Here is a 288,358-nt window from a genome sequence, read left to right on the forward strand (position 1 = left end):
CAGCAACAGAAACGATCAGAAGTGTCCCAACCTGATACAGCACAGACACTTTCCTCTGTCTTGGAGATTGTACTAAATATGGAAAAACTCTGGAAATACCTTGACTGCACACTGTTCAAAGGGAAAGGATGTGGGTCTATTTGTCTTGTCCAGGACCAATGCCATTTTCTCCATTAACGACACCTGATCTAGCTGTGTGTAGTCATGGGGAAACACAGAGAGGAAGGGGTGAAAGTGCAGTGTGTGCCATGAGCTGGACTCCTCCACTTCTGGAATGCCTGCAGTAGCACTCTCGGTAACAGCTCATCAAGAAATTGGGCTAGTAGGTCAGGATGGGAACAGCTGTGCTGAGATACAGAGAAAATCTGCAGGATGACTGTCACAAGCCTTCCCTGGGGATTCTCTTTGGCATAATCCTGGGCAGGCAATATGCCCAAAAGAAGTGGTTATCCTGCCTTACTCAGGAAAAGACAGGCACAAGAGCCAAAGAGCTTTGTCATTTTGTGACATGAAGTTTTCTATGTCTTTAAGGTTTGTTTCATGCTTTTCATCACTTCCCTAATAGCATCTATCATGCTGACTACTCTTGGCACAGGGGACAGGTAGAGTTTACTAGGATAAGAAATACCAATGTGCTGATTACATCATCCTGCCCGGGCATCACTCGAGGTGCTGTGATACTTCTAGCTGACAGCTGAACACACATGTCTTGGTTGTTTTTCAGGTACCCAGAGGGATGAGATGCAGCACTGTGACTTTGCACACACCATGCTGCCAGTCAGACTGCTGACAGCCTGAGGAGGAAAGTGGTGTTGAGGAACCCTGGGAAAGACAAAACAGCATAGTAAGAAATTGCTATGTCAGTGTAGTTCTGACTGTGTTTAGGCTTCAGGAGGATTTAATGCATTGGTATAGGTGTTATCCACATTGGTATGGGTGCTATCCAGCCCATCATTTTAGTGTCTTGGCACTAGGATTTAACATATTCACAGAAAACTAATACAGGGTTTTTCAGACATCCTACAAGGATAGGCAGTGCCTGAAAGATTGCTGAATTGTTTTGGTGATTCCCTGTAAGCAACTTGCTGACAACAGTCCCCGGTCTTCATAAATTCAATTTTTAGGACTGACACTCATCCTTATCTCTACAAGCTGCAGTTGCTACAGCAAAATGGTAGAAGAGCATATCTTATAATGCAGGGACCTGAATGACTTAGGCTTTTGAGAGCCGTGACCAAGACTACACAACACAGATAGGAATGAATCAGCAGCCAGCAGTAATCACAGTCTTGGTGTAACAAGGTTTAATCAACTTGTCCTTGGAAGAGAGCTCAACAAGTCTGAAGCTTTTGGGTGGCTCCAGGCAGAATCTCTCTAAAGTGTTTAAGCAAAGGAGCAACAAAGACAGGGGTGATGCCTGATGCATATGGCAAGCTGATGATGGGATGAGTGTTTCTGACCTACCGCCTGAGAACCCAGAGCAGAAGTAAAGAAGTGCATCCAGGGGAGCGCTGGGATCAGAACAATTGATGGGGCAGATCTCATTAATTAAAGATGAGGTTTCCAGAAAATATTCTTCTTGTAGTAAGCTTAGTTTTTATCTAGGCAGAGTTTATTCCTGTTGGAGACATCTGCATGCCTCTCTTTGCCAGATAGTCAGAGACTCCTGGCCTTTTCTCAGAGTCATTTTCTATAGTGATTGCTGTTTTCAACAGTTTGTTTTTCCTTGGAAAATACTTCCCAATACAAAATTTCTACTCAGTCTAAGGCACTTGCTTAGGTCTTTTAACCTTTAAAAATGTGCAGGAGTCAGAGACCAACTCAGGTGGGGTGTGTGGCTTCAGACAACTGTCTGTGCCCTCCAACCATCAAATATCAGTAAAGGTGTTTGCATCCCCATCTTTGGGGCACTGACTCTTGCCAGCAAAGCTCCACCATCTCCTCAGCAAGCCTTTTGCTTTTGTGTGGATTCACTCTTCCACCTGCTGCTGAATTACTTCATTTTAAAAACCCAGCTGCATTGTGCTGACATTTGTATGTGGGTTCTATTCCCAGTAATAGAGTGGAGCCAGGTAAATTATATTGAAAAAGGGGAGGAAAAGAAGGTTCTCTGCACAGCATCTGCTGCGGAGTCTGTCCCTCCACATGCAGTGTGTGGCCCTCACCCAGCCAGCCTTGCAGCTGCACTAACAAAGGAGGGGTTTCCTCATTTTTACTGCAAGACTGAAAAATATGTTCTGTCCAATTCAGGTGAAAATGTTACTCCGCTGAAATTTCCAGCTTTTCTTTCCTGCCTCAACTCAGCTCTGGGCAGAGATTGAGGAAATCTGAGATGACCCAGGAGAGAGAGCAGCAGAGACTTCTGCCTAAACTGTTTGAATGGATAATACCCTTTCCAAATGCTGGCACCTGGGAATCCTTTAATGACTTGGATGGTGCTTTGGGTAGACTGAATATCTCCTTTCAGAAACAAAGGCTTATTTTTATTTATTTATCTGCCTTAAATCTTACAAGCAGTTAGAAAGTAACCCTTTCTTGTGTTACATTCCTACCACTGTGCTGAATATCATGAGGTCAAAGTTTGTTCTCATTTACTCTGATTTAACTACCAGTGTAAATCTGTATTAGGGCAGATACTTTACATAAAATTTTCAAAGGGCAGAAATTTAGTGATCATTTTATTCATTTAGTAATCTTAAACACACATTTCCCATTCATAAGGGATTTATATGTGAAAAATTCCAAATATTAAATGGATGTGTGCCTCCAACATAGCTATTATTGCAAAGCTAAGTAATCATTTGTAACTGAGAGGATAGTGTTGTCACTGAAAGAAGTAACAGACCACCCTGTAAAACGTATTTTTTCCTCTGCATTGGGAAATCGTTTCAACAACTGAACCATTATGGACATTTCTTTATTGACAGAGCTCTGGTAGGAGTAATTTTTCCTTCTTGTCTGCATAAAGGCTTCTATTTGATCTAAAGAGAGAATGCAGTCTGTGGTTTCATGAGTATGCATGAAGGCTCTTCTTAATAACCTGATCCAGAGTCCTAATCCTCTGAAATGTATTTCCTCTCTCCTTCTCGTGTTTATCATTGTCTGCATCACTCCCAAAATCTGATGAACTCCATAAAATCATAATTTGTAGACCTAAGCCACATTTTTTTCAGACTCCACCCTTTCTTGGTTTCATCTTTTCCAGTTCTTTGATCTTTAAACAATATATAGAAAAAAGAAGGGAAAAAAAAAGTGAAGAAGTAAATGCTGCAGCTTTAGAGGTTTTCCTTTACCTGAGCTCAGCTTACAACTGCAAGGGTGGAGAGTCACTCTGGGTTTGTTTGGCACCTTGCAGAATTAATTCTCCTGCCAGTCTGGCCTTTAGTCTATATGGGAATCCAAGTGGTGTCACAATAATAAGTACCAGCTTGCTTTCCTGCAGTAACTGTTACATTTGCCTTTGCTTCCACCAGCTTCTACCTCAGAATTTCCTGCAGCAGAGTGACCTTGTCCAGCAAGGTCTGGAGGTCATTGCAGATCTGAGCCAAGGAAGTTTCCTTATGACAATAAGAGAAACCACATGCCCAAGTTCCCCCTGTGAGTTTGTCAACGCAGCAGCACAGCAGTATGCCTGTGAAAGATGGTGCAGGTCTCTCACAGCCAGTTATTCGGGGTTCATAGCCAGCCACAGGGCAATTTCCTGCTTAAAACAACTTGTGAGGCATAGAGGTGCATCTGAACTGTGAGGCCTGGGGCTGTTTTCCAGCTTGGAGGCCCAGATGTGCACTGCAGTCAGATGCTGCTTGTTTGTCAAGATGCAGCCGGGGTGTGTAACTGTCTGCCCTCTCCTCTCTATGCAGCCGGGGTGTGTAACTGTCTGCCCTCTCCTCTCTCTCCTCCCTACCATGCTTCCGGCTTTCCATTGGAAAGAAAACGGATTGAGGACAGGAGGGTGGGTGGTGTGGTGGACTCCTGGTTTACACTGCCTCAGAGTCTCATACAGTTCACCTCAGACTCACAACAACACATTGCAAAGCTTGACCTGGCACAGTAGAATCAGTGTGGGATGGGTTGTTGCCAACTTCTGAGCACATAAAACATGCAGACTTGGACTGTGGCAGTGTTTTGGAACCAAATTTCCTTTCCCAGACAACCACCACGAGGTGTCCTCAAGTACTGTTTGTTTTAGAGCTATCATTACCAGCAGGAATGAACTAAGGTGTAATTGTTTTGGGAGAGGGCTGTTAGGGTCAATACTGACTGATCTGCCTAATTCTAGGACTTCAGTGGGTCTCTGTTTGTAAATGCTTAATCAATTTCAAAATACAGAACAATGTAAAGTTTCCTTTTCATTTGACCACAGCTTTATTTTTGCCCCTGTTAACCCAGAATCACATTCTTTCAGCTTGAGATCATTTATCTTAGAAGTCATGGGCCACAGCTGTATGAAGTTGGCTGAGGGAAGGTGAATGCTGCAGCGTTTTTCTAAACATCATCTACTTGATGTAAAGAGACTGAGGAACTCAGGTAGGCTGTTAAATGTGTGCATTGCTGGGTGGTTGGAAGAACAGCGCTGTGAAAAAACCCTCAAATCAGGAATAGGTTAAAATACAGGTTTAACAACAGCCAGAGGCTATTGGTTGAAGCCTAGATCCAGCAGAAGTCAGTGTCAAAGCTTTCATTGATTTTGTTGGATCAGGATCTCATCTGGGGAGTGCAAACGAGAAGTCAATGGAACTGCAGCTGCAGAAACAGCAGTAAAGCAGCTGTGGTCAATGTTTCATATGGAGAAAAAAATTACAAACCTACATTATGAGCTTGATGAGAAAATTAAGAGTGGTTTTGAGGTGTCTACCCATTCTGAAGAGAAGCTGTAAGACAACATCATGGGAGATGATTACAGCATGGCCTGGGCTCTGGCCACTGGGAGTTCCTCTCTCCCACAGAAAACTCACAGCTGTCTCACATTACTGACTAAAGCAGACTCCTAAGGGGAGAGATTCCTCACAAATTACTTGGGAGAGCACAACAGCATGGTTCAAAATCCCAGAGGACTTCTGGTTACAATTATATAACAATACTAAAGCCCATTGAGCTGATTGCTTACGCCAGAAGTAACCTTGGCTGATGATGAGCTCCCTTGTATGCTGTAGAAATCCTACCTGGTAAATATTCACAGGGTTTGCACCCACCAGAGCAGCCCCCTGCTCCCTCAGTAGTGAGAACATGAAGCAGTCATTCCTACCCTATAGGAATTGGTTTGGGAGAAGGCAGCATGTAAGAAATCTCTTTTTGTTTAGTTTAAACAACACCTCCTTGGGTACTCTGAACAACTCATGAATAGTTAGTAACATTATTATTTCTCTTCCCCTCCACTGTTTTTAATGCTAATAGAACCTGAAGGTAGCAGGTTTTTTGTGCTTTGTAAAGTTCCTTTTAAAATCATATTTTATAAGGATTTTTTCTTTGCAAGGTTATGACTAGAAAAGACCTGGAGTGGATGAAAAAATCTCTCTCTCTCAGGTGCTGTATTCAGAAACAGATGTGAATTGTCTTCTATGGGCAACTCGTTGACATCTTTTATTGTTACAGTCGTTGGATCAAAAATATAGTGGAGACAGCAGGCCTGTGAGCAGCCTAGGAGCAGGCAAGCAGCAAATGGGAACTTCACAGAGCTGATTTTGTACAGCAAAAGCTTGGTACACAGTGCCCTCTTTGTTCCACAGAGAAGAGTGCATCCTTCTGAACCTTGTTGTTGCAAGAAATAAGCAAAATTCTAGCTAAGAAGTATGTTGAAGGGATGCCAGCCGTTCAACTAGGCCTCCTCCTTAATCTTTTTGTGTTTGGAAATGCTGTGCAAGTTAGGGCTTCTCCAGCCCAAAGTGGAGACTGCAACAAATTAGCTTAGACATTTGTGTCCCTGCAGGGAGATCTATCAGACAGACACACAAGCCTTTGCCAGCAGAAGAGGGGCTTTGACCCTCTGCAGGAGCACCAGAACTGTGTTTGCTTCACATGCTTTCTGTTGAAAGGCTCTTGGAGTTCGGAGAATTTGAGGAACCCAAATGCAGGGATCCAATGAGATGCTCACTTGTTACATTCTCTGTGCCTCTACCAGAGTTCCGCCAGGATTGTCACAAGCTGGAAATGTCTCTCCCCTCCTAATTTTGGTAGCAACAACAGGATGGCTCCTTTCAGAGAGCCTTCCTCATTGAAAGAAACACAAAATGCAAACGTATCAGGAGCTAAGAGTTTTCACACTCCAGGAGAACACGGAGTTTCTGAGTTAAAAACAAATCTGCATGGGAAGAATCTGAAAGAAGCCTGTTGCCCAGTGGTGTGGAAATGCATGTGGTGGACAGACTGCACTCGGCATCCAGGGATGCGGCAGCTGCTGTGCCTGGCGCACGCACAGGTGCTACTGAGGCCTCAGCTGCTTACAGTTCCAGGAACTGGAGGAAGAGGCAGCCAGAAGGAGCAAAGAAAACACAGATTGAATAATCAGGAAAAGAAGATAAACTGTGCTGAGTGGCAGCTGGTCTTTAGAAAACAGGCTGTGTAAATACCCCAAGGGCCTTGTGCATCATCCCTGGGAAGCTAGTCCCCAGAGAGGGACTCAGCTGGATCACCACGCCACTCCACACTGGAGGTATGTTTACTTCTGCACCGTCTTCAGTGTTTCCTGTGAGAACATTCCCCTGCTCATAATCAGTATCTGCTGACCTTCAACAAGCAGTGTTTCCCTTCTGTGTCTATACACATTTATGTGTGCCAGAAAAAGCCTCCATATAAATTATTTACTGCTGATTTTCTTCAGGCCACTGAAGGCAAAGGTGCAGTCCAGTCCCACTTTTTACAGTGTCGAGGGGAGACAGCAGTGACCAAATAACAGGATTGTGCATTTTGTCTTCAATGCATAGTTGACATACAGTGTAGTTTCTCTACCTGTATATAATGGAAGCAGTTTGTAGGAATAATTTTCTGCATCATATATACTGAGAGTTCTACTGATACTTTTGTGATGGTAGGGATGGGTGGCTTTTAGAAGAGGGATGCAGCTTGCCAGCAGTGTTTCAGTGCCGGCTGTTAATGTTGCCTCTGGCTGTAATTGTGCAAACCATCCTTCAATGAATATTTGACAAAAGGTATCACCAGTCTGCTCTTCTATTTACCCATAGATCCATTTTGTGTCTGCTATATCCCTTTCTTTTTCTGTTCATCCTTTATTTTTTGAAAATAAATGTGTTTCTGTCTTCTCTCTCTGTCCCTCCCATGGTTCTCCAGCAACGTGCCTCATAATGTTCATTCCCTGCAATTCATTTGTACTGGTGGGCTTGCCAGGCCTGGAGGCACACAGAAGTTCTGGCACTGGCTTTGATATGATCTCCAGTGATCTTGGCAAAAGAACTGACCCTAGCCTGGAGCTGTGGGTTTCCTTATTAGGGCTCTGCAGAGGCCCTGCAGAGCAGGGGCGACCAAAGGAGAGAGACAGCTGAAATGATTTGCTATCAAACAGTTTCTTTTTCTAAGCTGAGGTTTGGACCAGAGGAGCAGTGCTGTCAAAGCAGCACTTAGGTGCCCTCTGGCCCTGCTTGGCACTTGGGCTGTAGCTGTTGTATCAATGAGACATTTAGTCTTGCACCATCCAAATCCTTGGTCTCCCTTCCACTGTCCCTAGGCTGTGGTTTCCGCCCACCTTTTCCATGCTTTTGGTACCTCTCATCACCCAACACCTGGTTCATCGAAGGAGCTGTCTGTCAGAAAACTTTGGGTAACTGACTTGTTTAGGTAATTAATAAACAAGAAATTCTGCCTAGTACAGTCCACACCAATGGCCTGTCAAGTGTACGCCTATAGTGCTATAGACACACTGTGCTTGGTGCCTCACACAGACAACATCCTGCTCTAAGAAACTGTCAGCTTGATTAAGAGGTAAAAACAGGAGGAAGAAGAGAGGAGATGTGCTCCATGGCAGAGATCTGCCCTCTGCCCAAAGCATGCATGTTACTTAGAGTGTTTATTTCATGCAGGTGAAAGGAGCTGGGGGTTAGCTGTTGTCTTTACTCTGCAGGCAAGCAGCAGGTAGTAGGAACAAACCAGGGAGTGGAAAAGTAGTGCAAAGAATTGACTTGCACATTCAGGAAAGGTGAAAGGAACTAAATGCATGGGGACTCCTGGAATCTACTTCTGAACTCACTGTTCCACTCCTTAGTCCTCTATCTAAGATCCATACTGCGTCAGTTAAGGATCTGCGTCATCCCTTTGTTTATTGGCTGTTCATGGTGCCCACAGACTCCAAATGAGAACAGACAATTATTTGCATTTACTGCAGTACTAGGGAACTTGTGCTGTGTGTCAGAATCTAATTGTTCTAGGAATACAAACAAACAGGAAACACAGAAGCACAGAAAGAAAAGCAAAATTGCTTTCAGTCTAAGAAGATTAAAAAAAAAAGGAGCTGGAGAGAGAAAGCATTATCACTTCCTTTTCACGTATGGGAACTAGAGCATTAAGAGATCAAATAACTTGCTCAAAGTCATCGAGAGGGTGGGCCAGGAAGTGAACCCAATCCATCACTAGCCTTTGCTTGCAGTCCCATCTCTTCTTTAAATAAGGACTCTGCTCCACCTGTGCAGGGAATGTGGTCATATAGCTACCTGGCAATAGTCTGAATGGGAGTGTAAAACTCCCGGTTTAGCATGTAGGTTAAATTGTAGTTTTTATAAGGGATAAGAGCTAATGCTGCTAATGACTGGCTACCCAATTCCATAGATCCATGAGAAGGACTCAGATTATACTCACTTGCACCTGTGACTCACCTAAATCTCACAATTTACAGGAGCTGCAATCACCTAAATGCTAAGGGCAGTGTTTTAGGACAGAAAAGCAGGGGAACTAAAGACTTGGAACAAAAATCTGTTTTGAACTACCTATTTTTTAATGAAGACTGTCTTGAATATCCTCTTGAAGAAAGCCTGCCTAGAAGTTGCTGAGGGATGGAAAAGACAGCTTGTTTTTCCAGAAGCTGAAGTGGTTGCAGCCACTTCTTGTGTTGCAGGTGAGCAGTGGGCATGCAGCTGGTGGCTCCTGTGAGTCCATCAATTTGCCACTGTCATCACAGCTGCTGAAGATCCATTCCTGTATCCTGCCCTCTGTAAACAGCACATAAGCACAAAGCATCAAGCATCTCTGGTCCAGCATCAGCTCAGGGAGCCAGAGAGCTGCCTGCTGAAAGCTGCTTTCTGTTTGCTTGCAGACGTGTCAATATTTACTGAGTGAGGCTCCACTTTTGCCCAGCTGGAGCATGACAGCTTTGCCACTCTTGCACTCAGTGGCCCTATCTTCCAGCATTAACATCAGGAGGTGATGAGTGACCAGGCTGGCCTGATAAATGGGAAGAGATCTGCAAACAGAGAACAGCAAACACTTCCTGGGGGGCTCAGGACACCTGCTGAGAAAGATGTTCTTTTTTGTGAGGATCAGGTAGCTTCTGATGCTGTAGCAGGAGAGACACAGGAAAGGTGCTGTTGGTGGTGTTGGGTGCTGGGGAAGGCACAGCTGTTAGCAGGGATACACAGTGAGCTGTTAAGGTGGTCTTGTGGGGAAGGCACGGTGCCACCTCAGAGCTGTAGCTGTGTCACTGGGCTTTCAGCAGAGCCCTGTGAGTGCAATACTGGGGGGGGAATGACAGTCCATGAGGTGCACCAGCAAGGTTGACCCCTCTCCTGTTTCTGATGGGGATGGGGAAGGCAGGACGCAGGACACACTTGCGGGGAAGGTGCCATCACAGGCTGGAAGGCACTGAGCTCTGCTGCACAGTTACAGCTGCAGTTCCTCAGTTATCAGATGTGTTGGAGTGACCCATTATAATGCAAATAAAAATCAAGAGGCCAGTTTCTGACGTTTAGTGTTGAAGTTTAATTCTCTGGGATTTCACAGCTATTTGCAGGTACTTTAGTGGTAAACACATTACAACTAATGGCTTGAATTTGGCCGGAGCTTACTGGCATGGTCTGCTCTGCATTAGGTGGACAATAGCTCCCAGTGGTGGGGACTGGCAGAAGGGAGGGATTAGTAAACAGCAGAGATACTGAGGGAGAATATTGTGAAAAGGATAAGCTGTTCAGTTTGGGATTCTTCTAGGTTAGTTTTTTTCATCCTTCTCCTTCAGGACCATAGGGAAGAAATTTAAATGACTGAAAACTGAGCCTTTTTGTACAGTTTAAGTTACAGGATAGCACAATAAGTTCTCCTGACTTGGCTGAGACACCCTCAAAAAATCCCTCAGAGACATCAGTGTTGGTGGCAACGTTTCCCAGAGGTTTTAGGAAATGAGAGAGGGTGAACAAGGAGGATATGAGGATAGGAAGTCCAGACATTATATAGAATGATAGAATCATTTAGGTTGGAAAAGACCTCTAAGATCACTGAGACCAACTGTTAACCCAGCACTGCCAAGTTCACCACTGAATGGAAACAGCAGAGTGCAGAATTAGGGAGGCAGCGATAGATCACATATTGAAAGAAAAGCTATAGACAATGAAAGGAAGACAGGAAAAAAATATACAAAAATGGGGAATAATGTAGTTTATGCACTAAGTGAGAAATAAGAATTTTGGCAGCTGAACTGTGTATACAGCCAGGCAGTGTCAGTAGCCTTTTCTGGCTTTTCTAATGCCAAGCTTTTCATCGTGGCTGGTTTAACGTGGTGTGGGACTAATGACACAGAGGTTCAGATTTCCTTTCCTGTTATGGATTTGACAGTTCACCTCAGTGAGGCCTAGCATCCTACAGTGATCATGGGGGTTCATTTAAATGATTTTTCATAAAAAGGGTGTGAAACAAGCTGCCACACCAGAAAAGGGTACCAGCAGGGCCACACTCAGTACTGTCATCTGAGGAGCAGTGCAAGACTGCAAGGATCCCAGCCTGATCCTACCCTGATCTAGCAGAGCCTGGGGCAGGCAGCAGCTGCACTGGGCTGCCTCCCAGGAGCAGGGTGGACAAGATCAGCCAACATCTGTTCCCCTTTAATCTCTTGTTCCTTTATGTTTTGGTGTAGTGCTTTTGTGTGTAATAAGTTGCATGCTCTGGCACATCCCCAGCCACTGTCCTGGATGGTGGTTCCTCAGGCAGACAGTGCTGCCGGAACTCCGAGGCTGGGATGTGTTAGGAGGCGGTGCAGGCTACAAACTCCAGCGTGTTTCTGATGGTCCAGCTCCTCCTGCCCTGCTGGGCTTGGCAGGGTTCCTGAGGCTCACCATACCCCATCGGGAAGAGGCTGAACCATGAAACTTGGTTCCCCTTCATGCCACTGCTTCCTGTTGTTTTGATTACAAGGGGTGCAAGTCAGGACAGTGTCCAGGGCTTCCTTTCACCCACACCCTGTTACGCAGTGTCTGCAAGGACAGTGTCTGCACCTGCAACGTCCACTCATCTGGAGCCACCGATGCTTTTCACCTCATGCGGATGCCACTGAAAACATTCAGTTGCTTTAGGAGAAATGGAAAGGGGAATAATGTACTAACAGTCTTCCACAAAGGCCTTGTGCTTTCTCAGGTTCCACCATTGCTTCAGGAAGTTTACTGGGACCCTGGGAAGGGAGCTAAAGATGGTTTCTTGATGAGAAAAGTGGCCACAGATACTCTGTGGCATATTTCCCCATTTAACCCCCTGCTGAAGGAACTCACAAAGCAGCATCTAAAAGTGGCTCCTTGTGAAACAAAGGGTTTAGACAGATTGTAGGAGGGGAGGCACTTTTCTCTCCAAGCAATGTATGAAATTCCAGATAACTTTGTTCTGCCTTGGTGTTTGATGGTGTGCCTGCAACTCATCCAGGCTGGGAAGCACGGAAGGATAATATTAATTGCCTTCCAACTCTGAGCATTTTGAAATATGAGGGCTGGGATCCTTACAAATGTTTTTCATCCAGGAAATCACCAGCAAGAGGAACATACACAGCACTGAACTTAGCTGAACTAGTGAGGTACCAGCTTCTGCATGGCAGCACACTGCAGCCAGGAGCAGTAGTGATGGCAGTATCGCACATGGAAGAGCAGTTCAGATGGAAAAGGGATGTCAGGAATACACAATGGGACAGATATTGGAGGGTAGTGAACCTAGAGCAGTTCCAAAGGATTGTGAAATGACCCTTCTCCATGTCCAGCTCTAAGACAAAGCTGGCCGGATCTATATTCCCAAAACTCAGAGCAAGGGAGGATGAATAAAGCATGAGGCCCTAAGCAGAGGGAGCTGCTGGCTTCCAAATTTTCCAAACCAACATCACTCTGGCCAGCATGGCTCTGCTTGGGTGGATATGTTCTCCTATTGAAGTCACAAGGGGAAAGGGAGCAAGAAAAGACCTGGAAGGCTGAGCTGCTTGCCCTGCTGTGCTGGTTTTGGCTGGGATGGAGTAAATTTTCTTCATTGTAACTGGTACAGGGCTATGTTTTGGATTTGTGATGGAAATGGTGCTGATAACACTGGGATGTTTCCTTTATTGCTGAGGGCTTGCACAGCATCCAGGTTGTTCCTACTCCTTATCCCTGCCACCAGCAAAGGGGCTGGGGGTGCACCAGAAGTTGGAAGGGGACACAGCCAGGACGGCTGACCCCAACTGACCAAAGGACCATTCCACACCACACAGCATCGTGCACAGTACATAAAGCTGGCGGGAGAAGGAGGAACTGGGGATTTGGAGTTGCTGTGTTTCACCTTTCCAAGGCCCCATTATGCACATGGAGCCCTGCTTTCCTGGGGATGGCTGAGCACCTGCCTGCCCACGGGAAGCAGTGAATGAATCCCTTGTTTTGCTCTGCTTGTGGGTATGGCTTTTGCTTTCCCTATTAAATTGTCTTTATCTCCACCCACAAGGTTTCTCACCCACATGAAGTTGAACCACATCACCTGCTCACGCGTCCAAGAGGCGGGAACCAGCAGTGGCTGTGACCTGTTGGTGATGCACCAGTGAATATTTGGGCACCTTTTCCTGTCCCCATCTCTTTGCTGGGGTGAGGATGCTGGACTTCCTCACACCTTCTCCCTTGGGGTCTGCACAGCAGGGCAGGTAGTGATGGCTGGGGAGCACATTTAATTGTGGAAGCTGTTGTTGTTCCACAGTTGGCTGTTCAAGGGCTCAACCCTTTGGTTTTTCTTTCACGTTCGTGACAGCTTCATTTTCCAGAAGCCAGTGAAAACAGGATATGATGACATCAAGAGAACCTCTCTGATTGCTTCTCCCAGGAAAACAGCCTATGGGCAAGGACCCTACAAAGCCAGGAAGGAACTGCCAGGAAAAACAAAACAGTCTCTTAGCTGTGACTTCCTCTCCAGCTAGGGAAACCTCTGCTGTGTCTTAAGTAACAGAACAGCTTGTATCTCCCTCTTCATGTCACTGCACAGATCAGGTACTTGGATGCCAGATACCTTTTGTATGTTGCTTTGCAAGAGTAGAAGGTAAGGGTAAGAGGAACAAACACAGAGCAATGAGCACTTCAGTACTGGTTGTTCCTTTCCTCTTCTCATCCTTCACTGAGAGATAGCCAGTTTGGGAACTTGCAGAGGATGCTGATAAAGAACAGATGGGGCTTTAATTTACCAGAAAGGCCATGGGTTAGTGCTCTCTATTGGAAAATCACTTTGCTTTTTTTTCCCAGCAATTTCTTCTAACTTTGCAGGTTAGAGACATGTCTTATGGGCTTGCTTGCTCTGGGTCCTGGGTCCTGTGCCATGGAGGCATGAAAGCCTTTTGGGCACAGAGCTGCCCACACCAACTATCCAAAAGACATAAAGAGAAATTTGTTCTCTTTCCTGGGAATCAGTGGTTCTCAGAACAAATGAATCCTCACTTGGTTTGCTTTTGCTTAAACAGAGATACAGGCTTGAATCAGTATTAGAGTCAAAACAAAAGCTGTTTGTTCTTTGATTATTAATCTTTAACAGAAACCTGAAAACAGTGGACTGTTGGGATAATGCTGTACTGGAAATGGTGCATTAGTGCCTCCAGGATCTGAGATACAGGCTGATGGATCTGAGTGTTGACTTCTCAATCTCAGGGAAAAAAAAATATTGCTACAGACTGTAGGAAAGATATCTGGTTAGCCATGTTTGCAAATAATCTCTCTGAGAGGAGACAATAAATTTTCCCTCTTTTTTTCTTTTTCTTAAGACTTGTCATCATTGTTACAGTTCAGGCCCAAAATGTTACTGTTAGAAGAATTAGGATTTCTTTTCTTAAATATAGGATCTAAGAAGGGAAGGAAGGATTGCTGTCTTTTATTGCTTTCTGTTTGGAATCAGTTTAGTTACTTAAGCTTGCTTTGCTTCCCAGATTTTCAGGCTCTGTCACACACAGGGCATGCCTACCCCAGCATCAGCATTTAATTGCAGCATATCAGCTGCATATGAACTCTTAACAGGGATGAAGTAACAGCAAGACAGACATCCAGGGAGGCCAGTCAAGTCCAGTTAGGGGCTTAAGCAAGCTTGTTAGACCTCACTGCTGCAGCTTGACTGCTGCTGACATCCTGACTACTTGGAGTTAGATGAGCCTGCCAGTGCACCATTCCCTTCTCCAACTGCATTTTAAAAGGGAACATCTTGTGAATCTCTCTGCAAAGTCCTGGTGTTACGTGCCATTCTGCACATTGGGCAGGTTTTCTGGGGCACTCCAGTGTCTCCAGATCACGCTGAAGCTTTTAAATCTCTACACTTTTTAAGATAATGAATCCCAAATCCATGAAGGGAACTCAGCTCTCTGATTTTCATGCTGCCATATTCCAAGGGCTGGTGTGATCCCATCAGTAGCTAAAGGAGGCTGATGGATGGACAGAAAGGGAATAAAGGGAGGAGGATGATATGGGGATTTTGAATTTGGGTGCCAGGTGGATGATTGACAGCTGGCAGAGGGAAAAGTTGGAAAGAGATGTGTCTCAGCTATAACACTGTCCGTCAGACCTCACCAGCAGGGAATATATTGAGAGGTGAATGGAGGAGGAGAACTGAGTTGGTGAGTGTTAATGGCTCCAAGACCTGCACAAAAACACCCACTCAGTGCCACAAGAGAGCTGGATATGGCAGGCATGCAGACTGGGCTCAGACAAGCAGACTGAGGTGGCAGGAGATGCCACCTTTGAACTGTCCTGGTTTGTAGCACTTGCTTTATTGAGCGCCTCTAACCTGGGCAGGTGGGCATCTCCTACGAAATGACAGGCCATGCCTCTGTCTTAGCACCATCTGCTTGTGTTGTGCTGACAGGGACCCTCAAAGCCCCAGGAACAGTGTAAGCTCTTCCCTTCCTGTGCAGAGGATGGACACCAACATATCCCTGTGTACCACCGCTGTAGCTCTGCAGCATTGCTTTGCTTTGCTTTCAGCACCAGCACTGTATGATCCTGCCAACTGTGTGAATTCCCAGCTTGCTAAATCTGCTCTTTGAAGAGGCTCAGGCAGCACCAGGGTCTGCAGTGCCACAGCTCTGCTAGCTTGCCCTGTCCTATGCTCCTCAGGCCCTTACTGGAAGACTCCTTGCTCCCCTCTCCTACCCTGACAGGCAGTTGGGGAGGGCTGCCTGCCCCTGAGGAGGGACCAGGCCGGACCACTTCCATCATGTCCATCCTGTGGGCTGTGAGATGTGGGTAGTTGTGTCCATACTGCCTGATGCCCAGCTCTCAGTCCCTTTGGGCCACTGCAGCACAGCCCTTCCAGCCCACGGCTCACTACTGGTTCATCAGCACAGCAAACATCTCACTGCCCACTGCCGTGAGGCTCTGCCAAAGTTCTGCTACAGTAGACAAATCCAGGCAGTGAGGAAGCCAAACCTGGACTGCAGGGCAGGAAGAACTTTTGTGTCCCCTCTCCAAACCTGTCTGCACATGTTGGTGGCACTTCACATCAATGCTATTAACTCGGTGCTCACTTCCACATGTCTTGTTCCAGGCACCAGCTCAATGTTTGCACACAGCAAGATGTCTCAGCTTCCCTCCCCACCAGAAAAACAATTCTCCAGAATCAGAGCAAATGGTGATGTGTCCCATGGGCTGCCCCCAACCAAGGGCTCAAACACGTGCTTCACTGGAAAGGCGTGGGAAGTAGAAAATAGCCCTGGTGTGAAATCAATGTTTCTCTAGAACCAGCCCCCCCCCCAAATATGTTATAGGCTGGCTTTACTCACTAGTCACCTCGTGACTGTCAAGTGCTATGAGCTGCTCTTCTTGACCAAGAATTTCTATTCCTGGCCCATACTAGGCTTACCCTAACAGAGCTTTGATCTTTCATTAGAGGAGCAGAATATGAATACCTCCCATTCACAGCCCAGTATCTCACATGAAGGAAAAATACAACAGGAAAGCTACACATATTTCCTTGTTTCATTTCCACCAATTATTCATAGTTCTCACCTCCTTTATTATCCTGAATAATTTCTCATCACTCTTCAAATACTTGGAGGCCAGGATTCTGCTCCTAATCAAACATCCCTTAGACAAACCAGATTTTGCTTTTGTAATGTTTTTCTGTGTAGTATCTCCAGCCTCCTAATCACTTTTGTTGCTGTTCTTTGATCTGCTTCTCATTTGCCATGATTTTTCTGGTAAATGGGATTCCTTAAAACGAGCGCAATATTCCATCGAGTGCCATATTCCAGGCATAGGAGCCCTGCGTGTCCCATTGCGTGTGTGATGTTGCCCTCAGGTGGTTACTCCAGATAGAAAATGCAGCCTTAAAAAAAGCCTTTGATATTTCAGGTCAGATTTGGAATGGCACGGGATCTGCAGAAAGGATAACTCCGTGCTCCCAAGTGATGCCTTTGCAACAGAAACCAGGGCTACACTGGCTTTTTCTGGCTGTTGATACTCAGATCCAGTTCTCTGCATTTTAAGTGTATTTCCTAATGTGCATGTTGCTGTGCTTAAAGAGCAGTAGGAAGAAGCTCAGCTTTGGTGAGCTACACAAAGCTGAAAGGGAATGCTAAGACAAGAGGCACAAGAACTGAGAGACTTTCACCATTAATAGCTTTATTAATACAATTTTATCACTACAGCTACTTGTCTTGGTCACACTTTTCAGCAATTCTTTTTGTCTCAAAACTCTATGCATCATAAAATCTGATTTCCTTTATTACACCATGTGTTGTGTAATTCCTAGATTATAATTCACATAAAGTCATGGAAGGTGCTAGAAGATGACAAGAGACTTTGCTAAAGGTGTAATTAGGAATTCATCATGCTGTCTCTCCCCTGACTCAGCTCTCACAAAGCTAAACCATAGTGCTCACTCATTCCCTTCTCCCATTACAGCCTCCACTGTCTCATTGATTATGGTGCCATTTTTTTTCCAGCCTTTTCTATTCCTCTCTGCCCCTTTGTTATGGGAATGATCATACTTATCACTGATTTCAAAGTAGAGATACACAGCTGATTTGTTTAGAGGTTACTATGGTAGTATATACATGCCTGACCTATTTAATAGATAACAATTTATTCTGGTTTTCTTTTGCTCTGCACTGAGATTCCTCTCTTCACACTGCACTGTTCTCCACAGAGGTGCCCAGAGCTTTTCCCGCAGATCAGCTCTAACCCTGAATTTTTTCATTTAAATATTAGGTAACTGAAACACATTCTTCCAGCTTCCCTTAACTTGTACTGGCACATAGAGAGTTCCATCTGCCATCACTTTGTCACACATCTAATTTTTGGTTCATTCCCACTGAATACAAATGTAAAAACTCTCACTTGGTTTAAAAGGAGTGGCATTTACTAGGGCTTATGGAAAGTTTTACCAGTCATCTTACATGGATTCAGCCACCTCACTGAGCACTTCATCCTTTGGGTATGGCACAAAAGTAAGCTCTAATTTCCGTACTGGCACTGAAGATTTTGCCATTGAAACCAAAGGAAGTGGATCGTTCTTGGCTACTGTGTCTCAGTCCTGATCATGGGAGTTCCCTTGCAAATCCCATCAATCCCACAGTGCTAAGAAATGGATGTTTTCTTCTGTATTTTCTTTCACAACCTCACTTGAGTTCTTGGCTTCCCACAGAACCAATAGCTTGTACAATCACTTGGTGGGTCTATAGGTGTGTCCTCCTAGTAATGTCTTGATCTGTTTGCCAACTTCAACAACTTCAGCAAGCAGAGATTTCAAAAATAGTTCTGAAAGGTGTTTCTACATGTTTCATGAAAACTGATTGTTTTGGAAGGTGTAGGGGGAGTTTTATAAACACACCTAGAGAGAACAAAGTCTTAGAACAACTCAGAAAGCTTTTGTGTTTATACTTGCAAAATACAAAGTCTTTGTGTTTGCAAATAGTAGCTGCATTTTGCAAATACATGTAGAAAATGAGGCTTCATTAGTTCCGCTGCTTGTGGAACTGATTATTAATCTTTGGCAAGGATTCATTCTGCAAGCTGTTGTTGCCAAGTTTTCTTTAGAGCCACTTGCTAAGGGCTTTATCCTTGTACCTTTTGGGAAGGGCCAGTCAGTTATGTATGCTGGGATTTGGCTTAGCTAAGTCTTTGCAAGAATGCTGAAAAGATGAAGGGAAAGAAATATACTTACAGACTTGTTGACAGAGTCTTGCTTACTGTATTCAGACAGATATGTTAAAAAACAATCCCTACCTATTTTCCCAGCTATAGTTCTGGGTCCTCATATAGGGCTCAGGGTCCGTAGTGCTATTTTCTTTAGGTGAGATGTCTGCAGTGCTGTTATTACATTATACTCAAACATGCCTGGTTTTCCAGATTGGCTGTTTTTAATGAAAAATTAAAATCATATCCTTATGTTAGAAGTTCAGCTGATTCAGTCTCCATTTTCTTAATGCCTCTGGACCTGAAGAGTTTCTTCACATTACTGTTGTTGTTGTTGTTATACAATGTAGGCATAACTAATAATGGACAGCAGAGCTACCATAGAGGGAATAAATAATTACTCAGAAAGGAGGCTGCTGAAGTGTTTCCAGATAGCTAGTGCAGTTCCCAAAAGGGGAGGAAATAATGCACAGATTCGGAGCAGAAAAGTCTCCAGAATTTCCATTGAACTGAACAGATCGTGAGACCGACTTCTCCAAACACGTCTCCTCTTGTGCATTTCCTCAGGCCTGCAAAGGGGAGCTCACGCTCCAGCAGCCCCTTGGCTGCCTCCCAAACCAGCCTCCCAAACCAGCTTGTGGGAGCCCTGCGGGTGCCTAATGCTCAGCTGGTATCTCTGCAAAACCATGCTTAAATCTGGGCTTCTCCTTTCCCCTCTGAAGCCCTTCTTTGTAAAGGCTACTTTTGGGGAGCTGCCTATGCAGAGCTATGGCAGAACAATAGGACAGAGAACCTGCCTCTCTCCTGCAATGCACCTATCCCTCACATCCCACAAATCCCACTGATGCTCACCAAAAGCAACACCAGGAGTTTGCCAAGATAAGGATGGAGAAAAGGAACTTGGGATCTGGCCTGTGATAATAGTTACTATTAAAGAATCCTCAGCAGCAGTAATTCCTATTGAGAAGGATGGAAATCATTCTCTGCCACTTCTTTTTGCCTCAGCCAAATATGATAATTGCTTTTTTCGATTTTATTTTGTAAATTATATAAATTATTGAGTATAGACCCCCTACGCATACTGATTTATCAGCAACCCTTTGTCGAAGACATGACCTTTTTTTCTGCCACCAATAGTTCTGTCACTACAATAATGAAAAATCACCCAGGATATTCTTTTCCATAAGACATTTATATCTGTATTGTCACACAGATCTTAGGACTAGCCCTTCCCTCAAGTGCATTTGACCAGTTGATTGTGTGTTTTTAATGATTTTTAGTTTCTTTGCATGATGGTAATTTTACATGGCTTGGAGCAATGGTTGCAGGAGATACTCCTAAGACTGTAAGACAATAAAAATGACAAAACTGACCAGGGTTTAAAGTTGTTTCTCTACTGACTGTATGGAGTTTACTTCCAAATGAGAAATTCCTTATGTCCAGGCTGTTGTGCACCCAGGTTAGCTGGTGCACAAGCCTGCAAGCCTCCACCACACTTAACCAAAATGCCAACGATGTGTCCATGCCCAAGGGGGCTCTGCCTCATGTTACACTCCAGGATTAGCACTCTTTGTGTGCAGCATGACAGGACCTGTATCCCAGAGCACAGAAAGGACCTGTGCACCCGGCTTTCAGTGCGTGGCCAGCTGCACACACAGGGACCATCACGTCTGGTGCACCCCCAGGCTCTGAGCCCGAGCTCCCAGTGCCTGCTGCCTGCGTCCCATCACCGATATCCCTGAGATATACCTGGGGTATCACAGACCTAAATACACTGGTTTGGACTTGAAAGTTGCCTTTGTTTTTAATGATGCCACGTCTCTAAATCCAGCACACGTAACAAGCCGCCTGTTTCCAAACAGCTGTTGTGTAACTCAGCTCCCCACCCCCAGAGATGTTGCCTGCCATTCATTTAGTGGGCTCGGTTTCACTGGGAAGTGCCTGGGGGAACCTCTTAGCTCCCTAATTAGCAACAGACGGGGCCAGTCCTGGAGGTAGCAGTGAAACATTTGTGAGGTCTCGTGACAGTAAGAGAGGCAGAGAAGGGGCCGTTTCCAGCTGGGAAAACATTAACTTTTATTCAACTTGCAGTGCAGAACAGAGGACTGAAGAGAAACTGTTGGAGGGAAGGTACTTGTAGAAATTATGAGGCTTTCTAGGCAAGAAAAGAGCATTTGTGAAGGGGGAGGAGGGAATGAGAGAGATTATCCACGTTGTCCATTGCTGCAGTCTGAGTTTGTATAAAACACCGTGGAGCAACACAGAGGCCTCGTGGGCTGGCTGCTGGTGGAGACAGGAGCGAGGCATTGCTGCGATCTGCTCTTAGATGTTTGAGCTGCCTCTTGTTAATAAGATTCAGGAATTAACAGCTTGGAAGTGCTTAGGAGCTCAGTGTTTCCTCTGAGGATGTGATCACTGAGGCTGAGGACAGAGCCTGCCATTCAGCACTGAAGTAGACTTTGGTGCAAAACAAGTCTCCCGCCAATCAGCTGAATGTCCTGTGACCTTACAAGGAAGGGGAAAACTTTTCTCATCCATTGACCGTGTGGTGATGTGCTTGGGGCTATTCCTTAATCCCTAGGACGAAGATCCATGTGGTAAGCTCTCTGATTTTTCCCATGCAGTTCCATTTCTGAGCAAGGCTTTTTTCATACAATACCAATTGAGAAGAGTTCTGGGAGCCTGAACAGTCCCAGCTTGGACCCACTGGACCTTGGGGACCATTCCCCTTCAGAAGGTATGCAGAGAAATACATCATTCAGTATCTCTGGACTGTGGGAGCAAATACCCAGTGAAGCAAAGGAAGGCCTTGCCAGCCTTAAGGACCTTCTTTAAAAGCAAAGAAAGAGGGTGAAGTTCAAAGACAAAATGAAATTGTGAGGCAGCCAGGGTTGCAGAAGCCTGGAGGAGCAGAGGGGAGATCTTAAACTTTCAGATATCATCCTGCCCTGCAACATCACTGGCCGGGAGCTCACTGGTAGTGGCCACTCACCAGGTGATCTTGTCCCTGGTATTCATAAAGATCCCTTGTTACTGAACACCATCTGCTCTCTGGTTATATTCTTAAGACAGTGAACCTGATTTCGTGCATAAAAAAAAGAAAATTATGCAGCAAAGCCTTCATGCTGTAAGATGAAGAGCAACACGTTACAGCCAGGGCCATAACACCCAGTGAGGGCATTGCAATGACTCTGAAGGGCAGAATAATAATTTCTGAGTTGCAACAGCATCTCAGGTTATAAAAGAGCTATGCTAGAAGCTTTTGTGGTCCACTCTTACCCGTGTCCGTGAGCTCATTTCATAACCAGAAATCAGCAGCTTTCCTTCTTGTGTCTCAGCTTTTGGTATTAATAGTATTTATGGAGCTTGGATTATGATTACATGCAGTTGGAAATGAGAAAGAAGAAAAGTTAAAAAAAAAGTTCCTGAATAGAAAAAAAAAGTGGAATTATGCATACTGCAAGCTCCTCTCTCGCACTAGCAGGCACCCAGCATTTTGCAGAACTCCTGCCTGGCCTTTGAGTGCTTTTTCCAGCAGCACTGAATGGGCCTGGGAGAGCTGGCAGGTTATGTTGTGTTTGGCTCCTCCTGCTCATATCCAGCTGCTAAACCAGCTGAAAAAATACTTTATACAGTTCCATGTGCGCATTTTTTGTCATTGCTGCAAGGGTGATCCTGCAGATCAGTGACAAGAGCAAGACAAAAACACAGGAAACAAGCTCTCTGTTAGTATGTGATTTGTGCAATGGAAACATATTAAATCCCCTTATAAAATTATGCCAGTTGGAAAAAGACTACAGGATGGCAACAACTGGAAGTTCATATGGAGATGCAATAATGAGATACAGTAGATCGAATATTAATCTCTATCTTGTTCATTTTGTTGTTGTTGTTGTTGTTGTTGGGGTCCTTCTTCCCATGCCAGAAGAGCAGCTACACCAGCAAAATCACAGCAGTGGGACAGAGGCAGAAAACTTTCCGATAGTGCTCCAAGGAGGATTTTTAAAAACACATTTGCTGAGACACCCTCCGGTGTAAGGAGATGCTCTGAGACGTTTGTGCGGATCCTTTTCTGTGGGATTCCCCTTTCCATTTGTGACACATGCATCAAAATCCAGTGGAAGGCAGCCTTGCTGACTCCAGCAAGTAGCTTCTGCCTGGATTTGTGCATTTTGGCCACTAGAGGATGTAAGCGAGAGGGGAAATATACTGCTTTCAACCAGACAATCTGCTGCAGCATCCCAGAGTGGGATTTTCTCTGGGACCCTTTGATCTTTGTCCACCAGAGCTCACACAAAACTCCTGCACATTCCTTGCATGTACGTAGACTGGATCCTGACATCTCAGCTATTTCAGATTTATCAGTGGCTGTTTGTTGCCTTTTAGCCCCAGGGCATGAATGGCCTTAGTGTGATCCCTTATATCTGAAGTGAAAGTTCTTCTGATTCCCAAAGTCTTTTAGACAGAGAGCAGCAACCTGTATCTTTTCTCTGCAGCATTAACTACCTCCTTGGCTCTTTTCACACACTCCTTGTATACATCATTTCACTCTCAGATGTTTAAGACAGACCTTCTCTCCCCAGCCTTTACGCTTTTTCCTAGGGCTGAGTAAGAATTAGAATTTTGCTATGGTCTCCTGGAAACATCACAGGCCTGTTGTACCTAAACTTGGCACCTTACAGGGTCCTCAGCTACCTTCTACATGGGCTGTAATTCTTTCCTCTAGTTGCAAATAATTCTCTAGTCTTCTAACTATAGTACCTCTGCAGTCAGGGATACCATCTTCCAAGAAGCCTCGAGAGAGCTGGATTTTGTCTGGGAAATACAATGTTTAAAGCTAAGTAATCCAAAGAGTAGGCATGATCAAATAGAGCTGTGGGGTAGCAGTAAGTTGAACTTCAACCAGATGAAGGATTCGCAAGCTTTTCTTCCTGATGGCTCTTTTTGATGGGGCAGTGGCTGCATATGAGCTCACAGCAGTACGAGACCTGATCATTACAGAGCTCACTGGTGATGGGACTCCACTTCAAGCCTTGTACACAGATAGGAATCATGTCCTCTGCAGTAAAATGTAGCTATTCCTATATGAAGTGCAGCAAAGATAGTGCAACAGTTGCATTTCCCTGGCTACAATTTATCTCGGAATTTTGGGGACAGGGTAATCAGCACAATATTTTAAAGCTTAAAAAATACTTCACAATCTTAAGCTAGTTATTTTTTCTCCAATAATTTTTATGTCAGTATTTTCAGCTTTATCATCATGTAATTGAAAATTAATAATGTCTTCAGTCCTAACTCTTTGTAGTGCACAACAACCAGTAGACCGAGCTTATTTACCACCACTGGAAGAACCAAAGAGTCTCAATTCCAGCATTTTGTGGATGGTAAATAGCAGCAAGTCACACTGATGATAAATGTATTGTACTGTACCTTATAGTTCACATCTTAATGTACAGCAGTGGCCTTGGTTGTGTAATTTTGTCAGTCCTTGAGTTTAAGAGACAAACACTTGTGTCATGGATCTCAAGGTCCTCAATTCAACTGCAAAAAAGAATGACTGAATTCACATACCTTAATATGTCCTTATTTACGCACTCAAAAAAACCCCAAAACCCTGGAAGAAATCCTTTTTTCTTCTTCCACCTTAAAACTCACTGACTGCAAAGCAGAATCTCAGACTTAGGAAAACAAGCAGCACAGATTCCCCTATTACTTAGAGTTCATGGATAGAAATCTTTTCCATCTGAAGCAGACTCACAATTTAGTTTTTATAACTGGGGCTCACCATTGCCTTATCTTTTCCACAGATGGAGACAGCAAAGTGTTGTGAGAGAACCCACCAAAATGACTAAAATTCAAATTTCAAGTTTCCTTGTTTTGGATACAAATGGGTCACGCACATGCAATGGGTCCTTCTAGCCTAGACCCTGCCTCTGCTGTTCTGCTTACAGCCTGGAGAGGGGAGGGAAGGTTTTGGTATCAGCCCTCTCTCTGTCTTTTTCATGTTGATTTGGGAACTTGCTAATCAGTTAGGAAATACTTCAGTGACACGGCATGTCACAGACACTGAAGATGAAAAATGTACCCAAATAACCCCAGTGAAAAAGCTTGCACAAGAAGAGCCAGCTCTATCTCAAAACAATAAACCTATTCTCTTACTTTTTTTAAAATTTCAGTTTAATTGCTGTGTCTCTGCGTTTCTGAGACATTCTGTTTTTTAAGATACTAAGAACATTTCTGAGTCAGAAGACCAGTCCTAGATTTATCATATCGCAATGCTGGATTTAGTTGAAATCCCTAAAACTAGAAGAGAAAAAAGAAAATAACCCCACTCATCAGATAAAGCAAAAGAAAAAGTTTGATTTACAATCTGCTTCTACAGAAGGCCTCACTCCTATATGTGCAATCAATTATTCAAATAACTTGTTGACAATTGATATAATTATTTCTAATTATTCTTGATTAGAGTCCTCTAATTATGTGATTACATGTTGATGTAGGCATCATAAATGCAGAAGATGCAGCCTAGATGAGGAGGAAATGTAGTTTTATTTTTCAGTGTATTTATTTTTACTAGATAAAAGGACTCAGAAAGTTTAACTTTCATGATCCTAAACAGAGGCTCACTGAACTCATCTTTATCACATTTCTTTTTGTAAGTAGTAGAACCTCTTCAGTTATGGGAGCAAAATTCACTGTGTTTTTTTAATATTTAGGAAGGCTAAAAAACACAGTAGAGTTGTGTGACTGACATGCAAGTAATGTGAGTGTGCATGTTTTCTTTCTACAAAATCAAGTCTGTAGTGCTAAGGTAAGTGGGCTATTCCTAGGAGAATATAACCATTGGAAAAGCAGCGGTTAATTCAAAGTTAATTTGATAATTTCTCTCATGATTCAGATTTAAAATTTATGTTTCCTTCTACTGTAAATTCAACTATGTTCTTATGATTGTTTAGCATTTTACAATTACACTGCTGCTTAGAAGGTTTTAAGATGTATCAGATAAGCATCTGAATTTGATGCATTAATTCATCTGGGTGTTCAACTGTGAGAGTGGAGGAGATTGCTGGCTCCAAACAGCTGGGGTGTGTGTGTGAGGGGTAGGGGCAGGTTGGGCCCTGCTCTGGTGGCTGCCAATCCCTGGCACCCCGGAGGCAATGCTCCACACCTCCCTCTGGAGCTCCAATCTAGCCCCAGAGTTGCCAGATGACAGCAAGTCCCACCTGGGGGAAAGGCCCAGGAAAGCCAAAGGGCACTTAAACCTGAGGCAAGCCTGTGTTGGCCCTAACTCCTCTTGGAACTTCTATGAGCTGAACACTGCTGGAACTAGGAGTGGTAGCTATACTTGTCCTTTTCTATATATTTTCTGTCTTTCTCTCCTTCTTACAAGTCCTTCTTGGAGTTTTCAGTAATTTAAAATCAGACAGGCTTGTAGTTTGCTAAGTCGAATGGACTAAATTAATACTTCGTGAAATATCTTATGTTGATTGCATGCTGCTCTAAACCTTTTGCTGAAGTTCTCTGATTTTCTAAAGCTGCCATTAAAGTTTTTTGCTGTTTTGACCTCTTGAGAAGATCTTGTCAGTATTTCTCCCGTGTATTTAATTCAGAGTACATAAAAAAAACCGTAAGCCCTTTTAAGACTCTCATTGAGCAAGTTTTTGGGGCTTTACAGCAACCTAGAAGGGTACTAAGCAAAGCAGATGCTGAGTAAGCTCTATCTAGTGAGCCAGAATTAACCTGATCTCATTGCTTCTATGCATCTTCCACAGTTGAGCAGATTGATTACACTAAAATTTCTTCCTTTTAAAATGATTCTGCTTATTCCAGTCCTTTGCTGATGCCTCCTCCTCATTGATTTTTACAGTCACTATGGAGCTAGATCCTTCATTGTCACCAGCTGTGTAATAAAGATGAGGGAATTATATCTCATAGCGGCAGACCCTTGCAGCTGTGTATCGCCCTGAACTACTGCTGGAGTTATCACCAGGTTTTCGTAATTGTAAGTCCAGCTTCTTGTGCTTGGGCAGAAGAGTTCCATGTGACTCAGTAGCAGGCAAGAGCATGGACTGAGCTAAGGACTGCTGTTGGAACCTCTGTACCTTGAATCACAGCAGCACTTTGCTTCATTTGCATGATATGATTTCTGTTAGGAACAAAGCCAGCCATGCAGAAGTCCTGAAGACAAGAGCTGGATCAGCAGGGAACTGGTAAAATGGAGGGAAGGGCAGATGAGGATGAACTGAGTACCAGTGCTAGCAGTTGCAACCGTTCTGAGGGTCTGCTGTACCTGCACCCTCAGCTCTCATTATTTACCAGGTCTGGAAAACCCCACTGCTTCAATTTGACATTCTGGATTATTTCTCACTGAGCTACAGACAACTGCATTCACATGCCCATGCTTAAACCTTTTATGTCTCAATGGCATCTGAATTCAGAGGTATTTTGGACTGAGTTTACTCTTGCTTAGTGTCTGGCTCTTAGAAAAGACACTACAGAGTATCTAGAGGGACAACAGTTATTATCAGCCTATTGTATACAGTGCCAGTGCTGACATCAAGATTTTTCTGGCCTCAAAGAGTGCAAGGAGGTGAGGGATTTTGAAACAGAGCTAAAAGAATGAAGGTGAGAATCACATAAAGCTTTCCTATCTCTTTCTGGCTTTGTTCCTCTGTATTTACACCCAGCTGAAATGTTGCAACTTGATGCTAGGCTTGGCAAAACAACCGGAGCAAGAAGAATCTAGGGATATGCCCAAGCAAAGAGATTTCCCCTCTGAACCTGCAGAGCAGAGGGGAAGGCAACTGGCACCAGGGTAATGTTTCCTTGTAAGATAATGTCATCTTCTGGGCCTTGCTCTAGCAGAGGAGGCAGTGCAAATGAATTTGGGGTACAAGTCTGACAGACCTAGAAGTGCTGCCTACCAGCCATGTCAGCACAGACAGAATGAGATTACATTTGCAGTTAGCTCCTATATATGGTTTAATAGAAGCAGGTTTTAGAGATTTTTCATTCCTTACTGCCTCATACATTGCCATGGAGTATGACAGTGTACATACATCCTGTGCTACGCTCAGATTGCCTATTACTGCTGTAAGCTTTTCCCTCTGGGGTGAAAACCAAAGATGTGGTATCATGATAGAGCAGTTGATACTTTCTGGGTTCACTGCTGTGTCACTTTTAAGTCCAGGGCAGGTTGAACAGTGCCTTTGTCATTCCTCCATCATTCCTGCAGTGGATAGACAATGATAGGATAGACTTGTCCGTGAAATTGATGTTCTGATGAGCAAGTAGGATTGCCTACTCACCACAATTCCCAAAGGTATGATCCTGAAGGCATGTTTGTTTGCGATATGCATTTGCTGGTTGAGCTGAGATCACTTATTTGATTAGAAGTGTAAGATGCTGGTGCCAGACTTGTCTGAGTTCAAATCCTATCCTGACACAGAACTGCCACGTAACATGAGGACAGATGAGGAGCTGGGAACTTTCCCAAGCTGTTCCTGTGAGAGGCTTCTTCATAGATATTTTGTTTGATGACAAGACACTTGGAAGAAATTTCCCTGAGTGCAGATGTTGTTGTATATTTCTGGTTTTAGTTCTTTTTTTTTTTTTTTTTTTAATGGAGGAGGCATGGTTTTAGGCAAGCTGTTGCCACAGCTGCCTGAGTCTTTTAGGGAGGAATAGCTTAGTCATTACTGCACACCTACAAACATCTCAAGCTAGTTACTCTTCCCCCTCAGAGGTCTGATCTAGAAAGTATGCTCAGATCACACCCTGTGCACATGGATTCATGTAGAACACTGTTCCTGCGGCTTCTGTTAACAGCTGCTGGGAGGATAGTGCTGCCTCTTCCCTCACACTGTAATTCAAGACCCTGATGTTCAGGACATAAGCAGCAGAGATCTGGCTCTTGTTCTTGCCCTTGCCTGCAAGGATTTAAATCACAGCTCCTGCCTCTCAGCTCTAGCAGGACTTCTGAGCTGGTATATGATAAATCAGCTCTCTGTTCATTATTTGCCAAGAAGGTAAAGGAAGCAATCCTCAGTGGCACACAGACTTGACTTGCAATGAAAGCAGTAAGGTGCAGTGTTTGTCCACCTGCAGCAGAAGCTTCCTGTGGCCTTGGGACATGTGGTAAGGGATTATGAGCTGCATGTCGCATATGCTTTAAGGGCTCTTGTTCCAGAGGGTACAGCCATGGTGATTATATTGGATCTGAAATGGCACACAATGTGCTTCCTTAGTAGTACTGCACCTGCCTGGCTGGAAATTCTCCATGAGAACTTTTGAGGATTTTAATATGATGCATTTGCTACCTTCTTAGTAACAGCCATACCTGATACCTGTCACTAAGAGGTAGTTTACAAAAAATACCAACCTTTGATTGTGGTTCAGGTCTGATATGTAAACTGCTCAGATAAAGGGCAAGTAGCCTTCCTTACTTGCAGTATCTATTACTCTTGGCATTTATTTCCTACAGTCAACTGTTAAACAGCAGCTGTCCCACTTTATGAATGCTAAAAAAGTACAACAGCTCAGTATTTCTCTTTCCTAACAGGCCCATTTTAGAGGCCCTCACTTAGCAGCTTCTCTGATTCATGCCAAATGGAACCAATTTCCATGACTATTAAGGGTCATTTGCAGAGAGTTACACATACCACAGCACAGGTTTGCAGTGAACACTCTCTGAGAGCTGATTTTTCTGCTGGCTATGGTCTGTATCACAGCAGCACCATGACCATTTGTGGGTCTCCCTGCATCTGTGTGAACAGAAGCACTGTATAAACCCACAAAGGTTAAGTGAAAAGATCTACTGCCAAGGGAAATCTCTTATATCTTGTGAACAGCTTTCTTCTTTCTAATGTGTTAACTCCAACCCAAAATCGCTTAACATAGGAGTCTTTGTTTTACCCCTTGTAGGACATGCATGCATTCCAGATAGAAAAGCCATTTCATATGCTTGAGGAGGATGAAATATGAGTCTGCTGAGTCACTTGGAGTGATTTTGCTCTGAAATTTAAAAATGGCACAGTCTGAAGTTAGTTCTGCAAATACCCTAACACTGAGCTATTTTCAAGGCAGGACAAAGCATAAAAATGAAAGAAAAACATTCAGGGCTTCTGGGCTTCCCTCTTTGGATAGCAAAGAGGGCATCTAGCTCTGTGTAGATTCTTGCATAGGGCCGAGCTGTCACTGAGACCCTTATCCTCTAACTATCCCCAGAGAGCTGCAGTGAATGCGACAGAAAGGTTGCACCTAGTTAGTAGCAATGTATGAGGATTCATCATTTTTGCAGCCTCATTCTTTGGTTTGAGGCATGTTCTGTCAGACTTGAACTTCACCTAGAGGCAAGGCACTCTGTGCATTTAAATTATAAGCAAAACAAGTAAACAGACAGAAATAAGAAGGTGATTAGCATCATTAAAAGAGTTTGTAAACTCGGTTTGATCTTTCTGCAATTACTTAATGGAACAAATTCACTCCAGTTTCTGTTAAATCTTTCAGATTGTCTCAATCAGGGGTGTGAATAAGCAGGGATTAGTTTGGTCAATGCTGTGGTGAAAGAAGGGGTAGTGAGTGCTGACCTTGCACGTGTGAATAAAGGGACTTTTAATTCTACAAAGGAGAAGAAGAATGCCCCAGATAACTTATTGAATTGCCTTCCAGACTTACTATGATGTTATCCCCTGTGGCATCAGGTCTGCACAGGCCATAGGTTTGTAAGGGCAAATGACATATGGTGTCAGCTTGGCCAGCAAAGGGTTTTTCCCCTTCGCTGCTTTTTCTGTGCTTTGTTCACCTTTGTTAAATTCCTGCAGAGCCTCCTGCTTGTTGTAACAGACCTCACCAATGCCAGCTTTTCATTACACTCTTTTCAATAGACTAGTTTGTTGCCCAGAGCAATAGCCTGAGCAAGGCTGGGGACTGAAAAGATCTAAAATTAAAACCCTGCAGAGAAGCTGTCTTTGTTCTCTCCCAGAGAAATGAAATACAAATATATCTTTGCCAGAAACAAAGGAACCTGTGTCACAAAGAAATGACAGTGCCCTGTCCCTCTCCAAGAGGACACAAGAGGACTGGATGTGGCTCCAGACTGCAAGACACCCAGGTATGGGAAGCAAAGTGACTGTGCCTTGCTCTCTGTTCCCTTTTCCCTTGCTGAGCACTGAAGGGAGCACGGGAGCCATGTGACCATTACCCTCATGACATCAAGCAGAAAGCACTGCTGCCATTTGGAAGCTCAGCCTTGCTTAGTTTTCTCCTTTCTTTACATTTCAGATGCCAAGCTTTCCCACAGCATGGATTTCTTTGTTACAGTGATGTGTACCCAGGCCAGTGGACTGCACAAGCTGTTCTTCTGCACGGCAAATAACTGCTGTGAGAATCATTCATTTTCCACGCAATGCTTCTGCTGGGAAGGCCATTTTTCAGCAGCTTAGCAGAAGAAAAGGGCCTGCAGAAGGGTGGGACCAGACTATTTTTTTATTTGGCTTGAGAACTACTCAGAATACCTGCATTTTTTGACAGGAAATACCTGAGAAGCCACTAGACTCACCTGCCCCCCTTTCAGCACTCACACATGGTGGGATGCCAGCATGGGCTGTGACTTTGTGTGCGTGGCCCCTCTTCTACAGATTTTTTTGGTTTTAAATGGGTTTGAATCAAATGAAATGGTAACACCCTTTCATGGAGACACACAAAGGCTCAGGGGGATGATGCTACATGGACTGACTTCCATTCTTTTATCTTTTGTAGGCACATCCTGCCTGGTACCCTTACATAATAACTGTGATCAGAAAACATCTTGTGTCAGAGCACGCCTTTGTTTCTTTATTGCTACTTCTCTTTGTCTCAGGAGCTAAAAGTTTTAAAATGTTGAGGAACAGCACTTACCAACATTGTTAATTTTGATGCTGGCCCTAGCCCTTTGGGCAGGCCAGTGGAGTTGTACTGAGATGTGAGCTGAAAAGTACTGTACAGTGCTGATAGATGTTTTTCTTTGCTTAAGCTTGGACCTTGTATAAAACAAAGCAATATGAAAATATGTGATGCCGAACTTAGTTGTGACATAATCCTTCTCAAATTGGCAGGTTTCTTTTTATCAAATTCCCCATAATTTTCCATTGTTGTTTCAGGGAGGGGAAGTATTGGAGCAGGACAATGTGCCTTTGGAAACTGAAAGTGTCTTAGCAGGTCTTGTAGGATTTGAATTGAAGCTCTGCTGAGAAGGGAGGTAGTTCTCTGCCACGGAGTCAAGGAAAAGACCTGTTAAAAGCTTCATGGTACATTGGGTCATTTATGCTTCATAGATTTATTGGCTTTGTGCATTTTCTGCTCATCACCCATGATGCTGTAGGTACAAAGTAATTCTGGTTACCTGTAGGTTTGCTCATCTGAGAACATCAGGAATTTTGAGAAGAGCTTTACTAGCTGTGTATGAGTCTAGGACACCTGGCAGAAAATTGGTACCCTCTGCTATGGCAAGATGAAGAGAGACTGAAATGAAATGAAACACTTTGTCTAGTTCCAGAGCAAAGCAAAACGTATAAGAATATCTTTGTGCCATCTGGGAGTACCTGAATACTTCAGCATGCCAAAGAGAGCTGCTTGTACCAACCATGACATCTTGGGAATTCTTACACTCGCTTCTGCTACAGCAAAAGTTGCTTATTTTTCTGATAGTACCATTTTATAATTCCTTTTTCACAGTGTACAAGCATTTCTTTTTATTATTTGAAAGAAGAGACAGTTTCTTGAAGTATTCTTGAGAGAGATTAATGAGCAGTAAAAGCCTGCTCTCTATTTTCATCTCACTACAGTCAGACCTTTAATGACTGGTACTATGAGATGTAGTTATTTTTGTCTGGGATATGATCTCATGCTTTTTGTGACCTACTGTAGCCCAGAACTGGCCCAGATAAATAAATTAAAGGATGTGCTGTGAATTTATTCAGGCCTTTGTCACTGAGTACTCTAGTGATGGCAGACCAACATACAAATTGCTGATGTGAGCTGTTGTTCCTTTGAGCTATGACAAAACTGATCTTTGGTAATCTCTCAAGTGTTAACCCTTAAGAGCAAGCAGTTCCTAATCCAGCAGGATGGTATACAGTCTCACTGGGGCTTGCAGTTACTGTGCACATTGTGTAGGTCATTTGGGCAACTGGGACTTGATTTTGATCAACAGGTGCTCCAAAGATCTTTGGCTTGACTTCAGAGCTGGGCTAAAATGTTATAATGGTTTCGTTTGCTATGAATTTCTAGCTATGAGATCAGACAGGCCTAATTACGGGCATGTTGTTGTGAAGTCAGGAAGCCTGTATGCATTTTTGAGGAAAAATATCATTAACTGATACAAAGAGAGGGATATTAAGTTTATGTGGAGTACATAAATTGTTTCAAATTGTTACCAGACACCTTCGCTGCGGGAGGGCCAGGTTCTGCCTCTGGCAGGGGCCACTACTGACTGCATTTTCGGCCTCTGCCTCTAGGGAAGGAAATGTGTCTGATGGGGCTCTGAGCATTTAACACCACAAACTTGTCTAATGGCCACTGGCCAGGCTGCACCGGATCTCATGGGGCCCTTTGCCACCATACCTGGGGACTCTCGAGCACCCATCCAAAACTGAACTCTGATACCTGACTCTGGCAAGTGAAACCTTTCTGGTCCTTGCAGAGAATTTCCTTCATTGCTTGTAAACTTGTATGGGTCCTGTGGGAATGCTAATTTATGCCAGGAATAATCTGTGCACTTCCTTTTTCGAGTCTTGTCTTTGTTACAGAATCTGCTTTATCCTGAGGGAGACTTTTGTGTACAACAGGTGCACAGTATCAGGTGGGCAGAAGACCAAAAGGGATCACTTGGGTAGTATCTTAAATTAATACTTCTCACTTCCAGATTGGAGGTCCCCATTCTCTCATTAATTTCTTTGCTGTTAATATAATTAATATCCAATTCCTGTACACATTCCAGAAGCCATAATGATAGTAAACCCCTCTCCCACATTATTAACCTAAAGAAATGCAAAACAGGCTAAAAAACTTGGTGGAATTGCAAATAAGCAGTTTTGTAGGGTACATGAATAAAACTTGTGACAAATGACTTTTCTGTTTCCTCCTTATAGAAATGGCCATGGAATAAGTTCCAATTTTTTTGAATTTCTAGTCCTGGCATTTATTATTAATGTGATGTGTCTGGCCACAGTGTGCCAAAGGCAGCAATGTGCATTCCTGACAATACAGCCTTTAAGTACTAAAGATAATAATCTTGTCATTTTGTTCCTTGTTCTTTTATTTTTAGATCATTATAATGTGGTTTTTACCTTAGGTTCACAGGAAAAACAGATCATTTGAAAACATTTTCCTGTAAAGCATACTTTTTAGCAGCTGTTCTGAACTTTTCATTTGCCTGCTTAAAGATAGATAAGCCAAAGTCTTCAAAGTGTTCCATCCTTACCAAAATTTTAAGTCTCTAGCTTTTGTTGTATTGCACGTAAGGTTATACTCAAAATAGAAAAGTAGTTCTCTATTGCTGCCTGTTTCTTACTTGGCTCATTCCATAAAATGTTTTAGTTAAAGAGCTTTCAGGATTGGAGAAGGCTTGGGACTCCAAGCATGTTGGGACTGAAACCTCATGGCAGAGCAAATACCTAGATGTGTTTTTCAACCTTTTCCTCGGATGTTGTTATTTTTTCCACTTTCCTGTTTGTTACCCTTTACCTATGGTGCAGTGATGAATTCAGCTTATTTTCTTGGATTACTTATTCACTAGAGTGTAATATGCTTGTTGCCCTGTAACCCGCAGAATTTTTACTCATGTGAGAGACTTTTATCAAGTCACCATAAAGAAGGATGCATGTCAAGTAGCTCCCTCTATCATACATATATAAACCATTGTGGAGGCATTAATTCTGACAAGGCATTGTAACAGCCAAAAATGTGAGGCCTCCTTGCGATAAATTTCACCCTTCAGTGTGAAAATTGACTTTTGCTGTACACTTAGGTCAGAGTACAGATCAGTGATGGGGTACAGACTTGCACTCTTTTGCACCATTTCCTTGCAAGCACAGAAGTACAGACGTAAAGAGGTCAGGCTGTAGCATTCTGTCTATTTTGGGTGTCTCATGATATGGGTGAATCCATTGTATTGAGTTAGAACAACTTTTCTCTCCAAGTCAGGTGATTGAGAACTCTCTGCTTGTAGATCAGAAGACTTTAAAAAAAAAATTGAAGGGGTTCAGGAGAGTGTTTTTGGACTGAAGATCACTGGATGTAGACTTTGCTGCTTTGGTTATCTGTAAAGTACTTGGCTGTGTTGCTAATATAACCAGTGTCCATTTTAAAAGGGCCATCCCTGAAGTTTTCAGTATTTACAACTCTCTAAATTCTGTATCAATATGAACAGAAATGAATGTGCTGATCCTTTGGTTCTTCCTGAGATTATCCCATTGATGTAAATGGCACCTTTCATTAGCAACGGGTTTGTATGACCAGATCCTTACCTTTTAAGCTTGGCCCTGCAGGTACTCTTGGACTCAACTGTTATGATACTTCTACATGAAATGAGATGCTTTAAGCATTTACAAGCTTTTAAAATGGAGCTCACTGAGCTGGTTCTGCTGTAGAAGACATGACCTTTCTGGGAGCTCAGAAATCCCTTGGAGATGTGTTAGCATCCTGCTGTTGGCAGGCTGAACATAGTCTTTCAGAGTACTATGTTACACCAGCAGTAAAACCTACCTAAGGGCTTACTGCCAGACTGGTTCAATAGTGGCTATATCCATAAAAAGGATACAGGGTAGAGATTGGAACATGACTCTTTGGTACTGAGCCATGATTTGTGTTTTCATCTTTGTGTTACCTAGCATCTTGAATGAGTTTTAAACTGCAGGCTGCAGAAGGCTGTGCAATGGTTGAAGAAAGCCATCCCTTCTGTGTCTCAAAATAGGACTTTGTTCAGAGGAAAAAATTGAGACATGGGAGCTTGAAAGTGGCTTACTGCTATTCAATTATTTCTTTGCCCTCTAATTTCAGACTTCCTGTGCATCATTTTGATGACACTGTTTCACCATTGGTTGTGGGACAACAGGAATGAAGTGATTTGGAAGATTTCTTACAATGAGCCAAACACCTGTTCTGAATATTTTTCTCCTGTCTATAATACGGTTCTAAACCTGGGCTACATTTAGCAGAATTCTCTAAGTGGGCTGGAATTTTGTGTTGGGCCAACAAATATAGGCTGTTCAGGAGTTATTTAACCAGGGACAGTCTGTCTCAGCACACTATTAGTGTGTTATGTGCTTCAGCTACTTTAAAGGGTGTGCTTGTGCTGGTTGTGGCCTGGGTAGGGTTCATTTTCTTCCCAGGGGCTATGCTTTGGATTTGTGCTGAACACAGGGTTGATAATATAGAGATGTTTTTGTTATTGCTGAGCATATTTTGAAAGGAAATTTAACATGAAAACAGATGTCAGCAGCTGAATTTAAATTTTGTGTATTCTGCAAACTAGTTGTAGTAACACAGTGTGCAGTAAGCAGTTAAAGTAGCTAACTATCTGTAAACAGGACTAATATTTTGTTTCCTGCTTCATATGATTGTTGTGAAGCTGCATATGTGAAAAGAATATTGAGTTCCTAAATGCAGATTTTTGTTAAGTGTATACTTCATTTTTTTGTGAAAATGGGCACTAAAATAATAATCAAGTAGAATAATTGTCTTGCAAAAAGCGTGCGAAATGTGAAAGTGAGGTGCTCTGAAAAAAATGGGGACATAAGTATTTTGGGAATTAAGGTAAAGCTTCTCTTCATGGGAACTGATTCTTTCTCCTTGTTCTGCCCTCATCACTCCCACTGTACCTGAAATCTGTTGAGATGTTGTATTTGAAACACTGTGGGTCACAGTGCAGCAGCTATTGCTCACCCCACTGGGACCTGTGCAGTCAAAAGCTGTGTCTTGGTTTGAGACAAGTTATGGGGGAAACACTCTGGAAGGAAAGTCTCCTCCACAGAAGGCAGGTTTCAGCACTCCCTCCCCCACCCATACGAAAGGAATTTCTTGGGTGAAAGTGAAAAAAACTATTTATTTAACAGAGTGCCAGCAGGGCACAGGGAAAATGAATAACTGTTAAAATATTAAACCTCCTCGATGCAGAGAAAGCTGGTGGATTTTAGAGTTCCTTATGTAGCTGGCTCAGCCCCTCCCGAGGTCTGAGGCCAGGATGCCATGTCCCCGCAGCCTCCCTGCTGGTCCACAGGGTCCGATGGTCTGGTTCTCGGATCACAGCTAGGCCCAACAGTTCCAGAAGAAGAAGTTACCAGAGGATTTTGGTATGCCGCTATGGAAACATTTCTTGCCTCAGCTAACAGGCTGGCTAAAAGCAGGAAGGTGCTCCCTCGGCTCTGCAGCAGTGAGAACACAGGGGAGTGTGTGTGAGTCCTGGAACACAAACCACTCTGAAGGATTCACCTGGCTCCTTTCCCCCCCTCCTCCTGGACCCAGCTTAAAGCTGTGGGACCCATTTCTGGGCAATAAGCAGACGATACGGAGACATATTATTATCATAAAATCACCCCAAGACAAGCTGCCTTCCTGGTGCAACATAAAACAGCTCTTACAAAAGCACATGCTACTGAGACCAGTGCTTATCTCAGGAAATTCAGCTTCCTCCCCTCTCCTGTCAGGCTTTACCTTTTTGTTTGAGTATTATCTGCTCCTGAGTGTTCTCATTTCCAAACTACTTGAGGCATGAGTCTCCACAGAGCAAAGTATTTAGAATTAGATCTGGTTAGAAGCTTTTTAGATGCAAATCAGAGGAGAATTTATGTTCATTTGGTTAGGACTCTCGTAGTCTTAACAGAATGTGACAGCAGTTCCGGCAACAGAAAATCATAATGACTCTGCCAGTCTCCTGAGAAATGGAAAATGCAGCGTAGGGCCTGCTTTCCCAGATTCCAACTAGGATCTTAATGTGAGTCTACTAGAAAAGAGGATCACGTTGCAGAAATCCCAGTGGTCTGGCACCAGTGCCAGTGCTGCTCAGGCTCTGCAGAGCCCCGGATGGAGGCACCAGGTGGTCTGTCAGTGCTGCCTGCTGTGCCTTTGGTGTGTGTATGTACAGAGGAATGGGAGCCAGGGTACTGGGAGCTGGACACTAGGGGCTAGCATCTGGGATTTGGTGCTCACAGAAACGCACACTGACAGAAACAGACCAGAAAGAATGAGAAAAGCATTATGTACTGAAACAAGATTCTTTATTTCAGTGCAGTACAAAGAAATGGGAGTTACTTTGCTTTGAATGAAAGTACCGAAACTAAAAAATGGAGCAGATAAAATACATTTGTGTATTTCTAGGAATCCTCGGATATCAAAGCAGTGAAAAATGATATCTATGATGCTGCAGCATTAAAATCAATATTTACATATCTTTAAATTAATGCATTACTACCTTGATTTACGTTTTATCATTGGTAACTTAGTTTCCAGCAGTATATTACCACTGACAATGCTGTCTTAGCCATCAGTCTTTCAGCCAGTGATTTGCTTATGTTTAAAATGCATTGGTACAGAAGCAACACTCTGTACCAAGCCAGGTCTCCAAAACCTCAGCAAAATCAGTCTCTTTTTTTCTTCCAAAAGATGAATTTGATCAGTTTTGTTAATTGCATTGAACTTTGGTTATGTATAATAATACTGTAAACAGTGGGCCCAGTTCACAATCAAGTAACACAAACTCATTGTATTAAGGTCATGAGAAAGTATTGTTTAAAGAAAAAAAAGATTGCTACATTGTCATCCTGCAGCACCAAATGCAATGGCTGCTCAGGACTGCATGTTTTCAATTACAGCACTGTTTTTCAGCTTGCATCAGGACAGGTCATCTGTTTTCCTAGTAAATGTAGATTTACATTTTCAAAGGTTCCAAAGCATACTGACATAGTGGTTTGCAGCAGAGTCAATGGCCCCATTTACAGATTCAGGGATAATGTGGGTTTTTTAATAAATAAACATTAAGTACACAGGTATTGCTGTGAACCAAGCCCATTGTCTAAAGGAAGCACATTTCTTGCCAAATTAAGTCTTTACATAAGAACATGTTTTTATAATGGATTTGAATAGCTGCTGTGCAAGTTATTAAAATCATGTGTCCTCCTGCTTGCACTTTGTACAAACACAAAAAAAATGAATAAACATGCAGTAAAATGTAGCATTGTTTAGAAAATAATGTGTAAAAAAACCATTCAGTATCTTATATTAAAGCATTTACACTGCATAGGCATTCATATAAGGATATAGTATAATAAAACTTATCAAATATACAAGCATGCAGCAGTTGCCTTATATTCACAGTTCTAGAAATGACCACACATTGATTTCCTCAAATATAAACTGGATTATCCAAAATAGATTTTGCAGCCACTTTCCTTTGCAGTGGCAAACTATGTTCTCATGTGCATTGCAGATACTGACCTATATAACAGGCCTAAGCTATGCCGCTGTATTGTACACATCTGTGATAAATACTGTGTTTTGGAATAGGAAGGATAATGAGAAGTGATCCATACTTCTCATAGCAGAACTTGGAGACTACACAGTGCTTGAATTGAACAAAATATATACGCATATTAATTGTATTCTCCTTAGAGAGTAACACTGTAACCTTGCCACAGATCTAGCTACTGCATAAGCTGGCCATGCAGTTTTCAAAATAAGTTTAGACAGATTTTTCTATTTGATATTTATTCCATCAGAAGAGGTATAGTAGGAAACATATAGTACATACCCTTTTTGCTCTGCAAACTCTGCACAGGACTCCTGATACTTTTAGATTGTGTTGGGAAATACAATGCAGTGCCAAAGTCACACTCAGAGATTTAAAATATGTTTGCAGAGAGATCTTCTTTCTTCATTTGCTCCTTGGAAGGTGGCGGTGTTATATACGATGGTGAGCTTGGACCATCTTAACTGTCACAAGATGACAAGTACCCAGGTTAGACCCCCTCTGTGGCCAAAAGCCACCTGGAGGATAAAGTTGAGGTCACGTGTCTTGAAGTTGTCTGTGGTTTTGACTTGCTTGTTATTGCCTAGCTTGGCAGGTTAACCTGGTGTGTGACTCCAGGACAACAGCAAACAGAACACCTGGAGGCAAGGCTTGTGTTAGTTGTGCAAGGTTTGCAAAATTGAGCTCTAGGTCCTGATACAGGTTTTGGATGTTCCAAGGTGAAATCAGATTGAGGAGTATGACTTTAGACCCTTTCCCTCCAGGTATTTTTCCAGTAGTGCCTGCATTCTGCTTCTGCCCTGACTTCCCTTGTCTTCATACACAGTAATTTGTGTGTCTTTAAACATCGTGTGCATGTACTTCCTTCTTCTGAGCACTTCAGGTAAAGCTAGTGGAAGTAACCTTGTAGGATGTTACAGCACCAACAGTGCAAGTTGCAGGAATTCATCCTTGTGTACAAAGCAGTAGCAAGGGATTCAGAAACAGCATTTAGGAAATAGCTTGAAAAGGAAAAGGACAGATGAGGCAGAGATGGTGGAAACATTTGCTAATTTGCAAAATGGAGTGTGGAAAGGGAAGAAAGAAATGGGGTGGTGATTGCTGTTCTCTCTATTGAAAAAAAAAGGAAAGGTATAATCCTCTCTGGAATGTTTCATTCAGAGAGAAACACTGCCCTTTGTTTTTTAAAAAAGTGAGCTTTGGCACACATGCAGTGTGGGAATGACAAGGTGAGTAGATGGCTTTGGTGTGTGCTATCAGAAATGGTGACATTGATGTCCCTCTGTGCTGTAGCCAGGAGTCCACTCATTATTCTGAGTCTCTTTGTGTGCATATTTGCATTTTCTAGTAAAGGATACTGGCCCTTTGCAAAAAGCTGTACTATTTCCTATCAGCCTTATTTAAGAGTAGGACAGCAGTGGAACAAGTCATGGTGGACATTCCAAGCTCTTCTGGCATAGATACTCATTTTTTCTTTGTCTCTGTGTGTACACGTGTGAGGAGCCTAAAGTCTGTATTTGGAATCCAATACAAGGACATTTGGAATCTGAGCTGGATAGGGGCATCTGAATGCTTTTATTGTATCAACTAGCACTTGGAAAATGGGCTTGCAGCTTTTTTTAGTTGGCTTACTTGCTGCCACAGATGTTGCTTTTCTGCCTTTCTCCAGACATGTTTATTAAGATCTCTGTGATGACATCTGAAGACACAAATGCTGTGAAAAGTGACTGGTTTTCAATGATTATTTGGAAGTAAGATCTGCATAAATATACACAGAATCTCATTTTCTAGGCTACCTTTTAAGCTGTATACACTCAGAAATGGACATAAGACTTTGAATGCCAAAACCTTTGTGCAGCGTATCAAAGCAGTTCACTGATTCCTCTCTGCATAATGAGAGCAGCAGTTTAGATATGGGGACTGTCCATAAAAGTGTAACAGAGTTTAGGTTTATAAATTTCAGTCTCATTAATCTAAGTTACTGCATTAGCCTCTCAGTTATTTTCCCAAGTTTCCTTAGTTGGCAAAAATTAAACCGCCTTGTGGTTTTGATCCTGATTTTCTACGTATCTTAATATTTATACTACATTCTTTGGATTCCTCGCTGAACCTGCCATTCATTTTTCCTTTCCACAGGGAAAATTCTTACAATCTAGTTTAGTAATGCCTTTGAAGAATCTGGAGATTGTTAAAAGCAGATGTCACAACTGTCTTGAGCATAGTGAGAAGGAGGAAAAGGAGCTCTCCTGAGAAGTCTGACAGTTTGCCACAAAGAAATTTTTACTAAAGCTGTGAACCCCAATTTCCCACAGAGATGCACCATCTTGTGAGAATTAATAGAAGTCAGATGCATAAGATCTTTGCCTTCTTTAGAAACCTCATCAGCCCTATTTCTAGTAGCAACCTGGCCTATTCCCTCAAAACGGGAACCAATGTTACCTGCTTCTTCCACCTGGCCTACTTAGTGAAGAAATTAGTTCAATTCATAAAGACGAGGGGTGTTTGATCTCTCACCTTTTCATGCTAAAGTTAGCCACACATTTCAGTCATTGCAAATCTGTCTGTGTGGTGAAGAATGGTTTATTCTAGAATAAAATAAGTTCACCAGAAGAGGTATTTATATCATCAGAAGAACCTCTACCTCATTTAAAGCTTGTCAAGCATTCTCCCCACCCCCACCTTCCATCTCTGTTTCCAAATTTTGTGTATGTGTTTTTCCACATTATATGAGGCAGCTGGAATTATATGCTTGGCCTCCTTTATTATACTTTTAGTATCTCATTAGATGAGGGATCTCTCAAAGGGCAAAAATATGTTGAACAGCCAGCAGTTTTCAGAAAAAGCAGAAAAAGATAAAAATACTTAATTTTCTTTGCTACTCAGGCAATGACAAGTGTAAGCTTGGACTGGGTTGCTGAAGAAGTAGGAGGCAGTAAAAGGACAAGTTAGATGTGAGAAAGCCCTCTGACCTTTAGAAAGAAACAGCTGTCACTTCCAGAAGCATCCTGCTTTTTTGTCAAGTTTCAAGTAAAACACCGAATACAGGTACAGTGTCTCTTGAAGAAATACGAATGAGGAATACTTGCAGAGTAATTTAAGAGAATATTGTGAAGTAATTGAATGTTAAGCAAATCCACTAGAAAATATTTGTTAGCAGGTCAGTCAACAAAATGTTGGTCTATATACTTCCACTTGAAGAGCTTCTCATTTTACATTTTTATGCTGTCTTGCTTAGACACCACATATAATGGTGCATGCCTTTAATACATAACAGAAAGATTCCTTCCTCATTAAATTCTCCATTAAGTCCCCCAAAATGATATCTGAAAATAATTCTAGTGTCTAAGTGACTTACAAACTTTATATAGTTGGCTCTTCTGGGAGGATTCCTTTTCCTCATTTGAGTGTGTCAAGTTGGATTGCCTGATGCTTGTACTTAGTTTTCACCAGTTTATCAGTAGTTCAGAATGGTGTCTGTCTGATGACCGTGCTTGTGTATTGAGAGAACACAAGCAAATGCCACGTGTGATGTGAAATCTGCAGGCATATGCTATGTTGTCAATTCTTGCTTATATTACACTAGAAACTTCTAATGTGCGAGGGAGAGTCCTCTTTCAAATAGTGCTTTACTACTCAGTACCTGCTAAACAGAAATGAATGGGCTTGTATTCATGCTGATTTCTTTCTGTTAAGCATAAGTTTGTAGTTGTTAAAGGTTCTTTCCTCATTCTGAAAACAATCGCAGGAGTTCATTCATATAAAGACAAGCAAGGAGGATGCATAAGAAATACAGGATTTTGCAGAGAAAGGAACAAAACAAAAATGCAGTCCAGAGCTTTTAGGTCAGCATCCAGTCCATTAACTCAAGCTGATTCAAGTTAGTTTGGCTCTTTTTGCCCCTTCCTCTCTACCCTTACTACATTTTATGCTGTTTACAGGAGGGATGGATTTTACTGTATAAGATTCAACATCCACCACATGTTCACACAACACCATTGTGATACATGTAATTCATATTGTTCATGTTTGCGGCCATGCAACATAAAATAACATAAAATAATCCTCTGGAATGCTGCAGTTGCCAGCCATTTTATTGTATTTTGTTATGTTCTGTAGCCTGAATTGGCCATCAACCTTCTTTCTGTTCTTAAAGAGGGAATGATCACGGTTATTTTACAGGGTTAAAAAGTTATTCAGTCTTCCTGTAAAATCACAGCGTAGAATTTGTTGTGAGCAAAATAGAGCTTACTACACTACTATAGCAGAATAATTTGCAGCCAGAATTGAATTATGCTCTTAAAGCTATTTTTAACAATGTTTTCAGAAATAGGCTGCAGTAGCTTGATTTTTGTCCTACATGTTTTTGAACTGTAGGGAAAACCTGACATTAGCATGTTTATGCAGTTGTATCATATAGATGTGGAATATAAATGTGGTTTCATGAAAATCCAGTTTAAGTTACAGTGTTGAATCACTCAATACAGCTGGATTCTTCACTCAGATTCTCTGTAAATTCCTGATTGCAAGGTAATTCAAACACAGAGTTCTCACAGACTTTTCCTGGAAGCCCATGCGGGGTTATCTAAACAGGAGATAAACAGAAAGCTCCACTTGATGGTAAGACTGGAGTTTATCCATTGACTTCAGCACCCTTCAGAGCGTAAAGCACATGAGTTCTTCTTTTCTTGTCTAAACTATTTTGAATGAGGTCTCTTTTACATGCTAGTTTGGCAAGCTTCTAAGGCATTTGTGCAAGTGATGATCCAAGAGCAACCTGATTCAATACTGAGAAATTCATAAATAACATCCAGCAGTAATTAAAGTGAAAAACTACAGCTAAGAAAAGCAATCTCCTACAGCTTCAGTTGAGCTGCTATACCTTGCAGTGTTAGAAGTGGAGCATGTTCACTGGTACCTTCAACTTGGGAGGCATCACTGTGAATTTTAAACACACCAAGGATTCATTCTGATTTCTTTACACAGATTGCATTGGAGTAACGATGACTGAAAAAACATGAATGTATGATAGATGTAGGTAGAGAAAGAGTAAGAGTGGAAGAAAAACACAGCACCAGAAATTACCATCTGGAAACATACTAAACATTTAGTCAATATTTTTGTATCAAAATGAGGAGTTAATTTTGAAGACCAGAAAGGTTTTAAGACAACTTAGTGCACTCTATAAGGCCATGCTCAGGAGTCAAGTGCATAATGATCTGAGACTGGGATATTTAGGACTTTAGATTGAAGAACTGGAATAGCCAGCTGTCTTTTACCATCTTAATGAGAGTGCGTACACTCTTTCCAGTAAATACACGCTAAAGTCACAAAAAACCCTATAAATTGTCTGGATTTTTTCTTAGATTAGGGTTAACTGGCAGGTAACAGAACTTATTTGTTCAGTTTTTATGTGTGCAAATCTCAACAAAGTAGTAGAATTTAGGTAGCTGGTAGTATAGCAAATAATGGGTACGTCTTAAAAGTAGCATTTGGAGGCTTTTCTACTTGTTTCTCAAGCTCTCTTCTGATCCACCAGGACAGATTTACTGGGAGGCACACCTGGTCCTGTACTGGGTAAAACCTAAACCTGTTCCTGTTAGGGTACAGCTACAGCCATTGTGCTGTGGCACATAATCCATACCTTTCTGGTCTTCAAAGAGAAAGTGAGAGTAGTGGTGGATACTAGTTCATGCTTCTGGCAGAAAAAGTAGCTGGTCCAAAACAACCTGAGACTTAACATGCAAGATCTGGAAAGTAGCCACTATGTGATATTTGGACTTCAACCTGTGCTCACAGGAATTTCTATGATTATGGTTTTGATATCAGCCAGATGTTGGGGGAATTCAGATTTTATACTTTGGCAGGACAGAATAATTCAACTATGTTGTAGATTAGTTGATAATGAACCCAGGAGTAAATTGAAATTTAGTTCTTGAACCGGGATTGGATAAAAACACTCCAGTTTAGATGTGCTTGTGGTTTGGACCAACATCTCACAGTCAGTTTTTGTCTTTTTGTGACTCTAGTTTTAGGTACTAAACTGTAAACATGACAATGTCTTTTTACTTAGGAAGTTTGCTGTATGCCTCAGTACTAAATACAGGATCTTTTGCAGGTCTTCATGTGAGGAACAGTTAAACAAAAACTTGTATGAATAAGGCACTAGTAAATGTTTGCAGCAAACAACAATTACAGTCTATATTCTTTAAGAATAAAACTGTTCTGTTTAGGAAATTGCCTTTAATATGACAGTTACCAATGCCAGTTAGAAGGGGCCTAGAGAAAGTGCATCTTTTGGGTTATGCCTGTGAGGTCTGGGAGAAACCCCTGAATGCAAATCCCTGTTAAGTTAGGAAATAGCCTGTGCAGTGGTGATACTCAGGAGAGCGGAAGCAAGAGGAAACTAGTTTAGACTCTGAACCCTGCTAAACTAGTGTGAAATCACTGTAATGAATTTGCTTCAGGTTTACTACAGTGGTAGAAGGACCTGAAGCCAAAATCGAGGCTGTTGTAGCTAATCTAGTTAAACAGTAACAGCGTTGGGCCAAGCCAAATAATTGGCGATAATCCCCTTAGACAGTTTCAAAAAATAATCTGGTATTTTAAATTTCCGATTTGCTGAAGTCCAAGGATGCACTTTGTCTTTTGGCTAATGTAATAGATCAAGGCCTTCTGTACTGCTTTGGAGCTGACACCATTCTAAACAGTTATTACAGTATTGATCCATACTTCATACCAAATGAAATTTGAGTCTGCCATTCCATTTATCGGATAGCTGGCCAGTATTTCACATTGAAAGTTGTTCAAAACCACCCAAATTCTTCCAATTCATAAAACTAAAACATACTGCCACTTTTAAAATGTACTTTTATGTATCTGCTCTTTGAGGGGGGTCATTGAAGCACCAAGAATTCATTTATCTAGCCAATAATATTTGTAAACTAACAGATCTTGTTAGTATTCATGATCTGCATTTTCCTAGGATCTGTCCAGTAAAACTATTTTACTATTCATTTGTTATACTAAATCAGTCAGTGATCAGTCTGATTTCATCAATAAAATCCTGTTTTATAAACAGACAGCTTAGCTTTACTGTCTGACAAATTTCTGTTCCACTCAGATCCTCCATTATTTATACAAGATGTCATTTACAAAACTTAACACATTTTCAGGATCATAATGCAAGAGGGAATAAACCCCCTACACTGATTGATTACTGTATATTATTGCCATTAGGTGCTACAATTAACAACTCCAGAAAGTGTTTTTTTTTTGTTTTATGTAAGGACATCGTATTAAGTTTATCTCAAACTTTAAGATCACCCATCCATGGGGACCTCAGACACTGTACAACTGTCTCAACCACCTTTTAAAAATGTGGTGGGCTTTTTGTTTGTTCATTTTGTGGGGGTTTTTTTGACTCATAAGACTAAAGTTATTGGTGGTATAACTCAGCTGAAATTTTCACCAGAAATTAATCTGGACTTATATTCATTTCTTAAACAAAACAAAATATCCACAACAAGTAAGTTAAGTGCTGGGGATCTTTCTCCCATACTTGCTATACATACTCTAAATTATATACAGAAGGAAGAAAACCCAGAAATTTCTCCTCACAAAGATCTTTCCTCAGCAACTCAGAAAACCATTTTCTTTTTAAATAGTTGTTTCTTATCAGTATGTCGGATTATATACTTTGCTGTGTGTGTGAGACTAATACGTGGCATGTGTTTATCTGAATATCAGAAAATGTTATTGACATTGGAGCTGTGCAAAATATTTTCTGTAAAAGTTGACAATCCTAAAAATTTTTTGTTTTATCATTATTTTCAGTAAGACGACGTAAATCTTTGCAATTGCAAAAGAAACAAAGATTCTTTGTCAAAAGTGTGCCTTTTGGGGTCATAATGGTGTCTCTAGCTGACAATTTGAAGTTGTGCATATGTTGATTTATTAGAATTTCCTAAGCTGTGCTTACCTTAAAATAAATTTTAATTATTTACCTTATAAGTGTAACCTATGTTTTGAGAGTCAAGGTGGGTTTCTGACTTCTTCTTAAGATTAAAGTAATACATTGCAATGTGGTTAGGTTTCTTTCTCTTTTTGCCCTCTGCTTTTGAAGTGTGCCAGCAGGAAATGAGAAGAAAAGTCATTATTTTCGAAAAGGTTCTGTGAATATTTAATGAAATGCAGAATGCAGTTTGCCTTCATGGCTATATTTCTTCAATGGAAGCAGAGGCATAGTAGTGAAATATTTTTATTATGAAACTATGTATTACATCTCTGACTGGAGAAAAATCTGTCATCAAACATTTCTGTGTATTTCTTCAAAGAGTAAATTCACACTTTCATAGAACAGTTGCTTCTTGGTGCAACTGAGTTGTGATTGTAGAGGCACACTTTTGACACCAACTAAAAACTGTGGTCTAAATGAAAGCATCACTTTTCTGTCCATGCAGATGTATCTACCTATACGGATGACATTTTAACAAAAAAATGTCATTTCACAATTTTTATTTCTTTTTAAAGTATAAGTTAAGAAAGCAAACTCTTCAGGTGTAAAAATCAACAAAATTACTAGATGATCATTTAACGACAATTATTGCATGATTTTGCATAACCCCTGACCTTTCGAAAAAGCAGTATTTGATTTTGAGATGTGCACTGGTTTGATAATGAGTCATCACATATCTGCTGACTCACAGATGATAAATATTTAACTTGGGGAAGAAATTTTCTTGAGATTACAAAAACATTTAAAAAAATCAGTCCTAGGTTTTAGCTATTAATCCAGAGATTTTCACTGTTAGATGAAATGCATGTAATTGGAAATAACTATTCTGTTGAAAGGAATCCACAGTACTTTGATAAAAAAATCTGAGAGGCTTTAGGGAATATGACAAACTTGATGAGGCCAACTCCAACCCCTCAAAAATTTCTCATACTGTCAGGAGATGAATGAATTACCAGTCCTGTAACTTTAATGTATTTTAAGGCTAGTTAGAAGACATGGAATAGTGATACTCAAAATAAATGCTCAAAACCAGGAAGTATTTTTATGACTAGGTAGTTATTTAAAGGGAATTATTTATATGGGTGAAACTTTGCTTAGTCCTTTACATTTTCTATTACAGTAAACCTACCATCTATTTGTATGTCAATAATAACTGATCTTAGAATGCCATTTCATAGCTTGAATCTTCATTTTGCCTCAAGGTTTGTTCTAGCCAGGTTGGCAATTGGGGAAAGTCCTAAAACAGAAACATTGACACATGCTGATAAATTCAAATGTGGAACATTAAAATTCACATGGAAGCGGAAATGACATTCAGTGTCAGAAGTAACAAATTTGAAAGTCTTAAATAATTCATATAGAGAATATAGGTTAGACAGATTTAATACAAGTGTGCTTTTTCCTAAAAACACCCCCCCCAAACCAAACTTTTTTTTGCTTTTTCTTTAAGTCTTTTGTCTGTAAATATGAAAGAAGGCTACACCCCAACGTAATTCTTCATTGCAATACTAAACGGTAAAATAGTCTTTCTAATTCACATTGCTCATGGCAGTCTTATTTGAAGTTCCCTTAGTAAGTTTGTGGTTAAAGCAGTTTGGGATTTTTGTTGGTTGTAAACTTTTGGCATAATGTGAATACCAGTCCCTTTCAAAAACGGCCTTGAGTTGCTTAATGATGCTTGTGCTGTTCCCCGCGTCTGCTTGGTTGATAACAAGGCCAGCTCCAGCATTCTGTGTAAAAGCATTTCCTACCCAATCAAAATTACCTGCAAGCAAAGGCAGGAATAAACAGTGAGTTTCTAACATTAAAAAAAAGAACCAAACAAAAAAAAATGATCTCCCTAAAGGCAATCCAGGATGAAACACTACCATTTTCCCCAGTGCAGAAATGGAAATCAGTTGTTGGGGTTTTTTTAATACTAGCAGGGAAGAAAAAGCTCCAATACATACCATGCGTAGTAAAGATTGTTCCTGGAAGTTTTAACAGCTCTAAGCCTTCAGAAGTGAAAACAGCTTCTTCTATTTATTCAAAACTAATTTGCTCTTCCTTTCACATCTATTGTATTATTACTCCATTTACTTTCCTCACTGGCCTTTTCAGTGCTAAGAATAATTTTTTTGTTTTGATGGATAAACAATTTCAAGTTCCAAACTAATAGATCTTTTACAAGTTACCCATTGATAGATACTCTCTGAGGAAAGAAAAATAGATGTTACTGGTTTATGCCAGTTATTACCACCTTTGTCGAAATCTAATGTAGCCAATTAGCACATTGAATCCTGGGGACAGCAGGGCAAAAAGGGTAATTGGACTAATGGAAAACAGGTAAACCAAGTGTTTCAGTTACTTCTTTTTATTTCACTAAAACTGTAGGTATTTTAATATAATTATACACTTAATATTAATTAATTAACTAAAATTTAATTAATATTAATAATATAATTGTACACTTAAAAGACATGCAGTATTTTGGACAAAAAAGGCTCTCACTTCAGCAGGAAATGTTAAGCATTCTAAAGCTGTCAAGGATGATAAATTGAAGCCTCATCATAAAGGACATTTTTTCCTATGCTTTCCAGTAAAAGATACACCAGGTCCTTAGCATCCATTTGTATTAATTTCACAGAGTTTTGATAATTTCTTTTACTTATATGTAGCTGAGGATGTAACGACAATGGGAAAGAAAAAACCCAACTTGGCTAAGAATCTAAGCTGTGTAGATGAGTTCCAAGGGACTGAGAATTGATCTGGCTATGTAAAAGAATTTAAAATGGAGTGAAAAAAATTATTTCTGGGAGGGGCGGGTGGGTATCATAAAACCTTCTGGAGATGAGTGAGGAATGAGCTGCAGTATTTGATGTAAAAAAAAAAGATTTGGATAGGTTATGAGGTGTGTGTGTTTCGAGCCCATCAGGGTGGGCTGTTTGGAGTAGGTTTTAGTTGTGTCTCTACACAACTTGGGATTGTCCCACTGTTGATGTGTGTGGGCCTTGCTTTTGGGTTGCAGCCTTTGCCCTCCCTCACTGCCTCTGCCCTCACAGGCAGTCAGCCCTTGGCAGTGCATCTGTAAGATCCCTAAAGCATCGAGCTGCAGCAGACCACAATGCATGTCTTCTCTCCTGGCTTTTTAAAATGCCATGAGTTGCTTTTGAATTCAATAGTGGTTTTCTGATCCCATAAGCTTATGCACAATTCAGATTTTTCTAAAGGTATTTTTCAGCCTGTAATCAGTAGGCATTTGAGTGGTAGTGAACTTTTGTGAGGTGCCATATAGCACCTTTACTTAAATACATCTTCAACCCAAAATACCAGTTAGATATGTACCTAATGTTAGGAGAGTGTCTGAAATATCATTATAGTAAGTGGAATAAGACTTTGGATGATGAGGATGAATGGCATCTGTACAGTATTTGCCAGGATTGACCATAGCTTTAGTGATCACATGGGGAAAGGAGAACACTCCATCTTCATTGGCTTGCAGAACCAAGAGAATATGCTAATAATGTATATTAATATGCCTGCTTCATAAATTGTGTTATATTTGTGTTTTAAGATACTGAAAACAGAATGTTGGTCTTGGGAAACTGATTCGTAGGGGAAGAAAAAGTTTTAACTGAGAAGAGGCTCAAAGCTCAGTCATCATCCAGATTCCCCGAGAAATGAACTATTATCTTCACTTAAAAAACATTATCAGCTGTAGACAAAAGGCCTTTGGATACAAACTAGAATTTCTTGAGATGTGGTTACTTACCAATATACGCAGCTCCATCAGTCACCATGTATTTGTTACGATTCAATTTGGGAAGGGAAGTGTTCTTCTGTTCTTTAAGAAAGCAGGCACTCTCTTCCTCAAGGTCAAAGAATTTCTGCCATAAAATAGAAGGAAGCACGGGTTAATGAGAATTGCTCTATAAGAGACAAAAAAAATACAGACTGTTCTCTAATCTTTATTGAAAATGAGTTGGTGCTACAGAACAGCTTGAGTTTTTACTGCCAAGCAGGAAGTCTAATAAAATGCCAAGCATTAACTTTAATAAAATGTATTTCTAATTAAATTCTCATAGTTTGTGATAGTCCTGCTTTGCCATTCTGAACTATACAAAGTATATGGCTACTTCATACTAAAAGCAATACAGTGCCAGGTAGTAAAGGCTGTGAAATGAACAAAAAACCCCCATCTTTCTGTTCTGCATGGTAAGAGCCAGGAACTTGTGTTTAGCTCATTTCCTCATTTTTCAAGGGCCACTAGGGTTTGAAGTCTGCTTCAGGATCGGGATTGGCAGACACAGCAACAGCTGAATTAATACCTCTGCAATCACATATTGCATAGCCCCCAACAGGAAACTTGACATTTCAGAAACTTAGAAGCTTCTCAGCCTTAAATTTGACATGAAGAGATCAAATTTTCCAGGCAACAAGAGGAAAATGCATCTGTTCTACCCTGGAGGGTGAAGTATGAACAAGTTTAATTTACTTATTTATTTATTTATCATTTTAGAGCTATATGCACTCCTTGTCTGATCAGTACCAGACAAAAATGAGCAAGAATACACCTGCACAGCTCAAAAATAGCTTCATGTGGAGGCTCAAGAATACCTTGTGCTGTAGGTAGATGTCTGTTCCATGCCACTCCTTTGTGTTTTCCAGTTGTCTACAGACAGTTTAGTTCTAGGTCATAACTTCTGCAGGCCCTTTAAAAGCACACACCTTTCTCTGTTCAGCACCAAGCAGAGCTGGCCCCTTCCTGCTGCTCCTTTGAGAGTTACACCAGGCATTCGTGCACTCAAGATGCATTTACAGGGTCAAGTACAAAACTTAGGGAATACAGGATTTAAGGTCCCAAGAAACACAATGGTGAGCTCTTCACCTTGAGTCTGCCCTTTCTGATTCAAGCTTTAATTTCATGACCACATGTGGTTCAGTGCACAGGACAGAGCATCCCGTAGGTCACTCTTTGCCCTTTGGCTGTGTGCTTATAGCATTTAGTCCTCAAACAGCTTTCTACGTGCAAGTTCTTCCCAGGGATCATTTTCTTCAGAGTACTTGTATTGAGTTTGCAATCTCAAAACACTTTCAGTTGAATCCAGTAATTATTAATGCTTATGTGAATGAGACTCTGAGATGCAGAAAATGCATAATGAGGGACTGTTTTCTAACTGCATTGACCTTGTTAGTTGCCCAGTATTTTCAACATTTTTTGGCAAAAGAGAAAACACCCCACTTCTATATAGTGCACACTGTTACAACTCAGTGTTCACAGCTAGGAAATCATGCCCTGCAGTCCCTGCCATCCTTGCCCTCCACAGCAGACTGAAAACTTCACATGCAGCAGTTGGTGGCTGGCTTTGATCAGGACCCTGCCAGGTGTAACAGGGTTACAGTGCCCTCCTTCTAACTCTACACTTGCAGCTGGACAATACCAAAACTTCTATTTGCCTGGTCAGAGACCAGAAGAAATTAGGAGGAGATTCACATCTAACAGAGAAATTACATCTGCATCTCCTTCTCCAGGAAGACCATTGGCAAACCAGTGTACCCTGCAGCTGCAGCCAGCCATTGGCACTCACTGGAAACTTTCAAGCCAAAATGGTCTTTCCATAGGGATAAGAACAACAACAACAACAACAACAACAACAACAACAACAAAACGGAAAACAATCAAGGTATATCACAGGGATGAAAAACTAAATGAAAAATAAGAAGTTATTGAGTATGCTTTGTAGGACTTGGACATACTATCCCCAAAAGAACAGAACAACAGGGGGATAGGAGGTCATGTGGTGCAGGTGTGTGTGGCATTTTGGTCAGAACATAGAGAGGTATTGCAGCAGCCTAGCAATTTTAAATAAAATTTCAATCAGAATTTGTAACAGATTTCTCTTAAAATTGCAATGGTTTTATATATAAACCCACACAATACACATCTGCAGACAGTATTTTGTGTACTGAGGTTAATCTTCTCATAGCCAAAGCAGAACTAAGAGGGAAAAGGAGAATTTTCAATAGTTCAATAGGTAATCTAGTTTTTACCTTGTTAACCTATTCTTTCTCCTCCATACACACACACACTTTTTTTTCATTTTGAACCTGGCTATAACAGATGAATACAAAAGAAATGCAGCTTTAAAAAGAAGTTGCTCATCTGACATGCTTTTTGAATTAAAAGAGTATTGAGATGTAGCCTATGGCACAGTTTTCAGTCAAAATCAAATTGATACCTGTAAACTCCAACGCTGGCTTATCACTTGTACCAAGGTTTATTTAAGGCAGTGGCTCACCCAGACTGGGAAATGTGATGCACAGCATAGAGGGAACTGACTTATTGTTGTACCTTTACAACTCTCTACAGCTGATTTTTTTACTGGAACTTGTTTTTGTATTTTCTAACTGCAGAAACTCTAGCTGGACTATTTACCTAGGACAGATGTCGACAAGTAGGTTTTTTTTCCTTTTATCATTTAGTTCATGACAAGATAAATTCTGTACAAAAGATTTTACCTGCTGTAAATAGATGGCAATGGATATAGTATTAGGTACCACTTGAAAAAAAATTTCTGAATACCTAAATAGAATTTTGATGATAAATATGGACCAAGCTAGAAGTTACTCAGAAGTGAAGTGGCTTAAATGGAGTCAACTATGTATGGGTTTTTTTTTACGTAAAACTACACTTTATGCTGTTTTTTTACTGAGGAAACTTACAATAACAACATACATTGTAACAAAAAACCTTATTTCTAGCTATGCGTAATACCACTTACTGTGTGTATAACAAATAGTACTTCCTTTTTAGAATTGTTGTCAATTTTCAAAAAGCCAGAAGGATTTTACGGGATTGTCAATTTAGGAAATCAAAATAATTCAGCAGATTATTTAGAACTGTTACCTGGAAAAACAAAACAAAACCAGAAAGACCCACAAAAAAACCCCCAAGATCCAAGGTGGCTGATTTCCAGTGTGCCTCAACTTTATAAAAGGAACTGTATCACACTGAAAGTAGCACTTTACCATATATTCTGTTCTCTAATACATTAGTATAGTATTTCTCACTTTCCTCTCCTGCATGTCTAATGTGGCCCCAGAGTGGTGTTTCTAGTCTTCTCAATTTTGAATTTGTACTCTAAATTTTAAAAATTTAAAGTCTTCATTATTTTTTCTTGTACTTCGCACTTGACTGAAGGACAAGTAGATGCTTACACAGGTTAACAGTAAGGTTACATGAATGCAGACTAAACCATATTTTTGTGCTGTCAGATTTACTCATCTCACAATATAAACATGACCCATGACCACAGTTCACTCTGTTGGCTTTGCTGTGAAAGACCACATGTGGTGTTTTACAATGGGCTCTCCATCACACCGAATGCCTTTTGGTACCACTGTATTTTTCTGCCTTAATTTTGAATTCTGTTACTACTAGGAGTGAATTATGTTCAATACATTACATTTTCTGATATTCAGTTAAATTTAAAGACTTTGATACTAACAGAGAACAATTCTCAGTTAAGTTTTCTTGATTCTTTTTTTTCTGGGGGGTGGGGAATATCTTATATTTCAAAGGAATATGGATTATACTTACAACTTTCAAACTACAGCTTGGAACTTCAGTGCAAATAGCTTTCAGAGATGAAACGAAGTTAAAAGTAAGGGGATCTGTGTCTCTTGAGAAACTTATGAGAAGCCGTACTTTAATACTTCGTAAAACTAATGCTTCTCTTATCTTCCCATCTAAATATGGCCAGTACCTGTGGAGAAAGAAGACAGTATTTGCGGAGAACTTTAAATTTGGGAGAGCCGCTCCCGTGCCCGAGAGCCGCAGCCAGAGGGCGCTGCTGGCCAGCCCAGACACGGCGACACAGCGCTGCCACAGCTCGTGCACAGGGAGCTGGAACACTGGAGCCCTCCCCGCCTGACATCCTTTGTTTAACCCCAGTGCATTGGGACCGTGCAGGCTGGGGACTGGAATGCCCTCCGTAATTTCCTCCGTGGGGAACTGGGAGCTGCTGTGCAGGGTGCCTGCGTCCTTCGGGAGCAGCAGATGAGATGGGTGGCTTAAGGAGGATGCTATGTGTTTTCCTGAGGAGGGTTGCAGAAATTCTGCCAGGAATGGGATGGTGGCTTCCACAGAGCTATTCTCACAATTGATAGCTAGGTTTGTATTCCTGACATTTGGCGGGAGCAGGTCAGGGCAGGCAGAATTAAACAAAGAAAAATGCATGTTTTCTACATTCCAGCAGCATCAAAGCATCTGGGCTAATGAAACGTGAGCTCTACTGTGCCAGAAAAAAACTTAGAAGCAGGAACTGGGAGATGGCAAGGTAGAGAAGCTGGGGCAGTGCCTCAAACACAAAGCCATGCTGTAGGAAAAGCACTGAAGAATTCATGTAGGTGCCTTCCGTGGATCTCCCTAATCCAGCAGACTGCTGAATTCTTCCAGCATGAGAATAAAGTAAGGAGGAGTACAGGAGATAACATAAATTGCAACACTGTAGTGCTTCTACATACTAACATCCTTTCCAACATACAGGCGAAATAGGAGGGATACGTATTGTGAAACTGAGGTTCCTACAGCACTGCCCATGATTCTTTCCCTGTAATGGAGGCTGTACACAAGGAGTTTATTGGAAAAACTCTCTCATGGACTTCAAACAGTTTATGCTTGGTATCAGTTGTATGATAATTATTTTTTTGAAAAAATTGAGCAGAACAGCTCTAAGTAGAAAAAAGTACATAATCACATGCCTTGTTTGGCTTAACTGTGTTCAAATAAAGTGCATAGATGGAATGGCAGGCTTTGCTAGATTCTAAATAAATTCTGAGCGTTATCAAGACCAGGAGGGACCAGTGGATACCTGCCTCCTGAATTGGATGGTTTTGATGCACTCTGGCTCCAGTTTTGGGCCATGAGTGTTTTTTAATGGTCCATCCAAACTGGCTGTTTAAAAATTATGTGGTTTCATTTGGTTTTAGCAACTCTCAGTTAACCAAAATGTGATATAATTCAAATGTTATCTACGCTGAATTGGGAATTTTCATTTATATGTGTATGCCAATAAGATAATGACATTTCCCACACTGTATACAAGTCACAACATATTATTTCTCCCTTAACACACACACACACTCTGTGGTCTCAGGATAGTCAATATAATAGTGTAAGAAATAGGATTAATGTATAAGCAGACTGCTATATTCCTGGGTCCCAGCCACTTGCAGATGGTCAGACTAGGAAATTTCTGATCTCCTTCAACAGGCAGATCCAAAGTTTAGGACCCAGAACTGGAAATGTCTTCTTAGGTCCCAATTCTGCTCCCATTTACATCAATGGCAGGACTCTCACTGATTGCAATAAGAGCAGAACTGGGCCCCAAGAAATGGGCGCACAGTAGTAAGTGATCTCCTGTGGGTTCATGTTCTCCAGCAGACCCTAGTGGCATTACAGTAACCAGCTAGTCCTGGACTTGGACACTCACCGTTTGGCATTGGTGTCGATGACAATGGGCAAGTAGTCCATGACAGCAATGTACACAAACTGTTTGGCATCATCAATAACACTGTAGATAGCTTCAATATCCAGGACTCTGTCCTTGGGGCAGAAGAGTTTAGGTGAATTCTGTGAAAGGAGAAGTTCAAGTACGGCATTAAAAATAATTGATTTATTTTCTCTCTCCCTCAGTCTTCTTGAGATGATAAGTAGTATCCATTATTTTAGTAGAGATTATTAACTAATGCCTTCAGCTGTCCTGCTAGAATACTCAAAGCTACAAAGGAGAGCTATTTGCTTACTTGCCCCTCAAAAGCCCCACCATTTAGATGTAACTGTGGGTAAAATGCAGAAGACACAGACTTCAAAACATCTGCTGTCATCAAAGAAGCTGTAATTGAAGTTACCTTTCAGAGAACTTTGTTCCAAAGAGCCCCAGGACGGGTTCTTATAAGATGGAGTGTTCATATGTTATTGCCACAGGAGCCTGATGCTTCACTTGTGAGCAGGAATGAAGTGGTTTATGTCAGTTGCAGGGAGATACTGCAGTTTTGCAAGAAACTTATCTTTAAAACAAACACAGCTTCAGGTATAAACTACCCAGCACTGAGCTGGTAAGTGGCAAGCCCAGATCTCAGCTTTTCTGCCTTCTGTCTGGGGCTGTCGAAGGCAAGGGGAAGTCAGCGGAAATTGCTCGTCTGTGGCAGATGTGTCCAGGACTTTCTACTGTCCTGCACAAGCAGGGAGAGAAAAGGGAACCTCCCCTTTCAAGTTGCTTGCAGGCAACACCACCATTCCTGGGGCAGCAGTTGTTGAAGGCACTTTAACCCAGCTGAACAGGTGTTTTCCTGCCACTCTATCACCTTCTCAACTTGCTTGGGTTGCAGCTGAGAGCCAGATGGGTATGTTTCCTTTAGGGACAGATCCCAGGGGTTTTATTAGTCTTCCTTAATTTCAATACACTGCCTGTCACAGTGGTTTCTTATTACTGACTGGTGTTCTTAAGGATTTACTACAACTAAGTACAGAAAATATTAGAAAATTAACCGTAGCAAGATTTCAAGACCCATATTCCAGATCCATTCCTGAACACTAAAAAACCTAAACCTCTTACACTTTATCAGTCAGTCTGGAAGATGAGTTTGTTGCTAAGCAACACTAAGCTATGATTCCCAAGTGTAACAAAAAAATTCAATGACTGTGTTTTACGTTTGTTTTATATAGCACTAACATTGAAATATGTTTCCAAAAAAATGAATTTTGACTCAATAAAAAAGTGTAAAGTAATTTAAAGGTAGTTAAATAATTAAATATAATTTATGTCAATTATCTGAAACTTTTTGGAGGTTATTGCACCAAGATGTTATTCTTAACACTTGTATTATTCTCTTGAATTTTTAAGTTACAGAACAGCTGAAGAAAGAAATTCTTATGCATTGTATTTTTCAGATACATTCAATATAAATATCAGAAAGTGAAAGACTTCTTGAAGATAATTAGAAGGAAAATTTCAGCAAAAATTCTCTCTGTAGCATTGGGCTTCAACATTCCGCTTGTTACTCTGCGGCACAGCTGATCCCTGTCCTGCAAGTCCTGGACTGGTCTAGGACTTGTCTCCATGTTGTGTAGCACTTGCTGTTCTGATCAAGTACCCACTTGTTCCTCCTCTTCACCTACCAGAAACAGGCCTTTATTCTGTCTGGGAACAGCACCATTCCATGCCCCTACTTGGGGATGTGCTATCCCGAAACCACAGGGAGGCAGCAGCCTGTCTCTGCCCCAGGCAGGACTGCAATGGCAGCAAGGGAACTGCCTGGCTCCTGGGAACTTCCTTCTGATCATTAGTTCAGGAACACACAGCAGCATTAACACTTGCTCCACCTAGTCAGTCCCAAGCCAAGACTGCACTTCAGAGGGTCATGCTGGCAAACACTGAGAATTTTCTAGTAGGTGAGAAATTTATTGAAGAGCCTGTTTTCAGGAAGGAAGAACAAGCCCAAGTGGCTGTGGATACAAATTCAGGTAGCTCTTGGAGTTGGACTTCAGTGATATGAGCTTCTGAATACCACTGAGTCCTTCCTTTTTTTTCTGAAGTGAAATTTCAAGAGAAGAGGCTTCCTTGCCCATAGGAAAGGAAAAATCACAGAGAGGAAGTGAACACTGCAAACTGAAAATAAGAAGTTTCTGTAGAGTCTCTCTCCATCTGCCTTTGTCTAGGGTCCCAGATTCCTTAAACTAGGCCTTAACCAGCTTTCCATTCTGTCTTCCCCTCCAGGACCGACTCTCAGCAGGATTTCTCCATTTCTTACAGATTTCTTAGAAAGGAGTAGGATTTAATTTTTCAGTGCATTATCTAACTGTCCAAAAGTCCATCTCTCATTTCACCTAGTCCTTAAGGTTCTCCAGAATCAATGGAAGCGTCCATTTTTCCAAACCACTATTAATTATGGCTGTCTTAGGCACTTCCACATTTTCACTCCAAAATAGTTCTCTGTCTCTCCACTGACTGTAGGAGTATGAAAAATCCTGAACAGCAAAACATTGCCTGGCTCCCAGCAGGTAAAGGGGAAGCTTGCCCTGTATAACCACTCATCTGCACTGTCTGGTGCCAGTGGCTGTACAACTTAACAGTGGGCTACGTGCCTTGTGTTGTTTTAGACATAACGAGGCTATAAAGCAATGGGGGTTTTCCCCTTGTTTTATAGAGAACGGAAAATAACTCTTAGCAACTTTGTTATATTCCCAATTTCGAAGAGGTAGTTTACACTCACATAATTACTCCCAAAATGAATGATACTCCTCATCTTCCAACATCTCTATCTCACTGGGTACTTTTTTCCAGTTTTGCTACATAGCTGCTGAGATGGAGGACTGCTCCATTTCTTTCCATTAAAAATACATGCACAGACAGTGCTTCCATGGGGATCACTGCTTGAGTTTTAGAAGTTTTAAAATGTCATTCGTAAGTTGAAGTAGGTGATCTTGTACAGAAGTACAAATGCTTTGCAACAGTGTGAATCCTTTTAAATTGCATTGATAAAAATGCAAGCTCTGATACCAAGCTTATTCTGTATCATTTTCTATATCAGATTAATGGTTCCTTTACTCTCAAGGCATTCATGTTCTACCTATTAATGTAAGTAAAAGAATCTGATTTGAGGGGTCTCTGTATTGTTTTCTGAATATGAGTGGGAAAGTGTTGAACATTACAGAGAAAGGGAACTTGAATAATGCTCAAATGAAATCCAGCAGCATCTTCAGTCCTGGCAAACTGCATGTCATAGAAATCAGAATTAAAAAACAATATTGTGATTTGTCAAATTTCCAGGTCTTCCAAAGATGTTGTGGGTTAAGTAAGTTTCTTTCCTTCCCCTCCATTCTGGAACTGATTTCAGAACTTACCGACACAAAAGCTTCCGATTTCGTCTCGTTCAGCTGCAGCGTCAGCTTATTTTGAGTATCGTACACTCCATAGAGTCTCTTAGACCAACTTGGAGGTATTTTATTCTTGTACCTTAATGAGCTATACAGGGCAAATATCCTTTGTAAATCCAGGACCAGGCAGCTACAGTTGTATACAATGACGCCAAGTTCCTTCATCTGTGAAATTAAAAGTTGGATCATTAGTGATGTTTTTGCTGATGGATCTATGGATGTATGCAGCAAGAATGCAAAAACCTCACCTTGGGTACCCTGGTTTTCTGGGTGGCAGTTTCTTCACATGTTAAAAGGGAGATAATGATACTTTTTTCCCACAGAAAGAAAGTACTCTGTAAGCATCAACATTCTCACATATAAATTATGAGGAAAAATAGTCCAAGTAAATACAGACAGCAGAGTACAATTAAATTCTTTAGTCTTCAACAGGCACAATTCCACTTCTCATTTAAGTCAAGGCATGTCTCCTGATCATCATAAATCTTGTTTTGGCAGAGATTTCATTAATTGTACATGCGTAGTACCTAAATTGTTGACAGAATTTAATTTTGAAGATATTGTTTGGCTTTTGTAACCAAAGTGTAACCACATGCTCACTCTCTTCCCTTCCTTTGCTTTAGAACAGCTTAAGAAAGGACTGGTGTGGGCCTGGATGCTATTGACCTCTTGTTACCTGCATTTCACAATAGTTCAGCCATTTCCTAAAACAAAGCAAGAAGAAAATCTGCATGTATCTGTTGGAAAACCATATGTAGGATAAATATTTAAAGGATCTGTGCGGGGTTTCTGCAGGCAAGCTCTCTTGGTAGCATGCCTGAGAAGTCTGTCCAGCCTTACGAAGAAAATAGGGGTAATATGAACTCTCCAGCATGCTTATTACCCTTTCACACCAAAATATTCCCACTGATGTTATTCCCTCAGATGAGACCTCCACAGTCACATGGTTCCTGGTAAAAGCGTATCTTTCTGTAAAGCCTGTGGGAACTCTGAACCCTGCACTGACGATAGCGCTTGTTCCAGTGCAATCCTCCCTGACTGCAGATGAGAACCACTCTGCAGGAGTGGGCACAGGGAAAGCAAAGGAGAGAATTGAACCTTGACTCTTTCTGTGGTAGGTGAGCAGAAATGACAAATACCAATACTCTGGTGAGAAGGAAATTTGACGGGTGACACATTCTTCAGGTCCCCAACCTGGAAATACCACATAAGAATACACAACACTGAGCTATCTCATTCCTAAATATTTGCCAAATAGCTGCAACCACAGGAACAACACCTAATATTATTACTGCCTAATTCAGAATATCTCTGCAAGCTTCTTTAGTCTTTTATCCTGCACAGATTAAATTGAAATTTGCGGATAGTTGGAAAAAACAGACATACTGCACTGAAGCCTTTCATTTCTGGATAAGCCAATATATTAATTTTGATGCTAAATATAAATATGACCAACATCCTAGCTGAAGAGTCTATTTGGAATAATATCTTTAATTTTTCCCCTGGGTGCTGGTATCTTTGAAGATGCTCCTGTATTCAGCTCTAGGCTGTCCCTGTAGTCTGGGCACTGTTTGTCTCCAAATATTTTTAACTATACATTATCACTGTTTTCACTGTGTGCTGCCAATACAGCTCTCTTAATTGCCAGGAATGCCATTGCAGAGGACTTGTTAATAGTACTCTGTTACATCTATCTGCATAATGTGGTTTAATCGGCTTTTCATGGCTGTTAGTTGATTCTGACATAATTATGTGGTTACAGTTTTCCTTTCATTTATCAGTCCCATTATTACTATTCCACTTTATCCCTTCTATTGAAAGTAAAGATAAAAGTGTCCTCACTGCACACGAGAAGCTGCCAGGATTGCATCTGCATGAGCAGCTCTCCTCGCAACCGGAGTGCCTGCAGTGTGTCCCCTCCCTGTGAATTAAGGGATTGCCCTTCTGCCTAAGTGGTTCCTCATGCACAGAGATAGGGAGGAGGCATGGGGCACTGATGGGTTTTGTTAAATGCCATTTTTACAGGTCACCACCTAGCCTGAGCGCCAACAGAAGCATTAGCCACGCCTTAGCGCCAGCCTCTCCCACGACCAGGAGCACACGGGGAGCACAGGGAGCTGGCCGTCCCTCCCGTGGCAGCGGCTCCTGCGGGAGCCGCGGCCGCTCACCGCCCGCAGGGAATACGCTCCAACCACGGGCTGGAGTGAAGCCACCCAGAGATGTGTTTACAGCGCAGTAATGAACCCTGCCTTCCCAAGGTGTTGCGTCTTGCAGCTGGCTTCTCAAAGCACCGATCAAAGCTTTGCCTGCTTCTGAAGCTGTGATAAGAGCTTTTCCCCATGGGGATTCCCTGCTACACGATAGAGGCAGGGGTCCTTTCCCTCGCTGGGAAAACACAGATATCCTCTTTTCCCAGCTGCCTGTTTTCATTAAGCCTTTATAAACTTAAGTTCAAATTTGACTCAACCTGACCAGTAGATTCAAAGCTATAGGAAGAGGGCAGACAGCGACCCTGATGCTTGTTGTGCAAACAGATTTCCTTAAGAAACCAGTTTAGATGTCAGCCTGTCACTTTGTGACCCTCTCAGCTTAGGTATGATACATCCCCTTGAAATGCAAACAATACACACATGCAGTAAAAAACCTCACCAATCTACTTTCTTGTATAACAGGCCCAATAAGTTTGGAGACAAAAACCCCCCTGTTTCAGAAGCACCTTCTACATGGAGCCTAGTTTTACTCCCATACTCTGAGGTGAGGAGAAACTTCTCTTCTTCCTATTAATCATGAAGCCTATAATCCTGGAGGCATAGGAAGCAGCAAGGATGTGCTAGTGACAGATTCAGTATGAAGTGGTATGACACCTAGATAAGGGAAAAGACTTTCTTCCATTTGAGAGCTGCTGTCATTACAGACTTTTTTTTTTTTTTTTCTCAGAAGATAAGCAGAAAAAACATCTATATTGTAAGAATAAAAATCTGAGTGTTGCTCCCTGGCTTGTTATCACGGAAACCTGCTGCTAAGCATCGTTTGAGGTACCTGTTAAGGTAAAATCCTTCACGGAAGAGCTCTTAAGGCAAGGGAATTATTTCTTCATCCTGAGTTTTAAGAGCAATTAATACAGTAATGAAAATGTCACAGAAAAATTAAAGTGAAGGAGATCTCAAAAAATCAAAACCTTAATAAAATTAAGGAAGATAAATGTGAAATGAAAATATAGAGTCACAAATTTGATTAGCTCAAAATGCAACTGAAATGTTTGCATGGTAAAGTTGTACAGATTCTTGTGAGTGACATTTCCAGGGCATGTGCCAGGGACTGGGGAAAGGAATGGTTATCTGCATAGAGAATTTTGTGTCCTCTCTTAAGCAGGTTTCTTCCCCTCTTTGGTAAGAACTACCATGCATGCTCTAATCTAAGAATGAAAAATATAGGAGCTGGTATTCCTTGTTTTTCCCCATGCCATTTACATTTGTGCAGAGCAACTGTTAAAGACTACCAAATTACTGTTGGACTTTCTTGCCAATAAGGGCTTTCTTAAAGCATCAGAAAAGTGAATAATTACACTTGGCTCAAGAAATGTAGCTTCCTCCCAGTGTACAATGATGGTCTTAACTACAGAACTCAGTTAAGCTATGAAAAGTAATAAATACGGCCTAGAAAGAAAAATAGCAATTTTTATGACGAGGAATTCCTTACTAGATTGGACAAAAAGCAGCATTTCACAAACAGGAATTTTTGCCCATTTTTTCCCCATGTACATTCATAGGCATCCTATGCAAAAAGGAGGAAAAAACATGGGAAAAGAACCTGAACAATCCAAGTTGTGGACACAGAACACTGTAAGTTTCCCAAACTGAGAAACGGTGTTAGCAGGACTTTCCAGGTACTTTTGGGTTGTGGGCCAGAGAGGGTGTACGATGTGTCCCTACCCTCCACTGTGCAGACGAGACATTACATTTTATAGTTACCTTATTTTATATTTACCTTTGAGAGACAACCCCACTGTGTAGGCAAGGTACTATTTGACCCACATAACAGTGACACAATCTGGTTCACAGCTTGCAATATCTGAGTCGTGGCAAATGTAGCAGGAAGCTTTAGAAAAGCCCTTGTTTAAAGAAGAAGTTTTTAGCAGTTCTTCACACTTGAAACTGATCCTGTAAACAACAGGCAGCTCTCCTCAGGCATGAACTGCCACTTGCCCAAAAGGTCTGGCCACTGGCAGGTGCCAGGAATCCATTGCCTGTGCTAGAGAAACTCTGGATTAACTACAGGTAGCCTATTGCACACAAAATTTACTAAGTAGACTTCTGGTATATAGGACAGTACATGCATCTGTCATTTGTCTGTGTTTGAAAATGTATTTATATTTGTGCATTCAAGCCTCTGATTTTTTTAATGACGAGTTCCTAAATGAATGACTGAGCAAAGCCAGAATCAAAACAGGGTGAACTAATGGAGTAACAAAAAGCACTCTATACTGATAAATCAATTACTAAAGCCTAAAAGGACCTAAGATTTCACTAGCTTCAAAAGAAAGAATAATATACAACATATTCATTATCAGCTTAACACAAACCATAGATATTTCGAGTGGTACTCTCATCTTTTCATAAAATATGCTCTAATTACCCGGTTAGCCTACGCTCCAAACATACTTTCTTCTTCATTATCAGGATTACCCAATCCCTACTGCAGACCTCCCTTATGTTTACATGTGGTATCCTTTAATACTGAGTATTTCCCAATCACACACAGCACCACTGAAGGCTGCCTCTGTGCAGCTATTCTTTACCTCTCTTTACCAAAACCTGCCGTGTCCATCCCATGCCAGGCACAGGTGACAGGCGAGTGGTGGCCTGGGGCAGCAAGTGCATGAGGAGAAGGGCATTCTGATGGGAGTGACCATCAACAGGAGGGAGAGAGTCAGAGATGTGAGAAAGGTAAAAGTGTTTCTTTGTGCAGAGTTGTGTGCTGTGACTGTTGTAGCACACTTTACTGGAAGAGGCTGACAGGGGTAGTGCTAATCACAAATGCCCTCAGTGTATGACCCCATTCAGGCAGCCGTCATTTTGATGTAAACCAGGTGTGCAACCTGATGCTGAGGAGACTGAGAAGGCTGTAGCACTGCCTGGCCCCTCTCTCACAAGACCTCTGCAGGTATTACAGTCCACCACAACAGCAAAAGCATGTGTCTCAGCTAACACTTCACTAGAAACTGCAACCTACCCTTACATTCCTGAGACAAAATCCCTCCTTCTGTGCTTGGCTGGTAATACAGTACAGAGACTTCACACTTTGTTATGTTAAAATCAAAAGTAATGCAGTGAAATCCAAATGCAGCACAGTCCTGCTTCTGCTCCAAATTCCACTTTTTCTTTTCATGTTGCTAAGAAAATGGGAGCTACACTGATATTGGGAAATACTAAATAGAAAACATTAAGACAAATGGGAAAGCAATGTTTCCCCAGGAAGTTAATAAAACTCTGTCTAGCTTAAACTATCAGAAAGTGAATAAATCTAAATTAACAGCATCTTTGGATGTCAGAAATCATCTAGGGCATAATAAATGTTCTTACTTGAATTCCCTGTTATTTTGACAACCACAAACTGCTTTTGAATATTACTTAGAGAATTCAAACACATTAAATTTGAGAGTAACTGTTTCATTGTTTAATTGTGCAACTTTCCTGTTTTCCATATACACTTTCATTGAATCAATGGTATTTTTAAAATCCTACATTCACCTCTCAACCATTCTCCAATTGATCACTTTGTGAGTCTTGCACTTTGATCTCTCTTGTGCCTGGCCTATGTCCTATAGCTGTGTAGGTTTTACATTTCTGTCATCTAAGGCTAAAGGTTAATTTTCTATCCTGCTGGTTTTAAGTAAATTGAAATTAATTACCAGGTAGAATTTCTAATGAACTAGAAAAGAAGTCCTTCCACTTGACAAAAGAATGCAATCTCATCCTAAGCCAGGAACTCAATCTCATCACTGAAAATGGAAAACTGTCACTCAATCCACTGTGCTGAAAATAAATCTTAGCATGTGACCAAGAAAAGGTGATGCATTTGATATAGAGTGCACCCAGAATTGGCACCGAATGTCAGTATAAAGCCATGACACGTCTTCACCAAAGGAAAGGAAGTGGTATAAGCGGGCTGACTATACCCCATTGAAGCTGATAAATTTGAATTGTCAGCCACTAGCAGTCCACTGATCTATAATTTTCACCTTTAGAAAGTACATTTGATAGATTTGGATCTGTAGGTCTTGTAGAATAAAAGTCCCAGGAAGTTACAACTTCTTATGCTGTTTTTACTAATATTACCTAACGACAAAAAGCTGCCATGATAAGGCAGAGAAGATCTTTGAGGAGCTGCTAATTTTTGTGCTCCCTTCTTTTTCCAGTGGTCCATAGGCCAAGAACGCAAAACTGCAGTGATGCTCTACTAATTTCCACTTCATTTCAGCCTCACCATTATTTTTCATAGCACCCTGATCTTAAGAAAATCATGCTGAGAAAAAAAGATAGACGTAGCATTTAATTTCTGCTGAAAAGTACCGCTGCTGAGATGCAAAGCAAGTTAGACACTCACACAGAAGGGGGGCTTGTTTTAAAATGGTGTGGTTTAAAAAGAATTTTGTGATGAAGAGGTAGTAATGCAACTTCAAAGCAGAAAACCAGAAATCCCCTGTGTCCTCATCACATTAGAAAGAGGCCCCATGATGATTTTCCTTTTTCAGCCACCTGCTCTATTGATATGAAAAACTCAGCAAAAATAATTTTTTTGTACAAAAAATTCAAATATAGTTTGCTTAAACCATGGACCACTCTGTGATGATGTTTACATAGACCCTACCACAGGATTTTGAGTGCAATTTGGGCTTTTTACTGCTGTTGAAGCTTGCTAACAAACCGAGCCTGACACATGGCTAATTGTCAGATCAAGCCAGAAGGCAGAACTGAATCAGTTAAAAATTCATTGCCATATAATCTATCAGCATAATTAATATCACTTGGCATAATCACAGCCTAATTTATCATTTTCAAATGACTTTTCAGTTTACAGTTTCATTACCCCCTCAAAGCAAGCAAAAGTGTCTTCTTTAGGGGAAATGGAAGCTTGCAACTGCAAGAAAACATTTTTCCAGGATCATGTTTGATTTATTTCTTGTTTTACTGCAGGAAATTTAATTAATGTGAATTCTAATTTGATTCTGTTTCTCTTTTGAAACACTGTTTTGTTCCTTTTATCAAAGAAAAGTGCAGGCTGGAAAGAAAAGGATCACGTTGTGTTGGCCTCCCATCTCACTGCTGGCAAGCTGCACCACATTTCAGTCTTGGTATCATTCACATGACATTAAAAAATTCACTTCTCCAGTGGAACCATAACAAAACGAACAGGTGAAGTGGAAGACCCTGCTAGCTTCTGAAAAGCCTGGACTCTCCCTCACCACGCATGTGCGTGTAGCTCCCGCAGCCTCTTTCCATCCTCCCTGCACCAGAGCCTGTCCTGTCAGCCCTTATCTCGCATTCTCTTCACGCAGCTGGAAATCACAGCACGAGCTCTTAGCATTTGTTCTCATCCTATGTAATGCTGCAAAAGGCAGCCTTCATATGTCTTCTGCTGTACAACAGAGAGAGGAGAGTGCAAAGGGCTGATCTCAGAGTAAGGGCAATATTTATGTTGAAACATTTCTCTCAAAGCACACAGTTTCTTTGGGGCTTTTGGATCCATGGCCTTCAGGGAAATGCAACAGTATGTAGTTGACTAATTGGATGCATTATTTATAACATTACTGACACACAGAGTGAGTTTTCCTTTTGCAAAGTGAATAGAGATTGGTAGCAGGCATGCTGGAGACACAAACTGGGACAATGACATTGCATATGAATTATTGCTATAACTGTTGAGCTTTGCCAGACTACCTGATCAGAATTAGAAGCCTATCTTCTTGGTGTAAGCAGAGGCCCAAAGGCATGCTAATTAATTTTTGACTGAGTCTTGATTAAATTCAGTGTACAGGACCTTGAGGTAAGCTAGAAATCCAAGCAGTTTAGATAGGTAAGGCAATTCAGCAAAATGGTACACAGGCAGTCCCAGAACAATGGCCAGCCAATATGAAAATCTATTCTAGAAATCCGCTGTTGCTCTATGTCCTTTTCTCCTGAGTAACCATCTTAGATATTTGTGATATCTGATAGGCTATATATTGTGATATATCACTGATAGGCTTCTGGCTGCTTCAACATGGAAGCAATGTCTCCTGTAAAGATCTGGTCCTGGTATAGGCCCCTAGGAAGAAAACTTGTAATTGAATTAATACATCATGTTTCTGCCTCTGGACTGTAACAGTAAAATTTGGAACACACAATCGCAGACTGTGTAAGGCTGGAAGCATCCACTGGAGGTCATCTAGTCTAGCCTCCCTCCTACCAGGGTCATCCTAGAGCACATGGCACAGGATTGTGTCCAAACAGTTCTCGAGTATCTCCACTGAGGGAGACTCCACAGCCTCTCTGTTGTGGCAATCTGTTCCAGTGCTGGGTCACCCACACAGTAAAGAAGCTCTTCCTCGTGTTCAGGTGGAACTTTCTGTGCATCAGTTTCTGCCCATTGCCTCCTGTCCTATTGCTGGGCACCACCGAGCAGAGCCTGGAAACATCCTCTTGGCACCTCCCTTGAGATACTCATAGACATTGATGAGCTCCCCTCTCAGTCATCTCTTCTCCAGGCTAAACAGGCCGAATTTCCTCAGCTATTTCTTGAGAGGTTCTCTAGCACTACATTTGAAAGAAATGCCTAATAAGTCATCATACTGATTAGAAAAAGTTGCCTGTCCAATACCATGATTCTCATGACTTCTACAGTTCTCTGAAGACACACTTAACAATTCTGTTTGCAGACACTGCCTGCCCAATACACCTCCCTCATGCAAGGATTAATAGTTTTCCACTGAGCAGTTCCAGGGAAATGTCAATGATTTCACTGTTTTGATGGCTGCTGTTTATTTAGAAAAGTTAAGAAAGGTGACTGCATGATGACTTCTAAACCAGGCCTTGATGCTTATGACGACAATATCAAAATCTGAAAAGGTTAGTGATGACATTAATGCTGCACATTCATATGGAAGGAATGCTTTGTCAGACTGTTTTGTTCTGCTTGATGACTTATGGGTATAGAAAGATGAGATTTTATTCTGAACTGCAGAGTCATTTGTCTTATATAGAATGACTGAAATGATTGTCCTTCCTTACCCCAACTCATGGAGATTTATGCCGTGGTATTTCCAGCCTGATTTACTGTGTGTCTCTTTCACAGGACAATACTAAATCCAGTTTTCCATGAAAGGATTCCAACTTTCAAACAGGAGGTGACTGGGCTCCATTTGGGAACCTTTTGGAATTGAGGCAGTTCTGAAGGAAGACATTTTTCTAGAGGGGAACTGTCATCTGTGCAATATCAAACTGTGTGTGTGTGGGTGGAATCACGTATTGGGAAAACACTTTTAGGATTATTTTAATGTTGTTATTTTAATTGTTTAGTTGAAAAAGATTGATCTGATGGGGTATGCTAATAACTAAATCCCTCTGAGAGGAATCTGCCTCCATTTGTTAACATCACTGACCAAGATTAGTTGCCAGCAAGTTCTTGTGGAAAACGACAGAATAGACTGTGTTGCATTAGCTCCCCCACAGAGATTCAGCTGGGGTTTAATGAACAAGTTTTCTTTCAGCCTAACATAAATCAAATTTTTGGGAAAGTGGTGGATTTACTGCTTTTTTTATATCCATGTAAGTTTACTGGTTATTTCAGACTACCACTGGGTAGATCACCGCAAACAGGCTTTATAGAGATGTGCCTAGAAACAATTTTAATCTCTGTGACTAATTTTTTTAATTTTTTTTTTTTTTTTAAAGGCAAGACAACTGCCAGGTGAGTTATTTGTGATGCAGTTTCTGGGAGATCCTCCCAAACAGTTTTTGTAAATTTCAACAGCTTAACTTTTAGGCTACTGAGTCTTATCTCTAGGCCATGGGCTCGTGTAAGCACACGTCACCAGCACTGTCTATTCACCACAGTATTTGCTTCAAGGTAGCAGAAGGGGTCTTAAAAGCTGTCTCTTTTTTTGCACACACTTTTATGGATGATTTTCTATCCTGTGTGCAGTGGTGTACAGTTTGTGTTCTGGCAGCAAATTCCTACATGCCTCCAGTTCCCTGAACACTTTTAGAACCCATCCAAAATTTTCAAGTCTGATAATGCTGTACACTGATACTATTTGTCAAGTATCTGAGGGACCAGTAACAAACCAGAACCAATCACATTCTCTTTGCAACATCTATGACTCTTAATTAAGACATAGTGGTGGTATGGCAAGTATTAAAAAGAAAGCAAATGATAATGATGTTAGTTTTACTGGAGAAAGAACCTTCTATTTTCCTTTGGGTTTTGGAGATCCAACTACCTGAATATGCCATGCTGCTTTGGAAAGAAGTCAGTTTATTCATTCAAAATGGATATTCCATAATTTTGCTCTGTAGGCTTATTATTTATTGATTTCCAATCTATTATTGATTACTCCAACAGCAGGAAAACCTGTTCACAGGACTTCCACAGCAACTAAAAAAAAAAAAGATGAGAAGAAAATAGAATCATAGAATGGGTTGGATTGAAAATGACCATAAAGATCATCTAGTTCCTATCCCCCTGTTACAGGCACGGATGCCATTCACTAGATCAGATTGCTCAGTGCCCCATCCAACCTGGCCTTGAACACTTCCAGGGATGGTGCATCTACGATTTCTCTGGGCCAACCTGTTCCAATGCCTCACTACCCTCACAGTAAAGAATTTCTTCCTAATATCCAGTCTAAATCTATTCACATTAAGCCTCGCATTCAGCAGATATTCAGGTATTCAGTTACCTGAATATGCCATGCTTCTTTGGAAAGAACTGAGTTTATCTGTTCAAACAGAATATTGCATCATTTTGCTCTGCAGGATTATTACTTACAGATTTACAATTTATTATTGATTATTTCAACAGCAGAGAAACCTGTTCTACAGCACTTTCAGAGCAACTCAAAAAAATCAACAAAAAATCAAAAACGAGACAAGATCTGTAATTTCAGAGGTCAGAAACAGAGTGATGAGCATATACCTACAGTCAACAGAAATCAAATAAAAACATGCAGCAAGCCATTGATGTATTTTGCCCTCTCCTACACTAAATACAGACACACAGTGCAGATGATGCATTGATGCATGTGAGAACAGAGCACAACAGTGGGAGAAGTACGGCAAACAGGAACAACTTCCTAGTTCCTCCGAGCAGGGAATCAGCACTGCAGCCAGAGAAACTAGCCAAGCTGAGACCACTTTCTGGCTCAAAGTGCAAGGTAAATATATAGATCCCATGCTGTTTTCAGTCAGTAAATCACAAAGAGGATTACAGGAGTAAGGAGCACACACAAGACACAAGGGGAGCAGCCACATTACCCATGTTCCTGTCCAGCTTTAGCCGGCCCTCTGTGAGCAGTGCACAGCAATGGTAAGCAAGAGACAAAATGTCCTTTTGCTTCACTGATATTTATTTGGAAATACTGGATGCACAGGTAATAAATTTCAAACAGAATAAGCATAATGGGCAACACTGACTGTCCTGATTTACTGGATGGAACTGAGAAAAAGCAGCCTGTCTCAGTTAAAGAATCAAACAAAACATTTTTTTTGTCCAAAAATGCAAACTTTACACCATGATAAATGCATGCTGTGAGATCTGCACATTTCCAAGAGCAACGTATCTTCTTCCAGTGCCCCATTCCTTGGGGGAAAAAGAAAAAAGAAAATAAGAAAGCTGCAATTTTGGAGATAGGTATTAGCCACTAAACTGCTCTAGACTGGGTCAAAGATAGGAACACCAGCCAAAAGCTCTTAGTGAGAATAATAAAAATGTCCTTTGAAGGACAAGCTGTAATAGCATCACAGCAGAGTTCTGACAGTACAACTAGATTTCTATGCAGCAGGAAATAGAAGAAAGTAATAAATAGTCTAAAGAAGTAATTGTCAATACAGCTCTCTAATATCTCCTTATACCTGCTTTTTTCACATATTGCCTCATTCACCTATGCTTGAAGACCTGTGTTGCATTTTTCTGTTATCTTTAAAATATTAGGTAGCTCAGGAAATGATCCCATAGAAAGAAAACCCATAAAGGCTTTTTTTTAATGATTGGATCACATGGATATCAAAACTTTTTAGGAGATATTCTCTGTCTTATATAAGAGAGATTCATTAAGACAGAAATACAAATTTAGATAGAATACACCAGGATTATGTTGCCTGTAGTTTCAGTCAGTTCAGAGCTTGATTGAACCTCATGGACAATAAAGCTGAAAGAGCCTTTTTTCATGTTATAGGACACTTGAGACCGTGCTCAGTTTACTAATAGCTGTATGATACTGAACACCATTGGGATAGCAAGAAAATTAAGCAAATTACTAGAAGAAGATGGCAAAACCCAACAAAGTGCACATTAGGGACAAATCTGTAATTCATACTGGAACAACATTTTATCAAATGGAAACTCTCAATATAACTTTTACTTGACTGAAAAGATGGAATTCTACTGTCAGACAAAGTATCTTATCTCAAAAGGACCAGATGCACCATTACATAACTTCAAGAGACTCTCTCAGATAAAAGTTCAGAAAAACAACTGACTGATTATAGCCTGCCTTTGCTCTATAAGTTCTGTAAAGATCATCAACAGAAGTTTCAAATTTGCAGTTCTTGTCTCAGTGATCAGTTTTGAGAGGTGGCTCTGCTATAGCAAGATTTTGGGGAAGCTGGAAACAAGTATGATCATCATGATGTATTTTGAGATATACAGAAATCCAGTATTTATTACATATTGGTTTTATTGGAGGACATTTTTTTCACACAAGTAAATAGAAAATACAGTGTTCGATGATATAATTTGAGGAAATCATCATTCCCCTTTCCCTGGGAGAGTTACATAAAAAGAAACACAGGTTGCATTTGCTCCTGGCAGCATTCCATTCTGAATTTTGGGAAAGTTTTTATTAGGATCTATATCCCCAGAAATGAAGACCAAGAGAAGAAGGGATAATTCTGGGATGGGTTTTGTCCCTCATACGTGTGGCCTTTGAGCTATATCTCCTCCTTATGAGTGTCCTCAATACAACTGGGATGAGACTTTTGAGTAAAGAACCATGTGGATTGCTTCCAATTTGATTTTGCCCACCACAACCAATCAAAGGGTTGATCCTCTAATAATCCCAGAAACACAAATTACCCCAAACCTGCCACTTCAGGTGCAGCTCTTAATACCTGAAATACCATCATTTACCAGCTTTTGTCATCTCAGAGTAGGATGAGAAAGAGTTTGGGTTTTATCAGTCTTTTTGTTGCAAAAGATTAGAGGAGAAGGTGGTACAGGTGAATTGAGACTGCTGCTTTTGTCTCCTTTTTTCTGTGCTATAGGAAGGACAGCCTGAACAACTCAACCGAAACCCCCATTATTTCTCAAACCAGCCCTGTCCTGTCTGGTGATAAAAGGCAAGACAAGCAGACACATTCCAAGTGCTCTTGGAGACATCCTGCTGCAAGCCTTCCTATAGCTAAGTTCAAAAAACTGACTCACTCTAAAACAAATCAAATATTGGCTCATCAGTTTTTACTTTAAATGGACACACAAAAAGTGTATCTTTTGACCAACTGAGGTTTTGGGAGTTTCCTCCCTCCCTTTTTTTCCCTTTTTTTTTTTGGTTTGCTTGTTTGTTTTCCTAATCAGTATAGGCTTATTGAGTTCACAAATTTCAGAATCCAATATACTTTCACTGTAAGTATGCACTTGATTATTCATATTTATCATAAAAGACATAACTTTATCTACTGTATCTACAGATGCTTAATAGATCGTTTTTTGATTAATTCTCATAGCTCTCCATCCCAGTTAATTTGACTGTCAATTCAACTAAATTATTAACAGAATAAATGAACTGGGCAACTTGTTCCTTATCCTTCAAATGTAACTGATAACTTCATAATTGCTACAACTTTCATGTGCTGTAGGACTCAATACTAACAAGACAAGTATGTTTAACATACTAATAACCATAATGAAAATATAGTTCACAGAGAGTTTCTCATTCACACACTGTCACATCTCACCTTCAACAGTACTTTGGTATTCATTTAACATCTTAGGTGCATCAAATAAACACCTAACTCCTCAGATTAAACATCATCCAACCTGATGAAAAGTGTTGGGACAGTTTATCTAATTTTCTAGTTACCTTAAATTATGTAGATAAAATCAGCAGTTTGTAACTTATAACAACAAGACAGTAAGAGGAGGATGGAGAGGAAACTGACTGATGCATTTTTAAGATGAAGAGAAATCAAATGCCTTTCTGAAGTCTTACTTTATATTGGTGAAACAAATCACACAAAGAATCCAACAGACATGAAATGAATGGGAAAATGAGAACAAGATTACATGGTTATTTTTTTGTCCTTAAAGAAGTATGTTTTTCAGCCTGGTTGGGGTTTTTATCCTTAAAAAACCCCTAATTTTTACAGCCTGGTTGTTTTCTATCCTTAAAAAAAATTAAATCTTGCAGCCATTCAGCTTAAACTTATGTGAATTTAAAACAATCAGAAGAATGAACAATCCAGAAAATACATGGTTCTTAAGAGGCATCTTAGAAATCAAAATCCTCTGCTAGCAGTTTTTACACAGCTCAGAGAAGAAATCATGGGTCTGCTTAGAAACTTTGCCTCAACATCAGCTGAGCCAAAATTTAAGCAGGAATTTTTGAGATAATGCTTTTAAGATGTGTCAGACAAGAGAGAGCAAATGACTCCCTGAGGTGGATCTAGATATTGGGGCTTGTTTAAGAACCAACAAAATGGGAGCTTTTGCAAGGAATTGATTATATTTCACACTTTCCATCCTTATCCTCTGTTCCTGCAGGGAAGTGGCTGCTGGCCCCAGATGCTGAGCAGAAAGTCGGGTCCATCCCTGCTGCATGGCTGCTCACCTGTCTCAGGCATCACCAGCCAGTGGTTTTGGTGCATCCCCTGGCTTCCATCTTATCCACAGCTCTCTAATCTCCAGGATCTCTCCCATTTTAATGAGTTTTCCTCCAGTCAGGAACTTCACCTTTTTCTGTTTGGGTCCCCCTCCTTTGTTTCAAGACCACTTCCTCCTGGAACCCCAGACAAGCCACTTCCCTTCAGTCCAGATGTCTACAGTCAGACTCCACAATTCCAGGGAGCAAACAGCAAGCTTCTACTTGAGACCTTAAACATTCAAATTTGATCATTAACCTTCACACATACACTCAACTACCTGGTATCATTAGTATTCATGACTTATGACTTAAGCTATTTTTTTTTTGCCTACAAGACTAGCTAATATTAGCCTGATTTCACTTCCAGCAAAGACAATTGGATTAATTTTACTTGTTTCAGGAATTTTCAGTAATAGTATTTTCCAAGAGCTGATTATTTGTTGCACATAAATGCATTTTTCTGAAGTGGTTCAACTAATCCATTACAGTTGTTTGCCCACTGGATTCAATTATTCATATGTGAATAAAACTTTTCCAAAAATGTTGCTAGTATAAAAAGCTCCAGAAATGTTCATATTTATTACAAACCTCAAGCTCCTTAACAGAATTAAGGAACTAAATGCATTTTCAAGCTTTGCTGGAACTATTGGAGGGAGTAATGGAACAAAATATACATGATACGTTTTGTTAGCTTATGGGTTATAACAATGGTTATATAACCCATTTCTTTTATTAAGTAATAAAAAGCTACTGGGTTAAGGAACTAGAAACTAGAATATAGCACCATGGCCATCTTGATTTCTATTAGTTCAAGCCAAAGGCAAAAATTAATCAGTATACATACACAATTTTAGGCATGCTTGAGTGACAAATTTTTCAGATTTTTACCAGTATATATAAATTTACCAGCAAGAAACTAGATGATTTCACCAGTAAAATCTTACACAGCTTACCATATCTAAGAAAGTGGCAAAAATCTGGTTGTTCATAACCCTCAATTTTCAGTGGGTTATGTAATTGGGTAATAGTTGGATATATGAATAACAAAAGAAAAAAATGCATCCCTGACACAAAATCTAGACCTGTACAAAGAAAAATTCAAAATATTCCACTGTGAATGAAAAAACATCCGATTTTTGTAAAATCCTGTTTTCAGGAAGTCTAAACAGTACTTTACATTTCCCTGTGGAGTTTGATTTCAGACTGAAGCAGATAGCTAGCATAGATGATGTCAGCCAGCATTACTACAGTTTTGACAAACTTTCAATTTAACTGAAACACAGTTTTACTTGAAGAGTAATAATGTGCTCTTAGCCTTGCTCATAATTTCAAGGCTGAGACTCTGGCAACTACTAAAACTCCGACAGCAGAGGCACAGGGTATGTGCAACTTTAAAGGTTATTCTTAAATGGAAATCTCTCCTTGATGCAGAAAATTTACTTCTAAAGAAAATACTCATATTGCTTTTTGTCTGTGCTGGCAAGTCAAGAAAATGGCAACAAAACTAAAAAAGCTTCTATGAGATTGATTTCTAGTATCTTATAAACACAAAGAATTCTCCACAAATATTGCAAACCCAAAGCATTTAAGTCCTGATGACGTTTTCCAAGGAGCTGTTAAATTATTGTTTCAGCTTTCGATTTAGCCTCCTAAGAGACAAATGATGCTAACAGACTTGGGGTTTTTTTGGTTTTTGTTTTTAAGTGTCAGGCAAAGGGACAAAAGAGGGAGAGGGAGAGGAACCTGATCCCTCATTTGCAGCTATACTGGGACTCTGGTAACGAGAACTTGTGGGAGATAATTTCCCCAGTGAGGGCTCAGCTCACTGTGGGTTTCAAGATTAGGTCCCACACGTGTGCAAAGCATTTTGCTTGAGGAAAGGACTCAGAATAAAATGACAGAGTTCTGTGCTTATTTTGCTTCTTAAGTGAAAAGTTCAAGACAGATTATTATTTTAGGACAGCATATCACATCTCTTTGACAGTTGCCCTGATTTATGAACCTGAAACTCTGGGGTAAGGGAATTGAATACTCATATCTAACGTCAACAGGAGCCAAGCATCTAATTTCCTTTGGCTCTTCTGAAACCACAGCATACATTTCTCAACTAATTGAAAGCAGATACTCTTTTACTGTAATGCAGAGAGATTTCGTTTTGCATAGTACAAATATTCTTCTGAGCTTCATCTTATAAATACATATAAAAATATACTGTTATATGACAATAAGATTTTAAAAAGTCCAAATGCATGCAGAAAAAGAGTGATAAAATTAACAGGGAGGAATCACTTTGGAAACACTGGCCTACAAGTAACTGGCATCAAAGTTTAATGGAGATATGTTACAAGATTTAAGATTTACTTCAGCACAAGAATACCAAACCTATATGGAATTGTATCATCTGTGATGAAGATCATAAATACATAAGCAATATATAAATAATACAATAATCTGCATGGTAAATGTGCTTCTTTACTCCACATTTATTATTTTCACCGGTACTCAAACCCCCAAATAGAAGAGGCTTCCAAGCTAAACTATTTATAAGCTAAATAAATCCTATGAAGAGCTATTTTGTTATGACAGAACAATTTAGCTCATGAGGCACAGATAATGTACAAACATTTTCTGAACCGTCCAAAAGCCCAAACTGTATGTTCTTACATTGACTGAAAATAAAACATCCTCTTCTCCAAGACTTTCTCTAACAACATTGTTTTTCTACCAGTATTCCAGATTCCTTTGTAAACATACCTTTTAAGTAAATTATTATCATAGGAAGAGCAAAAATGCATTTGTTCAATCTCTTTACTAAAATGGCTGATTTGTTTTTTACTCAGACTTCCAGTCTCTTAGCTCAAAACAAACCTTAAAAAGTTCAGCACAACCAAGACACACCTTCTTCTCTGCAAAATCATTAGAACCTATGTTCAAAATTATTCCTGTGTTTCTGAGATTCTGCTCTATCTAGAAAGCAAGCTTTTTTACAGCAACTAGTAACTATCTAGGACTGCTTCTTTCCCCCCTCCGTTGTACATTTCAGCTATTGATGTCTCAAAGTACAGGTTTCACTCTGTAAGTGTGGCTGAGAGCAGCCTCACACAGTCAGTGGTATACAGCAAAAACGAACATGACAGCCACTAATGATCTTGAGACTGCTGCACAAAGAAAAAAAGGCAGACATACCTACAAAAGGCAAATGAGCCGTGTTACTGACGAGTTCCTCAAAAGGGTCACAGACTGTGGAGAGTTCTTAGCACTGGTTGTTCACAAAGGCCTTAGTGTACATCCTTCAACTCTCATGTTTATGAGGAATAAAAATATGGAATTCTCTCTAATACATGCAGCCTTCAAAATATTACACTATTTTGACTTTCAGTACCCGTAAATCTGACCCTTCCCAAAGGTAGTGGGTATTGAGGTGTAATACCCACTTTCCATTTGGAAGTCTTTCCAAATTTGGGGTTTGCTTTTTTAAATGGCAGATCAGAGGGCCTAGGTCTTGCCCATGATATTACCACAGAGTTTCCACAGTGGTTTGCCGTTTACCAATGGGTTTGCTCACTTTTTTTTTAAATAAATAAACTGGAATATATAGTGACCATCAAAGAAATAAAAAAAAAAGAATCAAATATTTAAAATTGAAGTATAACCATGGAAGATACCTGTTATAATGAAAAGAAGGAAAATTTATAGTAATATACTCCTGCCAACACAGAAGAGTCATCAAAACTGGGGCAGTACAGTTTTGGAGGCTGGCACTTTTGCCAGTAAACTATCAGAAAAGAGAGATATCCAAGTGTCCTCAAAATGTTCCTTTTTTTTTCTCATTCTACCCTCAAAGGGTATAGGATTACTTTTTCAATTAAATTACCTGTCCCAATGATCTCCAGTCTAGGCTGGCACTTCCAATGTATACGTGCTGTTTATCAACAATCCAGAAAGACGACTGAAGCCGACCTTCATTATATGCTGACATGTTCATATACAACACTTCAGCACCTAGAGATTTAAGGACAAAATAATAAATGGCATTACTTAGTATGAGATAATTTACATTATTAAAAGAAGAAATTACTTCACATTTCGTGGCCTCAGTTTCCAAAATTAATGAGGGACGTAAAAAAACATACCATTAAGGTTTAAAATCAATGATAAACATTGTTACTGTCCCAATACTTAAGACTTTAATTAACATATATTCCACTTATATGAAGAAACATTTACATAATGCACGTCCCAGGAACATTCCCATACATTATAATGTTTACCTAATTTCCTTCCATTTTAGATTAAAATAATCAATTTTTTTTCCAGCACTATATGTTCCTAAAAATAGTTCATTTCTAAATTTCTATTCTGTAGCACAAACCAGCTACATATTGCAATAATGACCTTTGAAATACGAGTGCAATTAAAACCCCTGCCTAAAAAGCAGACTCTGCTCTGCTCCTCCTGCCCTGTGCAATGGTTTGAACAGTGCAGTGGCTGTGGCATGGAGAATTAAGGAAGTAAGCAAAGGCCTAAATAAAGTATGTTGAAACTGCTCTTAATCCTGCTAATCTGTGACACTCAACCTACCACTCTGAACAGCACAGTTTTAATAAGGATTATAGGCCACTGAAATCAAAGGAGCTCCTTGTTGGCTCCATCACATCACCAAGAATGTCTGAATTGGCCCCATCTGTATGTTTGCAGAACTAAATCCAGAATATATTTAATATTAGGTAAGTTTAGGGGATTTCTCACACCATTATTGTTCTTTCAGTGCTCCAGTGTTTGCAAAATTAGGTGATTAATCTGAATTAATCATTGCTGAAGGCATTTTACAGTAACCCACTCATCTTCACATTTCAGTTATGACTAACCAGGGAAGAGAAGTGACAGTAAACAGCAGCCTGGGGGCCAGTAATGGTACCAACCATCTCCTATTAAACATTCATGAGGTACCACGAATTCCAGTAATGGCTGAATATGAGTCACAACTTTCAAAGAATTCCAGGATATATAGAGAACTAAAATGTACTTCTTTTCATTGAACTTCCTATTTTTGATCTCCTGAGAAACATTTGACTTGTAATTTTAGGCAACAGTTACCAGTGCTAAATATTTCTTTATTATTATGAAAACAGTAACTTTCCTTGAAAAAATTATTCCAGAAATTCAGACATCAATAAAAGAAGGAAAATCAGGTAAGGTGCCACTTACCATGACGCACTAAACACGCAAAACAGGATTTTGAGCACATTACAGAGTCTGGTTCATTGGTCAATTGCATTTTGTGCAACCCAGCTACCTTTCCAGTTTTTTGTACGTTTCACTCACCCACACTCGTCTATGCTTAGAAACAAAGATTTTTCCAATTTCCTTGGAACGTATTGCTGCTACTTTCAATTCATGCATCAACAAGCAGAACTGTGCTAATTATTGAGAAAATTAGTGTGAAATGGAAAAGAAATCAGAAAACACTGTCGCAGGTGTTAAATGGTTTAAATTGTTTTCTGGTGAATAAACAAAAGCAACTGCTATTAGCTAAGGATAACCATTCTGTAAGGCACTAAACTTCTACCTAGTGATCCGAAAACTTTGTTTAAAATCAGGTTTAACAAAGCAATTTGCTTTGATGATGTTTTCTTTCCATACATATAATTTGCAGCATTAAATAGCAGTAGGAATTTAACACCCACAACACACCTACACCAAACAGGTTATAAATGAAATGTTAGGATTTTTGCATAGGAAAGATAAAACAATAGGAAGTAACAATGAGCTTTCTTCTCATAACTGAGAGCCTAAAATAAACACAATTTAAAAATATTTTTGAAATATCCAATCACAAACAAAAATGCTGACTGCCGAAGTTATAACAGGAGACTATTTAACCAGTAATACTAACATTAAAAATAGCAGACATCATCAGTAACTTGACACAAAATTCCAAAGTTGTAAAACACCAGAATTTGTTGGTGTGGGTTGTTCAGACATGGGCATAAGCAGTGGGATGGGACTATGACCCTAAAATATAACTAGGCTTCAATTACCAAAATAGTGACTATAGCAGTGCAGAAAATACTGCTATCACATATACCACTAAAATCAAAACCTGGAACCCAATTTCTTTTCCTTTTGGAAAAAGCCAACTGATAAGGGAACAGGTGAGGAAGCAGTATTGCCGAGTTAATTTAAAAAAAAGCCATGTGTTGCAAACAGCAGCTGTTCTGAAGCCTATTAATGAGCTCTTACCTTTTGATGAAAGGAAATGTATCAATATTGATAATTGCCTCTATTCCAGAAGCCCTTGAGATGCTTTGTTAAAATAGGCTTATCAAGCCTTCAACACAATCCACCATCCCCAGCGTGGTCCAGGCCCCATGAGGAAATTAAATTGGACTGATCAATATGTGAAGCCTTAACAGAACTCTCTGTCATGCTCCAGTCTCAATTACACAAAGCTGTGAGTCTCCTGAGTTCAACCAGAAGGGCACATTTGCAGGCTTGATGGCTAATAAACATGCCAAATAAATCTAACTATTTTGTTTCACTGGAGATTAAAATTCAGGATAAGAACTTAGAGAAAACCAGTGCTGTCACTTAAAACTCTAAGTGGATTTGTCTGTCCCTAAAAATTGTGCATTCTAAGGGTTGGGACAGATTACAGATTTTCTGCAGAAAAAAACCAAAAACCACAAAAAAGAGACACTGTAGGGATCAAAGCATGTTTTAAGTAGCAGACATTTATCTGAGTACTTTTTCTTCTAGATGGGGAATTTTTTCACACTGCATAAGGGAGATGACTGATGCAGTCTGGGATGCATGGAGCAGGCCCTGCCACTGAGAGCCTGGACCTTCTGCATGTGATGCAAACACAGCCCCTGGAAGCGCCAGGTTGCTACTTACCCTCTAGCTTTCTCTCATAAGGGAGGAAGAAAACAGAAGGTATCAGCAGTATTCCAAGAGAGACTGACTTTTCATCCATTAAAAAATAAATCCAATTCCCAAAGTAATCCCAAAGAAGAGGGATGGCCCAAGAAAATGCCATTTACAATTTCTAGCCTTGCAACATCCTGCTTGGTCCCGCTGCCTGCTCCCAGATACTTCACTAACAATGTCTGAAAGCCCTAGAGCAAGCTTGACTGCAAGAATAGGAATTTGGAAAGAACTGGGATTGTTCAGCCTGGAGAGAAGAAGGCTTCATGGTGGACCTAATTGTGGCCTTCCAGTGCCTGAAGGGAGCCTACAAGAAGGATAGAAGTAGACTTTTTCCAAGGGCATGTTGGAAAGAGGGAAGGATGAGGGGGAATGGATTCAAAAGTAAGTTTAGATTAGATATTAGAAGGAAACTTTACTGTAAGGGCAGTGAGGCACTGGAACAAGTCGCCCAGAGAAGCTGTGGATGCCCTGTCCCTGGGAGTGTTCAAGGCCAGGCTGGATGGGGCTCTAAGCAACCTGGTCTAGTGGAAGCTGTCCCTGCCCATGGCAGGGGGCTGGAACTAAATGATCTTTAAAGTTCCTTCCTACCCAAGCCATTTCATGATCCTATGAACCTAAAGCTAGGACATTTTTTACATATTTGAGGCAAAGCACTAAACTCTTAGCAGGAGCCTTTGATCAAGATCTCATCACATACACGCTGTCATGAAAAACCAAAAATGTCAGACACATTCTTGGTGCAGATGTGCTGCAGCTGTGGATTTTACTGCTGCTCAAGCAAGGTCACCAGACAGCTACACAAACTGGGAGATTCCTCTTCATGGGAGACTGCAGGAGGCTGGAACTCATTGGGCTGCCACTTGGCCTCCACATCCAAGTTTATGCAACAGTTTGGAGAAGGTGAACCTTCTTTGGAGGTGTTCACTTTCTTGAGGCTATGGATCCAACACCTGTGAGCAGCTTAGGATATTGTCCTTGTACTGAGGCAACGTCATTATGCCAAATCCCCTCACTGGTGGACGCAGTAAATAATTTTTGTAAGCAGGACCCAGAAAGAGCAACTGTTTAGGCTGCTATTATCACAGCTGCCTTGAAAGCAAACATGCAAATTCTGCTTGCCACAGTTTTCAGCACTACCAGTTACAGGCTAAGCTCACTCTGGAGTTAGCAAACATAACGCCCAAGAAACAGAAGCTGCATTTGCTTGTACCATGCCTAAAATTGGTCTTCTGTCTTCACAACTTTCTTACTTTCACTACAGTGTTTTTAAAACCAGAGAGAAAGAAAAATAAGGGGAAGAACTTAAGGAGTAAAAGGAGAGCCAGTGTTATCTGTGAAGTTGCAGCAACAGTGACAGGCAATACACAACAGGCAGAGCAAGGATGAGAAAAGCACCGAGAGGCCTGACCTCAGAAGCCCCTACAGTAGGAAAGAGTGCTGCAGCAGGAGAGAGTGTGGAGAGACATGCAGATACATCACCTGATGGCACGTGTTGGCACTGCACTGTGAGAGCCCTAGGAGAGAGGTCATGGAGCAGGCAGTGCTCTGCTACCTTCTGCTAGGAACAGGAATGTTATATAGGTGGAGGAGATGAACAGGGTGTCTTTTGAATGTCTCTCCTTCCCCATTTTGGAAAAACAGAGCTTGTCAAGTAGAGGTTTCAGCAGGTGATGGAAGGGGAATGCACTGGGGCAGGGGTAGCTAAGACAGGGAGTGGGAAGGTGGTAGAGAGATCACAAAGAAGGGACAGTAGGGTACAAGGCAGTACTGATATATGAAGTAAGTCCGGCCAGGGAAAGCAACACTGCTCACAGCTCTCATATATTTGCAGTGTGAACCTGACAAATGCACTTGTATGTCCAATCAATCCACCGTGCATCTTCCAGACCCTGTTCCCCATGTCACAACAAAGCTAGGTGCAGTAGCAACAGCTCCCCTCTCCTGCTTATCCCAGTCTTGTCATGCCTTCACTCTCCTCATTGCCATGTCCATACACTTTGCTCACACCACAATTTTTCCTCCTCTCCTAATTTTTCACGTGCAGAAGCAAATACTCTTAAGTAAAGAGACCTTCAGAAAGGAGAACGTGAGCTGTGGCCTCTTTGTTCCACCCCACTCCCGACAGTCACTTGGCACTCATGGATACATATTTTTACCTATGCTTTGGAGGGCAGCCTCAAGCCAGAGTCAAGAGCAAACTTATCCAGTCCATACCACAAACCCTGGAGCTCACAAGCTCATGCCCACAGGAGTACAGCCAGTGCTTGAGCAGCCTGCAGGACACCTTGCATGGCCTCTCTGGGGAGCTAACACACAGGTGAGAAGCAGCATGTGCAACACTTGCCATCGTGCTATAGACCTTCTGTGTTCTTTCAGCTAAATTGCCTTTTCAGATCAGCATAGATGCAGTTAATCACCATTGTGCTTACTCAGCAACAGCAACAAAAGATCCCGTATCACCCTTAGGTCCCACATTTATTTTTTAAAATACAATTTGCTCATTAGGATATGGATGCATCCGCATATAGATACATAAAGTGAATGTCTCTTTCCCTACATTTTGCAATATATGCTTTCATTTATTTGCTTTTGATAATAAGCCTTAGCACAAAGTACACCCATGAATAAACATAATTTTTATTCCACTGAGACAAAAATCCAGAGTTTTCAATACAAGTGGTCACAAGTGGTGGAGTAGCTGTCTCATTTGGGGCAGACACAAGTGACCCAGGCAGAGGATCACCTCCCCATGAATTTTCAGGCTTCTTTCTCAACTGATTGCAAAAAGCATGGACTTCTTCCAGAAGCCCCAGTAGTGTGACCTGCCACCACTCAGAAGAGGACAGGTACAAAAGCAGAAGAATGCACAACTTGAAAACAAAGTTATTTTTACTAAATCTCTGAATGATTAAAAGACAAACTAGACTATTTACTATTTCTGTGCTCTTTATGGAATATTGGGTTTGAAATACAATTTAAAAGTCTGCCTGGCCCAGAAAGATTAATGATTCAGATTTATTTTAAAGAGAAAACACTCAAGGACTTTTAGGGAAATCTCTGATGGTAATACTTTAACTTTGAATCAGCTGTTTTGTTTACATTGCCCTCTGCTTCTCTCTCTCTCACGCACATACCTCTGTCCTTTTTAAAAACTACCAGGACTGAATCCTGTCACTCTGGGATTATGTGCTATTCATCTGTCTAAAGCCACAGTAATCTAAAAAAGAAGCAGCCTAAAATCAAAACCTTGCTGCCTTTTCTTTAGCAGCTCTATATTCAACTGTCACACATGCAAAAATGAAATCATAATTACTCAAAGAAATTACATTCTAGCACAAGTCCAAGTAATCCCGAGAAAGCTTTCACAATAATATTTACATTCATGCCATCCTGGCCTGCCTTAAACTACCTGCATGAGAAACACTCACTCCCAGTGTATGATCAGCCATAAGCTGTGTGCACATGTAGCTTCTCAAAACTGCCTTTAGGAAAACTGGGCTGTTTCTGATGTCGATGTTTTTCACAAAAATTTACTGTAATGCTTACTATCTTGTTTTACAGCATCTGAGGTCACTGACACAAAGATAATTTTGAGGAAATCAATGCCCAGGAGAGGAATATGTGACCAAAGCTCCATGAGCCCCTCTGGTCTCTCTCTGGAAAGACACAGGTGCCTGCAGCACCCACTGGAATGGCAATGGATGGGCTCACATGCTTGGGGCTGTGGCGTGGGTGGTTCAGGGACAACAAGCAGTCACTCTGCCTCCTGCGTGCTGCCACTGTTCATCTCCACTGGCACACTCCCCAGCCAGCTCACGTGTCCCTGGCTGGCTGGAGCTTGGAAGAAAGGCTGCTACAAGAGAGCTCTCCTAAGCAGACAGGCTGCAGTCAAGGATCTCCCTGTGGAGTTGAGGACGTGAGAAGAGAGGTCTCCATTGCTGCCGTCTGACTTCCCAGCCCCCTCTCCAGGCCCTGAGCCAGATTCTTGCCTGGCTGCCTTCCCTCCCTAGCAGACTGCAACATGCTGTTGGGCTCTGCCCTGCATGATCAGGGGAGCAAATATCCTCTACACTCACCATTGCTTTTTCACTTTGTTTTTTACTCAGTTAGTGGATTGAAATAATTTCTGTGAGGAGGTACAGTCCCAGAAACTGCTCTATCCACACAACTGTGGAAGCCAAGAGCTGAGAGTGTGGATGGGAAAGAGCAGGAAGAAAAAGGAATAGTGACAAATGAGCATTACAAAACCCAGCTCTCTAACTGAAACCAAAGTATTACAGAATTATAACTTGCATGTTTAAAAACGGGAAAAAAACCCCAAACCCAAAAAACCAACACCAGTTACCCCCCAAAATAGTAGCATGAACAGATCTCATCTTCAGCAAGCCTTCTCCTTCCCTCCACCACCTCTTCAGCTGCGCCAAAGCATCTTTTTGAGGGAATGAGCTGGATCAGAAAATGGATCCAGGTTAAAAATAAATAAAAATAAGAAGGTTGTTTCAAATGTAGAACAATTCACTAGTACAGCTCACCACATGGCAGTAAACAATTTTTTCCAACACAGCTAAAGGGGCAGCACAAGGGTGGAAATGAGTGGCTGTGGCTGGGTGCAACAAGATGCAAGATCTGCTTATGCCAGTGCTGCCATTTAAAGGTACACCCACATAGTCTCAGCCTCCATTCTTCTCAAAATCAGGCCTCAGTAATTCCAGGTGGCAAGCTCCAGAATTTGTTTGCCTTTTATCTTGCATAATCATTCGTCTTGTGCAAAGTAGATAAGAAGGCAATGCTGGCATTTGCTTGGGTTGGCATTTTCCACATGCTTACACAGGGGTCCACAGTGACACAGAAGATCCAGAAAAGTCCCACCAGGGACCCTCATGTGTGCAGAGTTTGCTCACTGGATGCAGGATGGCAGATTTTTGAGAACAAAGGAAAGGTCAGAATTAATTTCTTGCAATTGCTTATTTAACTTCAATGACATCTTGGGAGCTAGTTAGTTCCCAAGGTAACATTTATCTAAATATGCCCTTACTCTGGCTTTGAAGATGTCAAATGTTGGCCTTTGTTGCTAGCCCAAGTAATCAAAACACTGATTTCTCAGCTAAGTACCCAGCTGTAGCTAGAGTTCAGTGTGGGAGTGCTACAGCTCTCACCCACATGAATGCATTTTGTGCTGCCTGCTGGGCCCTTTTGATTTACTCAGCAGAAAAACCCCAGAAATATAACTTAAGTGCTTCCCACCCCATCTCACGGGTGAGACAAAAGAGAGGCCAGACAGTATTTCTCTGTAATATTTACTCACCCAGCTACACCTAATTTCTGACTCACCAGCAAATAGCCAGGGGTCCATCACAAATATGACAGCACCGAGATAAAAAGTCCCCTCTTTACCCACAGGATAGACACAGCAGGAGAACACTCGACCTTCCCCATGAATAGAATCATACAACAGCTTGGGTTGGAAGCTCAAAGGTCATCTAGTTCCAAACCCCCTGCCATGGGTAAGGACACCTTCTACCAGGTGGAAGCCCAGGTTGCTCAAAGCTCCATCCAAACTGGCATTGAACAGTTCCAGTGACGGAGCATCAACAACTTCTCTGGACAACCTATTCCAATGCCTTGCCACCCTCACAGTCGACAAATCATGTGTGGACATGCTTAATTAACATATACACAGAATTGTAGACTGCAAAGAAGGAATAAGCTCATATAACTACAGATCTCTGGTCCTTCCAGTGATGGCAATCCAGGGCATCAGCATGTCCTTGAGACGCGTGTGCTGCCACCCAGTAGAAAATGCAAGCAGCCAACAGTACAGCTCACTACATAGAACAAGACAGGAAAGGACATGCTCCAACTCTACACTTTCCAACCTAGATGAGGCCTCTGAAGCCAGTGATTTCTGTGCTGTATTTGCTAAAGAATCTCTTACTGTTTGGGCCAACGTTTAGGGCTCCCATTTTAGTCTGTCTTTAAAATAAAATTAAATTGAGTTAATGCACAAGAATTTAGTGTAATTTAAAAAGCTCCAAACAGCTTTTCCTTCCCTTTTAGTAATTTTATCAAAAGTAGCAAACATTGCTGCCTCTTTTAACAAGTGTTGCTGCCTGATGTAGCAAACCTGAGAAAATCCTCATTTTTTTACTGCCTAGACTCTGATACCAGTATTTTTAAATCAATTTTTACTTCTTTGAGCTATTTGAAGTATTTCATATCAAATCATAGAAAATTTTGAATGAGAGCATTGATCATCAGTTCAATTCTTTCCCCTTAGCAAAACTCAGCATTCCTTTAAGTAGCATTTTCTTAGTACAAATCTCTTCTTAGAGTCTGATGATTCAGTAGAGTCTGTAAGAGAACTAATATACAACAAAGTTTGCTAGAATATTAAAAAAAATTCCACATCTTTTTTTGCCCTTCATTATTGGAGAGTAGACTGCTCATTTACTAGACAAAGCTATAAGAGTGATTGCTTTGGAGATTGGGAAAAGTAATTTTCTTACTTAGTTGATTCAGGCGACAAAGCATATTACTGCTTGAAGGAAGACTATAATACAATCAGTAAAAGCATTAATAAGCTGGATTGTGGCTTTCTTTCTTTGCCTAATTATAATTGCATATGTTTTTACTATAAAAGAAGGCTATTTTAAATATAATAGAGAGATTAGTAAACTCACTCACTGCTTACCCCACTTCCTTTTGAAGACTTTTCTTTACTTGGATTAGCATTATGAAGCACTATATTTATTTATATACTTCTTGGATGAAACATCCATGAATTCAGTGACATTTTTTCATCCTAACACATGAGGAATTAGGATCACAACCTTTTATGAATGAAGAAGGCTAAATCTCTACCAAGAAAAATGTGGTGACTATTTATCCCTATCTCTCTTTTTAACTTAGCAACATGATTTCATTCTGATATTTTTATATTCTAAAATCATCAGTATTGGCAACAGTCACTTCTAAATATGCTGACTAGCAGTAACAACACTTGTGCGTCGTTCTCAAAATGCGCTCCTCAGACATCTGGAGCTCTGCTTTGGGTTCTGTCAGTTTCCTTCCCCTGAAGGAGAAATCCCAGTTCTGGAAGGTGAGATACTGCAGGGCAGGCAAAGAGGTGAGAACAGTTTGCCTCCTTGAGTGGCTACCACTTTTCATTTTTACAATACCTTCATAACAGAATCTATTTTTTTCCTGCACTTTCATTAGCTGATTCCCTGAGCAGCCCTAGAGTATTATTTACAGGCTACCAAAAGCCAAGAGTACCAGCTGACCTGGCTGTGGCCATACAAGAAAAGCAGAGGCACAGCCAGAAGTAACCTGGGTCTGCCAGTGGCACAGACATTTCTTTTCACTACTTCTCCCTTGTCTCTCAGCATTTTCCCCATCTCTTTCCTTTGATTCTATCCTGTTATCTTGCTGAGTCAGCCTTTGACTGTACTACATTTTTTTCAGATCATTCCTATCTCAATGCCAATTATTTTTCTCTCCATGCTGTCACAAGCCCACTAATAACGTGCTTCACCTTTTGACGACATTCTGTTCTGATCTTTTCCTAAATTAATTACTCAGTTTTCAGTTTCTGACCTTTGCTTTCATCTGATTCATTCCTCCCTCTTATTTCATTTTCCCCACTACTTTCCCCCAACATAATTCATCCTCCCTCTCCATCACTCTCTTCCACTTCATACTCAGTTCATAATTTCACTCTTGCCCTTGCCTACTCTTTCATTGTTTCATGTATCATATATATTCATCCAGTTACTCATTCAGTCCCTCTCGCTCCAGTTACTTGAGGAACATATTTTGTTTTATAACTACATAAGCAGTATGGCATATTCTTCAAGCCTTTACAAATAAATTTGTGGAAAGGAAAAAATATATTTTCTTAATAGTTCTAAGGCTAATCACAGCTTTGGGTTACCCAAATTGGTTCTAATTTTATTTTATTTACATGTGCTAGGACTTCTACAGGTATTAACTCATGATATACAGCCAAAAAATAAACAAAGATTTCTGATGGTCATTGCAATTTGGGACTCTGGGAATTTCTTCTTGCCTTCTTAGTCCAAACAACAACTGAAGCTGAGCTATTTATTACCATGAATCTAAGGTTCTTGAAAGAACAAGCCACTTCTACAGCCTCTTCTTTTATCAAAGTAAGCACATAGAATAGATACTGTAGCTCTGCTGTAGCAGAATGAAGAGTCTCACACTTGATTTACTATTGTTTTGACCAGCCTGTCAGATGCATTTTTTGGGGCTTCAACATTCTGGCTTGGTCACCCAGACACTTCATACATTTAAATGGAGGCATTTTAAAGAGAAAAATGGATGTGCCCTGATGTCAAAATCAGAAAAATCCAGAAAGTGCACATACAGGAAGGTGTATGGGGGAAAAAAATGCTTTCATTTGAGGAAATATGTAGGGGATACAAATCAATAGCTTGTCAGTTAGCAGATTTTTAACATGGATTGACTTTCTTCCAAACAACCTATTTGAAGTGTAGAAAGCAAAACAAAAGGAAGCCACAACTCCACAGATTCTATCTTATTAGCTGGGTGAAGGACACACACAATATACAGTCAATAAAAGTGACTGCACACTGAAATCACAGAGGATTTTAGTGTCACAGAGGGACCAGACCACAAATATTGTCTCATTTCTCCAGTGTAAATATCAGCAACTGCCTGTGAAGGACACGAATATAGGTATATTAGTCCCCCATGACATTTTGAACTGGTGGAGAACCAGGTCTGTAGGACTTCCTTTTCTACTCCAAACCACACAGGACAGACAGAATTAGCTTGAGCACAACAAGAGACAGAGATGGACCAGTTCAGAGCCATTTGGGATGGCAGCAGGGTACAGGACAGGGGCTGTGTAACTGGACTGCTTGCAACTGACCATGGGATCTCTACGAAAGCGAGACCAGAAGGCAGCACAGGCACTTCAAGTCCCAATATCAAAACATGGACTTGGTTACAATCCCTTGTCTTATGGCTGAGAACAGCTGCTCTGTGGTCCTTTGCTTAGGAACTGTTATTTTTGAAAGCTTCTCATTGCAATCATCACAATGTTCTTTTGAAGAGATTTTGGAGCTTAGTATAGATATTATGTAGTCCTAAAACTGCTGGCACTTTTGTCCATCACTTTATACTAAACTACTGAGATTAAAAGCTTCAAGAGCAGGGATCTGTTTTGAGTCACTGAAATGACTGTCAATTTCTGTACTACATAATTACTAATACTTACACACTGTAGAAAGCTATTATTTTGTCCAAAGGAAGGGAAAGAGGCTGAAATCACTCTGTTCTCAAGCATAAATATTAGAGAAAATCGCTCGGTAAAGGCATGCAGTAAGAGACGGAAAAGATGGAGAGTAACACAGAGGTATCAGTCTGGGAACTTTGCTTCCAGTTGAAAAACTTTAGAAGGAGCTTAATGTAATTTGCTTTCCAACCATTAGGCTGTATAAAAATTCATAACACACCAAAGTGCTGTAGAAGCCAAAGGTTAGTTTGAGAACTGCTATAGGAGATAACCAGAAAGGTCAATATTAGCATCATAGTGGCAAATCCTTGTTACAAAGATCACACTTGGTAACTAATGCTGTATAAACCAGCAAGATTTGGTCACATGGGTTTACTTCATGCTACAGTTGTGCTGTACACAACAACCCAAGCTGAGTAGCCTTTCCAAAGTGTTCATCAAATGAAAACCAAATGGTGTTGGTCAAAGAGTGCCAGTTTGGTCTGGGCATTTATTAATGCTTCCTATATAACTTTGAGCACACAGTACTTTAATTGGGTTTAAAGCAGAAATGTTACCTTGATTTAGCTAAGCAGCGAAGGAGCTAAAAGAATGTAATACAAGTGTCCCTGTCATGTCACCTCAGGTGATGGTCTTCTCAGAGCTGCCCGAGTTTGAAGTTACACCTCAGTCTAGACGACACAAAAAACTTGAACAAGGTGAGAGGCGAAAAACTCAGCCCCACTGAGAAGGCTGGAGCCTGCTTGCAAAACAGTAGCAATCAACAATATACCAAATCATACCAGTGACTGACAAAGATACAGTTCTAAGAAAACAGTCAGGCTGCCAGTGGATATTAAATATATGAAAATCACATGAATGGACAAAACAGAATTGACCTAAAATAAATTAACTTGCTTTCCTTGGACCCCTTTTAGGACCATTAGCCTTCATCTCTTTTCAGTATGAGATAATGTTAGTGCTTTTGCATACAAGAGAAAGAATGGGGTGCCAAAATTTCTGCAAAGGTAGCACAGCTACCTAACAAATGCTTTCTGAGCTCACACGGCCCTGGCAGCTCTTACCAGCTCTTTCAGTAGCTGTAGGTAGGAATTGCACACTACCCATGTGTTTTAAAAATGTCACAACTAATTTCTGCTAATGCCATCCGTTATTGGTTCCTCTGTACTAAAGAGTGTCAGCAACTCAAACCAGCTAGTGCCACATGGGAAGAATCCATTCCAGCTTGTAAACCATCAAGCAAGATTTGAAGATGATCCCTGTGGCACAAACCTGCTATGTTGGACCTGACTAGGCCCTACCAGACAAGAGAACTTTGCTGTTCACAAGATGGCTGGATTACAAATGCTCACAGTTTTACTGGAGCTTGTTAAATACAAAAGTGCCCACTGCTGTCAAGTCCATGAATGCACACACATTAGTACGAGACTTGAGTGCAACGATATTTGCAATCTGAAATTACGTACTAAAATACTGACCAATCTACCATGAAAGACCTTTTCCATTACAAATTTCAAAGCAGAAGAATTATGATATTGTTTCTGCTAAACACCTAACAAATATGCCTCACAGTACATCTGTCCCTAACATCTTAAATATGCCTCACAGTACATCTAGCCTTAATTAATGAGGAACATGAATTAAATGAATGTATTATTATTTACCTATGCATGTTTGAAACAGTGACTACAGATACAGGAAAGCACGTGACTGATATTTTATAATGCAAAAGTACACATCACCAATGGGAGGGTACTGTCTTTGGGTACACAGCCATTTCTCTCAGCAAAAGTATTCATTTTTAAGTCTACAGACACAGAAGCTGTAGAGTTTAGAATTAGGATTTATTGCTTACATATCTGGCTCTAAAAGACACAGAATTTTTGGCTTAAGTGAACCTTTTTCCCCCTTCCTTTTTGCAAAACAAGCCAGCACAACCTAAGGTCCCGGCTGCCTTCAGAATTTAAATTATTGTGCAGGTTGTTTAGGTTTTGTTTCCTCCCTCTGTTGGCTGTGGATGTGACAGCCTCATACTGCAAATCCTCTCCTGCTAGAGAATTCTGTAAGTCAGGCTATGCCTAAATCTTTTTAAAGTTAGTGTGCTTCAGGCTCACAAGAGAAAATAAGCTGCTCACATTGTGAACTATTATGGTGCCTAAAATGAGGATTATTGTGTATCCAGGGGAAGTTTCACTCTCAGATTAGGCATCTAGTTTCCTGTAGAACCTATAATAAAAACTGGATTATAACCAGTTTATTACATTTTTTGAGTTAAAAGACATCCAAAAAAAGCAGCAGGCAATGCTGATGGAAAGTGTAGTTTTTACCCAGCTCCTCATTTGGAATTACACAGAAGGATTGATACTCCAATGAAGTTTTAAAATTCTGTCCTACAAGTAGAACCTTAAAACAATTCTGTTGCTATTAAGGGTAAGACATTTCTTTCAAAATATATCTGGAGGCAATAGAAGGAGTAGAAGCAGAGTAAGGACTGGAAGCCGGGTTTCTTCCATCCCAAATGGATGTGTGACTACTACAGCCATCTTCAAATGTAGATAGAGATTAAAAGATTTTCTGCAAACTGTTAGAAGTCAAATAGGAAGGACCAAGGGAGCACCACTACAAAATATCTTCTGCTCTTCCTAAACCTTTGTGACTGCAAACTCAGTTTTAAGAAGTTTAAGATGTTCAATACTAGCTTAAATTATTTGCTTTCTGTCAGGTGCCTGGTAAGGCAGACAGCTGTAAGGTAAAAGCTGGCAGTTTAGAAACCTTCAGACAGAACAGGATTTTCAACATCATCTGCAACTCAGACAGATGTTCTGTGTTGAAGACATTTGGTGTATTGATACACATCTAACAAAAATACTCCCCACCTGCTCTTTTCAGTCATGTTTCATAAGGTTGGATGTGGCTTACTTTACCTTGCAGGACCTAGCTCTCCAACTGAAACAAGTAAGAAACATTGCACATGAATTCTCATGGGATTTAGGCACAAAACCAACACTGAACATTCCCTTGTGATCAATATGAGTGTGGATGCATGCACACTGTGCAACATAAACTAAGGTAAGACAGCTTAGGTGCCTAAACAGAAAGATGTTTCTCCAAAAACAAACCTAGCAGGAGTTTCTGGATGTTAGTGTTGCCTAGATGTTAGGTAAGAATGCTTGAATCTCTGACGCAAAACTAATACCTGTCTCTTTCGTTTAAGGATGGGATGCAGCTAGCTTTGGAAATTCAGCTTGGTAATTCTCACTATGTAGAACTCTGTCAAAGTAACTATGCATTCTAAGAGGCAGAGAACTTAATGAGATCTTTTATCTTGGAACTGGCTTTAAGATTGCTTGTCATAGGCTTAAAGTTGAGAAAATACCAGGAAATGCTCTTCAGCAGCAACTAATAAAAGCTAAATCAAATCATGCATCTACTCTTTTGTGGTACCCAAGTTATATAAAATAATAATAACAAATGAACAAGGCCTGATTCATAATAAATCAAAATATAAAAATGAATTTAAAATCAGATGTCAAAGATGTTGCCAGTGCAATTTTCATTAGCTGCCTTTTGTACACTCTCATATTTTCAAGTGTGACTTAGAGTTTTAGAAAAATGTCAACATTTACGATTTGAAAGGAATGGAAGAGATTTCTCCCCCTCTGTTCACATGCACCTTTAACTCTGTAAAACTCAGATCCAAATTACTTGCTTCCTTCAGGAGGATTTACCCCTAGTCTACTGGTCCTCTCAAAAAATCCTGCTCACTTCTTTATGAAAAATCATAGGGAAAAAATAGTCTATTTTTGGTACTGCTGCAGGAACTTCCCCCATCTTAACATCCTTCCCTCACACACAGTCCTGGAGAATCCAGCCTAGGAAATGCATGAAGAAAGCAATGGAGCTACAGATCCATTCAATGCCTTACATAAAACCATCCACTGAACATCAGCTGTCAAGAGCACTCTTTACACTCCAATGGAACATGCATCAGATAATATTATTTTTATGGTACATTGTGCAAAAACTGGCCATCTGGACAGGCAGAAACGTCTTCAAGATCCACCTTCAGGATTCCAGCCTTCCATGACACGAATGGAGTGTATTTTCTTTTTAGTCTTTGCAGAGTATTTACATTGATTCTCAACATTTACTTCACATGAAAAGGAATTAAAGACTTAATTAGAATCAGAAAATCTCAGGTTAGAAGGCCCCTCAGAAGATCATCTGACCCAGTTTTTTGTGGAAAAAGGGAGCCTGTATGAGATCATCCAGCACCCTGTCCAGTCACGTCTTGGAAACCTCCAGTCATGGGGACTCTACCCATCCCTGAGGAAGGTTGTTCCAGTGAATGATTGTTCTTACTGAAAAAAAGTTCTTTCTTACGTTGAGATGAATGTCCTTAAGCACGTAAGTTTATGTTCTCCTTCCAAACTATTATGGAACTATTAAACCCAGCTTTGAAACCAATCTAGATCTTTCCCATGCACCAGAGCTACAAGGCCATTCCTCATAGAGGCCTGTTTATTTTATTCTTAAAATTGCCAGTCATAGCTCTATTCTAATCTCTTTACAGTCCACTGTCCCCATATTTTGAACATTTTCAGTAGTACTGAAACCAAGTGTTCTGGGCTTAATATAAATCCATGTCATCATTGTTTATTCTACCAAAAGCTTTCAAAAAACTCAAGTCACCCAAACCCCAAACAGTTTTAGGCCCAAAGAAACTTACCAGGAAATGTTCCCTCTTAGTCTTATAGCTTTATCTTTTCCAGAAAAAATGGCAGTTTCTCCCAAATGGTCAATTTTGCATTCCTAGGGTTTGCAGTGTGCAAAGGGTCTAGTTCAGAAAAAGTGCCCAACTCACAGCTTGTTTCATAAGAAGAAACTGCTCTGATACTCCCAGACAATCTCCATCTTTTCTATGACATAACAAACATCTTTCAGTTCTTCTACAGTATGTTAAAAATTACATCTTCCCTTCTCCCACAAGAAGATAGGGAAAGGGAACATGATTGTGGCCAAAGGTAAAAGCTCATGCTCCCACAACTCTAAAACTATGCAGCACCGTAAGTGTGCCAACAGAAGCAGACAGAATATGGAATTAAACACATTTCATAATTTATATAAATCACACTCACTATTGCTGCCCATTGTGCTACACTTATGTTAAGACAGTACAGAAAAGTACAGAAAACCCTCAAACTTCTTAAGAGTCCCTTGATATTACATGAACTTGAGCTCTCTGGTGCCATGGCAGATTGAACCTATCTCAACTAGGTTCCAGTGGTCCTTCCTCCCTTGTCAACCCCAGCCATGTGTTTCCTTTTTCTGTGTTATCCCCAGCCTGTGAGATCACACGCTGAGTAAGGCAGAAATCTAAAGCAAATGACAATTAAGCTAGCCAAAAAAACAAGCAGTCTGTAGCCAAAGCAGCCCCCTGAACTGTCTTACCACATGATCACTGGTGCAAGGAAGAAGGCAAGGACAACATATGGTGGGGAGAGCAAAGAGGAAGCTGGGATCATGCAGCTGCCCAGATATAACCTGTTTTAATTTGTCATGGAATGGTATCTGTTAGTGTTTGTAATCTAAAGAGCACAACTCAATGCATAAAAAATTTCTGGAGCTTTACTATCTACTCATTTATTTGTCACCCTGCAACAATGTAACTTTTTAGTTTTTCTGTTTTGGTTGTATCTAATTAGGAGAAAGTGTAATCCTGGGCAAATGTACATGAACTCCTCAGTGAACAACAGCTGCACATGTGATCTAGTTACTAGATCCTGCCCTATGACAATGAATTCCTATTATTCTCCAATTTCATTGCTAATACTCAAAAGTGATTAGTTGAGGTAGATGATATTTTTTCCTTAAATCACACTGTGACACAGACAGACTCCTCTTTTCTTACCCACCTCAGCCACCATTGACAAAAGATAAAATATCCCTTGCAAGTATATGAAAGATGCTTAATGAAAAAGGTGCATTGGGGAAAAAAAGAAATAGTAAAGGAAGCAAGCAATGAAAATTGAAGAAGGAAAATCCATTGGAATGTCTTAAAAATCATGAACACTGTCAGCTAAAATGAGATTGCAATTAGTAAGAGATTTAGATTCTGTACACATGAGAAATAATACAACCTGCTAATTGGAGACAGTGCTATTGAAACGTTACTGATGAACAAAGACTGGTACATAATTATGTGTAAGGAGGGGGAGGGTTACAAGCAATGTCTCAATCCAGTAGACTGAGCCACAGCTGAGAAAAGGCTAAAACAATAACCATGAAAACAAGCATTAATAAGCTACTGTCACAGTATGAAGAGGATAAAGAAGAACATGTTTGTTTACACAATGAGCCAAATTCTGTCTAAAGACAGACCTACCTTTCACAAGAGTCATATACAGATATGCATAGTATGGATATACATATGTCCTACAAAAATAACATCACAGTTTATAGTCTGTCTAGTAATAATTTTGACAACATGAGCTGGGAGAACTTACATGTGGTTAATTTTTTTTAATTACTAATATACTTTTTAAAATTTTAATTGTGACTATAGAAAACAAATGCTCAGCTCTGGCTTCTGGTGCCTGTGTTGCCACTAACAATCACTGGTTGTCTCCAAGAGACAGAAAGAGCAAGAAACCTCACGTAACAGTCATGTTGTAAAAATAAATTAATTAATACTGTATTTGCAGAGCACTCAGATACCACAGTGAGAAACAGCATGGAAAGGCCTATGAGGAAATTAATCATTCTGCATTCAGTGCAGGATCTGGCAGATGTGCAATGAAGAAAGCCTAGAGACACATATTAAATATGAAGATAAAAAAAGATTCTAGCCATTACCAGCAGAAATAATATCCCCTGAATGAACATCAACTGCCTTAGGCATTAAATGTTTGATGCATTCTCATTCAATATAAAGGAAAACCCTCTGATTAATATGGTAAGATTACAAGGAGTACCAGCCAGGTATTTTGTGCAAAATACAAAATCTGATAATGTAATTAAAGTCTATTATAAATGTATGTTATGGGATTAGTATTTCCTAATTTTTGCATGCTTAATTTTGCAACTAAATAACACTCCCACAGTCCAGCAATTATTAGCAAATGTACATGACCTCAGCACTCAGAGAATCCTGCTGCCACAGCTCTAGGTGTGGTATGTGTTAGCACAATAAATCAATCGATGTTTCACACTGCAGCCATTGGATTCCTGTAATCAATCTCCCCTGCTTTACAGCTACCTCAAGTAAGTCAGGATAGCATAAACAGGGCAAAAAAAAGTCACTGGAGTGATGACAAACCTGCAGGTTCACAGCTAGCTCAGATGTCTACACTAGCACTGCAACTGTGAATTACTGATTTTATTTTACTCCACATCAGTGCAGTTCTGCTCCCCCATCCATGTAAGTTATGCTTCATCTTACCCCATCAGCCCACATCTGAAGTCAGATTTCAACCTTCTCCTCTATTAATCAATAGGGACAGCTGCTGGAGAGGAAGGATGTGTGGAGAGGACTCTAGGTAGGATGTACCCTTGCTTTCTACAGTTCTTCAGAAAGGGGGAGAAGAGGCAAGGGGACTTGATGCATGCCTGTCTAGAAAAAGGAAAGATGTGCTGGAATAATCTGTCTGGCAGAAACAGTCTCAACATCTGTGTTGAGATGCAGCAGTACAGGAACCTACCGTGGTTCCTTGTACAAAAAAGCTGAAACACCGCATGAAAACATATGGATGACCAAGTACTGGTCTCCAAGCAATCCCATGTGTTTAAACCCATTCCACTTCGTCAAGGCTACTTAAAGCAGACAGGGTGTGCTACATGAAGATTCCTTTTAAGGTTCCTGGGCAATATATTAGCAGGTGCATCTGGGGCCAACAGCCAAATTATCCCTTGCCCTAGCCCTAGGAACCAGTCTGCACCACATGAGGGCACAGCTCAGGAGTTCTGATCACTCAGTCTGCTGAAAAGAAAGGCAAGACTCTTCCATCCTCTCCAAGCAATAGCAATTCTCTTTCATAATCAGCAGAACAACTTGGAGACAGTCTGACTCTTGCATACAACCTGCCTTGGAAAGAAGAGCCAAGGCTATGCCCACCTAGCAAGGTGAAGGCAGACTCAGAAAGGCAGGAAATTCCCAGAGTCCCACTGATTGTGTATGTGCTTTCTGTCCATACTACTGCCCATGGATTAGGTGCCAAGCACGTTTGCTGCTTAGGATCAGAGTAGTTTATCAGCTGATGAAACCCAGAGTAGTGTTTAGACTCTCCGCTGCCTAATTCAGACCAACACCACAAGTCTGGGTTTGGGTCTGTTCAGACAAACATTCTGGTTCTCAATCTTGAGATGCTTCACAGCTTGGCTGAGCTACTGATAACATTTATTGTTTTCTTCACCAAGAGAGGAATGTATCTGTTGAAAAGGGGGCATGGCATATTTTAAAGACAAATCTGACCAGTTGCAGGAAAAAAAAAATTAGTTGTCTTCATGGATATATGTCCACATGATACTGCACAGTTCCCTTTCAACAATCGGTCCTGACTGATTTCTGAGGGTGCAGGTGACCAGCCCCTCACAAGCAAAAAGATTAATAATTTTAGTAGACAGATCTTCCAGGACAGCATAGCAAAGATTATTGGTATTTTTCCTTTTTTTTTTAAGCTAGACTCCCACTGACCTTCTGTTTTACACAAGCAGGACATACCATGAACTGCTCATATAAGGTCTACTCATTTCAACATAAAATTAAGACAACTAAATCTGACTGAATTTAAAACTAATTTATTTCTTTTCAGGAATGCAAAACCAAGGAAAGATTTATCTACTTTTCATGGAGATAAAAGCCAAACAACAAACCTAAATGAGTGAAAGAATTGCAACAGAGCTGGCAATCACCTTGCCATAACCAAGACATTCTAATAAAAATATCAGAGTTAGTTGAAATTAGCAGACCAAAACATGGAATAAGAAAAAAAAAATCCTAGTGAGAAATTCTAGAAGTTGCAATACTGATGTTCAAGACAGGCCAACAGTACACAATGATATATATATAATTCCAGGGTTCAAAGATGATGATAACAAAACTCACAAGAATTACTAGCAACTTTCTCCAATCCTTTGTAGCTCAGAGCACAAATATATTGATCAATTCATTTGAATACTGTAAGATTTCCTGTCTCAGAAATCTGAAAAAGGCATAAGGGAAACTGAAGCTAGCAAAATTGTAAAAGCCTCTGCTCTGTTGTTTGGTCTTTTTTCAAAAAGCTCACAGGTTGGATTAATTCCCACATAAACTGAAGGAAGTGTTAAACATTTCTCCCCCTTTTATAGCTAAAAATTTCTCCTCATCTTTTTTTGAAAGAGGGTAATTTTTGGTATTGGGTATTTTTAATTGATAGTTAAAATATCTATTCCCAGTACACCGATATAAATGTACAGGCCCACCTCTCCCATTCTCTGACTCACAGGAATTGGGATATTAGAATCACAGGGAAAAGAAACAACTTTTTCAAAGATAATTTCACTGACATTGATGTTAAAATACCTGTTTCTTTTTCAACAGATCAGAAAAAGATACTTCACATATATCTGACAAAGTATTTGGTATATTCTTACTGGTTATCAAAGGATCGATATCTCTTTTGGTTATGTAGCAGAAATAATCAAATCCCTGAAACAGGCAGTGTCATGAAATGATGAGGGTCTATAGTTATTAATTTTTAAATTAAATTTAAGTTTATTAAATTTAAATAACATGTTATTCTTGATTTAAAAGCCGATCTCCCTCAGGGATAAGGACGTCCATCAGTAATATTCTTTTACTTGTGCAGTGAGGTGGTTATAAGGAATTCAAACAAATATAGATTGATTTTTGTTGGAAGAGGGTGCTCTTTATTCATTACCATGAACAGTCATGCTATGTTAAGGTGCTACTACCCATAACAAGTCCTTTGCTTAATTAATTTTTTTGATTTCTCTTTGTAATCCAAATAGGCATCTGTGTCAAAAATGATCACCATCAAAATATATAGGTTCTTTTTGCTCTTTGAAAAGGGTATCCTACCCTTAAAATCATGCTTTTATCAGATTATACAAATAACTAACAGGAGAAATGTGTATGAGATTGTTAAAACTCCTAAGAGAGACAAATTTCTTTCAGCAATTCTTAAAATCTCTTCACTAGCTTCCACACAGTTTTATACAAAACAAGTTTATTCATGTAGTGCCAACACACAATCCCTCTTTGGATAGGGATTTTTGCACCCCAAAGTAACAATTAGGAAAGCAGAGACCAAAGAAATACACATAGCACAGAAAACCTTGTCAGCTCGCTAAATCTGACCAATGGCCCAGTGCATCAGAATCATCAGTACCATACACATGTTGTTTTATTAATTTACTTTGCTGTTGCTCAAAAGAGGAAAAATATCTTGTCCCACAGGGTATTACCCCAGACTCTCAGGTTATGTTGCCTACTATTAAAATGGCTACAGGGAATTTAAACACCTATCTAATCATGTACTGCCTTTTTATTTGCTTGCAAACTGCAAACATCAGCTACAGTAACAGTTTCGGATTATTGACATCTACGAACCGGAGAAAGCTAAAGGTTTATAGGGCAATGGTTCAATACCAGTAGTGGGCATTTCATGTATCATCCGAGTCTGCATTTTAAATAACAGGAACATCATGCAGCAGTCAATGGCAGGACAACAGAAAGACCTTGGTCTTACCCTTTGTTTTCAAGTCGTTTAATACCTTTGATTCCATGGGCAGTTTATCGCTCACTAGTTTTATCTCAATATTTCGGGACGCCAGATCAAGCAATTTTTCAAAAAGACGCTGACCCTGGGAAGAACATTAAAGGAAAGGAGAAGCTGTAAGACACAGAATTGATCAAACTGCGTATCAACAAATTAAAGAGGCACATTAAAACAAAAGCATTATAAACAACAGCTGTGTAACTATGTTCCTAGATATGATTAAACCTACCCTAAAGGTTAGCAACTCAAATTCGTTTTCTTGGAGAAATACTGTTCCAAAGGCCAAAAAGGTTGCTTCCTTTTCCCAGATTGTGCAATACTGACAAGGTGACAGGTGTCAGGCAGAAAATGAAGTGTCCAGGGGTTTTATGCTGCATGCACACATTTTGACATTAACTTTCTTCTAAATAATCACAGCCTCTTGACTTAGGATTAAAAGTTCAAGGAAAAGAGTTTATTACATCTTTTTTCTGTATTGAGTGATATTTTTGCAAGTGGTTCTAACCAGAGTACAACACATTTCCAAGTAGCTGCATGCTCATCTTTAGATGAGTTACACCATGAAGGAAAACTATGATTTTTAGGTATTTTACATGCATTTACTATTTATACTAAATAAAATTTTACTATTTAAATCCTATTTCTAACATGGAACAAGAAAGGGAATGTCATACTGAGGTGGATACATGTCAAAACAGAAATCAAGACATTTGCTTCACATGAAAAATAAAATTTTAAATTGCCATGTTTTTCCATATCCAAGAAGCTAACAAGAAGCAAAACTTCTGATTGCATTGTAAATGTTTCAATTTTAGGTTCAATATTTTAAATTAAATTTAAAAATTTAAGTTAGTAACATCTAACTAAACCACATAAAGAATAAACTCTCCAGTGTATTACTCCTGTGTTGTTACTACAATTACAGACAAAGCTCATTTCCTTGCTGCTATTCTAACTTGCTGCTTCAGACACCACTTTCAATTAACACTCCAATACACAAAGACTTTGGGCTTATGCACCTGACAAAATGCCTGCCCTACCTACACAGTTCACTTTAGATTCAATGTAATGCTTGTCCCAAGGTAAAGCTAAAACAAAAAAAGCAACAGCTATACATCAACTTTCAAACAAACAGGCAGAGGATAAAGCTCTTCACAGAACTGTTACATAATTCTCTGTAATAACTGTTACTCTGAGAATCTTAAAAGGATCTTCCAATTCAACAAAAATGACCAAACCAAGAACAGGTTGGGATGATATAATATGATGTAGCATGGACCAACAAAACCTCAGACAAAAGCCCTCCCCACACATTGAAAACCCATAAGCAGCAGACAGTGGAAAGCCAACCTTTGCCCTGAAATTGACTGCACAGATTGATACTTTGGGCCTTGCTGGGCCTTAAGCATTACACAGCCACAGAAAGTAGTGCTCCCCTGTCTACAGTACAGACCTGTTTTTTAATATTCACTTAGTTTGAATATATGTGGCAAAATAAGAATACCCATCCTCCTAAAATATAGCTTCCTCAAAATTACCCATCAGCCAGAAGCTGCAATAGAAACAGAACTACTGTTTGGTTGACTTTTGTAATGTATGCCTGCTTGCTCACTCAAATCCATGGTATAGCTCCCTGCTCGTCCCAAGGCTCTCAAGAACTCAGCAGTGAACACAATACTGCCATAATGAAAGCATTAAAGAATAGCTAACAGAACAGGAAAACAAAAACATTCTTTGCATGAAGTTCCAAATGCTTCTCATGCTCAGATTCAGCATTTCTCAAGGTGACTAGGTGGTTCCATATGCAAGAAATGCCATCCACGATTTTAACTCACACACCCAAGAGCCCTGAGTTGCTGTCTAAGTCAAGAAGTGGCTTTCCCTCACATACCTCATCAAGCTAAAAAAAAATCCTTAATTCTTATACCAGAGATTGTGCTGGATCTTTTAAAGAAGAAGAGCAGATGTTACAGAGAATGTAAAAACTAATGAGATAAGAGTGGGGAGGAGATGGATGCTGCATATGGAGTTGTGCAGCTGCTCCAGCACAGTTCTGGGGCAGCGGAGGCGCACTGACCAATCTTCCTGGGCGCCCTGCTCCCTCCCAGAGGGTTTCTCCTGCAAGTGCAACAGTCTGGCACTGTTAGGCTCTAACAAAATATGGGAACAGCAATCGCTGCCTTGCTGTCTGCTGAATTCCCAATCCTTGCTTTGCCCCATCCCCCAGCTAACCCAAAGTGTCAGCTCCTGGCATGCCAGAGCTCAGCCAGCCTTTGGATGTGCTTCATATGGGTTCCCCCACTGGAAACACCAGCAGTTTTGGTTTTCATTAGCTACATCTTTGCAAAAGTGAGTGGGAAAAATTAAGGACTAAAAGGTTTGCATTATGCATAATAATTAATAAACATATAAGTAGAAACAGCTACTCAGAAAGGTTCTCTATGTTGATTCCATTTACTAGGTAGAAAAATAAACACTGGTTTTGTTTAGGTTATCTGTAAAAACTGATTTTGTCTAGAAGTACAGCAGAAAGCTCTAGCATACAAAAATAAACGTGGAAAATGCATTCATAAATTTGACGGAAACTTACTATCATTATCAATGCAAATTAATGTGTTAGCTGTTCTGATAAAGAAATGCTTAGAAAGTTAATTTCTAAAACTGATAAAATGAATTGCTTCAGGGGGATGGTTCCTAACTTTATTTCCCTATGGTAGTTATTTTTGGATATTACTGTCACTTCTACCTGCAGGAGATTTACATATGATTTATAAAAGCTTTGGTAAACAAGCCTGGACTTTCTGTATTAACTGTAGTTTGGACAAAAAAGAACCTGGCAGCACCTCCTGAGTTTTCCTTGATATTAGTACTCCCTGATGTAACCAACATATGCATAGCTGTCTCCTACAGGCCATGCTGCTGAACAGCCCATCCTATGGGTTAATAGATCGCTTTGAGTGCAGCCCTGCATTCCAATGAAACCATCTTCTCTGAAAATGCATCTGTTTTCCCGTCAGGGACACCACAGGCTATTCATTTACAGTTTGTTTTTTTTCAATTATGTTTATAAATGGTAAAACCTCAAATTGATTCAATACTTAAAGTATCTCTAAGTAGTGATGGTTAAAACTAGGAGTGCACTCACCACAAATATCTGTGTTTATACAGGTACACAAAAATCACCACCCGTGACAGAATTGGAAAGAATTCCCTTTGTCTCACCTGTCACTGCATCATCCCTCAGCAGGCATTCATACCCTCACCAAGGCTTCAGCTAGACACACCAAACTATGAAAAATTCACAACTTGCTTTTAAAAGCAAGTAAATAGGGTTACTAGAAATTCTTCCTTCACTGCTGAAGAACCTAGATTTCTTCTCCATTAATATTAATTTGAAACTCCGTTTCTACACTTTCTGACATGTTTACTTGTAATTTTACTGGTTCGTTCTATGAAAAGGAAAAAAGATGGGATGGAAGGTCTGAAAGGTTTTGTTACTGCTGTCAGAACATTTGAAATGCTTCTGTTGAATACAAACCCTTATGCTGTCATTCAGACCACACTCCTTTTGTGAGACAATACCAGGCTGCTGTGCGGCTACGTGACAGTGATCAGAAGCATTTCTATATACCCAGCTTGTGAGGACTGACAAATAGGAGCAGCCAAGTGCTATGAAACTGTGGCTACCTTATAGCAATATCTGCATTTTAACAAACAATACCATCAGAAATCTGCTTATCCTGATAAAATTTTCTGTTACACTTTTTGCTGGCCTGTTTGAAAAAAACTTACCAAAAGTGACAAATATGAATGTAAAAAGTATTTATCACATGAAAAAATGTACTTTTGCATGGTAGCTTTAAACTATCACGAATCTCAAACATCAGTTCCAACTCTACCTGCCACAGAAAACTGGTGAATGTAAAAAACAAAAAAAAAAGAAAGCTGTCATTACTAAAATGTCCTGAAATTTCCCCCAAAGCAACTTATTGGCAATCTCTAGACAAGCTGATTGTAGCCTGGCTGATTTCCCTTGCCTGCTCTTGTCTCTATCAGCATAGGTTCCTCATTAGAAATAACATGGGGAAATACAAACATGAAAATGCTGTTTTTACTGAAGGACTCTCAAATTGCTTTATTGTATTCTTCCATAACACAGATTCCTACAGTTCAGAAAATGCTTATCTTTTTAATCCCACAGAAAAAACGTGGTTATTTCATAGACTTTTCTTCTGGTTTTTTTATATGTAATTCTACTATTTTTTTCCCCAAGTTTTCCTATAATCAAGCCTCTGGGTATATTTCTAAAACATCACAAAAACCCTAGCATGCTGGCAGAAACCAATAGAGCAAATAAATCAAGAAATCCTAACTTTTACTGCTGCTATTTAATACAGAACTTCAGAAACTTAAATGCTTTCCTCAATTCTTCTAACCAAACAACTAATGCAAAGGGAGGGAATATGCTTTCATTTTGAAAACTCTCCCTTCATGGAATTTATTTTCTATGCCTCAGTCAGTACCAGGGAAACACCACCACCTGAAGAGGAGAGATGTTTGTGTAAAGATGAGCTGATAGATGTCTATAGCTCATCCTATCCAATTTCTGCTGGGAGCTGCTAGGTTTGGAGATATCCTTTTCTTTTTTTATTTATTTCCATTTTTTAATAATTTTCAAGGAAGGGAACTTATGCTCTTTCACTAATATTTGCTCTACCAAACAAATCACTTAAGCTTCTTGGGCAATGCATGTGTGAGTGACTCACGACTTCTCACCAGAGATTCATTACAAATCTGGACAGCTGCCTTACATGAGACAAAGTATCAGATGGATGGGGCACCTCCCATCAAGCCATTTGGGAGCTGTGCAGTAGGTTGGTGAACAAAATCAGAAGAATCTATTTTCTATGTGATACTTGTGAAAATCAGATGCAGATTTACCCTTCAATCATCTTATGTTCATCCAAATATCCATCCAGGGACAGCTGTGTCATACTCATGGCAATACCAATAAGCCATGAGGCATTGATTCTGATTTGTGAAAAACAAACTGAAGTCTGTGAAGGACTTCCTGGAAATCTAAAAGGTCATTCTAAATTAAAGTTTCAAAATATAAGATGAGCCAGAGGAAATGAACTGTGAAAATTGTGAACTGGAATGATCTTGTATTCACCTCTCTCTTTTCAGTGAAAATGAATCAAAAGCCATCCTCAAAAAAATGTTTCCATTTTCCTCTAATATCTCTAAACATCAGGCTGGCACAGGAAGAGTCACATACATTCCACAAAAACCTCAATGCTTTTACATGACAACTATCCTGCTGTCTTGAAAACACACATATGACAACACAAAGTCACCACAATATGTGGATTTTTTTCTGAATGATAAAAGCAGTTTAGAGGGAACTCACCATTTTGCAAAGCAAGTATTTGTTTACTTGACTGCTTTATCTGTTGAAGCACAGAAACACTGTCTCATCATGTGTCTGCCTTTAGAGAATCCAATTTAGCAAAACTCATCATCTCAGATGACTGAGTGTGGCTGCTGTGACCTGGACAGCTCAGTTGGCATCAAATGTTTATTCAGATTTTTAACAACAAAATATGGACAAGCAAGAGTCAAGGACACCAGGTAATGTGCCCCCAAACAAAAATAAAGAAAAATACAGCAGGAAGTTCTGCAATTTTTTATATGCAAATGTGTGTATTTATATATACATACATATATATATATGTATGTCCAATATATATTTGGACAAGATGGACGATATGTATACATACAGATGACACATATATTTGGCATATACATGTATGTGTGTATACAAAGTTGCAGAATTTCCTGCTGTATTTTTCTTCAATATATATATTGCCCATGTGTGTGTACATGTATCTATGGATGCATGTAGGTATGTGACTACACAGACTTACATAGAGAATGTAGTTAAACCTTGCAACTAATTAAGAAAAAGAAATCTAGCCAACTCTGCTTTTCTCCTTGAAAAACCCATGTCTGTTAAGTGCTCTTGTGGAAAACCTTGCTTTCCAATATGCCTTGACTATTCATAAAATGAGAATTGCTAATTATAGAGCAGGATGTGGGTCCATATGGAAAATGGATTATGTCCTTAGTTTCTAAAAAACAAGAATCATTCACAGAACAACTAGAACTCATTCACTAAGCACTGTACTACCTGGGAGTTTTACATCTTACCCCCCTACCTTTCATAATGCTCCTGCTATGTTAGGAAAATTTCCCCAAACTCAAACTGTAAAGACTTGAGGGCATTGGACTTATTCTTCAAACAATTATAGTGTACATATATATATATAAATATATATATATATATGGATTATAGTTACTGAAGCTCCTCTGAAATTTCACTTTCACCAAATGGAGAAAGCAGATGTAATGATTCAAGTTTTCTCCCTTCCCTTTCTCAGACTGAGCTTTGTGTACATTCTCTGGGGCAGCAATTTGCTAAGAAACACTGCCTCTTGGCAATTTTTTAGCAATCAGACTGGCCAATAACAATACAGTGTTTTAGCATGAATAGACAAGCTTGACCGAAAGATCTATCAGCTGTTCAGCCCACACTGCTGTACAAATGAGGAAATGACTGGAATATTAATTGCCTTTAAACACAAGTAATTACTCATTTTTGTAAGACTACTAGCAGGCAGAAGAAGATAACTCAAATAGAATATTATGAAAAATGTTTCATTTTTCTGGCTTTAACTGTGCATTTGAGGACAAAAGACCAAATCCACCTCTTAGATGTCTCTTCTTCTCCCTGCTGAATAGTATCTTACAGTTTTTAGTTTGCAATGCAAATGTGGATTTGATGCTTAACTAGTGAAATCCCAATTTCCAGTTCACTATTTTTTGTCCTCTGTTTGGGATTTGTTAGGCTCTGCCAGTTTTGAAGCAAATGACAGGCTGAATTTTTTTCAGACAATACTTTTGAAAGATTCATGCACACATCAATTCATGCACATCCTAGAAACATCTGAGGCACCATCTCTTTGAATTCATCGCTTGAATGACAGTACATGTGTTTGAAGTTACTTAGGCAATAAATTTAAATAAAGCTTAGCTGCATAATTACATTGTGAAAAAAGTCAATATTTTGATATTCCATAAATTTATTCACAAACCATATTCCAATATTTATAAGCACTCTGAAATGAAGGGTTTGCATTACATTTTATATTCATCTGCTCACCTTATATTTTCAGTATTTTAAATGGACAGGCAGCAGACTTACTCTGAAGAAAAGTTAATGTATGCTGCTCAACTAGGCTACAGTCTATTTCAAAAGAAGCAGAATATAGTTGGTTAGAATACCAGGATTTGCCTATCATCTACCAAAAGGCATTTTTTACTGCACAGCATCAACAGAACTAGAAAGGAAAGCCAAGAGTTTATGCCATAGTATAATAGAGTTGATTCCTTACAGTTACCTGGCTGTCATTTTAGCCCCATTTCATGTCAGCTGAGTGGCTCCTTTCGGCAAACAATCTATCTAGTGGAGAAGAGGAGATACTCTCAGCCTATCACTTCTTTGATATCTTAGTTTCTCAAGTGATGCTAAATGGAAACCTTTCCTGACCATATTTCTAAGAGGACTGCTCTCAAGAATAAAGTGTTTGTTGGCACAGCATCACTGTAATGCCTGTCTGCCTTATTCACTATGATTTATGATTTTTCATTCTGTTCTTAATTGCAGAAGTCTCAAACACCGCTCTCTCCCAAGAGTAATTTTGAAAAGCTATGAATCATCTGATACTATATTGTTCTTTGTAAGTCTATCCCTCTATTTGGCTGGAAAATTAATCCACAGGCTTGCCTTTTTATTTCATCAGTAACACCAATAGAAAATAATTGCATAGATTCATGAATATTCCCAAATAGGTGGATATGCAAATATAGATACAATTTGACAGCTTTCTTAAGGTTACACAACGTCTTTCTTCCCTAAGATGGAAGGGCTGTGAGTATGTGTTGAACATTATCTAGTCCAAGCACACCACCACTCTCAGAAACTTTTCTATTGGCAGGAAAATCCCCATAAGAAAATGAATTTTTAGACTACCCAAACAAATAGTTCTGCTATAGGGAAGGGTTTTAGTTCTGTAAAATTAATAGTTTGACAATAAGAACAGACTGTTAAGGTCCCACTCTTTCGTTAGGCTAGAACATACCTGGCATGCTGATGGATGGCTGTGATTGAGGTCCCACTGGGAAGATACTATGTCAACAGACTTTTCAGCCATATTAAGCAAATTCATCCAGCCTTGGAAAAGAGACAAATGGGATGGTGCACTGTCTGAATAGTTGATCCCTTCAGGAATATTTTCCACAAGAGCAACCCTGAGAATAGATAAGGAAAAAATAACCACTTAACAAAAGCACTTTTCTTTATTAGAAGGTTCCAAATTGTAAAGAATGTCATGTTTTGGGCCTGGGCTTCAACATCTGCTCCCAGAGGCTCTCAGCAGTTTGCCACCCTGCAACTCTCTCTGAAGCATGACTGTCATGCTCCACACTTCCCAGAACAATGAAGTGCAGAAATGACCTACTGCTAACGCAGCAAAGCCAATCAAGCTTTTGAAGCTCTGCAAAATTAGCTTACACAGGGAAAATGTTATTTTTTACAACACAGGAAGTGGGAATCAGTCCTTAAGGTGAGGATGGGAAGAATGAAACAATCTCCTCTTGCTTTGCCATTTTCATCTCTGAATATATTTTCTTTTCTCTAAGGAATGTGGCAAGATGTACACTCCCTGGCATTCTCTCAGGTCTGCTTTTACAACTGATGTTTTATTACATCGCAGTCCCTACATACAAATTCTCCCTTTCCAACTGCTCTAAGCTACCCAATTTTTCTGCCTTTGTTTACCCGTGTAAGGCTCTAACTGGGATCCAGTGGTTAAAAAAGAATTATGACCTTTTAGTTTCCTGCTTTTTTTTTGGAAAGCTCTTTGATCTTACCGTCTAGAGTATTCAAAACATTTTCAAATTAGACTACAGAAATTCATACGGATACAATCACATCCAGGAAGCCAAACAAGCATTGTAGTAAACTGTCAGCTCAAAATATGCTCCTCTGCTTCAGGGAAATGATGTGTTTCATTCAGCACACCACCTCACTGCTAGATTTCCTTAAATTCCAGCAGGTAAAGCCTCTCTCTACACTCAACAGAGGAATTTCAAAATGAAGTTAAGTCAAACAAGTTCTTCAACCCTGTCTTTATGTAAATTTTCAAATAAATGCTCCCAACATCTGCCACTTTTACTGTGAATGATGCAAACCAGATGTAGGAAAGGTGTAGTAGGAACTTGGAGAATACAGGTACCTCAAGCATTTCCACACTGTTTTTGTACTTATCAATAGTGTTAATTATCAACTCCAGTAATATGAATATAATTTGTAAACTTTAAGTAAATCATTATTACAGAATTCCAGAGTAAAAGAGAATTGTACATATTTTGACTCTTGGAAAAAAATGTTAGTGCAGTATTTTCTAGTTCATCCTAGAGGGTTCACATGGAAACTTTTACAGGTACTTCAGAATATCAAGCACGTTTGTGAAGTGAATCCATTAAAAGATCGAAAACTGGTACTTGTAAACAATGTTAGGAAAACCCAGCAAGAATTGTGATAAAATCAACCCATGGTCATTACCACACTCTCAATCTCCTGGCCTGGCAAAAAATCCCACCACCCAAACCAGAACAGGCACAGCTCCTCCTGTATGTTCTCTTAGTCCCCAAAATCTGTCAAACAACATAGGTATCACTAAGCTGCAATTACCAATGACACTCTCCACATCTTACTTTGAACACACTATTCTATTTATTACCATTAAACATAGCTACGTTGCAGTAATGGAGTTGTAAATCAGCAAATAAACTGTAGAATGTTAAAAACACAACTAGATTTTTTTTATGCCATAAAGTATATTTCATTCTAAAACATTCTACCTACCTTGTTTACAAACTTTCTGAAATAACTAGTGCTCTAAAAATTGAGTGCCCTTTTAAAAACATTTAGAAATAAACGATTTTACTCTAACACTCAGGGGCTTAGGCTTACTTTTGCCAATAATTCTGTTACAGAATTTCATAAAACTGTGGTTAGATTCCTTGAAAGCCTGGCTTCTTCTTTTTCAATAGTTAGAATTACTAATCATATTGCAGCTCTTAACATGCCCAAGTTTCCAGAACTGTTTTATGGAGAGTTGTAGGATGGCCACCTTCAAAGAGCAAGAAATTGAAGCTGAGAAGATAAAGTGATCTCTATGAGGACATATAACCCCCCTCAGTAATCCAGTTGCAAAGGTGAGAAATGAATGCACCTCTTTCTGGAATCTTCCATGCCCATCTCAATCACGTCTAAACATGGGAAAGAGTTATTCTGAATATGCTTAAGAGACATTCTTAATATCAAATGATTATTCAAAAATAAAATAATGTCAAATGCAGTTCTGATTTAGCTAGAATTTAAAAGTGCACACCACTCTCTTGAACAAGTAGTGACCAAAATTTCCCAACATTAGAATATTGCCTCACATACATGGTGTTTTCTAGTGGAACCCATACAAATGAATTACACAGGAGCCCACAAAACAACTGATAGGATAGAATCTGTCACAGTCACTTCCAGTGGCTTTTAATAGTGTTTCCTATGGGCTATACTGAACTCGTGTCTCACTGGAAAGCATTAGCTTAACTTATATTTTTCCTGCCTCTTTCTCTGGCAAGTTGAGAGCTGCCAAAAACCTAACACTGTCACAGAAGGGCTAAAATTATCTGGAGGTCATTTAGCTCAACCCTCTTTGTCAAAGGAGGGTCAGCACCAGCAGGTTGATCAGGACACTCTCCAGTCAGGTTTTTGCGTATCTCCAATATCTCCAAATCCAAAACTCATCGTGTTTGAGATGAGGGACCTGACCCAAACACATACATGTTTATTTCTGACTTCACATGATTTAGGTCTGCATTAAACTATAATGCAGGAAGAGTTGTGGCTGTGGGTCATTGCAGTTTACATACATTTTGTTACAGATACCATCAAGATATGCACGAAAGTTGGGCTCTTCCTCATTTCTCATGCATTAAAACCATTTTTTTGTTCAAAGAAAGTAGCAAGGAAAATTTACTGGGCAATAAGGAATTCAACTCCTCCTAAAAGGGCCCTTGTCAAGGACAAGGCGCCTCTTGGTAAGGAAGTTTGTCCCAGCTATTGGAATGAACTTGCCCTTCACTGGGAAAACAGCTCCCAATTTCTAAATCTGCGTAGCGTTCACCAGGCTATGGCATCAGCACTAAATAACATACATGACTACACAGCTCTTGCCATTGCATAATTTGGGTTTGGTTATCCAGTAGAAGCCAAATGCATTCCAGTTAACAAAACTGTTATTCAGAACAGACACTATCTGGTAATATTTTTCCTACTCTTCTGCTATACCAAACAGCAAGTACAGGGAAGTGGTCATAGCACCAAGCCTGTCTGAGACCAAAAGGGTTTGGACAATGCTCTCAGGCACATAATGTGATTCTTGGGATGTCATGTGCAGGGCCAGGAGCTGGACTCGATGATCCTGATGGGTCCCTTCCAACTCAGCATATTCTATGATTCTACTTTGTGTTCTTTAGGAAAAAGAAAAGAAAAAAAAAGAAAAAAAAAAAAAGAAAAAAAAAGACATTTAATCTAGCTGGGGCACTAGTTAAAATGTTGTTTTCAGAGTGTAGATTTCCCTTTAAAAATGAAATGATTCTGCCAAAAACTTCCAGTGTTAAAATCCAACACCAAGCTCAGCAGTCACATAAAAAGTCAAGCACCAAGTTTTCATACTAAGTGATTTTGCCTTTATAATACTCCCTTTTTGGCTGGCACAATAGCAAAGTTCCAGTGCTTAGTCAAGATGAGTTTCATTAAAACTTCTGTGCAAAAATTTGACTTTGCAAGCCCAAATTCCATCAATAAAAGCTAAATTTAGCTTTCATTTTTGTTCCACTATGACCCATAAAGAGGTTCTCCAAATACAGTATTACAGAAACTTCCAGGAGAGAAGGTCATGCACAGACCTTGAGGAAAGTTAGACATAGTGACATAATTTATTCTGCAAAAATGGCAATTTAACAAAGGAAACCACAAAGGTACCATGGTGATTAAAACATACTTTTCCTATCCTCAAAATCATTAGCAGATAACCTCACACCTGTTGAATGAAGATGTCCTTCCCCTCCCTGAGTTCCTGGTGCTCTCTTTCATCTGATAATGCCAACATAGGCTTGTCTCTTCAGTTTTACAGCTGAATACCCTCAAAACTACCTCACACAGACTGAGAAAGTAATGTTACACAATTTCTGCGAAGTTAGAGAAAAAGAGAGATCCAAGCTCCTCTGAGCTAACAGAAATGTGGCAATAGAATGGTATTTAATGCCTACCACAGAAAAGACCATGACCTCAATAATAAAACTCTTCTGAGCTCAGCTACGACTTGCATTTAGCAATCTAAGTGAATTCAGTACTCGGTTAAGGATTCTTCTTCATCTTTGACAGTTCTTTGGTCAGAAAGCAAGAAGGTTTGTTTCTGATCTCACACCAATTTGTGAAAACAGAGGAAACAGAGGTTCCTAATTTAGCACATGGGTTAATCAGAGTAAAGAAGGCTAGGACAGTGAAAATAGGCAGATGATATATATCTGTCTCTTGAAAAAAATTGGGGCTATTGGCAGAAATTTATAGCTCTGTCAGAAAGCTTAGCTCTAACAATTCTACCAGTATGAAAGGAATTTTTTTTTGATGACTCACACCATATTAAAACTATAAACTCTGGAACATTATTCACTCCAGCTTTTCTCAATCCACAGTCATCCACTAAAGAAAGCCCAGTTCATATGCACTTGAGCATCTCTATATCATCTGAATTTACTCACCATTAAGGGAAGAAACATGGTAAGAAAACACTGCAATAGTTTGTATGAGACAATAAAGAAACAAAAGATGAGCAAAGGCTTTGACATAAGGCTGCTCTGTTTCAGACAAGGGAAAGAAAAAAAAAGAAGATAATTGAGAAAGGTCCACGAGTCCTGCCCCTACAGTAGGGTCCTATTTAAAGATACCCTCTTGTGACCCATTTTTCTTTCTTTCTTAACCCAGAAGCCCTGGAATCACCATTCCCTGGCCTGGAAGGACCACATCTACTCACAGAGTTCCAGTTCTGCCTCTGTTATAACATCAGAGACTTAATGTTTATTTAAAACCTACCATCTTTCTCACACCAGTGCTTTCAATTAAGGCTTCCACCATGTCACCTTCAAACCCTCCACATCCTTCTTCATCACGTCTCTTCTACCACTCTTCCCCCCACTGAGATCTAATCATTAGCTGTCATCCTGGCCAAGAGCACCTTCTCTTTAGCTTCTCAACTGAACCACAGCTCCAGCTCTTGATTCTGAAAGGGATTAAGAAATGCCCTTCCAGACAGGGTATAGTTACAACTTCAAAAACATGCAGAACAAACTCGGTTTTCTGGGTTCACAGAGAAAATATCCTAAAAAATGAGAGAAAGTATAGCACAACTATATTTGGATATTCTACTTAAACACAGGGGTAATGACTTGGAAGATCAAGTGCAGTAAGTCTGCTTTGAGATCAGAACCGGAGCATAAAGGTATGCAGGGTATTTGGATAATTACATGGTATATCAAGTAAAAAAAAAATCAAACTGTGCATTATATGTAATATTTACTTTGTAATTAATTACATCTAATTCTTCCAGTAGGAGTTACAAAATCTGCTATCACACACTTATTCTGTGAATTTCAATTTTAAATAAAATATGTTTGACCCATTAAAGGGAATTTAAGAGAGAACAGCAGAGTTAAAAGTGAAATGCAAAGCAGCTGAGATTGAATTTAAAAAGGACTGTGAGCTCATACACAGTACTCAAAAGCACCTAGACTATTAGCACCTGAGAATGTATCACAAGTTCTGTAACAGTCCTCTGACAGTCTTAACTGGTGAGGCATGTGTGTTTGTGTGTTTGTACGTGGGCACGTGCCTGAGTACATGTACACAATGAAAACTCTTTGATGGCATTTACTTGTCTGCTTTTTGAATTTTAGTCATGAAGACCTTGATGCTCAGAGACAAAATCTTGGGATGATGAATGCTTGGTTCAAAATTATTCTTTGAGTTAGATCTGCAGTGAATGCAGATAAATTCAGGTTTATAATATTAAATATATTTTTATTGCAGACATGCAAGGTACAGAGCTTTATTTGAACATTTCCAAGTATGTGGTAGAGCAGACTAGAGTGATGTTCAAAATGAAAGGCTGTGCTGCCTTAAGCCAAAGAGGACACACTGGTGGTGGGCTTCTGCTCTTTATTACAAGAGTCAGTCAGTGACTCCTCACTCACACTGCTCACGTGGGCCAGCGTGGCACCAGGGCACCCTGACATAAGAAAGGGTGCCAGCACTTTACATTACAAATGCAAGAGACACAGATGCTTTGCTCAGTAACATGTAGCAAGAGCCGCTCAAGCTGTCCTGCACCTACTGCAAACATTTTGACAGATCTAAACAGTGGCCAAAATTCTGTGAATACCATCTGTGACTGGACTCAGAAGGCACAGGCCTCTTCAGCCAAGTGAGTGGCTTGATCCTTTTAAACATGCAGCTGCAGAAAGTGGCTGTGGCACAAGAATGGGAATAAAAAGCCCTGCCAACCTCAAGTATTTACTGAACTCCAGCCTTAAGCACACCAGCTAATTCCTATAATTAGAATTTACAGCTTTCCCCTTCTACGGCCGCCTCTTCTTTGCACATAGTTTCTTTTCACTTTTTCTTACTGATCCACAAAAGCAAGTGAAGTATGATAACTATATTTCAAAACATATTTTAACTCCTCACCACTTAGGCCTTGTTATATTTTCTGTAATCAACTTGAAGATCACTTTGTTATTGCTGTGCCAACATTAATTGTTTTTGTGCCCACTCAACACGATGTCTAGAAGACAAATACAGCATGCGGACATGCACAGCACATCCATTAATCTTGGGAGATTTTATGTCCCACATTCTTGTTTGGTACCATATAGAAAATAAGATTTTCAGACAGCACTTCTGTCAGTGAAACACTATTGGTTTTTACCAGTTAAAAGATTAGACTCAATTCTCTAGGTCTACAGAATAAATAACTCGAAGCCCTCCAGGAATACCTCTTCTCTTCAGATTGTCCCACGGATTCTTATGTACAAAAAAGATGATACCCTCCCTCTCATACCATCATCTTCAGAAAGAATGTACCAATAATAAAGTCCTACTGTGATGAATAACACAATATCTGTGTTTTAACACACCATAAACACGTAAGTTTCAACAGAATTCACCAGTCATCCAAGGTTTAAACCTGTGAATGATTTCTAATTAAACACATTTTAGGTGATAAAATGAAGTTTTCACAGTTGCCTTTCAGATGCAGCTTTCAGTTCCCAAAGGAAAAACTGCATCCAAAAGAGGGAAAGAATTGACCAGATGTTTCACAAAGTCACTTCATCCTACAGGGGATGGTATTTCCCTGGTGTCAAAGCAAATCTGAACCTTAGTCAGAAATTCAATCTAGCCTGCTGAGATCATTTTAATACTGGAACCAAGATAGCAGTCATATAAAGTATCAAATGAAAAAGGAGCACAAGAAAGAATAAATAGCAAACATTAAAGATCTTCATTTATTTTACTGACATGACTGATACTTGCTTCAGTTCAAAAAAACATAAATAAAATGCAATGAGCACAGAGCTTTAAGTAGCCTTATTGATTTTCTTAGGACTTTTCATATGCTTTGTGCAGATTTGGGATTTCTTGTGAATTATGCAGAACAGTCCACTCAATACTGATCTTTTCCCTACACTTTTACATATCCAGGTGCATACCAAAATAATCCTTACCAACTGCCCCTTGCTCCCTAAATGTTGAAATAAGGATGTTGATAGCATCATTAGGACACAATAAAAAAACCCTCATAGACAAAGAAAAAAAACCTAGAATCTCATTGAAGGGGACAAACAAAATATGTATAAAACCCCTTTCGGAATAAAATACTGTGTGGTTTTGCTTCAGGTTTTTAGCTCTGTTATATTATGCCTGAACTATAGCATTAGTGCACCTGTTTGAAAATACCTAAACAGATTAGGTGTTTATAAATTATTTCAAAAGCAAATTAATTTGTCTGGTTGTTAAAGTCTTCATATACAAGCAAAATGAATCTGAGAACTAGTAATCACAAACAAGTATCATCAGCTGAGACTCTGAAATTTCTAATTGGTAGAATTATCATCATAAGAATGCAGATGACCAAAGAAATATTTAGTTTACTGAATTGACATTTAATTTACTGAGAAGACAGGATGTGGAGTTTAGTCTTCTAGACTTTGGTCTGGCGTTGCTCACCAATTCAGCAAAAGAAGATTTTTCACAGGTCCTGAACATACAAATCTCAGAACAATTTATCCTCTTTTTCATACCTTCTGTAATGATTTACATACATACAGATCAAACAGATAAAGACCTACTATGCCAGAACACAGAAAAACTATATGGAATAATTACAAATATTGCATTGTTTATGACTGGAATAGAATTTTTTTTGACACCAGCTGAGGAAAATTAAATTATGAAGCTGAGCAGCCAAGCCATCAAACCAGAAACAAGCATACCTACATTTAATAAGGGAAAGGGTAAAAATATTATAAAGCTAAAATCTATATAATAGAGGTCTTGTGTTGCTCTTAATTTCAATTCTCTATATAAATTCAGGCCATGAAAAATAAAAGAACTCAATACCTGAGATTAACAATAGATTAACTAGAGACTTCATTAAGGCTGGTTTGACCAGAAAATCACTATGTTATTCCAATGCTATGCTTTATGGTCCCAGCTTTCCCATCTTCATCTATGAGAATTAGTGCCTTATTCCACAAGGAAAGAATTACTTGCTATAGTGACAACTAGTGCTGCAATAGTGACAACTACATCTGAATTTCCAAGACACAGAATGGAGTTTCATTTTAGGAAACATTCAGGTGTCGTATCTAATCATTTAACTTCAGGTGAAATCTTGCAAGAACTGATGAGCACTTGATCACTGCTGTCTAAATCCAGCCTGTGCTGGCAGTTCTTGAAGCCCCACTGTGCTGTGTAATCAGTAATCAGAACTGATACCTACCACAACTTTCATACTATACCCAAAAGTTCAGCACTAATACAGATTTACTAAACATCATAATGCAAAAATGGATTGCTTGATAAGGTCACAAGAAGTGTCAAAAAGATATTATTTGAACCAAATTGGCACAGCTATCATCTCACTTTCACCATGTTCTGATGGAAGTTGACCTTTCAAAATTCATAATCAATAGAAAAGGCATTATAAACCGCATTTTTAGATTCTTGCAATTCTTTGGTAGCTGTCAGAGCTTTGATTTGCACCCTTTTTGAATGCAATAATGCCTATATTTTCATCAGAAACAAATTTATTAATAAAGTTCAAGTAAATCTTATTTCACAATCCCTTGTTTGAATTACTCGAAGTTTTTTCTCAAATGAAACACCAAGGCACTTTTATGTCAAAGAAAGCAACAGCATCTCTAGACACCAATCATCATTCATTTCAGAGCATGCCGCAGCTGAATTTCACATACAAGAAGGCACAATACAGAGGTCAAACGTTGCAGTGTTCTGCTCATGGCTCTCTTTATGCACAACAGATATAAGCCTCAGGGATATGTGTGAAATCTATTTAATGGACACAGACTAAGAACAGAAACTGCCATCTGTTCCTCATATATATTTGGGCTTTCTGTAAGACACTTCCATTAGGCTATTGTTAGGCTATGACGAATCATGACAAGAAGCTCTAAAATTTGTCTGCGATACGCCCCTGTCCTTGTCATGTCTAAAACGTGCTATAAAACTCTTCAGCACCTCATCACGTGCCAGAATAACTTCCTTTTAGACTGTATTTTCACAATAGTGTTTAAAAACAACAGAGGGAAAACAGCTTGCATTTTGATCTTATTAAAAAAATTCATCGCCAAAGACGGATGTCATATCAACGTTTGCATGTGACTGAAATTGATTTGGGGTCACAACAGCACTTCAGGAGCTCCTATCTGCTCTGTCAAACTTCAGGTGGCTTAACCAGCTTCCCTATGACTACTACAACTTCATTCTTTAGTTCCCTTATTTCTCATCAATTCCCTCTTTATTTTCCCCAGATGCTTATTCATTCCAGCTCCTTGTGGAGAACTTTGTGACAGGGAACAAAGACAATTTCTCTCAAGGTTATCCTTCATTATGATGATGTTTTATACAATGAAATTTGAACTTTGTTGATAAGTGCTCAAAATGCATAATTTTGAATGAACTGTTCATTCTTGGGAGATTTTCTTGGTTTCCTGTTCTTGAGAAAAGAAATTATGGGAGGAAGCCAAAGTGGAGTCAGCAGTCCTTTTGTGGGGATCATTGGGCTTTCTAAAGACAACAGGCCTACCCTTGTATTTTTTCCTGGGCCTTCTCTGCACCAAAAAAGCTTGTTCCAACCATGTGCCATCTGTTATTTTTCACCATCTTTTGCTCTAAATATGCTCTATTTTGAACTCTACCATTCTCATGGCTCCGTCTCCCCTTGCCTCCCTCTTCTGCGTATTACATCTCAGATGACCTCTTTTGTTTTGCTCCTTCTAATTAGTCTTCCTCTCAATAAATTTCTTCCAAATTAATTGGCAGAAAACATATTATTACTACTATTATTATATTAAATAATACTAAATTATTTAATTATTAATTATTATTAAGTAATCAATTTATTTAATTATTAAATCTGCAGGACAGATCTGTTCATTCTAATCTGTTCCTCGACCATATCTAATTTGTTACTCAAGCAGTAGTGACAAAGTAGGATTCATCTTTGGTAAATTCCTAGGAATTACTGCATCAGAAAGAAGCAGCATGGGCCAATGAAAAACTCTGCTGACACTAAACATTATCCAGGGACAAACTTTTAAGTACTGCTACCTAAATTGTCATCATTCAACTCTTTACATCAGATGCCTCATGCAAGTCTAATTTAGCTTACTGCTTTGGGTGAGATTTTTTGTGTATGGTTTTTTGTTGGGTTGGGTTGGTTTGGTTTGGTTGGTTTTTTAAGGGGGTTTACGGATATCTTGGCAGCTTCCTAATTACAAGAAGCACAGCAGTAACAACTAAGACTTCAAATTACTATTTCTAATGGTAACTCTTCAGAAGTTTCCTGCAACTTTCCTTTAGCTGCAGTAAATACAAAACCAGATATACTGATTTAAAAATGGAACCTGTGGACAGTGTGTAGGACCTTAAGTAGGTATTCCAAACTGAAAAGGAGGTGGTTTCCTGGGTGATCATGTCTCTCTCCTTGCTACTTCAGGCAGAGTTTCATATGCTTTTTATTCTTAAATTATCACAGAAGCACAGAATATTCTGAGTTGGAAGGGACCCACAAGGATCTTCAAGTCCAACTCTTAAGCGAAAACCTTCTACAGGGGTTTCAACCCATGACCTTGGCATCCAGATTAAGGAAAGATAATAGGACAAGGAAGAGTTTTTACCACCACTTGTCATACTGGAGTATTTTTATCTTGCTGTTTTCCTAGGCAGAAAACCTTTCCTTTTATCTGCTCTAGCTTTTATCCTCAATAACTGAGATCCCACCCTGTAATTTCTCTCTCCTGTGCTATTTTCATGGATGACAATAATTTCCCTTTTTAGCTTTCACCCTGCACAGCCAAGTGCCTTTAGTATCTTTCTTATTAAAGCAACTTTTCACTTCTAGAACTTTTCACTTCTCCTACTAAGCACAAGTTCAACCTTCTTGATTACTGATGGTCAGGTGCACACAATATTCCAGATTAAGCTTTATTGACGCCTTTCAAAACGGAATTAATTACTTGGCACTTCTGGTTATATCTTGCCTGATATAAATAGTATTGCATCTATCTCTAAGCAATTCTGTCTACTTTTATTACAGTTCCTCTAAGGAACTGTTTCCCTTAAACAGCATAAAGATGGAAAATCTAGTAAAATTTCAGTTGGACTACTGCCTAGGAGTGACAAAAATTAAACTGTTAACCAAAATGGTACTTACATCCACATGAGTAACCAAAAGATGCAGTTTAAGATTCACAAATTTGAAAAAAGTGTTTTTCCATTCTCAGTAGGGCATTTGTTGATCACTCAGTTATTTTCTGCCTTCAGAAAATAATTATTTTCTTGTTCAAATTTAATTCTAATGATCTCTGTAGGAAATGTATCTTTAGGAGGCTCTACAGTTATGTCCTGCTTCTGCATGACTTCTGTAATTTGTGAAGTTCAAAGAGTAAAAAAGATATCAAGACTAAAGAAGCAAACCAATTAAAAGCCAGATGATGCTGAGATGTGTAACAGGCATAAAAAAAATCTTTTTACAACCCTGTTTTAAAACTGTAAGCAACATGTTCCAATAAAACAGCTGATACTTGACGTATCTTTTTCTCAAAGTTGCTTCTGAGGATGTTTTATTATTATTTTCAACTAATTCAGGATCAGACTAACCTCAGAACCTAAGGAGCGATAAACTCCACAAAATATGAAACAGGAGAAATGTTGTTAAGCTGTGATGACAAAAAGAAGGTAAAAATACAGAAAGTCTGCAAAGAACAATTTTGAGGTATTAACCCAGTCCCTGATAAGAAATTGCATGATGGGATCTGCAGAAAAAAAACCTTTAAGAAATTGTGCTGAAAGATCTAGGACTAACCCTCAACAGGAGACTAACGACTGCCAGAATCACCTCTGTCATACTGAATCCTAGGGAAGGCAAACACCCCTCTGAGAAGTGCACATAAAAAGCTCACATCACTATAAGGAAGGGCACTACTGCAGAAGAGAATAAGGAGCTCTAACTGGCAATCCAGCAAACAAAACAGCAGACAGTATTATCAAATAATTCAGGTTAGATGATCCCCCTGGGGGTATTCAGTCTAACCTCCTGCTCAAAGCAGGTCCTCTTAGAAGAGGTTGCTCATCACTTTGTCTGGTAAAGTTTTAGGTATCTCCAAGGATGGAGATTACACAATCCTCTCTGTGTGCCTGTTTTGATATTTAACACTCTCACAATGGAGAAAAATTTAAATTTAAGAAGATTTCATGACAAAGGCTACTGTTCTACAGCGATTTCCAGCAACTCGAGAAATCAAATAAGTCTTTTCATTTAATCCCAGTCTATGAAAATTCAAAGAGCCTATGTCAATAATAAAGTAAGATACCTTGCTCTAATCCTCATGCTCCTCCAGTTCTTCATTTGCAGCACCCATTCTTGCTTTTCATCTGCAAATGAATGATTTTGTACTTTAAAGTATTAAGTGACATTTCTGTAACTCCAGACCATAAGATCACCTCAGGCCTTCTATGATATTATCCTATTCTTTTGCAGAACTCCCAAATTTTTCCGAACAGTCACAATATTTCTCATCCTAATCTTTGAGCACAGAACACACTCATTAGAATATGAAATGGTATTGATCTCGAGAATCACTAATTCTCAAAAAACCCTGCTGTACATTCCCTGCTCATAATTTTACAGTACCCCCTGCTGCCCTCCTGTGTGGAGGGATTTCTCACCCACCAAAAGGTTTGCTCAGACTGATACAGAGTACATCTACTGCCTTACCTTGCTACAGGAGTCAACTCCCTTATCACCGGAAAGACGTTAATCTGGTAGAACCTACCTCATACAAACTAAAGGGAATTTTTTATCCCTCTTTCCAACATCTGTGTTAAAGTATTGTATAACACTGAAGTAAAACTTACAGGCTGGGATTTTTTTTAAGCAGAAGATGTGTTAACTTACAAACACTACCTGGGAAAGCGTAAAATTTCAAGTAACCGATTCCAAAGAGACCAGACTTTCATCACATCAGATGAAAGAATTTTCTTGACTTAATCATAAATTATAATGAGCAAATTATAATCAGTAAATTAAAGCAATACAGATGGGATGTAGAAAACTCACTTGCAACAGCGAATGAGATGTATGAAGATGATTAATTAAATTAATCATTAAATTATTACAGAACAAAACCAACTGCAAAACAAGAAAGGTAGATACATAGAAGCAAAAATAAAGCTTATTTCAAAGGAACTACAGTAGGAACACTAAGTAGTAAAGCAGAAATATTCCCTAACATACTCTTGCTCAGCAGTTGTGTTTATAAATTAATTTGGACATTCATAACAAGAAATCTCTACATAAAAATAGGTTCAAGATCAGAGGAACACAAAATGTCCTATTATTTTACCTTATACAAAGTGATTAGATATGAAGCCATCTTACCTTGATTCAAAAAAAGAAAAAAACCTCCACATTTATTGGTTACTCATTACTCAGGCTAATCCTTTTCCTTACAAAAAAACCTCAGTATTATTTAATTTCGCCATTTCTGGTATTTTCTGGACCTAGAGCTTCTCAGTTAACACAACTAAAAGCAAGTTCATCAGAACTGCCTGCGGTACCCATATAGACTAAACTACCACTCATGCTTTTCTTATTCTGTCTCTAATACTTATCATAAGCTGTGTGCTATAGTGTCTTACAGTAAACAGTTTATCCAGGCTTACTCAAAGAATAAAGATTGACAAGTCTGCATTGCTGAAAGTTTATTTTCCCACTGCAAGATAGAAACATTGATGAAAACTCAACATTTTGAGATAGGAATTGCCTTGCTCCATGCCAATCTACTCCATATCCACTATTCCTCTGGTGGATACTTTAGAGATATAATGAAAGGTTATTACATCCCACATTCTCACAAGTTCAAGACTAAGTTCTGTCAGGTACAGATCATGTCATTCCTGGTTTTGTGCAGTACCTAACAGCTCTTGGACAATAATACATTGCACACCATATTAGGCCTATGTCAAGATAGAAAGATAGATGAAAGGACAGACAAAAATAACAGGTTACAATTGGATTAATTTATTGTTCCTAACCCGTATTGGTAAAAACACCTGGAGCCTCAACAAATAACCTGCAACTCCAAGTAGATTCCTACCACCTTGTCACACAACTTTTTGAAGCTACTTCCCCAGTCTACCACTATAGAAGGAGATGTTTTGAAAAGAGGATATTGTTCTGAGGATTTCACATCTCTGTTCCCAAACCCAGAGAAAACTCAGAGCTGAGAAGGAGCAGGGAGTTTGTTTCTGTGAGCTGGTACTTCAGTTATAACTGATTATAAATGTTTTAATAATATCTCTCCTGAAGGAAGAATTTTGATGACTCTCTTTAATCAAACTATGCTTATCAATGCAGATGTTATGGCAGGAAAAACATCTCAAAGTACATCTCTGTCCCTTGGTCCCAGTGAATACCAATAAATAACACAAATTACTGATAACCTCCACAGTACCTTCTAAACAAAGTCCTCCTTACTGATGGTCCAAAGACAGAAATTGAGACAAAACCACAGAGAACAAGAGACTCTAAAAAACTTTATAGCAATGGTGTGGAAGAAGGAAAAAATCCGAAGAGTATCAGCTCATGTCTCTCCTATTTGTCCACTGGCAAGCGAAAACTTCTCACAGAAGTCACAGGTTTCCTTCTGCCCTCCCAGGTGCAAGCCAACTGTTTATGGAAACTGTTCACAGATCCTTCATGTGTCACTCACCTGAGGAGGCAGATGGTGGACTGTGATGAAGCAAACCAAATTAAAATCTAGACTCCCTAAAGTGAATAACAAAATTCCTAACACTTCAGTTGGAACAGAACTTAGCTCCAAGTTACTGATTTTAAATAACCTCCAAGAAATATATATACAGAATTCCATAGTAGCTCATTTTTCAAATAACTGTCTGTTTGATCTCATTAATAATCAACTTTAGTTAATTCTGGCCCAGCAATTTTATGTGCCTCATGATTTTATGCATACAAAAAAAGAATAAATAATTAGTATGTAGAAGAATTACAAATGTTCAATTTGCAAGGAATTAAAATTGCAAGTGAATGTTTTTAACAGTCCAGTTTAAATGGTTATTGATAATCAAAAGCATTGTAGAAAAAAAGCCATTTGAAGCTGTGAAGTATCTGCTGTAAGGGACAGGATCCACTTAGGAGCAGCCTCATCAGTGGGCCCACACACACAACACACAAAATTTAATAAATCACCCGCTCTCTCTTTACACAGTTGCTCTTTCTATGGGTCCTGAACTCTGCATTATTTCCTACTCACAGTTTCCACAGACAGCACAAAACACACCACGACACATGCACCTGACCACGCCCCTGATATGGTGATTAAGACACCGATCCAAAAAGGAAGAGGCAAAGAAAAGCTTACAGCTCAGCTCTTCTGCTTTCCATCTACTGCTTACTCTCTAAAGACAGGCACAGACATTCTCACTGCTAAGGTCATAAGCTCAGTGGTGTGAGCTCAGCTTGGTTCTGTCTGAGCATGTGTCCCAGATCAGTAATTACCCAGAGGAATATTTTAATTGTGAAACCCAATTTTGCTGAATGACAAGATGGGGAATTCTCCTAAAAAGGCAGCAGTGTTAGAAATGCAGAGTACAAAAAACCTTGCCTGGTTGGGGTACATTTTTCACTGGAGCAATTTTTTTAATAGATTAAAAAAAAATCAGTAGATTATGCTCTGCACTTCAGCTCCTAATTCCTACAAAATTTGCATTTCAGTACACAAGGTGTGGTTTGGGATGTGGAACCAATGCCAGCCAGCTCCAAGATGGACCCACCACTGCCCAAGGCCAAGCCCACCAGCAGTGGTGGTAGCATCTCCAGGACAACACAGTTAAGAAGGGGGGCAAAAATAATTGCGCATGAGCAACTGCAGCTGGGGAGAGGAGTGAGAATATGAGACAAACTGTCCTGCAGACACCAGCGTCAGTGGAGAAGGAGCAGGAGGAGGTGCTCCAAGTGCCACAGGTGAGATTCCCCTGCAGCCCATGGTAAGGCAGCTGTCCCCCTCCAGCCCATGGAGGTCCACAAGGGAGCAGAGATCTACCTGCAGCCCACGGAGGACCTTACGGACAAGCAGGTGGATGTGCCTGAAGGAGGCTGTTACCCTGTGGAGCAGGCTCCTGTCAGGACCTGCAAAGCTGTGGAAAGAGGAGCTCCACGCTGGAGCAAGCTTGCTGACAGCACTTGTGACCCCACAGGGACCCACACTGGAGCAGGGGAAGAGTGTGAGGAGCCCTCCCCTTGAGGAAGAGTGAATGGCAGAGATAACGTGGGATGAGCTGGCCACAACCCTTTCCCATTCTCCTGCACCACTGGGGGGAAGGAGGTAGAGAACTTGGAAGTGAAAATGAGCCTGAAAAGAATGGAGGGGTGGGGGAAAGGTATTCTTAAAATTTGGGTTTATTTCTCATTATCCTATTCTGATTTGATTGGTGATGAATTAAACTGATTTGCCTAAGTAGGGTCAGTTTTGCCCATGGCAGTTAACTGGTGAGTGATCTCCCCCTGCCCTTATCTCAACCCATGAGCTTTCTGTTATATTCTCTCTCCCCCATCCAGCTGAGGAGGCAAGTGATAAAGTAGCCTTGGTGGGCACCTGGAATCCAGCTGAGGCCAACCCACCACAGCATATTGTCAGGTCTTTCTAATCCTGGCATTATTAAACAGTGAAAAATTTCTCAGACACAGGAGTTAAAACTTCAACACTGAAAGAATATATTCTAATTTACCTGAAACAGCTGTTCAGGACAGGATTTACTCTTGAGCCTGGGGAAATTTATAACAATATTCCACTGACTTCTTTTAAAGTATCATGACCAAGTCTTTGGTAATTGGGCTTGTCCATGATTTGATTACTGCAGAGATGAGAAATAAATCATTTACAATACTCCTTTTTCTGGATAGTTTCCATCCTATTTGCCCTCTCCTATTAGCTGTTTTCAGACTCAATTCATCACAATTTTTATGACAAATGCTTGTCAATATTTACCTTACAAAGCATTCATAAAAGAATTATTTCAATATAAAGTTACATCTCTTTGCCAATTCATGGTTTTGCCTTTTCTCCTCAACTGTGTTGCAATATAACTTCCTTTCCCAATTTTCCTTAATCCTTCAGGTCTTGGCTGACAGACGTTCAAATACACATTAACACACCAACTTCAGAAGTTTATGTTGGCACATCCTCACTGCTGTATTTGATTATGCAGTTTTGAAAAGTTCATTCTGGAAATCTATCCTGGGCAAGAAATGCACTTGGATAATAACACAATCATTACTGTGACTTAGAGAACACAAATGTAAACAATTTAAATTATTCTTATTTTATACTCTCTATATTCTTTTCCTTCTATCTGATTTCAAAGAATAACTAGATTAATAAAATCACTGTTTTATTTGCCACCAGCTCAAATACAATCAGAAAAATACAATTTTTACCACAAGCCTATTTATAACAGAAAGTGGTTTTTTGACATCTTACAAACATACATAGTAAAATAGCTATCAGTCTATAAATTGCATGTCTGGAAAATAACTAAATCTTTGGGCAACCACTTTGATCTCTGGAAGAACAAAGTTAAAGTAAATATGAAACTCAAAAAAGGTCACCATGTAACATGTCTATTCAATAAGATCAGTGAAAATTACAAAATTATAAATTCTGATGGAGGTTACTAAAATAAAAAGCAGGGCAAGCAGGACGGATCTGAAACAAATACCATAAACACCCTTCCAACGCCGCAAAAAACCCCACAACTGCCACAGGCAGAAGGCAAGTGAGCAAGGCAATAAGAAGCCATGTAGCTATGTAGCTAGTTCATTATTAGTTTGCCACTATTAAAAGAAATCTCAATAATTTTAGTCTTTGATGCAAAGAAAATGCAGCATGCTTAGCAAGATTTTCTGTAAGCCTCATGCATGAAGCTAATGAAGGATTTTATATAATTTAATCAAATTAATTCCAAATATGATAAGTTATTATTTGATTTTTTTAAAATATATGAAATTCAATCAAGAAGAAATTAAGTAACAGATCTCAGGTGCATAGTTTGTGGCAAATTAAAATTAAATTTAAAAATTATAAAGTGTTTTGGTTTGATTTTTAAATTTTATTTTGTTTTTACATTTTATTGTATTATTCCCCTGCTCCCAATATGGAACATAGCTTTCAGTATCAACTAAAGTTCATAACACTATTTTACATTTATGAACTCTATATATCTTCTAGACAGTTCTTCCTTATCTCCTTCATTATAGCTGAATTTTAATTCTGTATTTAATAACTGCACTGCAATTGTAATTTTGAGAGCTTTAGTGAAAGAAGTAATATGTTAGTTAATTAAAATAACAACGTGACTTGCATAATGTGGAAGGAAGTTTCAGGCAACTTTTCAGCCCTAGAGTGTCTGACCTGGAATACATGAGAATCACACTGCTAAGTGTAAATCCATCTTTGTTAAAATATGGGAACATGGAAAATTTACTCATTATTATATTTTGTCATTTCTGCTACTCAAACCAAGAAGCAATAGCCACATACCTTATAATTACCCTGAAGCTATGAAGTATATCAGTGAGCCATAACAGTGTGATCTCATGAAAAAGAAATTACTTCCACTTCAAAGAATGTGAAAGCCAAAAATATGCATTGCTGTCTTCTCCTCAGCACATAAACAGACCCCATGTATGAAAATCCAACATGTTCTGCCATTGCAAGCTTTCTACTGTAAGTCAAATAACTAAAAGACAACAAGCAACTAAAATGAGGATTAGAACAATAGTTGTTTGCTGTAAAAAAACCAAACAAACACAAAAGTCTCCATCAACAACCAAGAAAACTAAGAAGCTTTGCTGCCATAATAGTCTATGCTGAACACCCCGCCATGTACCACCCCTCAAAACAACAAGCTCAGTACAAATTCAAATGGGGACCTTTTATCAGCTTCCACATAGTTTAATTCTGAGCTGGGGAGACATCAAGACTATATTGGGCTGTACTTGGCTGGCTGGCTGACTGACCTTGGGTATTTCAGCGCCTTCGCTCCCAAGAATTCCATAAGGAAACAATTAAAAAAAAAAAATTGTTACAGGTAGAAGACATCAACTATTCTACCAAAAACTATCAAGGCCCCAAATCCAGAAACCACATACGCAAAGCACCTTCTTGTACAAACCCCAAGAACTGAATGATTGAATTATTAACTACTTGGAATTTGGACTTTATTGTGGTACAAGAAGCAAAAAAAAGCATGAATGAATATACATTAATAAAAGAAAATTACTGCAAATTTTCAGCAAGATACTAAGCATTAGCAGAAGCTTTTTGCTTCTTGTTAGTAGTCATACACAAAATAATGGCATCTGTAATGAAAATCACTTTTCCCACTGTTGTCTTCAAATGCAGAGTAAAGTTTCAGCAGCTTGAACATGGTTTCTATTTTACTATATCAAATTGGTTCTTTTTCACTGGAAATGGGATATGTTTTTTAGAAAGCCACTGAATGGTTAATGAAATAGGAAAATTTGTGTTACTGTTGCACGACTTTAGTGTCATAGACTTCCAAGTAGTCTTGAATTCACTACAAATGCTTTGCATATGAAATAAATCATATGAATTTCACTCTTAATGAGAAAAACGCTGTTACTAAAAATCTTCATTTCACTCTCATATTATTAAAAAAAAAAAAAGCAGCAGCTAAGTATTTAAAATTAAGTAAATCTGGGGGGAGAAAAGAAGTAAATTTAACATGTTAACTCCTCAAACAATCAAAACACTTTGTTACATAGGTATCTTAGACTAATTTGGAAGTAGTTTGTGATGTAGACTCTCTCTTCAAATGAGAGACCAAGCGGAAACCCTTTGCTCCAGTACAGACTTGCAGCAGTAATTTCAACGTCCAACTCAGTAGTTCCTGCATTCAAACATGGTAATTCCGGATTCATATGATTAGCAATACTCCAGCAGAGAGACTCAGAGACAAGAAATAAGTACCCAGAGGGTGCAGATGGAGACAAGGTGCCCCAACTCATTTCTGGTGGGAGCAGTGATCACAGCACATTTTCCTTGCTACAGTCACGCTCCCTTCCTCCCATGGCATCCGATGGAGGGGAGTTGTGAGTACTTTAGGAAAGAGATGACCACAGTTTCCCAAAGAAGCAGAATGCCTGGCAGTAAAACTTAAAGGCTCAAGAGGGACATAAACAACCATGACTGCTTCATTAGCAATGTGATAGAGAATTCAGTTACTCCATTTCTGTGCTCTCTCTCATTGATTACTATCCTAACTACTTTCATCTAATACCAGTATGGGTCCAATATCACACCAAGCCAGAGTGAGGTAAGCTGTGCTTTGCCTTTAGAACAGTTAACTTGAAGCTGTCGACCCAGTAGAAAAGAGCCTTCCTTGATTTTTAACTAATTATAATAGCAAAAAACCCATGCTGGGAATGTGTTCCTCAGAAAGTAAGCAAAGATCCTTTCTTTATCTTTCCCTCTTTCTGATACAGAGATGGGTAATTTTTATTCAGCTACATTTCATGCAATCAGGTATTCTGCACAATTCAAGACTGGCCACTTTGCGTGCAATGTGATGACCTTCTAGTACTGGTTTGCTACAACATTGGCACTAAACTGTAGCACAATATTTACAACACACCTCATTAAAAAAAAAGAGATGTGGATAGGAGAGCTCAACGCTTTGCCACTGCTTTTGACCTTCAACAAAACCTAACACAGAATATTTACTGAGTACTGAGGAACAATAACAAAAGGTTAGTTGTTTTGCCACTCTAACTCCAGCTATTTTGTATTCCTAACTCGTCACATGTAGGAAGAGTATCCCATGTTAGAGTCATTATTAACAAAAGGCCAATCAGCATTCTTGCCTCGCTAGATGGTGAGACACATAGGAAGTCCATTAAGCTTGAATATGTCAAACAAATGTCCCTCTTCATTGTTACATTATTAGCAACAGTATGAGTTCAAAGAATTGAATTACCTGTAACCTGGAAGAGGGGGGAAAAAAGGTACATACCATCATCATGATGGATTGCTGGATCTGGAGAGCAAAGGAGAGGAAAAGAGAAGATGCAACAACAACAAAAAATACTCTTATGAAGACAATTTACTTCTCATATGAAATAAGTTAGTTCCAAATAAAAGGTAACACTTGGAAAATGGATGTTTACTCTTTGATTTTTGTTAATGTTTAAACACTGCACCTATGTGCCTCCCAAAGAAAAGCAAACCATTTGTTGCTTGTAGATAAGTCTTTGAATTTGATTAAATACTTTTATTATCTTTAGTAGATTTTTCAAATAAACTCAGCTTGGTTATAACTAAAAACAGTAAAGTCAGAATTCGAGAGTTAAGGCTCTGAACACCGCGGTTCCAGTTTACTTCCAGATGAAAGATATCATAGAAAGTTTTCTGTAAAGAATCTACAACTAACTCTTTCTTAGAATTGCTAGATGTATGTTATTTATCTAATAGCATACTAGGTCAATATAAGAAGGGAAAACTTAGAGAAATGCTTTTTTTTTAATTAGAACACACAAATACTCCACAAATGTATCAGGGCGACAATGAAGATAACACATACAACTGTAATACCATAACACAGCTAACTAAACTGCAGTCAGGCCCACTGGTAACTCCTCTATCTTGCAATATGGTTTCTCAGAGAAGCTTAAAGATAAACAAGTTTGGTACAGCAACAGATTATCCAGCTGATGGGTCTTTGATTACCAAAGGATTACAAAGAAAAGAAGCAAGTCTGTGATTGCTGAGATCAAAAAAAGCTAACCTACTCTTTTGTAATTAGTGCACACCTTCAGGGTACGTTTTTGTCAACACTACTGAGCTCTTCAAACAGTGTTAAACATCCCACATTTAACATTTTTCAGTTTCATTCCCCTGTGGGAGGGTACCATTTTATCTGCCTTCTTTATATTTTGCTCCTATCAATAGGACTTCCACACTGTGCGTTGAAGACTGCAGACAGCTCTGTGTGACCCAGATTTTTCTGAGTAACTGGTGAGAATATTGTATGCCCCTTTCCTGACTACTCAGACTAAAATTAGACAATACTGAAGTATATGTATTAATTCCATATTTGTGTACTGTTGAGATCACTACAGAAACTTTACTACAAAGAGCTCCTGTTTCTTGATATTGCTGAATCAATAAATGCTCTTGAAACACTCAGTATGCATCTCAGTAGTGTTATAAGAAAGTACACAGAAAAGACATTATTTTGGCTTATTATTTACACCTGTGTAAAGCATTCTGAAGGTGGTAGTGACAATCTTCAGAGAAAGTAATTTGCTGAACTGCGAAGTAGCCCTTTCCAAATCCTACCTCTCCTTGTTATGCATCACCTAATGTAAAACTGAGAGCTAAGACAAAATACAGCAACACATATACAGCAACGCAAATACAGCAGATGACTGCACTTCAGAGGAAATTTATCATGCCCATTATGCCTTTGCACGCAGGGCAAAGGAGGACTAGCAGAGGGGGAAATTACTGCATTGTTTCAACAGAAAGTACATTATTACAGTGGGAAAAAGCAGAAATATAATCAACTCCTCCCTTTCTTTAAACCCTGGTTAAGGGAAGAAAATAACATCCTTCAAAACAGTCTCGAATATCAACTGTTACACAGCTGTTACATTATTTCAGATGAGAGATGAAAGAAAAATAGTTTTTAAATTTTCTGATCATGTCACTGCCTTTTCTAAAATCTGGACAAAGCACTCAGCACCACTTTCTTTTACAACGAAGACAATTACTTTAGTTAAATCATCTTGCTTTTAAAGAAAAACCAAAACAATCTCTTTGACTCAATACTCTACTGACCAAGTCACGGGCACCACTCTGTGGATTTGACTTGGCCACTGCTCTACAGAGCACCAGTGGGTACAAGCAGTTAAAATATCTGCTGAAACAAAGCTGAGCCTTCTATCCTGGGCTTTTCTATACAGCTTCTAAGTATTGCATGTAGGCAGGTGACCTCAGTGCCATTTTGAGCCTAGGAAGCAGTCCTTCCTTTGTGCACCAACAGAGCAGAACATCACCTCTTAGTCCATTATTTTCTGTTTAAAAATAAAACTAAAAAAAAAAAAGGACATAAAGCAAACCCTTTGCACTAAGCCCTCAGGTGGCTGAAGAACCACAATATTAGTGAACTTACTAATGGTAAAAGCTTCTCTCCCATTGCTTAAAACTTAGCATCCCAGCTGTATCAACTACCATAAATCCTTATGCAGCACTGAAACATTTTGAAAAGCATTTCTTGGCATCTTGCCCTTCAGCACAAGAAAATTTGCATTTTTACAGCATTTCTGCCTGTCAGCACTACAACATTTTAATGGGTTTTGCAGCTGTGGGGAAAATTGAGAGCTGGTCAGCGGATTCTTATGGCAGACTGCTGAGAGACAAGTGCCTGAGGGTGCTGAGGCAGGAGAAACCAGCTGACCTGACCAGTCTTCACACTCCACAGAAAATTCAAACAGCACCTTTCACTTCCAATGAGTGTACCAAAACAAAGGCCCTTCCTGATCCATGGGCTCTGTGTAGCAAGGAACATTAAAATCCTTACTTTTTTTTTTTGCTTCATCTTAACAAAATAAGCAGCTTTCTGTAAGAACTCATCAAAAAACAAAAGCATAGCCAATTACAACTTCAACTCCCATAATCCGTATCTAGTGTATCCGGTTTTAGTCACAGATCCCAGTAACTACTGCAGGCAAGAGCAAAATCAGAGAACCACAGGGTCCCAAGTGTCTCCTGGGGACAGCAGTGTGGCCGACTTAAAGGTGCTTCTTCAAAGGACATTACTTAAATGTAGGAGTGAAGGGCAGAGTGAGAGGTAGCAGCAATGCCAGGAACCAGTCAGCACATGGAATATCTCTGGAAGAGCTCCATGCTGAGGCGGCTGGCAGAAGAGGATTGCAGTACCAGGAGCTGCCATTCTGCAGGGGAGTCATTCAACATCTGGATGCCCAGTTTCAAAGCATGAATTAAGTTCAGGAATCCAAGTCCAAGTAAGGGGTTAAACACACTTTCCTCTGCTAAAAGCAGAATAGCACTTCTTCTCCACAGTGTCTCTTGATTAAGCACTGGTGTTGTATATTTCCCCCCAAAAGACATCCCTTGGCCAACCCAAGAAGAGTCTGTCTTGTTTCAGTCAGTACACCTTATTAAAGCCTACTAATTGCTGTCACAAAATACAATCCTTCTCAGGAGTAAAGAGCTGGTATATTTTGATTTCAAGTCTAATAAAATTGGCATCACATAAGCACACTGACTGGATTAACTATCTTATGACACAGTCTTCCAATAATTACACCAAAACTAATTAGCCAAATTCTTGTCTTAACCTAATACTTAAAACTGTGAATTCATTTGATATTTGCAGCACTGTGGCCAAAACAGATTTATCCTCCAGACACTCTCAGTCTCCAAATATAGACTAGAGATAGTTCATCTAGGCAGGGAACACGCATGTGTGTGGGAGGGAGTCTGAAAACGTTCCAAGGAATGGAGTTTATGCCACTTTCTAAACCACTGGGGGATAGGGAAAGACCACAGAGGCCTGCAATGAAAAGCCCAAGGGAAGGGCAAGCACACCGTCAGAATCTCACACAGCCAAACCCAAATGATAAGGTAAAGAAAGAGAGAAGGAAAACAAGTTATAGATGTCTGTCAAGGGGAAGGAAATTTTTAAAAGTGCAAAAAGTAAGAAAGCAATGAGGAAACATCTCTGTTGCATGACAAGATTCAATCAGTGTGTAAGCCAAGAGAAAATGAAGCACACACTAGCAGTAACATGAACTACTTCCAGTCAGAGTTTGTAGATAAAGTATTAACAATTTAACACACCACCATTCATTATTCAAAACATCCACAGTCACATGAAAGTTCTTGAAATCTAGCTTGCTTCTCAGGTTTGATGTTAATGAGAGGAATGGCATTCCCTGCATTAAAGCTTGCCAGTATCCTGCCTATGCGACAGCCACAGTGCCTCTGTCATTTTCCTAACATCAAGGTGTTACATCACTCAGTGCTTAAAAAAAATTTAAAACCTCACCCTTGTAAAGAGCAGATCTGTAGCTCACATTGTCACATCATAGACAGCTAGGTGCTACATTGAAGGGTAAACTACAAAAACATGAGGATCCTGAGGATCTGAGGTGAATTGAAATGAAGAAAGATAAGGTAAATTTTGCAAAACTTCTACAAAAAAAAAAAGAAACAGTGACCCAATTCTGTTGAATTTAGGATAAGAAATTTATCTGCCATTGCTGTTTATTATCTAGAATGCCATATATACCATTAACCAAGAGGCACTACATCATTTGGTTTTCTCTGCTCACTACCATACTGTAATTGAAGATCTCCAGGATATGCTTATCAAAAACCCCATACAATTGCGTTGTCTACATCTTTCAAAAGTTCATGCTTAATCTCTAGACATGAAAGGACAAGGACACCATCAGAAGAAAAACTTCTTTTAAACCCTGATTTTAGTTACCAAATGCACATTACCTGTCCCACTTTCTCCTTAGTTTTGAGAAAGGACCAGCCAATTTTTATTTTATTTAATCACTTTTTGCCCATTAGATTTCTGACCCCCTACCAGGAATATGGAAAGGCTGGGCTAGTTTTTATTTCTGTTCTAAATATCTTCATTGGAGTTTGATGCCACAGTTCTAACATATTCTCCATTTATACACAAAAACACCCTTGTACTACCAAGTTTGTTTTCTCAACATCTTATTTGTTTATACACTCTTTAATTCTGAGCTGATATTTTCAAGATTCATTATCTATAAATGTTATTAGATCTTCCAAATACAACAGTCTGCCCCAGATGAAGTGCCTGTTTCCTGACAGTGACTCCAGGCAATGCACCTAAATGGCAGCTGGAGAAGCTCTGCCCGCAACCCACGGCAGGCAGTTTCCTTCCTAACAGAGATGAGGACAGCAATGCTGCCCTCCGTAGGTGAAGCCATTCTTGCCCCTGTCGTGCCTAAGGAAATCCAGCTGCACACTTCAGGAACACCCTGCATATCCATGAGTCAGGAATCAGGAGATGAGACTTCTCAGCACAACAGTAAGTGCTCACTTGGTACCTGTTTAGCTACCAGAAAGAATCTCAGCCTCTTTCTTTTGTTTGTACCGTAAATCTTGAGTAAATAACATTACTATGACTTTCAAATTATGTAAAATTCAAGAGCTGAGGTATCTAGTCAGTCCTGTATCAAGCCATGTAGCAGCCACACAAGCCCCTCTCATCAGCTGTTATGTCTATTTAGCTCTTTTGAGCAGCAACCCATTCATTGTTCACCCATCTGTAAAACACACTGAAATATCCTAACAGAACAACTTTAAAAAGCCTCTCAGAACAACAACAAATATCGTATAAATAGCCCTTGTTATATGCATTAATTAGTTAACCAGATGTTCTTATTTTATTTCTACATTCAGTTTGTGACTATGTTCATACTAAAACTTTTTATAAGGCTTGAATATGGCAAATAATTACAGGGACTACTAGACCTTTCTTTTTTTTTTTTTTTTTTAATAACAAAATCTATGTTGTCTTTTTATTTCCTTCCATACAACCCTTGCTCCTCTCATATGGACACTTTGTAACTGTAAAGAGCAACATTAATTTGGACTGAATAATCACATAGCAATACACAAGAAGTGGGAATTTTATTGCTACTATTTTTCTCTTGGCCCATGCATCTTTCTAAAAGGCCCTGATTATCTTGGTATGACTTGAAATGGATATACGTCTTAGCTTATGGTGGTAGAAACCAATCAAGAATCAAAATATTATTTTTCCTCATAAATAAGCATGATTTTATGGTGTTAACAATAATTGAATGAGAATCTTCTAAGTAAGAGCTCTCTTATCCAGAATAGAAATTAAATTATATTCTATGATGTTGGCATTTACACAATCCAACAATACCCTAAACTTAATGAATGCCCTTCCTGCCCAGCAAGAACAAACAAAACTGCTTTGCAAAACAACAAAGGAAAATTGAAGGTAAAAACTTTAGTCAGCAACTATTTGAAATCAGCACTGCAAATTCAGCAGATACAGTCAAGGTAGGAACAGTAATAAAAATCCACAGATGAAAAGAATAAAGTACTTAAAGTATCCATTCCCAAAGGACATTGCCAGCACTCAAATTACAGAGGCAAGAGTCTATGGAAATGTTCCAGGATACCTTAGGAGTACTAAGATAGGTTTAACTACTGTCAGATGGTTTTACGTGGTATCTATTTGTATTTCTGTTTTGTTGTTGGTTTAATTTTGGTTTTGTTTCATGGGGCTTGTTTGTTTTGGTTTTTATGGTAATTAAGTTAGGTCCATCCAGAATTGCATCTGATTAAAATTGCATCTTTAAAACTTGTTGCATCCTAGTTAAAATCTTGGGGGGAAAAGAAAGGAAAACTGATAGGTCCATTTCTGGCCAAGATGAAGAAAAGTCAGGAAGCTCTTCCCATAACAGACACAAGCCATGTAGCCTGATAAAGCAGTGTTTTAAGAACACCACAGAATTAAAAAAACCAAACAAAACAACACCCTTCTAGGTCTTAGTAGAAAGCATTAACTGAATTATTGGTATTTACCCTATGGAATACATTTTAATAGCAAAATCCTGACTCTCAAAAAACAACTGAAAACATAAAACCTCCCTCAAATATTAGAAGTACTCTTCTGTCTGGAAATTCCACCATGGCCAGAGCAGTACCTCGGACACAGAACCACTTCGCTGCCCATTTTAGGTATTCGTGTGACTCTTCTCAAGAGCAAACTGAAAAATTCACTGTTTTCTCCTCTCCTGTCAGACCTGAAGAAGTCTTTTCACATGCAAACAGATGTGTCCCTAGAGAATAGTTTGTCTGATGTCACGCAGAGGTTACATCTCTACTGCTTTCCCACACCATTCCCCAAAGCTGCTGTAGCAATGGACTGGCTCCAGTTTTGGCAGCATGTCTTGGCCCAAAACTGGAAGGTGTATAGGGCTATCCTTGAGGGGGCTCACATGCGTCTGTGAAATACACCAGATGGGGCAGCTCTTGCAGTCTGTCACTGTTCCAGTGGCACTGGCTGCATCTTTGAGGAGACACTCCCACTAGTCCAGCATTTCAGCCTCCATTGCCCCAAATACATCACCTCAAGTATCCTCTAAAGCATTTACTGAACCCTACCCTCCACCAGCATCTGCAATGAACTGTAAAACATGCACTGCCAAGCTGATACAAGTGACCCAAACTGGCTGAAGAAAGGACTAGAGTTTCTGACAGTGAACAAAATCCAAATCATGGCTGCCTGCCTCATGCAGGTGACACATTCATTCTTGCCTTAAAGTGTCATGATCAGTTATGAAGTTTATGCATATTCATATTTTGCTAAACTACTGGTAAAAGTGCATTTTTCTCCAATACTCAGCCAGTAGAAGAGTTCTAAAAATTATTCTTATTCAAGCCCAGCTGACTTGAGGAGCTATTTCATAAATAACAACAAAGAAATTTTTTAAAAAATCACTTTATTTTCCCAACAGGGAAATAAATATTTTGAATATTTTAAAGAAATATTTTGATAAATCAGTGAATATCAATTAACTATATACCTGCCAAACTGACAAAAGATACCAGATATCATCTGTGGTCATATGTATGAGTGTAACATACTTATTCCAAGAGTTCCAAGCAGATCTAGAAAAACAGTAAAAAGTCAAAGCCAACACTTCCGATGTCCCATTAAATATCCATCAAAAGTTTAGTCTGAGGCAAGATGAATCCTCCCCCTCATATCAGAAGGCATGCAAATCACTGATGGTTCTTAGAAGAGCCATTTCAACACTTTGTACGTGAAGAAATCAGCTTTAAACCTACCAAATTATGATGCTGTCAGTCATAAAAACTCGCTTTGAGCTGTAAAATAATTTTGAAATAATCTTATTTGGAAAGGACTGGTCATTAAATAGAGAATAAATGTCAGATCTGCATCTGGCACATGCCAAAGCTGGTATTTGAGCATTATTTTTTTTGTTTTACGGTCTGGTTGACAGGAAGCAAATTAATTATGGGAAAAACCCCTAAAACATAAAATGAAAAAATACTAATGCTAATGAAACATTTCTCCAGTGCCTTTTTTTACCCTTGGTCAAGACAATTGGATGTGGGTAAGTTGAAAAAAGGAAGAAAACTCATATTCTCCTGATTAACACAGGTCATTGACATCTTGCCCAACATTCAAGAGTACTTTTTATCTGACACGTTACACACAATGATGCTCTGACTAACTAGAGAGATGTGGACACACAGAGACCATATCAGAGACCACGGAGAGGTGACTCTGGCTTCACCTAAACTTCACCCACGCATTAAGAGGAAAATAAACCAGGAAGGAAATATTCAGAATAAGAAAGAAAAGCCCTAAACATTTCACCAAAATATGTCTTCCTGTACATGTAAAGAGCATCTGCTAAAAACGGTCCGAACAAACCTCAACCAGCTCTCCCTGATGCCTCCCAGCAGGGCATTAACGCCAAGAGCCGCTGCCCTTGGGGTACAACCCCAGAGCCACCACAGCAAAGGGAGCTGCACGTGGCTGAGGAGAGTCAGCTCAAGCCCACCAGACCCAGCAGTTCTGCACAACGCTTTAGGCTTCAGCAGGGACCACACCTGCTGCTTCTTAAGCCTGGCACTGCCCAGGTGCTCGGCAAGGCAGGCTCCGGCACCCACTCAGCAGGTCACAGAAATCATCGAGCATGATACACTTGCCCTCCTGAGGAGTATCAAATCATGCTAGCCCAGAGGACACTCACAGTGCTGCCCTAGGATTAGACCCAGAACGCAATACATCTAATGTAATCTGACAGGATAATAAGTATCTTTTTCATCTACTGCTCTGAGGGCGGAGAGGCAATTAAAAATAAATAGTGTCACTGGAACAGGTGCTTTCTAGGATCTGATGCAAAGTCAGCTCTGGCTGAATGAACAAGTCACCCTGAAATGGAGCATGAACTCAGGCAGATTCTACAACAATTTTTAGCCACTTTTAATGCCTTTCCCACAAGCAAAAGGAAGGATTTATCAGGGATATACATCACACGTATTATTATGCTGTGTGGCTATTCTCACCAGGGAGAACAAAAACCTCTCTGAAATGTCACAAATTGGTTTTCAAGATCATGAGAATGACCAGTAATTTTAGATTTAATAACTCTCTTTAGTATAGCCTTACAATCTGGTATAGAAAATAAGCTCAGAAATCTTTTGAGTTCTGCTTGGATGAAGTAATTTCAGTCTTCTGAAGACATTAAGGTGAAAAGAGAAAAGAACCAATTAAGCTGAGAAGGGAGAAAGGGAGAAAAAAAAAACAGAAAAGAAAAAGATCTAATCATAGAGCAGTTCCAGCAACCTACACATGAGAAAGGATACTCTTAACATATGAATTGTTCCTTTATCCCACCTGCATTACCTAGAAACCTTGAAGTAATTGGAATTTGATTTTTATTAGCTTGGAACATTTTCTCTGATATCAGTTCATAAATTCTAAGTCATAAAAGGAGAAATAAACACATACTTAAAAAGGTAACTTACAAGAACACAAAATATGTTAATATCTGCCTTACATCCTAAATAGCATGTATCATAACAGGAAAAACTGCCTTAAGGAGACTCTAGAGCCCTCTGTCCTAAACTCCACAGAAAATAATTAGATTTAACAGAACAAAGAGCAGGGAAAAGAGTAGGTTTGTGTGTTTGAACAAAACAAGTGGAAGCCCAGACCTATTTGATACAATGTAATTAACAATGAACTATCTACTGGGAGTAATACAGACAGAACAAGACCTAAACAGATCATGAGTTTTGTCACTCATTTATTAATATGTGAAGATATTCTTTATAGCTGAAAGTAAATGCAAAACAAAAGAAAAATTGTCCTTTTTATTATTATTATTTGGCGCCAAAACAAAGGAAAAAAATTGTACTCTGTACAGGTACTGAGGAACTGTATCAGTACTGTACTGTTAATACACTACCTTTTCCATTGAAATCCATCTTGAAAAATGAAAAATAAAAGGTAGTATAAGTAGAATTTCTTCTTGTGCAAGTGTGTTGAAGTAGTGATTTCCCTCCCTGTCTTTGGATGTTGAATGAACTTGCATGAGGTACACCACGTCTTTGCAGTGTCCAGTCAAGAAACTTCAATTGAAAATGTATTCCTTCTTTTGATGCAAAAATAAAAATGACTTCAAATAGAGATCATCTGAAAAATTAGGAGGTTTTATAGCTCATTCTCTGTATCACTCAAAACCAAGAGGAAAACAGTCACTCTAGAATTATTAAGGTTGGAAAAGATCTTAAAATCACCAAGTCCAACCATTAACCCAGCACCACCCTGTTCACCACTAAACCATGTCCCTGAGCCCCATATCTGTAAGTCTTTTAAATACCCCCAGGGATGGTGATTCTACCACTTCTCTGGGCAACTTATTTCAATGCTTCATAACCCTTTTGATGAAGAAATTTTTTCTAATATCCCACCTGAACCTCCCCAGGTTTGAAGCCATTTCCTCTAATTCTGTCACTTACCTGTGGGAGAAGAGACTGACCCCCATCTGGCTACAGCCTGTTTCAGGTGGTTGAAGAGAGCAATAAGGTCACCCCTGAGCCTCCTGTTGTCCAGACTAAGCAACCCCAGCTCCCTCAGCTGCTCCTCTTAAGACTTGTGCTCCAGACCCTTCCCCAGCTCCGTTGCCCTTCTCTGGACTCGCTCCAGCCCCTCAGTGTCTTTCCTGCAGTGAGGGGCCCAGAACTGAACACAGGATTCAAGGTGTGTCCTTGCCAGTGCCGAGTACAGGGGGCAATCCCTGCCCTGGTCCTGCTGGCCACACTATCCCTGATACAGGCCAGGTGCCATCGGCCCTCTTGGCCCCCTGGGCACACGCTGGCTCATGTTCAGCTGCTGTCACCAGCACCCCCAGGGCCTTTTCTGCTGGGCAGCTTTGCAGCCACTCTGCCAGGGCCTGCAGTGCTGCAGGGGGTTGTTGTGACCCAAGTGCAGGACCCAGCAGTTGGCCTTAGTGAACTTCATACCTTTGGCCTTGGCCCACTGATCCAGCCTTTCCAGATACCTCCTCAGAGCCTTCCTACCTCCAGAAGATCAACACTCCGTTCAAACTGGTGCTGTCTGCAAACTGAGGTAGACATGATCCTCTAGTCCATCATGTTGACAGAAAGCATTTTTATGCCAAGTGGAATAGTTATTTTGTAAATAGAAATCTTCAGTTGCTCTTTAACAGGCTTGTTTTCAAAATCTGAGCATCTTGTTCTGTTTAGACATTTAACTATTATGCTTGTCAAAGTTTGTTTATTAAATAGAAACCAGTCAATATAAACCTTGCTATGTTCAGAACCCACGCATCACAGAGAAAATCTCCTCCACAATAAGCCAGGGGCAAAGCACTTCCAAGGTAAATGAATGTAAGCATGTGCTGCAGTATGCTTATTTAACACTGCTGCAAAACCCTACATGGTTAAATAGCAGAGTAGTTGAAAGAAAGATTTATAAAACAACAGAAAAAATCAATTGCGGGCCCTTTTTCACAACTGGAGAATAACCATCTAATGAAATTGAAAGCAGTGCATGCCACACACAATAATTGTTCAATATAAATAATTATTGTATACAACCAGATTTAATCTCTGAAACTCAGTGTTGCAGGGTACTGTTGAATTCTAAAGCTTTGCATGTCAACAGGAAGATTCAGCTCCTCTCCAGGATACAAACCCTTATCCAGAACAATCCAAACAATATCTAAAGCAATCACAAACACTGCTCAGGTACCATCACCTACTTGTTTTAGAGCAGAAGTGGTCAAAGCCTCCCTATAATCAAGAAGTGAACTAAACAGGCTTTGCTCCTCCTGTCATATAGAACAGCAAATTCCTCCAATGCAAATCCAAACACAAAAGAACAAGTGCCTTTATTATGTATGACTCTGAGGAGAAGAGAAATGACCAAAGCATCACTGGAATAGAATGCAAGACAGAATCTGCCTTGAAAACGCACACAAACAGAAAGCAAGAAAATTCTTCCACTTATTATCAGAGAAAGGCAATATCGAAAAAAATTATCATGACAACAGTTTTAGTTTTAGCTTGGGAAGCATGGAAAGTAGCTACCATTGCTTTCCTTTCCACCTTGTTCTGCAGTCTCTCTAAAGAGATAGGGCCAAACCCACAGCCAGAGGCAGGCACTATGCCAGCTGCTACCACTGCTTCAACGGATATTGGAAAAGCCAGTGAGACAAGGATAATTGCGGGCATGTGCAAACTCTGTAGGAACCCTAGCATGACTATCAGCACCAACAAGCAGGAGAAGAGGCTCAAGTTGAGCCTTGAACAGCTCAACTTACTGTTAATAAATCAAACGACCTTGGTTCCAATAGTTTGGATAGCAGACAATCTCATAATAACTGTAATTTCTTCTGTTTCCCAGATTGCCATTTTTAGAGTTTATCAGTCAATTCCAAAAAAGTCAAGTAAGTCTTAACTGACGTTATATCAGAGGCTAGCCAAGATTTATTCACAATAGATCAGCCATTAAAATGTACTATTTTCAAATTACAATAATCTAATTTTATAGATTCAGTGTCTAATGGACCCACAGCAAGACAGGCAAAATTCCCAGACTGCTAAGCATATCCTCCTAACAAGTGTCATCCATCAGGGCTGCCTAACAACATTATTGTGGATGTCTCAAGAGAATTATTTCCAGCACATACCAAGCACAAACTGCAAAGCCTGAACTTTTCACAGTCATTGCTACTTTTTTATTCCTTAAATTTCAATCAGTTGCCATTCCTTTTAATAGGATGGGTACCATCAATCCCTCCAGCAATCAGAGAAAATATGCAAAAAAGCCTGATTTTCCACTCCTGACTTATTTTTGTTACAAAGCCCTCAAGAGAAATGAATACATCAATAAAGAGTAAGGTCATTTTGGGAACACATGCAGTAAGTATTCCTCACATAGTAAGAGTTTAAGGAATGGTTTATAGAAGAGGAACCTCATGTTGAATTACAACAAGCAGATCAGAAAAGCTGCATTTGTGTTCCTGAACAATCCAATCACAACAACAGAGATGTAAGCTTTACTGGAAAACACCATTTGCAACATACCTCAAAGATTCCTCTCTCAGGCTACAAAAAGCTCTAGACTCTAAAAATGTCTTCCTCTTACGTTCTCTTTCTCTCTCTTAAAAATCCTATTTTTTGACACAAGCTCCAAAACTTTCTAGCCAGAGAACTTTTCTAGACCACAGTTCTATTTCAGGTGTATTTTCCTTTAAAATAAAAACACAGAAATTAAATTTTCCAAAGAAAAGGGCCATTAAAAAACCATCAGCAAAGTTCTCAAATCAACAGCATCCCTTCCGATCAACATTCTTTACAAAATCAGTTAAAATCAAAAAAAGAATTCTATGCTCATACATATAAACTTACATTTGACAAATACTTCAAAAAAAAAAAAAAAAAAAAAGGATCATCTGTTACCATTCTGTCTCAGCACATCCTGCAAATTTAAGCCCCTCCTTCTGAATGTCAGTGAAAGTACTCACACAGCAGAAATGTAAGAATTCAGTAACTCTTGTCTTACTTATTAAAAGCGCTTAGCCCAAGTACTAAATACATGCCATTGGCAGCAATTGATTTGTGACACTTCAGTTAAGTCTGCAATTTATTTAACACATAAAGGACCCCGGGTTCACTGTGTAGGGAAGGACTCAACCTTAGCAGGTAGGAGCTGCCAGCACTTGGATACTGTTATTAGAACTGGTTAAGGCAGTTTTTACACACAGCATTTATGCGCCTTCTGGTTCAGGCATTAGTAGCTAGATCACGCACTTGAATCACTCTGTGAAAGGCACCTTAAAATAGAGCTGGGGTCTGAGTTCACTTTTATCCCTGTAAACGCAGAGCAGTTTAATTGACTCTTATGTTTAAAGTCAAAGTGCTGAATTTAGTCTCAGGCTCCTCTAACACAATCCAGGAGGGGACAAGACTGACACATGTGAACCAACAAAAAACACTGAGCAAAGGCAAATACTCTTCGGAGAGGCAGATTGCTGTAACCCATACAAAAAGACAGAAGAAATTAATCTCTCACATAGAAAAAATAATATCCATGTTTTTCATAGCACTGTGTATAATTTCTGCTCCATTTTTTTTTCCCTTTGAAGAATACGAAGTGAAGAAGGTGAAGTCCTTCCTTGGCTAGGCACAGCTACCCAGAACAAAATGGGAACCATTAGTTAATACAACTAATAGGAAACATGGCGCAGTAGTTTCCAAGTGTGTTGAAGTTGTGAGCAGCACATTAAAGCCAATGAGCAGAAAGACCTTCTCCTCATCTGACCTAGTTCTGTCAAAGATTCACACATGGAGACAGTGGGTGTAGAGGTGACACATGCAGTATCTTCAAAAATTTTGGAAGGCAACATCTCACAGTGAAAGACACCTAAGACCTTGATGGGGAAAGGAAAGCTGGTTGAACTCTAGAAAATTCAGAGAAGATATCAGAAGGTTGCCCAGACCTGTAGGCGTAAAACAAAGTGAACAAAACTAAACCTAAAAACAATTCTGGGAAAAAGTGCCAGAAGGACAGTTGGTTTCAGGACAAAGCTACCTGATGCTGCAAGTATATTCCATCTGAAAGGAGATACAGACTTAAAGAATCCTCTTGGTTTTGGGTCATTTCTTTTTTTTATTAAGTAGCATGCAAAAAAAATTATAAAAACCCATTACAATTGAAAAACCATAATCACATTTCCTGGATTCTGAATTAATGCTGTCTGCAGGGTGACAGGTGCAGCATAAAAAGGCACTGTCCCAAAACAGTTGTCACACAAAATGAACAAAGAATAGCAGAAATGAGTACCAAAGGCTCAAAGAAACATTAATCTTTCATTAAATTATTCTAAAATGCAAATGTCAATTACCTCCTACCTGCTGTACACCTAGTCATTGGTAGCTCAGTAGATTCTGCACAAACAATGGAACACGGTGCCCAGAAAGGCTGTGGAGTCCATCCTTGGAGCTACACAGAGCATGAGTGTGCACATGCCTGAGCAATCTGCTGTAGCTGACTGTTCTGAGCAGAGTCACGGACTGGAGGATGCCCAGAGGCCCCCTCCCACTCCAGCAATTCCATGATCAGATTAGAATGGATTTCTGAGAAGTTATTTAATAATGACTGTTTTTTTCTCAAAGTGGATTAGCGAGGGTGCTCTGTATAAACGTTAAAGTCTTGAAAGAACCCAAACAGAATACAACTGGGAATGAAGTCTACAAATGATTTTTAAGTCAGCTTGGTGGACAGAAGAGGATCTGGGACAGTATGACCCAGGAAAAGCATTGGTCATCACTAATGAACAGATTCACAGAGAAAGCTGACAGTGAGTAGCAGCAAAATGAGATTCAGTCTGGAAATGAAAGGCCCAAAAAATGAATCACCTACTTAAATCAGTTCTGTTTTAAGAACCAAAAGTAAAAAGATATACACAACCATGGCAGGTGTCTGAGGCAAATCTTAATTCAACACTGTCAACACTCGTCTCTCTGATCATATCACCAATTTCCTTCACAGTTCATAGGTAAGCCACTGTGTTTATAAGGGAAATGCAACAAACAGGAAATAGAAAAGCTTCCTTTACACAGAAGAGACAGCAATCTTAGGTCAAGAGGCATCAGTGACCTTTCTGGAGAAAGAAAGAAGTGCTCTTGATGAGACAAAGAATTGGGAACTAGGTGATCCACCTCAGTAGTTAATCACTGAAACTTAATGGGCTTTGGCTCAGGCTTACAAAATAACTGATCTAACTCCAAGGTCTTGCTCAAAACATACCACCTAAAATAACTTGAAGAAGTGTCCTTTATTTTGTTAAACTAACCTCCCAAACCAGAAATTCAAAATGAGAAATCATTTCTTCCTCTGTTAGCTGCTCTTCCCAATACCACAGGACTATGGCAATTACTTCATGCCCTTACATAACACACATGTGTTCCTTTCCACCCCAAAAGAGAAGTTTTGTTTGTTACCTCTTACCGACAGTTATTTTGACAGTTCTTTTCTGAGAGTCCATCCTCATCTTCTCCCATAATATCCACTGCCGAAAATATCAGTGCAACCAGAATTGCAAAGCAGCATACCAGTGCAAAGATCACAATGCATCTTTGCTGGGACTGAAAGAGATTAAGATTAAAAAAGTTTTAATGGCATGAGCACATTTTAGTCAACTACTTGAGACTCTAAAACTTTTACATAAGATCTAAATTTCTTTGAAGACCATACTGCCATAGCTGTCAACATGAAACACACCTCAGGATGAAAACACTCTCAAAACTGTCCTTCATGTATCACCTTGAGATGTATTTTAAATGTCTCAATCACTGTTAAATAATTCATGTCACAAATAATATTCATAATTTAAACTGCTTTCTGTTTGTACCAGAAGGAAAGCATTATGCATTAAAATAATGACTCCTACATTAACGACATATTTTCTGATTGTGCCTCACAGGTAAAGTACACATTTGGGATGGCACTTAAAAGTTTCATTGTGTTTGGCTGAAATAAAATGTCATTGTAAAAAGAGCAAAGTTTCTTTTTTTGCTACAAAAAGTACCTGACATTGTCAGTATGACTGTCACAGCCACTCAGACACTTTGGCTAGTCCTTGCCCCACAGTATTTATAATATGATGAAAACAATTTCACAGATGATAGATAGGATTCAAGGAAACAACAGGAGGCTGTTGCTCAGTATGATCCGTAATGCCCTCCACATCTCCGATTAAATACTAAAACATGGCATAGCACTACGTTATGAAATCTTGCAGTAATAAATCAGATGCACCTGGTAGCGCCCTAGATAAATGTGAAATCTCCTAAAGCAGTCTCTTGACATGCAATTTACATAAAGGATATTCTATTCTGAAGCCAAATGTTCAACAAATATACTGTGCATTTTTCTACTGAAGTAAATTTAAACAAGACCACACACATAAAAATATCAATGTCTAATGTCTGTTTCCACAGTTATTTTCTTAATTTTCATTATTGCCCTGTAATTAAAATGTCACATAGAGGAAAAAGCCTCATAAAGGAATGGGAAAGGGAGGAAGTGCACAGGAAAGCATGGAAAGTGTAAGGGAAAGGGAACAACATCATGCTTGCAGCTGATAACCAATTTCATAGAATTTCCATTGTTTCTGACATTTTGTTTAAGAGGCTGTAAGTTTCAGAGTAATAAGAACATTTTCCCTTACACATAAAGAAAAAGTCTAACTTCTTTTTAAATAAAAAAACCTCTAAAACTTCCCAGCTAGTACACTTCTCAGGAGAAACATGCTCATGTTTCATTTCAGAACAAATCAGATATAAAGATTTTTATTTCAGTCTGAGAAAATCCAAAACACAGCAAATGTCTTCTGCAGACAAACAGGAGAAAACTCATCTGAAATTTAGTGACAAATGTATCCTTTTATCTAACAGTAACACTGAATGTGTGGCTGAGGTTATATGCATATTTTAAATATAATGCACATTAGACACTTTTATACATTTCAAATATATGTTTAAATCTATATTTCTAATATATTAACTAAAATCTTACAAGAAAGCAGCATAAGAAAATGTTCCTCAGCCATAAAAAGCCTACGTATGAAATAAATAAAATGTGGGAAGTTTTTTTTCTGCTGCTAGGTAGAATCATGGCAACTTTTGAAAAGAGTTGTAAATTACTGCACCTGGGTGTCCAGAACTAAGGCTGCACATTGGAACTTAAGAGAAAATTGTTAAACACTGTCTCACTGCCTCATACTGTTGGGAAGAAAAACTAAAAAGTGCCAGAGAAAAGTAGGTATTCAGGTCTGGGACACTGCTCTATGCCTTCTCATCAGGCCTCTTCAGCCTCCTGTTAAGATGACCCTTGTCTCATGCAGTTTTTTTGCAATACTGCAAGTGTATTCACAGAAACTGTTTGATGCAGGTTCCTCCATGCACTGAATGTATCACCACGGCAGCAAGATAGCAAAGCTGCTCCCATAACCAGCAAACCAAAAAGAGCCTGGGCTCATTTTCTAGTCCCTAAGAGCAGTGGATGTGACCCAGCAGGGCTCACAACAATAGGGCTCTTTTTCCTCCCAAATCAGGCTAACTGCAGCCATTCTACACACTGGGACTAGCTCTGAGTTACTCTGGATAAATTTGTAGCACAAGCATCCTAGCTGCCACATGGTGTGAAAAACTTCATGCTATTGCTCCAGGGAATAACTCCCATCTTCTTGTTACGCTGCCATGCAAGCTGCACAACAACTACACAGAGTAGTGGGATCACTGGACCAGCAGGAACCACATCAGCCTTTGAGGCTGGGCCACTACACACGGAGACAGCAGGAAATGCTTCACTAAAAGGTGGCCACAGTGTTGTAAGTCATAACACACCTCTAGAAACCTCTTAACATACTTAAAGCTTGAAGGCCAAATCCATGTAAAATCTACAGTGTACCAACAATAATATGGTATGACAAGGAGGAGAGGGTGTGGGGGAAAAAAGGTAGCTGCAACAGATGCTTTAAGTTCAATACCAGGAAATTTTATGGTAGCAATTTCTAGGTGCTCATGTTAAAGCAATATGGAAAGGGGAAGTCAAAATAATTCTGAATGGATCCTCCTAATCTAGCATTAATTTCCATTCCACATAGTTTTGGGGAACATATTCAAGGTTTCTTGACTTCTGCTTTGTAGCTGAAAATCATATGAAGTTTAAATCCCTGTTCTTTCATGTATACAGCTCGTCAAGCTCTGCAGTTGGAGTGACTGCTGCTCCCTGTAAGCAGTACAAACTCACTACCATTAGTAAGATCACTGCTATTCTACAAGCACTAAAATAAAGACAGAACCACACAAACCTATTTTACTGCTCTTATTTTCAGAGCTCCTTTGTATTATGCAGTTGTCTTTGACAACTATAATGGATTAATTATTTCACTTTTTCTTAAGTACCAGCTTAACAGTATGATAACAAAGAGCATAGGGAACCTTTTAAATCAACATTCAAAACCCCCCTGTGACTACAGCAGTTTTTATTTGAACTAAGGATAATACAAAATAGTAAATAAAATAAAGCAAAAGTTCCAAGTTTGTGATTCTCCTAACTCTAAATTTTTAGCCACAGGTCTGAAGGGTCAAGTAAAGACCAGCAAAAAAAATTAAAGAGAATAAGGAAGATTTAAAGAAGTTTCACAGTTGATGTTGAACTTACTCCTGCTGAGTGGTGGGTTTTTCATTGCTTTTAATTCTATATATTACATATAAATTAATGCTTGGAAATTGATTACATTTGTATTTATTCTAGAAAAGAAAGAATAAAAAATAGCTACTTGTATCAAACAAGTCTTCTGAGCCTACTTTTTCACAACAGTAATAAGTCCTTATTTTCACACACTTTGCCATAATGCTGACAATTTTCAAATCATCTTTTCCTAATTAAAACAGATTAGGACAGACCATATCCCTGGTCTATTATACCATCTATGAATGCCTCTGTCTGTGTGTATGTGCAAGTAATAGCAGCCTTCAAGAAAGAATCCAAAATCGAAGAGCTCACACCACTGACAGACTAGAAGGAACCTGCTAGGCTGCTCTTCAGACCCCTGTGTCGGTGGGCTTGGGCAGACTGTTTGTTTGATGCTGTCTCATTGCACATCCCCTTGGCAACTGGGATCCCTCTGAGCTTATCAGACCTATGCTTCTTTTTGCTCCAGTAAATGCATTCATCAGCGTTCAAACTTTCAGTCTTCAACCCTTAATTACACAATACAGGGTCGTGAGGGATCTCTAAAACTTATGCAGTCCATCTGTCCATATACATAGTTATTTGTACGATTATTAATTCTGACAGTTATTTGTTTAACCTGTCCCCAAAAATCCACAGTTGAAAGAGATCCTGTAGTGTTTTCAGGCAACCACATCCCATATCTAAGCCCCTGACTGACACCTAACTTAAGTCTCTTATGCTGCAACAATTCTTTTTTTCCTTCCTGTACTCATGGAAAACAGCAAACAGAGCATTTCATTCTTTCTTTTACATATTTAAAGGCTGCTACAGATGCTAAGAGGCCCAGGGCCAGACCACCTACTAGCTTGACTGTACTGATGTGCAAGCCCAGAAATTCTGTTGCATGAGAGAAAGATTTGTTCAGAGCTTATGGAAGATTGGGAAAGAAACTCCTGCAGGAACAAGGACTATCAAAAATACCAAGAGTAAAACATGTTCCTTTCACCTGGCTCAACTAGCTTAAACAATACCTAAGTTAAAATAAATCCACCAAAATGCTGCATTTACTAAAACAAAGCATGGCGATTTTTCATGCTGTTATACCTCTAGGGAGAGAGTGAGAAGAAAAGCAAAATCTGCACAATGGGTATGCAGTACAGTACTATTCAGACTAAAGTTTAATCTGGGAAGGACCTGCTTGTTCATTATTAAGAAAAAGGATAGTCTATGTCAATTAAGGTTATCAGAGCCTGTGATACCCATGCAGAATTGAGAATGAGAGCAAGAAAAAGGCCTCCATTGTTACTGCACTCACATTGCTCAAAAGCTGTTATGAACACTTTACTGGCTCCTAAAGCTTTCAGTTTCTTCACAAACAACAGGCATTTCTGTGAGGCTGAGATTTTAATCAGGAATTATTCTTCCTCCAATGCAGTACAAGAATGTCCTCTCCCAAAACAGGAGCCATGAAATTGCAATGCTGTATCTACAGAGAAAACTGACTACATAACAACAAAACATGTCATGGCTTTGAACCTGTGCTTCATTTTTTTATACCTATTTAAAGACTAAAGAAGGCAATACTTATACACCACGCTAATACAGAATTTATATCTACTTGTCAGAACTGCTGAGGCTCTAAGAGGCAGGTTTTCACATATCATAATCTGCTCCTTCCTGTAACACATGTGAACACAAAAGTGACAACAAAAGCGCTCGTCTGCAACACCCATAACTGTTCACAGCCCTTACAGAGCTGTTTGTGAGTCAGGTTCTATGGCATGCTACAATACCCCTGCCAAAGAGAACAAGGAACTGGACTTCAAGAATGTCTTGGGGTGACCTTATGATGTGTATCCCATATTGCTGCTTATGACCAGAAATTAATTTTTGTGCTTTTCTGTGCCTCTAAACTGAGCCTGAGAGGGGGAAGGAAAAACTGAGCAAAACTTTTTCAAAGCAGTTTGCGGCTTGTTCAAGGTCAAGTAGAGATAGTGACTTCCCCCCCCCCAGCTGCAGCAGGGGAGCGAGGAAGCACCCGGCTTGCTGCTTTCCAGTCAGCTTTTGGCCAGTTGTTTCGGTTTCTTGTTCTCCGGAGAGAGACTGAGAGTTGGATTTTGCTTTTCCTTCTCTGGAATTCTGGATTTTCTCCCTTTTCTACAGGACTGCTTTCAACCTCAGAGCACATCGGGAGGACTTTCCATCGGGCACAGAGGGCCTGGCCCTGGCCCAAGCCCCAGCTCTGAGCAGACCAAAGGGAGGACTCTAACACTTTCCCAGGTTTTTCCTCCACAGCGAAACATTCTATTATTTAGCCTTATTTTCCTTTTCCTGTGTGTTTGGTAAATAAATAGTTTTATCTCCTTCACTTTCCTTCGAGGAAAATTTATTTTTTCCCGAACCTGGAGGGGGAAGGGGTTTGTACCTTCTCTCAGAGGTAGATTTCTAAATTTGGCCAAACTGGAACAAAGAATTAGCAATCATTCCTGGATTACCCTTGGTCCTTAAAATCATCATGTGTGTTTATTAGAGAAAAACATTGCTATAAATACTATTTCTCCTTAATCTGGAATCTGAGTACACTAATAACCTTCAATGTAGCCTTGGATCTCCCAGCTAGTATGATTAATGCCAATCAACACTTAAAATCCTCTTAAAAATAATAGGAAGGAATAGATTCAAGAGTGTGAAGGGAAATTAAATATTTTAAAATTGGCTGGACCTAGTTAGCTTTATCATTGGATATTTAAGGTAGTGGCTGAAACTAACAAAGGACCTTTGGGACTCATCTCTGAAAACTCACAAGTCTGAGTGAAGTATCAGAAGACTGGAAAAAGCAAAAGTGTTACCCATATGCAAGTAAAAATGGTGAGCAGACAGTAGAAGTTGGGAAACAATAAGCTAGTTATTTTAGCTTCAGTCTCTAGAAAATATGTAGATATCTAGAAAGTATGAAGCTTTGTCATGCAGAAGTCACATCGATCAATTTTGATTTCTAGCTTTCCTAGTCACAAGCCCTATTATTCTGCTGGAGAGCTGAAAATAACATATACTCTCACCTTTAATAAAAACTTTCTTAAAAACCACAGCAACTATTACAGGAGAGGTGTAAAGCTGGTTGAAATATCAAGCTCATTGAAAAATGGGAGGACATCTTAGAAAAGACTCAGAGGAATCTGCTGTGTATCTGTTTTTGTTCATGTCTCCACTAACAATCCAAATTATGGAGTAGAAATGAAGAGTGCTTATTACGTTTTCAATCAAAACCAAAGCAGTATGAATTGAAAGCATGCTGGAAAACTAGATTAAAATTTAAAAATGTTCTTGACTCTTTAGGGAGTATGTCAACAAATTTAGGTTAAATTTCCATAAAGGAAGATAAAAGAGCTACAAGCAGGTAGGACCAATCAGTTGTCCATATACAGGAACTGAGAAACCACTAGAAAAAAGAATAACCAAAATTATTAACAGGCTGAAACAGATGCTTCAGAGGAAGACAGACAAAAAAAGGGTAGGAGTCCATAGTTTGGAGAGTAGAAGAACTATGACCAAGGGGTACAATATCTACACATGAGCATCAGGTATAGTGAAGGCAGAATTATTCATCAAGCATCACAATAAGAGAAATAGTGGATGTTTATTGAAACTTCCAGGAGTCAAGCTTCAAAAAGATAAAGTACTTTTTATGAAGATGATATTAAGCATCTGGAATTTGTTGCCACGGGAGGCTATGAAAGCAAACAGCAGCAGGAGGTTTAAAAAGAGTTTAGACAAAGCCCGCAAAAATACGTCCTCATAAGATGCTAGAGAAAACAGGCTGGGATGTGCCCTCTACTAGAGATGATGGGAAACATGCCATTGCCCACTGGTAGGCACACAGTACAGGCCTGGAGATGCTGTGAGTCCGAGCTGCAGAATGTATTTTCTACATTCTTAAATAGTTTAATTTTTCCACAGAAGGAACCAAAATTTATAGCAGAGAACAACCTGGTCATGTCACATCATGCCACATTGCGTTGACTTAGATTTCTACATCCTGCTATAATGCCTGAACTGCATGCAAGGCAAAAATAATCCTTAACCTCTACTTCAAGTTGGCATATTTTGTTCACCTTTCAAAACTGCATGCAGACACTTCAAAGCAAAATCAACAGTAAATATTTAGGCCTACGGTTGCCACTGAAACAAGAGAACCACCAATTAATTCTCCAACAAACACATCCTTTAATATGTTTTCCAAGCAAACAAGAAGGCACACTGTCCAGCAATCTCCCTGGCTGGCCAGTTTCTTTTGAATCTGTATTTGAAAGAAAGATTTATATCAATCTAATTATCTCAGACATTTTACAAGATCCATATGCAGGTAGATTTGGCTGAGAAAGACACAAATAAGTGCCTCTACCAAGGGAAAGACGGTCCACCACACCCAGGGCTCAGCAGCATGCAGCCTCCTGGAGACAGCGGTGGAGGAATCACTGCCATGGGGGAGTTGTGGGCCCTGAGCACACACCCAGAGTAGCAGCTGTGTTGGCTTCACTGCTCTCTGAACAAACGTTTGATCCAACAGCTCAGGCACATAACACATGGACCGGCACATGGCTATAAATAGAAAACCAATAAACTACTTTGGAAGAAATCCAAGGCTTTAGAGGTTACTTATCTGGACCTCCTCCAAACAGGGTGCTATACTGCAGAAGGATATTAACATTCAGAACATGAGGTCTGTAACAAAAAAGGTTTCCAGCACATAACCAGCTAACCTCTGATGTAATTTGTTGACCACAACTGGCATAAGAGAAGGGATGAAAAGCCTGAATATATTTAAGTGTTCATGTGCCGTTTTCCCAAAATTGGGCCCTGAGTTCTCATCATGGTGTATCGACTCAGGCTTCAGCATAATGTAAGGCAGTATTATTATTTGGCAATGTCAAAAAAAGCCATTGTCCACCCTAAAAATAACATTCTACTCAAATCTAATGCCTCCTACAAAGAGAAAAAGAAAGAAAAAAGCTATTGAACAATCTCAACCTGGCCTGAACAGCCAATTCAGAAGACTATTAATACTTCATCAGTATGAAAAAAAACTGTAAATAGGATTTCTATATTCCAGTATATCTTTGTGCATCTTTAAACCTGGACCCTCTAAGAGAGGACTCTTACTGCAGCTAGCATTACAGCCCTTACTTCACCAAGACAAAACCAAACAAAAAAAAAAGCAAAAATTGTGTTACAAACAGGTATACAAATGCTGTACCTAATTTTATGTATTAGATCTTTTATGTACAGATAAGAGACCTTCTATGTACACCTTTTAGTTCACAAATATAATTAAAAACTGAACTCTTGAGAAACCAGGCGAAACCCAGCAACTAATCACAGAGCAAACAAAGATTTGGTCTATTATTTCCTATCAAGAGCTGGATCCCATAAGGCAGCATTTTGAGAAAGAATTAAATCGATAAATACATCAAGATGCAAACCATTAATATATTGCAGAACAGTCCATTTAAAATCAATTATAATCATCAGAGGACAGCTGGTGGGGGGGATATAGCAGATGATAAAAAGACTGGCCTATAGGCTACAAGTCCTGCTTCTTTCAACACCTAGTTTAATTTTGATGTTGACACTCTTAAATCCTAATAAAAAACTAGACTGAAGTATCAGAATCTCTAAAAATGAGAATCTTCCATGGACACAAAACAAGGAGTTGCAGTAACTTGCCATATTGCATCTGTCTCTAGCCAGCAAGTCTCTTGTTTTCAAAATCAACAGGGGAAAGAAATAGTCTATGGCACTACTCTTTTTTCCATACTTTGCTTGCATTCATCAAAATCACATTTTTCTACTAATCCTGACTCATGAATTTCTTAAATCTCTTCTGGAATGATCTGTTTATTGTACATGTTCAACTTTCAATCTAAATTACATTCCTACTAAAATGAAATTGAATGCTTTAAATTAAAAAGAAGGGGGAAATTTTATTTTTTTTTTAGTTGCTGATTAAACATGCTCAAAACTTTTTCTCTTACATATTTCAGACTAATTTTAAATGTCTCACCAGGAAAGGGAGGACATCCTACATTTGAAGTACTTGAAGCCATGCTTTTATTTCAGGTTTTAGTTCAGCTTTCATTTTCATTTGGTCACTTTTGAATACAAAAATGAGCTGGAATGCAGAAGTTTCCATTGGCTACAATGACTCCAGAGTGATTTCATCCCAATTCCTCTGGATCAGTCTAATACATATTGTTCTGGCAGCATAATTCTGCACCGAACTAGGCAGAACTGCAGTGACGAAGACAGCTTTAGCTTTTCAGGTAAGGCTCCTAAAGGAGCAATATGCAACAGATATAAATGCTCAAAATTTTAGTAATAACCATGTCATGCTATTAAAGCATGTTCCAGTATAAAGACAATCTGTTTAGATGGCAACATCCAGATATTCAGTACATTTTAACAGGCTGAATACAGGATAGGAAGCACTTGGGAACAGAGGACAGGACAGGGCGTGCTCTGGCAAGCTATGGTATTTACCACTGAAACATCAAAGAGTTTCAGACTCTGACAAAGGAGATCAGCAAAATGTTGGGCAGCAATTTTGTGAGCACACGATAAATAAATTTTTATGTGCTAAGAATTTTTTAAAAGAAAATACAGTAAACCTAACAATATCAGTGAAAGCATGTCTGTGACAGATCACTCCGTATCACGGAGACACCCAAAAACCACTGAGACATCTCTGTGTGTCTTACCCATACGTGTGCCATGTTTCCTGAAATCAGACAGCATTTGTAATGTAGATTCTGGTTCCAGGACAGTTACCAATTTGTCTCTGTGTGTCTGTGTGTGTATATATATATATATTCATTCCTAAATATGTATATTTATACACACAAACTGACATGTAATAATGACCACCAACATCCAACATAAATCTGTCTCTAAGCCACAAGGACAAATTAGCAGTAGGCAGGGCGAAGTAGCAGCATGAAGGCAGACCAGACTCTATACAGATGAGTACACTGATTTACACTAATTTACATTACCATTATATTACATTACAATACTCCAATTTACAAATGGCAATGCCTCTGTTATGCTTAAAAGTAACTATAATTTATTTTAGTACATTAGTAACTCTAGAAAAAAATTGTAGTAATGTACTCGGTTAAGTAACCTAAGACTTGCTGACAGCACGGCTTCAATTACAAAAGTCACTTTCTTTCAAAAAAGTGTTTTATATAATAGTGCTGCTAATTAAGAGAAACCAAGTGAAATTTTAAAGGAATGAAGAAATTTTATTCACAGTTTGCATATGTCATTTTTGACACATTAAATGATCATATGTACAATCAGCTCAAGCTTCATGCACACAGCTTTTGTTTTGCTAAGATACTTTCAAAATGAGACAAGACCAAATAAAAGATCAAAAAAAAAAAAAAAAAATTGTGGCTGCTGGCACATAGACTCCATCAGGGAGGCTGTGAGACACATATCTGAGCTCAAGTGAAGTTCTGTAGAATTAGAAATTCATCACTACCTGGAGTATGTGTCTTCTTTTCCAAATTAATGAGGCAAAATACTTTACATTAAAGTTTTAAAATTAGATTTTAGCATTTAATCCTGTGATTGGAACAGGTTAAGAATGTATCTACCTTACCATCAACTACAGCATCATTACATTAAGTTCCAACAAAGCAATAATTCTATAATCAAAGGCAAGTGGTGCAACTGAACCTGGAGGGACTAACTCATTTTGTTAGATAAATCACAAATTTCCAGTTTCTCTTTCATAAAGTGTAAAAAGCAAATTAAGAATATTTCAATTTTTTTTTTTAAAGTTTGCTTTCACTCATTCTGACAAGATACACTTAGAGAAAAGTTTTATTAACTCTACTATAAATTAACACAAGTTCAGGAAAAGAAATTATCTCATGTGGGAAGCATATAATTTTAGCTCATTCTGAATTTTTAAGTATACTGTGAGTACATGTTGAACTAATAGATTTGCCATTCGGCCAAGAAGTTAATTCCATTGTCAAAGAGAGCACAACCAATGTGACATTCACAATAGGAATTATATTCTACTGTAAAGAGAGATAAAGGAAAACAGAGGTTTTGATCTGCAGCTAATCAGAGATATAAAGGTAAACTAGTTAATTATAGTGATTAAGTGTATCCGATCTATGCTTTCTTTCCTATGGCAGACTCAGGAGGTAATTTAGGTACCATGGTTTTTATCCTACAGAATTCTGTATTTGAATTAAATGACAGTGTTCACACTTCTATATTTTAAGTAACTCTACTTGATTGAAAATTCCTTTACTGGCTGAAAAATACGTAATATTATGAGTAAAGATGGGACTGCCATACTGACTTCAGCTTCCCTGAATCACAACAAATGAACAAATATTTGAATATTTACAAAGACAATACATTTATAAGCACACACAAATATACAACAAGAAAACAAACAAAAAAGAGCACCAAGAGAAATAAAGACAAGAAACAAACAACAGCAGACCTTTAAGACCTCCATCTTCTACTTCCCTCTACCACAGTCTCTTTCCATGTGAGATCTGTCCAGTGTTCTCAGAGCTCCTCATAGTTGTAGAAGAATTTTTTCTACTCCTAGTGAAGTTGACACATACCATTATGGGTGGAGGAGATAAAGGTATGAGAATCAAGTTAACCGGGCAAAGCAAATTGTCCCTGGATGTTTTCTTTTTTCACTATTCCAACAATATTCATCCTTTCCCCTGTCCCTGCTTCACCAAACAGCAAAAAATAATTAATCACTGTCATGGTCTCACTCCAACTAACAAGCCCCCACTCTATTCTGCCACCTTACACATTTCTGCCTTCATACGGAGCAGACAAAAGTTGCACAACAAGGACACCAGCTTTCAGAACCAGCAGAAGATAATGGATATCTTGAGGGGAGAACAAAAAAATCAGCACCAGCAGGATCTAGTTTTGAAGGGTCAGAGAGATTATTTTTCTAGAGAGAGCTGCAACCAGGTTCCTGCAGCAGCAGAGTGAAAACTACTGTACTCTGATTAACTTTTCTCCTCGCACTGGAATTACCAGATACCTCTTCCACCAGAAGCAACACTCCCTGCTGTTTGCCCTTCCTGTGCTGCCTTATCTCCATATTAATAAGGTCAGACTCCTTCTGGTATGTTGAGATATCAAGGTGTCCTGATTTACAGCATTTTGTCAGGTTTTATTTAACAGCCTTGTTTTCTCATTTGCTACCTTTGTGGAAAAGGCTTTGTCCTACTCTTTTCTTTGTTTAATATATTACTGTAGTATTCTACTGAATTGGGCTCATTGCCTATTGTTCTATTATCTAGTCAAAATACTTATTTTTATTTTCTTAGTCTGTTTATAGGATAAATAAAATAGTTTTTAAAAATAATAATCTCCACAACAAGATATATAAGGACAATCTATCAACATCATAACTGAGTGGGCAGACATGTTAACTTGGCTTCCTATATTTTCTTCCTTCAACGGTTTTTGCATCCAAGTAATTAAAAAAACAGATAAAACAGAGCCCCATTATGTAAAACATTTCCCATTACCAGGTGGCAGAGATTCTCTTTCCCTCAACCCACCTTCAAATATCATGACACCTGACTTGAAAATGTCTTGAAGACCTCCTCCTTTATATTACATAATGTTTAAGTCATTCAGAAGTTTAGTTTAAGTTATTCAGAAGGAAAACTATGAATGCACAGGAATATACATATTTACATGCGGAGCCTTGACCACAAAAGTCTCAGTTCAATAGGAAAACTATCTTAGAGATTAAATATGATAACCAACATATATGACTGGTTAAAAAAAATGAATTAAAATATCTATCTAGGGACATGGTTGTTTCCATTAAAACCATAAAATGTTCTGGCCTACCTGAGTGTGCGTCTAGTTTTATTATTGTTTCAAGGTAGGCAATCATTACATATTTTTTAATGATTGCCAACTTGGAATTTTAATCATTCTGCAAAATGAAACATGGAATGAAAGTACAGTGAAATTCTGTCTTCTTATTCTCAGTTCTGTAGCAGACAACCCTAAAAAAGTAAAAATAGTGGGAGAGATGAAGACAAACCTTAAATACAAAACAGCCACAGAGCAACTTGACATGGTGGTGGCACACATGCCTCAGAGAAGTTTCAATGTTCCTGACAGCAGAGGAGGTGTATTGCACCTCACCAACAGAGATGCTTATGTACCAGACAAAGTTCCAGGAAAGACTGACTGCATGCCAAACAGTGCCACTAACCATTATCACCTTTCATCCTACTCTGAAGTCCAATATTTTTCTGGCGCTGGGGATTTTTCCACTCCCTTTCTTTTCTGACAGCAAACTTCTTTGGGAATACTTTCTTAGGAGGAAAAGAAACCAGCTTATTTGAAAGCCTCTTATGGCAGGCTATCAATTGATGAAAATGGCTATGGGCACAGGTTTGTCTTACAGTACCTTACAAGCCCTTTCTAAATTGAAAAATAAAGTGCAGCTTAAGTTTTCAACACAGTATCAGGCCCTAACACAGCAAAGCTTCTAGAGAAAGGTAGAGAGATTTATCTGTGAAATCTCAGTCTCAGGCTGACAGTCTCATTCCCAATCTAGAAGTAGCAACAATTTAGTAGAAGCTCTCACTCAAAAAAGCAGCCATTTTGTTAAGTTCTATAAAATTTACACAGACATCCACATTTATTTTCCCACACTGTCAGAAATGTTCATAAAATAATGTTCCAAGAGGTCTCAAAATATGAAAGTTTCCTCATTTCTCAGAAAGCAGCAAAATGCTAACTAATTGCTAGCATTTTGGAAGTAATTTGAGATACGCAGACCTTACACAGTCATATTAATTTGCATTTTAAGTTATCTCCTGAAAGCAGTAGCTGCGTAACACATGCACACTGTACTTACAAAAACAAGCTCAGTCCTAATATTTTTTGCATGTGTTGCTTAGGGCCTAAATATATTCCATATGATAAAAACCAATACAGTGTTTACTGTGTATTCTGGTATAATAACCTATAAAATTCAATTAAAATTGGGTACATATTTGTTTTCTGAATGTGTAATATTTTAACAAATATAATTTTAAGCAATGCACATAGATACTCTACTCCTCAAAAACAGCAAACTCAGTATAAATTGATAACATTTCCAGATTACTCTGTGTCACCCTGTGTCTCTGTACACATTTGTTGAGACAACAGTGATTCCCACAATTCTTCACATGCAGATTCCCTCTGTATAGGAAATGTAACTCTAATGGCAACAGGCTTGCTTTTCTCAGTTTCCTAGCTATTTATAAAGAAAATTAATAAAATGTTCAGTGGTATAGACACACTAGATATGTGCTTCTTCCACAGCACATTCAAAACAAACTATTCTTACTTTTTCCTGAGATAATATACAACATTTCAACAAGACAAAACAGACTTACTGCAGAAGCTATATGAGAGGCCAAGCACCTGCTCATACTATCAGTTGATTGATACTCTATATTCATGTCTGTGTAGAGATTATTTTTTAATTACAGGAATTTATTCTCATATTAATCTATTAAGAGATTTTCACAAGAACAGTTACACAGAAAGCATTGCCCCATAAACTGGAAAAAAGTTTCATTTTGTTGAATGGCATGCACTGCATGAACTACTGGTAGCCATGCAAATCAACAGATAGCTAGAAATCAAGAGCCACAATAGAAACCCACAACTATTTTTAATCACAAAATCGCAATTGCAATGAACAGTAATATTTAATACAGTTCAGTGTGTCAGCTACAGATCACCTACCATAATTTTTTAGTCATCAGTGCTGTCCAGACTACATCCTAACATATTTCACAGCGAGAACTTAATGATCTGGGGTCAAAGTTCCCTTTTCTTGTAAGTGGAGAGATATGGGGAAGATGCACAGACCTCACTACAACCAAACTTTCCAAACACACAGCAGAGATGCTTGGAATATGTATTCTAAATATACACCAAAGGACAAAATTTTGTAGCAGCTTTGAGCTAAAGACGTGCGTGCGCATGCATTAGAGACAGAAATGTCCACAAACACACCAAGATATTATATCACTAAAAATGACACTTGCTTTGCAGTAAGCTCAGCACACTTGTTACATTCAGTAAGGAGTCACTGGGGAGAGGATTGCTCTGAAAGGCTATGTTCACCCACTAAATAGCCACCATGCATGCTAGCACACACCCAAGGCAGATTTAAGTCACAGTGTGAGCCATGATCTATGACATTTCTCACGTTCCCCATTTTTATAATGACGACAAACTTCCCATCAGCTCCTGCCTTTCTTGGCTACCCACCTTTCTTTTGTATTGAATTTACTATTGGCTTTGAAAAAGCCTCTGTGTATAATAACAATTTTGCCACTGTCTTTAAAAGGAACAAGGCTTAGCTAAACCTTCAGAAAGAATACAGATGGATTTATATTGCAAAAGCCAGAAATACACTTTGAATAAAAATGTGATAAATTTCCTTCAAATCATAAAACTGTAGCCCTTCGTTTTCAGGGGGCATTAAAATGCAGACTATGATCACATAAAAGTCATTCATTCTAAACAACCTTTTCAGGGATAATATGCAATTCATTGCTTAAATACTTTGCCTTTTCTCCTGTCTATTCTATCTCTCTATGGAAACTCCAGTTCCCTATGGCCCTAAAGGCATAATTAGATATATGCCCAAGCCAAAAACTTGCCACTGAGCTCAAATTCAGATTTTGCTAAGGACATAAAACGGTGGCTATAATCTACTAGATTAATTTTGCCACGTTCATATCTTACTGGCAGGTAGAACACTCATAGCTCAAGCACTTCTGTTTATCATGGTTCTCTGCTAGACAAACCACTTGATCCCATTTTGAGATTACACTAAATATATAAAGAAACACTATTAGATATGGTGTAATGCCACCAGCCTGATTCATACTTTGAATACAAAAGCCTTGATCAAAATTTAATTGATGCTTCAAAGCATCTGGCATTTCATGGAATATTTAGATACTACCCTATTACATATTACCCTATGACATATTACCAAGAATAGATTGCAGTTTCATGTTCCATTGCTGCTAAGACTTTAATATGTTTATAATTTTCTTTGTCCTATTCTTCTCTATATTCTTTAGGGACCTTTCCACAGCATGCAAAAGTTCTAGATTTTGTTTTTCTTATGATGATTTTGCACCCCTTGGAGAAAAACCAAATGGCAAAACAACTCCCTTTGTCTGCTAGGATTGCAAGGCTCTATTTCTTCTAGACATTAGCTTTGCACTCAGCTGCTGAGCTCTTTACTGAGAAAAAGTGAACAACCTGAATGATAAAGTGTTACAGTAACTTCCTTTTCTGTTTTCAACTGTGTTCTATCATATACGTACTGCTATAATAACCTTACAAAGTCCATAGACTTTCTTCAAAATTTGTGCTAATACAAACATGAACAGAACTTGGCCCTTGTTGTTCTTAGCTCCTTCATGGCTGAAACATCTATAAAGTTATTTAGTAAAGATGAAAACATTTAAATACGTGTCATTCTGGTATATCTGCTTCTTGCATGGCTTTCAGCTCAATTCTTACATTAAAAAAACCAGTGGGTATACTGGAAGCTAACTAAGCTTCCTATCTCAACTACATATTAATAATAAACTGAGGTAGTTTGCAAAAACTTATTATAAAGCTTAGCAGTTCTGCTTGAGAAGCATATAAACTTTTTTATTAAACATAAGGGGGGAAAAAATAATTAGTTTCCATCAAAGCTACAATAATTCAAACTAGAGAAAATTACCTAGCAATTTATAAATTCAATAAATATGCTCGTGCTTATCCAGAGATCCCTCCAAGGACATTGCAACTATTTGCTGTATCTGCAGAAATTAATATATTCCCTTTCTGATGTATTGTAGCTGTGCAAATTGCTTTGTAGATGGCAAGATTGGCAATTTATCTCTTTGCTATGTAAGAATGGGCTCAGAGACTGTAAATGATTATTTGACCAAAAGCATCTCAAGTTTTTTGGCTTGATGCAAGAATTTTCCAGTACTCTGTTCTCTGTTAGACTCTGAAGAATCACAAGCTGAAAGAAAGCAGCCGGGCAATCCTCCTGACTGAAATGAAGATCTACACTTTTGAGAGAGAAGAGAAACTATCTGAAGGTTAAAAACAAAAAAAGAAAAAGAAAAAGAAAAAAGAAGAGAAGAGAAGAGAAGAGAAGAGAAGAGAAGAGAAGAGAAGAGAAGAGAAGAGAAGAGAAGAGAAGAGAAGAGAAGAGAAGAGAAGAGAAAAAAGAAAAGAAAAGAAAAGAAAAAAGAAAAGAAAAGAAAAGAAAAGAAAAGAAAAGAGAAAAGGAGAAAAGAAAAACAACAAACAGTCCGAAAAAATTGCAATCACCTTCTTTACCGTAGTTAAGCACAGGACAGAACACAGCCCGTGGTCCAACAGTTGTTTAAAAATGTAACTAATGATTTGGATGACACCCTTCTTGAAAAGCAAGCCCTGTCTCCTCTACACTGGGCTTCCACAAAACTTACAGGGCTACTTCAAGGAGGGTACCTAATGTGTAGACAAACTGAGCCACTCTGCTGTGGTAAGATGGGGAAGAGAATAGCCCTGCCCTATCATTATTTAAAAATCTGGAACATCTATAGGGCAACACCAACAAGCCATCGAAGTGAATTAATGTCCACTAGGATGATGGCATTCCACAGGCAGTTTAGGATAATGAGGTAGTAGAAGTTGTTTAAGGCCATCTTTCTGAATAGTAATCTTGGCTTATTGCACAAGGTGATTAAAACTGAGATGGGAGGTAGTGGACTGTCTGTAACAGCCAGTGCTGCTAAGAAAAACAATTGAAAAATATTTATTATTTATTTCTCTAAGGTACACAACCAGAATTATCAAGAACATGGTTCCCTTATGTGATATTACAGGTTCCAAACCATCCTTTTCAGCCTCTCTGATAGAACAATGTTCTATGGACTAGAATGAGGCAGGTCTATGGGACGAAGGAAAAAAGAAAAGACAGAAGTTGGAGCTCACTAACTACAGTGGTAAGACAAGTAACTTAAAGTACTACTATTAGAAAAGTGAAAAGATGAATACTACAAAAATATTCCTGGTATTTGTTGCTGAATTTCCCTGAAAATTATATATTGACTTGCAGGCAAATCCAGCAAAAGACCTAAAGCCCCATGCTTGTATCCCCAAGGATGCCCAGGATGAGGGCTTCAGCACTATCACCGAAACTACTGTAACTGTGCTCACTCTCCATGGTCTTGATGTTGGAGCACAGAGCACAATGAAGAAAAAATTCCTGTCATGGTGCATCTGATATTCAAAGAATTCTTCTATAAAGAAGCTAAGCTCAAATTTCTTTTATCTATTTCCCCCCATTTATTTGTGCCTGGTTTACCTTTATAAATATACCTTCAGAAGCTATACTCTCATAAGTGCCTGGCACATCCAAAGGAAAAAATCTCAATCTTTTCATGTAAGAATCACAGTATATTTTGCTATTTCTTTGGCAATATTATTATCTTTTTACTATCACTCACTGATTCTCCCTCAATTTCAGCAAGTTCCCTGTCTCATCTCTGAAAAGATATCTTTGCACAGGAGAATAAAGATGCATTGAGACTTTGTAGCATGCCTCAACACCTTCACTCAAATAGCCAGGAAGGCTTCAGTATGTTCTACAAAAATCTTTTGACTGCTGTCAGAAGTGTCAGAAAACAGCATCAAAGTCCCCTGAGAATACAGGAGGGTGCCAAAACAGGAGGAGTAGCATAAGCAATTTCCATCTACCATTTCAGATTGTCATTTTCAATAAACACCTGGAAACTTCCAATAGTTTCAGCATGTCCAAGTCCATGACCACAGCTCTTAGGGCTATCATGACTTACTCCATCTATAATAACACAATAAAACCTATGCAACTGTGACAGCTAATTCCAAAATACCAGTCCAATATCAAAACACTCCATGCTACTAATAGTGCAGAAAAATGCACATGACATTTATGACTTTATTTGCCTCAAAAATATTGTTAAACTATAGCCATCTATGAACATGATGACAGATTTAGCACGTAAACATATGGAAACATCAGCTTAGTTTCTGGAGTTGAAAGAGGCAAGCTGAATTTACTAGAAAAGAAGCAGGACACCAAAGAAAATTTCTTCATATTGTGAATTTTTATACATTTGTGGGCACAGAACCTCAAAGTCACGAAGTTCTGGTTCACTCATTTCAAAAATCACAGAAAATCTGGAAGAGGTATAGAAAAAGGTTAAAAGGATAATCAGAGTCTAGAATGTTTCTATATAAAGAAAGATTAAATAAACTGGTAATCTTCAGCTTGGAAAAAGACACGACTAACAGAGGAATGTGACAGAACTATAAATTCATAAGCAGCATGGAAAAGATGACTATGAAACAGTTATTCACTGTCTCTTCCAATAAAAACACCAGAGGGCATTAAATTAATTATGTTGGCAAGCTTGAAATGAACAAACAAAAAAGGGTATTCAAGGCATTGTTAAGCTGCAAAGTCCCATGCTATGAGACTCATAGGTGATAGAAGCTTACATAGGTTTTAAAGTGGGTATCTTTGGGTTTTCTTCATGGAGAAAAGCCCTGGAAGCTAGTAAAGACAAAAGATGCCAACTCCAGGAACTGGAAATTACATGACTGGGTCTGCTTTGCCAGGGTCCCATCAGAGACAGGATACAAGGCTGGCCAGATGTTTAGCCTGAATAACACAGCTGCTCTTGAGGTCTTTGGTACTCCTTTCCTGGAGAACAACTCTGGCTAAACACTCCAAGACTGTATTTCAGGGCAGTACTGTTGTAAGACACACTGCCTGCTCAATATTAGCAACACAGTCACTTGTGGCAAAGAATACAAACACTGAATTTTCTAGAATCTGAGTTCAACAGCTTCAGGGAACATAACAGAACATTACAGCTCCCAGCCAGACCCCACGGCTCCTACTGCCAGCCCACGTTCCTGAAGCCCATGTCAGCTACGAGGGATGTCAGTCCCTGCCCCAGCAGGGCGGGGCTCCAGCTCCCCACAGTCCTGCCCTGCCCTGGGCACTGCTGAGCCAGGGCTGCCTGCAGCACAATGTTGAACACCAGGGCTGCCCCCAAGGTGCCCTCCTCCCTGGCTGAGCTGGTGGATGGGCCCTGGTCATCAGGCCCTGCCCTGACAGACCCCCACCAGTAGGAGCCCCACTCCTACTGGACTCTGCTTCCCAGGGACATATGGCACCCTGGCCAGTGGTGCCCACTGCACAAAGTAGCCTGCTCCTCCCACAGCAAGGCAATGCAGTCATTGATCCCTCAAAATCTGCACCCAAGGACAACTTCACTGATCACAATTTTTAGACACACACCTTGCAGGCACAAGAGAGAAGTTACTGCATTGCACACAAGCTGTCATGGGTGACAGTGAGGTCTCAGCTGCTCCTGCTTTAGGGACCTGGAGTTCTCACTGTTGAGTGAAGAATGACCATACAATCTGATTCTGTGGCCATTTACCTTAAACACATCAAAGAAATCACACTATTTCTATGCCCTAGGATTGAAATAAATGGCAAAAAAAAAAATGTTTAGTTGAACTCTCTTGCATTTACCGTAATTCCAGAGTGTTTAATAGGTATCAGTGTTTTAGGCTTTGTCCTGAAGTCTCACTGTCCTGGAGGCTTTCATGGAAATATCTTGTCCTAACCTCCAACATATCTATTCTGAAGAACCTTTTAAAGATTACTTTCTTCTTGCACATCATTGTACAGTGAACATTAACTTTCACTTGTCAGCTTTAACCAGTCACCATTACAAATGAGATGTATTACTTGAATAAAAAATTAAAACTCTGGGCTGATCAGTAAATTTTATTCATGACACAGGAAGAGAAGGAAGACAGAGGAACTCCTTTACATAAATCTGCAAAATCTAAGACCATTTGTATTTAATTTATGACAAGTGTTGTATGGGTTCATTAAAGTTTATGACCTCAATAAAAACAACAGCAATTGCTACATAGAAACAGCACCAACATGAATTCAGCAAACTGGCTCAAATGTTAAAAAATAAAGCTAGAATGAACACTGTCTGATGTAATGCAAACAACATCCAATTACATCTATCAAAGAAGTAATGATATCAATCTATATCCAGCTACTAATGTATTAGTCCTGGCCTTCAGAGGAGGACACTTTTTCTTTATTATCGTACGAGACCTTGGAGCATCCCAGTGCCACATGCTGCCATGTGTTCTGTGCCAAAACTCAGCTTCCAGATAGCAAATACATTAGATTCATGAAGACAGCAGATTAATTTTCTCCTTGCTTTCTACTTTAAGAATAAAGTTTATTGAGAAAACATAGTGCTTGTCCACTGTAAGAACAGCTCTTATATTTATGGACTTGTGTTATTTCATATATAAACCTTCCATATAAACACAAGCAGCAATGCAAGTAAGTCTCAATAACTGCGCATACAAAGGTACTGTGTACTTTGGCTATACGGCCTGCTCTTCTTTCCCAAATAATAATGAAAGATAAATTAATTTTGGCAGTACCCCACAGCCACCTGAGAAGTCTATTATCTCTATTTTGCCTATAACACACATTTTATGAATTCAGTTTTTGCTCATTTTGAATAGATTCTGATTACAATAAAAGGTAGAGATACTCATCACTTCTGAAAAAAAAAGTTAAAAGGATAGGTTTCGAGCTCCAGTGGGGATACTGCAACACGTGTACCAGACAACGAGGCCTGTGGAAAAGAAATATAAGGACCAATTCTTGATAGATATTTCAGAGATGTTTACTTCCCCAGCTGCATGGCTGGGGCTCTGCCGAGGAACTCCCACAGTCTGGGTTGAGGGTCCTTGCCCACGCAGGGGAACACAAAACAACCAGTGGGAACGAGGCTGAGCAGGGCCAGGGAAACCCCGTGCCTGTGCCCTCAGGGCCCCTCTCCCAGGGCTACATGGCAGGGGAGGAGACCCCAACACCTCACCCGTTTTATTTTTAACAAAAAGAGATTTAAAACTTAACATTGAAAACAACTGGATAAACATAACAAGAACAGGTTCAAGACAAAACAAGCCACCCTCCTAAGTCTTTAAATGTCCAAACAGATTCTGTGGAACATCTTAAGGCTGACAGAAGGGAGACAGAACTCTCCGGGCATGCTTTGTGGGGAAACTGAGGCAGGAGAGGGTTTCTTCCATTTGTACCTGTTGGAATGCTAAACAACAATAATTAATTTCTTCCCTCTCCCTATTCATCCCCCCCTTGGCATCAGAGAGGAGTTGTAGGGAAAGGGAGTTGTATAGGGAAGCCATGGGGTGAAAAATGGATTAGGATAAATTGGGGATGGGGTAAACTTAGGAAAGGGTTCATATTGGGTATAGGGTAAAAGGGGAAAGTAGGCTGTGGGTAGGGAAGTTGCTGGGATGGATATTGTTTATAATTTTGTGCATAACAGTTGCCTTTGACTGGAATACCCCAGGCCCAGTAACATTTGCTGCTTGTAAACCCTTCTTTCCTTGCACTATATCAAATTGTACAACTTCCCCATCTCCTACACTTTGCAGGTAATTTTTAGGGTTATTCCTTTTAATGGCAGTTCTATGGATGAATAAATCTTCCCCTGTATCATCTCGTTATAAATCCATAGTTGGTTTTTTACATTGTATCATTTCACTGTTCCTGTGGCTTTCATGGCTACAACTCCTCCTATCACGTGCTTGCGTGTTCGTCGTGGGTGCCGGTCCTGCGTTGCCGCCGACTCCGACGTCTCGGCCGGGCCCCCGCGTTGTGGCTGCTCCGCGCTCTCTGAGCGGCGCTGCTCCGGCGTGTCTGGGCTCTGCGTGGCCCCGCGTTGCCATCGCCGCTGGCTCCGTGCCCTGTGAGCGGTTCCGCTCTGCCAACTCCACGCTGCTTTGGGTGCGGCCCCGTTCCGGCTCGGCGCTGCGCGGCTTCTCGTGTCGCTGTGGAAAGCGCCGCTTCTCCCTCCGCAGGGCTCTCCGAGCCGTGTGCTCAGAGCGGGCTGCCACGCCGATGCCCGGTTCCTGGCTGCTCGTGGCCCACGGCACCCGCGGCGCCTGCGGCATCGCTCCCTCACTCGCGGCCGCGTGGCCGGGGACCCCGAGACAGGGATGGGGTCCGCGATAAGGAGCGCGCTCCCGAGGGGGCCGGGCGCATCCAGCGCAGGCACCTCCGCCGGCATGTGCCACAGGGATGGGGTCCGCGATAAGGAGCGCGCTCCCGAGGGGGCCGGGAGCATCCAGCGCAGGCACCTCCGCCGGCACGGCTGCAATCATGTGCCACAGGGATGGCGGCCGCGCGGCCTCGGCCATGGGATTAGTGTCATCCTCTGCTCTAGGGGTAATGGGACCATACAAATGCTCTTCAAGAGCTTCAGTGATTACAACGGATCCACGGAGAGGTTCTATCACTAGTGCATGTTCTGTTTGATCCTTTATCTCACACAAGATCTCGGACCAAAAACACCCGTGACTAGTTCCAGGAGGATCAATATCAAAAAGTAAGTCTCCAGAAATATAGAAGAAATTTTTGAAAAGCCAGTTAAAGAAATGTTCTAGATCTCCCAGAACAAGTACTTTCCTGTTTTATTGTTCAAGGATCCTTTAACTTCTAGATACATTTCTTTCTGTGGCTCAGATAGCACATTTCTTATGATTCTTCCATAGTCCAGTGAGAATATCCAAACCAAGGCGAGAAGAGAGAGATCTAGAGTGGTTTTTTCTCACAAATTTTCTGTCCTTAGGGATCGGTGTCTTGCCAGCATTTCACCACCATTTGTGCGAATTACTGCAACGTGTATCAGACAACGAGGCCCGTGGAAAGAAATATATATGGACTGATCCTTGGTAGATGTTTCAGAGATGTTTATTTCTCCAGCCGCTTGGCCGGGGCTCTGCCGAGGAACTCCTCAATCATGGGACCCAAGGGTCCTTGCCCACACAGGGGAACACAAAACAACCAATAGGGAATGAGGCTGACTGGGGCTAGGGAAACCCCGTGCCTCCCCTCAGGGCTCCTCTCCCAGGACCACATGGCAGGGGGAAAGGGACCCCAACACTTAAGTTGGTATAATTATGAAAGGCTTGTAAATGTCTCAGCAAATAGGACAAAACATACACTCAATGTCAGTGGGCGAAGCAAGTTTCATTGAATTTAAGGGAACTGGCACAAAATTCACTATGTTGATATCATTAAAGTGAATGAAAAAGATCTGCTAGTCCCACTGGAAACCTGACAAGGCTGTAATTGATCCAAGTTTCTACTGAACAGAATTAGCAACTAATAAACCACCTAGGGAAGAGAACTGTCATCACTGTCTTCTGGCTCTGTAAAATGTATCTGCTGGTGGTTGACCAACACAGAGGAGAAATAAATACAGGCAATCCATTGCAGCTGGGCAATTTCTGGATATTTCTTAAGCCAATCTCAACAAAGCAAAGAAGATTCTAGACTCTTCTGCTTTTTTTTCAGCACTCTCATGCTCTAAATCTAAATCTAGTCTCTTTCTTCCTTATTCGGGTTTGAGGGGTATTTACAGTAGGCAAACCACTCAGGAGTAAAAATATACAATCTACATTAATTCTTTGAATAAGTCAGAGTTTACCTGGCCATGATTCTAGTACCAGAGAACCAGCTGTGTAAAAAGTGAAGCTATTCAAACAGGAAAAAAATAAAAAATGTAAATTTAAAAATCAGTTGTTCAAAAAAATAATAGGGTTTATTAGGTTTCAAAAATGAAACTATTTAGTGTTATGAAGCAGCTTCTCAATTCTTATTTATACATTCTAACATCTCAGCAACAGAACCATGTTCTTTATACCTATGAATGCAAATCCACTGCGTAATTCTTTTCTGGATTACTGGTTTCTAAAACATAAGAACAATATGTAGGCATCAAAAGAGCAAAGCATAGTGCTCTCTGCATTCTGAAATATTGATTCTTCAGGTAGGAAGTAAATATTCTGATTCAGATGATGAGAGAGATGTTTTCCATTTTCTTCTATGCACTGTCCCTGCTTCTCTTCATTTAAAGCAGAGCAGCAGATACAAGACCAATGTTGATAGCACAGTTAAGAGTTACATAAATGCACCATGAATTTCTCAGAGTAACATTAAAAGCAGCAATGAATCTTCGATTTAGATGCTGAAAAGGTTCATTAGTTTAGAGCACCAGTAATTTAAGCATCTTTGTTTTACAGTCTGCAGAAGGAAAACCAGTAGAATTTCCATCTGTTTCTCAGACTGCAAGCACAGTCTGACAGAAAAAGCTATGAGAACCGATTCTGTAAGTCAAAACGGCATTCAAAGAACACAAGTACCCCAAGTGACTTTCACGATCAGAGAGTAAATTCCAGTTTCCAGTGTTTTCTTTTGTGCTTTCACAGTCTTAACATACTGTCATTTTCATTTATGCTTAGCAACTCTTGCCTTTATGAGCCCAATCACAGATTCCTTGCCAAATCAAAGTCTGCAAGACTCTCCCTCATGGTAGACAATGTCTTTCACCCCAGAAGCCCAAACCTCACAGTTAGTTTTCAAGCAAGCAGCTCCTGTAATAGGTTCATTACAAGCGATGGCATTGGCTGGAGGAGAAGGATGGGGCTGCATGGCCTGGAGTATGACAGCAATACACAGCCTGGACTGGATCATTTCAGCTGCTTTGAGTAGAGGTGGTCTTGACAAATTCCCAGATAACCTCTTGTATAACTACAGAAACAGCACAGAACAACAGTGATTATGAAGTATTGTAGCTATTTAAGCAGGATGCTTTGTTTTGGATGATGTGAATTGAATGGTCCTTCTATATTTCCATTTTCAGTCATAATAGAGCAAAGATTCCTGAAATTAAAAGAAGGCATGCATATCTTTCATTCTTATTGCCTTGCTATTTTTGTTGAAACATTTGTGAATTCACATTGATCACTAAAGAGCAGCAGTATGATTCTGTCAGTGATCTTCCATGACTTTCAGGCTACTAGCTAAATGAACCAGGAGGCATGTAAACCACTTGGAAATCAAACACGCAACCCTTTCTTGAAAAGACCAACTGTCTCTTGGATGATTTTTCTAGGGGCACAAGGTGATTCACAGCTATCACAATTCATCTAATACATCTACCTCAAAAAAAGTCATCACCAAGATAAACTGAAGTAACAAACTGTACATGCTCGGATCAGCATTCTTAAAGGCAAGCACAAGAAGACACAGAGTCTTAATATTTTAGAGTAAATTCCCATATTTCCCACTTTCATGCAAATATCAACCCAGGACTTTTTGTTGAAGGCTCAGCAGAACTCAGAACTCTTTAAAAATCCTTTTGTCTTGGCACTGAGCAAGGAAAACTCTGTTCAGTTCATGAGAACATCTGTCATCAGTACTAACTGCAACGTAGCAGGATTGAATTTGTGATCGTGACAATAGCTTACAGACTACATATGGGTTTTCCAAAGCTTGAGTTCATTCATTTAGCTGCCTGTTTTCTGTGCTATAGAGGGAAAATACAGGCCATTTTTCCTGACAACACTTGCACGTTTTGGTGGCAAAGACCTGATTGTACAAGGACCCTACCTCCTCCCTCCCTTCTCCACTCCTCCAAGAAAAGTTGTAGCACACTGACAAAACAGCATGTGGAAGTTTGGACTGCCACTGTCTAGAGAGCACATATTCCGTGGGCAGGCAGACTATTTCATTTGCCAGAGCTGTCAAGCCAGCCCTTTCTACAAACACTAGCTTAAGACAAAAGAAAAGAAAAATTGTAACAAAATGTTTTAAAAGCTACATGCAGAGGGCTGAAGCAAAGGCATAGTAATTAAGTGGTTTCCTGGGTAACGAGGGGCAAACTGATCAACTCTGCCTGCTTAAAATTAGATTCTTAAAATCTACATTTAGACATCTAAGAGTTGCACAACTCCCAGGTGTTCTGAGTTGCAGGTGTTTTGATTAACTGCACCTCTAGCAAAGTAAGCAAGTCAGTCCACAGTTTTGGGAATCTAAGTCAGTATGATTCTTCCTCTTCCCCAGTTGTGACTTCAGTATAAAGTACAAAAAGGGCTTGATTTGCCAATGTGTCAGAACCCACAAACTGTGAGACTGAAGCCAAAGTGACCTTTCAAAAGTGTGAACAATGTGAGATTGCTAAATTTAAGCATTAAGACTAGAGGTTTGCCTACCTAAACACAGGTATGAATCCAGGCCCCTGTAATAAGAGTACATGACATGAAAGGACAGCTTAAAATCCGAACTGTCTGAATTAGAGGTGAAATTCATGGCAGAAATCCAAGAATGAAGCTTGGAAAATTTCCTTTACCATTCCCCTCATTAGGTATCTGCATTTCTTGAAAGGGGCAACAGGGAAATAACACAGGTGAAGTGGTTAATGCTATACATAAATCCACTGAAATATTCCCCTCTCCATGAGGGACTTTCTGTCTTGCAAGCCTCCTATGAGTGCTCCACATGCTTTATCAGTCCTTTTGCCTTCTGGCAGTCAGTATTAGCAAGCATAAGATCTCTGTAATGAACTGTGCAGCGAGGATTTGAAGAATTACTTAGAAATTTTATTTACATGAAAATGAAATGCACACCCTAGCAGATGGGAAATCGTGAAAGACGGTTAGGACTATCTAAATCATTTTTATTTCAGGAATAGATAAGCTCTTGTGCAGTTTTCTAAACCAAGGAATCAGACATCTGGAGATCTCATTGTTGTAGCTTAAAACCTTATTTTTATACTAGTTTTTCGCATCTTTCTGTGTGTGGGAGGCTGTGTGCATGGGAAAGAAAATGGTATTAGCTGGCTAATCAGTGACTTCCCATTACAAACAAAACCAATTACACATGGTTTTCTCTGCCTTGTACAACAATACCAGCCAGATTCTGGTGTAACTTAATGAAACAATTGGTCTCCTGCTAGGTATGCATTTGTGCAGGTGGTTTACAATGTTATAATAGAAGTAATGCATGCATGTAATTCAGTAACTAGGGTTCAGAAAAAACCCTTCTGGGTAGAAAGGGAAGTAAGATGTTCTTTCCTCTTATTTATCTGTGATAGAAAATACACACTCTAAAAATGAAAAAAAAAAAAAAGTGACAGGTGGCAAAGAAGCATTTGAATTATGTTCCAGCTCTTTAAAGAATTGAGTCATGGGAATTCTCATCTTTCAAAATAATTTGAAATCTTCAGAATGTTATTCTCTGTGGTGTTTCCTAGAAGGGTTTTTTTTTCACTAATTTAAGCAAGAACAAACAACACTGAATTTTAATTAACTATCAGGTACATCAGTTTCTATTGCAAACCTCCTCCGGGAAACAACTATTTTAGAATTTAACATAGAAGGGTGTTTTCAGTTACAAAATAATATGCGTCTCACTGCAGCCTAGTGAGTGTCAGGCCCTAAAGATAGTAAAAATCTTAAGCTAAGCATGGTCTCCTGCTGCATCTGTTTCCTTAGAGTACACTGTCCATTCAGAAATAGTGCTTTTGATTTAAAAAAAATACATATGCATTTACACAACATAGGCTGAGACTAGAAACTCAGGAGAAAATACACGTCACTACTGAAAATAGAAGAGATTCTGCAGGTTTGCCATATTCAGCTGTGGGTCTCACTTTGACCATTAAAACCAACAGCACTGACTTTTTTTAAGGTGAGACGGTTACATAGGTTTAGGTTTTGAAACCTCTTAGTATCTGAAAAAAAATCAGCTTCATGGTTTTGGTCAGGATCCCTTCTTGAAATTAATGCTGACTCAATGCAACATCCTTCCCCCAAGCTGCTCAGGTGCAGTGTTATGATCTGGTTATTAAAATTGTTAGAGAGATGCCTCTGCCTGAATTAAGGTTCATACAAGACTATATGCCGAAGTGAATAGTATGGATTTATGTAACAGTAAATGTGAGTGAGAGAAAGAGAAATAGAAAAAGGGGGGGCTGGGGGTGGGAAGACAAAGAGAGTGACAGAGAGACAGATGAAGTAGAAAATACCACCACTCTGTGGATCCTGCTGATCCACTTTTTGTGGCCTTTCTGTGGTGAGGGTCCCACAAAACCTAAGAGTTCATTGGGTTAATATACATTTGAGCCAGGTGGGAATGCCCAGCTACCTCCCCTGAGGGGGGCAAGCTGGACACTGTCTCTTGTAACAGACTCTGGATCACTTTCATCACTTGGATCATGTGCAGGGCTCTGGGGCAAGGCCTCGGGAATGAGTCTGGGAGCGCTTTGGGGGTCTTTGATGCATTGTGACACCTCCTCAGCTGCCTCTCACGTGAGTGTGGCCTTCCTGGGGTGGGGAGGGGGTTTACAACTGAGCCAGTTTGTGTGAGCAAGGGTGGGCGTTCAGTCTCTCTGACCAGAAATTACACCACACACCCAAAACTCTCCTCCCCCTCTCCCGCCCCAATCCCAGCCAGGGATGATTTTCAGCGCAGCTGCTGGGTTTGGCTTTCCTGTGGATACATTCATCTCCCTCAGCCTTGTTTACTCATCCCTAGACCTGAGAGAATTGGCCGATAGTGTCACCTTTATCTTGTCTCAAGTACCCTTAGGGGGTTTCTCTCACAGTCCAAGGTTCCAGTCAGGAGGCCTATTCAGGGAGGGCTGGGCTTCCATGGTCACAGCTTCTTTACACAGTTCTGCCATAATGGGCAAAATGTCCTTCCTAACAACATTTAAACCATTAACCATAACATTTCAGTCTCTCACATGCAGTCTAGGTCAAAATCCTTGTTCTAGAGTTTGTGCAACACTTCATACCAAGACATAAAACAGGACTGGCAAGAGCATTCAACTTTCAGTTACCATAAGGTCTTAGTATGGTGCAGGCAGTTGCAATATCCTATGATAATTCTCACTTAGTAGCAAAATTAACAGTGAAACAAACTGAAATGAGCCTGTCCTTAAAAGAGAGAACAATGGGTGACTCCCATTTTTCAGTTACAGTGACATGGCTTGAACTGCGTTTTCTTTTTTAAATAATAGTAGTTATGTGATAGCCTAAACGAACCTTCCCCAAAGGTTAACTGCCGTGGCAATTACTTTTCACCATATACTTTCCACAGCACTTCCTGAATCGGGCCTAGAACCAAAATGTTACACAGTAAAGTCTTAGTGAAGCAGACAATGCCCCAGCCATGAGTTCAGGCAGGGTCAGGGCAGTGAGTGCCAGCCTTGGCCCCTGCTATCCCATCAGACCTCCTGGCTGAGAGTCAATGGATCACACAGCATCCTCAGGAGACTCCAGCTCCTCATGCCAAAGGTTTCTTTGGGCAACACTAAAAGCACAGCCCACAACATGTATTTTTGACCAAGAGTTTTCAGGTGTATCTAAGTTGTCGATTCTTACAAACAAATGTTACCTCACACACTGCCTACAGCTTTGTTTGGAGACAGCTAAAACAAAATCCACTGAAGCCTTTTTCTTCCCACAGAAAATGAAGAAGTAGTGGGGTGGAGGAGGGGAACTGGAACACCTTTTTTTTTGTCTGCTTAGGATGCGATTAATCCTAGAAAACTCTCAACACACCATGCCCAGCAGTAAGCACTCGTGAGATTCAGCCCTAAGCAACTGATTCTGTTTTCATTTCTGATGTCTGAGTCACTGCTGAGTTACTTTCTAAGTAGGAGACTATTCAGCAGCAGGTGAATTAATATAATCACCTCTTCTGGACACCTTTAAACAAACATGGGTATGATCCACAGCAGTGGCAACTATGCACATAATTAAAATTATATTAAATAGACAAAAAAACCTATGACTTTGGAAAATTTCTATAGTTCTCATACTTCTGCAAGAGCAAATAATTTTTAAGTTATGAAACAAATGTTTACAACAGTGTCCTGTATTAGTGCTGTATTAAAATTCCAGTGTAATATGTCCAACAAAAATTTTGATCAAAAATTCTTTTGCTGAAGAAAAAGATTATTAGGAAAAAAATGCTGTGTTACAGATGGGAAACAAACTACTTAGAAAACCTTTATACCATTGGTAAATTAGTATTATGTACTATCATTCCAGAGAAGTAATTTTTTCCCTATAATTATCTATTGCTATAAAGTACTTTCTCAAGCAGCATCTTGCAGGTATCTTTTACAGGCATGCATTTAATTACATTGTTCATGAAAAATCCTCCTACTCTCTCATCACTGCCTGGAAGCATATATTTTATGTGCTTCCCTATCCCCACTGACACAGATCAGAGCGAATATTTCATTGGACCATCAAAATGATCCACAGCAAGTGCACGACTTCCATGAACCTGCACTAGAAAATCTATGAGGCTGAAATAACTGGTAAAACTATTAAGGTCACTCTACATGAATACAAATAGAAAGTATTTTAGCCTTTTTTCACCCTTCAGATTCTTCCACAAATATTTTTTATATTTCTTTTTATTAAAAAGAGACGCTAATCAGCAGTGAAGCCAACTCCATTAGTAAATTTATGAAAGAGGTGTAGCATTTTGGGGTCTTGTGATATGCTGACAACACAAAACCTACTACAAAAATTAATGTTTCACAAAGTCATATAAAATTTTGAAATATTGTGTAATAAACTTCTTTCTGTAACAGTTTATAAATTGCATGTTCTGTGTTATGATGCACTGCATCAAAACTGTTTATTCAGTTAGACTGCTTGCATTTGCTATGACTTCAAGGAGCTCTGAAACTGATGCAATAGAAAGATTCATGTTTATGCTGGTACACTCTTAAATCTGTTTATTTTTTTCCAAGCAAGTAACTCTAAATGAATGTGTCTTACTAGGCTGCAGAACTGCTCCCTATCCAAAGTAAAATACCTAAATACACATTTGGTGAAAGTTACAAATATTAAACTTGTGGAGGTGTTTGTTTTCTATTTTCTTCAAAAGGAAAGAAGAAGCAATGCATTTGTGCAATGGCATACAACAAATGCTGTTATTGCAAGCACCAAAGGAAGGAACTGCTGCCACCCTAGAGCATGTGTTCTCAATCCATACAAAACTATATCCACAATAATAGTTTCCTAGTATTTTTTGGTTTGTTCTGATACACTTAAACCCAAAATTATGACTGCCTCCTTTCTCAAAACATAGAAGTATGGCAATTACCTGTCAATCCCAAACCCGTCAAATCCACCAGGATCACCAGGACAGAGAACTCTTTTGGGACTCAGTCATTCAAGCTCTTCTCCAACTTCCTAGAAGACCAAACTAAGCAGTTGGCTTTGGATGATGAATACATGAATGACCTTAACAACAGAAGATATATACACAGGGCACAGCTGGAGATGATGGAACTCCACTTGCTAACTGCAGGACCACACCAGCACTGAGGGGCAGAGGAAATGCAGTCCATGAGCAGCCCCAGTGCACAAAGAGGAAACAGCCAGCTACAAGCATCATTTCATGACAATCTCTGCAGCAAATAAATGCTAGCAGAGACCTTAATATATTCTGCCTAAAACATCTCTAGTGTGTGTATTCATTCTTCACATAGAACTCACTTTTTCATGCTTTGCATGTACAAGGAAACCAATTTTCTGTCTACCTATGCCATAGAAGAATTATTAGATGCAAGTGCTGATTTTGTGATCAATCCTCTGTAATACTGGAATGAGGAGTAGAACCAAAAAAAAGGTGTTTTTAACATGCCTAATACTTTTGACAATCCTACAAGGAGAAAAATAAGAAAATTAACATTAATGAATACAACAAGTTTAGTCAGAGAAGAATCTAAAAGTTTAATTGTCTTAAAAGACCTTTTCATAAGTTATCAAGCACTTTCTAAAATCAGTCCCTTCTATTTCTTCAACAAAAACAAAAAAAATATATGAGGAACATTTCTTTTTCTAACATAAATTTTGTAGGCCAGTTTGAGTCACTGTAAGATCATTTTTATCTGAATGATTTAGAGGTCTGCAGTAGCTCTTTAGTGACTCAAGACCAAATGGCCCAGACAGCATGTTTGTCCCAAATGAAGTATATACTTTCCCAAAACTTAATTTCTAGAATTAGTGCTGGTAAAATCTCTACCACACTACACAAGTTTTTCCTTTCTGAAAAGGAAGGACCACAACAAATATACTAAGAGTAAGTATTTGCAGGAAAAAAAGCTAAATCAGAGGTGCAGTCTTATACCATCATCTTTCTTGTCATTTCTTCCAAATGAATATGTAGTCTCAGTCATCCAAATGATTGACCAAATAAATACCCATTATATGGCTAAGACAGAGTTCTCCCTGTTACTGGACATGTGTATGTCCAGTCACAGGAAGAACATGTCAGCAGCCTCTACCCTGGTAGCCTGACTCACATGCGCCATCTCCTATCCTGTGACAGGGAGAATTATCACATAAAAATGCTGTCATGAAAGCCACATCACGTAAGGGGAAAAAAGGCTGCAACACAAGGTCTCAAAGTCTCCAAGCTGTTCAAAAGGTTAGCACTATGGAGTTTAAGCCATGACTATTAAGAAAACCACCCTACTACAGTAATGGAGTCAGAAGTGTTGAGGTTTCACCACTGGATTTATCTACCATCTTTGAGTGAATAAAGATTGATACCAGAGATTACCAGCCTTCTGCTGTGGGTTCCAAACATCTTCATCGATCCAAAAGCTCTAGTCAGATACCCAAGATATATATTGGTGAGAAGAGGGGAAGTGGAGCCCTGACACATTGACAGGGGAGTAGACATCTCTTCCCTCCAAGTTGAAACTTCATTATCAAAAGATATAATAAGGCTGACTACGGGCTGCGTGTCCCCAGGTGACACCACAACACTGGAAAACATTTAAATGAAATATTTATAACAACAGATTAACAGTACACTAAAAACTCAAGTGCAAGGTCTAGAGAATTTCTTTAGGAATGGTAGCTTCTCATCACCACTCTGTGTAGTGAAGCAAACCAGGAAATCTACCCAAACTGCATCGTGCCTCCCACCAATGCATATTAACCATCCTTAGCTCTGGTCAGAGCACACTCCTTTATAGAAGCACTGGGAATGTATCCTGCTCTTCTTGCATCTGCACGCTATCAAGTGGGTATGAAGTTGTCAGTAGCCTTTTGTCTTCTCTAGACTTCTTTTACATAAAAGGTGCACAGTAAGTCTCAGCCTTAATTGTTTTCAGTATCCTCAGTATAGCCATGAAGTACAAGAACAGGTGCAGCAAAATATCACGTTGCTATGAGGGTCCTAAGATATATGGGAAGCACAATTTTGTCCTGATAATTCAAAACACTGCAAATGCCACAATACAAACATTAACCAGATGCAGAAAACTATGTATTATCCAGCCACCTTCTCACTAAAGTTGTATTCCTCTGGAAGCTGCTCCCATCAATTATTTCACCTAGGGACCAGACTGACCTTTTCCCCTGCCTTCATTTCTGATGGCATGACAGGATAAAAGCCAAAAGGACAGACTAATGCTGAAAGCATCCATTTTTAATAGTTTCTTCATATATCCCATGGCTGAAGGAATAAAAAACCCTGTCTTGAACACAGATGCAGCAGGCATGCTAATACATTATGTAAAACACACCAAATAATTTATAACTTCCTGAGAGCAACTCATTTTAAGTTATACTACCAGTGTAATGGCACAGCTTAAAAGATGCATTTCAGTGAGCAAAACCTGATCTGCATAGTAGGTTGATTGTAGAATCAAAATGAAAATGGCTTAAGAACATAATCCTCCATCACCAGAAAAACTACTCTTCTTGCATACACCTTGCCTGCTGACATATTTTATTCACTGAAAGTATTCAGGCTCCATGAACATGGATGCTGAGATTTTAAAATACAAACTTATGTCATTATAAGTAAATGCTAGTGCATATACATATATATGGAGATATTTCAGCATTATGTTTCAATTACAGTTTAAAGTGGTTTATTTTCATCCTTCACAAACAATATTTATGGAGCATGCAAGAGTGCATTTCACTCTAGAATAGTGCCAGACTTGCTGGTGTGGTAAACAGTTTTTTCACCAGAACCAAACTCTGCCAAAAGTTACCTGGGACATGTAAGTTAGTACTAAACACATGCACAAAGCTATACTGCAGCAGATTCCTTCTGACTACTATCAGCATGAGTACTTCTGAATGAACAAACTCTTATTTTTTTACCAGAAAATTGGCAGAGTAACAAAGCAAAAATGTACTAAAACAGCAAAACCTGAGAATATTATTGAGTCTTGAATCAAATTCACAGCAGATGCAAATCTATATTTCCTTTCCCTAAACATGTTTTATATTATATATAAACTCCATAGCTTACATATTTATAATATACTTCTTTAAATAAGGATTACATTTTCAGGCAGATTATCAGACTTCAATTTAGTTACTGAAACAAAAAAAAAAATTTAGCCTAAATTCATCTGGATGAATAACACATCCAATTCTTGAATAAGCTCTTTTAAATTCTGCACCAGGAAGACACTTCAAATGAAGTTTGCTATACCAAGCGTATCTCTTGCACTAATTATACTTTATTAGAACTTAGCAATGTAATAATCATGTTTACAACTTTTCAGTTTTTCTGGTAAAGCCAGTACATTATTTATAATTTTACTTTTGTTCCTTAGACTTACTAGAAAAAACACTTTGAATAATTAAACCTGATATCTAATGCATTTGATAGCTTGCAATTTGGTCTTCTTGAAGACCATTTACTATTTACATTCCACAAGAAATCATATAATCTAAAAATTTAAAGTGAGAGGCTGTTCCCTCTGGACTAGTCATGTAATTTATTACATTGCTGATTACTATTAAGGGTACACCTTCAGGGGATGTGTGTGGTGTGCGTTTCTTTTCTTTTTTTTCCCTTCAATAACTTATGCAAGATCTTTGCCCAGGCAATCCAAACTGAAAGAAATAGATCCCTTGTGAACACACTGCTTTAGTTACTGAACTAATCCATGTCAAGCAAGACACAATGTAAGTTTACTTTGGCTAAAACTCTATCAACAGCAAGTATGTGGCAGTACATGACAGTTATTTTTCCAGAACGAAATGTTTTTATTAACTTGCTGTTACAGAAGCTTATCTGTATTTGACTCATGTAGGAACTAGAGAATCACAAATGTGGAAATGTATGTAACATCATTTGTTATTAATTACGTTCCATGATCACAATAGGGAAAAGCAGTCAGATCTCCTACCTCCAGTATTTTCCTGTAAGAAAATGGAGATGCAGGATAATACTATCTAGGGGCACAGTATTCTCTGGCAAGAAACAACAATATATTCAAGTCTCTTCAGTACAACAGTACTGCTTAATGGTTACTCATCACAGGGGATTTTTGTCAAGAAAACAGCAACAATAATATTAATAATAATAACAAAAACAACAAGCACCACACTTAGATTCATACTAAACATCTTTCCAAGAACCTTACAGCCTGGTTGCCATTCAATTATTGATTTTGCAATCTATTCTGCATAGTAAGGAGGAAAAACAAATCTTTAACACATCAAAGTGCGATGTGCAACGTGAAATATATAGGCTATGATAACATGATTGACTTCATTACTTCTATTTCTTGCCATTCAGTGAAACCACTTAGAAAAGGAAAAGATCAGAAAGCATTTAGTGAAAGTTTTAGGGTCTTTTAATTTTTATACTGCTGAGAAAGAACAAATACACAACAAAGATTAAAAATACCAAATCAAACATTGTTTCACATTTGATGTACACTTTTTTAACTCTCATAGTTGTTCTATAAAAAATCTCCTCTTCCATTTGAATCACAAAGGGAGTAATTCCCTACACATCAAGCTGGACTGTCAAGTAAATGTGTTTCAGTGCTCTTCAGACTTATTTAGTAATTTGTTTTCCTTTCACCCTGACGTACTATAATCTCCTAATCAATAAATTCCTGGACGCAGTAGGCACTTAAAATGAACAGCTGAGTTCCCATACAGGAGATTGGGCTTGATGCTTATTTCAGTCAACACCCACCCGCCTACCCCCAGCCCCCAAAAAACCCCAACAAAACAGTCTTGACAATGAGTCTTGGGAGTAAACACTCCCAAGATGCGTTTCCTCCCTCCAATCCTTTAATACGTACAAAAATGCTAATATGCATATTTTTGTTCTATTATCAGGCATTTTTTAAACCACTAATAGCATTGGTATCAATTTACACTATATTCAGATGCCACATTCATGGGCATTATATTCTACTTCTATTGTTTTAATACCTAGATCAGAATATTTAAATTGGTACAAATAATAAAATCATTATTCTAAAAAGTTTTTCCTGGTTATTTTTCCCATCAAATAATTACACTAGAGAAACAATGTGATTAACAGGTCTTCATGGATTGAAAACCCTGAAAAATAAAAACTTCATAGCTCCCTAAAAGTCAAAGGCATGTACCGAGCAGATCTGCTTTTTTCTAATAAACAAAACCCCAAAACCCCAACAAAAGAAACCATATAAACATACAGCCTGCATGAATGATTGGCAAAGGTTTATTTATATTTTTATTTATAAAGTCTGTGTCAGTGATTATTAATCCAAAATAATTTTAAAAGCCCATACAGCTGTCCTTCTGAAATAAACCAAGTGGACAGACTTACAATTTACATCAAATGCTAGTCAGCAATGTTTCCCAGTTTTAAAAGATTTTATATAAGCTGCACAACATGTTCAGTGCCAGATATATTTGTCACCAACTTGCACTGCTGATCTCTTGCAGAAAAACATAATTCCTCTCTATCTTACATACTGGTTTTTGTTTTAAATACTTATCTCTACCAATTTCATAATCTTTTAAACATTCTTTACAGAGTAATAACCTAGATCTGGTGATAAAGTAAAGAGCTTCTTACCATCCTGATCCAGTATTTTCCCCGTCTCTGGAGTTCAGCAGCAAGGAGCTGTTGCTGTTGCACTGCTTACTAGAGACACTGGAGGCTTTGGAAGCAGAGAATGTTTTATGTGGTTAAAATGTATCACCACTGATTATATTTCAGTCCCTCAATTCCTAGCCTTGATGCTCTGGAAATCAGCCAATCCAAGTGATAAAGAGGTTTGCAACAAGAAGTTGCAGAATTTCCACAGTGAATGCTTCATGGAAATGTTTTGCTTCTTGATACTTGTTTTTTATATCCACTAAATGTTAAAATAAATCCTGGCTCCCTCTTCCCTCCTCCTCTTTTTTTTTTTTTTTTTCCCCAAAATGAGATTCATATATTGTTCACAAGGGACTTTGGCATTTGCTATAGCTAGGCACAGTGCAGAAAGGCATCATGCCAGATTACGCATACATCTCAGCCAAGATACCTGAATTTTGACTTGCAACACACCCTGTTATTCCAAACATGGATCTTCCTAAGCCAAAGCTCCTAACTGCCAAAATACACAGTGTTTTTGTGAGGCAGCCAAATGCCCCTTCAGATTAGCTAAGAGCATCTTTTATTTGCAATGCGGTTGCTCTTTGTTGGCTTTTCTTTTTTTTTTTTAACACTTGTTTCCCTAGTGAAGACAAGGTGGTAAGTTCCAAAGGGATGAAATGATCAACTGGCACTTCTCCTTCCACTTCTCTCAAGAATAAATTTCACACAGCAAATTTCACAGCAAAGTTCCCTGCAATGCTACAACTATAATTAAATATTTAGTTAATATTATAACCATCTTAATGCTCTCAATGATAACCCAGGATGCTGCTGTCCTTGGTGTGATAAAGTAAAATAAAAAAAAACCCAAACAAAACAAAAACAAAGCAAGCAAACAAAAAAGCCCCACAAAATCCCACAAACCCAAAAACTAACAAAGACAGTCCTGACTCCACGGACCTTGCTATCAAATAATACAATAAAAGGTGACAAAGAGGGAGGCACAAAAGGAACCAAGTCATACTACTGGGTAGTTTAACAGGTACTTAGAATAATTTCCAAGCTTTTTGGGCCTCACAATAAAGGAGTTTTAAAGAAAGGATTATTAAGAGGCTATGGAGACTACCTTGGAGATGCTCTCAAGAAGAAAGCATATTATTGTACTAAGCACAAGACTGAGCCTGAAATTTTAATGAATAATGGAAGAGGATGAAGTGATGCTTCAGCAACAACTGAGAATTTAGAAAGGTCTAGAAAAGTGAAGACCGTATTCTGTTCAAGGAGGGAAAATAAATTCAGAAGAGATGCTTGTAGGTTTCTTCTATTCTGTTTGCAAAAGGATACAATAATGATTTTCACTGAATCTGAATGGGTATGGAAGTGCAGAACTGACCTGAAGAAAGCAAGGAAAAGGATGCTGGACTAATTGGCAAGCTTGTTTAATAGGTGAAGAAGATGTGGATGGAAGATTTGAATGTTTGTTGAAACAGCAAGGAACTTACTTTAAGAAATTACATTAAAAAATAAGATTTAATCATCAATTACACTGACAGTGTTGTTTCTAAACTCAGAAAAAGAACAAAGTAATAAATGACATGTGTTATGAATGCCATGGCAAGATTAGGTTGTTTTCCAGAGTGACAAGGAAGCAGCAGGAGGGAGTCTGCAGGAGGCCTGTTTTAGCCATGTTGAGCTGCTGACATCTAGCTGAATAGCCATAAGCAGCTCTCTTTATTCCAGACCCTTCTTCTTCAGCCAGAGCTAAAGCAATTCATTTACAAGGCATCATGGCAAAGACGAATTTGATTTGTATTTACAGATCAGATTGTCTGACGTAAATAAAAGGATCACAGTTCAATCCCTAAGAAAAATAGCAAGATGGAGTGGAAAGAGGTACTAAAAGGCTGATGAAGAAGATAGAAGGGTAAAAAATAAGCAAACCAGGGTATATGAAAACAAGAGAGAAAAAATTTCAGGAAGAAAAATGGACAACAGAATACAAGATAGCTCCCAGGACAAAGACAATCAGTAGACAGCCCTACTAGTTTCATTGTTTGACTGGAAAGCTGTCTACAGATACTTTGTCTTGAGCAACATCAACAGCATGGAAGGAGCAAAAGATGCATTGATTGCTAAGTGCCCAGTGCCACACCAGAACTCTGGCAATGACCATAAACAACTCACACAGTTGTATTAGTGACACTGCTAATGGGATTCCCAGAAGAGAGGTTCCACTTCTAATATCACTGAGACCCAACAGAGAATTCTGTGCAACAATTCAATTGCAATCAATCAGGCTATAGAAGTCTTGCTCTATTTAGAAATAAAAACTTTTCCATCAGAAAGTTTTCAGTCATGTATTGACATGAACAGTAGTCTACACAAACCTTTTTCTGTAATCCTTGAAATTTACGAAACCCTTAAGCTCACAAAGACATCTGCTGGGATAGTGATCAGATGCCAAATATGAAGACATACAGCCAAGTTGTGCTCCTGCACATTTCTACACCAAATGTGTATGGGGCAGGGTAGTATGGCCCTATGCATACATACAAACAATGTTCAACTCTGCCTTTCAGTCAATGAAGCCAGAATACTTCCATTTTTTACTGAAAAGCAATTCAATTATTGAATGTATACAAATTTCAGAATGAATTGTGTCATGGCGTTCTCACAATTAAAACATGCACCTCCCAAATTCAAGCACAAATATCACCTCCTAAATTCAACTAAAAGACATTTCTATACAGAACAAAAGCTATCATGCACCTATACAGGCAGAAAAAAAGATTCAAGTTGACTAACTTACTTCAGCATTAGCACACCTACTTCGAAACAAAGCCACCTTTTCCACTTACTTTGAACTTCTTCTAACACAGAAAAAGAAGTGCCCACCAAGGGAAAGAATTATGTACTGATATAACTGCAAAAGTTTAAATGTGAACTTTAACTTTTACATCTATAAGCCTTAGAGATGAAATTTTTTTTCTCCCTTCAGTTCTTGAAGGATCCACAAGCAATGGGAGCTTAAATTTTCTGGACAGATCCAGAATTTCTCCTTTTTATGAGGAAACCAACTTCCTCCCAAGTTTGAGTTAAAGCCCCTAATTTGATCCTTGCTGACTGGTTACAACCCTATTGCCAGACTTTACCCCTCTCAGCATATAAATTACCATCATGAGCTCCATACTTCACAGCCCATTTCAAAAATAAAAATAGAGCTCTCAAAGGCATCTGATAACATTCTTTAGACCCCTTTAGAAATGTAGTTAGCAGGCCACATAATCTAAACACTAGACAGCTTTTCTTAAGCAATGACATAAAGATGCCCTTGAATGCTCTAGACTATTAAGGAATGCATAACAAAGCTGAAAAAACTAAAGTTGGATTAGAAGTAATCTATCTTCTGTGATGAAAATAGGTTAGATACGGCAATACAAGTTATTTCACACATGTATTCTTTGCAACATGTAACCATTCAGACTAGAGCCCTCAACCTGCAACAACTGAACAGTTGTACTAACTGGTACCAAACAAAAAGCAACTGATCAAAGAACTGAATTTTTTCATTGACAAAATTCCTTCTATTTTGGCATTTGATTGTTGTCTGGAGTAAAAAAAAAAAAAAAAAAACCACATAAATTTTTCATTAAATGAAAAATCCTAATACATTTAAATACAGAATTGTTGAGCCATTTTGGATTTGCCTGAGATGCCACAAAGCCTCAGGGACACAGTTATGGCTCTCTTGGGGCACTCTGTAAGTCTGTCCAAATTGTACCTAGAATTATGATGCACCTTCTCTCCCCATAAGTTGTAAAAAATAATGAAAGTATCTATGAACAATTTGTTGTAAATAGATAAAAATAAACCACAGTTTGATAAATAATAAGGCACAAACATGCAAAATTATTTGGCATCGCAGAATGAAGACAAACAAGACTACATATGTCTGCAGAAATTTTAAAAGTCAGCAAACCAAAACAGATAGAAAACCTCAAAGACACCTAGACAAAACATGGACTGTATCAATAAAATACTTTAACTTTTTTTGCCACGAAGAAATATGTCCAAAGTGGTAAATTGGTAAAATGCTGTATTTTTGTGGGCTAAAAAAGTCAACTGAACACATGCCAAGAAACACAAAAATTCTCCATTCCTTCAAAAAATCTAACTAGAACAGGAACTCTAAAACCAAATGACACAACTATAAATGCCAGTATCAGCTCTTCATTCTTCATCAGTTTCATTAGCAACACGGAAAAGCAACAGGATTTGCAGGAAAAAATAAGCTGTAGGAAAGAAAGAGAGAGAAAGCAGAAAGAGGGAAGAAGAGAAGTGTCAGAGGCAGAGCAGGGTGCAGAAAGAGACAGAACTTCACAGTATCTCAGTCTGGTCGATCTTCAAGACTTGCTGGATCTACAAATAAGTAGCTAGCACAAAAGACAACCAACACCAAATATCAAAGATGGGTATCCCCACCTAGTCTGTTACTTTTCCACAAACACAGCAGTGTTTCACCTTGCAAGAAGCTTTACCAAAATCTCAGATATAAGCGACATCTTGAAATCACTCACAATTCACATATTCATGTCAATGAAACTCTCCAGTGGTAAAATCCTGTTTTTCAGGAGAACTTATAAAAGCACAGCCTCAAATACTTCAAATAATGTTCTGAAGCAGAAGGAAGATTAAGACATTCTACTGGCCTTGCAGGAAAGAAAACTTTTATGCCAAATTCTGCTTGTAGAGATTTGCACCTCACACAGTAGAAATGTAATTTCAAATCAGCAGAAATACATTCAGATCTTATGAAACTGGTACAGCATCTACAGAATAGAAGAAGCTACTTACCAATTAAAACCCTACCAAAGCAGTAGCCAAAGACTGAAACATGGCATTACCCAGCCCAAAACTGATGTGCCAGCTCACAGATCACAACCAGAGGCGTATCAATACACAGAGGATGATGGGGTTTCATTGCCATCAAGCACAAATATTGCTAACAAATTTCAAAGAAATATTTTCCCATTATTTTTTGAGGAGCTAAAAGTGTGAGTTAAAGGCAAGAATAATTGCAAACGGAAGTCCATTGCATTTTCTTAAAAAAACAAAAGAGAGAGAGAGAGAAATATAGAAATATAAAGCCTCCTTATCTATCAGATGCAGCTGAAAAAACATATGAGTGCTGCCTCCCAGAGTCCAGCTGCCTGGAACAAGTCCTTCTATTTTTACAGTGATTCAGCAGCCAAGAAAATCTCCAAGGGCTGAGTAACAATAACTACATTCTCTGTTTCTGCCAACCACTGTTCCAAGGGGGTCACACCGGACCACCCCAGCTCAAGCTACACATAGATTCAGGCCTCTGTATTGCATAAACAGCACAGACAGGTATCAGCTTCAAAATGGAGCTGAATTCATCTTTCTCTTTCACATGCACATGAATCCCTGCCCTCAAAACCTCAGGAAGGAAAACTGAGTTTACAGACCCTCTCTCTGCACAGGTCCCGAGAACGCTGCACAGAGACTCTGTCTCCCAGCACTCCTCCACTTGGAGCAGCCGGGCAGGTGGGCTGTAAGAGCCTGTTCAGCACTCCGGGGAGATGGCCGCACAGGATGGGGCACAGGAGCAAGATGCAGAGCTGCTCTGAGAGGGTGGGCAGCTTCCACTTCCTGACATTAGTGTCAACAGGGGCAATGCCACTGTTCTATGCAGGCTGCAGCCAAACTACTCAGAGCAGCACAGCATTTCTTGATCTAGCCACTGCAATTAGCACACACTGTAAACATATTCTAAAGCAAAAAGCAGATGTTAAAGGAGTCCTATTTACAGAGGTTTAGTGTTTATTGTATTTTGAGCACTAATCACAAATCACTATTTTGCAAGTTTGCAGCAATCCTTCCATCACACATTAACTCAAGAGACGTTTCTAAAAACAAGCCAAGTACAAAGAGCATGATCCTATTATTTTAGGCAAAAGAAAACAAAAATTTGCTTTTTTTTCATCATTAGCAAAGATCGGACACAGCCTTTAAAGACTGAGAGTGCAATCAGTATAATTCAGCAAACAATTCGTTTCGATCACTGAGAAATGCGGTTGCCAGGACAGCATTCCCCTTACTAACTTCCACGGCCGAAGGAGCCCTGGCCCGTGTTCCACGCGGGAAGCGGACAGGAGCGGACACAAGCGCCTCCCCCCGCGGCCACCGGGGGGCGGTGCAGCACCGCGGGCGCGCTGCCGGCGGCGGGCGAGGCCGAGCGCGGAACTGCACCGGCACCCGCGCCAGACACCTGAATTAACTCCGTCAGGCTGAGCAAGAATGACCGCAAGAAACGCTGTCGAGGACTTAATAAGGCAGCGTTTTAATGGAAGAGCCTACGTAATGCATACACTAAAAATAGCCAATTAGTGTTTGGCCTCCTATGTAACAACATTAGCTGTGTTGATGTAATTACCTTTTGTTTCCATGTGAAATTACACTTAATATGATTTTACTGGATTATAAAAGACATTTCATTCTGCTGCAATACTCTGCCTGATGCCAGTCTAAAACTTTGGTAGAAGAGGAAAGAAATGGCAGAAAGATAAATGGTGCTACCACTAAGTTGAAAATAGTTGAATACAAATGTGGAGAAATGGAGCAGCCCCCAAGGAGATCTTCAGGGCTCTGTGTGACCCTCAGGGTTACTGTAAATAAAGGTGACCTGTATCTGTTGGACTTCTTGACCATGATGCCTCTCCAAAAAGGTCCTGAAAAGGCAAATGCCTGACACACATGCTAAAGTTGGATGGCTCTGGAAAACTCCAGATGAAACACAGAGGCACAGCAGAGCACTACTGCGAAGTCATATGGACAAGAAAATGCTCAGAAAGGCATTGGATGTCTAAGGCTCATATTCCTGCGTGACACAGTACCTGTCGGACACGGTGGCAAATCCCAAGCAACAGGGCCAGGAGAGTGCCAAGCTACTCCAGTATGAAAAGCTCAATGACAGATATAACCTACTTTGAACATCAACACGTGAGTCTGCACAAGTGGTTCTCAGGGAAGGGACCAATCTTAAGAAATGATAAGTATTTGAACAGCACCAGCACTTGTTCAGGTACCAGACACTGAAGCAGGTGGTGCTGATTAAACCCACTTCCAAATGAAGAGTCATGAGCAAGAAATCAAGCAGGCAAATGACTGCTACAGATTTGTGAAAACTTGAGAAGTGTAGGTGTACACAATATGCATCTCCAGCACAGACTGAGCAAAAAATGGAGCTCCACGGTGCTGAAAGACATATGCAAGCTCAGTATCCTCCTTACCTGATAGGATTTTGTGAAAAGACACAGCAAGGGGTCAGACAGCTGAACAGAAACAATCTCTGGAAATGAGAGATCATTTGAAAAACTGATCATAGCAGTGGATGACAATCTGGCTGACTTGTGTTAAGAATACAAGAAAGAAGAATAGGGATTTTAGTGGCAAGGTCTCTGAACATATTCTAAAAAATCTGCACAAGCTTCTGGACTAAATTCTTTAACCAAAGTATTATCCATGTTGCAAAAAGGAGAAAACTGATTTAAGGGATGGACTGTTTGCTTAAAAGACAGAGGAACAGTGCAGTTGTGGCTTTACCCTAAACTGATTAAGGCCAAATATAGTGAGATCATTTTACCAAGCTTAAAACCTGTCCACTTTACAAAGGATCACAAGATGTATTATTCCATGTCCTGAGTGGTAAGAGGCTCCTATTTATGAAAAAGTGAAGTCGAGCGTCTTACAATAAACTCTGTAAATCCATGTTTTTAAAACAAAAGAAACTGCTGAGAATGAATAGGTTATCTCCCTCTGGAGACTGATGCACAGAGCTGCCAGTCCAATGGCCAGGAGCTTGGAAGTAACGACACACACAAATCAGAGTGGCAATCTGCTGTCACACAGATACTCTTGACCTAACAGGCACACAAAATGGGCCTGGGGAGCAACACCACTCCAACCACAGATCTGCAAATGGTTTATGCTTACATAAACTTGGGGGGGGGGGATGACCCTATCAGAAGATCAACACATACACTGCTGCTCACTCACTTTCCCCCTCTCAGTGGCACAGGAGGGAAATGGAAGAACAAAGCAAGGAAACTTGTTGATCAAATTAAGACAGCTTAACAGGTGAAGGAAAAGAGGAGACACACCACCCCCAAACCAGCAAGTGACTCAAAGGAAGTCACTCCCTACCTTCCACAAGCATGGATACCCTTCATGCAACAACCACCACAGAAGACACACACCCTCACACCCTCCTTCTTCTGCCTCCAGTTTTTATTGCCAAGTAAGCCATTGTAGCTGTATCCAATCCCAATCTCTTTCCCACCTACTTTCCTACTCAGTTTGAGGGCCAAGGGAAAAACAAAGACCTTTGTGTTGTGCAAGCACTCTTCAGCAATAGCCAGTTAGTGCATTATCAACACTGTTTTAGCCATGCATCCAAAACACAGTACCACACAGTACTGTGAAAAAGATTAACTACACCCCAGCTGGACACAGACCAACTATTTTGCAAGAAAGTTGACTGTCATGACAGGCAACCAGAAAAAGAGAGCAATATGGATAGTATGGACAGCTTCACGTTAGACAGGTCTTAACATGAGAGAGAACGCTGCCAACTTGCCTGAAGCCACCATAGATGGAGTTGATGTTAACTCAAAAGACTCCATGGAGAAATAAATCATTAAATCAGATATAACTTCATACATGAACATTCTCAGCCTCGCCCTTTGTCGCCAAAGCATTGCTTGCTTCTCAAATGAAATATTTCTAGTGGTTCTCTGGTGTCAGCTGGTAGGATGACATAAGAGCTACAGTTAGGAAAGAAAAGTGAGAAAGAAAATCAATCATCAATAAGGTAGCAAAAACCCAAAGCCAAAATCAAGGCTGCTTGACTTCTCTGCACACATCTTCCAGATGGAAGGTGATCACTGCTTGTAAGGCTGTGTTTTTCAGGCTAGCAAGCAGTGACTGGACAGTGGAATAGTGGTTGAGTAGCAAAGTAAAAAACATTTTGCAGTGAAGCATGAGACAAAACAAGAATATACTGTGCCTGGTGCATACAGAAATTATACTACTCTGGCAGAGGAAGAAAGGAATAATATGCATTCATAATAATTTAAATTAATACCCACATTCTAGCAGTGTAGCTGAAATTTAATGTCGGGTAATGAGTAACTTAATGAACTTATTACCGGTCAAGCTGAACTGAAGGCACAGCTTAAGTTCATTAATAGCTTAATCATCTAATAATTTTAAGGCATCCAGAGGCAATTAAAGCCTAGGTATTCTTCCTGGCCAAATTCTTTGCTGCCATAGCGCATATACAATCTCAGTAGTTTCAGCTGTGTTTCACTTGTTGCTGTGTTCCAATTGTTTACACAACTGAAAAATATGGTGCTGGTGAGACTGAGAGTGACCTGCCAGGAAAACAAAAATCACCTCTGAAAAACTAAGGTCTGAGAAATACACACAGAGAATGGCACACATTGCAGAATGATGTCTTCATCTCTCCCTTTCTTCTTTTGGGAAATGTCTCTTCAGAAGACAAAACCAATGCACACACACCCCCCTTAAAGAAGCCTTGATGCTATTTGCTTGCCTGCATAACACTAATAGAAGATAGAATGCATGGCTTCTTCGGTGAAGAAAAACCTGCATCCCTGCAGTCCAATCAAGCTGCAAGTTCACGAAATGCTGGTATGGACATGGAGTAGTAGAAGAAGGAGAAGAAGGTTTAGAGAACAACAACAATCCCCCAGTTTGATATTTTTTATCTATTATCTACAAAGAGAAGCCCAAAACCTCTGAATTTTTCACCCTGTGACAATCTTACATAGTAGTCTATCACCTAATTCACACCACTGTATTTTCTAGTTCTTGTCTGATCATTGGTAATTTTTTCCAAGGCTGGAGGTAAAAACAGTGTTCTTCAGGGGGTAAGAACCCTTAAAAACAGACAGAAAAATCCTCTCGGCACTCTGGGTTCCTACAATTAATAACATGCTTTCCCAGGTGATGTACAAAACTCTGCAGAACGAAGGCCAACTAGACTCTGAAATTTTACAACTAAATCACAGCAGTACTGTTTTCCACTACTGACTTACATATCTAGTGCATTCCTGAAGAGGCTGTTTAATACTACTGTTAAGAATTACTGTATTTCAAAAGGCAGGGAAAGGAAAATCACATCTGAACATGAAAGAATTATTTTCAAAATATTACATAGCAAATATATAGCAGCCACATTGAATGGTTATTTCTGCCAGATCAGAAGTTTTTGACTGGAGCTGGGAAAAGTAAACAATTTTTCCTTTTGTGTAAAATAAGTATCACAAAGACTTTATAAACCAGAAAATTAATGAAACATTAAAAACAGATAAAGTACTGGAAAATTCTGCCCTAACAACATGCAAAAACTATGACTACTAAATTTAACTGCATACTAAACAGCAAAAGTAGCATCCAGCAGTGCTCTCCACATTACATTTGTTTGTGTTGTCTTTTCAGCCTCTACTGGATAAGCTTCAGTAGCAACAGACCCAAACACCTCACACAAGGGTTTGAAGAATCCCTAAATCAGACATCTGAATAATAAAAACATGATTGGAAACACCTCCACACTGCACTTGGTTGCTGCACACATTGCTTTACAGCAGAGAGAAGCCTGTCTCAAAAGGCATCTTCTTGAATAAAGAACTTGAAAGATCCAATGCTCAGACTTAATTTTGAATCAATTAAAACCCTCTGTATTATACACATAATACTTCCTACCTTGGTAAGTCTTTTTTGGGTGGGAGAGAGAGGGAAATATAACTATTTTCATTATTTACAAGAATTACACATAATGTTTCTGTAGCCAACAAAATACAGCTTCCTGTATCTATAAATTTCCTTAAGATAGTACCATCCTTCGAATCTGCTATAAAGAATTTGACCACTAATTGGAGACAAAGCCACAGCATGTCCACATAATTTACAGGAACTATTAAAAACCACAGATTAGACTACCCTGAGTTACAAATTCCTTTCCACAGATCTAAATATTTGAATTCTCCTTTGTTATGTCTTTACATTTAAATTAATTACATTTGGATTATATTCTGATCTCTTAATATCTGAAGGGAATTGTTGACACCACTTTTACATTCTGTCTCTATCTTTCTCTCCAAACAAGGTAGTTACTTCATGAAAACCAGTCTCTCAGAAAACAGTTATACTTGGACACAGTCTCCTTGGAAGTCTCTTCTGACCACATTTCAGTAGGCTGCTTTCAAAACTCTATTGAGCCTTCTGAACACAGGAGAATCTCCAGCTAACTGAGTCCTGGTTTAAGAAGAATATTGAATATATTTTTGTGGAAAAAACCAAAACCAGATCCTCCTCATTCCAAAGACCAGAGCTTCAATCCCAAGAACTGAAATGGTAAGATATATTATGCAAATGAAAACCCTACTTTGTTTTCCTGAAGAGTTTATTTTTTGGCTAAATGACGGCTGTACCTTAATTAGAATTTTAGATTGCTTCAAGAGAGTACTTTTGTAAGTACACAAGTCTCCTGACCATCCTTGTCTTGTACTGGATTCCAAGAAGCAGGAAGCAAAGCTTTTCAAGACAGGTAAATACTTACTAATATTCAGGAAGAAAAAAGTTTGATCAAGTTATAAAAAATCTCATGTCTCTTCTGATGCTTGGAATCCTCAGATGATGCAGCACTGGATTGGTCTCTGGTAAGGGCAATACAGATTCATCTTACACTGGAAGCCATCAAATCTGGAATATGAGCTTAACTTTGAAGAGAACCTTGGTGGGAGACCCTGTTATTCTTTTCTCATCAATAAACCAATAGTTCCTGGGAACAGGTACATATAATAGTTGCACATTGATTAAATACACAACTCAAGTAGCTATCAGTCACCTGTATTCATGGCAGGGTGGCATACATCTGGATTTGCTATCATGCAGAATACTAACTCCTTCTACAATAGTCTTCTGGGATGGTCACCATAATCCCCACTTCAGTTTGTTTCACAGAGTGAAACCTGGATTAAACCCACATGTGCATTTCAGGAGTGCAACTAATACTCAAAAACATCTGTTAGGTGTTCAATCAATGGAACTGCAAAAGAGCCAATTAAAACCTCCTATTTAAACCTCCTATTTAAACCTCCCAAGTGCATACAGCAAGGACACTCAGCCTTAGCACCAAATATGTTTGCTCCGAAGACCTGCTTATATTGCTCTGTACTATTTGTGATTGTAGACATAGCCTGTGCTAGTGCCAGGGCCAGATGAAAACTGGGGGCAGTGGGCCTCTTACAGACACTTGCAATAAAGAAAGACAAGCCCAAAAGTGAAATATAGTGGCTAGGACATTAATCCAGGAGTTAAGAGAACTAATTGAAATCCGAAACCAACAAACTGAGACAAATTGCCATTCTCTGCCTTTATTTCACCTCTTTAGCCTTCATTACAAGGCCTCTCACTGCATTTGTACAGCATAAAAGGCCCTAATCTCAGTACAGAATGCTAATCCACATTATTATACAATATGCTAAAATATAAAAAATATTAAAAATATAAATGTGACCTCCAACTTTCTCCATAGGCTTTCACACAATTTAATTTCTGTGAGATTAGGATACATATGTTCATAAATTAAGACTCACCACAGTGAGCATGGAACCTGCCCAACTTTGTCCCTATGACCTCTGAAGCCAGTCCAACTCTCCAAATGTATTCAAAAGATAACCCCAGAGCCAAGTCCCTCCATCTTCCTTGCTACCAGAACTGCGAAACTGATGATAGATGCCTACATATCTTCAAATTTGTAGTGTGTTCAATACAGGTTTACTACTCAGTTTGAACCAAAACAACTTTTGCAGTTGGATAAAAGACAGAAAGCAGTTTCACCAGAACAGGCAGATGCTTCAATGGTATACTTCACATTTTCCAACCACTGAATACATACTAAATATTCTATATAGTGGCTATTGCAGTCTCCTGAGCCAAGGGGCTCTTCTTCCTGTAAAGATAAAGTGAATAATCTAAAACTGTTCAAATTCTCCTTCTATCCAAAATAAAGGCATGGTTTTCATAATTTTCTGCCTTTATTTGTAACATTATCCTTTGGACATCTACCATGACATGGACAAATCTGTAGCAATGTAAAAGGCTGTCAAACTCTGTGTTATGCACAAATATCTTTAACAGGCATTAAAAAAATAAAAAAGGTGAAATTGTAGCCTTAAAAAAGGAGGAAGAATAAAGAAGCCTGTAAGCCTGTAACCTGAAGTAGTCTGATGGCATTATCAAATGAGACAAGAATGCCTTTTTGTTTTAACCTGCATTATGTGCCTGCACAGAGGTGTAAAACAAATCACTACTCTTCAATGAAGAAATCCCAACAACAAAAGTGACCCAACTTTTCTGTAACAGAAGCTTGATAAGAATGAACATAAAATAGGTGTTGTCTGATACACACTGTAAGCAAAGCATACTTCTTGTAGTTTGTATCCCAAGACAGTCAATCATTCTTTGAATTACTGTACTCATACATTTTTACCTAGTCTCTACCTTTTCTTACGTAGACAAAAACTACAACTGCTGATTGATAACAATACATTTTTACCAAGCTGCTTTTTCAAATTCCATCTTACTAAAAAATGTTGACCCAATGACTCAGATTTTGTGAAAAATGGAGTAAACAGAATTATGTCTCTGAAGAATAGGAGTGCAGCCATAACAAAGGTTCTTTGAATATTGCCTGATTTATACTGACCCTCACCTGCTGCACAATGACCACCTACTCTGCAGCACTCCAAACCTATAGGAACTGGAAACACTGGGACTCCAGATGGCAAACAGTGCAAAATGTAAATAGGTTATAAATCACCTGATGAGCTCAAGGTATATGTTAGGAAGGCAGGACAGGCAATCCTGTTATCCTTTTTATTTTTTAAAATCAGAAACTAATACTTGCTTGCTTTAGCATATAGACTCACAGAAGTGTGAAAGTACTTAAAACTATATGACATACTTGCACCTTTTTTTTTAATGAAGAAAAAAGATGACATTCATTTTCTGAAAAAAGGTAATGTAATTATGTCAGGTCTCTGGTTTACAGGCTTACATAAAACATGGCTTTCTGTTATTATTAAAGTGTTTCCTTGTAACGGGGGGGGGAAGGTATACTGTAAGTACAGTACTCATTCATGTTCAAATAGAAAGAAAACTAACAAACAAAAGCAAAAAACACACCACTTCCAAAGCCCCAACCCCTAACTCTAACACAACACACTTATAAAGAAAAGGACTCTATTTCAAACTATGACAAACTAAAGACCAAGTCAGTATCTGTGCTGAATATAATAGTAAAAATGAAACACAGCCTAAAGCCCTCAAGACAAGGGCTCCACAGTAATCAGCACTACATAAGCCATCAACATTTCTTCCCACAGAGTTTAAAATTGAGAATTTTAAAGCCTTGATCTCAAGTTCATTGGAATTAGCAGAGTTTTCAATGGCTTTGGATTATGTCCTAGAGAAATAAGCAGGCACAGGCAGACTGAAATATAAGGCAAGGTAACAGAAAAACACATTAACAGTAAGAATGAGCTTACTTTATTTCCTGAGAAACAATTTGCACACCTGCTTTATTTCAAAATCCTAACACAATTATACTGTAGGCTACATTTGCGTGCAAGAGGCAGCAGTTTCTTTGAACTGAAGATCTTTAGCTTATTTCAGGATAAAACAGTAAAACCAATCATAAAAAAAAATAATAAATGTATTATAACCCACAGGGACATCATAATTTTGTAAGCAAAGAAAAAATATCACCATTTTTATATGAACTGTAATAAAAAAGATTAGATACGCTGGTCATAACTTATTGGCAAAAATGCAAGAACACTAAGTTCTAAATATTTTTTTACAAGAAACCACTATTTTAAGTCATTAACCTGATGATCAAGTCTTTAACCTGATGACTAAAATAAAATTTCATCAATCATTCAGTACTACACTCAGTTATAGCTAATGCAGTCCAGCAGCATAAGCATGGACTATGTGGCTCTTAATCTTCCTTTCAGTCTTGTTTTTTATGATTTGCTTAAAAGAGAGACATATTTCATGGGCATGCTGCCAGCAATTCAATTATAAAACATATACAATTGTAAAAGTTGACAGAATGTATATACAACATCTTATTACACTATTTTTCTCCTTTTCCATCTCCCAGCAAAGCAACCCTTATATTCTCAGAAAATACCTCTTATATGTATTTTTAAGTGATCTTTTATCAGTGCAGCAGCTTAATAGTTAACAGGCTTCTGTGCCACACTGTTTGCATATGTAGCTTACAATTTAATGAAAAAATGTATTTTATAAAGTTACAGAGACATGTAACTAAATATTTTAATAACTGTCTCTCAAAGACCACTTCTTGGTTTAAATTACTGCAATGACTTGAGCAAAGTTACATGAGCTGGTAATTTGCTTCCATTTGATAGATTTGTTCAAGAATAAACATGGTTTGGTACTTGATCCTTCAGTCTCCTGTAAGATCTTCAAAGGGAATCTGACAAAATAGGGGCTGGATGAGCAGACGGTGAGGTGGATTGAAAACTGGCTGAAGGGCCAGGACCAGAGGGTGGTGGTCTGGATAATGGGGCAGAGTATGCCCTCAGCAAGGCTGCAGATGATAGGGAACTGGGAGGAGCGGCTGATATGCCTGAGGGTTGTGCTGCCATCCAGAGGGACACTGACAGCCTGCAGGAACCTCATGAAGTTCAACAAAAGGAAATGCAAATTCCTGCGCCTGAAGAGGGACAACGCCAGCAGCACACGTGTCAATACGTGCTGGGGGCAGTCGGCTGGAAAGCAGCTTTGCAGAAGAGGCCCTGGGGATGCTGATAGACACCAAGTGGAACGTGAGCCAGCAATATACCCTTGTGGCAAACAGGACCAGCAGTATCCTGGGTTACATCAGAAGAAGCAGTTCCAGCAGGTCAAGAGGGGTGATCTTTCCCTCTCTACTCAGCCCTGATGAGGCCACAGCTGCAGTGCTGTGTCCAGTCCTGGGCACCCCAATACAACAGAAACACGGGGCTACGAGAGAGAGCCAAGCAAAGGGCCATGAAGGCAGTTAAGGGAGTTCATCAGTATGTACAAATGTCTGAAGAGAAGATGTAAAGGTAATGGAGACAGACTTATCAGTGGTGTCCAGTGGTATCTTGCACTGTTTATCAAAATATTTATGGATAAGTTTTCCTAGCTGTGTGAAGCTATGGCCACATAGAGTATGCAAACACTAATAAATGCTATAAAGTTATTGGAGTGTGTGTGTCCTGTGTGCCTATGTTTTAATAAGTGCACTCCTCAAAGGAGACAGATAAGAAGCACTTTATGTGGGAAATTAAGTGACTGGTAAGTAATATTATGAATTTTTACTAACAATGCAAGTTTAATCAAAACCGTCTAATAACACACGCCTCAAAGTTTCACCCTTCCTGAAAGGAAACAATAGCTAAATCAATATGCTAGAAGACTGAAGACAAGAAATCTGAACTTGCATAAAGTCATATTAAGGCTCTCTGAAGCAGCACTTATTAAGAACTGTTCATATTAATATTGCCTTTCAAAACTAGGACCTAGACTGTCCTTCACCCTGAAGCCAAACAAAAGCCCTTGTTCAGATACACAGCCTAAGAAGGAGCCCTAGCAAAATGCTAAAATGTAATATGATAGCATTTAAATTTCCACCTGTCAGAACACAATTATATGCTTCAATTTGCTCTTAGCCCCAAGTTCTGCAAGGCAGTGAGGACACATCTTGTAAATTCAAAAACTTCCAAGCATGTCAGAGCCCTACCTCAGAAGTCAGTAGGCAGGTCTGCAGAAATAACCTAGTCCTGTCATTTTGGGAAATATTTTCTCTGTTAGGGTTTGGATGAGGGTAAGTAGAATTGGACTTTATGAAAGCTAGCTGTCTCATGACTAATGCTGATATTGACATGGAACAAACAAGAAATTGAAGTAATCTGTCCTCAAATATTCTTGTGTATTGCAACAGCCTGCCACAGCCATCTAGGTTCCTACTCCGAAAAAAACAGAGATCTAAAAAGCATACTCTGTATGAGGCCAAGATGAAGTCAAATACATGTCTAAAGATGCCACACTGCTTTGCATTTCAACCAACCTGAGTATACCAACCATCAAAAGGGAGGTTTATGATCAGCTCCTCTCCTGTTCTCACATTCCTCCTCCGTTCTTTTCATTAAATTTGCTCACCCTGCAGCAACATGAATGCTAGATCAGTTCACCTATCTGAAAGAAAGTAAGCAATTCCATTTGGGCAGAAGACTAAGTAAATTTTCTATAAAAATAAGCAAGTTAATCAGCTTAGCCTCTGGTCACAAGACCACTAGCAGCAACACAACGAATGTGGCTGACCCCATTTCACTATCAACCTGCAGAGGAGACATGCTTAGAACTGCATCTACAATTTCCAGTGTACCATCTATTCTGGTGAGCTGAAATGAAGTTATATTATCATTTATCTAAAGTATTCACATGGTTTACAACTTGTCTAGATGTATATTTTATCACCTTTACCAGATATATCCCCAGAACCCTTATGAAAAGCTGAGTAATGCTATTAATCCATTATACATACAGAGAAACAAGTTTTAGTAAGAGCCCAAGGTCACAAGAAAAACAGAAAACCTGTTTCCACTCTACCTTTAAAAGGAGTAATCCTGAGATACTGTCCTGAGATTTGATTCCCTGTCTATGCCCAAAACATTTCTTTATGTTAGGCCAACTTTAAAAGACTGAATCTAGAAGCTGAATATGAACGCATAATGAAGTGAAAATTGAATAATTTCCATCTGCTCATTTCCATCACTCTTTCAAAGACTAGCCATTTTCCTGGAAACTTCAGGGAAGCTAAGCAAAGCTAACGTTGCAAGAGAAGAAACTTCTGGCATATGAGGAAAGTTGGTCAACATTTTGCGTCTCAAAGTAGTACTTCTACTGTTAGAGACTCCTTTCTCTACTACAAAAAGAATTACTCACAAATGTGGTCTGAAATCTCTCAAGCAAAGTGACAGTCAGCCTAACTGCAGACAGCCTGCCTTGGGAGTAATCCCGGAAAGGTAACAGCCAGGTGCACTTAAGTGCAGGTGCAGGGGAGAAATTAAGCCCACTTCTTTATTAGAGTTGGAAATGGCAAACATTTCCCACAGTCAAAGTGAGGTCAAGCTCAGGAACTGTCCACTGAGAGGCCAAACTTGTCGTACTTGAAGAGAGAAGGCATCAAGTGAGGAAGATGACATGGACATCACCTGGACTTACCAAAAGCAAATTGTATTCAACTAACCTGAATGCCTTCTGTGTGATACGACTGTGAACCCTGTGGACTAGAGGAAAGCATTCTTACTGCATAGCTGCACATTGGCAAGGCTTCTGACAGTCTCCCATATAACCCTCACAGAAAAATTGGCAAGATGTGCATTGGATAACCACGTATGTCGGGCTGGGAACTGTACAACCCATTGGGCTAAAAGGGCTGCAGACAGCATACAGAGTCCAACTGGTTTGCTGAGTTTCTCAGGGATCACTACCAGGATCACTGCTGGGCAACATAAGCCTACAATTCAGACAAATGCCAGCAGTCTCAAAAAATAGTCTGACAGAAGGCCTGTGAAAGTCAACGGCAAATGTAAAGTCCCACACATGGGAGGGGACCACTATGAGTACTGAAGAATCAACTTTCTTTCAAATAAGTGATTAAAATTAGTCCACAGAAAAGCAAATGGATGAATTAGCTGGCATTGATGAAGGGTTACACAGATAGTCATGCAAAAGAATATGTTATCTTCTCTAGAAATCCAGAGCAACAAAAATCTCACAAGTTTTCAACTAAATCCTGAGCTGAAGTATACAGGGCTTTTATTTTTATCTAAGAATATAAAAGGTTGCAGTGGTGTAAAAAACTTAAAAGCACAGACACTTAAAGTCACACAAAATTAAATCTGTTAACAAAAACCAAAAAAAAAGCTCAGGAACAGGTTCTCCAAGTGGTATATAATTTCTCTTAAGGTCTGTGAGAACACGGTATCTGCCACTACTTCCATAATATGAAAGAAAATAAACTAGTCCTATGTTTAAGATCCCAAAAGACAAGACAAAATGAGAAAGCAAGTGTAAAATCAACACCTTTATTCCCTCAAACCTTAATACATAGTGGAAAAGGACGCTTCCTGAGAGTGTTAACGAACTTTTTGCAGACAGGTTGGACTTTAAATAAAGTCTACCTTCTCCTACCTCTGAAATTAGGATGCATACATAGTCAAGAATTCAGGATTGAGAAAATGAAAAAACTGATATTATTTCAAGTTGCCAACAATCCAATGTTTTTTATCTGCAACCAATAATTAATTTTATTGAAAATGCAAACCTTGTGAAAGTAATATAAGAATTGAAACTGTTGCTATTGCCATACCTGGCATTAATACCGTACTTGGAGCAACTCTAGGTCATAAAACAGATGTTCCCATCGGACCTGATGTTCTTATCTGTACTCTTTTTATCTTCCTGTCCCACAACAGGAAGAATAAAGGAGAGGAAGGAAGAAAATAAAAGCTTCCTGATTATCTGAAATATCAACTCATGTTTCCCTTCTCAAGTGAAACTGCTCATGAAACACAATAGAAAGGTAGGCATTTCAACACTCAGAAAGACAATGCTGTCACTCAAATGGCAAATGGAGACTAGTCATAGCATGTAATGGGTCATTGACATGAAAAAAATTATGACTGAAGTGACTCACTGTTCTCCCTAAATGCTTCAAGTGGTATAGCAGCCTTACAGATTATATGGTAGGCAATAACAAAGCGAAACTATTATTTCATTTCTGTAATCTTGGTTTAGAATCCTCAGGAAGGAATTCTACTCTTAATGTAGTTTTTCTTTACAAAGTGGTCTGAAAACTGCTTGAATCTTTACATAAATAAATGGCAACTTGTCTGACATAAAGACTACAGAAAAAAAACAAAAACCCTGTATCTCAGAATAAGGATGTTTAAACAAATCAGGTGAGACCATTACGTTTCACCTCTGTTTTCAGGTGACATCCATACATACAGAATTTGGAATGAGCTTTTCTGGCATTGAACAAAACCTCATCTCAGAAATGTTTGTGCAAATGTACATTTGCAAAGGCTTATGTCCAAAGTGTCCACGTGGCCATCTTGAAATTACTCATGTGCCTTCTCTGCAAACAGCAAATATTAAAAATAGAGAGCGAGGTGAAGACAGCATTATTTGTGTCCAGTCATACACAGTGAACTGCAAATAAATAAAGAATTTAAGCCAATAGAAAATCCTAAAGAACTTGTCGGCTGCATTACGACTTTGATAAAATTAACTCACAATTAGAATATCCACATCTTGTGGCCCCTATTCAGTCAAAATACTTAATATTCCTCTTTTGGATGGTTTCTGTAGCTTCCACATCCCTCACATGCAACAGAAGCTAGTTCAATCAGGCAATGAGTCCACATGTCTCAGGAAGACATTAGAGTCCACGATACCAATTAATTAAAAAAAGAAAATCAATCTCTGCATCAAAATCCATGTATGTTTTTAGAGCCCACTATTCCAAGAAGCCAACCATGAAAGTTGATTTTGCTGTTCTTGTCTTGTTGCAATATTTGGCCAGTTTGTATGTGAAGATTCATGAGAGAGTTTCATTTCAGGCAGAGCCTTCAGGGGAAATCAGTGAGTTTGCCACTGTGAGTATACCAAAAAACAGACAAAAACAGCAACAAGAAAAAAAACAAAACCCCTACACCTCTCTATTTCTAATTGCTTGCACAAAAGTACTAAGCTAATACAGAACCCAGAACTCAAACCCACTGCATGAAAAAATCTGAAAACAGATTTTGGCCTTATCATCTTTCAGGGCAGGTCTTTTCCTCTGATTTGGCTATCCAAGTCAAAAGCTTTCAAAGGCTGAGCTGAACAATCTTTTTTTTCCCTCCAGAACCCTAAAAGAGCTTCCATCTTTCTGTCTACTACTACAAGAGAGTTCTCTGCTCCTTTCAGCAATCTTACAGCCTCCTTCAGTTTCTTCAAGCTTCACCCTTCCTCTCCTTCTCTGCTTGCCCCATCTCTACACTAAAAGCTTCTCTGGGCCTCATGGCTGAGTTGCTTTCAAAAATCACTGATCTCTCCCTTCACAGCAGAGCAGCCAGGACAATATAATAAGAGAACCTTTCTTTTGCTGCCAAGCTGCCTTTTTTTTTTTTTTTTTTTTTTTTTTTTTTTTTTTTTTTTTTGAAAAGGAAGAAAACAACACAGTGAATGGTAAATGTGCAATAACTACAACTAAACAAAGCTATGGGTTACAGTATCATGCTTAATAGTTAAAAGTATACACATATATAGACGTGTAATTAAAGTTAATTAAGTACAGCTAGAACAAGCTACTGTAAAACCAATGTAACTCACAGAAGAGAGGCCACCACCAGCATCATCATCATCATGTCTCAAATTAGACATGCAATTATTATCTGGAATGGTATTTTAGGAAGGTATTTCCTTCATGGTGGTAACAATCAAACACCCATCAGTAACTAGTTCCTCATCAAGCTATTCTACTCAAGTCAGGAGTTCCACACTATGAGCCTGAATAAATTAGCCAGATATGCTATTAAAAATTAATAATGCCCAGAAACAAACCGAGAACATCTGATGCCAAACAGAATCATAAAGTAAATAAACAAAGCAACAAGTATTCCCAAAGGCTCTTATAAAATATTTTTAATCTTGCAAATACTGGCGAAACACACATTTAAAAAACCCAAAGCACAAACAGCTGTTAGGGAGAGATTTTTGGCAAAAAAGAAATCATAGAAAGCATCAGCTCCAATACAACAACCTGATTAGTCAAAACAGGAAGGGATCTTACAGCCTTTCAAAAATACCACACCCTTCACCCTCTCTTATTTAAGCAATGTATTAAAAAAACCCAAAACAACACAAATATAACATACAGTGGTAACCTGAGAGCTAAAACATATAAAAATTTCAAGTATTTCATGTGTCTTAGGTACTGTGGCCTATAAATCAGAAGGTATTACTGCAGTACTCCAGTAATAAACAGGCATTTCTACATCTGCCATAAATTTCTCACATGATCAGAGAAAAACCTACTTACTACCTGCACAAATTAACTTGAAAAGATGCACTCTCAGTTGTCTCTTCCTGAAAAACAGAAATAAATGTGCAATCATTTGAAAAACAGATTCCATAAGAAAAATAAACTCTTTTTTCATCCCTTTCAAGACACAATGGTACGGTTGCTTGTATTTCTCTGCACTGAAAAAAAAAAATCAGAGCTCTTATTTAATTCAAAGGAAAGAGATTCTGAAAGAACATGCTGTTGGCTGACACTACAAAGTCACACTGGTGGTGAAAAGTTTTATTGCTCTTCATGTAACCATTGGCTTTTATATTATCAGATCTACAGACCACACTTGGAAGGCTGTCAGCCAACCCAAACTCACACACCCCAGAAGCTTCCATCTTCCTTGTAACTTAGGGTTTTCAGAAGTCCATATTCAGTATTTATGAGTTTAAATCACTTAAAAACTTCAGAAAGTGTTGTCCTGACAGAACAGAAATTATGTAGAAACCTTGTAAGAGAAGTGCATTTTTGCAAATCCTACGTGTATTTTACTCACCATACTTTCCCTGGGTGTTTCACACAAGGTGCATCACAGAACACGGCATGCAATACCAGAACAGGGCTGTGGATTTGTTAGAGGAGCTTGAGAGGACAGAGCAGCAGGGTGGGGACAAGGGAATAAAGAAAAATAATTTTAAAAATAAGCACCATGAAAGAATTTATGAGATTATATAAATAGGAAAAAAATGAAAAATTAAGGGCCTTGGGTAGGTAAATCCAACCTTGCAATAGAGTGTCTTGTAAAAAATGGATTTGAACAACAGTTCTTTAAAGCCAAACAGAATTCCTGGAACAGCCCCAGCACGGACACACAATAGAGGAAAAAAGTGCACAGACTGAAAAAAAAGTATTTTTTAAATACTGAAATTTCCAGCAGACTAAGGTTTCAGCTGTCATATGGTTGCAGAAACAAATTGATTTAGGCTGATGCGCATGAAGTCCATATACATAGAGCCAGAGAATACAGTGTGGCACATTCCAGCTTTCTGCAGCAGGAGTTTGATGCAGCTAAGACATGACAAAAAGGCTCAGAGAGAACAATATTGCAGAAAATGGGATAAAATAACACAGAAGGGGTTAGCTGCCTGCCACAAGCCCAATGGGGAATTGAAAGAAAAGTCTGCAGGGACAGCAGCTCACATTGACAAAGGAAATTGCATTGTTCAAAAGGATAACGTTTTCCAGAACACTTACGGGTTTTGTTTCATGCTAGACCCAAAGGAATTGTTATCCAAACAATAAATCATTTACACTGTAAAAGCCTGAAAACAGCATTTGGTATATTGATATATTTTGATGCTCACAACATCCCAAGTAAGTACCAATCAGTCTTCAGCATCATAGATTTGTTTCACATTCTACAAATAACTCACTCAAAAATAGTTTAAAATTGCAAATAATTTCAAAATTGTTTGGCTTTCATTCATCAGTGATCTTTTCGTCTGCTTGTTTTAAGTAACACATTTTCAAGTCATCTTTCCTTAGAACCATCCCATCAGCTGCACTAACCAGGGGGGTTATGTAGTCTTTATTTATGTAACAGGAATTACTCAAAAGATGCACCTTCTCAAGGATCTAAAAATCACAGTTCCAACAGAGAGGCAGCACTGAATATACTTCATCCCGTATTGTTTTAAGCAGCACTTATGCACAGGATTGCATGCATGACTCCAAGCAACTCTTTACCTAGTCAACAGCAGAAGTCAGCGGTTCACAAAACATACTGGTTTTTCATGAAAAGGTACAGAGAATTTGTACAGTTTAGCAAACACTTCAAACCATGACTGAAGCCACATCTAAATGATGCGAAGAGTCGGTGCACTATCCAACCCGAATTTAGCACTATGGATCCAGCTGAAAACTCTGGGAAACTACTTTTCCATAAGGCATCCAAGATCACAAAAGTAAGTAGATAGCTACCTTCAGTATTAGAGCTTACTGGACTAAACACATGGCTGCAGGCCGTAAGACAATTCTTTAATAAGCAGGAAGAAGTTATGGAATGTACTGACTTAGGGAAAGAAAGAAAACAGTATGTTTGCTACCTGTGCCAACCCCCTGGCTTAAAACCTTTGAAACACTTCATTCCAGAAGGTACCAGCAAATGGGCAGCACAGGGTTACAAATGCAGATCAGCTTCTGTTTAGGAAGACATAAATCCCCCCCCCACTGTCCTGCAAAGGCTGTTAAAGCTGTTCCAGTCCTAGAGCAAACTGACAGAGCATTAGCTCCAACTTATTCCATTTCACCCATCTTCCCAACCTAATTTATGCTGGCTAGTTTATCACTGCCCAGGAAGAACTAAACAGGCCAACTTCTGTCAGCATCTGCCAGAAAGCCACAAGAATTTCTGTATGACCCCTCATCACTTGTGCTTCTTCTTAAGTGTTCAGGAACACAAGCCTTTCTAAATGCTCATGGGTCCTCTCCAACAAACAACTATGGGGAAATAGCAGAACTTGACACAAGTCCCCAACTTTCCTGTAGCCACCAGTCACTCCAATGGACATTCTTCTATTTGCTCATCTAATTAATGTTTCGCAAGAGGCAACGAGGTGTTTTGGTGTTTTCTTTATTTGTGGGGTTTTCCCCAATTATTACCATCGAAGCAGGTGCACTTTTGCACTTAAATTAGCACAAAACATGAAAACAGATCATACCTGCTATCATTAATCTGAAATTATATGCCAGTTTAGGTTTGATTTGCTTTTTAGTATGATGGGCTCCCTTTTTCACTTACACTTTCTAAAGAGGTACAGAAGTACATCAATGGGGAACAAAGAAATAATTTCACAGATAGCTTTGTTCTGCTGAGTTTTCTTAAGATATCCATTCATTACTCTTGGCATGTAATTACAGTTTCAAATGCACCCTGCACCCATCTAACTTCCTCGTGTATTCTCCATTCTGAAACACCTTAAGGTGGGCTTAAATGGTGAGCAACTGGATCTACATAATTTTTTTCATGTTCACACAGATATTACAGTTTCTTACATCCCTTCTGTTATATTAGGATGCCTTCTGTCCTTTTGATAGCCCTGTGCTAACTGCAGAGTGTTCTCAAATAATTTATCCAGCAGCTAGCCTGATGATCCAGAGACTTAAAGCTCAAGAAAAAGTGAGGCTTCCAAGGCAGATTTTTCCTCCAGCTGCTTAGCATGAGATATTGAACTTGGTTTTTAGCTCCAAATCTGTGACAGCCGAGCTGATGCAGAGTCTTCTCTCAAGTAGCTCATATACAACTTGATGCCATAGTAATCAAGTCAATGGATCATGGTTTTGGAACAAGATCAAACAAAAGTGCACAAGCTGCATTTAGGAAACAGTGTCACCTTAAACACCATTCCCAGAAGCAAACAGCCGCAGCTGAGGTAATGCCTGAAGTTTGTTCAGTCCATAAAGCATATTCCCTTATCAAAAAATCTCCTGCCTAGAAAGGATCAGTCATGAAATTCAATGGACAGCAGCATCACTTCTGTAACACGAAAAGCAGCAGTGAGGCATGACACGTTTACTGTGGCTGGAAGTGCTGAAGACCTTATTAACTTTTAAACGTTCCTGTGTTTCAAAACGAATACAAATCTGCTTGTTACGTCAGGCTTTTTACAGCATATACTAGCTTTTAGAAAACCAAGTAAGAGTACAACCCCAAGTAAATATGCCTTCACTGCAGTAACAACAGGATCAAGGATTTTAAGCTGCTCCACATTTGGTTCTGCTCCAAACAGTTTAAAATGCCTTGGGGAAATCCAGCCTATTTAATGTATCAGAATGCCAGGAATTATCTAAATCACTATTTTTTTTATTAGCAGCAGTTCTCAAATACATGAGCTTTTTTATTCCATTAAATATTTAATTACAACTGTAAATAGAGACACATGAGTAGCAACAAAAATAAAAATAGAATGACTGGTGTTTATGAGCTGCAACAACTTTATCAAATACAAAACAAGCCGCTGATTATGTTGACATCATACAGTCAAAAATGAAACTTACTAAGTCCTCTTAAAATCCTGGTTTTAAGGTAAGAAATTAATAAAAAGCACTTTATTCCCTACAAATGCTGCACATAGAGGGTTTTACAGGCTGTGCAAAAGTGGGGAGAAATAGGTAAATTTTTCTTCATCTTCAGAGAGCAGGGCTATGTAGCATTACTAAAAATACCACTCTGATACTTCTTTATCCAGGGCTAGATGCTATCCACACAGTCAAATTCACAGTGCATTGATCAAAAAAAAGTAAGACAAACCCCTATAAAAATACTCAAATCCTATGTTATACTTGGAAAGTCTTTATAAAAGTTAAAGAATTCTGAGGAGCAAATCCTATTAAGAAAAAAAATCAGACCAAGTTTTGATGGATACGGACTCAAAAAACCCCTAGGAATAAGTTTCCAATCTAATAAAAATTCTTTTCTGATTAAATCAATTCATTTAACTGGCACCAATGTATCATCATCCTCTCTTGCTCCTCCTAAACTTCTGAGGTTCTCCCAATTCCCCACACACATTTCTTTAGCTGAGCGGCCCCTCTGTCCACTCAGGCACAGTAGATAGTCAAGCAAGCATAAAAAGCCCAGCGTTTGTCACTTGAGGGGACAGTGGGTTAACTGCCTTCCCTTGTCACACAAATGACCAAGGAATCTGTGAGTGCCTCATTTCTCCATAAATGGATCAACTGCATCCCCACCAGGCAAAGGAGCACCTAAGTACACACCCAGCTCATCGTTCCCCCCCGTGGACATGCAGGTTTCAAGCAAGCAGCAGCACACATCCTGGATTTAGCTCTTTAGGGAATACACACTTATTGCCTAATAGAGATTTATCCTCAAGTAATCTACTTTTGTTACCAGAAACTGTGAAGGACAAGTTGAAAACAGCTTGATTGTCCACTCAGACTACACAATCTTACAGACATTAGAGTGTCACTCCATGGGAAAATTAATGTTACACTTTTTCACTCTACCAACTGTCATCTAGGAATGCAAAAACTTAAACAGTTGCATCAAAATCTTATTTTAAGAAATCTCCTTTCAGACTCTGAAATACAACAGAGGAGCTATTTGGTGTAAGAGGATATATGGACCTTGCAAGACATTAGCGGGGTGCCCATTTTTTTTCCCTCTCAGTAATGAAACTATGAAAAAGGCATGGGAAACAGACCTGAAATAACGTTACAAAAAAAAAAAAAAAAGCACAAAACTTGTGCCTCAAGAAAACATTCCGTCAGGGGAGACAGATCTAGGGAGTTTATCACAGGACTTTCTTTTTCAGGAACAATGAAGAGTATATGATTTCCCATCCTGAATGGCAATAAAGCAGGGTTTATTTATCATAGCCATGAGCTGGCCTGTTGTTTCCATCCTTCCATAGTCTGAGAAGTTCTTTTCCCTTCAGTATTTTACCATTCCTGGTTATGCACTGGAAGAAGGCCTAAGCTAAATATACAACCAGTCATAGCAACTAGCTTCTTTGGGCATCCTCTACTGACAGTGAACTGATTGCATTTGTGAGGAGATATTAATTAAGCGTAATTTTCCTTGTGTTTTAAGTACTCCTACTACCCTTAAAAGTGTTACAGTCAATGGTCAGCCACAAGACCAAATCACTGAAGACTGCGGAGTATTTGGTTGTGTAACAGACAAGGAAATAAAGCTGCAAGTTTCTGCATCCTTAAACAAGGATGGTAAACGCTGATAAAAAGAAAGGATGACAATAGCAAAAAACTAATTTGGATTTTCCTTAATGCTGGTAGAATTAGGAAAAGCAAAGCAGTGAAAAGCACTTTTGCTATACCTACACTGAAGTTAACATCTGGAAGAAATGTAGGCTAAGATTTATGTCTTTTTTTCAGAAACTTGAAAACTTCATTTCTCGAAAGTCTTGAATGGGCTGAGTTAAATTTATACATGCATACATATATAAATTAATTTTTAGTGCAACTTTGAAACCTAAAGTCATTTTGTATTACTGTGCAACAACATAAAGTCAGACACTATAAATTAAGCTTGCTACAGTGAATATGCCTCTCAAATTTTTTAAATTTAGCTTTAGAGATTTGCACTTTCAAAGTGACTGATGTTGAAATCATCAGAACTGATATGTTACATTAATGCAATGTTGAATGATTTTCTCATATGCCAGAGAAAGAGCTGCTTCTAGGATTAGTGTATTTGGTTTACATGGCTAGGTTTTGGGGGGGTGAGGGGCCGCTGCAGAGGTGGCCTCTGTGAGACCAGTGGCTGCCTCATGCCGGACACTGCCAGTTCCAGCTGGCTCCCTGACAAACCTGCTCTTTGCCAAAGCTGGGCCCATCAACAGCACAGGTTGGTGCCTCTGTTGATTACACATATAAGGAAAAAACTTGCCCAGGAGCTATGGGAGAGGAGCAAGAAAAATGTGAGAGAAACAGCCCTGCAGATGCCAAGGTCAGCGAAGGAGAACAGGAAGGAGGCATTCCAGGTGCCGGAGCAGAGATTCCTCTGCTGCCCATGAAGACAGTAGGTTGTCCTCCTGCAGCCCATGGAGGACCACACCAGAGCAGGTGACCACACTGCAGCCCATGCCAGAGCAGGTGAATGCGCTCTCAAGGAAGCTGTAGCCTGTGGAGAGCCCACAAAGGAGCAGGAAGTGCAGCCCATGGGAGCCCATGCTGGAGCAGTCCATTCCTCGAGTGCACCCCAGGGAGGGGACCCATGCTGGTAGAGTTTTTGAAAAGCTGCAGCTTGTGTGGAGGACCCACACTGGAACAGTTTGACGGGGACTATATCCTGTGGCACAGATCCCACACCACAGCAGGGAATAGTGAGAAGAAGTCGTGACAAAGTGTTATGAACTGACTGCAGCCACCATTTCCCAATACCCTGTGCCACTTGGGGGATTGAGGGGAAGGAGGCTGAAGATTCAGGAACAAAGGACTGAAGTTGAGCTGGAAAGATGGGGGGAAGGCAGAAGGTGGTTTTAGTCTTGTCCTTGCTTCTCACTATCCTATCCTATATTTAATTGGCAGTAGATTAATTTAAATTTTCCCCAAGTTGAGTCTGTTTTGCCTGTGACAGTAACTGGTCATCTCCCCATCTTCATCTCAGCTAAAAGATGTTCTATCTCATGTTCTCCCCCTGTCCTTTTGAGGACAGGGGGAGAGAGAAAGAGTGGCTTGGTGGGCAGCTGGCAGAAAACCAAGGTTAACCCACTATAACCAAAAAGAGAAAAACTAACTGTTAGGTATCATATTTTCACTGGGTTGCAATACAAAATTACTTTTGTGTGTGGTAACTACAGAAATAAATTATTCAGGATTTGAAATTCCCCATATCATTTTCAAAAGAAAACATTTAACATTTTTTTTCCCTAGAATGTTATTCAGTATTTTCTCAACACTGTTCAATTATTTTGGTCCACCTTTTCCACTTTTCTGAACATTTATTTTCTCTAATTATGTTTGTCTACAAAACATTATTAGAGAAAGACACCTGCAAGGAAATCAGCATTTCAACATAAGAATTCCCTTCCACACACAGTCTGTCAGCAGTGAAGCAGACTGCATGCTACTACTTCAGCAAGAATCACAACTCATGCTAAGTACTACTGCTCCAGGCAGGCGATCCACATACCAGTCTCCTGTTGAGAAACAGCCCAAATCCCTCTAACTTGAGTTTGTTCCCTTGATTTTAATGATGAACTCTAAATTTGGATACCTATCTCCAGGACCAGACAGACATTTGGAATTAAAATCTACAACTGTACTGTCAAAAAGCTTCAAATATTGGAAGCTGACTCTCTAGAACCCTCTGAACTGCCCCCATGCATGTACCTTCCTACACAGCACACACCATTATTTTTGGTGTCTGCCATTATTCCAGATGGCCAATTATTTACACCTGCTTAATGCAAAGGACTCTGACAACTGTGCACCAAGCACAGCATCACCAGTTGGGCAAGGGAGGGGATCGTCCTGCTCTACTCTGCACTGCTGTGGCCTCACTTCGAGTGGTGTGTGCAGCTCTGGGAGCCACAATATAAGAAAGATATGAAGCTGTTAAAAAGAGTCACACCAAAGGACGCAACGGAGATGGTGAAAGGCCTGGAGAGGAAGCCATAAAAGTGACTGAGGTCATTTGGCTTGTTCAGCCTGGAGGAGAGGAGACTGAGGGGAGACCCCATTGCAATTACAACTTTCTCATGAGGGGAAATGGAGGAGCAAGCTCTTTTCTCTGGTGCCCAGTGACAGCTGTGTCAGGGGAGGTTTAGGTTGGATACTAGAAAAAGGTTCTTCACCCAGAGGGTGGCTGGGCACTGGAACAGGCTCCCCAGGGAAGTGGTCACAGCACCAGCCTGACAAGAGTTCAAGAAGCGTTTGGACAATGCTCTCAGGTACATGGTGTGACTCTTGGGGTGTCCCTTGCAGGGCCAGGAGCTGGTCTTGGATGATCCTGTGAGTCCCTTCCAACGCAGGATATTCTGTGATTCTATGAATTCATTTAACTCAAAAGAAGCCACATGTTTGCATTTATTTCAAGACTGGGGCTGTTTTGGGAACATGGGTAATGTTTTTTGAATTCTGATTTATATCCTGGCATTATTCTTCCTTAAACTGAAGCCACTGGCGCTGTCCAGCAATGGACTGGGCTTGACTGGGTTCTACTCCTGTTAGTGCTTTACATCAAGCTATGTCCACCTTCTTTGTTTAGGTGATGCAGGTTATAGCTATGCACATGGTGTCTTCTGCGTCCTTCTGAAGATTACAAACCTGTCTTCTGACTTTTAACGTTAGTGTTAATTTTAATGCAAGAGCAGAAATGCACTTGGAAACTGTCCAACAATGCTTTTGTTGAGAATTTCCAGGATCATTAAAAAAAAAAAAAAAAAAAAAGAGAGAAAAACAAAGCTGCCTAACAGACCTACTAGTTTTTGAGTAATAAAAATGAACTGGCAAAATTGGATTTGGGATTTCAACTTTTATAAAGGTATTATGACAGGTGAATTAAAGCTATATTTTATTTATGATTTGGTCATGCAGCTCTGAGAAATATTCTGGCCACACTTGTCAGGCACCATTGTAAACTGCCTTAAGCCCAACACTTGCACATCAGATATCTGCCTCTGCTGCCAAGTGACACTGCTACCCCTGTACCTCATAGCCACTTTGCTCCCTGGGTGGCAATGCTGCCAAAGACATAGCAGTGTGCAACAGCATCAACTGGTCAAGTAACAACAAGAGTACTTAGAATCTGAAAATCCCAACATTGCCCTTGCTGCTGATCAGAACTTCAGTAAAAAAACAAGAAATGATGTGATAATTCTCAGTAACTTCTCCTAATTATGATTATTCAAAAATAACAGACTGAGGATTGCCAGGAAATAATGCTGTCCTGATGTCAGGTCTCCCCAAAAGTTAGTTTTGAACCAGTTTCTTAAAAGAGAATTTTTTAAATCTTTTAACATAATCAAGCAAATAATTAAATTTAGACATTATTAGAGACAGAGTACCACTACATCCTTGGGAAGGAATATGTGTATTTGTCAAAAATGAATATATGCTTGAAGTGTATCTCTTGTAGCTTAGAAAGAAACCTGTTCAGTTTTTAAGCTTTTATTATATAAAATTAAGTTCTGCAGAATTCTTTGCTGAGGTACCAGGAAAGCAGCTATTCAATACTTGTCATTACTCTGGGATGCAGAGACACGTCAGAGAGCTGCTGCAAATTAAACCAGACTAACTCCCATCAGCTAAAGCCTACCAGGTTGGCTACTCTTTCCCAATCCCTACCTCCTCCTTTTACTCTTAATGAATTCACATTTTATCAAAAACAGGCAACACCAATGAGAAAGAAACAAAAACCACAAAAACCAAAACCACTATGCAAAGAAGCATTTAAGAATATTTCACACATCAGTTTTCTCTCCAACACTTTCAATACCAGGCAAACAATTTCACAAAGAGGCACAAGGAACTAGTTGAAGCAAATACATAGAATCTGAAAAATTTCAGCTCTGCAGAGATTTCAGGTAAAGGTTTGCAACATCACTGTGATCACATCTACAGTGTTGGAGTTCCTCGCATCTCTCGTAAATTCCTCCATTAAGAGTATGGCTCTTCAGCACACTGGCTACAGCATGTGTGTACACTGAGGCCTCACTTCAGCAAAAACTCCTCATTGGGCCTTCAAACACGTTACAGCAGATTCATTTAATCTTAAATGCAGCATCTGAGTTGACAAAAGAACAGAGGTGAGTTGTGTTCACATATTTCATAGTACAAGCTGTGTTGCTGCCACTTGGAAAAAGATAACCCTACAAAAACAACTAGCCAATGAGCCACATGATATTAAGATCCATTTGAAGAACAATTAATTAGCAAGACACCAGCAATATGTTCCAGATTTTTACTTCCTCTATGGTTAGTCAATAATTAAATATTGATCAATTTTAAAGAACAACTTGTTCTGTGCTTTCAGAAGAGATAATGCAGTTGAATTTTGAACCTCTTTACCATACTCTTGAACCTCTTTACCACAGTCCTCAAATTGAAATCTGTGTAAGAAAAACCTAAAACAAGCACAAACAAACCAAAAACCACACCACCATAACCCACAACTGTTAGAGTTTTGAAATCTAGAAGCACTGTTCCTATATTTGACAACCTTTTTACATAAACAATTTGATACAAATTGGCTTCAGAAGATGTTTTTTAACCCCTCAAACTCTACATGGATTAATAAGTGTTGCACATAAGTTATGCTGTTCACTTCATCAAAAGTCAATATGAAATACCTACTGTGACCTACAAGGATTTACTGTAAGTAATGAACAAAATATGCTGGCCCAATTTCATCCCTATTACAACTGAAATCAATTTAAGAAATCACTCCAATGAAGGAAAACCCAACCCCCTCCTCAATGCTGAAAGAGTACATATGAAACTTCAAAATCTGTTCATGTGTATCTTGACTTGCACTCACTATATACCCTCCTTCTGCCTCACCTGTCCTTGTGCAGCATCAAGTCTGTGATAACATACTTTTACATTCAGTGCCTCCATGAATGCTCACTCCTTGTATTTTGATTTTCTTTGTAGGTATCAAGCAACATGATTATCTCAGAGGGAGCTGTAATGAAATGTTACGCAACTTCGTGAGGTGGATGGAGGATGTGAATATCTTCATTATGCAATACTGGCCATAAACTATCATATGTCAATGACTATCCCATTCAAAATGATGCATCTCAAAGTAATTGGTTTGTCTCCTGGAGTGGAAGAGTGGAGTGTAGGAAATAACTTCTTTAGCAAGAGAACACTCAAACCCCTCAAAGATTTATTTGAAAACAGAAAATAACAACCTTTCTCCAAAACTGTATAAGCAAAATAGAATTTATAAATAAATAGACATTTTATTTATATTCATGCAATAGCCCGTCTGTTACGACATTCATGAGTAATGCAGTTACCTTAAACCACAAAACAAAGTATTTTCGTGTATCTACTGTTGGCATATCAGTGTACTGCAGGGTATTCACAATAAATGTAAATTAAATAAATACTTTATGGCAAGCTAGATATATCAATGCTCCAATATTTTTCCTCTCTGCATTGTTCAAATAGGCTGTGGGAGTAAAAATAACTGGATCAAATGAGAGGGAAAACCCCCAAAGAACATGCATTCGTGCCACATGGATTACAGAGAAAGCTTTTCACACAAATAATGCAGGGTTATTGAAGACTACTATTGTTACAAAATATTGACTTAATAAAAATAATAATAACCCCCAACAACAACAACCCAGCAATAAAACCACACACAAAATCAAGGTTTTGCACTTTCAATCTTCAAACAAGTTAATGCCTATTTTCCTTCTTCCTGCTAATATGATTTATTATACAGGTATCTGACCATTCAGCTACCAGACATCAAACTGTTGACAGATTATTCCCCCCTGCAATTAACAATCATTCATTTGATCACAGATATCAACATGTAGAAAAATCAGTTACAAGAGCCACAGCTCAGATTTCTGTGCTTTCTATGTTTTAGCTGTACTGAGATAAGGCACTGACCTTTCTTCTTGATTCACAATGGGTGAATACTCCACTTACAAGCTTACTACTGTGAAGCCTTGTTGTCAGCGTGAAGAATCACAAAATTGTGTTAAAAGGCATACAGAATTCAGTACCTTTCTCAACATTTGAAATGTGATCTTTGCAACTGATCATCAGTTCTTGTCATTTCCCCCAAAGTATAAACAACTCAAGTTTAAGATTTCACTAAGAGGGATAAAATACTCTGCAGGTTAATGGGAAGGGAGGGTTATAGTCCATGAACTAGTTGGTAAAGGACCTTCTTTCAGGCTTCATCTTTAAAGGACTCTACTATGCCATCTAGGATTTTCACGTAATAAAGGCAATTTATCCTTCTAATCAGACCATTTCTATTCAAAGAGACTTCAGGTGGCTGTACCACATGAAATATTTTCCTGTGCCTCTTGAAGTCAATGTGACTGTGATTGCAAATTCACACTCACTAATGTAAAGAATAGCAGACTGTTGCATTATGCAAGCCCATCCACATTCTTTCACATCCCTGTAAATGCAGCTACTTTCCTGTCTTGATTGTACTGTACACCCTAACAATGGGTTTCACCTAATAAGCTATTCAGGAAACTTACACAGCGTGCAGGTCCTCTCAACCCATTTCCTTGCTGTTACAAGTAACATGAAAAATGCTTTCAAACATCATCAGAGACAGGAACACTCTGAAGCACCTTAAATTCTCATAAAATATTCACTAGAGCTATCCACAGTATCAGTTCTATTGTGGCCTCAAACACAGTTAAGTCATGTACTACTGCTGCAGGAAGAAAAGTCTTGAAGGAAATCTCTACCCCACATAGGTAAGAGTATATTCAAAGTCCTATGCATGGAGAAGAAAAAGATGGGGGAGGGGAAGAATGAAAATCATATCTAGAATTTTAAAAAAAGAAAAAGAAAACAGCTGTTTTCTTTTAGCTATTCTAGAATTACATTATAATCACCGTGAGATAAATGCTCTAACCTCCATCTGTACCATCCCAATCTTCCTCCTCCCACATCAGTGCTGAATTTGCTGGAATAGAAGAAGCAATCAGCCAAGAACGTTAAAAAATATTTCCAGTTAGGAAGAGACTTGCATGTGGTTTGGAACAGTACGGACATCCCATTTACCTCAGATCTGACCACTATGGGACCTCTAAGTAGTTCCTTTCTCTATCATTTGGGAAATGCCATGCCCAACTACTGGAGCAACACTTTTCTTCTGGAGTCCCAGCTGGCAAACAGCCTAACAGAGCACCTAGACAGTGGTCTAGAAAATAAGGAAAAAAAAGAGGTGGGGGGGAAAAAGAAGCTGGCTTACGTGCTCCAGTTTGTCTTTCCTCCTCAGCCAGACACTGGCACTGTAGTCCTGCTGCTTGACAGTGCTGTAGAAGTTCGCACCTACTCTGGTGAGGCTTGGGGAAGGCTCCCTGGGTCTGCTCTTCAGCCTCATCTGCTCGAAGCCCTCATGGGGGGATGAGGAGAGCCAGTCATGCCTGACTTCCATCTTGACATGACAAGGCAAAGTCCAAGGGAAAAAAACCAGAAGAAATGAAGAAATTAAGAGGCACTAAATGAAGATGGTCCAAAAAGGAACAGGATGGGAGAAGAAGAAAGAGAAGGAAAGCAAAAAAACCCCTTAAAACCAGAAAATGGTAAGAGAAGGGAGAGACAAGGAGAAATAAGGTAGAAGGAGTGGAAGGAGAAGAAAAGGCTGCAGGTACGAGAGAGAAGCGGGCTGGGAGAGATGAAAGGGCACTCGGGAAAGAAGATGCTCCAAGATGCCGCTGCTTGTTGCCCTGGCCGCCACCGAGCTGCAGTCCAGGACCGACGCAGCGGGAAGCGGCTGCGTGCGGCTCTGCCCGGGACGAAGGCGAGGGGCGGCGCGGCCCCGGCAGCCGAGGCCGGGCGGGGCTGCCGCCTCCAGCCCGCCTGCAGGTTGGCGCAGTGGAGGGGCCGCCGCCCGCCCGGGGATGCGCCCGGCTCCTCCCCCACCTCCCCTCCCCGCAGCCACCTTCGGGGAAGCAGCCAGCGGCACGGGAGAGCCCGTTCCTTTGGAGAGGAGCTGCCGCTGTCGCCCTGCTGGGGCCCCCCGTGCCCCTAGGGAAGTTGTCTGGTTTGCTCTCCCCCCGTCCCGGCGGCACCGACCCGCCCGCAGCCCGCCGAGGGCTGGGCGGCCGCTTGCCACTCCCTCTCCTGGAAGCCTTTGTCCGATCTCCCCACGGCGGAGGCTCCCGGGGCCGCTGCCCGCTGCCCTGTCCTGCCCAGCCCGGGGCGGGGTGTGCCCCTCACCCCGCCCGGCTCCGCCGCGGCCAGCGGGGATGCGGGGCTGTGGGCGCCGGAGGCACCGCGCCGGCCTCTCCCGCAGCCCCTCTCCGTCACCGCGTCCCCTCCCTCCCTGGGCAGGGGCTCCCGGTGCTCTCGGGCGTAACCAGACCGAGCTGCCGGTCCTTTCGCCGGGGCAGCCAGGAGCGCACCTCGCCTGACCAGGAGGCGAAAGCCCCGGCTCGGCTCCGGTCCAGGTCCGAGTCCCGCCTGGAAGCCCTCGCCGCTGCAGCGGCTCAGCCAGCACCAGACCTCAGGAATCAAATCGCTTCTGTGGTCCCGGTGGACAATGTAGCTGGGATGCTCATACTCGTAGATCCCTGGTATCTAGGATTTCTCTCATAAAATAAAAGACCTTTTGGGGTGGTTTCTATAGTCCGCTGCCATCTCTTTTAGTAGAAGTTGATGTGTGTTGCTATTTAGCTCAAACGTGTTTCAGCAGAAAAAAGGACTTTCCTTTTTCACAGTATGAAAAGCCACCTCGCTAATTGCCCACACACTTTGCAAAGCTATATTAGGCATAGACAAGAAAACTTTCTCACACAGTGCATCGAGAAATATTTACTGGAGCTCAGAACAACATTTCAGTTTCTGGTCAATACTTGCTGTCAGGCAAATGTTTGCATGTATTCCTGTCCTTTGGAAATAGGTGCCTCTATGAGCATGTACAATTAATACATCGACATCTGCAGATTTTTTTCCCCTGCTACAGAACTAAACTGATGTAGCTATTCAGATAAAGGGATGCTGAACTAGAAGTCTACACTTGAATCCAGTTAACTGAAAATAGCCTTTGAATGGTAAAAAAAGTTCATCCAGACAAATTTCTGAGAAAATTGTGGAACAGCCCTCAGCTAATCACTTCATCTACAGTGAGCTCTACTTCCATCTGATCAAAAGGCAAATTTAAAATATCCTTATGGTTGGACTTAAGGTGTATTACTGCAAAATATCAGCCAGAAACCAGACAGATAATGATTTTTTCCTTTCAAAATTCTAAGGATAAAGGCAAAACTCACATCACAACTCATAACTGAGGGCTATTATTAAAAGATAATACTAGTATCTTTGTGAAATACTGGAAAAATAAACTGAACAGTAGCAGAGGTTTGGTAGGAACATAAATTACAACATCTTCTTCTAAAACTAGAAAGACAATTTCAAAATACTTGCCTAAATACTACTACAAAAAAGAGTGTAACAAAATATCAACAACCAGAACCTTCAGTGTTATACACAATGTTATATATTTTTAACTCACCAGTGTAAAGGAGTTGCAGTTTTCTTTCTAATAACTTTCTAGTTTCTTCAGTTAGAAAATTTAGGTATTTCCAAGACTGTCAATACAACCTCAAAACACCTGGATCAAAAATGAGACCTATGTGATCCTGCTGCATGCAGGACACACTTGAAGGCACTGAGATTTAATGTATGGCACATCCCAGCTGAAGCAGTTTTAAACTTACACAGAATAACTTGATTAGAAGCCTGCTGAACTGAGCTTTAGCTGTAGATGCCCATTAAGGAATTCTATATGCTCATAGATGCACCTACTCCCAAAGGACTGGAATAAATGCCAATATTCAGTCAGAAGAAGGGAAAAGAAAGGAAAAGAGCCTCTGTGTTTCTTCAAGCGTATCATAACCCAGCAGGTGTACATATACATATATATATGTATCATGTTCTTAGAAAAACTGCCTGTGCTGTAAAGCAGGAGAGCCTGCTTTGTGCTGGTTTTGCCTAAGAATATTCACATTGTCTCTATAGCAGTATATGAAGCACTTAAACCTTGTCTTTAGCCTTCAGATCTTTCTGGTTTATGCTGCCTGCAAATATTAAAAAAGAAAGGTTGTTAGTGTCACTCTGCAGTTGTCACCTGCTTTGCTCCCCATCCCTTAGTACTATAACAGAATCCATATGCCTCTGTACTTGAGTACAAGACATTGTCTCATTCCCCCATATGTATTAAGATTCTTTTTTTTAAACATATGTTAGCTTTTTGGTAGGGTTAATTTGTCCTACCTTCCCTAGCTACACTACCAGCAGACCTCAACTGCCAGAGGAACTTCTTTCTGCCTATCCAGGACAGCCAGAAAATGGAGTCCTAAAGTTGCTTTCAGTCTCTAGGCTATAAAGTTTGCTCCTTTTTCCAAACACCTTCTTTGGCACGTAGGTGTGTTGCATTCTACTACTACTACTGCCAACATTATTATTATTATCCCAGTCCTACTCTCACTAGGAATGAGAGAGAAAAGGCAAAAAAGAAGCCTGGAAAAAGTCTGTTAAAATCATGTGAGCAAGCTATGCTTGCAAAGCCTTTGTTGCTTGCTAACCCCAAGCAGAAAAGATTCCTAGTGGGAGAACATAATCTAATTACTATAAATTTTTGTGTTTTCATAAAAATTTTACTCAGGCAAAGTAATAAGATAAGAATACAATGTCAATCCCTAGTGAATACATGACTATTAATCTAATTAGAAAAGAGTAAAGAGCTGTTTCCCAGATTTTGTGTTCCAGTTTATTTCCAGGTTAGATCTATGCAAAAAAAACCCCAGTTTTGTTCAAACAACCACAAGCATATCAACAAATTCAACTCAAAGATAATTCAGCTCATTAAAATTCAATCAGATCAGCAATTCCAATTGGCTGTATGAGCTGGATTAAACTGCTGTCTTTCTCTTCCCCACAATTTTCAGAATTACCCAAACACCTGCTCCTGTCAAGGCCCTTTGCTTCCACAGCCAGATGACTACAGCAGCAAGGATGACTGAAAATACAAACATCACACTTACATAATTAGCAATAGATCCAAGTCATGCATATCATAATATGATTTTACCTTACCATGGTTCAGACTACCATTTTCTTCTATTCACTGCCCATCTTATCAAGACTCAGAGGAACTCCTTTTAAGCAATCTACAGAATTTTCCATTTTCCATACCAACAGGATGAATGCTGTAGGGGGCAGAGTTAACTCAGGCCAATGCAAAGAAAATCAGGATATAAGTGGAAACGTGTAGGTAGGGCTACAACAGATATATTTTTTTAAAAAGACAGCTTCTATTTCTCCCAAAAATCATATACAGACAAGTTTTAAAGGACCTGCTCCCTGTGCTCTAGCTTTTCTAAACACACTGTTTTTAATGAACAGGTTCTAGCAATTCAAAATATCTACAAGAACCTTAGACTTTTTATCAGCAAATGGCGTCTACCTAGAATCATAAAAAGTCCTATAGCACAACTTTATTTTGGCTGCATAGCTATACTTGCATGCGTGCACCTGTAATAGATTCAAAGCCTCCTTACAAAGTACTAATTTCTAATGCAGAGCTGAGCTGCACACAAGCACTGGCCCACTTTTTAGAATGTACCACACCTGACCAAAACAGCAGGCAGCAGTTGCCTGCAGGCTTCAGCTGCTGTCCAGTCAGAGGCGTGTGACTGATGCCAGCTCCAGCAGCAGTCCTGGGCCTGGAAGCCAAGTGGGAAGGGAACTGTCCCCTGCTTACCCAGCTCAGCTGAACTTGTTTCTCATCTAGGAATTGACAAAAACACTCAAATGGGGAGATCTTTTTTACCTCCCAATAACACTGGCCTGTCCCAGATTAAATTAATAGTCTTTCAAACAATTTTTAGAATTACCAAAACACCAGCTCCTTCCCCACCCCCCAAATTCTATCAGCCTACAAAGAAAAAACCCATTGCATCAGGCTGTTTCCTCTATGCTGATATGCTGGCCGTGTCACCAAGCCTATCTGCTACTACCTCCTGGAAGCAGCTGCCAATCATTGAAACATGGGTTTGCTATAGGGAAGGACCAGAGAGAAAAAAAAAATAAAGATAAAAGAGGTTTTTTTTCCCTATAGTGCAATGTCCTACAGCGCCAAGCACTAGGTCAGAATAGTAAAACTCACTAGATGCGCAGTAGGAAAAATGTAAGGAAGGAGCTGGACTGCTATATGGAGATGTGTAAATAATTTCTGCATTGTTGCTTTGCCAAATCCTATGCAGCACAGTATGAAACCTTTGTACAGAATTTCTCTATCTTCAGTTTTTGGACAAGAATTGAAGTCACAAGTATGTAATGGGAGTTTCAAACCTAAAGTGAAGTTTTAGAGTTGGAGGTGCTTCAGATTTCAGGTTATGAACATATCAGACACCTACTTCAGAAATTACATGGAAGTGTTGTCTAATACTGATAGTGTTCTCTGCTTTAGCTTCCCTGTGTCTTTCTGAATTCAACTATTAACCAAATTCTTCTGTGTCTCTTGCCTGAAATTTTAACCTCAAACTTTTTCTTCTTTGCATGATCTCTGATTCAAAATGAACAAAAACCAATACCAAACAAACAAAAACCCCCAAAACACAAACAAACAAACACAACAAAACCTACACAAAGAAACTAATTATAAACCTTAACACACAGAACAACCACCTGTTAGGAACATCATTAATCTTGAGACACCTCTTGTCTGTCAGATTTGGTGGAAATAAGCCATGTCCCAGACCATTGTAGTCTGGGATTGACAGACAAATAGTATAATTACATAAACTTTGTTGCCTTTAGAAATGAAATAAAAAATACCTGAGACATCAACTAATTCATTTTCCATTTGAAATAAAATATTATCCTGTAAGTATCATCCAAATTTCCACTTTGCCTAGAAGTCCAGGGCTAGAATGTTTCTCCTAGGGCATCCTTTCCACCTCCATGTAACCTAAGAAGGTGCTAAACTGGCCCCTTGGCTCTGCCTTGTCCTGCATGGATACCAGCATGGACTGGGATGCTCTTACTTTCACTATGGATTGTGAGAGAATATATGATATCTTCCATCTGAAATCAAATTCTGCCTTCATTCCTTCTACGCTCCTTCATCCCTTCCCCCACACCCACCCACACATTGCCAAAGAACATTTTCAGTTCTGAGCCTCAATAATCTTCTCCAGACAAGATTTCATCCTGCACCTTAAAATAATATTCATTAGTTCCACATATTAATGGGGCCAAATTCTGTCCTCTATTCCACCTCTATGTCCCCACTGGAGTCATGAAACAAGAATAATTGTATAATGAACCTGTAACCAGGGGCCAAAATTTGGCCTACATTTCTTTAAAATAAATCTACAGCAAGTAATAGGTGTCCACTTACCCTGAGAATGAGGCATTTTTGTGAAGGGTGCTGGCTTTTCTTTTCTGTTTACTGGGCAGGTTCACATCTATCTCAGCTTGAGTTCTTCATGCTGAATTTATCTGGTTGGTGCAGCAAAGTGCAATAAGCAGACTGCTGACAAGATCTAAGCTCTCAAGGAGTCTTGCTCTGAAGTGAGTTGTTAAAATTGTTCCAGAGGAGTGGCAGTCAGCAGACAAAACACACTGAAAGGGACAATGTTTTTAACAGTTGTTCAGGAATAGAGGAATGCTCTTTCACTTTTATTTTCAACCCATACATAAATTTTGGTTGATAACAAGGGATATATTCTCTACCTCTGCACAATTTGAGGTGTAGGGAGGAAGGGGAGAGAAAAATTGAACAACCTTTAACGAATCATTAAGGTTGGAAAAGATCTCTAAGATAATTGAATAAAACCTTTGGTACTTTGTTCACACTAAACCCTATCCCCAAGTGCCACATCCACATGCCTTTTGAATACTTCCCAGATACGGTGATTTTACCACTTTCCTGAGCAGCCTGTTCCAATACCTGAATGCTACTACATAAATAAAAAAAGAATGTAAAGAAAATAAATTCAATTAGAGGGTGGGGGAAGTGAAACAAAGAGGAGGAAACATTAGTGAATATTCTTTTGTGCCTGGATTGGTAGGGCAGTATAAGGAAAGAACAGGCTCTAAGATTAGCACTTTGAAACTTCCCTAAGTATATTCTCACAAGGATTAATATGGTGCAAAGAAAGAAATGTATTTCAAAAAGAATAAAATAGCACAAAGCCTTTTTTCTTTTTATTTTTAATATCAGAGTACCTCTGTAGTATATGTTTGTACTTACTCAGCAAAATTTTCATCACAAAAAGTATTAAAACAGGAATTATCCAAAGCAATCTTACACAAAAGACTTTTTTTCTATAAAGTATTTTTCTACCATACAAAAGAGTATACTTCAAAATAATCCAAAAATTTTTAACACAGAAAAAAAAGTCAATATATTCTACCTAATTTCACAGCACAGAAAATTTTTGAAGATATTTCTCTGAACCAAAGAAAATTATCTAAATTATAACTGCCCTTTGGAAATTAGCTCAGAACTTTCTAAATAATGTCAAAGTGCAAGCTACAGTATCAGAAGCTTTAACACAATCTATTTTCTAATTGCAATAAAACTTAGAAGAAAAGAAATTTATCTGTATTTGTGCCATCCTATCTACCATGGATACAGTTGACTTGCAACGTTTTTCACTGACGTGTTTGTAAGCATTTGGATGGTGGCTTCCAGTGAAATACAGGTGAAAGGGTCTATTTGCTGAAATATTTTCCACTGAGAGAAAGCAGAAAGTTATGTCACAAAAGTCATGACTTTTTTTCCCCGAAAGAGTTATGTCATGTTACATCAGACATCAGACTTCCTCGTGTGACCAGAAAGATATTTATTGGTGTGACAGTACCTAAAATTAGATTAAATAGGACTCATGAGGCAATGTGACATGAGTTCTTTAACTGTGTGCTTATCTTTGTACCATGGCCCAACAGCATTTGGGGTAGTTGCATTTGAATCAGACCAGCTATGCGTAGAAGAGCAGAGAGGAAGGACAATGTTCACACATGGTTGGTGCAGGAGAGAAGAATAGACTGTAGCAGCCTGGATTTAGAGTGGTTTGAGTTACAGAGAATCATGTCCTTACAAATAAGTGTATTTTATATAAAGCTTGACTGATCCAGAAGATTACATACATGATTAACATTTCAGGCCAAGTTTTCTAAAGGTTATTATCAATGAGTGCCTAGCATACATTATGGCACAGGTACAATATAAAAAAATTACAGGCACTGTCTCATTCACATTTGCTGTGACAGAGATCTTGGGATTCTTTGTGCAAGGTTTTGCATAGATATATTCTAATTGATACTTTCTGCCTCTCAAGCTTTCTATCTGAATAAACAAGACAGAGAACAGAGAAAGAAAGGAAGCAGTTATTCCATTTTAGCAGATAAAACTTGAGATACAAAGAAGACATGCCAAAAGCTATTAAGTGGCCTGTAAAAGACCTAAAGGTTGAGATAGGATCTCCTGGAATGCATTCCACTCTTTAGCCAGAAAACACACCATGGTTTTGTGTTAATGATTCAACGCTACAGAGGAAATTTCAGCTCACTGGTTATGCAGTAAAGGATTTCACTATGTTTCTCTACTATGGCTTTACTAACATAAGTACCAGTGAGGGTGCTGAAAATACTATAAATGTGCTGTCAAACAGATATGGCCTCAACCAGACTTGGAGAATTCATTACGTGATTTTGACAGCTGCATTACAAACTCTTGATTACTTTATAACCCTGATGCTATTTCACAAAGTAACACAGAGTGAAGGAGAATAAGGTACAGAAAAACAAAAATACGGACTATATCAACTGTTACTTAAAGGAGGTGGAAATTAATAACTATTGGTGACAAATGCTAACAGGAAACAAAAACACTTGTAATAAGATGGTGATAAAAAGCAAGCAGTATGTACCAGTTTGTGAGTTGTAACAATATGAGGCAAAGATAAAAATTTTCAGGAAAGTGCATTTACCTTGACAACAAAAACAAAGTGGAGTCCTAGCACAAAAAGATTTACAGGTAGAGGGCTAGAGGGGTTTTCTACCAAGATAAACTAATACAAAGGAGGAAACAAATGCAAGTACCAACAGTCAGGGTTAGGTTTTTCATTGGTGTAGATCCCCTCACCTGGCTTGGCTTTGTTTCTTGGTTACATGGGACATGAGTCAAAGCTGCTAATATTCTGTCCCTGACAAACTGTTTTCCGCCTCAAGAAGCAGTAGTTGGTTTGAAGATTGAAACATGTATAGTGTCTCACATTTCAGAAAAATGGGGAAGAATTAATGATGTAGTCTTTCTCACTGCCCCCCAAACTATTTTTTTTCCTAATGCATATATTTCTGTTACATTTAACGTATTTGAAAGGGGACATGCTGGAGCTGGCCAGAAAAGCTGCTGGTTTATACTTAATTTTACCCATTTGAATATGCACTGATGTGCAATTGTGTTAATGTGAGCAAAGTGACCAACACTTTGCTGAATCATTGATGACTATGATTCAGAAAGGACTGAAGCTGTCTGAGATCCCTGGGATATAGGATAGTCTTACTTTTTATGAACTTCTGGGAGCAGATTAACATAATTAAACACAATATATTTGCCTTTAGAGCCACAGCTTCAAAGAAACAGTCTTAGCTCATCCTCACTTGGCTGTATCCTCACTAGGAGGTTATACTGGAAGACAAAAGCTGAATGAGGGAGCATGGATAAGTGTCTCTGCAAGCAGTGCTTCCTCTACTGTATCATTTGGTTAGGCCCTTGTATGCAGAGTCAGGCAGCATTGCCATAGCTCCAACCTATCACAGGCACATGTGAGACATGCTCCTGCTGAACTTTGCTGACTTCTTGTACAAAATGTGTTTCATTCTAACAAAATCCACCAGAAATGTATTCTAAGGTAAGAGTTATTTTTCCTCATAAACACCCTCAATAGCTTAAACTAAATCTTCTTGAAATGAAAAGTAAAAACTCCTGTGAAGTTGGAAAACTTACTTCCTTAAATCACCAGAACGGCTGTAAACTGGCAAGGGAGGGACTGCAGTATTTACACAGTTTGCATACTCTACTTTAGAAAGGAAAAAATCAAAATTTCTTTAGGGGACTGAAAAATAAAAATAATTAGAGCTTTTATCAAAGTGGAATTTTGATCGTCTGCAAAGCCTAGAAACTACTGTAAATGTTCAAGCTATTGAATGTTGAAGTAGGCATTACCCTTTCCTGAAAACTGTTGTGGTGCATGTGATCCCTTTTTATATGGCACAAGAGGGATTCAGGTAATCCCTAGATGTGTCACTCAGATTTTTTCATGCAGAAAACATTTGCAATTGTGGTAGTCCTTAGGAAAAGGTAGAAAAGATTGATGCAGTGTAAGATATTTTAGTATTTAGTAGATATACTGGGTTATTGCTGTTTGTTTTCCAGTTAATTTGCAGCACTCTACTTTCCTTCTGTAAAGTATTTAATTATCCTTATGTAATGAAAGTTAGAAGCTGAAAAACCTGAAGCAGTTACATAAATGCTTAAACCCATCAACCAAATTTATCAGGCATTCTAGAATTTACAAATTCAAATACAAATTCTTGAAATGTTATAGAAATCAAAATAAGGGCACTTTAGGGATCTTTTTTTAAAGATGTTTAATATGCTCCATGCTTTGGAATAGAAGTAGAATTTACAAGGGGTGTATTTTGTACCAGGAACATGCTTCTATATTTCTTGTAAAATTTCATCCGGAACTGACCATGTTGTACTTCTAATTCATACGGTTTGCTCATTATGTACTTCTTAGAGCTCACATGAAATTCCAAGAAACTATATAGGTAAAGAATACCCCAGTATCACATACTAAAGAGTTTTCCCAGGCTTCTTCTGTCTGTATTTCTTCTGTGGGGTTGGGAACCAGAACAAGAAAAGATTCTCTCTTCTGTGAATCTCTGTCTTAACAGCAAGGCATAAAAGACAGAAGAGTCCATTCAAAAAGGAAAGGAAGTTTAGAAATGGAATATTATCTCTGATCGTGGGAACTGCAAAGTGGGAGTTAATTAGAACTGGCTTTCTAGGAATGAAGGCAGTCATGGAGTTTTCACCAGAAGAGAAGAGAGTTTGCTTTTAGAGAAAACTGAGGCTTGTCTTTCTGCAATTCAGAACATACTGGTTTGGGGCTATCCCATAAGTGCCACATCCCTACAGTCAAAGTATTGATCAAACGTAAGTTCCTTCTGCTGGTTCAATGGATACTTCTTCAAGAGCTTTCCCTGTAACTCTAACTTTAGGCAAATGCCTGGCTAGCACCATCACAAAATCATTAAACTAATCTCAGTATTACATAGAATCATAGAACTTATAGTTGGAAGGGATCCATGTGGCTCATCAAGTCCAAATCCCCATTCCTTGCAGGACTACCTAAAAGTAAACAGTATGGCTAAGAGTGTTGTCCAGCTGCACCTTGAACTCTGGCAGGCTTGATATTGTCACCACTTCCCTGGGAAGCCTGGTGATTCTCACTCTGTCTCACTCTCAAAGGCAGGGTGAGACACTTTCCTAATGTCCAATCTGAATTTACCCTGATGCAGCTTCATTCCATTTCTTTGTGTCCTAATGCTGGTCACCAGAGAGAGGAGATCAGCACTTCTTCCTTTGCTGCCTGTCTTGAGGATGTGTCTTAACTAAAGCATGCTAGCAGTCTTTATCAAGTCTGTTAATGACAAGTCTGTAATGGCCCCAGTCTGAGCACGGCAAACAAAGGGGATGGACTAGCCTGAAGAGGATTGAGCAACATTATGGAGGCTGAATTCAGGTAGCTGAATTCAGAGCAAAAGGGACTTAGAGTGAACAGAGAGGCTGGGGAAAATAGTTTAGCATTTAGCTGTGTGCCTGCGATGTAAAGGCCTCCCTAAGTGGAGTTTCTTTATTCAAATTAAACTGTAATTAAACTTTTCCAGTCTGCTGTGAGGGACTCGCAATTCAAGATGCGAATGTCACTATTTACATTTGATTTTGAAATATCCTTCAACACTCTTCTAATACACTTTAGCTTTATCATCTCAAAAGAACTAAATTCTGTGAAAATTTTATATTTACTTTTCTCTACTAGTAATGTAGTGAAGGAAACCTTAATACTTATGAATATGTTAAGGGAATCCATTTTGAACTATTCTTTAGAGAATATTTCTTTCAAAAACTAATTATTAATAATAATGAATATGCCTTCCCAAACTAATAAAACAATAAACCTATATAATTTCTTTTTGTAATACAAGCTGTAAAGCAGTTCAAAATGGAGAAAGAAAAGCATGCTAAAAAGTTAAAAATTACTCTTTGAACCCTAAACACTTACAGCCTGACATGCTGCTTATGAGCAAAGAGCCAGTCACTGTGAGCTGATATTCCTCCAGTGTTCTTCCAAATACATCTTTTAAGGAACTAAAGTAACTGGCTGGGAAAGGTATCTGATGTAGCTCATGTGAAAGAGCAGTGGGATGTGCCTCCAGATATTTTCACAAACAAAAGAAGAAACACTGGTATGGCTAGGGCCTGGCAGAGAGGAAGCTTACATTCAGGGTGAAATAATCCACGTACCACTTAAAAAGTGAGGAAGATCTGGAGCATCCTCCATTACCTTCAGGCCAGATAATGCAGAAATGTCAAGACCTAATGCATAACTACTTGACCAGAGCTGCAGGATGCAGTCTCCTTACCTTGTGAACAGCTGCTCTACCCAGCCCTCTTATTTAGAACCATCATTCACTATGTAGTTTTAAAACTCAAATATAAAAGTTTCAAAATTATTTTTTTAAGAAAGAAAAAGCTTGACATTAATCCCCAGAGCACACTACAGGGGCCACAGTATCTCATACAAGCATATCCCATAGCCATGTTCTGTCATGTCTTTATTTAGCCAGCCTAAGGAGGTTATAATCAAATAGCTGGTTGACCCATGGTAGTTTGGAAGACCATCTAATGGCATTCAAAATATTCAGTAAAAAAGAACAACCAAACAAAGAATCCAATGCAAAATAGTTTCTGCTAACAAATAAGAATTTTGTATGTTGCATATTTGAGGGAGGCAAGTAACCTAGGTTTGTAGAAGAAACCCTGAAAATATGACCCAGTTGCGCCTCACGGTTTTAGAGAAACAGAAAGCAGATACAAAAGATCACATTTACCAGTGATTTTGGCATTTGGGGATATATCATGTTTCATCCTCTTTAAATTATTGAATTTGTCAATAATATTATGCAAGATTTTTTTTTTCTAGATACCTTACAGACATAAGTTTCTTGCTTTTGTACTACTAATTAGGCCATTGACAGCAGTTTCAGGTGGTTTGTGGTTTCCCAGAGTATCTGTTTTAGGAGTGAGGAACAATACTGTTACTTCTGTAATTTATGGATTGGCTTATCATTAGGGCTTGGAAATCAGCTGCAATATTTGTGGCTGCAGTACATAATTATAGCTTCTGTAGTTTTGTATAGTGGGATAGGAACATCTAATAGCTTGTTACAGAGCCTGCCTTAAAAGCTGAAACATTTGCCAGTCTTCTGCTTGGCGTTATTGACATTTGGTATCAGAGAGGAAAAATAACACACTGAAAAACAAACAGAAAGAGCACGAAAATAGAGAAGAAACCAGGCAGAAAAGCTTGGAAGTTAAGATATTGATAATAAACTGTTGTCTGGGACAGCAATAATTTAATTTTCTTCCATGTTTCCATATCGTTCAGTTCATTCTGTTCAATAGGGCAGCGAAGGCAAGGCAAGGGAAAGGAAAAGAGGGGAAAGAAGGGAAGGCAAGAAAGCAGGTATTTGTTGGGCTCTTCTGTGCTTCTAGACATGTACAAAGAACAGAGTGGATTAATCAATAGCCCAGAGGATAGGAGTAGTAACTGCACTGTATGCTTGTCTCCCATGTATAGCAAAATAGGCCTATATACTGTAGTTCTGTCTACCTGTCTACCTATTCCCAGTGAGAAGCAGTAATAGAGATGGGCTCACAACTATGCATGGACTAAGAATTCTCCTTGACCTCCTGTACTTTGGAACAACATTCTACCTTGTGTCCACTTGGCCTCCCACAGAGGAGAGGGACAAAGAATAAAGGAAGAAAAAAAAGGGATATAAAGGAAAGCAGTGGCAGCACATTTTTTAGGCTGCAGGGCTTTTCATCCTGCAAAAGGAAAGCAAATGGCTTTTTATTCCCATTGCTGCCTGTGGCACTTTTCCTCTCTGTGGATCCCATTAATTTTAACACACTGGTCTTACTGCGTGCATCCAAGTTCCTGTCTCATTTTTGGTGCCTTTTGCTGACCTGAAGACTCACAAGAGGAAATAGGACATAGCTTCACAGGACAAGAGAAGGCAAAAGCTCAAAGTGAGAATTTTCTACAGAAATAATAGATTGTTGACAACCTTGCAAAGTAAGGCAATATTTTCCCCTTCCCCTCTTCATTCATTTTCATTTATTTTACAGTCTGAAAGGGGAAAAGTTTTTCTGCAGAAGTTGAGCTTCTGTCTACTTCTTAAGTAGTCAGAGCTTGTAATGCTCTAAGTGATCGTTTCTGGACTAAAGTAAATGAAATCTCTATTAACACATTTAAAATGTAATTTTTAAGCAAAATGAAATAAAGAAGGTGGAGATGTGTCCTTGCAGTTTTCTTCAGTGACTTTGTGTTAGAAATCATATTCTTTTCATGCTTAATAAATTCCACAAAAATGTCATTAAGGCAGGTGCTTTATAACTAGTATTGGTGATCAATGACTAATAATCACACTACCCTATATTTCAAGAAATGCCTAGGTAGCTTTAAATTGCAAGGAGGCAATTGTGTGTTAGTTGGAATTACTGAGTTCTAAACAATCTCTTTTTCTGGGTCTACTCTTGGTTCATGATACAAAAATTAAAATTACATTTTCAGCAACTCAGAGCAGTTGAGATTTTAACTCCAAATTTTCTTAACCTTCTTTCACTGAGATTGCGCAGGACTGTAAATGATGCTGAGTGGAAAAAATGGGAGAAAGTAATGCAATCTTATTTTGCATCAAACACCAGACTTTTTTTTTTCATATTTGATTAACAGTATTCTGTCCCAGTTCACAAGGGAAAGACTTCCTATACAGAATGGAGCATGATTCTATTTTTATGGAGATCAGTACAAACAGGTATTTACTGCCTTTCTCTATTGTCCTCAAAGTCTTTGAAGATGTGATTTTTGAATGTCAAATATTTTTTGTGTCATCCAAAAAGTATCATATGCAATAAAAATCAAAATAAATATTCATTGTTTAAACTGAAGGTAGTTGAGCATGAACATTTTGTGAACTATTTTGCATTCTGCTAACCACATTTTGTAATCTTCTGAAAGGATATGCCTGTGTTTTCTTTGATCCACTGGCAGCATCATTATTTGATCCATACAATTCCAAAGACAGATACAAAAAAAATAAAAATCTGTCTCCCCCAAGATTAATCAACAGCCACCAGCACTGAAGTTTGTTCTTAGATTCACAGAGAAAATAGAGAGCTCTAAAGCTATATCACATTTTTACTTGAATAGATTTTATACACATTGCTGAACCCAGCCATTGAACAATGCATTTTGTGATAGCCTGCTTCCTTAAAGTCCTTTGCCTGCTAGACATAATCAACACATAAATGTCTTTCACAGTAAAATTAACCCCTTGTTTCTCTTGACCAAGAGGAAAGAGCATGTTTCAAGTGATGCAAAACTAGATTTTCTGAAAATGAAACCAACAACAATGAGGCGAAGAGAGTTTTTGTCAGTGGAAACTTTTTCTCTCTCGTTTTCTGGTGGTTGTGTATGCAAATGTTTCTACATTTTTGTTACAGGAAATCAAATTTATTTACAACTGAATAAAAATTGCAAGGCATTGATTTTTTTCTGACATTGCTGTTCTGATTATTATTTTGAGCAATAAAAATGAATGCAAACAAATAAACAAACCACCCCCAGAACATCAAGGCAACATGCCAATTTCCTCACTGCTTCCTGTAGCAGTGCTCCTGTTCCAAGGCTCATCCTTGTTTATAAAACATCTCAGTACATATTGCAATGTTACCTTCATTTTTCCAAAGCCTTATGGTATTTTCATCACTAGTCAAGCCTTAGGGCATTATCATAAGCTAGAAACAGGGCAGTAAGAACTGTAGTTGTACTAGACAGTACTAAATGAATGCCCTAAATTGCACAGTCTTAACTTGGAATAGCCCAACTTTTCCAGCTGCTGGCTGTAAAACCAGCCAACACAATGGAAGGCTCAGGCCACTACAATGAGAAAAACTGGGCCTTTTGTCAGGAAAAGCATGCAAGCTGCAGAGTACAAAAGCATCAGCAACAGACTGATGCCTACATTAGTGTGAAATACATTTCCAAAAGCATTTCAAAATTTCATCCAGAAAAGGTACAGTATAGAATTGTTATCTGATAATCTCTCCTCAGTAATGAGTGGTGGCCACAACATTGGCAATCTTAGTCATCACTTTGGTTAGGGGAAGGCTCTCTTTCAGCACCTCAAACCTATATTTAAACAAGAGAAATTAATCAACGCCAAGGCTCTGGTGCTTCAATTTATCTCCCCTTGCTGCTATTTCACCTCTGTTTAGCAACCTAGGAATCTTTCCAAAGTCCACAGAGATACAAATTCTTTATCATACTGGATTAAGTCCTAATGGAGTAAATTCAGAAAAAAGTCCAAGCTTCTGTTTATACTAATGCCAGCAGCCACATCAATCTAGTAACGCCATACAGAGCAAAAAGATAGACAATAGAATCTGATTGGGGATTACGTGGGAAGTTTCTTGCAGTTTCTATGGACATGGCTAATTTGTTAAATTCTGTAATGGGCTGGATTTTGCATTCATGCAAAACTATCTCTACATCTTCTCTCTGCACACGGGAAATAAGGAGCTGAGTAACTCTCAAGTCTATTAATTGCTTATTCTGGACTGCAGATACCATCAGTGCATAGGTGCAGAAACCATTCAAGATTATTCTCTGCCTTTCTGCAATCTATTTTGTCAGAGAAAGTCAGGAAAACCAACAGGTTTCATAGCTGAGAGTGGCATTTTGGCATTTGCAAAGCTGTGCAAGCTTCCTGGGTAGTTCTTTGTCCTTTTGTAGCCAAACAAAATTTTACCCCATTTGTTATAATAGAGACTTTGAGATTGCCACTATTATTGGTAAAATAAATAAAAACATTACAGTTCTTTAAAAATTCTCTCAGGAAACATGTAAAACCACACAACCCCAGTAATAATATTTGTTATTGCTACTGTGAACTGCTCTTTGATCCTAGGATCAGGAGAAATAGCTTGAAAGAATTTATATTAATCATTCCAAATAATGTGAGTTCCTGTAGAATAATGCTACCTAAATGGAATACTAACATTACTCTCCGAAATAAAGGCCAAAACTCATGACATCAGTTTTTATCTATAGTATAATACTAGTTACTTTGACAGGGATGCAAAAATATATGCTCCATTATTTAAGCTGCAAATACTATGCTGCTATCATAAACAGATCTCTTACAAAGTATTCTTAATATAGTTTTCCTTGCCTACAACTGATTTAATATTCTCTACCATGATTAAAAATGCTCCAAAGGTAATGGATTTTGATTGTTTGCCCAGTGTCTTCTAAGCATACATAAGAATAAGTAAAAGTATCCTGACTCAGCATAATCTGAATATATGCTATCTATATTTTATCAATGTATTTCCATCTCTTTTATGTGTGGAAATCTGAATTTTCTTTGTATACACCTCTGAGATGACCACCAGCATTACTGTACAGAAGGAGAAATTTGACTTAAAAAACCTTTTTCTCCCTTTTGTTAGCATTAATTGCATTTACAATGAGTGTGTTTCATTTCTTATCAGTAGCAAGTCCCTTCCTAGCAATAACTTCAGAATATGTGTTAATCTGGGATGTGATAACACAAATGGAATGTCAACTGGAGCAGACCCAAATATTACAATTTATTTCAAAGACCAAAGTTGTCAGGGAAAGAGAAGGCATTTTAATCAGAGAAGTCACCTCAGCAGGTGTATCTAATCCTCAAAAGAGATCTATTCAATATTGCAAGTGCAAATTTGAGCATGGCCAGAAGGCCAAAAAGAAGAAAAGAAGTTTATTTCTGCAGCTCTTTCCAAAAAAAGTAATTAAAAGAGCACCCTCTCTTCTTCTCATTGCTCTTAGAGAGTACAAGGAAAATTGAACTGTTAAAGGGTGCTGCAGAGAGTGTTGAAGCAGACATAAATTTGAAGGCAGTTCTGAAAAACAGAGACAGCAAGGAGAAAGCTGAGAATTAAGATTCTCTTATTACTGTGTTAGAACATGCTCAAAATATATTATGCATATTGCCTTATTGGTTTTTGGTTATGTTCAGGTACAGAATCAGAGTAATATCTGATATACTGTCTCCTGGTACCACTTGCCACTTGAGGTCCTGAGGCTGTTCTTCAGGTTGTTGTCTGCAATTTCTTTTCTTCCTCTATTTCCATCCTGTAGCAACATTGTTACATTTTGCTTTTCCCGAAGTTATCAAGAGAAAACTAGAAGAAAGTTATAAAAGATAACATATGTATGAATTTGCTCTTGTTACACAGTGGAAGGCAGTTCTGAAAATCATGTATTGGTGGATCATTTGCATTGATAATTATGTCTTTGAATTTATCTTTCAGTTAAAAAAAAAAAGAGTGTGTGAAATGTGCATGTGTGTGTTTTATTACATACTCTATGTGTATGCAAATGGTATATGAGATCTTCTAAATGAGAAAGAAGAGAAAAAACATAGACATACAACAGTAGTGGAATTTAGGTGAGGCACAAATTCTCTTTCTATATTCGTCTTTTTTTTCCCAAGGAATTTAGCAGTTGGACAAACACTTATCAGCAAACTGTCAGCCCTTTGTGTTATTACAGTAAGCGGAAAGCTGCTACTGTCATATGGCCTGTAGCAAATGATGAAATGTTCATGTGATGTAACTGACACCTGAACATAATTGCTATGGGTTTGGGTTTTGTTTGATTTTGTGTGGTTGGGTTTTTTCACAAATTGGTTTCAAATACTTTGAAATACTGAAATAAAATCTCTTCTCCCACACATTGGGTATGTGACCACAAATGGAAAATAATACTATTTTGAAATGGAGTTTAGATGTAAAAAAAAGTCATTTGTAGTGTGTACTTTATGATCTGATTTTTAACACTTGTACACACACGAGAAGTTGTCACTAATTTGTTACTCTTATTCCATTAAATAATATTTTCATGGCAGAGAATAAATTTCAATCTATATTGTGTCTAGTCCCATGAGAAGAACAATTAAATGACAATGGGATTAATTATTTTCATGGCCTCAAAAAGCTGCACAGATACCTGGAGGAAACAGAAAGTTGGGCTTGCCAAAACAGTGAGCTATAAACACTGTTGTTGCTATTTCTAGGTGAGAGGAAGGAAGAGGCTTCATTTTAGACTGAGACCAAGAGTCAGAAGAGGGATGCTTAGGATCAAATCACCTCTTAGATGCAAATAGATTTCAGTGGCCTTTTGCTTCCCTCAACTGCTCTCTCACCTAAGAAGTATCAAGATCATGATGTCAAGAAAAGGATTAAGGGATTTTACAGATAACCAGAATTTGAATCAACAACTGAAATTAGAAGCTGGCAGAGTCAAACTGGAAAAATAATGCCGTATTTAGTAGTGAGACTATGAGGGTGAACATCATGGAACTTGACAAATTCATCACCTTCCATTATGAAGGTTATTCATGTCCTTCTAAAAGATTCACTCAAATGAGGATTTTACAATTCAAATGTAGCAATGACTTTTGGTAATTCAATATTAATATTATCTAAGAGGTCAAACAGACATTTAAAATATTTGTCTGACTTTGAATTCTATGAATATTATTAATATATACAGCAGAAAACTCTAACACATGTAACAGGATATTTATGAATGAGTAAAAGATGAAATCAACTTTTGCTCCAAAGGAACCAATTTTTCATTTTATACTTGCCTCTAAAAAGAAAACAAAATAAATTAGATAATTATATTGGATAATTTTAATTAATATTATAAAATAAGTATATGCTAAAAAATCTCTATAAAAATAATAATTGCAGTAAACATGGTTTAGAGATTATAAAAGAAAGTTACTGATAAGCTTGTTGAATCACCTATTTTAGAATATATTTAAAGAACATCAGAGGTAATTGGAAATGAATTTATTAAATGGTATCTGTTTAAGGTATCTTCTCACTTGAAAATGCTGAGGGACAGGTGAAATGTTCAGATGATGCAAGTCACAAAAGCCACCTGCTGAGGTGTAAGGATGCTTAAAAAAATACTTTGGATCAAGCTTCAGGAAAAGGCAGCACATATATTACGTTCTCCATCTGGAGGATGTGATCAAAATGGGTCTATCCAAAAAAAAGAGCTTCAACCTCTAAGAGCTTTCACTGTGGTCACAGCTGGAAGCTGGGCTGTGGTTTTGTAGGCCAAGCTTTTACACTTATTGCTGATAACTATTACAAATATGTGGAGTGCTGACAGGTTCTTTTCAGGCACTGACCTAGATTTAGCCTCATTCAGTTCAAAGGCCTTTTTGTAGGGAGAAAACCCTGCCCTTCCTTATATTCTGTCTAATTTATGCAACTCGTTTAGTCTAGAAGACCCTACAGGCTGTAGTACACAAAGACAATTCAAAGCGTCAAGGGAAGACACTAAATATGAGCATACCCCAGTTTTATCATCTCTGTGTCTGACAGCAACAAAGATTATTCTATAGCATTATAAAACCATGATTCCCATGAGCTGTTCCCAAAGGACAGGCATCAATCAAAGTTTCAATCTCATTATGGATTGGAGAGCTTTTATCTCCTTTGACAAGTTCAGGTTCAGAAGGATGACTTTGACCTTCTCAGAGCACCTCCAAAGTCACAGAAATTGGTGTCTTTGCCACGGGCACATATTCACATATATAAGCAGAGCAGATTATAGACATTTTCTACTGTATTCACCATGGGCTTAGATTTCACTTTTCCACTCCTAATAAATTCCTTTTCACATGAAGAGAAGCCAGGCATCTACCACTACTCTCATCTTAATAATTACCTATTAAAAGTTTACCTATCCTTAAAATACCAAGATTACATTCTAATGAGTACCTTCCTACCTAAATCCTTACACGCTTAGCAAAAAACCCCAAACCTGTGTTTTTCTTACTAAAACAGCTGTGCTCAACCTCAGCTGACCTCAAAGACAGAAAGATGTCACTGGTTACACGGGGAGTTTGTGCCATTCTGTACATTCTGCTCTTTTCAAAATTATTAATAGTTGTAATAATTTCCATGTTTTATTGTGTTAATGTTTAAATTCTCCAGGGTTCCTTTTTCTTGAATTCTGCTTGTCACACTGCCAATTTGTGTAGTTTCTTTAAATCTATTTGAATCCAGTCCTTTCCAGCTACAAGTAATGTAAACAGCATCTACATCTTCAACCAACTTAATTAACAGATTGTCACCAAGGGCAAAAATATACAGTGAAAATGAGGGCAGAGGAATTATTGATGCATAATTTGTAAATATGTAACTGAAATGCTAAAACTAGTTGGTTTTGGTTTTCTTTTGTGGCCAGTAGTGAGCAAGAGGACAGTTCAAAGTGCCTAAAGGTGGCTTCTCCTTTCATTTTCTTGCTGAAGGTTGACTATGTAGGGAACCTAAAAATTAATTTTAGATTTGTCTGACCAAATGCAGATATGAAGAGCTGTGATGGTCACTTGAGGCTTCTTTTCAAGGTCAGTGGGAAAAATAAGGAGTAAATCTTCTTTAAACTGCATGTCTGTAACAGGTCTAATGAATCACTTTCTGCTTCCCCCACTGACCTTAAAAAGAAGCCTCAGATTACTTTTTTAAGTGCATATGCCTTCAGCTTATGTTGTAAATGCCTGAAGTTGATGAGATGAACTCCACACGAACTTCCTAATTTAGATTATTAAATTTAGGTAGCAACTTCATGCATAGCTCCAGGCTATCCAGTAATTAAACCTTCTTTTCAAGCATTGAAATGTGTATTATTTTGTTACCTCACAGTTCATGTTTAGTTTTCAGGCAGCAAAAAGAATTTAGCAGACACATTTGACACCGAAACTCTCCCCACCTTATCCTTCCAGGCCTGTAGCTCCCACTCCATATCCACATCAGACAGACATCCAGATTCATGAAGTAAAAGTCTTTAATTTGTGATGTCATGCGGGCAGAGCCACTTCCTCTTGTGAGGCCCCTATGATCCCAGCCCTCAGTAGGACCACTGGTTCCCTCTGAACAATTGGCTCTGGGATACTGGACAAATTTTTGGATGCAACAGGAAAATTCTAGTTCATAAAAGGTGTGTAACTATTACAATTATACATTGCTTTGCCTGTAAACAAGAGACATCCTTGGAGACATTTGGCTGAGATGGCTGCCAGAGAGTTGTTCACAGTAATTTATGAAATTGGATGATCACCCAAGACACTGGTGGTGGTGAACAAAATAGGAACAGAAGTAGAGAGGTGTCTGACTTGGGCATTAGGAGAGAATGTGTCATCCTTTCCTTGTAGATTTCTGTCTCAGCTAAGAATCTCTAAATTTTGTCTGGATTCTCCTTCCAGTGCATAGCTGGGGCAGCAGCAAACTGAACAAAATGAAATCAAAGTTTGAATAAATGCAAACTATACATTTTTCTTATACACTTATAATAATATACTTCTAACATTTCAAAGCATTTTTACCAATAAGAGGTCGCTGTTTATCAATACAACTTATGATGGCTCCTGTTTGGCAATAACTATCAACAAACTCTTCGCTGATTTAAAATTTTGTTTTCTTTTTTCAACTATTTATAATGCTCTACAAATCATGAGAGTATTTTCTTGATAACAGAACTGCCTCTTAAAAAACAAGACTGTACTCAAAATATATACATATGACTCTTAAATTGTCAATGCTTCTAAAATTATGTGAGCTTTTGCCCAATTAGGATTTTACATAAGCAAATGGCACGCAATTTTTTATAATGGCAATTACCAACAAACTCTTCATCTGTCTGAAGGAAACAGGTTTCCTGCAGCAGCTGGCAGCACACTTGATTCTATCAAGACACACTCGTTGTGTCTGTGAAAGGGGAAAATGAAAGTGTGACTTGTACTGCTGCTACTCCACTGCCATCATACCAGAGCCTTCCAAGCAGGGGGAGCACAATCCACGCTTGTATCACTGTATTTTTTGGGGTTTATCTTGTAGTTGTACCGGCAATGAAAACCCCATGGAGCAGTGGTAGCAAAGCACTTCCAGGGAGGAGCAGGAAGGGCTGCAAAGCTGAAGCTACTCTGCATACCAAGCTCCCACCCAGTAATAATCCAGATCTCATTGAGGGGGTAAGTCAAACTGTTTGCTTCTCTCACTGAATAAGAAATGTTCTGCCAGGATGATGGGAGAATTGGAGTCATTGTAAGGGAGAGAAGTTTTAAAACTGTTTGTGAATGCAGTGAGATATTGCAGCTGTTGCTTTGGGCTGCATCTTTTAAAGAGCTAGTGGGGTTCCTTCTGCAGGAATATAAGCAGCTCAGAAAATGCCTTGCTGGTTCAAGACATAGAAAGAGGGTAAGGTTGATGTACATGCCACAGGGCTGCAGAGATACAATGTGCCTTAAGTAGCTGAAGGACCTGAGGAGCAGGTCTTAATCTGGGGAAGAAGAGCAGAGATGTATGGTAGAAATAAAGGGAATTATCAATCACTATGGACTACAAAGGGGAAACACTGACCTTGGAGGAAAATGGTTAAAGAGATAGAAGGTAATATGCTGGGATGGTGGATTAACAGGCGGAGTCTGCACTGGGTCTAGAGGATATGTATATATTTGTGCACATACACAAATATATTTATGTGTACATGTATATATTTTTTACTTAAGTTTTCTATAGAGTATAATTTGTCTTTACTATAGTTGTCAGTAGTTGTTAGAACCATTCAGCAACATGAATATACCCTACTGTGTGTGATAAATCAGTCGTACTTGCATTCAGGCTTATTTATCACACAAGTCAAACATCGTATCACCAGTCTCCTCTTTAATTACTACCCCTACTGAAAGACACTGGCCTGATTTACAGAGCAGTACAGCAAATGTGAGATTACACAGACTTGATAATGAGCTGTAAGCACCTATGAAAATGAGGCCAACATTATACTTGGGTATTGCACAACCCAGAGCTAATGAAGCAGCCACACTGCTGAACACCTCCTGTATAAAACATTCATAATGAAAAGTACATACTGCAGTGTGGAGGCTGGCACTTCGGGAGTTTGTTGGTTTTTTTAGTCACCTACTTTTCCTTGAGCTTTGCAATATCAGTGAGAACAGAAAGATGGCAAAAGACAATGACTTGGATTTTTGCTGACTGTAAGCATGAAACTGTTTTATTTTATATAGTCTTTAGTCTATCAATTTATTTGAATACCAAAATATTGGTGCAGTTTGCTAAAACACAAATCATGACGATATGAAAAATTCTAAAGACAGAGAAAATAAACCTAAATATATAACAAAATATGTCTGACAAGAAAGCTAGGTTCTTTCTAGGTCTTAAGGTTTTTATTTTTATTTTTAATGCTGAAAAAATGTCCGTATATATTTTACAAATTTCACAACTGTCTTATGACTACACATGTCATAATGAAGTCTGTTCTGGTTACTTCTGAAGTCAGCATGCGGCTTTTATTATGAACCTTGCTAACCTGCCATTTCATCCTGCTTAAATTCCTGTAGGGCTTGCACAGCTTCAGCACAATTTTCTCTTTGCATGCATTTTTAAAACTAACGTCTTAGGAGAGGTACTGAAAATACCACTTTGACCAACATTCAGCCCTACTGTAAAATGCCTGATTTCTTCTGAAGTTTGTGAAGTTTAGACTATACTCTGGCTAAATTTGTCCCCTTGTTCTTATAGAAACAAAGGTGATTTTGGTAGCAAACCTGTTAGAAGCTATTCAGAGCTTATAGTTGTTGTTTAGTGTTTGAAAGTCGTATTCTTCATGACATGCTTGTTGATCAATATTGAAAAACTACAATTTTAGAGTAAAAATTCCCAAATATTCTGTAATTATAGGATTTGAGGGACGAGAGCATTTTTTGCAAAATCTAATGCAATGCTGCTTGCAAGTTCCTTGAGAAGTGTAGCAAGGGATTTAAAAATGCAGTTGAAGTCCATAAATGCCCAGGAGAACTTATGCTGAGAAATGATTAGAGACTATTCCTGTAATGTAATGACCTCCCTGAAACTGGCCATCAATGTATTAACAGCTGTACCTCCTCTTCACTAGAGTTGAACCATTACAAAATACTGATAGATTAAAGTGTTAGAAAGTAATTAAACCATAATTGCACAGTGAAAAATAACTATTAGAATGGTGAAGAAAAGAACAAACTTACCAGATTGTTAATGTTTTGTTTTTTAAATACAACATAGCAAGGTAATCCACTGGACTACAGCATCTTTTCTGGCACCAATGGGAATTTACAGAAGATTTCAATTAACAATTTTCTTCACTGTTCAACACTGTCAATTAAAACATGAGATATACATTTAAAAGAAGTCTAAACTGCAGAGCCTCAGAATTTAGATAAGACTAACCTCCATCATTCATATCAACATCTTTACCTGCTGCAGTATTTTATGTAAATCCGGCTGTATTTACATCCTCAAAAAAGCAAAAATTAGACAGGACTTCGAGCCTAATTAATTGCAACGAAGGACCTGATTATGTAAAGAGTTGAGCATAACTCACAGGAACCTGAAAAGGGACATTTTATCTGCACCCAGCTTCCAAAATATAAAAATATGGTATAATCTAAATTGTGATTCCTTTGCAGCATCTGAGCAGCCTGGACTAGTGGCAGGTGTCCCAGTCTATGGCAAGGGGTTTGGAACTAGATGATCTTTAAGGTCCCTTCCAACCGAAGCCATTCTGATTTTACGATTCTATGATCTGTAGAAAAACATGCCTAGAATCTTTCTGCTTTAAAAAATCATCGAGACTTGTGTTTATCTTTTGAGGAAACCTTGGTCTTCTGATTAACTTCAAAGTGCTGTCAGAATCCAACACTTGCTCTTCATCAAAAATGACCCAATTGCATTAGGTATTTTTAAACTGAGGATTACCTGTAGAGAAAAGATCATGCTGAAATGTATTAATTGCATCAATTATCTTAAGTAATTCATTAAAATGTCACAACACTGAGGGATGGTGCTCTCCAGAGTTCATGTATATATGATCTTGGTTGCTTTAATGTTTATTTTGTATCACCCATAATCATTTAATTCAGACAAAATGCTTCTCTGTGTATGTAAGGAAAACAATGAAAAATTTGTTCTTTCTGGACATGTAAAATGTGAAAAACTTGTGCACAGATCTGAAAGCATATTTTTTTCTGGTTTTCTTTTCATTATTTTGGGAATAAAAATCTCCTAAATAAATCACTGAGAATCCATGGACTGTGTAATAATGTAATCTCTCACTCTGTTTTATATTTACCGATACTCATAGAGAACGTGTTTTAATTGGTTATTAGTGCTCCAATAATTATCTCAAGCAGAACTAGAGCTTGTTTGTGTTTTAGTTTAAGCTTTAGAAGACAAAAGGAAAAATAAAAAGTGGCATGTTGATTTCCAGGTCTCACATAAAAAGTAAGATATAAACTATGTGAAGTAAGACATAAGCATATATTAAGTAAATTGAAACCCAATAGTAGGTTTTGAAGTGCAGTGCTGACTTAGATACAAAGCTCACCAGGCACCAGAGACACTAAGACATTGTGAGGATTTGATATTTTCAGTCAAAATATGACATGATTATATAATGTGTAACTATTTTTCTGAGAAATATTTTTTAAAACATCATTAGCCTAGTAGATGAAAGCATAAGAATATTCAAAGACTGGACAACACCAAGCACAAAATTACTTGTTTTCAGTAGTCAAAAAAAGTAATAGTTAGCTCCTTAAGAATTCATGGTTTAGGGTTCACATTCATAGAAATTGTTCTGTATCATGTAGAAATTAGTATGTAGAGTGTGGAGCCATTGAAATGCAGAAGAGAGAGAAGAAACAAATGTGAAGGCATGCAAAGGCTCTGATGCTGAATCAGAAGGCTGAGAGACAGTTCAGAATATTTACCTCATGAGTTTTCCACAGAACTTAGAAAATATGGGTAGGAAACACTTAAGGAATTTCTTCACTGTCTTCAGAGCAGAATATAATTCTGTGTATGGGAGATAAAGGGAAGGACCAAGAAGAAGCTAAAGAAGAAAAGGGAAGAATGCCAAGCTCACAACTGTGATATTTCATTGCAAATCAATGATTAATTCCTAATAATACAACTTGAAGACACAAAGGTGTGACTGAGACTTCCAGTTTCCTAGACTTGCATTCTTTGCACTCAGCAAAAATAAAGGATAATTATTTAATGGGTACATAATTGCAGAAAAACCAACATCAATTTTAGATAGTTTGCACCCAGGATTTAACTCATGCCATCCAGTCTTTAAAAAGACCTCTCAAAGCATAATGTCATTGTCCAGGAACAAGCCCACAGCTAACCAAAACCATATCTGCAGGATTCAAACTCTACCAGGTAGAAAAATTAATCTGAGCAGTCTTTGATTTTCCCTTGCTTCACAAACTCTAGTAGAACAATTTTGATGTTAAAAAATTAAGACTTTATTATATCCTTTCTATAGTTACTAAGATGTATTTCCACAGTTATGTATATAAATACATAAATACTGATATGTGAGCATATATAAACCAATCATACTTAATGAATTATGAGATTAAGTATATTATTTTTGTGTTGCAGTGTTTTTGCTTGTATTTTTCTATAAATGTAAATCCAAAGTTCTTTTCATTTGAAAATTCTTGGCGTAACTTGAAGTAGTGATAGTCTGCTTCAGATCAGCATTTCTTATTTTTTTCAAGCAGAACTCTGCAAATGAAAGTAAGTGAAGTTCCCACCTCTTTCGCTTCTCTAACTCTCCTCCAAAGTCAGACCAAAGACTGACCTGTCTTTGTGTGTGAGTCATACTTTAAGCAGTTCTCTGACTCCCCAGTGGATCTTTCCATACTTTTAGAGAAGATGGGCAATGCAAGACAGGGATTTATTTCACCACAGAATGATGGGGAACACATTTACTGCACAAATTTATGATCTTCTGTGAAGAGAGATAGCACTGTTGGGAACAGTGTCACCAGATATGTGACAAAATGCATAGTCTGGATAGGTTTGGGATTTTTAAAAATAAATACTGCATAAACATGGACATATATAATGTAGATCCCTGGCCTGTATTTCTAATATCTCATTATAAATACATGTGAAATAAGTAAACAGCTCAGTGCACCTAAATTTGCTGTAATAATTCCTCCACATTAATGAAATCCCAGAAATTTTACATCATCGGTGAACTACACAGAGAGCAGAATTTTTCTTAGATGGTGCAAAAAACCCCGTAACTGATGAAAAAACTTCTAGTAGAACTAAAGAGAGTGTCAGATGACACTATGCATGCAACTTTCATCTCTAAAAGCAGAAGAGACTCTGCAGAAGGATGGAACTAGAAGAAACCAGAGCATCTGGTCAAAAATACATGAATTTTTTGCTACACATGGTCTTTAATTCATAGAGGTAGTACATATTTGATGATGAAAAAACATAGTAACTACTGTAAATAATGTTAGAATAAAATTTCATTCAATTTTATAGGCAAGTCAATATAGCAATATTGCTAGCATGACTCTAGTAATTATAAGCAAGTCTAAGCCTCTCAGAAACCATGGATCTATGTCATCTGTTGAAAATAATATTTTTATTATGCAGGGAAAAGATCTGGAAAGTTGTTTTATTTCAGAATAAAAGTAGATCCCAAGTTTCAGAAAACGAGAAGCTTGTGTTGCCATCATAAGTCATCCCAATCTGTCAAAATGGTTAACATAAAGAACAAAACAAATCACTGAGCATTTGAGGTTTTAATCATTCAAATGTGCACTTGGTATAGTTGGGGTGAACTATTTTTGGTTTTATTACATTTCTGCTACTGCAGTTAATGAGTACCATTGCTTCATAGTGCTCCAATACACACCATACTCTCAGTCAGGCACAGAGTACCGTGTGGCCACTCTGCATCTAACTCACCTTTGGGACTTAGAGTGCACTAATTATGCTTCACTTTATAAAGCAAAATGCCACTTTGGTTGGATTGCAAACTGTCTGCTGGAAAACTGGGAAAGCTACTGCCAGGGGATCTAGAGTATTTGGTTACATATACATGAGATAAAGGAAAGAAGAAAAGAATTCTGGCTTAACTAGAAGGAACTTACCACCTATGAATGGAGAATGTCTAATATGAATTTAATTCCCAGAGCTGAGTTGTGGATGCTAAAGAGCAGGAGCAGAGAAATTTTCCAGATGCTGAAGCATTTTGTAAAGTTTTACTTTCTCATGCTTTAGCTGAGAAACAGTGAAAGAGGGTTCTGTAAAAAACTCTCTGTCTTGCACCTGCATGGTCTTGTTTTGGTTCACTGAAGAAGATATTTTGAAATAGGGGTCGTAGCATTCAGCCAATCACTCTGGGAGGTGTATGGTCAAGCACCCAATAATGTCATTTCTCTATTGCGAACCAAGTTATATAAACGAGATGATAATTAAATAAATAATCCCATTTATCCTGGAATTCCATGTCGTGATTCTCGCCATCCCTGGGGACAGCAGAGACACTGAGTAGTAAGGGAGATAAAGGGAAGTGAATGAACTAGCAGCTCAAAAACCAATACCAACAAAATGCGAAGTTTTAACTTGGAAATAAGCAGGTTACCTTAAACGTGGAAGATTTAGTGATCTTATCAGTTCATTTTATTGCTGTTTCTAATATGTGGGGAAAATACTTTGATTAAGATGATTTTGACCCCTCTATGAGAATTGTCTTGGGTATTAAATAACTATCCATTCAGTAGTACTGTTACTTGTACCCTGAATGTACTGATAACAATCAGCAGTTCAGGGCTCAGAAATGACAATCTGAGCATTGCAAATGACAGCATTGCAGTTTTACTCAGAAAAAAAAAAGGCTGAGTAGAGTTTGCAAAAGGATTACTTACCTGCGACAAACATTAGCTAACTTTTCATTTCATTCATCTAGAATGGGCCTTTTGATATTAGAAAACTCTTCAGAAGATAATGAAGATTAACAAAACTTACAGCACACTGTTAGAGTTTCCTGCCAATTCAACACAGTCCTATCAGAAGTCTTGTGGCATAATATTGATCTCAAATAAAGACTTTTTGACCTGCCAAAGAAAGCCAGAAAAAAATCTTTTTCAGAAAAATCTGAAAATCACCAATGCTATAGAAATGACAGGTATTGTAAAAAATTGACTTATCTATAAAATGAAATGAAATTTTATTTTAACATTATTTACACTAGTTACTGTGATTTTTCATTATCAAAAAGCAACAAATGTATTTGGTAAAAACTCTGACCTTAGATTAATGAAGATGAGAAATAAGATGACTAAATGTAATACATACTTGGAGCAGTTTTTCCTCTCTTATGTGCTGTTTTACATAAAAGCAAGCTTTGAAGAATTCAGGTGGAGTACAGTCACATGGATACTTACTCCTCAAAGCAAAAATAAATTAAAATTGCAAAATTATATTACAGTTACATAAAAGAGGTTTCACGACAGCTCTGCAAAGTTGTCTCTTAATGTTCCCACTAGGTATTACTCAGCAGCACACAAGACTGTGCTTTGGTATTTAAAAAGGCAATGAATAAGTAATATCCTTTGTATTAACCAGCTTGCCAAAAGGTAGTTGTGCAACTGTTTCTTCTGGTCATAAAATTTGTATAGAAGTCCATATATTTTCATAATGATTGAGTGGGGTGCCCTCTGTAAATATAATGTAAATATAAAAGAAAGATTATCATCTCAGAAAGAGAATATACCAAAAAAAGCATTTTTAATTTAGATGGTATTGTCATCTATATGTGGAATTCGAAATATTCAGTATTTTGACACGTGCAAAATGAAATGGTAAAGGGAGTTAAATAAATTCTTAAACAATAGAGAAGTTAAACAAAGCTATGAATGCTTCTGATTTCAGTCATAAAATTGTAAATAATATTTTAGCTAACTTCCAATAATTACCTCTGACATATATAGAACCTTTCATGAGTTGTATTCACAGATTCTAAGTATGTGGAAGAATTTATTTGTGCACAAAATCTGTTCATCATTAAATCTGGAAAGTTTAAAGTCAGAAACATATTCAAATTATTTTAAAAATTAAAGTTAACTTCCATGCAGCATTAGTTTATACTGTAAACAGAATAAGATGTTGCTTTAGAATGTCTCATAACTAAAAAAGCACAGACAGAAGGTGGATATTGATTTGGTTGACATTAATATGAAGAAACTTTTCGATATTCTGTCTCATAAAACAATGAAAGCCAGAAGAAACTCCATCAGAGCCAAGGGATTCACAGTCCTGCAAAAGTGATTTGAAAAGAGAATATAGACCATTACTTCTTTGGCATCTTTCCAGACAGAATTTTTATCCCAGCACTGCCTGGATTGTTTTATTCTAGGCAGTGGCTCAGTGTATGTTATGGATTCAGAGATCCTCCTCTGTGCTTACAATATATATTCACAAGATGCAGAAGAAAAAAACTAACAGCTGTGTAAGTACAGGAATAACTGTTGCCACTGGCAAAGTTTTTTATCATGTATCAGACAGCTGCTCTTTAAGAATTTTTGTGCTTCCTTGTCCCAGTTACAACTGCTTGCTCTCTTTTCCTGTCTTCGACTTCCTTTATCCCATTTTCACATTTGTTCTTCTGTCATGTAAATTCACTGCAAAGTCACTCAGCGTATATTGGACCTGTTTACATTTACATTTGAGTTTGGCTCGAGTGTGCTTTTGAAGTAAATCCCCTCTTCGTGCTCTACGTATCATGTGTTGGTTCACATCACAGAGCAGCTATATTATGTACAAGAGACTTTCTGTATGAAACTGAACTGAAGGATGCCCTCGAAGGATGCACCTCCAGCACTGGCCATTGTATCATCTGCACCAGCTGCTTCTCCCTACACACCTGCTCCTGTTGGATTGCACTACGTGCTAATTACTGCAGTTGCATGCAACCAGCAACAAGCCAAATGTATCTCTTGGTTGCCAAAATAATTCATTTCCTTCAATTTTGATTTGTCTTTGGACACATAGCTGAATTCTTTTTGTAACAAAAGGATGTGATGAAGAATGTAGCCTCTTGACACAGGAGCTGGAGAGAAGGCTGTTTGGGAGTGTAATGTGAGATAGCAACAGGTCTGTCATGCAGTTTAGCATGACAAATGCATATGAGGAGCAAAACATGCAATATGTGCATTGTATCAGTGATGGGGAGAGTAGGGTGAGTCCTATTAACATCTGGGAATACTTCCCTATGTCTGTCCTCTCTCTACGCATAGCTTAGTTCACCTTCCTTTCACATTTTTAATGGTAGTCCTCAAAATGAACTGGTAGGAATAGAATTGGGGTAGTGATCTCCTCTACGACCAAACAAAGCACAGTGTCTGTGCTTACTCCCAATACTAACTTTGAAGGAGGGTGGAACATGGGGATCCTTCCCAACTGCGATTGACATGTTGAAATAAAGAGAATGAAGGGACCATATGTTTTGGGATTCTGACTGAAGAGATTGTCATCAAGTCATGTATGTGTCTAGCCTGCTAATGAGTAATCCAAGCCTCTTCTGTTACACTGTTAATTTCCTGTGCTGAACAGTGTTTCTCTAAGATTACAATGAGTTTGGGATTTAAGTATTATTTCTGAGGGTGGTGTGTTTACAGTGAGTCATCCATCCATCCTGATGCCCTCACCTTTCTTGGAGATTCTTTTTAGTAGAAGTTTTGTTTTCTTTCCATTTGTTTGAAGAGTCAGATGGGGTTTTGGACTAGTTTCAAGGATGTTAGCAAGTGCTGAAGGGTCAGCTGGAGCGATTAGGAGTTTGTTCTGGGGAGCCCCAGAGCTATCTAAGTGGTGGAGCTCTCTGGGTTGAATCAATCAGAGAACTCCGATTTGAGCTCATCTGCAACTTGAAAGTTTGATGCTTAAAATTGAAGACCCATGTCTACCCTTGCTCTTTCAGGGGCCTCAGCTCAGGTTTCAGGCACTCCCTATCATACTGAGAGTAGGCCTTTGCACTGGAATACCATCAGCATCAATGTGCAGCTGTGCCTGAGCTCATACATCACCTATAGCTTGAATTCCATAGACAAACTAAAACTCGTAAGATGGGAAGAAAACCGTCAGAGTATGTATCAGGTACATCTGGTACTAAGCCCAAATGAGGCCAATAGCTACTTACAGCTAACTACCAACACTTTCACTTAGCCCACTTCAAGCCCAAGATACCTTTTAAAATTATCATTAAAAAATAACACCAGAGCTACCTCTCTTTTACTGCTCCTAAACATGCTGCTTTCTCTCTATCCCAGTTCTCCCGTGGATTAAATTCTCATCTTCCTGCAGCTGTCTACAACTCTCCTTGCAGACTAACTCACCTGCCTCCTTTAAAACCTGATTCAATCCCATGAGCACACCTTGCTGTGACCTTTTACAGCTAGCTTCCACTTTGCTTCCAGCTTGATTAATTTTGCCTCGTTTTCTTCCTTCTGTGCTCTTATTTGCACATCTCTCTTATACAATCTATTTGGCCTTGTCCTCTCTTTACCTTTGTCTCTCTCTTCAGTTCTCTGCCTCCTGCCTTCTATTTACACTCTTTCAAAAGGAGCAGGATTCTCCTTCCTGTGCTCCAAATATTCTTCTTTTTTCCTCATCATACAGCCCTTTTCCTGTCCTCTTTTGCAAAGCCTTACTATAATAGATTTCTCTCACAGTGACCTTTTGTTTTCAAAAGTGTTAGTCTGCAAAACTTCTTAGCAGTGAAACCTCAAGGATGTGTGCAATGGTAAAAAGAAAAGAATCAAACCTGAGTGCTTGACCGCTGTCTGCATGTAATGTTCAGTTGTTCCTTCTCCCCCAGGCTTTGCCTGGATGGTTCACACCAGTTTTCTCCAAAGCACCCTCACTTCATCTGGGCATGATTCACATCAGGGATCACACTGAAAAAGAGTTAACATAAGAGTGCAACAGTGTTGGCTCTCCCCACCCTGTACAATTCTTCACCACCACGTCCTCAGTAACCAGAGAACCTCAGGGCCTGTCATAGACAATGTCAGTGCCAGGTGAAAAAACCATTTTGGTGGAATGTAGAACATTCCTCACATTGTTTCAACATTTTTGAACATAAAAGTAATTGCATTTTAAGGCTACAGGAATACCACATCAGCCATGTGATAAATAGCTGCCTGCTGTAGAAGGTACCAGCCAGAAGCAATGTAGGTATAGCTGCATGCACACAAATTTGCTTTAGGGACAAGGATATTCTTCTGACTTTTTTGGATTTCACTCTGTAGATTTTTTTATTATTGTTTTTAAAGTTTGTTCCCCTACAGAATGAGCTAGGCACGTATGGCTCAGTGCTTTACAGACATAATCTAACCCACCATGATGATACCTTCTCCATTATCACACTTGTGGCTCTTCAGAGCTACAACTGATCTCAAGACAGACATTTCTTTCTTTCATTCAACACTTTTTCTGTCAAGTTAGTCCACGCTATGTGCACGCTCAAGCATACCTGCATGGGTGAAAGAAGTGCTGAATTTTCCAGGTGCCCAATCTCCATTTAGGCTTTCTTCTGCAACTGAAAGCAGTAATGACTAGATGCTGCTGCTTCGTACCTGTGCCCACAATGTACCTCTCTCCTGTTTTTTTTTTTAGGTCATGGTCTTGCTCTAAGATCCACAGAATATTGCAGGACTGCCCAGTTTATTACAAACTCAATGCCAGGTTGTATTCTGATAATTTACTCATTGACCAGATGGCAAATAAATCTTTAGAAATTATGTCAAGTATCAATGGAAAAAGAGAGACCAGATGGAATTATGTTGCTGGCCTCTGATTGAACAGTTCTGGTTTATATGGTCATAACTACATGAGGGCAAAAACCATTTTTACCAAAATCAGTGAAAATCTCTCCATTAGTAGAGAACATGTGGTGATCATAGTTTGAATGGAAAAGTGTATTTTTTTAGAACAGTTGATACAGGTGGAAAAAATAGACAAGCATTTTTGCACAGACTTTTTTAGGTAAGAAAACAGAAACAAAAAACAAAACACTTCAAATAGCTTGTGAAAATTGGTCTCAGTTTAATTATATTCATCAGCCTGAAAAAAAAAAAAGAGGTAGGAGTTAGTAGTCGTAAGATAGGGTGATATTTTAGCAAAGGGAGGAGGAGAGAAGTTCAGTAGCTCCTGTGAGAATACAGAAAAAGAAGTAATTATCTCCTATGGAGCAATGAGGTAGGAGTGATGTTTGGCACAAGGGAAATTCTAAAATCTTGATCTCATTATATGATTTTTTTGTGGATTAAAGTTATGAGAGTCAATTCCTAGGCTTGTCTTTTAATGATACTTTGAAAGTTTTCCTTGAAATCCAAGATGTAATGGTTATTTTGTGAATGTTCTGCTAATGATAACATAACTCTTCCAGCAGCTCTATTTATGTCTTGCTTGAAGATTCCTTTTATGTGGAAGTTACATATCTAAGATGTATGTATGTTGAATATCCTGCTGGATAAGTGATAGATACAGATTATTGCACATTTAAGGGGTGATAAATGAGATGCAAAGAAATAAAGAAGAAGAAAGATGAAGAAAGAGGGGAGCCTGCTCCTAGAGAACAGTGGCAAAGGGAAGGAAACCTTAGCTTCTGCTCTCCATCTTCACAGAAGGGACAAAATAATGAAAAGGAAGTTAGAGGGGAAAAGATGAGATAGCCAAACTCCTGCTCTACAAATGAATCTTGACTAATATTAAAGGTACTCTAACGATAAGTCTGGGACTTTGAAAAGTGAAGAGCTACATTTAAGAAAATAAATTCTCCCAAGCACTCATTAATTACTTCCTTCTGACAAGCAGCAGAGGAATGTGAAGCAGCAAAAGACTTTAAAAATTCACCCCATTGTTACATGAGACAATGAAAAGAAAAGGAACAAATTCATTAATTCATGGAGACTGGTAGTTTTGTCAAAGTTTACTTGAAGGTTGTCCATTTAAATGTATATGCTGACTGCTTGAAATATGCTGAAAAAAAAAATCTTTTTCTTCCTTACTCTTCTTTAGGATTACATTGAAAAATCTGCTTTAAGCACTCTATTGCTTTCTAGAGGTCATACCTTGTTTACTTGCTTTTTTAAACCTTTATTCTAAGGCAGGTCAGAGTGAGTACCTTATCCTATCAGTAGTACAGGAATGTAAAAACCTGATGAACAATGAATTTAAGTGAAGAAAAAAAAGGATAGGCATTTAGTGTGCTTGGTTTGCAGCAGCATCTAAGATTTAAGCTTTCTGGGAACATAGATAAGCAGGTCTTTCCTTTCTGTTCTCTCCTTACCAGAACTGAGGAGATGCATTTGTTGTGGGTTTCCCTTCAAGTATTGTTTATCAGGTAATTCTGTGCTTTGGTGGAGAGAAATATAGAGAAAATTTATCTCCTTAGAGAGAATGTTCCAGAGGGATTTGAAATTCCACTGAACTGGATGTAGTGTTGGATGTAAATGAGAGGACAAGTGGGCCTTTGTAGCTACTACCAAGCAAAACCACCCTGGATATCACAGAGTATGGGGAAACACAATTGCTTTTATAAGTGCAAACTTGACCCCTGCTGTTCTTATTCACTGTGAAATTGTCAATAAGCAATTTTTACTCTTTCATCAAGCATGGTATGCATTCAGAGTAAAAAAATAAGAGAGCAGTGTTAGACTAATCAAAATAATGTCCTTATTATGATGAGCTTAATAAGCCAAAAACGTATCTTAATTAATTAGCTTTAAATCAGATGCTAAAAAAAGTATCTCGGTTCTAAGTGGGACCTCAGATTAACTAATTAGTTAATGTTTGCAAAGTGTGGTGAATATGCAGAAAGGGAGGGAGTTTTTTCTGTAGTGCAGGATCTGTGCTTAGTCTGGGGGAGTGTGGTCTCAGCTGAGGCCCTGCCTGGAGCTTGCATATCGGAGAGGATATAACTTGGTGGTTATAGTCAGCTGTTGCCAAAACATCACGGTTCGGAGCTGAGCTCTGCTACTGATGTACTGTGACTGGCAGCAAGTCTGTTTTGTTTCCCTATTATAGCAGAAGAGTTAAAGCAGACTACTTTGTTAAGGCAGCAAAGTTCAGTCAGCTGATGGTTGTGATGCTCTTGAAAGGCCATTGAGTGATACTGAGTGTGAATTTAATCTCTTTATATTGACTGTGATCAAATGCAGTCCTAAGGATTGTGCTGGTAGGGTGAGGGAGGATAATGAGTTCTCTGTGGCTTTCACAATGCCACGTGCCTGCATGAAAGCAGCTAGGTCTTTTGTTTAGTTGGCATACCAAATTGCTTTGATTTGCAGATGTACAACTGAGGTGAAGTGACCACCGTACACAGGGAAGCATGGAAAAGATTAAAAGCAGAAGAGATTGAGGGGCAGCTGTCAGTGACAGGCAAGAAGCACAGATTGAAAAATGAGGGAAGGCATAAGGTGGGTTATGACACAGGGAAGGGCAAGGTGGGGAACACGTACTTAATAACAGTACAACAATTAATCTCAATTCCTTCCTTGGCAAATGACAACACATTACTAGAAATTGTTTTCTCTCTGAGAATTACTCAGAAATAGACTGGGAGGGGAAAAGTCATGGATTTTTTACTGTTACAGAGTAATATGAGCACTTGTGAAGGATGGCAGAAGGAATTTATCTGCTTGATGATACTGTGTAGATCAAAGGCATTGTAACAAAGCAGGTATGTTCATGCCCCACTAAATTGGCTTTCTCACATCCAGATGAGAAGATGACACTTGCTGTATTTTGTACAAAAGTTCGTGGCTGCTTGTTCTAGTTGCTTTCCCCTTTGATGATCTGCCTCTCCTACTACCCTCTGCTAGACAACCTGCACCAGTGGCTCACCACTGGCTGTTGCAGAACTGACATACATGTGTCAGGATTCTTGGTGACTGCCTCAGTTTGTGTTCCTGCATAGTTGAGGACATCTGTTCCTCATTAGATTTATCTATGAAGTCAGAAACTAGCTTGGTCTCAGGCTCCTTCACAAAATTACCAAGTAACACATAAAACACTAGTGCCAAAACAGTGTTCTGTGATGTCCACTGACAATAGCTTGAATTAAAGAATCCAAGCCACAGCTTTTTCCATATCCATTTACTCACTTCTTTGTATGCAGTATCATGCATTTCTCATAATTAATCTTATTTTCTACTATAAGTTGAATTTTCATTACTACTCAGGTTCATTACAATGAAGGAAAACATCATTTCCCATCTACAAAATACTGTTTTACAATGTTTACTATTTTAAATTCCTAAAATGTATTTAATTTATTAGTAATTTCTCCACTCTGAGGAGCTCCGTATATGTTCAAGTACAAAAAGGAAACTTCTACTATATTTTGTCTCTTTATGAAAGTTTCATACAATACTCCAATGGAAACATGCATGATCTATTAAATGCAGTTACTGATGAATTAATTTCAGGATTATTTCCCTTGCATTCTTAATATTTACCTTTGCCTCAGTAAGGGCTGTTGCATGCTGCTAGAGGCTTTCCTTGGTATGGAAGTAATCATTCCTATCTCTATACTTCAGTATATCATCATTTAGAATTCAACAGTGCCTACAAATAGCATCTAATATGCATTATTATGGATTTTTCAGCAATTAATTTCATCTTTTATTATATTGACAATTTATCTACCTTTTTTTTCCCAACTGATCTTTAGACCTGACTAATCTAATTACTCTTTTGTTCTTCAAAGCTGAGAACAACTTGACTCATCTGAGGAAACCAGGACCACTGAAATGGTAACACAAAATGAAGCTGGCTAACAGGGAAAATAAGTTCAGGTTGCTTCAGTATCCTTTCCTTGAAAGGATACCTTCTTAAAATTTTAGGTTTATATTTTAGCTATGTTCTGGCATATACTCAAAAGGAAGAATATGCCATATTCAGAGAAAGCAATCATTTAGAATTCACAGTCATGGGGATTCACACTGGAAACACCAGCCAACCAGAGTGATGAGAAAGTACAGCGACATCAGGGATCCTTACTCTTCCATGATGTAAAAACAAAACTGTGAAAACTGTAGTGGTTTGGCTTGAGAGTCATGTTAGAGCTGGACTGTCTTCCTGTGCACATAGAGATGAGGCCGAGTATTTCTTTTGCCTACCCAATCTCCTAATTATGGTGAAAGTAAATTCAATGGGAACCCTGCAGAGCAAAAGGCTCAGATTATCCTTAATCCACACATCCCCAGAGTCCAACTTCCACATGGATATTGGGGAGGTTCAAATACTCATATGTGTACAAAACCCATCCCCACAATTCCCACCACAAATGTAGGACAGGGACCAATGTTACAGTTTCACCCTTCTTACTGTTTTTCTCTTCTTCTAGTCTTCATCCTTTTCTCTCACAATAAGTTCCTTGACCCCCACTAATTTACTCCCATTATCTCATTTTACTTCTTTGCCTCAGCTTTTGTACCCCTGCCCATACTCTTTTTTTTCTCAGTTCATCATGAAAATATTCCTCTACTTACTTTTCTAAAAAGGGCCTACTTCCCTATCTTCCCTCTAAAGAGTGTATCACTCCTTTGATATTGTGTGGGCTCCAGCAACATTTGGAGGACGCGAAGAATCTGGCGAACACAAAGTGAAAGATACAGCATATGAAACAATAATAGACATTGTTTGTAACTAAGAGTAATTTTACAAATTAAGGAAATACATCAGTTTTTAATTTGGTAATTTTAAAATGGCTCCTTTAAGTAATTCCAGCTTTCCTTTGAATGATATGAAAAAATCTGACAAAGGGCTGCTAGCATGAGGGCTGTCAGGGGACATGACAGTGATAAGTTTTGAAGAGAAAGCACAGACAAAGAGGTTTGATGAAGTAGAGCACATTTTCTTTGTTTCTGCTTAATTTGATGCAGCAGGAGATATAAATATGACTCTTGGTATCTTGGTTCAAAGAAAAGGAACATAGCAATCTCTTCTCACACAAAACAAAACTCAGCTGAGCCATTACCTGCAAACGGATCTGGAAGTTTTGATAGCTACTTACTTTTTATCTGAGGTGTGCTTATCAACCCCACATTCAGATCAATTTCGTTGCATTTTAGCTTAATGTGATAAGGAAGAAATGTTTTTTAGGAGAACCAGAAGTCAGGCTCAAGACAGTTTCTGCTTTTAGCAAACCTGGGCAGTTGGTAGCTAATCTCTTGCACATTTGGTCCACAGTACCACCACACAATTTTCAAGTGCCTTGTCAGGACAGACGCAATGTCAGAACAACAGCAGTAAGTCAATACACATGTTCAGTGCTGTCAGAGGCAGAGCAAAGAAGGCTTGTACAGACTGGAGTTTGGAGAACTGTGGTATTTTTCCTCTGACACAAAAATGTGATGTTATCTCCTGTCTCCCAGGAGATGAGTTTGATTTAAGGAGTGAAGAATTCATTCTGTATAGCTATTGTGTTGAGGGAGAGATTCATAACAATCCTCAGGATGGTGTCTGAGCAAGAGATGTGTACTTCACTTCAGGTGATGTAATTCAAAACAGACTATAGGAATCTAAGGAAAGTTTAAAAAAAAATTAGGAATAAAAGAAATTTAATAGTCTACTGAAAATATCCTCTGTAGCCTGAGAAGTTTATCAAATTCATTATCTTTTTTTTTTAGTATCAGCATTATTAATTAATTGATTAAAAGAAATCAATGTAGCTAGTGAAACAATACACTTAGCAGACCTTTCAGATATCACAGACAAGAAAAAAGAAGCAGTGACTATCTAAACCACATAGTTCACATACCATCTCTAATCTGAAAATTTTTCACATATGCTATTAGTTTGTGGAAATGCGAATAAGTAGCAAAATGAAAAATACAAAAAAGGCTAAATTTATCTCTAATTATATGTGGTTTGCAGGCCGGGGACTAACTTTCTGCTTTTCAGTGTTTGCTTCCTTTTGTCCTTTTTCTTACTGTAAATATTTTAGAGACTTTCTGAGCTAATGGCATGACTGATTTTTTCCAAAATGTCCTTGTAAGTTCTCAGCAGGGAGCTTATACTTATCAGTATCCTCTTCTTTAACCACCTATCTTCAGGGAATCACTGCTTTCAAAAACCACCAGGTTTGACCTGAAGCTGTGTGTATCCATGGAAGAGAGAAAACACACCAGTCACACAAATTTTTCCTGTAAGTGCCATGCTTGAATGCTCTGTGCAGGAATGAGATGTCATGTTAAGTTCCATACCTAAGAAATATTTCATTCTTTGCTGAGTCTGCCAAAAAAATAGTCAATTAATGCTAGAGGTGAGCATAACCTACCCTCTAGAAACTAGTAGCAGACAGAAAAACATAATTTCATACAATCCAATATTGCTCTAGTAAATAATGCAACCATGCTGATTGAATATTCCCGTATAAATCCCACCTCTGAGGAAATTCTGTCCTAGAAGAATGACTTTTCAATGCCACAAGCAAGTGCAAAAAAAATATCCTCCATACCCCCTTTTCATGTATAGAAACACTGTACAAATGAGATAGAAATTGAATCTAACTCAGTACTTCCTTCAAATTCTCTTATCTCTTGAGGTGATCCCAGCCAAAAAGCCCTGAAGCTCCACTCCACCTGCTGGGATCCAACCTATTGGGAGTCCATCTTCTGGTGTTGTCTGCAGCCTTCCATTGAACAGTCACTGTCACAGCTAAGCTTGTGAAGATTCTGTGTGAAATCTCTTCAGATATGTGGGCTGTGGGAACTCAGATTGGTGAGGACAGCGCCTGACGGTACCACAGAGGGTCTCTGCAATTACTCACACCAGCCTCACTCATAGGTTTGGAGAGAGAACTGGTAAAAGATTAGACTGTCACTTTTTCTTGCTACCTATAGGTCCTCAGAAACGCTGAAAATGTGCAAAGAAAGATGTGTGTGAAAGTGGTGACCATTTTCTACCCACAAAAGGAATCATTCTCCCAAGCAGCCTTTGGCTATAGAGAAGCACTGATAGCAGATGAGCAAAATAGCAGAAGGAGTTTGAAAAGTAGATGCACAGAAGAAAGATTGTGGCCTTCTTGATGTTAATTTTCTCATGCTCAGAAGGTGGACCCTGAATAAGGAAGGTCTTTGACTACATCTTCTGATGAATGTACACTTTTTTATATCATCGCCTATGTTTTATACACCTATTTCTGTACTGTTAATTGCAGCACAGGGCTTTGAGGCTAGGTGAAATGAGGTCTCCTTACTAGGTTAAGTTTTCCTAAAGCAGCTTCTAGAGTGACAGAAGTTTGCTTCAGTATGGAAGAAATAAAATTTAAAGTGAAATTAGTACAGCAAAACCATAAATTGTACCAGCTACAGAGCTTCATTTGCTAAGCAGCCTGATTCAGCCTGGTACAGATTCAGTTGCTTATCAGCAGCTCAGTGTTTGAAATCCCAACCATTGTCACAGGACAGTTTGACATTGCTTTAGCTCACAAACCTCAGTTCCTTGGGGCCCTTCAGTACTGCTAATGAACTAAAATAAGGAAAAGCACCATGTGTTTAACTCACAAAGGGAATCAAAATGCAAAAACCATGACAAATTATTAATATAATTCATAATCCTGCAGAGACAAAGTAGAAGTTTCTGGTAGAAGCTAACAGAATTAAAGACTTAGAAATACTTTCCTGTTTAAAGGACAATTGTGAGAGGTATTTTTCTCAGTGAACTTAATTTTTTCTACCAGAAATTCACGTTGAACTATTCTGTTTGGGAGGAAAACTTGAATGCAAAGAGCTGCAGAATATACTAGTGTGTATATGCTAGTATGGGGAGGGGGTCGTTCCCTAAAAATGGGACTTGTACCCCTTTCCCACAACAGTCAAACCAGGTATACAATTTTTATATAATATTTTTCAAGTGTGCATTCATGAAGCTTGCTGCATCTGATCAGTCTGAAGAACAGGAGGTTAAAGAGGTACCAGATTGTAGTTTTCAATAACCAAGTAGATAGCTATGGAGAAAATACATGGGAAAAGGTCAGTGTCTATTTGAAAGTGCACAGCAAAAGGAATAGAGGCAACACTCACAAGCTGCAGGAAGGGAAATTCCAAAGAGAAGGTAAAAATTCTCCAATAGGAGTGTGCTTAAATGCTGAACCCAGCTACCCAGAAGGGTTGTGGAATCCCTGCCAATGGACTCAAAACTCCTGTGTACAAGTCCCAGAGCTGCTCTGACTGAGCAGGTAACTGTGCTGTGAGAAGGTTTATCATGTCCTCTGAAAGTCCCTTCCAAGAAAGTCTCTAAATAGTATTTAGAATAACTTCATAGTTGCTGAATGTCAGAGTAAGTATAAGTGAAATAGCTGCATTAATGAAAGGCAAGGTCAAAAGGTACTACGAATGCATGGAGCTATGTAATCACAAACTCTGTCATTTCAGCATGAAAAATTAATTGAATTTACCTTGAAAACTGGGTCAGAGACAAATTGCTTCATGGAGAAGGCTCAATTTATTCTTTACCACATCAAAATCCAAAGCTCAGGTTATCTAAAAATAGTTTGGGAAAAAAAAAATATGTGGTTTTGCAATAACATTCGATGTTCTACAAAACAAAATATTCTCTGACATGTACTTGTACATGAAAACATCTACTGAGCTGATAAAACACTGATTCAGCTATGACTTTGACAGTGTTCAGCTTCAAATGCTCTGCTTCAAAGATGTGAAGACTATTAGGCAAGTCTAAAAAACCTGAATGATGAATTGATCCACCACTAAGAAGAGATAGTGAATAAGCAAACAACCTGAAACTAAAATTTTTGTATTTGCTGTAATTCAATCACTGTTTATTAGAACAATGCCAAACATTTCCAGTAGTGCTGTTCATTTGCATTATACTTTCATATGCTTACATTCACCATAAATTTAAAAAAAAAAATAGTCCATGTAATATTCAATGATTGCACTGATGGCCCCCTACTATGAAATTAAAAATATGGTTTTATTCTGAAAATAATCACCACTCAGAGCCCTTCTGTTCATAGGTTAATATTTTTATTGAAAGGGTATTTAAATTGGGTCATACTAATTTAAAAAAAATTTATCACTGTTTACACTGAGGTACTGAAACTAAAATAATAACTGTAATGAAAAATCAATTATCACTTAACAACCTCAGTCATTTGACCAACCAAGATTTAAATCAAAAATAATATGCATGAGCAATAGTATCAATAGACATAAAATTGAATTCAGTTTTTTGCCGGTTAAAACATAGCATTTAACACAGATTTGGCTCACTGAAGAAACACTATAGACAATCATCATATATACAGGTGGACGTACACAGGTGTGTATATATGTATATAGCATACATAAACCTGTCATTATACATGTGGGCTAAAGAGGTTTAATGTGTTTGTCTTATACCGTTGCTGTAGTGCAGCATCATTTAAGATAATATGAGCATAATCAAATAACAAATTTCCATCACACAGAAATTTTTTTAATATCTTGTTTGAGTTGGCAAAATTCTGTGTTAGTCTGCTACACTATGGTTGTCACTGACTATTGTAGCAGTAAAATCCAGTCCTATAAGTTTCTGAAAGTGATCTGAATTGTTTGGTCTATTTTCTCTGAATTATCTGTGCCCATCTCTCTAAGAACTCTGGAAACAGAAATACAGCATTGTACAGTGCCACTCTGCCACTTTCCCCCATGTCCTTTTTAAGATCTTTTCACTGAGAACCTCACATTTTTCTTCAAGCAATTTGTATCTACTGTGACATTGCTCTTTTTCCTGACAAATCTTTTCTGCAAAATTCATTAGCATTCCAAATCATCTTTCTACATCTTTGAGTTCCTTTTCCTTTTGTAATCAACCTGTTTCATGCTAAGGAGAAAAATACATTAATTATTTATTTCTCAATGCAATGCAATGCTGAATAAAGAATAGCCAAATGGCTTCAACTTACAGTTTGCACTACACAAAACACTGAAAGAGGATTAATTTCAGCTGCTATTATTCTCCAATGTGAGTTCTCCATAGCAGCTGCATTAAATATTTTATCTAACTCTTCTTTTGCAGCTAATTTTTCCACAGAATACTTTTTCTGGGAACAAGAAGAAAACACGTACAGTTTTAGCAGGATGAAAAATGGGTTTCTGTTATGTAAGACTTATCCTTTCTGTAGATTAAGACCCTCCCTTACTAACTTAACAATACATAACAATGGAAAAGAACCCCTCAAAGATAGTCACAGAAATACTCAGAGAAGCTGCCATTGATTGTACTGTGATCAATGACTTTCAAAAACAGCGGATCAAACTCAAAAGGAAATGCATTTTAAGAAGAAAGATTACTTAAAACATTAAGAGCAAGTAGGTAGGAAACTCTTGGTAAATAGTTTTTACTTTATACTGCAAGAACATGACATTTGTAATGATAAAGAATTTTTTACTAGAAATAAATCATAGACCCCCTTTAAAATACTTCTTTGTCATATAGCTAGCTTTTCACCTTAAAATATTTCATATTTATTAAAATTCAAAACATGATTTAAACCTGAAACTAATAAAATTTCTTACAGGAGGAATAAGAGATTCCTCTCTAGCCAACATGAAAACACTCAAACCACATAGTCAGCTTCAACAGTGAAGCTTGGAAAAGCAGAAATAAATGCACCATCCAAAAAGATTCCCAAAAAGGTAGGAAAAAAGTTCTTTCTGTTTCACCCTGTGAGATGGACACATTTTTCACTGTAATGAATTAAGTAATACAAAGGCATTATGTCATTTGTCCAAAGAACAGTTTTGGTCTTAAGAGAAAGTTTATGAGCATTTTTGGTTCCTTGGCCTTCCTGTTCCCATGAACAACTAAATTTATACCTTCTAAAATTGTATTGTGCCATCTGACTTAATCAGCTTTAAGGCCCATACTTCTACCCTAAATCTATATAATCTGGAAATTTTAAATTCTGTGCATTAGAACTTGTAGATTATCCATTTGGTAGGTAAAAGCTGACACACTTAAATATTAATGAGTTAGTCACCAAACCACTTAATTTAAAAACTAAACAGCATTTCAATTACTTCCGGCTTTCTGAGGACAAGAAATTGAACCAAGTTCAATATTATGATGTAAAACCTAGCACTCGTTTCAAGCAGCTCATTTATTATAGTGAGTATATCATCATTGTTATTCACACTCCAGTGTGATCTCCAAATGGCAGGATATATATCATTCAAGTTGATATTTACAAAAGAATCACCACATGCTGCAGAGAAGGATTGGGGAAGGAGTAAGCCTTTCAGTGAGTTTTTTCCTGTGAGAAGCTTACTATTCTTGCCTCGCTGTAAAAAAATGGCAAAACTCTCAGTATGCTTCAGCCATTGTCTCTTGCAGCCATTTGCCAAGCAAAAAAGGTAACATAGCAACTATTTGTAATCATGTTTCTGAAAATATTTAGACAGATGGTGTGGTGACAAGATGTTGGTAACTGCAGGTTTGAAAGAAAGCATACTTTCAAAATCATCTTAGTCCACCCATTTACAACAGCAGCTTAGCATAAACAATATTGCTCACATATACGAAAGTTACAGAAAAAGATTTCGTTAAAAAAATCTGCAGAAGTTTCCCTGGCATAATTGAAAGCAGACATTGTTAGGCAGTTAAATTAACTGATACAGGAAATAGTGATAGTAAAATAGTCAAACAATAGCCATGAGAAACCCATATTCTCTTTAAAATTGATTAATTATGCAACAGTGTATAATCCTTACACTATAAAATCTAACATTTATGTAGCACTTAGTAATATTGAATTTCATGTCATTTTTATCCTTTCAATAAATATTAAAGAGATAACAGCCAATCTCCATCAAAATCTGTGATAAAATTTCCCAAGGACTTCAAGGAAGACAGGACTTCAATAATGTGTCTTTGGGAAAGGGTCACTGGTTAAAGTGTTTGCCATAGAGCCAAAAAGGCTAGAAAAATATGAGATTTAAAAAAGGTAGATTCTTAGGGAGCAGAAAAGATGACCTGTAAAAAGCCAAGAGAACTGAAATTAACCAAACTTTCACTTCAGAACATTTGCAATACCTCTCTGTCTTGGAAGAAAATATCTTTAAGAAAACTGAAAATTGTCACTGATGTACTAATATAATTCTAAATATATTTCTTTTAAAAATGTCTTATATTTTATATCAGCAATTCCATATTAACGATATTGAAAACATTTTAGCTTAGTAATTCAAAAGTGATACATTTGTCATACATCTGAGTTCCACCACAGACACTCACTGATTTCACAAGCTTTTGTGAAATGGAGGCATGTGGACAAATCAGTCTCATGGCTCAAAAGCTCTCTTGTCCTAGTGAAGATGCTTGGAATTTTATGAAATAACTCTGCAATATCTACATCAGCCAGGGTAGCTCCGAGTGCATTACAAAGACTGTAAGAGGAGCCCATAATAATTGTAAAAACATGAAACAGTAAATAGTAGTTAATAAAGCAAGCATACGGATATATAGAATTTCTATTCAGAAGCTCACCTCAAATTTCATAACTCTGTGGGACTTTATTTTATTCATGGTACTATTGAAATTAGAAAGTCCATTTCTGGCACACTAATAACAGAGAATAATACTCCTAGAATGCATGCCAGCAGACTGATTTTGCCTGTACATTTTCAAGCAGAAACTCTATCAGACAGATAGGATAATATCAAATAAATCTGCAGATCAATGAGTACAAATGAAATGGATGCTCTTGGAGACAGAAGTAATGTCCAGATTGGCATGGTTCCATTTGAAAGTAACAATTTCTTGCTTGCACAGTATGGACTGTAGATATATCTGTGCTGTGATCCATCAGTTTAAGTGATAAGAAAATTACATTTCTGTATCTAGTAATTCTTCTGCCTGTTTTGATGCTGCTAGAAAGTGGTTTATAACTGTTCTGCAGGTGACAGGTACTTTGGAGACAGCAGCACTATGGAATGTAATGATAGAACAATAGGAATTTCTAGCTATTTTACTATAGACACCCAAGGAAATCAAAAGGCATGTTTAAGATTGCCCATGTATGTTTGCTCAGCCACACTGTGTAGGCACTACTATGAGCAACTCTATGTAGGACTCATGAGCACAAATAAACACATCCTCAAAGAGGGAGCAGTCAAGGAAAAAGATTAATTGAAAATTTATTTCCAAATATACTTTGCATTTTAGAAGAGTATAAGTTGAAAAAATATCATTAATCATCTTCAAAATTAATCTTAAAGATTTGCTTTTGTTTTTTGAAGCTCTGACAGTTCTTTTCCCTTCTGTACTTGTTTATCCATTCCTAGTGAATTTATTCCAGTTCTGAGTTCCTGAAAGTCTTCTCAGCAAGCCTACAACATCTTCTTCAGCTAACACAATTCAATTACATAGAGCTCATCACTTTGCTGGGAATAGATATGCAGCATAATAAATAGGGGAAGATAAAGACTTTTCAACTCACTGTCTGCTCATTTTGAAAACACTGCTTTGGTCTAAGCTTTACACTGGCAAAGATCAGCCAGGTATAGCAGAGGAGCCAGTTCAGTCTCACAAAACGGTTTGGTACAGAGTGCTGACTTAATAACATCTAAAAGTGGAAAGTACAGTGCCAGCAGGGATGGAAAAGTAAACAGGTGTCACTGCAGGAGAGGGTGATATGCAATATTATCAGTATTCTTACTGCCTCCATTTCAGGAGATCATAAGTGGACTTATAAAATTCCATGATAAGGAAGAAAATCAGCAAGTCAGAAAGACCTGCTACTCTCTGTTAAGTCTGAATATTAAGATATAGCCATTGTGGAACTATTAGCAAAGTCAGACAAATGTTAAGGTCACACAGATGAAAGTGCCATGATATTATTTGCTGGAATGAAGCTTGGAAATCAAGTTCTCTGTTCACAAGGCCAGGCAATCTTTATTCTATTATTCTTGACTCCTGAAAGCTTGATTTTGCATCTAGTTTGCATAGTTTTTGCATATAATATCATCTATATTGTTTTGCCAAAGAGTAAGTGATTTATTTTTCTTCTTAAATTCTAAATGAAATGTGTTTACTTGTTACCAAATTGGGAACCACAGAAGATAAAGTAATTGCCTCAGCTGACTACATTCTAGCATGACATATCTGGATTTAGTTCAAAGATATGTTTTTTTCTTTTCAGTTAATTAAATCAATAGATAGCCTGTAATATTTTCCAGCTAAATCCCTACATACATCATATATACTTATTGTTCCAAAGCTTTTGTAGGTTAGGATCCATCAGCACTTGCAGCGTTAGTAAATAGAATGCTAATTTAGATCTGTGTACATGGAGTAATTGATTATTATTTACAGTTTGCATGAGTTTGCCTTGAGTAAATCAGCATGGAATATTCTGATCCAAACACTTTCCTGAGAAAGACAGCGCTTTGCTCTCCTTTCAGGACACCTCAGTTTCCGTATCAGCCAGTAGTTCAGAAACCTCTCCAGGGAAAACAATTCAAACAAACAGGAACTTTTCAATGAGTTTAAAATCTTTTTTTCTGTCAATTCCAAGTCTTCTTTATTAAAGTTCTGTCTGAGGCCTTAAGGTAAATTTCCAACAATAAAAAGTTGTATTTAAGTCAAAACTTCACTGCTAGAAAGTTCTTTAAAGTAAAAACCGAGCATTAAGAAGAGGGGAGAAAGAAGGACAGGAAGTAAAGTCAGAAGCCGAGACTCAAAAGACATCCAAAGACACAGACACCCTAGCCTTCAGTAAAATGTTTCTGCAATATGTTATTAGTGCAAAAATGAAAATACATAGTACAACTGAGGTAACACAATCCACTAATTTCCTCCTTGACTATTTAGCTGAATGTTATTCTAAAAGTTCTGAAAAAGGAAAACCACATAAACAGCATTCCCTTGGAAAAGGATGTGGAACATAAGGTAGTTCAGAAACTAAACATATGTCAGCAGCAATGTGATGCCATGAAAAAGAAATTATTGTGTACAATTTTTACCAGGTAACACTCATAATGAAATTACTTCACTCTGCTCAATACGGGTAGAGCCCCACCTGGATTATGAGGCTGACTGCTAACCACTGTAATGCATACAAGATGAAAAGACTGCAGGGAAGGAAACATCATCCCCAAATGATCGACAAACTATGGAGGAAAGAAAATGGAATCTGTTTGCTCTACAGGGAGAAAAAAGAGCAAATATAAATAAATTTATCAAACACCTAGTATTTTAGAAAATAAGAGCACAAAAATTCTGCAAATGTTCTCTGAATATGATTTACAGTAATGTTTGAATTTCAGCAGAAATATTTATAATAGATGTCAGAAGACACCTTGTAATAGGAGAACCAAGGTCTAAACAATTGCCTGGTTGAGGAAACACTCTCATTTTTAAAATGGTTGCATAGTAATTCAGGAATTATGGCAGGCTGATGAGGATAATATATTGATATTCTTCCAATCTTATTTATATTATCCAATGAATAGACATGTACACATATGTACAACTACATATTGCTTATTCAGATTTCCAAGAGAGACCTTTCTTATTTGAAGAACAAAAGAGCAAAAGCATGAATACAGTGGTAACTGTACCAAACCCCAGACTCAGCTCCTGGCATTCGTCAGATTAGTGCGCTTTATAAGTTTTACAATCATGGCATGAGATAGCAATTTCACAGTTGTTTTTCAAAATATACTCATGAAATTCAAACTGTTTTACTGTTATTATTCATGCCACAGTATATTTGAAAACTGCAATACTAACATAACTAATCCTGCTCACATATGATGGGCAGGTCTAACATTTTGCTGGTTTCACTGAGTGATATCGTGTCACCAACATTTAGGTTCTCTTTCTGATGATTCCAAGCAGAAGTTCTACTGAAAGTAAGATGACACAGTATGATCTACTGATATTATATTGCGTGTCCATACATTTTAAGAAGGAAGATAAGCACATAAAATGATTAAAATCATAGGTTTTTTTCATGCTGCTTTATTTCAGAGTGGCTAAAACATGAGAATAATACAAGGTATTTTAATTGGTGATAAAATAGATTGTAGAGCTATGTAAAAAGGCATATAGATTATAAGTGGAACACTTCAGTCACATAAACATTAATTTTAAAAGAGATACTTGATCCTATTCACCCTCTAATATCCTTGGAAGACACTGATTATCATGTTGATATGACGACTTAAACTGGGCAAATCAGGGCCTTCACTTTCATGTAAACACACTGCATTATCCACAATATCTGATCCTCACGAGTTTCTATGCTAATTTTGCAAACTTTGCAAAACTATTACTTTGATCCTGCAGTCATAAGGGAGCATATGGCTGCTTAGGTTTTGAACCAAGACTGTCCACATTTAGCTTCACTTCATCACAGTATCTACTACATTTCCCAAGTTTTCTTAAGTTGAAGTCAGTAGTTGGATCCTGCTCGACTGAGAAGGTGGAGCCAAGGCTGTGTGGCACAGAAAAGGGCTTCTCTAGTTTTGAAATGCAACACTGGCCAGCAGTTGTCACTTAATGGTATTTGAACCATCTCCCAAGAAAACAACAGAACAAGCTGGATGTGTTGCCTCCCCTTGGGAAGCAAACATGGTGTGTGGTGTGATGATCCATATCTTTCACCTGTCTGGAGTTTGCCGGCACCTCCACATTGCCTGCATGCCCTCCTTTCCTTCCTGTGGATATCAGGAGTAGAGAAGAAGCTTGTGGGCACTGGCCACTTTGTTTTCAGATGTGGGTGTTAAAAAGCACATTGGGGTACAGTAATATCCAAGACTATCAAACTGTGGATAAAATTCCAAAGGAAGCTAACAGTGGAAAACATCAAAAGGTTAGTTTCTCATTATACCTACACATTTTTACAATTCACAGGTATGGTTTTCTGTAATTTCATGTCTTTGCACTAGTGAGAAACTGATTAGAAATCTGTTTCAGACTTAAAACTGCAGAGTTGTTCATTCATCTTGTATAAAATTTTTAGTAAGAACTGACATAACTATAGACCAGAATTTACACAGGGAATAAAATTTCAAAACCTAGAATATTCAAAAGAGAGACAAAGGCAGAACAACAGTCAGAACTTACAAGCAAGTAATTGAGAGATTCAAAAGACTGTTAAAATGCATTTTTTTAACAATAAGGAGCTACTAAACCATTTCTCTGAAATCTCAGAAAACGTAAAAGCTTAAATGAGTGTAAAAAATCAACCATTTTGTTTCAATAGTAATCAGCATTCAATTTGTCTTAAAGAGGATGATAACTTATCCCATGCAACCATTCCCCTCCTTTGTGGAACAGGGTAACAGTTCCCTAAACTTACTTCTGAAAAAATACCTTACTTTTTCAGGTATAATATACCAAAAAATATAAGGAAATTGTATGTACCTCTAGACAGGAAAATCCCACAAAGGGAGAAATTCATCTTGAAAGCACATCTACTAAAACTCTTCTAAAAACAAGTTACCAGCTTCCATCAATTACTGTTTTGAACAACAAAAAGTGGATATTACTTTAAACTTGAGTTACAGTGCTAATATTTATTGGTAAACACCGCCTTTCTGATAGTCAAGGCAGTGATTCTTCAGCTCCCTGTCTTTTTACTATTAACCGAGCATTACTCAGCACAGACAGGTAATGTTTTTAGGAGTTGATTTATCCCTGCAAGTCTAGAGGCTTTGGTATTAGGAATCTTCAAGGAGAGTCAAAACTCATTGAGCACAGGTGGAACTACAAAATGAGTAATGTACCAACAGGGATGGCAGTCCTGAAAAGTGCAACCTGACTGGTAATTAAATACAAGTGTGTGTCTGCTTTTTGCTGAGGGTTGAGAAGTAATAGTCACACCTCTTATCTAATTCATTCCTGATATCACTCTGCTTTGCAGCACTGAAAAAGCAAGCACCTGATGTCACCTAATTGAGAAACCAGGTTTCTTACAGTGTTAACATGCATTTTTTGAAGCCTGCAAACATCTTGCCTGTTAGAAGAATGTGTCTATACGGAATTGTCTCTGACAAGATTTTGTAAGAGTATATACTAAAAGAAATATATTTTCCTAATACAATTACATGATCTGATAGAAATTCATCCCACTTCCAAAATTTATTCTCAATAACCATTTGCAGACAGCATAAGCAAAATAGTGTGCATATGAGAAAAGACTATTTATTCCTGTGACATTTAAACATCTAGAGGTGTTAAGCACTATAATGAGTGTTAGCAGAGACATATCAAAGATAAAATAGACACCTATTTTTTCAGTTTCTAATACACTAATCAGCAAAGCTAATACTTTCCCAAAGTGCTTAAATGCATAAGGCAGAACTGAATTAAATAAATTGCCATGATTAATTTTGAAGATACTTCTCGAGCTGTGTTTTGGCTGACCTTCATGATTTAATTGGCAGTGCTGTAAAATATCCAGTATCACATACAGAACTGGTTGAATAGTTGACTTCAAGTGTTGGAAGAAATTTTCAAATGTACAATATTAAGATAGAAATCAAATACTTACCTTCATATTTACCTACATATAAGACCACACCTCTGACATTTGGATCCTATATTTCAGCTCCCAAACATGGATTTTGCTGCCTTCAGTCAGGCAAAAAGATATAACAGGTTGTACTAACATTTTCTTACTGAATTGTTTGTGTTTGCCTTCTGGAATGTATTTTCTTTCATGTGAGTAGACCTCTAGCTAACAAAGATGTTGCAACAACTTGACTTACTGAGTTTCTATCAAGGATGTGGGTATTAATGTGCTCTATAGCAGATGCTGGTACTTCTCATTATAAAGCCACTATCCCTTTAGAAAAGCTTTTCTGGCTCTTCAGAGAAAATATGACTGTTGTAATTGAATTTAATCCTAAGGTGCATATCTGTTTTGTGACTTGAGATGAGAAGAGAGTGTTAAAGTATCAAACCCCTCCAGACATGAAACAATCTAAATAAATAGATCAGTGAAAACTATGCATATCTGGAATTTTATTTATCCTTTGTGGCCTTCATTTTTAGTATCAGCCATCTCTAAATCCATAGAAAGATGTCAAGTAAAAAGTACTGGATTAAGTGTCTGTAACTTATGCAACAACAGATAGATACCAATATTTGTGAAGTGAATTAGACACATTAAAACACTGATTATAGAACAATCACTTTGCTGTTATTCTCCTCTAAGGCAAAAAAATTAGAAAACTCTGCTAAAGTTCCTGAATCACCCTGAGGTTATTGTGAGGCTACAAATCTCTGAAGTAAAAGTTTCTTCATCCTGTGAAGACCAGCTACCAGAACAAAAGTACTGCTCTTAAAACGACCTTCTGTCAAGGATATCTTCAAAAAGATTTCTTTACTTGCCAGCAAGGTAATGGGCAGGAAGAATTAAAGTTTTTTATTTTTTGAAAGACATTATATATGGAGAAAATCATCATTGTATAGACAGATAATGGATAGAAGGACACTTTGTCATGACATATCCAATTGACATGTTAGTCCTTTGTTTACTCCTGAACTCACAGGGTAAGACATTCTATCACAAAATAAACCCTGCATAGATGGCAGTAAGGCAATGGCAACACATTGTTATGTGATTAAGATTTCCAAACCACTTCCTACTTAGGAAGATGCAGCAGCTCATAATGCTACATTTCATGGATTCTCAAGGGTTCAGATATGATGCTTGTGCTCTTCTTAATGAAATTGGTGAGGCTAGAGACTAATAGATGCCATTGATCACTGCTCTCTATGTTGATATATATAAATCTTCAGGGAAACAGTATTGCAACCTTTCAATAATTAAAGTGGGCTTATAAGAAAGATGAGGACAGACTTTTTAGCAGGGCCTGTAGAGATAGGACCAGGGGTAAAAATCAAAACTAGAAGAGGGTCGATTTAGATAAGATACAAGGAAGAAGTTTTTTGCAAAGGCAGTGAAGGCATTGAAACACTAACAGATTGCCCAGAGAGGTGGTAGATGCCCCATCCCTGGAAATATTCAAGGCCATATTGTATTGTCATCCTGCTTCCATTGAAGATGTCCTGCTCATTGCAGGGGAGTCGGACTACAAAACCTTTAAAGGTCCTTCAATTGAAACCATTCTATGATTCTATGATTTATTTGAATTTCAAAATAAAAGGACTTTAGAATACAGGATAATTCTCTCTGTATGCTCGTGAGATGACAAGAGCCTACACATTTCTGTAGTAATCAAAAGTCACTACCTCAAGACCAGTTCTTCTAACCTGAATTCCACTGGAAATCTACCACTTAAAGAAAAATACAGCCACCATTTACTTTCTTACTGTCTGAAGTATGGGGAAGAGAGCTTCTGCTTCATGACTTACATGACTTAAAGTCTCTTTTTTGTAGTCTTGTTCACAGTAACTAGATACAACAAAAATGATTCAAGATCTATTCTATTAGCTGTCTCAAAGGTGACACGGTTTAGAATGAGATCCAGTTTGAATGTAGGTGAAGTTTGTCACAATGGATTTTATGAAGATAATTTCACAAGGTACCAAGAACTAAATTTCTACACAAGAAATCACAAGTATGCTTTTGCATAAACTATAAATGCATGAGACTGTGATCATGAAACCTTGCTCTGATGTTTGGCTGGCATCACATCTGGTTTACCTAAGATCTTCTGAAAAAGGCAGAAAACTCTTGCAAGTGATATTTGGTAAGGTAAAAAAACCCATAATAACTTCCCTGTTTCTCTCACAAAAGGTAGAATTCTATATAACAGTTCTTGTGAAAAGAGGCTGAGAAAACTCTATTTGTTGAGTCAAAAAAGATGGAGAGGCTTTAACTGCCCTCTTCATTTACTCAAAGGCACACTGCAGAAAAGACAAAGCTAGTCTCTTCTCACTGGTACGTACTAAGATATGTATATTCTGCTTTCTGACATTTAAAGAATAATACAAGAAAAGTATTTGACTTTATCTCTGATGTTTTACCAGACTGCAGTCAGGCACAAATTGTTTTACAAAGAACATCTTTAGAAAAAACCAATATATTTGTAATGCCTAATTAATATGTGTTCTTTTTTCTAGATTACTAGAGCATGGGGTGGTATTTCATTAAGAACCATTACACAGAGCAAAGCACACTGAGTTATGTCCTTTATGTTTTATTTGGTCTGCACTGGACAGAGAATGTAAATAGTGCTGAACCATATCAACTAATGCATTAAAATACATTTGTGTATCATTGTCAAAAAACTTAAAACAGACTTATTACCATTTTAATTATTTTTACAAGCTAACTTCTTAATCAGTATCTATAAACCATCACTATCTTTCAGAACAAAAAAAAACCTGCTCTAAAGTAACAGCTTTTTATCCTTACTAAGCAACAAATAAGGTCAATAAAAGCTTTCTCAATAGTAAGAAAATTTCTGTATGAGAAGAGAAATGGTAATCAACTTATATCAAAATTCCAAAGTTTAGCATTTACTCTGTGAACTTCTGCAAAGCTTTTCAACAGGATCAACGGTACATGATTTGAGGGAATATCTGATACCACAAACTGGTACTACAAAAATATGAAAATTATACAGAACTCCTAAAGAGTGCATTTAATAATCATCTTCATGCTAGGAAATTTCTAGCTATGTATTCCCCTTAGATATCTAATTCCCACCAATAGGCAACAGTTATTCAGGGCTGCATCCTTATGGGATTGGCCATTTTTACCATTAGGTTTTTACATTAATTTTTACCTTAGGTTTCTACATCACCACTTCATGCCTGTACTCTGCATGGTCAAGACCGGGAGGGCCTGAGATGGTCTCACATTTTCAATACAATCTAATTCTGTCTCGTGACTCTGTAACTATATCCCCAATGCCCAGACTGTCAGCCTAGTCCAAGTTAAGCTTCAATCGTGTGGCCTTTTTTCTCAAGTACTTAAAAATTGCCTTGACTGGACCATATACTGTCTGCCTGCTTAACTCCACCTCAAAGTCATTTCTGTGGCAGCACCTACTCCTTTGTTTTCTCCCAAATATTTAATGGCACTCCAAAATAGCTACTATAAATATCATCTCAATATAAGCATTTCCAGATCATTCTACATGAACTCTTAGAAATAAATATAAATATAGATTTTTAGCAAGTGAATCAAATGCAAAATACATGGTAATTTGGTCAGTCTACCAGTGCACACTGCAAACATTTATTCTTTCAACATATCTCATAACAACCTCATAACAACAATGGCTCAAAGGGAGACTCACAGGTTGTGAATTTTTTGTGCATCTCAGCACTTTAGTTGAGTTGACATGTAATGTATTACAAGCAGTATTTAGCTGAGGAGAGAAGTACTGCAATGGCTAAAGAGTAAAACAGAGGACTAGATCTTCAAAGAAAAATAAAAATGTGAAAAAAGATTGTTATCTGTTTTATTGCATAACATATCTTTAGTTAGGAATAATAGTAAAAATAGACCAAAAATTAGGTGGAAAAAACCCAGGATTTATCAATGCAGCCAGTGACTCTGCACTGAATTTAAATTATTTAGAAGATTCAAGGTGCCTGATTTTTTCTAATGAAATCAATTGGAATAATAAAAACCCTTTCAAAATATGTTAAGCTTCTTCAAGAATCTACTTTAAAAAGAAATGTAAATCTAATGAACCATCTTCCTTGGTTATTCACTTATTCAAAGAGAAAGTAAAGTTTGTAGCAGTTTTATGCAGTAGAACATTATTTTCCTCACATATAACCAAGAGATGGAAACCTTGATCTCCAAACAGAGCACAGTTCAAGCTTAACTACAGAACTAAAACTCTTGCTCCATGGCATACATACACACATGTTCATTCAAAGGGATGGTTTTGGTCTCCATGAAACCTGAACACTGAAATTGCATGTGTCTAGACATGATTTTTTTCATTGCTATTTTTTTCTTGTCACATATTCCTTGTTTCTCATTTGCAGAATCCCATGCTGTTTGCCTAAGCAGTGTTAAGGACGATAGCTAGTAGCTGCACAATTCATTGCAAATGATGCAGCACCACAACTAACGAACAGCAGGAGCTAAGGCTCACTAAAGCATCTTTAAGTCAGCCCTGAAATGAACAGGGGAACACCACTGGGGAATTCAAAAGAAACACAGTTACCAACATACTATCTGGTTTAGAAATCTTTAAGAGAATTAAAGCCACACAGATTGACCACACTTTGTTGAATAGGATAGCACTCTTCATCACTGTTTGTTTATATGCTCTGCTTTTAATTTTTAATATTATCTTGTATTAGCTCATTACCAAGTATATACAAAGGAAAAAAAAAAGATTAATCAAATTCATACTACCATTTGGATTCTACTTAGCAATTCCATATTTATTCTGCGGATTGATTAGCTTTATCTTCTTGGTTAAGAGCTTTACTAAAAATAGGAGCGAGAAGTAGTGAGAAAGATTCAGGAAGAAAAAACAACCAAGCCCCCAAAGCATTATGATCATCTGTTTCAGCTCAGATAAAATGCTGAAAAAGACACCAGTGTCCCATGATTCAGTGAATCCAGGTCTGCCTTGTCCTGGTCCCTTCCTCTGTCATCTACCAATCCTTTCTGAGTTTATCCAAGACAAGGATTTTTTGTTAAAATTTCCTCAATTATGATTCTGTCCTCCCTTTGCCACTGCACTGATGCTGCTCCTTCTTTCACACTTCCTTGAGCATTTTAGCTTCACCGTGCAATACGGTCATTAAAACTGAAATAGAAAAAGCTCTATGGGCTATCTTGAACTGCTACAATAATTTACCATGAATATTGTATTATATGTATTTTCTGCCAGTCTGCTGTTAGCTTGCATAAAAATGTGTGTTTGAACATTGAAAATTACCTAAAGAACTTGTAATTAATGCAGGTCCCCGATGTGTTAGTCTCAGAAAAGTAACGTCTGGAGGACTGGATTCTGAATGTGAGCTCCTCACTGGATGCAGTTTTTAGAAGCTCTGATGGCAGCTGCTTCTTATAGCTCCCCTCACACACTGTTTCTGCTTTTCTGTGGCTATCCATTACCCAGGATTTTTCCTCGTAAGAACCACACAAGAACGGGGGGGAACTCTTGTAGAGCTCTCTGAATTTGGCTGAGATGGGTGAATCCTGATAAATCCAAACTACTTTGCTCTGAAAGCAATTTCTTCAGTGCAAATATGCATTAATTTGTTTTTTCTCAGGTGAAGTTTCTGGCACACACAGATGCAGAGAAATATATTCTGTAATATGCATTTTAGAGCAATCCTTCCATAGCTGATTCTCCTCATAATTATCAGTGCTCTACCAGTCTCTTGCCACTACATAATTTAAAGGAAATCTCAACGAATACTTTAAGCGATGCAGGAGAGAGCAGCCCCCAAGCACTGACATATGGCATATCTGGTTTCATATACAAGCATCTTTATGAGAGAACTGAGAGGTCCAGATTCTAAACTAGCTGCAAATTTTATTTTAAAAAATAAAATATTAGTATTCAGTTCTGTTTCCACATCAAAAAAAAAAAAAAAAAAAAAAAAAAAAAAACAAACCAAAAAAAACACACCAAAACCAAAATAGGAACATAAGCAATCTCCTTCAGAAAGCATAATCTAAGGAAAAATATTATATTCAAATGTTTGATGAACATTTTTCAGTGTGCCTATAAATCACTAAAAATCACTGTCATCATTTCATATCTGGAGAAATTTAAAGGGAAAAGTTAGCCTGTGCATGATTTATCTATTCACACTCCTAGAATTCCTAGTTCAGGCGTTCTCATCCTTTTGATATCCAAGTCTCAGCTCAAAATATTGTCAGGTGAATCCAAGTCTGCCTAGTCCCTGATCCCTCCACTGACATCTACCAGTCCTTCCTAAGTCTATCTAAGCCTCAGGATTTCTGTCCCAATTTCCTCAACTGTGTTTCTGACCTCCTCCTGCCACTGCATGGATGCTGCCTCTTCCTTCTCATCCTCTATACTCTCAGCTGTAGCCACATTGGTGCTGAAACAAGAATAAGGAGCCCATTGAGGTGCATCTGATTGGGTCATTTTGATACCTGTGCTTGGGAGCAGGGGAACGGTGCAGAGGCTCTGACACCAGTCCTGCACAGAGATAGCATGGATACGTGCAGCTCTTTGCTTGGAGTGTCCTAGAGGAAGGGTCTAGTCAGCAGAAACCACTTTCCTACATCACATCATCTTTTGTGGGCTTTCATGTTTATGCAAGGAGAGTAAATGTGAAAGAAGCTGTGCAAAGCAGGTCTCCCAGTAAAATATCTCCTATATGTTAAAACAATGATTTCTCTCCAGTTGGTTCACTGGGGAAACAAAACACATTATCATTATTTAAAGTCACTGGAATTTGATGAACGTATCCCATATCAAAATAGAATTGTGAGAGTATGAGCATCTAGTGGACTTCTAACAGAGTTCAACTTACAATATAATAATTTGCCTCTAAGAAGGATATAGCTTTACATAAAAAGACTTTAAGAATCTGACAGTACAACCCTACAGAGAGAGAGAAGCTTCTTTTTGCTGCTTGCATATTATAATATGCATTTTACGATGTACCTGACCTTGTCATGCAAATGGAAAATTTAATCAGTGCAGCTGTAGAAATCTATGTAAATTTTAAAAACTAAGTTGTTATGCAATTCAGAAAAAATCAATAGCTTCCAGACTAGATGTTTCCAAGCTATTATTTCATAGATAATTTAAACTCCAAACTGCTAACAGCTACTCTCATAAGGTACCATGTGTACAACTGTTCACTGAGCTTATAAAGCAGACCTTCTGGGTTTTCTACTTGAAAGCATAAAACAGAAAACACCATATATTGTACATAATTCTGTATGATTGGTATCATCTAATCCACTACTATAATACTCCAAAAGATGAAAAGGCAGTAGCAACTATGTCAAAATTTCCACCTACCAGCCTGTTTCAGATGAGTGCTATCTACCCTTTCAAGGTAATTGGGAAACTAAATGTAAGTGAGCATGTAACAAATGTCTGATGGGTGACTTACCTGGCATTAATGCTTTATACTTAGTGGGGAAAAGCAAGCTAGTGTATGCTTAGCTCCAGGCCTCAAAGGGAAATATTAAGATGGACTGAGTGGGATAATCTCCTCCTCACTGCAGGAAAGGATGGAGCTACTGGTAAGAGTTAGTGGACTCAACAGAGAAGGGTGCAACAGTAAAAGTGGTGATTTTGTGGCAACAGTGGGAGACCAGACAGCTTTTTTCAGAAGGCAAAATTGGGCTCACTGAGCCATTCACTTTAGGAAGGGAGCACAGATGGCTTATTGACACATTTATCAGGCACTTCAGTGACTGAGCTTCAACTTTTATGCAACTTTGATGATATTAATGTTTCTAAAAAAATTTCAGTAATTATCTATTTAATTTTTACCAAATTCACCCTCAAGTCTCAATCCCTTCAGTTAGCATAGCTGGAAGCAGATGAGGACCTCTAAGTCATACTCTGCTAAATACTGAAAAATGAAATAAAAAAATCTTCTTGCTTCCTACCATCACAAGGTGTAAATCTCACTGACATTACTGGGAATTTTATGAATAGAGAATAGAAGAAGAGTATTTGACAGACAGTTCTTTCATGCACAAAGAGGAACAGAATGAAGTGATAAATGTCACTACAATTTGGATGAATTATTAAAGAAAAACTATTTTTGTCACAAAACTGGGTAAGATAGTACTGGATAAACTGATCAAAAGGCTTGCTAGAGCTTTGTATGATATAACAGAAAGCACCTTCTTTTTTAAGTAGTCGTAATTGTAGTCTATAGTATCTTCTCATTGTCAGTGCTGCAGATTCTTTATCTGAAGCTTGAGTATATACTGTGAAAATGAGGGAAAATCAGCTTTCTAGAAAATAACACCTCTGGGGTAAGTTGTAGTTTATGTGAAACTAGTGATTATGCAATGCAGTTTCTTTCTCATTCTTAGTCAAACTGCTGAACAATTTTGCACTGCAACATTGAAGAGAGTAAGAAAACAGAAGACTGAAACAAGAGGAGAATAGCAAGGAGCTCTGCCATACTGCAGCACCTCACTGGTCACTTCATACTCAGTCTTTGTTCTGACAGAAAATTCCAATCCATCCTTTCATTAGTCCTGGTGATGTATAGAGGTTTACAAAACAAAATGGCCCTTGGAGATATGAGCCATTTCTTTTACTTAGAGAGCTGAAGGACTAATTTACAAGATACTGGGGTTTTTTCTCTTATTTCCAGATTCTTCAGAATCTATCACATTTTTTTTTCATGTTTACTCTGTATTTGAATACAGTATTGATCACAGATATTTAAAACTTGTAATATATTGGATAAATAATGTCAGTAATTCCCTCTTTCTCAACTGAATGAACATTTCTACAGCTAAAACATCAGCTTTTTCAAATTGAAGCAATCTGCAAATATTCCTCTATGTAGCAACAACATTCACAGCTAATAAGATGTATTCTGTTTTTCCAAATGTGGGAGAGGAGAATTACCATAACGCAGCATTAAATTAAGTTTAATCATAGCAAGCCTTGTTCATCCATTCCTATAGACACCATGGCAAAACATGGCTGATGAATAAAATATGGAGCATTTTCACATTGTCTAGCACAAGCTGAGGTAATACCTAATACTCTTCTCCCTTTGACTCTGCTTAGTCCAGAATAGGACAGAGTGACATATGGAACCTTCTCTAAAAAAATTATGTCCACTTAAAAGCAAGGATCAAATGTTAAAAGAAGGTAAAAATGCCCTTGGGGCTTGAGGGAACTGCCAAGTTCATAGGCTTTGCTTTCACAAGCGATTACATCATGCAGTGTTTTTCATGAGGTGATGACATGTCACACAAGTACTGAGTGCTTTTCACCACTACACTAATCATTATTGGCCAGCTGTTCCCAACTCTCGTGAAGTGTACTCATGGCTATTTAATGTTTAGGTTTTCTAGTACTTAGAATGTCTTGTAATTTCAATATCTCATTTTCCTTCCTGGAATCACACTTTGAAGAAATCCTCTTGTTTCCTCTAATGTTTTCATAGACATTTTAAAGTAGTCAGTTTTCATAATAAAATGTTTAGTGTTATCTTATAATGGGAATGAATCTTCTGTGAACTTAAAGCTCTAGATATTAGTCTAACTCCCCACATAAATTAGGATTTTGTCCATTCATGTTAACTACACTACTCTGTAGTGCCCTGCAGGGCACTTCTTTCTTCAGACAAATTATATTAGCAGAGAGGATATTGGTCAATCAGCTAGAATCAGCATTTGTCTGTTCTGGATTTTTCAGTCAGTAAGACACGCCAATTAGCAGACTTTTAAAGATTAACTTATTACTTACTTATTTTTTCAAAACCATGGGTTATTCCAGCCTAAAGCCATTCTGATTTACTCTCTGCTGCTCTCCCAGTCCAAGATAGTCCTACCATGATCTAGAGCTGTCATAACTGTTACTGAGACATCACATTCTATTATACAGGTCACGTTCGAGTAAAGGCTAAACCATCCCAAATTAGAATAGATAAGTCTCAAATGGGCCAAAGGCAAAGGCCAGATCTTTCATTTCTGACAATATGCTGTTAAACAAAAGCTTTTTTCCCTTTTCAAGCAGAAGTCATACTATCGATTTGGCTTATCAGATACCTAATTGAATCTTTCTTTTGACTCAATGCCTCCTTATATAAATCCTCAGCCTGAAGAGAAATTCACTCTTTATGTGTGAAAGTACGGCTAGGAGGAGATTTAGCACACAGATGTGGACCCACATACCTCAGGTAAGATTGTAGAACAATCTAAAACTTGAGTAGTACCTAACTGCCCATAATTTTTCATGCAGAGTGAATTCAATCCTAAGGCAAAAAGTCCTCTCATCCCCAGTGCTTGCAGAGAGAAAGGGAACAATTTTTTGACGACAACATATAACAGCTACAGAAGAGGTTCCAATTTCAGTTTGGGATCTCTTCAAAAATAACTTGAGCCTAAATGATATTAGTGACTTAAAATGACACTAACTAGTCACATTACTTTCAAATCCAAAACAATTTTGTTTTCAAGTGGTTTTGAACTCAGAATCAAGTTGCATATCTAGACCCAAGGAAGTACTGTGCAGATAGGATTTCTTATTTGAATGTAGAGTAGCATTCAAATAACCCTACAGTACATGCTGTTTGACTGGAGACATAAATTTTCTGAGTTGACAAGGCAGTAGCACATTCACAATACAATGATTTTTAACAAAAATCTAGTGCAGTTTAAAAGAGATACAGCTTATGAGATGTGTTCATCTTATGCAATATAGTCCAGTGATACTGTCTATGTACTGTCCAGTTATAAATAGAGTTTATAGTTCTTGTTTAAATATCCAAGAAACAATAAAATATACCTGAAACATTTATTGTATTAAAGGCATAGAGCTTTTGGTTTTATTATTTTCCTTAATACTTCTCAAGGACTAGTGTAAGAAATTGCTACTCTACCTTGTTCCTTTGCGGGAAGTTCCCAAAGGCAAAATTCATCATTTTGAGAAGTCCATCTGCTTTGGCAATGATTTGCAATACCAGAAAGGCACAGGGAAAGAATGATAGAGTAGAAGATGGACTGAGAGCGCTTCTGTCTATACTTTTAAAATGAGAGGCATGCCTGCTATTTACCTGAGACATTGCAATGGAAAGATTTTCCTAATAAGAGGAGCACCAAAATGTATTTGCCTGTCTAGAATACAGCTTCTTTATATCCTGTACCAAATGTTGTTACATTTCATATAAATAACTTCCATTTTAGTGTCTCTGGTTGTGTTTAAACACTGAGAGAATCAAGCAACCAGCAGAAATTTCTGGTCAATCCTGCTGACCAGCGTAGTGAAAACAATATACCCTCTCATAATCAAATTGACAAAATATTTCATGCTAACAGCTACTTATATATCTAGGGATTTATTAAAGCTTTCCTCTTTGAAGGTACCTGCAACACATCAGCCTTTAAGACATTTGTAAAAACCTTCAAAGACATCTTGAAAGTTTCCTTCTAAGTTCGTAAGCACCGGAATGTATGTACAAATCCTTCTCTCTCACATCGTTAAGCAGATCAGAAACCTGTCAAAACAAAGTATGGAGAAAACCTTCTGTGCTCAGATACAGTTCTAGGTGCTGGAATGAGAACAAAATACAGCTAAGACATTTAATTTTCTGCTTCAGTGATATCAGGAGGCTGAGGAACTGTGGTGACCTAATAATAGCTGTAGTTTAATGGATCCTCCACTTGATACTGCAACAAAGGAACCATTGGTTGTTTTTTCCTACTGTTTCATTCTTGTACCATCATCTTCATTCTCTTATTTGTTTCACCTGAAAGGCTAAAAGCCAATCTGCTAAGTAAGGGTAAAATATTATTGCTAAAGTCTTTTTTCTGTCTTCAGAATAAATTGTCATAACAGACTAACTTTGTAACCTTCAGTTGGAGGTCTCAGAATTCTAATGAAATTACAGCTGTAGGAAAATAAATATCTCCTAAGTGACCTAGATAGCTTTTTCCATTATGTGTTCTGTGTCAGTTTAGTGTGACACAGAGCAAGAGCACATTTGATATGAGAGCAGTTACTTCCCCATGAGCAGAGTTTCTATTATATTAACATTCTCTTGTTCCAAGTTGACTCCTTGTTCCTTACATTGCTTATACTATGAGCCTATCCCCTTGCAACAAACTTGCAACACAAGCAGAAACCTGAACGTTAGGATCCAAATTTTCAAATAATGGTAAGATGTTCAGCAATGCAGTTGTGGAATATCCAGGTTAAGACCCCTATGCACAGAGATCTTTTGGATTTTGACTGGAGTTACAGATTTCAATGTCTCTGGAGAATGAGGATGAACATATCTTGAGCCAAGTATACAAAATCGTAGACATCTCATATCTGTGACCCAAAAGAAAGTGGTAAGATACATTAAGATTTTAAAAGGGTATCTCTGATATTATTGAATGATGGAACAAATTATCCATGTTTATACTAGGTGTAATTCGGTGGCATTATGTCAGCTCTGAATTTGACAAGTAGCCTCACATGCCACACAGAGAAGCAAAATTTAAGTATTGGA

General features: G+C 38.8%; 1 protein-coding gene across 2 annotated transcripts; it reads right to left on the reverse strand.

Moving 5' to 3' along the window:
• Positions 1-48,570: 48,570 nt before the first annotated feature.
• PLD5 (phospholipase D family member 5) lies at positions 48,571-222,319 on the reverse strand (the record flags this gene model as incomplete). Of its 2 annotated transcripts, XM_082276932.1 has the most annotated exons (10): positions 48,571-48,806; positions 50,793-50,907; positions 54,621-54,786; positions 56,515-56,654; positions 59,928-60,125; positions 78,950-79,077; positions 102,037-102,151; positions 110,268-110,436; positions 148,280-148,416; positions 222,134-222,319. In XM_082276932.1, the coding sequence occupies 10 exons, from the start codon at positions 222,317-222,319 to the stop codon at positions 48,571-48,573; spliced, it is 1,590 nt and encodes a 529-aa protein (XP_082133058.1). The 2 variants fall into 2 exon arrangements, with proteins under 2 accessions (XP_082133058.1, XP_082133059.1); XM_082276933.1 differs by lacking the exon at positions 222,134-222,319 and having other exon boundaries at positions 148,273-148,322.
• Between the last annotated feature and the right edge of the window lie 66,039 nt (positions 222,320-288,358).

This window comes from Coloeus monedula, assembly GCF_965178545.1.
Source record: "Coloeus monedula genome assembly, chromosome: 2".
Classification (NCBI taxonomy): Eukaryota; Metazoa; Chordata; class Aves; order Passeriformes; family Corvidae; genus Coloeus; species Coloeus monedula.